Genomic DNA, 288358 nt, shown 5'->3' on the forward strand with positions numbered 1-288358 from the left:
TATAGTGGTTCATCCAAGAAACTGGACCACATCCACTCTTCAAGCAAGGGATTCTCTATCACTCATAATTTATGTTTTCTTACAACTTCCAACAACCTTTAAACTTACATGACACATTAACCATATTACATTCTTATGCATATTGTCTTTTTGTTTAATGCAACAAAAGAAATGAAGAATTTGTAATGACAGAATCTGCAAGAGCCAATGATTATACTTCAAATTCTTTTGGACATATCCATTTAACTTCTATTAGTTATTGTTTCTAAAGCTCACAGTCTTTATACTTAGCAATGCTTAATCTAAATTGCAATGATATCCTCATAATCATTTATTAGTTTGTTGTTCTCATTATTTTTCATCATTTACCATCACTGATATTCTTCTCATAAGAAATGATTTCAAACAGCTTTGGAAAGTATCACGTTCTTCAAATCATTGTCTTCCAGTATGCTCAATGACTTCAAACCTAATTGTCTTCTGATTATCAGTAATGTAATTGGTTGAGTGTGGGTATTATCACACTAGCCCATAAAATTAAAAAACTAGGTCTTAAGAGATAAATCTCTTATTGTGGAGTATCAAATAGTTCATGTGAAATCGATAGTTTGGCAGGTATTTGTAAGCCATTGAATTGATATTGCTTGTATATATATCCCCTCGTGCATCCCTCAATCAATAAATAATATCTTAAGATTGTGACACTACTATGTATGTGTGCTAATTCATTTTCCAGACACATTAAATATTGGTACAAAACTTTATTGAAACAAAACATTTCTATTAGCCTCTATATCATTTATAATGTAGTGATTCTTGGATACGTAGGAGGTTTGGCTAGTATCTCTAAGATGGTGATTGCCTCTCCTCAGATTACTCAAATATAATCATTGCACAATATGGTAGAGGATGTATATCTGTAATGCCCTTTTGAACTATAATATATTGTCAACCATTACAAATATTATTTGAGTTCATTTTGCCAAAACATCAAACGTAGATTCTACAATGAAATGCACAATAACTCTATTACTGTGAAGCTTCTTGTGAAAACAAGAGCTCTTTGCGAGCTAGAGTCCCTCCCTTTTGGGGTTATAGTAGAAATAATCTTATATTGTTTATGTGAAAGCCTAATAGTCGAAGATATCAAGATGAGAACTAGATGACATGATTTGAGCAGAGTAGTTGTAAGCCAGACAAAATATCTTATTTTTTTGCCTTAAGTTTGTGCTCATTAAACTAATCATGTATTAATTTTTTAATAATAATTGTAATATATAATGTACAATTTTATTATTTTTAGAAATATATAATTTTTTAGAAAAGAATTCTTATTATATTAATAATTTATATATATGATATATAATATTTAGTTAAGTGATATTAAGACATATAATATGAAATTTTTAATAGTTTAATTTTCTTATGTATTCTTAAAAGTTAAAAAAGTTATATATTCAAATTAGATTATTGTTTTTCTAGATTGTATGTGATGCTTTATAATAAGTATATTAGAACACATATTTAAATAATATATTATTTAAATATTTAAATATATAGATAAAAATAATTATATTGTTAATAATTTAATACTATTTTACAATTTTAAAATTTAAATAATGAAGAACTTGAATAACTTAATTATATGAAAATTTTAATAATAAAAATAAAAATAGTTTTTTTTAAAAACATATATATATTTTTAGAATTATGAATTATATACTCTCTAATTTCATAAAAATATAATTTAAATATAACAAATAAAAAATTTAAAAATTCTATAAAGTTAATTTTTTAATCTAAAATTGAGATAATAAATTATTTTTTATTCCTAAACAAATAAGAATAGATTTTTTTTGAAAATTTAAAAATGTTTTCACTACCTTTTTATATTTTCACATCATGACGTCTTACTTTGTAGTGTTATTAATTTGAATTCTAATTAGAGGGGATCATTCAATGTCATTTTCAAGAGAGAGAAATGGCCACTGGCTCTAATTCAAATTAAGGAATTATAGGAATGGAAGAAGATGGGGGTTGATGAGGGTATGGGGCTTATCATTGACACGTCAACTCACACGCCAGCTGGCGTTGGAATATCTAATTTTTTCTTTTTGGGCGTTTCCTCACCTACCGACTGATGAGGAGTCTGGGGACTCATCACTTTTTGTGTGTGCTCCAGCTCATCTCTTGAAATGTCAAAAATAGAGCTCATGTGTGATGTGTGTTGTGGGCTTGCACAATGACCACCTTTAAACTGACGCGTGGTAGTGAATCCATAGTTGTTGGGTGATTGCATGACACAAATTTAGTTTTGTTTCAATAAACCCTCCACGAAATTGTTATATATTATCCTTTCTTAAAGTGCGTGGAACACATGTAATGGTGAAATATTAAGCACACATATCCACGTTACACTGAATTTAATTGAGGAGAATGGCAGGTCCTGACAAACATATTTATTTCATTCTTATCGCTTCTTTTCTTACCCTTTTTTCATTTCAGAAAATACTGTTATTTCCCCAGGAAAATGGCCACAGGCCAATGAGAATTAAGAAATTAGACCAGTGTAAATTAATTAAAAAATATATCATACTCACAACCTTAGTTTTCAATATATTTCTAGGATTGAAAAATTAATAGCAATTAGAATGGGGGGTCTAATGAAAACATTAGTACCCTGCCTTATATAAGGCAGGAACTAATAATTCTTCCATGATTGTTACTCGCTTTGATACCATGTTATAAATTTCAATGCATGTATAAACTAATTATTGTTGTAACTTGTAATTGCACTTGTTTAATTTCTCTATGTGATATTGTTATCACAGGATTTAACAATATAAAACCATTTGATAGGTACAAAAATTTAATTATTTGATTATAGCACATAATTCAAAACTTTGGATCAAACTGGCATCCAATAAGATGATGAAAGCTTAAAGGTGAGTTTTATAACTCAAGAATATTTTTAATGGAGCCTAGAAACAAAAATTTCAACATTGGATAACGTCACCAGTTTTTGTGGGCTAATTTTGGTAACTAATATTATGTACAAAGAAATAACAAACATTTTTTGTTAACAATACCAAAACAAAGGTCTCATCCCTTGTACTGCTAGTTTGTTGTCAATAGTCTTTTAAATAATAATAAGCATTTTTTTATTGTTAACAAAGCAAAACAAAGGTCTCATCCTTCCTACTCCTAGTTCGTTGTCAATAGTTTTTTCTTGACTTTGTTGCATAAATCTTCTGGTTTTTATGCCTTTGATTTTGTAAGGGACACAACCCTTGTTTTACTACTTTTAATAATTTATTTATAACACATAGTTGTTGTCCTTTGTGCTACTAGTTTGTTGTCAGTAATCTTCTCTTGACTTTGATGCATATATCTTTTGTTTTCTTGCCTTTGAACTATGGTTTTGTAAGGGACATCACCCTTGTTTTACTGCATTTAATAATCAAATTTAATAATCTACTTATAATATACAAATTCAATAATTTGTTTAGAGCACATAGCTCAAATCTTTAGCTTACATCCGCAACTTATGAGAGGACAAAAGCTTATAGACATTTTTTTTAAGCAAGCATAATTTCAGTAGAGGTTAGATATGAGAATTTCAACATTAGATAAGCTTATCAGTTTCTATGTGCTATTTTTTGTGATTATTTACCAAGAAATAATAAACATTTGTTATAACATTATTTTTAAATTTCATTATCATTATGATGTAGGTAACAAACTAGTAGTAAAATCTGGATGCACAAATATCAAAGTAGCCTAATAACTATTAGAGCCAACTTCCAAATAAGGTGATCCGGTGTTAAAGAAGTCGTAGTTCAAGATCAACCAAGGGTTCCAAGAAGAAAATTTCATTGGTTGCACATCTCCAATAGTCTTGACTACATGTCCAATGTATTTTGTTTCTTAAATTTTAATTCATGTACAAATGTTACTATCAGTTGATGTTTAGCCATACTACTAGATTATTTCATTAATTATGCTATGATTTATTAAGTGAATCTAAATCTCAAATTTCACGAGTAGTGGTTGCTTCAAACATTACTCATGAATGATCTACTTGAACATTCATTACATTTTCATGAGCCTAACAAACATAACTATAAGATATATATTTCACTCATTCTAATACTCCTCTGGCTCAAGCCGACTACACCATAAAGTTTACTCCACAAGAGAACCTACTCAACTTACTATCCCATTTGCACAATTTTCAACAAACTAAATGGCCTATTTCATTTGAACTAGAATAATATTTGAATAGGAGACCATGAGAACAAAATGGTGCCTCAGTAGTGGGTAGTGAGTGATAAGTGATGATATAAGGTTTTGTGATATACTGCAACATCATATATGAAAGATATTTAACATGTGATTTTTATTATATACCAATGCATTTTATACAAAATTGCAGACCTGTTTTGTTTTTCCATGGTTATCTCATCATAGGGAATTCCTGCAAATCTAAAACCACTTTACTTCTATGGCTGCTTTGTTTCTGGCAATCAATATGCAATTAGTATTATCCATACTTTGCTGCTTAGACCTTTAATATGAAATTACCTTGTAACTAGCACTTACATCCAAAGAAGATGCAAGAGTTACGTCGATAGACACTCAATGGTGAAGTTGTCATTTATTACATTTGATCATTGTACATTGATGTTATTCTATCATTGTGCATTGTCTTCTCCCTTTTTCTCTTCCCTTCTTGTAATTAGATTATATAATTATTTTTTTAATATTTTAATTTTATTGTTATTTATCATTAAATCCTATTTTAAAAAGGGGGACATTATAGACTTTATATACCGTGAAATGCTTGTTGTTTCTTATTTTAGCTTAAGAAATCTTTCTTCAAGGTGTTGCATTACCATGTGCTAGGACTCTCACTTATACAAAAAGTTCTTGGTTTGATATAAATTTTGTCCATAAATTAGTGTGGAGAATCCATAACTTAATTCATTAAAATAGATCACATGCTTCCTAAATCAATCACTTCCCTAGATTCTTTCTCTTGTAACAAGAAAAATGAATGCAAGTTCTCACATGAATTATTTGAGAGTTATCATGAATATGGAATATGTAAAGAAGCAATGACTATAAGTAAGAAATTTAAAACGATAAGAATATAAAACATCAATACGATCAAATGAAACCAAATGAAGAAAAGTCCAAAAGAGTTAGGTCTTGTTTCTCCAAAAGACACTAATCCTATGAACCATTAGAATGGTGTCTTGTCCAAAATGAGACCTTAAAGAACTTTCTGACCTAAAAAAAGATGTCCCCACATCATACAAGTGCTCTAATTTGTTTAGGTTTCCAAAAATCTTTGTTACACATCATTAATACTCATAGGCTACAAGCACATAAGTCTCTACAACTAACTTGTTGTACACTCAGAAAAAAAAACTAGTTACAAAATATCTCCATGGAAGATTTAATAAAGACAAGTTACAAAAAAAGTCAATATAAAATTTCAAACTAAAATTAATTCATATCACTTATTATTCTTGAGTTCATCAAAACTTTAAAGATTTCAAGCTAAGCTTAATTTGCCCACAAACTATTCACTTTACCATAATTACAAGAATATGCATAGATAAATCCATTGCATAAACATTTTAACACAAGGTAGTATTTAAAACATCTTTTGCTATATGAAGCACATATAGTCTTGTTAATGAGCATTTATAGTTCCAATTATCATGACATGGATAACTCATAAAATAGAAATAGAAATTATAACAATTACTTGTCATGGTACTTAGGCAAAAAATTTCTATAGTCATCCTCTTTATAGGATATACCCTACCAATTGAACTATACAAACAAGTAATTAACTAGCATTGCATGATAAAATTGTGTAGTATCCATTGGATAATCTAGTAACCGTAATCTTTATCTTTAAATAAAATCTTACATTATTTTCACTAGTTATAGTGAAATCAAATGATAATTACAATTGTGTTGTACTATTTACATTTTAAATAGATATTTGGTTCATACTTTGTCTTAAAACTAATTTGGAGAAAAGATAACATTTGAAAGAATCATATTATGTGTTACTCAATAAAAAACTTAAATTTTGTATCTTTTGTCTATTTTATGAGAGACATATAGTGTTATGCAAGTGAAAGGTCATGTTATAATTGATTATTTTACAAGATTAGGTATATCGAGTACTCTTTTATAGTAAAAACTTACACTATAGTTAAAGTTAAGGAACATTTACTTCCTCATCATATAAGGTTGTGCCACTTGTTATTTATATTTATTAAAGATGCATAAGAAGTAAAACTTGATGTAAAATTTAAAAGATATTGATAAAGATGTAAACCAAGGTAATAGAACAAAGGCAACGATTGTTTATGTTGAATAAAATAAAATATTTATAAAATTGTATCCATAAATTTACAAATAATTTTAGAATAAATTTTTTCAATGTTGGTTTGGCTCATTATTATCAACATAGTGTGGTTTTCATTTTCTTGAAATGATATATGCATGATATAGGTCTTTAGTGGCTAGATAATTGAACCTTAATATAGATCATCACCATATCCTTAAAAATAATTACATGTGGTTGATTTTTTAAAATCCAAGTTAATTTTATTTTATCTCTATTTCACCTAAGTGGATAGCAATTGAGGGTGAAGTTGTTTTTGAACTTTACCATAAAAAAGATTATGTACTCATTTTTATATCCTTTAAAACAAAAGATAATGTGTATGATGCAATTTATACTCTTGCAAATATCACAAATATATTCACCAACAATTTTATAATCCAAATATTTGATAATCTGATAATTGTTTAAAGTATGACTGGAACATGGCTCTTCTCATTCCTCAAAGTTTGATGACTTACTGCGATCATGGGCTTTTTAAATTTGTTCAACAAAAGAAAAATTACAAATCAATGCTACTTTCTTTCAATCAATGGTAGCATCATTTAAATGACTCGTCATTCAAATTTCAATTTCAATTTGAAGGAGGTAGTTTTTTTTATATAATATACTGTGAATATTGTATTTTTTGTTGAACAACAAGAATGTTATAACCATTTTAGTATGGTCTAATGGAACATAGGATTCTTCTTTCCATTAAATTTTCATGGAACTAATCACCATTAAATATTCCTAAAAAATCTTAGTGGCCACACTCTCGAGCTTAAGAAATATTCAACAACAAAAAATGGTCTTTACATACCATGTATCAACTATTTGATCAAGAGGCTTTCATATATTTAGTATTTATGATTTTAAAAAAACAATCTAAAGTATTTAGTATTTATGATTTTTTTAAAAACACTCCACTTATAATAATAACAAGTGTAATATTGTATATTCCTTTCTAATATATTATTTGTTCTAATTTTAGAAAACTTTATATTAATGTCTTATTTAACAACACTAATAGAAAATAGAAAACTATTTTGCAATTAAAATAATTAGTATATTTATATTAACAATGTATCATTTTTAATGAATTGCATAACAATACTTAATCTAATTGCAAATATTCAGCAATTAGAAAAATTGATTAATTAATTGATATACAAATCAACCTTTTTATTTATAATATGTTTCTAATTCTTGATTTACTAGTATACAAATCAATTTTTCATTTTTGCCTAAAACACTCGAAGATTGATTTTGCAAAGATCGTTGGTAGATTTGATTTTGCAAATATTCAATTTTCAGACAGAAAGATTTTATTTCTATTAATGATTTTAGTCAATCCTATTTTTGGAAAAAGACCAATGTTCCCACTAACTATATCTCAAAACATTTTTTGGTAATAGCACAAGGGGTTCTTAGAAAGGTGAGAATAAGTAGATTTATATTCACACAGGGGCAACAAAAAATGAGTTTGTAGCCTACTCTTACAGGTTTGGCAAGTTGTGCAGATCGCAAACATTCTCCCTCTACTCCTCTCTACTTCTTTTGCCATGCACGATCTGATCATTTTTGTCCAATTTGATGGTAAAATATTAATTGATTGCAAGATATCATATTTAATTTGCCCAAGATTATATTTTATCTGATTTGATTAAGGGAAGATTTGATTTGATCTAATTTCATTTACTAACAATTTCAATTGATTGTAGTAGAAATACAATATTATTAGTACATTCAAATATAATACAAATAAATTGAATTGTTCAAATGATCTTGTTATAGTAAATTTGATTAAAACCTACATACAAACATCTGAATTCTTCAAGATTAAGTTTTAAAAAAATAAGTTTGAATGCCTACAATCATACTTATTAATATTATATGTTACAATACTTATCTTTGTCTTTTCAAATCAAATACCTATGATAGTATATTTGCTATATTACTTCTTTTAATCCATGTTTTACAAATATCTTATCTCTAATTTTCAGTGTTCACAATTTGAGGTAAGATTTGGTTACAGTGGAATCAAAGAAATTTGAGGTAAGATTTGGTTACATTGGAATCAAAGAAATTTGAGGTAAGATTTGGTTACATTGGAATCAAAGAAATTTGAGGTTAGATTTGATTACATTGGACTCAGAGTAGTTTAGTCTTACAAAATTTAGGGCAATTACTTTACGTTTATTTAGTGATTGCTTCTGCAGTCTTGCTATAGACCTCTTTATTCTGATTGGAAAATTATTTTTGTAACTGATATTTGGTTTAATGGGTAGGCTTAAATAAGAGACTATAACTAGAATGGTATACAGAGTTAGCTATCACTATTTAATATGTTTGTTATCACATGTCTTTCTTTAGGAAATTATTACATTTAGCAAGAAGTAGTTATGTGTTGGAAATCAAAAGAGATGAAGATGAAGATCTTAGGGGAAAAAGTGTTGGTGAGATTATATGGGCTCAAAAAATTAAAGAAGACTTAGAATTGCTAAAGCTGAAATAAAATGATGTTCAAAATTTTGCACGTTAGAATTCACAACCTTAGAATTTAGAGGGGATAGAAAGTTTGACTAAGAAGAGAATGTAGACGTAATGAAATGTTGTTGAATATGACATGCTAAAGCAACAGAATATTATAAGGTATCATGAAGATTCTAAAAACATGCTGCTCATCACAAACCTTTGCTCGTCGAAGGAAAGCGAAGGGACTAAGACAATTTCCCTTCGAAAAATGAATTAGAGATGCGTCGGGGATTTGAACTTAGCCCAGCTAACAATTCTGAGGTTTTTCAATTGACAATAAATCTCCTTGGCCAGCTCAGTGTGGAAATGAACTACATCAGAGACATTTGAAAAAAGCTACGAATACTTTTGAAAACAAATTACAACAAAGACATTTTGAAAATAGAAGCGAACCACAACGAATAATATTTCAAAGTAATTAAAACTATTTGCAAATACGAAAGGCATAATTTAATCATTTTTGAAGATCAAATTGTAGATAACAAAGAAAGCAAACAGATCAAGCGAATTCAACCAACAAACACTGGTTGCTTATACCAAGGAGTTTCGTGGCCTCAATGCAAGTCGACTGGCAATCCACCATGGTTGTTTTGCATGTTAACAGGATTCAAATGGAAAAATGTCCTAATATAAATATGGTGATGCAAAACACACATAGTAATAGCAAACGGTAAGAGTGAGAAAATTATGTCGTGTCTAGCCTCCTCAGTTGCAGATGGCCTTCCCTCTGTTGCTTTAGCCCTAAAGCTTCGACTAAAATCGATCCCACAACAAGACATTGAATTAAATGACATCAAACATTTATCCTAAAGTCAGGTTTCTCCATCCCATATGCACTCTGCAACTATAGCTTTGTTCGTGTAAGTTCAATAGCCCTATCTAGATAGATTGGAACCACCGACTCCATATAATCAAAATCAGGGCAGTGGAAGTGAAAGTGCAAATTCCTTCGAGATATGTTGCGGCCAAAAATCTATTTAACGTTGTTGATAAAAATTTAATCTATTAGAAATATCTTTCTAAAAGGCAATCCATAGATTCGTCGAGATCTTTAGCTTTAATGTGGTCAATTTTATATGAGATTGCAAAAGGATCTTCATTTATTGTTTGTTAAGTAGTTTCAGCTTATACTAAAACAATCAATGGTATTGGTTTGAACGGACAGGTTTTCCTCAAATGCTCACCTATAATAGCCTATCGGCTAATAAGATAATATTACATTCGAATTATAACAAAAATGCCCAGAGGCTCCAAGTTTGAACTATCATAAACTGTAACCAGTACACATAGAACTAAGAGATAATAGTAAGATATCACCGTCCATAATCAGTGGACAGTAGTTCTGAGAGTCTAAATCAAGTAGATTTATGCCCTAACCTCCTCTTTCAACAAATGTTCACTCCTTGCTCAGCTAACCCTCTTGCTGCTCTTCTCAGTCATGTGAAATTGAATTTATTTTCCCTTTTTTTGGTTACCTTATGCATAGTTTAGGCTTTTGTATTGCTTAATGTGGTTTGGGTGTCCTTGGCCCAGTTTTCAAAATTAGAACATGTGTTTTTCTAACCTGGACATCCAAAAGTGGCCTGGGCTGTAGGGGTTAGCCGGAAGTCTGCACGACAGCTAATGGCTGGACCTGTGGACAATCCCCTATGTCCCTGGCCACTCTCAGAGTCATCTTGGAAATGTCTCAGTTAATTCTGAATGAATTGAGGACAGGTGGGGTATTTTTAAACACCATCCCCTTGTCCGCATACCATCTGCAGTACAAGTTACAGCACATGAGATGTATCTCCATAGAGCATTGGTAAGATATGAACATTGGAAGTATCAAATGCACAAACCAAATATCATTATTTATTTTTCAACAACCTTGTATACAAAAAGAGAAGATATGTTACATACTCTTAACAGAAAGAGGCCATGCCCAGTTGGCATCTTGCGTGGAAAAAGTACACGGGCTTTACATAATATACAACCCACTCTTTAAAATACAAGGGCAGATTTTGTACACGATCCCTTTTAAATGCACTAAGAAAATAAAGGCAAGATACAGTTAGAACTTTGAAGAGCACGCCTGGATATGTATTTCAGACTCTAGATCTGAATTCCGTGTCATGGCGAGCCATGTGTCGTACCTACAAAGAGTGCAATCTTTTTATAGGCCATATGTCCATCCAAAGACGTGTTAAAAATCTCAATGCTTTCTGTTTGACAAGAAAATAAAATAATTAACAGAAACATTATTGGTTATCTCATAGCAATAATAAAAATTTCACCTTTACTGGCATGAAGACCACTGAAACTTTGACGATTTCATCGCACTAAATTAGAAGAAATATGGACAAGCTGATTCAATGTTTTTCCAAAGGGATCACCAGAAAGGACACCAACTGAAAATCACACAAAAAAGTCATATCAGCCACTTCTCTACTGTTGAGACTTGAAAATTGAGAATTTTCTTCCACTAAAGCAAAAAATAATGATTTTCTGCAGCAAGATTTTTGTTGTCAAATATTCTATTTGTGTGGCTTATATTCCATCTTATCCTTTCTATAGAGGTCCAAAAAGGACGAGGAAATGGACAGTTGAATTCAATATTTGTTTGTATATACTAAATACAATTCACACCATTCGCATTGCAGTATAAATTTACATCTCTAAGAGGCATCTCATAATGTGGTTTCTTAATACAAAATTCATGTGCTTGTTGATTTCCCTTGAAGAGGTTTGAACTTACATTGTACTAAACTTTTTTATTGATTTTCTGTTTGTCCAATGTAATTTACCTTTGCTTCTGGCAGATGTTGCAGAAAAAAGATTCAGAATCAACTATTCGATTTTTCTAGGTCCTTTCATAACAAAAATGTCATCAACTAAATGAGAATGCAGTTGCCATGACGAGGTCTCAAAATCATTGATAATGCAAGTGAACATGCCACACACCTGGGTAAAGATAGAGGTGTCATGCCCAAAATACAATTTTTACAAAGTAATACAATACATTTGAATTCTCTTCTTGGCCCTTAACAAGGGATCCTTCTCAATATCTTCAATGCACCGAGGGAATCATAGAGAAGATGAGGACTGATTTGAAGACAAATGAAACATAACATGAAGAACAAATCAAGCATGCATTCCCATCCTAGTTTGCACAATAGGTTCAAAATAGAACCAGACTAGGGAGGAGGTGGATTTTCCCAATAGGAGATGTCAATCCACAATACCATAACATAGCCCTTTCGAGGTTAAAATCGCAAGAACTTCCGTTCTTCCACAAATGCCCTTTCGGGGCCAATAATACAAGGATTTTCATTCCTTCACTTCTTCAAATTTCACAATTTCAAAACATGGTATGTGATGACTAGTAGGGGCCCATAACACCCTACCCTCTTTCGCTCTTCTCGTCATGAGAAGAGACTCTACACTATCAGGGTCTAACTAAAGCCCTTCCCCCGTACATGGCTACTTCTTCCCTATCCAAGGGTGAGTAATGCCAACACAACTCACAAAAATCCCTTCGAAAAACAAGCAAAACATGAAGGGAACCATTCAAGGAAACATGATTCAAACCCTCCCAAGCATACCGAACATACATACAAGCATTCCAATGAAAACCATAATAACATAAGCATGAACCAAGCATGAACAACATGAACAAAAGAGATGAAGAACCCCTACCTTCAAAATATGGTTATGGTAAAATGAACAAGTTGAGAAGAGCTTTTCTTTCCTTTCCTTCAATCTTGAAACTCCTCTCTAAAACTAGAGATTGGGTAACAACCAAAACTTCTCAAAGATGCCTCTAAATATGATCCTACCTCAACTAGACATTAGGTAAACCTCAAAGTGGAGTCAAGGTTACCATCTCAAGAAGGAAGCAAATCAATTTTCGAACTAAAGCAAGAATGGACTTTTTCGGTGACCATAAAAGTCAACCAGAGGGGCTAAGTGGGTGGAAAATGTCCCCAACCCATGCCCATACCCCTTAAGTAATTAGATTTAATGATTTAAGGTTTTTAGGATTAATTAGAGACCCTATCAAAAGCTAGGAATATTTTAGGATTTACTAACAACCCTCAAAATGGAGGTAACTCGCTAATCCTAATTAGGTGTAATTAATCTCCATTATAAACTGATTAGCAAAATGGTAACTAACCTAGTCTGACTTAGATCTTAAGGTTATTCAGTTGACCTTAACTCCAAGCTAGAATGCATACACAATTCACGAGTGTCAAGCGACACTATAAAAACACTGTTACGAACATTAACATTTAAAGATTACAAAATGATACATTCATACATTTCAAACAACAGGGTTTGCATCTTTCATCAAATTTAACCCTGATTTTCACAATTGATACATAGGGTTCAGTTTCATTTCTCTGCTAGAGCTCCCGACTAAAATACCCTGGACACTCATTGCACACATCAGTAGCTCATATGCAAAACTTATTTGTATAGTTACATAATTCAAAACATGAATCTTTCATAAAATTAACTATTTAATTCATTTCTATCCACATTTAATCATCTGAATCACATAAACAATACAACATAACTCATTCGTTAATTCAGATTAAAGTACTAGAATAATCATTGTTAGGCATGTATGCACCTAATCATCATAACAACACCTAATTAAAGAATATTGAACTATCTGAAGCATAAAACTTAATCATCAGAATACCAAAAATCAACACCCTTATCATCAAGTGAAAATGCCTCATACCATCGTTAGTGAAATTTTAATGTTTTAACAGTTGCGATAATGTAGTAGTTCTTGAATCACTAAATATCTAAAACATGAATGAATCAGCTAATCTTAGTTTCTTTTAAGACATTCGCAACATAACACATTACTTCATTACTGATACAATCTCCCATAACAGTTTTAACAGAGGATTCATAATTAATAAGTACGCACGAGGAGGGTCCTTACAAGAGGCCTCATGACCAACAAAGCATAGAGCCCAGACTTGTTGAAGATTGTCTTATGGGTGTCTGAATGGGCTATGCAGATCAAGTGTTATCCATAAGCCAATCTGAGCTTCAACAAATGGTTTGCCACACTGAAACTGTTTCAAAAGGCTTTCAATTCAAACAGTGGGTGGCAATTGTTCTCAATAACTTTATCAAGGGATTGAAAATATGACTGACCACAACTCATTATGTTTTTCAATGCCCATTCCCAGGTTCTTTCTATCAAGGTCTCTACCATTGGGTTATAGTTATTTATCTCATATCAATGGAGTCATTTAAGATCTTGTTGTCTAATCATCACATGCTGTGGCTGGAGGAGTTTCCAAGGGTTCAGTTGTTGGGAAATAAAGGTTTTCATATCAATAATTATGCAAGAAATGTTGGGTAGCATGATGCTGATTTGAATGGTCCCTTGATTGAGCACTCTTCTCTGCACTCTCATTTAATGTAGGGCATAAAGATTAGGAAACCGAGATATCAGAGCAAGATCAATTAAATATGGAATCAACCCTAATGTAGGAAGTCTTAAGCTCCCCCAGACCATTACAATTTTGACCGTAGGTGGTGAATAATTATCATTTCCATGTTATATTCTCTGACTGCTATATTAAAGGTGTGTTTCCAAATTTTTGACTGCTATGTTAAAGATGAATTTGTAAATTGGGTTGCTTGATTGCTATATCCTATTAGAAGATTAAGTACTGACAGAAATGAGTTATAACAAATTCGATTGTTTTTCTGCTATATACTATTAGAAGAGTATTGTGAATGTCATCAAATGCAACTCATCTAAATCCTCTCCCTCACATGAGGAATCATCCTAACGGAGAACCCTGAGTGTTCAAGAAACAAGGCATGATGAACACCAATGCTATTTGGAACAACTTGATAAGTTTAAGCATCTTCTTAAGAAAAGACATAAATTTTCCTTCAAAGATGTCAAGGGGTTCATGTCCAGCTGCTGCATCATCAATATCAAAAAAGCCGTAAAGCACTTGATGCAGTTACAAATTCTAAGATACAGGTGGATACTTGATTCTGGAGTTTCATCATATGGTTTCATCTCAAGGTATCTACTGTTCATTACACATTTTGATGGCTAACACTACATATATGCATACCTGTTGGAAAGGACCTATTGACGTGGATGATGGATTGTTAAACATTTCATTGTGTGCCTTCATTACCAACCAATATCCTTTCTATCTATCAAATAAAACATGGATCAATAAATAGTGTTCAGTTCACACTAGATGTATCAGAAATCAGGATATAGTTGCCTATACCTTCTCACATTTTTCTCCTATTGCTCCTCCAACAGATATAGACACTATGGCATCTCTTATGGACACTTTTGAGGAGATTCATTATGTCATTTGAATCTTGGTATTCTCTCATCCACTAAGGTTGTAGAGACATGTTGATGCTCCATCCCCTTAATCTATTATTACTTCTGATGAGACTTGTGCTGCTACATCCTTGGCTTATTGGAATTCAATGCAATAGGTTATTCTACACCTTCTCAATACTACTTGAAATAAATACTTGAGAGACATTGCAAGTTTCTTTGTACAGACCATATTTCAGATTTGGGAGACACTTTTGAGTGCATTCATCTTGGCTTTCATGGGGTTGATTCTTCTTCGATTGCTGTAGGGGAACATTTACACCCTTTTATTTTTCTCCACATGATAATCCATCACAATTTGACATGAGTGTGGATTCTTTTGAGCATCAATTGGAAAAGGCATATATATCTTCAAAGAACGCACCTTTATCATTGGATTGTGTTTTACATAAGTCTCTACAAGGCTCTAAATTGTCATCTTCATTAGTGTGGCTTGGGACTCTGAATTTAATTGTGACAAGTTTCAGCATCAATATGAGGACACTCAAGCAAAATTCCAAGACATCACACACATCTATCATCCCTCGTCTTCCTTCCATGAATGAGAAGAAATCCTGCATACAATTTTAGCTTTGTTCCTTCCCAAGGGAAAGAATGTTGCTGAATGTGATCAGATCAGCCTCAGCATTTGTATTTGGCTATCTACCATTGTGATGTTCCCTTCTTGGTTATTTGCGATTACGGGACAATTTACTAGAATCTTTATGATCGTAACTTCTGGTATCACTGATAATGAATGCATTTTGGGAAATTAATGACTTCATAATGTCAGCACTGCATACATAGAGACTGATCCCTGTGGTGTTCAACACAGCAATTTGAATATGCAAGATAATGCAAAGTATTTATGGGACGATCTTTGCTGTATTCAACATGGTAGTGAAATGAAGTATTTTAAATTTACAACACAACCCTTGCTGTCTGATATGACAGTATAAATATGCAATTAGGATCCCAGTGGTATCTGATATAACAATCTAAACTTACACGATGATCTCTATAAATCACTTACAGTGATTGAATGCTATGATTTGTATCATGATCACCTTCAACAATCAAATTTCTCTTTCAGATACAACCCTTCTGAACATGCAATCTGTTTTCTATGCACTTAATACTTACAAATGGTCCTCTCTGATCTCATGCTTCAACCAAAAATAGCCAATATGGCAAGAGTTCGATATGAGCAGATCCAATATCAATAAATAAGTAAGATACAATTTTCTGATGATGCCTTGACTACACAAGTCGATTGTCTTTCTATACTTTTTCAAACTGTTGTAATTACGAAGGGTTATGACGTTATGAAACGATTGTGATTATGAAGGGTTTTGACTTTTTAGAAGGACATAGATGACAAATAAAACAAGATTTATAAATCACCACTGAATAAGAAAATAGGAGGAGAATTGTATCAAAAGGAGAAAATAAAATAAAATAACAAAAGAGATATAATTGCATACCTCTTAACATATATTTAACGCGAGAAGCAAGGCAGCTTGAAAAGGTGGTAAACGCATCATTAAGGTATGTGTGTAAGGTATGTTATATTTTCAAAATTTTCTTTAGATTATTATATGATATGCAAATTAATACATGATTGGCTATATTAATATACATGTATATGGAAATTTACAATAATGATATTTAAAGTTTTAATATTATTAATATTGGAAGTTTACATTAATCCAAAAGAATGATATTAGAAGATTTGATAATGTGTTCATTAAGTTAAAGACTTTATCAACATGTTATAAGAGACCAATATAATTTCCTAATGAGATATGTAATTGATCAAGCTCCCATAGTGATAGTGTAGGCATTGCGAGCATATCTATATGAATGGCTAAGTGCCAGTGTATGGATATGTAATGTCCCCATTTATAGCAGGATCCTGCAATTGGCCAAGTAAGTTCATCATAGCGACCCTTGTGAGCTGATAGGGCATTTTGGGGGTCTCAGTTGTGGATTTACTATTTTTAGTAGTTGCTATTTTTGGTAGCGCAGTAAATGGCTTGGCAGTTGGTCGTCGCCTGTAGTTAATCAGATTAATAATTGCGTTAGCTCTTATTTATTTATTATTCATTGAGTAATAACTTTAAGTGATATTTCTAAAAAGCAAGTTGGAAAGTTTCTAGTGTTGAGTTCTTTTGGGAAACTTCCACAATTTCAGAAGTGGAGTTTTATGAAAACTTTTGCCAACAAAAGCTTATGAGTAAGAGCTCATTCATTGGGAAAGGCACGCTTAATTATATATTTAATTTTGTGCCGTTGTGGCTTTTTCCTGGGTTCTTAACTGTATGCCCTTGTTGATGTATAAGGGTTGGAAATTCTGTGAATTGCACTTGCAATTTAGTTGCTGAGATATAGCTAAGATTGCCCAACTTCTCTATTGTTCATCACTGTATTTGAGAAGTGTTTTAATTCCACTGCTGCAGTATAGTGGATCTGATATTTGCTAGATAATCTCCAATTGTGGTAATTGTGGTTAAGGAGACAATTGTTGAAAGGGTATTGGCTGAGATTGGAGTTGGACAACAGTAGTTGGGCCTGCATCTGCCACCAGCCACATGAAGCTCTACCTCCAGCAGCTTTAGTTTTCATTGGGCTGCATTTTGATATTCACGTGTGTGGAGGCATTAGTTATGATTGTGCTGGACCTGCAACTTAATCAACGGCTTGGGCATGTGATAGAGATTGGAGGCTGCCTGCGGTATACTGAAGGAGTTTCGATTTGCATCTCATGGCATTTCAAACTGGCATTGACCTTGGTGTGAGCACTTAATTCAGCATTGCAAGTTGCTTTTCACGTCAGGTTCTGAATTATATGTTTTGAATTTGCAATTTAATAATACAGTCTCAGCAATGTGCAATCCTGAGAATTGTGATCAGATTATTAATTTTCTCTTTTGATTATAAATTAAATAAGTGGTGATTCAATTTTTTGATTCCAAAATTCAAGGAAAGAAAGAAGACAATACAAAAATATACTTATATGTCACCTATCAGCAATACTTTATTTGGTATTGCAAGTTGTGGATTATGAAGAATGACAAACAATAGTCTGGCTGGAATTATAAATCATTATAATCAGCATAGAGTCAAATTGTGTTAGTTACTTTAGAATTGGGTGTATACTCGGCAAGACTTAATAAAATGTCCAACCATCCAAATGATGTAAGAAATTGGCGAAATCAGAAATTGTTCATGTTACAACCAAGATTGGGTTTTTACAAGATAGTAAATGGCTAAATTTGGTTTAATGAAATCTCACAGTGCCACTACCAAAGGTTAGTATAACCTTCGTATAAATGGCTAGATGAGATTGATTTCTCTAATGTCGGTATGTGAGATTAGTATAATCTCCACCTGACCATCTTGTTGAAGATTGATGAATCTCTATAGTGTCAACCTGGGAGATAATTTCCATCTGATCGACATGTCTGAGATTGATATAATCTCTATAATGTCAATATGTGAGATTAATAATCTCCATCTAACATGCTTGAGATTGATATAATAGCGTTGGTACTAGAGGTGGGCATAATCCTCATTTGGCTGATACAACTGAGATTGATATAATCTCCAAGTGCCAAAATATTGTGATGAGTCAACATATGCATATGTGATGAACCTTAGAGAGGGGACGTTCCTTCCAAGAAGAAACCTTAGGGGGTGCACTCTAGAGAAGATGGTGGAATAACTAAGGGTTAGGAAACTTGATTTGGAGATGTCCTTAAGGTTTGGTGTTAGAATTTGTTTAGCATTTGCACCGAGAATATTACAGTTAAGCTTATTTTTGTTTAGTTCTAACATTATTTTTGCAGCTACTACTCATCCCAAGCTAACTCTAGTAGAGGAGACATTAAATATTATCTCTTGATTAAAATCATTATTTAATGATGCCTCTTCAATTATGACTTGTTATCCCATAAATGCTTGTTAACACTTAACATATTCCTTGTAGAATGACAATTATTGTTTGTTAAGTCAACTTTACACTTGGTTTGTTACTTACTAATTGGTCTCGTAATTCTCTTATAATGGAGTTGATATGCCACTGGGAGGAGGTATATCAGTTATGATCCATCTCTCTTAATAGATCAACATTATTATGTTGTTACCATCGAATATGCCTGTCCATGCTAAGTCGATGTGTTGAATTCCAAATAAACTTAACATTGATCAAATCAGTCTCTATTATGGATACTCGACCGATAAAGATCAATTGCTTTATGATTAATAGAATTGATCTTATAAGTTGATCTGTTCATGACTCTTTCATGTTGTTGATTATCAGTGTTACACCAGTACAGCGGGACGACAAAATGAGTTTTCGGGACAAGGGAAAATGGGCCTCATTTTCGGGGACAACAGGGGGACAGCTAGGGGACAGCGGCAAGGGGAGAACAAGGTAGGGAGGGTTGCTATATAGTATACGTATAGAACATGAAAAGCTAGTTATGAAATGATGTTTCAGTAGAACATACCAAATTAAAATACTTGAACATAGCATGAACTAGAATCATTGAACATTCAACATAGTAATGTATCACATACCCAATAGTGACTTTCAAAAATCAAAATTAAAAGGAAATTCACGTACCCATCCCAGGGGTAGCATGGTTGGGGAATGGTGGAGGTGGGGGTACTTGGGTACTCAAGTATCCGGTGCGGGGACGTCTTGGGGACTGGTACTTCGAGGTTTGGGAGTGGGGTGTGAGTCCCCATGTTACAATGCTGATTATCTTAATCTCTGATGCTAGCCTATTTCATAATATTGGTCTGTGTATTCATGATTACTCCTATCATCTCATCAAATCCTTGTTTACTAATTCTTTTTCTTAACAAAAAACAAGCCAATAATAAGAGTCTTTGTAGTCATTGATATTTGTTCTTCTTCATATTAATTCTGTCTTCCTTACTAATATCCATTATTATTGTGCCACTTTGATACATGATTATTGATCAATATTAGTCACACATGGATTTTTTCATTTTAATCATTCCTAACTTCCCAAATTTGGAGGGCTTCAAGGGACCAACCTTTAGTGGGGACATTAGAACCATCTTTGAGAGAGACTTCACTTTAATGGAGGGCTGCATGGTCTCTATTCTTCTTCTCTATTTAGGGGGAGGAGAGTGGTGAAGAAATATCTTCGTTCGAATAAACTGGATGACAATATAATCTATCTTGATCTGTACATAACATACATGCATACATACCAACATACTTAGCCTACACACACACACACACACACACACATGTATTAGAATAAAGATCATTATATTGTCACCTGCTAAATCCACAATTCTTATCCAGCTATATCATCGATTTTTCATATAGATCTTTTCCTTTATATTTCATGTTCATATATTGATCGATCCATGATCATGATCGGCTTATATGCATAAATATAATCAGATCGAAGTCTGATTAATTCCTTGTGGAAATTGATGACTTTGTAGAGGTTTGATTAAGCTCAAACTAATAACAATAACCATCGATTGGTAATTGGTTCATTTGAATAACAAATTCCTGTTAGGGAAGAGACATGTCTTGAGTGTACATGTGGAGATACCTTCACCCAAGGCATAGTCTTTTCACATCCATATATATGCTTATACTCGGCCAGGAAAGAGAGCATCGAAATTTATTAAAGATCTGACTTACCTTGAGTTCTACAGTTATACCCAGTGTAACACAGGGACGCGCTACCCCCAAAATAAAAAACCCGAGCCGTCTCGGAGATGGGGACGTCCTCGGGACAGGGGGACGACATCTTGGCATTTCGAGCGGCGCCACTTAGAACGCCACCATCGCCGGAGATGGTGAGATGTCTCCGAGTGTGACGGTTCGAGGGGATGCCTGGACGTCTCTTGCGACAAGAAAAAGAGGGACAATAAAAGTTAAAAAGTTTAAGGCATTTTTATAATGTTTTAATGTTTCTATTTTTATGCTATTGGGTTGTGGGGCCCATTCCTTCCTCCTCCTTCGTTGAGAAGCCTTCTATTCTTCATTTTTATTCACATTTGCATTTCTCATTGTTTGCAACAACAAGAAGAAGAAGAGTGAAGAGCTGAGGTAAGGGTTTGTGCAAGAGTGAAGAAAGTGTTTGCAAGTGAAAAAGGAGAGCGTAGGAGCAAGAAGAAGAGGAGGGTTTACCATCTTGTTGAAGGAGTTTTTCAAGCGAAAGGTACGGTTTTTAACTTGTTTTATTGATTTTCAAATGTATGTTTATAAATTATTGCTCAATGTTTTTAGTTCTAAATGTGTGTTGTTTCATTTTGTTTTAGTTATGATTATCATTCATTCATTAAATCATTTATAATTATTAAATAGTAGATTAAGATTCTTGATGTTTCATTTTGCAAATTCTTGTTATTTAGTTTTAAATTTTAGAAAATTTAAAGAAGGGCATAGGCTGAAAGTTTGTAAATTCAAATTGTTAACTTTATTAATTTTATTTTTCATTTTGTTAAATGCAGTGTCAAAATGAGCTCCCACATTGATACTCATGGTGATGATGAGATGGAACTTCATTCAGATAGTGCTAGTGAATCAAAATATGAACCTAAGCTTGAGGTTGGGGCTAAGGATGATGATGACATTGTTGAGAGGGATGAGCATGAGAGTGACATTAGGGCTGGGCCAAATCAGCAAGGGACCCAAACTAGTTCCACTTCCATTGATACTGATTTTGTAGTATTTGGTACTCCATCTATTGATTGCCACTCCCCATCTTTGGCAAAGTGGGCTAGGGGAAAGTTTGATCCAAAATCTCCTTTAAAACAATTTGACACTAGAATAACAAGTGGATTAGGAACAAGTGGCACAAGAAAGTGGAGATGCAATATTTGTGGTGATGTATGGTATGGTAGCATCACTCAAGTGAATGTACACTTCCTCTTTTGGATAGGTAAAGGTGTCTTACCATGTAAGTTTTTGACCGAATCCAAAAAGTTGAAGTTTAGAATTGAATTCAACAAGCTTTGGGGAGTTCAAGAGGAGTTGGGCCTTCCAGTGCCTACTACCTTGGCTGGTAGGCAACAGATTCAGACCATATAGGAGGTGCATGATCAACAAATACAGGGGCAACAACGCTGACGGATGTCTTCTTGTAGACTGCAACATAGAGCTTCATCTACTACATTGCTCTACATTGCTAGGGGCAGCCTTCGCACCTTCCTCTACTTATAGCTCTATAGGTATAGTAGCAACCTAGACAAGCAAGGGGAAATGCAGGGCACAATCTAGTGACAACAACCCTATAGAATAATTGTTTGCAGCCCAGACGAAAGAGAAGTTAGATGCACACATTGAGAGAATGTTATTTGCCAATGGCATTCCACTTCATATTGCTTGGTCTCCTTATTTTAAGGAGGCATTTCATAAAGTAGCTAAGGCGGGATTACCATCATATGTGCCACCAGCTGAGCACAAATTGAGGAATAAAATCTTGGATGATGTGTATGCCAAGATTAGTGAGTCCATGGAGACTATGAGGGTTGTTTGGGAGGAATTGGGGTGCAACATTATCATGGATAGGTGGACGGACATTAGATACCGTCCACTCATCAATGTCATAGTCAAATGAATAGAGGGTCCATTCTTTCTCAGGGTGGTTGATTGTTCAGGGCATCGAAAAGATGCTAATTTTCAATTTCAGATTCTTTGGGAAGCCATTGAGGAGATTGGGCCACAAAATGTGGTCCAAGTAGTGACAGATGCAGTGCATGTGTGCAGAGCTGCAAGAAGACTTATTGAGGCCACATATCGGCATATTTGGTGGACTCCTTGTTGTGTGCATGCTATGAACAATGCTCTAAAGGACATGGGGAAGATTAGCTGGATAAAGGGAGTGGTGATTGATGGTAGAGATGTGTAGATGTATATCTGCAACCACCACACTTCACATGCACTATTTAGGAGCTTCGCCAAGAAGAAGTTCTTGAAGCCAGTTGAGACACGATATGCATCCTATTTGAAAGATCCCTGATGGATCTTTGCTGCTAATCTGTTGTAGCTTTATTATATTTTTTTTCTTTTAATTTTGTTTTTCCTGTTTATTAAAGTTTTCTTGCAGAACTAGACGAAAATGCAGAAGAGTTTGTTTGTTTTTGTGTTTTTGATGATTATTCAACATAGAAATGAGAAGGAACAAATGATATGAAAAGAGTCTGAAAATAAATAACAAATCGTACCAGGCAAATCTCTGAATTATAGAGCCAAATACAGGATCCAGTACATTTCCCCTATGATGAAAAACGGCTGTGAATATGCATAAGTCTGCTGCTGATTAACCGACTCTCTATATTTCAAAGTGCTGCAAATGACGGCTACTGCTGTAAGGCTCACTTTCCCATGTACCAATAATCGTGCCCAACTAAACAATACTGCAGGCCCAAGCTGAAATGGCATCCTCCTTCCCTGATAACAGCTGATACCACTGAAAATTACAAGACCAAATATTGCTGAGGGTTACGTCCCAGCTAGTAAATACCCTGGGGTTTGCGTCCCAGAATAAAATCGCCCAAGCAGAGCAAATTTGTAAAGAAGTTATAAAATGCATAAGATATCTTGAGGAATGGCGCCTCCATCTCCTTATAACCCCTTCCAAAGCAAACCGAACCCTAAAGTGACTCCAAAAAGCGTTGGGTTACAAAAGTGATTTAAGTCTTATTTTAAAGTGGCCATGTTACTAAAAAATGACCTTTTCCTCCATAGAAATAAATCCGTTCACTGAATCGCCCTGAGACCAAAGAGAGATTTAAAAAAGTTCAAGACCTTTCCAACGAGCTATCACACCAAGGGGTACGCATCCAGATGAGGTCAAAAACCTCTTATTACTCCAAAATGGCTATTAACTTAGCCTTATTTAATTATTAAATGCTAACTTAGGAAATATTAAAAATATAACCCAAATAGCTACAAAATGCCCAACTGACATCACAAACCATAAAATCATCCTGTCACCTGTCTGTGATTGAAGTCGGAAATCAAGGATCCACTGGCAGTCTCATCCCTAAAATCTAGGGATGCTCCTAAAATTTAGGAAACAAGCTCTATCCCTCTGAAACTGAACCCAAAGAGCAAACTCATGGAAACCCAGCCCTGTGCATGATCATACCTCCTAAAAAGTAGGAATGAACCCAATAAATGTAGGAACTATCTCCTAAAAACAAGGAACGTCTCCCAACTGATCAATAACCACCAAAACACCAAGTCCCCAACACTGAATAACCATACTGGATCTCTATCGAACCCTATCAGCCTACAAGAACCCATAATAAGTTGACTCACATGTCTCTGCTAGACTGAGCTAGAGTGGGGACATGACAGTCCTCCCCTCTCGGAGATGCTTGCCCACAAGCAACTGTAATGCTGGATGGTGTAAAATGCTCTCACCCTCCCAGGTGGCATCCTCTGTGGGAAGATCTCTCCATCGAACCAAATACTCTCGAATCACCCGGCTTCTCAGCCGTCATTCCCTCACCTCAAGAATCTCATCAGGGACCAAAATCAATTTACCTTCCTTATCCATAGGAGGTAACTTGGGTGAAACTGTAATATTCTGTCCAAGGGCCTTTTTCAAGCAAGATACATGAAATACATTATGAACTTTGCTACCAGGTGGTAACTCAACCTCATATGCAACCTCTCCCACTCGCCTGAGTATCCTGTATGGACCATAAAAACGTGGTTTGAGCTTCTCAGCTCCCCCCCTTTTTAGGGTGCTCTGCCGATATGGTTGTAAGCATAGAAGGACCATATCATCCACCTCAAATGCTCTCTCAATCCTGTGCCTGTCAGCGTACATCTTTTGTTGGTTCTGGGACTGCTGTAAATTCTCCCTAAGAGATCTCATGACATCCTGGTTTTCCTGTAACCAATCCTGAGCCAAGGGAACTCTACTGTCACTAAATGCCAAATCAGTGAAAGATAATGCCTCATATCCATAGAGAGCTTTGAAAGGCGTCATGCCAATGGACATATGATGCGTAGTATTGTAACAATACTCGCCCAAATGCAACCAACGCACCCATGTTTTTTGCTGTCCTAACACATAGTTACGCAAATATCCCCCAACCCACTTGTTGACTATTTCTGTCTGCCCATCAGTTTGAGGGTGGTAACTAGTACTAGGTGTCAACAAAGTACCTGCTAGCCTAAAAAGTTCCGGCCAAAAGGAACTCACGAATCTGTTGTCCCTATCACTCACAATTGTCTTCAAAAGACCATGAAGTCTAAACACCTCTTTGAAGAATAACTCAGCCACCTGAGATGCTGTAAAATCTAACGCAATCAGAAAGAAGTGGGCATACTTTGTTAGCCTATCCACAACAACATAAATGCAATCTTTCCCCTGAACCTTAGGAAGACCTGTAATGAAATCCATTGAGATCCCCGTCCACTTTTGTTCCGGTATAGGTAATGGCTGCAATAATCCCGCTGGGTAGCTATGCTCCGACTTGTTCTGCTAACAAGTCATACACTCACAGACATGGCGTAAAACATCATCTTTGAGACCCTTCCAAGAGAATCTCTCATGAACCGCCAAGCATACTGATCCTTGGAGTACTCAACTAAAAGTTGAGCCTTCCAATCCACTGAAATCTCGCTCAATGAACATAGGGCAGCCAATGAAGGTTTCCTAGAGAGTGCATCAGCCACAGTATTATTCTTCCCCTTTATGAATTCGATATCAAAGTCATAAGCCTGAATTTTGCTAACCCATTTTTGTTGTCGATCATTGAGTTCTGTTTGATTTAGGAAATACTTCAGATTGTTATATTCTGTTCTCACCACAAATTTGCTGCCAACAAGATACTGTCTGAACTTGGCTAATGCATGCATAATAGCCAACATTTCCTTATCATAGGTAGAGGACAACTTTTCATTGTTTTGCAGCTTCCTGCTCTCATAGGCAATGGGGTGTCTATTCTGCATCAACACTGCTCCTATACCCAAACCCGAAGCATCACACTCCAGGACAAATGGCTGCGAGAAATCAGGTAGTGCCAAAACGGGGCAAGTACTCATAACCTCCTTGAGTCTATCAAAGAGCCCCTGTGCTTGTTCTGTCCATCTGAAAGCCCCTTTCTTAGTGAGATCTGTCAAAGGTGCTGCCAACTGCGAGAAACCCTTCACAAATCTTCTATAATAAGCACATAATCCAAGGAATCCTCATAACTCAGTAATATTCCGAGGAATAGGCCAATTTTGAATTGTCTAAATCTTCTCTTCATGCACCTTCACCCCCTCAGCACTGATCACATGACCCAAATATAACACCTCCCTCAATCCAAACTCACATTTGGAGAGCTTAGCAAATAGAGATTGACTCTCCATTATGCTAAGTACCTCCTCGAGATGTCTAAGGTGGTCCTCCCAAGTACTGGTGTAAATCAATATGTCGTCAAAAAACACTAGAACCGATTTCCTCAACTGCTTGTTGAAGAAATGATTCATACAGGACTGCAAAGTAGCTGGTGCATTGGTAAGGCCAAAAGGCATTACCAGAAACTCATAGTGCCCGTAGTGACAACGGAAGGCAATCTTGTGTACATGCTCTACCCGTACACGTATCTAATGATAGCCTAAACGAAGATCAATCTTAGAGAAGTAGACAGCCCCAAGTAACTCATCTAACAACTCATCAATGCGCGGAATGGGATATCTGTTTTTTATTGTCTTCTTGTTCAAAGCTCTATAGTCTACACACATCCGTAGAGTCCCATCCTTCTTCTTAACCAGCACTATACAAGAAGCAAAGGGGCTGGAACTAGGCCGAATGAAACCCATGTCCAATAGCTCATGAGTAGTCTTCTCAATTTCATCCTTGTAGGCTCTAGGATGACGGTATGGGGCGGTAATCATTGGCTTCGCTCCATCCTCCAACTCTATACCATGCTCGAACCCTCTATCTGGTGGTACTCCAGGAGGTATATAACCAAACACTCTACCGTGACGATCCATCACTGATTGAATGTCCACATGAAATACATGGTCATCTTGAGATATGGGTGTTTTGGATTTAACCAAACAGTGTGTAGCCCAAAGCACATCATTATGCCTAAGGATGGTCTCCATCCTGCGAGAAGTCACCTCTCTAGGTCCACCATCTAACACTGCCCTCAAAATCAACCTCTGCCCACCAGAAAGAAACTCTAACTGCATACGGTGGTGATCAATAATGTAACGCCCAATACGTTGTAACCACTACATGCCCAAAACCACATCATAATCTTCTATGGGAAGCACATAGAAATCATCAGTCAAAGTATAATCTCCCATCTAAGTACTAAGTTGTGGAATCCGCTTGGTACAACCCAAGATGACACCATTAACCACCTTCACTCCAAAACCACCAAACTCCTCGTACTGTAAGCCACGCCTCTCAACTAATTTCTGATCAATAAAGTTATGCGTAGCACCTGTGTCTACCAAACTGGTGATCTGCTTACCCTTAAGTGTACCTTTCAACCAGAAGGCATGAAACTTAGGATAACTGGAGAGGGTAGCCATAGCTACTTTAGCTGATGCCACAGGCTCAGGGGTGTCTAACTCCAACCGTGTCTGAAACTGCTCAACATCCTCTGTATTATCCTCAATATCAGTATCAGGAACCTCCTCATTCCCGAACTCAGAAGTCACCTCAATCAAATGAACCTTTCCTTTACCCATACAACGGTGTCCTAGTTCCCATGGTTCTTTGCAGGGAAAACACAACTTTTTCCTCCTCAATTCATTCCTTGTCTCCTGATTCATTCAAGGAGTTTTAGATGAGGACCCTCCTTTGTTCTGTGACGTATTGGCCTTCTGTGCAAGCCGTGAATCTCTAAATGGTTTCTTATCTGCCTGATAAAAAGTGGGAACAGTATCCAGTCTCATTGTCACATCAATAGCCTCCTTAAGAGTAGATGGTTGGAAAGCACGTACCAACCCTTTTAGCCTATTATGCAAACCCTCCATGAACAACATCACACTACGTTTCTGGGGCATATCAAGTACCATTACTGTAATATGCTGGAACTCATTAATATAGGCTTCTGCATGACCAGTTTGTTTAAGGTGAGCCAACTCCCTGTAATAAAGTTATGTATCCTTACGATCAAACCGTGCAATGTGTCACTTGGTGAACTCAGCATAGGAGTGAACTAAGGCATGATCCTGGGTGACCAATCCATGGTGCCACCAATCATAGGCAACCCCCTCTAAATGCAACACAACAAACTGAATAGCCTCATGCTCAGGCATGGGCCTCAATGAAAGGTATATGTCCAGCTTGTGGACCCAAGCTCGTGCACTAGTGTCTCCTGAGCTATTATATGGGGCCAAAGTAATCTTTCCAGTAGCTCTATTGAGGTCATAATTCTGCTGCTGCTGTGGTAGTCTATTACCACGATCTCCCCTGAACCTGGTTGTATCTCTACGCTGTGCACAATACTGGGGAAGAGGGAAGACGTCCCTAACCTCAGGAGGTAGAGCTCTCCACTCAGCTGTGGCCGCCAAAACTGACTCCTGAAACCCCACTTTTGGTGGTTCCACCTGCGCTGGCCGTTCACCTAGTATGAATTGGGGAAGCAATGGCCTATTCGTAGTAGGTGTACGATGGCGATGCCTCCTACTGGAATGAAGGGAGCTCCCAATTGAAGAATGGGACTGATGGTTGCGCTGACTACCAGCCACTGAAACTGATCTGCTTTGCCTGCCTCTGTGTCCACCCATCTCCAAACGCTCCAAGGTATCTTGTAATTTGTCTAAAGCCTGAGCGATCCTGGGCTGAGTAGTGGTCCGCACCATCTCTCTTTCTTCTGCCTTTGTAGGCATGCCGTCGCCAATAGCACCCTGCGCTTCACCCATAGTTGGTATCTGTGTGTCTCTGGTGGCCTCTGCTTGCCATTAGTTTCTCCTGCACTTGTAGAACCTGTGTATTTCTCCACCAGGATGCATAGGTTTGTATTCAATCCAACAACTAGTAACTACCCAGATGCCGAAATGATTTATCAAATTTTTTTATCCAATACCCAGATGCCAAAATTTGTTGTGACAATTTCTCACAAACCCTACAGGTTGGCAGGATGTAGGCTCTGATACCACTGAAAGATCCCTGATGGATCTCTGCTGCTAATCTGTTGTAGCTTTATTTTATATATATATATATATTTTAATTTTGTTTTTCCTGTTTATTAAAGTTTTCTTGCAGAACTAGACAGAAATACAGAAGAGTTTGTTTGTTTTTGCGTTTTTGATGATTATTCAACATAGAAATGAGGAGCAAATGATATGAAAAGAGTCTGAAAATAAATAACAATATGCAGTAAAATCAAAGTTGATACAAATCGTACCAGGTAGATCTCTGAATTATAGAGCCAAATAAAGGATCCAGTACATTTCCCCTAACAATGACGCCAAAACTAGCTGATGAAAAAGGGCTGTGAACATGCATACGTCTGCTGCTGATTATCTGACTCTATATTTCAAAGTGCTGCAAATGGCGGCTACTGCTGCAAGACTCACTTTCCCATGTACCAATAATCGCGCCTAGCCAAACAATACTGCAGGCCCAAGCTGAAATGTCGTCCTCCTTCCCAGATAACAGCTGATACCACTGAAAATTCCAAGACCATATACTACCGAGGGTTACATCCTAGCCAGTAAATACCCTGGGGTTTGCGTCCTAGAATAAAATTGCCCAAGCAGAGAAAATTTGTAAACAAGTTTTAAAATGCATAAGATATCTTGAGGAATGGCGCCTCCATCTCCTTATAACCCCTTCCAAAGCAAACCGAACCCTAAAGTGACTCCAAAAGGCGTTGGGTTACAAAAGTGATTTAAGTCTTATTTTAAAGTGGCCATGTTACTAGAAAATGACCTTTTTCTCCATAGAAATAAATCCGTTCATTGAATCGCCCTGAGACCAAAGAGAAAGATTTAGAAAAGTTCAAGACCTTTCCAACGAGCTATCACACCAAGGGGTACGCATCCAGATGAGGTCAAAAAACCCTTATTACTCCAAAATGGCTATTAACTTAGCCTTATTTAATTATTAAACGCTAACTTAGGAAATACTAAAAATATAACCCAAATAGCTACAAAATGCCCAACTGACATCACAAACCATAAAATCATCCTGTCACCTGTCTGTGACTGAAGTTGGAAATCAAGGATCCACTAGCAGTCTCATCCCTAAAATCTAGGGATGCTCCTAAAATTAAGGAAACAAGCTCTATCCCTCTAAAGCTGAACCCAAAGAGCAAACACATGGAAACCCAACCTTGTGCATGATCATACCTCCTAAAAAGTAAGAATGAACCCCATAAATGTAGGAATCGTCTCCTAAAAACAAGGAACGTCTCCCAATTGATCAATAACCGCTAGAACACCAAGTCCCCAACACTGAATAACCATACTGGGTCTCTATCCAACCCTGTCAGCCTACAAGACCCCATAATAAGTTGACTCACATGTCTCTGCTAGACTGAGCTAGAGTGGGGACATCACACTATTTCATTCTCTTGGAGAGAATGCTTGAGTTGCAAGAGCCACTGCAACTAATAGTTATGACGAATGAATGGAATAGGTGGGATGGTTCCAGGTCAGAGCAGGGGATGAGGGTGAAGGATATAGTTAAGAGTGATGTATTTTGGAGTGATGCAAAATAGATTGTCTCTATTATTAGGTCAGTCCTCGAGGCGATCATGTATGGAGATGGGGATATGCCTACACTTGGAGAGGTGTATGAGTGCATTGATTCTATGCTTGGGCAAATGAGGGTAGTTGTGCGAGAGAAGCACCCCACATTAGCCTTTCTACAATGATCACATTCAAACTATTATTCTGCATAGATGGGACAAACTTATCACACCCTTACACATGGTTGCATATGCATTGAATCCGAGGTGGTACATGACTAGGCCTGGTAGAGTTGCACCACTTCACGATGACGAGGTAATTTATATTATATAACACTTTAAGACTTTGTCTTGAGACTTAGATACTTATAATTTTATAAATTAAAATCATTTACATTACTAGCATCTTGATTCTTCTATTTGCTAATAATTTGTACTTTTTAAACTTTTTTAGGTAAAGGAAGGGTTCTTCAAGTGCATAGATAGGATGTATGACCTTGAGACAGCAGCTAAGGTTTGCATTGAGTGGACCAAATTTGCTACTCTTTGGGGTTACAATCAAGCGGCAAATGCGGATATCAAGACTATGGCACAAGAGGATCACATTTTGTGGTGGTCAGCTTATGGAGTGAAATCTACAACCACCAAACTAGCTATTTGTTTGCTGTCCTAGGTACTTAGTTCCTTAACTTTTAACTTTTCATTGTTCATTGTTCAATAATCATTTTTCAACTTCTACTTCCTCAGCTTCTGAGAGGAATTGGTCTACATATAGCTTCATCCACTCTCTTAAGAGGAATAGACTTACCTCTCAAAGAGCAGAGAAGCTAGTGGTTGTACACAATGTGTTGTGTATCGATGACCGTAATACAAGTGTGTACAAGGAAAGCCAAACACATATGGGATGTAGAGCCTGAGGAGCCATCACAGATTGATGAGGAGGAGGATGCTTTAGATCCATGCACAAGGCTAGTTGGTGTTCCCTTTTCAGCTTTTGATCTTGGAGAAACTGATAGTTCCAGTGGCGATAAGTTTCAACTTCCAGCCTCCATGGGATGATCATTGATCATTGATTTGGACTCTTGGAGACTTGTAGTTTTTGTTTGCATTATATACTTATTTTGATATCATGATTCATGGCACGTGATACTTATTGTAATCATCTTTATGTCATGACTCATATGATCATTGATTACTATAAGATAGTAGAATATAGATACTCATACTATTGATCTGAAGACTGATATATGGACTAATATTTATTATTTGCTGATGTTCAATCTTCAATGTTCATTGTTTGTTTGTCATTTGATCATGAATCATGATGCTCTAGTTGAAAACTTCAATGCAATGTTTAATGTTTAAATTTTTTAAATCTTTGTATCTTATATTGTATAATTGTAGTACATCTTTTCATAACTAGCATTTTAAGTACCATTTGTATAGTATGTACACCCTTGCTCCCTCTGCCATCCCCACCGCTTTCCCAAATCAAGGCCCCTCTGTCCCTCCGTCTTGGAAACTTGTCCCCTCATCCCGCTGTCTCACCGTCTCCCAAGGCGGCATAACTATGGTTATACCTTAACATTCAGTATTCGTAAATAATGAATCTAATTCACATACAATTGAAATATATCAAGACTACCATGTTCTGATCAGAATCTGCAAACAATAATACAGAGATTAGTTATCACTCAATTCTGATATAAAAGACATTCATTACTCTAATCTTATTCATAAATTTGATCTACATTTACATAGTATAAGAGCTTTGCTAAGGAAGATCCAATTAAATTTGGGATATCAGATTACACTCTCTTGATATTGCAGTCATGTCTCATTCTTCATAATGTCAACCGTGATCAGATTTGAGGATCGTCTTGAAGGTGCAAACAACTTTACATCATAGAAGCTAAGAATTATGATGATACTAAAAGGCAATAAGTTCGGATTATTTGTGAAAGAAAAGAAGACAACCTAAGAACGAACCAAAGAAATCTTGATGGGTTGAGATTAATGAAAAAGCCATAAAACTAATAGATGTAGTTAGGGATCATATAATACCTATATTGGTAAAATAGGAGACTACATAACTTATGTTCAAAACCCTTGAAAGCACATTTGAAATAAATAACAGTGCTAGAACCCTTGCACTAAAGAGGCAAATGAATCATATAAGTATACGCAAAGGAGAATCACCCAATGCATATTTCATGAGAATCACTAAACTAAGGTATCAACTATCAGTTGTTGGATATGAAATTGATAGCAAAGAGTTAATACTTGGTGCTTTAGGTGGTCTACCAAATTCATGGGAGTCATTTGTTCAAGGAATAAGTGCAAGATCAAAACTCCCAAAATTTGATGGTTAAGATGTGACTGTCTACAAGAAGAAATGAGACAGAGGATAAAAGGAAACAAACAAAAACCTATAGATGAGGACATTCAGGAGTTAAACACAAATTCTCATAAGAAAACTAAGAAGAAGAATTTCAAAAGAAAGAGAAATTTTCATGGAAAGCGTTCATCCAAGCAGAGGAAAGATGTTTCCCAAACCGAATGTTCTAGATGTGATCAGTATAAACACTATGCAATCAAGTGCCTTGATAGAGCAAAGAAACAAGCATCGTTTGCTAAGGTTGGAAAACGAGTAAAGAAAATGATTATGAGAAATATGTTTTCTAGTCAGCATTATCAAGCCACGTATCAAACAAACTCAACACTTGGGTGATTGATAGTAGCTCATCAAGACACATCACAGGATTCAAAGAACACTTAGATACTATGGTAGAAAAAAATGATGAAGTAACAATTGGGAAAGATTCCTATAATCCAATAAAAGGGATTGGAACTTGCAACATCAAATTGAAATACAACCTCTCTATTCAACTCACTTAAGTATTATAACTACCAAGAATTAAGAGAAATGTAAGTATCCACATCTCCCCTTGAAGATAATGGGTATAGGGTCACCTTTATGGATGGGAAAGTAATAGCATGGCCAAAGAACTCCACCATAAAGAATGCTCATACTATAGGCATGAGACAAGGATACCTATACAAATTTTGTACTGAGACAAATCAAGCTCTTTTTCATGAGACGATTGACTCAAATGAAATCTGGCATCGAAGACCAACACATGTTCATTTTTGTAACCTAACCTCAATGGAAAAATTGGTAGCAAGATTGTCCAAACTAAGTCAATCTCATAATGGAGCATGCAAAGGGTGTGCCTTAAGGAAAAACACCAAGGGAACTTTCCAAAATAGTTTGAGTAGAACCAAAACATATTAGAATTTGTCCACTCTAACTTATGTAGACCCATGTTTGTACCCTCCATCGGAGGATTCCTATATTATGTAATTTTGTGGATGACTTCTCTAGAAAGCCTTGGATATATTTTCTTAAATGTAAAGTGTTAGAAGAAATCATTAAAAGGTTCAAGGAGTTTAAAGCCCTGACCGAATACTCTTCCAAAAAGAAAATTAAAATGCTGAGAACAAACAATGGGAAGGAATACACCTCAAAAGTTTTTAAGGAATTTTGTGTTAATGTTCGAATTAAGAGGGAATTTCACATACCCTATAATCCACAACAAAGTGGTGTTGTTGAGAGGAAAAATACAACTATTGTAGAGGATGCCAAAGCAATGTTATATGATCAAAACATAGAAACCTCATTTTGGGTAGAAGCATCTAGAACAATTGTTTACATTCAAAACAGATGTTCTCATTCACACCTTGATAAAAAAACTCCTATAGAGGCTTTTACTGGTGTAAAACAAGACATAAGTCATCTAAGAAAATTTGCTTCCTGTGTCTATATCCATGTACCTCAAGAGAAGAGGCCAAAACTAGAGCCTTCTGCAAAGAAAGGAATTTTTCTAGGCTATGGTAAAACCTCAAAGGTCTACAGAATATACATCCCTAGACAGAGACAAATAGAGCTAAGTAGAGATGTCATTTTTGAAGAACATTGCCTTCAAAAGGGAAAAGATCTCTAATAAGTTAGAAATTCAGGATTCACCTAGAAATATGGAGAAGGATCCCACTCCTAAATTTCAGAGGGAGTATCCTAGAAAAAACCGCAAATGAAAACCAAATTGCTCTAGAGATTTAGAGGGAGTATCAAGTAGAAAATCTAAATAACAAAAATAAAAAGAGATCACTTTGGGCCAAAAAAATGTTTGAGGAAGCTGAAAATTATGGAACACCCAAAGGAACCTTCAAAGTAAGTAAGAGACCCAATAGATTTTCAAGTTATATTGCCTTAATGAGTGAAATCATTAACTCAAAAGCTACTAGTCTTACAGAAGCGCTCAAGCATCAAGTATGGAAAGATGCTATAACAGAGGAGTAAAAGAGCTCTAATGGGTTAGAAATTCAGGATTCGCCTAAAAATACGAAGAAGGATCATATTCCTGAGCTTTAGACGGAGTATCCAGAACAAACCACAAATGAAAACCAAACTGCTCTTGAGATTCAGAGGGAGAATCATATAGAAAATCAAAATAACAATAATAAAAAAGACCACTTTGGGCCAAAACAATGATTGAGGAAGCTGAAAATTATGCAGCACCCAAAGGAACCTACAAAGAAAGTATGAGACACAATAAATTCTCCACTTAGGTTGCCTTAATTAGTGAAATCATTAACTCAAAACCTACTAGTGTTACAGAAGCTCTCAAGCATTCAATATGGAAAGATGCTTTGACAGAGGAATGTCAATCCATTTTGATAAAATTTTGTATGAAAAATAGTACCTAGACCTAAAGAGAAATATGCTATCTCTTCCAAATGGCTCTTCAAAATCAAACATGTTGTAGGTGGCAGTATAGAGAAACACAAAGCACGTTTTGTTGCTAGAGAGTTCTCCCAAAAGGAAGGCATTGATTACAAAGAGAAGTTTGCCCTTGTTGCCCAATATACTTCTGTTAGAGAAGTCATAGCTTTTGCAATAACTAAAGGCTAGAAGATCCACCAAAAGGATGTGAAAACTACATTCTTGAATGGGACTATTGAAGAAGTCTACCTAGAACAACTTGAAGGTCTTGTAGTTCATAATGTAGCCTCACATGTATGCAGATTGAAGAAAGCCCTATACGGACTTAAATAGGCTCCCTAAGCTTGGTATGAAAGGATTGACAACTACCTTATGGGACTAGGGTTTACAAAGAATAATGCAGACCCAAATCTCTAGTTAAAAATTTTTAAAGGTCATATGTTATTACTAATTCTATATATTGATGACCTGCTAATTACAAGAGAAGATCGCCTTATTGCCCAATGTAACAACCCTCAAAATTCGATATGAAGCAGTTCGGCATTTTATACTATTCCCTTCGATTAGAAATTTGGCAGAAATCCAATTGTTTTCTTTTGAATCAAGAAAAATATACTATTAATATTCTGAAGAGATTTTCCATGTTATATTGTAGACTGATCTCTACACCCATAGAAACCAACTTACATAAGTTGAAAGAGGCAGCAATCGAATCTAGATTCGCAGATCCTACTCTTTATAAACAAATAATTGGATCATTGATGCGCTTGGTTGACACACAACTGAATATTTGTTATGTAGTGAATGCTTTCAGCTAGTTTATGTACGAACCATAAGAGATACACCTTGTTGCTGCAAAGAATATATTGAAGTACCTTCAGGGTACTATTGGATATGGTCTTAAATATGGAAATGTTGACCTAGATCTACATGCATACATTGATACAGATTGGGTTGGAAGTGTAGCTGATCGGAAAAGCACATCAAGATGTTGCTTCAATTTCGGATCAGTTATCATTTTTTGGATAAGCAGGAAACAATCTTTAGTGGCACAAAGTTAAACAAAAGCCGAATACATTGCAACTTCTATGGGAGCAAGAGAACCACTATGGTTTGAAAAGTTGATTGTGGGGCTATTTGGTGAGCCCTTAAAACCTACTACTATCCACTGTGATAATCATAATTGTATTAAGCTTTTAGTGAATCCAATATTCCACGATCGATCAAAGCATATAGAGGTTCCTTACCACTATGTGAGAGACATAGTAGAAAGGAATGTATATTAGTACAAGTGATCAAGCAACAAATATTCTCACTAAGTCTCTCTCCAGAGTTGAAGTTGAACACTTCAGGAAGAAGATTGGTATGGTTGAAATGTAAGTAATTGGGATCAAGTCTCAAAATTGTTTATTTGTACTAATATATATATTTAGAAGATGTTTAATATGTAAATTCCTTTTGTCATATATGTGACTATGACTTTATGGCCCCCCGTGTACATTATTGAAAGGTGCAATCTTTTAGATAATATAGACTAGTATCTAACATTGTAAGGTGACGACTTTACAATGTTCACTATCACGATGAATATCATGTGACTTGATATTTGTGGACATGTCATGATAGATAGTATCACTTGAACATTTTGATGGATATCATGAGACTTGATAGTAGTTGAAGATCATTATGTTCCTTATGAGATAATCATTATGGTAGACATCATGAGACTTGATGTCAATGTGCATACCATAACTTGGATATATATATGAAGAATTTCATGTGACTTAATGTTCTTGAGCATATTATATACTCTGATATCATGAGTTAGGTGATATCTTCTTTTACAATAGATGAGCCTATTGCGACATATATTTGGTTAGATTCTTTATCTTCTCTAGCTAAGAGGGAGTGTTGAAGAAATAGCTCTGTTCAAATAAATTGGATGACAATATAATCCATCTTGATCTGCACATAACATACATACATACCAACATACTTAGCCTATATTAATACATACACATATATTAGAATACAGATCGTTATATTGTCATCCACTAAATCTATGATTCTTATCCAAGCATATCATTGATTTGATTATATAAATCATTCCATGATATTTCAAGTTTATATATTGATCGAGCCATGATCATGATCTACTTATATGCATATATATAGTCAGATCAAAGTTTGATTAATTCCTTTCAGAGATCAGAGACTTTGTAGAGGTTTGATTAAGTTCAAACTAATAACAATAAACATCGATTGATAATCAGTTCATTTGAATAACAAATCAATGTTAGGGAAGACACATGTCTTGAGTGGACATGTGGAGACACGTCCACTCAAGAAATAGTCTTTTCACATCCATATATATCATAGTAACATGGGGATGCGTCCCCCCCCCTCCCCGTTTGCCCCACGCACCAGGGACTTGGACGCACCAAGGACTTGGGGACTCCCTTCCCCCATCCCCAGCCATACCACCACATTCCACCACTTCTGTCGAGGATGGGAGGATGTCCTTGTGTTAACTATTCGCTGATTTGACTATTTATGTTCAATGTTTGATGTTCCAATTCAATGCAATGTTCAAGTATTTACTCTTTTACATCTTTATAACTTATATTGCAATAAATCTTTTCATATCTAGCACTCTAAGTACCATATGTATAATATATACAACCCCCCCCCCCCCCCCCCCCAGTCCCCTCGCTGCCATCCCCCCACCGTCCCCAAATTTAGGCCCCTTTGTCCTCCTGTCCTAGAAACTTGTACCCCCATCCCCCAAGGTGGTGTGACTATGATATATATGCTTATACTCGGCCAGGCAAGAGAGCATTGAAATTCATTAATGCTTTGCCTTACCTTGAGTTCTGTAGTTATACGTTAACATTCAATATTTGTAAATATTGAATCCAATTCACATACAATTGAAATTTATCAAGACTACCATGGTTTGATCAGAATCTGCAAAGAATTATACAAAGATTAGTAATCACTAAATTCTGATATAAAAGGCATTGATTGCTCTAATTTGATTCATAAATTTGATCTACATTTATAGAGAACAATTTGCTCACATGGGGATTTGTCCTTATTCTTTTTTGAGAGCATTTTGGATTATTTCTCTTTCAAGGAGTTTCATCCCACTAGGTTTTGTCTTTTTCTTCTTTTTACACTTGTTAATTAAGTTTACTTGGTGTACACATAGTCTACCACACTTACTCCCACCACCATTTCTTCATCAGTAAAGTAGAAGCACAAAATATGGAACATTATTTAAAGTAAGTTGAAGATACAAAGATGCTACCTCATTAGAATCCGTATGCAACTTCATCCACAAAGTCAGTGCAACAGGTGATGGAGATATTGTGAACATCTCAAACTATTTGATTGGTAGTTGATTTGGGAGATGATATGAAACGGATTAGTCTCAACATTAAGGAGATGGATGATGAGATCATTTCAACGATAAAGGTATCTAATGAGGATGAGCAATTTGTGATTGACTAAGGGAGAAAATGAAGAACGAGTAGAGGAAGTACTCTCTATGCACAATATTGATACATTATCGAACAAGATAGGCAAGGTGAAAGAACCTAAACAAGCAAAGAAAATTCATAACGTCTATAGAGAATTAGAGATGCATCAATATCTCGCACTTTGCTTATGGTTGTCTTTACTGGTGACAAGACTAGAGCTGAGATCACTTCCAATGACTAGCACATTTGCTCATTCCCATTGGGCCAACAACTAAGTCACAAGAATTCTAGGAATTAAGGGGTACTATAAGTACAATTGAAGAAAAGTTGGCTAAGCTAAAAAGGAAGAAAGATAAACTAAAATTGGAAAATATGATGCTTAAATAATAGATAAACAAATGGGAAAATAATGCTGAAATAATACATAAACAAACGAGAAGATAAGATGCTGAAATAATAAATAAACAAAATCATGAATCCATCATGAAATGAGAGTGTTGCACTTGTTCAATATGTCCCCACTTCTCGGGATACTTGTGATGTGATGAGGAACACCTATCAGGAGGTAAAGAAATGGGCAAGAGATATCAAGAACCAAGTGGAGAACTTTCTTACTAGGCCGATTTAAGCATATAAGAAGAACACAACATGAATAAGGTGCAAGGATTGGAAATGACATAGAAGGAATTTCAGCCCACTGAAGACAAGATGTTCCTCGTTTCGAGGCATCGCAGAATGTCATTACATCAGTTCTGATTCAAGGAGGATTAATTGGTAGAGGAAGTGCAAATGAGGTCCACATATGAGCACATAGACTGATTATCTTGTTGCTGACAATTCTTTCCTAGAAAAACATTCGAAAGTCCTTGTTGCAATCAAGGAATTACTTGGTCTTGACATTGATACTTCCAAGGAGTTGGATTTGGATGAGTTGAAAGAAAAGATGGAGTCAACCTACTTCAAAGACATGGAATCTCTTGATAAGAGTTCACTTCATGAATTTTTCTGACTTATGATTTCTAATAGTGATCTACAGAGGCATACTTCAGATTGGGATAACATATTGGGCACATGCATGGAGAAAATGGAGGTCATTGAGTTGTAGAATAAAAACCTTCTAAGTATTAACATGGATGAACTTAGTGCAATTTCGGTTAAGTTCACTGAGTTTGCTAAAACAGAGAGAAAAGGCAGTGCATTCTTGGATGATGAGTTGTACAATGACTTGGCAACTTTCTTGTTTCTTATTGGTCCTCAAGCCATTGAGTTTATGCATTGGCTCATTTTGTGGTGCTTCTTCCTAATGGCTATTTGTGGGTTCCCCTAATTAGGATTTTCTATGGATTAATTTGGGCCATTGATTCTGTTTTAATCTTGGCCTTTCATTGTAATTGAGGCTCCTCTATAAACCTCTACTATTATTTCACAAAAGAAATTATTAGTGTACTGTTGCTAATGTACTGCCAAATTTTCTCTACTACTATTGTGTTGTACATGTTATATTTTTTTGTGATTTTTCCGGAGTAATTCATGGAGATCCAGATTTCTCACTTCGAATCGATTTGATTGTAGGTATTTAGTTAGAATTTTCTTTATATAAGTTGGATAAAAGCAACTTTTTATGCATCCTTGCTTGGCTCGATATTAGACCAAACCACTAGTGCCAACTAATTGGTAAGTCTTAACTTGTGTGATCAAATGACTGGATTCTATCTCCACGTGCACGGATGAACTAGACTGCCTGCTCTGTGAGTCCGAATCTTTGTTGTATTGCTTTGGTATAGTAGAAGTAAATGGCCTCTGTCGCATGCTCAAATATACATTCTTAACCTGTTTTATTTCTGATTTTAGTGTTTTAACATTTCGTCAAACACTTTTCCCTCTATCTGGCTGTTCTAAATTCTCTATAAGGCCTAAATAGGATGGCAGGACTTAAAGCTCTAACACCATTGTAATGGACACCCTAAAAATACCAAAAAACTGAACCAATTTGTAATGTCCCCTTTTTAGCATTCATAGCATGATGTTGTCGTTAGCCAATTTCCCCACGGTCCCGTAGGCTAACCAAGACATTAAAGGGACTTAGAGGCCATTTGGCCTAGATAGTTTCAATTGCAGATCTTTCTGAGGGGTTTTGAGGCAACTTTGGGCATACTTACTATTTATAGTAAGTCATCTTGGATATGGTCGGACATCCAGTGGCAGTGGTATGTCGATGGTAATTGTTTAAAATTGGCAAGAAGACTTGTTTATCATTGATAAGATTTGTTATGCATTGATAAAGCTATTTTATAAAGTTAAATTTAAATATTTAACTTTATTAATGCATAGACTATAGTTTGTGGGAAATATTTAAATTAAAAGAGTCCCCTTTATTTTATAACACATTGGAGACATAAGTTACATAAAAAGGAGTGATGTTTTATCCCACATTGAGAAAACGAAAGATGGAGCCCTTGTGAGAACACTATAAAAAAATGGAAGAGCTTCCTTTAGGCAGGCTTGGAAATATCAAAAAAATTGGAAAATTTTTTGGAGATTATGTCTCAATAGTTTGAAGGACGAAATCCCTTCATGCTGGAAATCTTGACGCCATTGAAAGATATGGTCTTGAGATTCAACATAGTAGCAATCCGAAAAAGCAGATACGAAAAAGCAGTCCGAAAAAGCGAAATCGAGAAAACAGGCTAAAAAAGCGAGTATGAAAAAGCAATCCGAAAAAGCGAAACCGAAAAAGCAGGCCGAAAAAGCAATTCGGAAAAAGCAAAGCAAAAGGGGCAGCATTGAAGGAAATTATTACAGCCATCTACAACTAGGTTCTTTCGGTAGTATTGCTTTTTAGGGTGTTATAAGCTTTCAGTTGTAAGTGTGCATTGTACCAACATTATCATTTTGTAATCCATGTAAATGCCAAAGTCTTGGCCATATTTCATGAGCATTGTATTTTTTCATTGCAATTAAGAAGATAATAGTTGCTGGTGTCATTTAAGCAATTTAATATCATTATTTATCAGCTAGTTAGTTTGCATACCAACTATTTGTAAAAATGCCAGTTGGCTGTAGGTGTTCATTTCTCATGCTTAGATCATATATATGCACTGAATATTGTCAAAATTAGTAGCACACTCATGTTAGGTCATTGCGTAGTCCATTGTAGTCTTGTAGCACAAGATTCTCATTGATGCAAATTGAAGAAAAAGTCAATTGAAGCTAGCTGAAATACTATATTAGTCATACGTCCCTTGCATGTGAATTGTTTGATGAAATTCCTTGAGCTTTCATCAGCATTTTTTGGGGGCAGATTTGAGGAAGGTTATTACAGTGGTATCAAAACTTGCTTGCAAAGTGTTTGACGAAATGTCAAACAACTGAAGTATAAATTTTTTTTGTGTTTGAAGAAGTTATAACCTATTGGGGTTATTACAGTGGTATCAGAGCTATAAGTCCTGCCATCCTGTGGAGGTCTTATAGGGAATTTGGATAGCCAAATAGAGAGAAAAATGTTTGACAAAATGAATGCCGGTCCAGATCAGGGAAAGGAAAGATTCTTACAATTATTAGACACCTTAGCACAGGGCCAGCGATCAACAGAGCAAAGAGGATAGGAACAAAGTCATAGATTTGAGCTTATGATGCAGATGATGGCTTGTCAAATGGGGTTGAATGCTAATGTGGGTGGAGGAAATAATCAAAATGGTAATAATCAGGATGGGGCACATAATGGAGGCGAACAAGTTGGGAACAATTTCGGTCATGCACCCCAGCAAACTAGGACAGTGAGTTCGCGGCCCATGATTCCCATATTTCCTCCTAGAGCTCCAGAGCAGCCCGTACCAGAGGCCCAGATCACTGATATACAGGACCAGCTGAGGAGAGATTGGGAAGCCGAAAGTCCAGATTTTATTGTTGCAATCACCTTTAGGGAGTATATAGATGTGCGGATGAAGCATATGCCACGTGGACATGACAGGAACCAGAGTTATGATCTACAGAAGAAAGTAGGGAAACTTCAGTTACCATATTATGATGGCTTGGGGAAGTCTACAGCAAGAGCTTGGGTTCAAAAGCTTGACACATACTTTCAAATGAACCCTATGCCTGAGGAAGAAGCTATTAAATATGCAGCAATTCACCTGGATGGGTTAGCACACGAGTGGTGGCATCATGGTATGGTCACTATGGGTCATGCACACATTACCTCATATGTGGAGTTTACGAAGAGACTGACTGAACGTTTTGATAGGCCTAAGGATTGTACCTTCCCTATGACAGGAAAAAACTTGTATGAGGAGTTTAACAGACATGCTGATTCAATACAGGGAGACATTAGCACATCTTCAGGTAATGGTTTATCTGCATCATCTTCACAGGTAGAAGGGGTTTCAGATGTTGTGCATGTTGAGCCAGTTGCATCAGAAGGTGATATCACAGGCACGCCAGATTGTGTGATTGACACAGATAGTGATTCCAGTACAGTTGGGTTGGCTGAAGTTACAGCAATTGAGGATACTGTCATGTTTGAGGATAGTATAGTTGATCAGAAAGTGAGCATTCAGGACTTTGCAGAAAATGAGTATCAAGCACAGTTGGATGCTTCTTCACATGAGATAGAGGCTAGTAGCTCTTCACTTGGTTTGGCAAGCCAACTGAAGACAGGGGACAAGGATATTGTCGCGGCTTTATCTCATCATGACAAGATGCATGGATTGATTGAGAATCACATTTGGATGATTCAACTGTAGGAGAGACAGAAAGGAGTCACAACAGGTTCTTCTTGTGACGACTTACAGCAGATCAAGGAAGGCATGGAGGCAATGAAGGTAAGTCACATACACCTACTTTCAGATTGCGATCATCTCCTTAATCTTGCAGGGATCTATTTAGATGCATTGAAGAAGAAGGAGGAGGAGGTTGACCGGTTTTCTCATGAGCTTGAGGATACACGAAATTCCTTGGTGTGTATTCAGTTGGCTCTCCAGGATTCTGAGAGACATGTGGACAAGCTTTGACTTGAGGTGAGCTCAGTTCGAGAGTTAGCGCATATAGCAGGGACTTAGTTTTCTTTTACAGTCAGGTCACATGATGATTTCTCAGAGATGATAGAGTTTACAGGAGAGTCCCAAGATCTAAGTATTACAGATGATAGCTATTCTGAGGTTACTCCTTTGGACAGTGTACCAGGGATAGAGTATAGGAGTTCGACCAATCGGCACAATCATGTGTCTAGTCAGTTGAGAGTTGGCAAGCGAGACATTGTTATTGCGTGCGAACATTTTGATGCTGCTCGCTAGTTGTTAGCAGTTTATGGATGGGGTTCTCCTACTAGTGATGAGAAGGGAGGCAGTTATCTTTCCTTGATAGAGATCCACTCTTTATGGAAGGCTATTCGGATTCTGAGACAGAATTATATGCAGTTGGTAGCCAACAGAGATTATCTTATGGAGTGGGGGAGTACAGCATACGAAGCATTATTGGCCAAGGAAGATGAGGTGAGTGAGCTTACTTAGCAGCTCGAGGTAACTTCTGAGATTCTTGAGAATACACAGTTGGCTTTCGAGGAGTCATAATTTTATTTGGCTAAGGTGACTGTGGAGTTAGAGCGACTGCAGTCTTTACCAGATTCTGTACAGTCACAAGCTGTGGTGTCTAGTGATCCGAGGATGTCCATGGTCGAGATTGTCAAAGACAATGGAGATGGGAATGCATCCATCCTTGATACTAACATTGGCATATCAGGTTCGTTCCCACTAGATTCAGGATCAGTTGAGTTGGGTGTTCCAGCAGATTGTTGTGGCATGCCTAACATGGTGGTGGCCTCTAGTACTGATGGCACAGAGACTAGAGATGTATCAAAGATCATGTGTGATATTGGTGAGCCGGCAGTTGGCATGGTTCTTGCTAGTAATACTACTCCCTTGGTGATGTCTTCGGCGGTAGTAGTCCATTCCAACATGGTTAATGATCGATTGCAGTTTGAGCCACTGACTAAGATTGGCACATTCTATCGGCAATACACTGTGAGGTATGCTCATCAATTTACCTTTGATGACCATGTTGATGAGATGATGATACAGAGATGTACTTTGGTTCCTAGTGCTTGTCATCAGTTATGGGACAGTTTGATGCCTCGGGATGAGAGTTGTGATGGGCATGACATGGCGATAGGTTTTGCGGTTGACAACTTGATAATACATGACTTAGAGCAGGAGTTTGGGAGTGATGCTTCAGCGGTCGTTGTTATTGATTCTACGCCTTTGGCTATGACATCTCCTGACTTAACTGGTGATCAGTCACAGTGGGTTGTATCACTTGTTCATGGTGAGTTGTTGAATGAGGTTGGTTCTTTTTATCAGTATTATACTGCAGGGTATGTACATCAGTTAGCATTTGATCCTTGTGTTGAGGAGTTGATGGCAGGCAAATTTGGTTTGGGTTCCATTTCTTGTTGTTTATCTTGTGATGTCTTTTCACCATCAATGGTGCATGGGAGTTATGGTTATGAGACAGTAGCCGGTGATCTGCAGAGTTGTGTTGACTGCAGGAGTTGTGCAGTGTGTGGATTCTCCATACTTGATGCAGTTTCATTCAGGAGCGTTCACCATTGTTGCATAGTTGGATTATACATTCCGTATAGGCCAGTGGGATGCATTGATGGTATTTACTGTGTTGGCAGCTTGATTTGTCCACTTTACTTGGGTTCTGATGTTCTAAGAGTTCTTGTCTTGTGGGTTTCTGACTGTGGTAGTTGTGATTTTGGAGTTTGGTTGAGCTGTAATTGTCAATTTGATTATGGATTCCTCTTGGTTAATTTTCAAAGGTTGTTGCGGGAGCCTATGTTGACTAACAACAGTATAGTTCATGACTACATTTGGGATCCAGGTGGATTGATTGGGTTGTTGTTCGACCATTGCTTGGGGACAAGCAATTTTGGGAAGGGCGGACTGTAATGTCCTCTTTTTAGCATTCATAGCATGATGTTGTCGTTAGCCTATTTTCCCACGGTCCCGTAGGCTAACTAGGACATTAAAGGGACTTAGAGGCCATTTGGCCTAGATAGTTTCAGTTGCAAGTCTTTCTGAGGGGTTTTGAGGCAACTTTGGGCATACTTACTATTTATAGTAAGTCATCTTGGATATGGTCGGACATCCAATGGCAGCGGTATGTCGATGGTAATTGTTTAAAATCGGCAAGAAGACTTGTTTATCATTGATAAGATTTGTTATGCATTCATAAAGCTATTTTATAAAGTTAAATTCAAATATTTAACTTTATTATTGCATCGACTATAGTTTGTGGGAAATATTTAAATTAAAAGAGTCCCCTTTATTTTATAACACATTGGAGACATAAGTTACATAAAAGGGAGTGATGTTTTATCCCACATTGAGAAAATGAAGGATGGAGCCCTTGTGAGAACACTATAAAAAAAATGGAAGAGCTTCTTTTAGGCAGGCTTGGAAATATCAAAAAAATTGGGGAATTTTCTGGAGAATAAGTCTCAATAGTTAGAAGGACGAAATCCCTTCAAGCTGGAAATCTTGACGCCATTGAAAGATATGGTCTTCAGATTCAACATAGTAGCAATCCGAAAAAGCAGTCCGAAAAAGCGGAATCGAAAAAACAGGCTGAAAAAGCGGGTACGAAAAAGCAGTCCGAAAAAGCGAAACCAAAAAAGCAGGCCGAAAAAGCAGTTCGAAAAAAAGCAAAGTAGAAGGGGCAGCATTGAAGGAAATTATTACAGCCATCTACAACCAGGTTCTTTCGGTAGTATTGCTTTTTAGGGTGTTATAAGCTTTCAGCTGTAAGTGTGCATTGTACCAGCATTATCATTTTGTGATCCATGTAAATGCCAAAGTCTTGGCCATATTTCATGAGCATTGTATTTTTTCATTGCAATTAAGAAAAAGTCAATTGAAGCTAGTTGAAATACTATATCAGTCATACGTCCCTTGCATGTGAATTGTTTGATGAAATTCCTTGAGCTTTCATCAGCATTTTATGGGGGCAGATTTGAGGAGAGTTATTACAATGGTATTAGAGTTTGCTTGCAAAGTGTTAGACGAAATGGCAAACAACTGAAGTATAAAGATTTTTTGTGTGTTTGAAGAAGTTATAACCTATTGGGGTTATTACACAATTGCTGATAGGAATTTAGTCAAATAATTTGCATCCAACTCTTAATTTCTCCGTTAAATGTTTAAATCCCTTTATGGCTCCGGAAATAAAATGTTAGTTTGTTTTTATGCCTTTGCATAGATTTGAAACCACATAACATGAACAAGAAGGAATTTATAATAATATGCAAACTGAAGATTAAACTACTGCTGAAATAATATTAATTTTCAAACTAATAAAATCAAATACATAGCAGACTTTCCAACTCACTAATTACTCCAACATTATAACATAATATTCTAGTAATGACTTTCCATCTTGCTGCTACAGTAATATGAATAGTGTCGCGCTACTGTGCTGCTACAGTAAAATCTGCCTTCAATCAGTCCAAGATCCTCATAAAATTATCCATTCACAATGGCATAAGCGTCGGACAAGAAGTGAGAATGATATGAGCAAACACCCAATCCGCCTGTAGCTGGAAATGCGCCCAATAAGCTTGTTAATGAAGTTGATAGCAATAAATTTCAAAGACCAAACCCCAAGGGAATGATGTCTAGAGTGTCACAAGAGAGGATAGACATCCTCTAATGCTAAGAATGGATTTGCAACTCGCACATCAATTTTCTTCTCATATTCCACCTGCCGAATGAAGCCACTAATGCTTCCTTTTATTCTTTCTCCAAGGGTCGGCTCAACTCACATGAGCAATGTGGGATAAAAGATGTGCAATATAAAACATATTAAAATAATCACTTATGTCTCCCTTAGGCGCTCGCTTTGATTTGCACACATTCTCATAAAATTTAATATTAAAGTAACATTTTAATATTTTACAACTAAATTAAATGTTACTTTAATAATACTTCAAGCATAAAAATATATTAGCTATCGAACTCCAAACAACACGAGTGATAGCTCGTCAAAAAGCTCTCGCTAAGGAGTATCAATTTCAATCACCAAAACTAGCCTCCCCTGTGTCTTGCAAACTTACTAAAAATAGTAAGTATACCTGAAACTGAGTAAATCAACTCCATTTTGGCCCAAACTGGAGATGACTAGGCCAAAACACTCTAAGATCCCTTTAAACCCTTCGTTAGCCCTCGAAACCATGTAAAACTAGGCAAACACACACACACTTGGTCGATTGCTAAAGTGGGGACATTACACAACAAGGATCTATGGTGGCCTAACAGCTAGTTTAGCTGCCTTACAGCCACAAGGTCATGCCATAGCAGAAAACAAAGAATTGACTGCCCTCAAAGCAGTCCCTTGAATGAAATGGTTGAAGTTCTTTGATTGTGTTACATAAAATTGGTTCAACATATCACAGACTTTCCAACAGGTGGAAGCAACTAAACCCAGCTAAGCTCCAGAACCAACTCACTCTCTCATTCAGACCCCTGCTTTGCAATCACCTGGTGATCAAGTTGCTGAGCCACTACTTCCTAGCCCACCTATTGTTCAAAGTAAAGATATGTTGAAATATCCAGAACTAGGATATTGTATCAAATCTGATCTGGAAGCAACTTAACCCTGCCAAGCTCCAGAACCAACGCACTCTCTCATTCACACCCCTGCTTAGCAATCACCTGATGATCAAGTTGTTGAGCCACTACTTCCTTGCCTGCCTATTTTTCCAATTAAAGATATACTGAAATATCCTGAACTAAGATATTGCATCAAATCTGACATGGAAGCAACTTAACCCTGCCAAGCTCCAGATCCAACTTGGTATTGGAGCAGGACCACTCTCACTAACACCCCTGCTTAGCAATCACCTGGTGATAAAGTTGCTGAGCCACTGCTTCCTAGCTCACCCATTGTTCCAACTTCCAAGTAAAGATATATTGAAATATCCTGAACTAGGATATTGTATCAAATCTGATATGGAAGCAACTTAACCCTGCCAAGCTCCAGAACCAACCCACTCTCTCATTCACAAACCTCCTTAGCAATCACCTGGCGATCAAGCTGCCTATTGTTCCAAGTAAAGATATACTGAAATATCCCATGCTAGGATATTGTATCAAATCTGATATGGAAGCAACTTAACCCTGCCAAGCTCCAGATCCAACTTGGTATTGGAGCAGGCTCACTCTCTCACTAACACCCCTGCTTAACAATCACCTGGTGATCAAGTTGCTGAGCCACCAATTCCTAGCCCGCCTATTGTTCCAAGTAAAGATATACTGAAATATCCCGAACAAAGAACTGACAGCCCTCAAAGCAGTCCTAATATACCTGAATATTATGGTTGAAGCTCTTTGATTGTGTTACATAAAGTTGGTTCAACATATCACAGACTCTCGAATTCAGCAGATGAAAGCAACTTAACCCTGCCAAGCTCCAGAACCAACTTGGTATTGGAGCAGGCCTACTCTCTCATTCACACCCTTGCTTAGCAACCACCTGGTGATCAACTTGCTGAGCCACTACTTCCTAGCCCGCCTGTTCTTTTAAGTAAATATATATTGAAATAACCCGAACTAGGCTATTGTATCAAATCTGATGTAGGTTCCCATTGCAAATAACAACATGCGTACTAAACATCCAAAGGAAACGACACAGATTTCCAAGGAAATAAGCGATTATAAACACAAATCTATTGAATGATTCTGATATAAAACATGCATGGTGGTTAAATCATATATATTGTTGTTACAATGTTAGAACATGCATACTTTTTCCTCCAAAACCTGTTTAGAACAATGCAAGATCTGCTCAATGTTGAACCATGAGTTAGCCCACCTCTCAAGTAGTGTTGGGTTTCTGTCCAACCTATAAGTACACAAGTATTCTGATCCTCAGATATGGTTACTATTGTGAAACCAAAAACAAGGAGAAATTATAAAGTATCAAATCAATATATCATCATCCTTGGAGAGGGAAGGAAACTCCTTAAATAGATTTTCTAAACTGTGTCTGGACCTCAAATCACAATGTGTTACTTCAAACTTGACATTGAGATTTCAAAACAAGAATAGTGCTAAAGTTTACTGTCAAAACTTAACTTTGAAGATTAAGTACACAAATTGAAATGTCAAACAATCACTAGATCCAAGTTTCAACTGATTAGTAATTACATATTAAAAGAAGCCTGATAAACAACAAGCTGATGTACAAACAAAAAATTGATCCAAAATTCAGAAATTTTAATCAATGTCCTTAGCTATGATGCCTCACACTAAGTACCTACTGAGTACCTGGTACGGGAACATGTACCAGTACCTGGTATGGGTCCTGGCATTCTGGGTACAAGTACCCATGCAACATAGATATATACATAATTTGCAATAGCTCTGCTCTCTCTAAGGAGATTAAGTATGGCTGCATCCTCTGAGAAAAGAAATGGACAAGATATTGGCAGTCTCTCTTTTCTTTGACCAAATTGAAAGTAATTGATGTACAAATGTGGTTAGAGTACATTGGGCACCAGTAACATGGCTTGTGGGAAGAAAAGTATTACAGCCAAAAGCAGCAGAAAAAAAGTGCACTAAGATAGAGGAAGCATTTAAAATAAGAGATATATGCAATGAGAAAAATAAGAAGGGACATGAGAATTATAAAGACATTTAGATAAGAAAGAACGATGGTAGGACAGAACAGGCAACAAGGGAAGAAAATGAATACCCACTTGGGAAGAAAATGAAGACCCACTTGTGGAAGGGGACTTCGACAAAAGTGGATAAAAGGCTCTTATGATCAAGGGTTTGAACTAAGCAGGCAAAGGTCAATTTTTCTCTCCTTTTTCACACAGAAGTCTAGATATCTTTTGTATATAATTGCCAGCATAGAGGTTTTTTTGAAGGTCTATCTGCTTATTATAATTAGAATCATATGTGCCAGGTTGGCCTATAGTGAGCTCTCTACTATCTTCTGTATTCATATATGTAAGGTGCTGGAGTTGATAAAATTGTACTCCTGAATCTTCACCAAATATATTTCTGCTATTTTGGGCCACAAATACCTTGGTCTTCTCTCTTTTATGGCCTAGTGTCCTACATAACCCACATATTACAGAACCAAGAGAATTTATAAGAAGAAAATCCTATAGACATAGCTTTTTCAAAAGTGGAACAAGATAGGTGGGCCTACTTTATACAAAAGTAATTGTACAAATAACAGTCTGTTTCATGCTGTAGAACACTGAACAAAGATGGCACCTTAAGTTGTTAGCAACCTACTTGTGAACTCTAATAAAGAGCAAATATTTAGAAATAAAATGAAGTGGATATAACAATAGCCAGTCTTCATCAGATTTAACTGTTCAAAAATATAGCTGCTAATTTTTTTTACTTAGACGTTCATAGTGAAAATCTTACCCAACATAGCTCTGACACAAATTTTCATGCAATGTTGCTTGAGCAATTAGCTTCTGAACTTGGAATTTAACTGTCAATCCAGGCTCCACTTCATGTGTATCTCCAATACCAAGACCACTCCGATCAACTGAATACAAGACTGAACTGAGAGGGACAGACCCAGCAGTACCAGATGGGAAATCCCGTCCAGTAAGCTTGTTGCTCATACGGGCCATCACAACCACAGCTCGTTCATTCAGAACCTCATTTGCATCACCTAAGTGGTTTACTGCCTGCAAATAACCAAATCAAATTGCTTAAAGTCAATTATGTGTAGGAAAGAACCTACAAATACACTTGATTATAAAAGCGAAGATGCATGCCTCCAAAAGTTCCCTTTCACGAGCTCCTCGCTGATGCACATGAGGTGGCGCTGCCATTGACTCGTCACCATTCACTACTGGTTGAGCATGTGTACCGGCAAGATTTGACATATGAGGAACTTCATTGATGTTAAACAGACGCCAGTTTATCAAAGGATCATGAACAAATGCCTGCAGCCAGAAATGAGTGTCTTAGTACATGGAAAAAAAGGACTGGTATTGTTTACATCAATCTGGATGTTAAACTACCTCCATCATTGCCATAACACTGTCCTTATTTGACCTAAGGACCTGCATGACATTTTCGCAAGTTGATATAAAATTTCCTTCAATGCCACTGACCCCCATAGCTTTGACAAGCATTCTAGTTAACCTGAATGGCACCTGATTGAAAACATTCAAAGATGCTATGAAATCTATAAGGCTGACTAGAAGCAAATATCAGAAGAAGTATCTTTAAAAAGAGGTCCAAGGACCCAAAATACCTTTTCTGGATATTTTTCTCGATTCATGGAAGCTTCAAAGCAATCCCCAAAATCAATATGTATAATTTTTCCACTGAAACAAATTATTAAAAAACATTACATATATTCATGAACAAATATGGAAGTATGAACAAGTTTACTGCAGAAATAAAATATCATATGTTTTATAACACAGCAAGAAAGAAACCTGAGGCGATGCAACATAAGATTGCTAGGATGTCGATCGCCTAAACCCAAGAGATAGCCCACCTGAAAACCAATAGTATTTTACTATTTTTTTAAGGAAACTATTAACTTGTGAGTTTGAAACAACTTGGATATACAGATGACAGGATAACACACCATACTCATAACAGCCAAGCTGCGAGTATAATTTGTTCGACGATCAAGCCAAACTTCAGAAGTTCTGCTTTTTAACCACAGGACCTGTATCACAATTAGCATAATAAATTGAAGTGTTACAACAATGTTAAGATACTAAAGTATCATCACAGAAACAAATGGAAAAACATTAGAATCCTGCTTTTCTAAGTTCTAACCACCATACTGTGAGCAACTATGCCATTAGTAGATCATATTGTTATATTATGCTCTAGTTCTACAACCTGTAGCTGTATAATTTGTATGGAAGAGGTTTATAATTGTACGACCTGTGAAACAATTAATCTCTATTGTTGTATGACCAGCAAATTGCACAAACTCGCCTATCATATGTCCTAGTACCATTGCATTATCTACTTTCATTGTTACCATTGTACAACACAATTTCTTCTATGCTTTACTGACATATGGTCTATTTTAATGCCCCCACCATGCGACTAGATTTTCTTATTATTATGTGACCAGATTTTGTATACCATATAAAGTCACCACTGGCACACACACAACCCTACAAGTGCTTGTACAATCAAAGTTGCATGTCTCCAAAAGTGTGTTGTATGGCACTCATATGTTACAAAATAATTTGAAGATGACTCAATCAGACAATCTGGAGAACCATTCAAATACACTGAAAAAGTTCATTTAAGTTTGTGTTATAGCATGTTCATACCATACTTTGTAGGGAGTTTAGCTTCATGTCTCATCTAAGCAGTGTGAAATAGTCAAAACAAGACCCAAGTTCATTATTGTAACTAACAGGGAATTACATTCAGCCACTACTGTATGAAGTTCTCAGCATATTTGATACATTGAGTGGTTTTTAAAAAATTGCAGATTTCACTATAGATCAGCAAAAGATAATTCAAGTAGATTTTTTTTAAAATTTTATAGATATTTAATAAGATTCATTGAAAATTTTAAAAATAGAACATTTTCAAAATAGCAATCAATAAGACCTTGCAAAAAGAGAGTGAAATATACACAGACAATCACAAACAAACGGAAAAGAGAGAAATGAGAGATACAACTGATGTGTACCAATACTATAAAAACTCTTTTCTAAGGAAGCCTCGCTATTACAGAATGTTGATTGATGTGGGTAGATAGTTTCTCAGATCATTGATGAAAAATTTTATTGGCTAAAGCACATATAGATAAAATGATCCAAGTTTCGAAATATAATTTCCAAAACTGAACTTTATTTAGCAAGCATGAATCCAACTGCTAATTAAATATAAAAAAATTATACTATAGTACATGGACTAAGCAATCACTGTCACTTGTACTCCTAGTGATTTTTCATGATCATTTAGAGCTCCCTGTTCAAGACTTTCAATATCAAAACCTATCATAAATGTTATATTAGAAATATTGCAATTCAAACATTATAAGAAGATAAGTTGACAAGCAAATAAAAAGTGAATTACTCAACAAACCAAATAGAAAACTCCCAAAAGAATATGTAGTAAATGCTCAATGGCATTGTATCCTCAATCTTATGAAAAGCAAATTGATGGGAGCTGCAAGAGCTTTTGAATTGTACACGATTGGACTTACCAAAGGAGATTTTTAACTGCACAAATCTGTGTTTAGTTAGAATTTAAGATTTCATCTCTTTAAATCATTAAGGAGTTTAGATGACACAACAAACCATTCCACTGTTTCTAGATGCCATGTATGCAGAGCTGTCATCCTTGACAAGATGTAAGTTTTAGCCTAAGACAAACTATGATTCAAGTTTCCCTCTATATTTAGCTGGAAATTTTCGAATATGCACATGGTGGAAGGAAAGGCAGAAAATATGACTGGACCTATATCAAGAAAAAGAAAAAGAAAAAGAAATAAAGCCAAAACACCCTTTAAAGTGCAATCAACAAGGTAAGGCAATACTCAAGGTGTCACACATTGTACACACCAAAAAGAAATGTCTAAAGAAGTTTCCAAACAAAATCATATTTACAAGAGCAAGTATTGATAATCCAATGTTCCCTCTATTTATTGCTATACATCGTAAATTACATACATTCAATAATAACAAAGATGGCAACGCATATCATAGATGTGGGTAATATATATCTTTATTCGTTCATGAGTTTATTGCAGAGAAGAAGACCAGAGATGGTTAGCCAAGGATTACAATTCACCCGAGTGGACCATACTACTTTCCTTGACAATACATAACATATTTAAAGTAAACAACGGTTGCCAAGAGGAACACAACCATCAACCAGTTGATACGTACAACTACCAGAGAGTGATAACCAATCATATGGTGTTGTGTTCTCAAACATGGTGATGGATTAGTTATATGGAGGTGCCATATTAGTATTGTGATAGGAGTCGTAAATGATGTTGATGCCATAGAGAGGTGTCATATGAGTGCCACACATGAGGTCACAAGTACTAGCTCCGCCTCTATTTTGTATAGACCAGTGAAAGATTAACTTCGTCCTCAATTTGTACTACAAAGTTGCTAGTGAGGCAAATTCCTACCAAGGATGCCTTCCACTTCTTCAAAAAAAAAAATGTGCCCTCATCAAGAGTGTAATTAAACAATGCCCTCTGCATAGTCTTCATTTTCTTCATTTTCTTTTTGCATAGACCAGTGAAAGATTAACTTCGTCCTCAATTTGTACTACAAAGTTGCTAGCGAGGCAAATTCCTACCAAGGATGCCTTCCACTTCTTCAAAAAACAAATGTGCCCTCATCAAGAGTGTAATTAAACAATGCCCTCTGCATAGTCTTCATTTTCTTTTTGCTTTTCATTTTCCATCACTCCATGTTACATATTTCTCTGTTCGTACCGTTTGATGTATCACACATTAACTTTATACACTATCATTGAGTTGTCTCAACTTGATCCTCCAACTCTAGCATATTAATACCCTTTTTCTTTGGGAAATTGGTGTCTTCATGGTTTCCTAGTCCACACCATTTGCAAAATGATTGCACATTGTCTTTCTTATCTTGGTAGTCTCTTACAAAGTGTTCTCATTCACTACAATATCAACACCATATTGATAGGATGTCCTCTGTAGTCATACTACAATTGATTTCAGCCTCCTCGTAGATTTTTGTAACCACTTGGCAATAGATTTTTTGGTTTTGATGGAGTTGGCTCTCCCTCTGTGAAGAGTAATTGTGTACTACTCTTCAAATTATATAGACACTTCATTATTAAATGACCCATCAATTAACAAATCTCATAGGATGTCATTTTAGGACAATAACCTTTCGCGTGGCCCTCTGTTTTGTACTCAGTGCACCATTTTTCATTGCTTTCTTTATTGGTTCCTTTCTCTACCTTCATTTCTCTCAGTGTTCTCATCATATCCCTTTATGGGGCCTTGACTGTTGTCAATTCATCATCGCTACTACTCTCAGTGCTCTTGTCACCATTCACCTTCTTCTTCCCTTGGGAATATGTCTCGTTTCCACTCTCAATGTCCATCACTCAATTGTAGGCTTGAAGGTATGAGGATGGAGATAATAATTTCAACTTTTTTGTGTAATATGGGAATCAGCCCCTCAATGAATTATTATGAAAGTAATTGGTAAAATATTGAATAAATTTAATGACTAATAAAGCGATAATTTACATGTAACAAACGAATGATGTTTCTATTATGAAACAATCGTAGAATTAGAAAGTTTCTAATATATATAGAATCTACAATATTCACCATTAAATAAGCAAAAATAAAGATTAATTGTTCCTTTCCTTTTGCCTTCAACAATTAATTGTTCCCTTCAGATAAATTACTAATGCTCTGTAGAATAGTTATAAATGCACAATGCATAGAACAATATTACATAAATTCAAACAATATAACAGAGTATAATCTAATGGATTGTGGAAATCTAATAAGAATAATATAACAGAGATTAAATTGTAGCAAAATACCAGAATGACGAGGAAATGTTATTTCTTTATTGATACAAAAACCATGAGTACATCATCCATATTCCAAGGTTCTTATATAAAAGTCGGTTGGGAAAACCAATGAAAGCAACCTGTCGCTTCCTAACTACCCATCCCAACAAAGCAAACTAATGCTTAATTACAATATTACTTTATTACATACTAAACTTATCCCCTCAAAAAAAAGAAGTCATCTTCTAGACGACAACCCATCAAAGACAAAAAGAAAAAGCAGACTGCATGAAGAGGTTTGGGAAGACATCCCTAGACTCGGGGCTCCACGGAGGCGTAGAAGATCACATTCGGCAGCCTTTTGTTTGGCATCAACTCTTGTAGAACACGCAATGCATCCATCTTTTCTGCCTCTGCTGTTGTGAATTTCTCTTCCAGGGCAGTCTTTTCTATCCTCCAGGTGTTTTCCAGGGCAGTTTTCTCTACCCTCTAATTTTCCTTCAGGACAGCTTTTTCTACCTTCCATTTTTCTTCTAGGGCCGCTTTTTCTACCTCCCATTTCTTATCCAACCGTCCCGTCAAGTCCTTTTCTTGCTGAAGTTCTAAGTATAGCTTTCTAAATGCAACTTCCGTATCTGCAAGTACCTGTGGAAGAGGTGACTGTTCTTTAGTTTGAGGTATCGTGAATCGGTTTATCCACTCGGCAGCTATGTCCTCCTGCTTGTACCAACTCTGCTGAAGCAACTCCCAATTTGTAGGGCAATCCTTCTTCATGAATGTTACCAGGGATTTCACAGCTCTAGCTATGATGCCCGGATTCTGATTCTTAGCCTGCTTTATAATCTCCTTAGTGGTATGTTCCATATCCTGCAATTCTTTAAGGATTCTTTCTGCTCTGTCTTTTAATGAGAACATTTCCAAGGGTCTCAGGCTCTCACTTTGTATCTTTGTTTTGTCTTCCCCTTCTACAACCAAGGGAGTTGGTGAGGGTACAGAAAATCAGACATACATGACATAGATCACCCAAGTTTCATGCAGGGGTGGAACACCATGAACACACCACTTCATCTAGCAGCCTTTGCAATGAAGCCAAAATGGTATGAGCCTGGGCCTGGAAGTCGTGCTCCTAGTGAGGATGCTAAGGTGAGATGTGAGGTTGTGAGGGCCCTTCAGAAGGCGTAGTTAGCTGAGAATTTTAGTAGACTTTGTGAGCAATAGGCTGCCTTCACAAACCTCGATGATCCACAATTAAGCATACCAGAGGCAAAAATGGACAGAGCAATAATGGCACAGAAAACCCCCTTCAATGGTGGCAATGGCATGGATCAGATGCACGAGAATTGAGGACACTTTCAATTTGTCTCCTCCCATGGGCTGCTAGTTCCTCCATTGCAGACAGGAACTGGTCTATGTATAGCTTTATCCACTCCATACAGAGGAAGAAGATTACCTCTAAACAAGCGGAGAAGTTAATGGTTGTGCACAGTGCTCTGCCACTCATAAATATTAAGACTTGAGAGCATTGACAGACTCCAGCTTTATGGCGGGATACTGATACTGAAGACACAACTCAGATTGATGAGAACGACACCTAGCAGGGATAGCTTGTCATTTTGTTTGATAACACAACCTTTGAGGCTCAGGCTGACAGCGATGGTGACACTGATATTGATCAAAATTACGGGCAGCAAAATACTATCCTTGTTTTCATTGACTATGCAGATTGAAACTTTGAGTCTTCTGATATTATATAACACATTGATGCAATGATAATTGAATCTTGATATATGATATGATGCTTTTAACTCTTTAACTTCTCATTTTGTTGATACTCGCAACCTTTGCACATTTTGATATATGATATGGTACTTTTCATTGTTTCAATGAATTATATCTATGAATTTATGAAATTGAAATTTGAACTCTCATTCGATTCATTTGATGCTATGTTCTATGATGGCTCAATGAATGATCTTTGATTTTAGATGTTTAAATGTTATTACGTTGCTATGATGAATGTTACAATATCATATAATTCATGCATACATCTGAAATGTCAAATTTATATACATACATACATATAATTGTTCCCTGCGGTCCAAGGGAGAAAAAAATCGCTCTAAAATCCCATTTCCTTGTCCTCCATCCCAGAAACTTGTGGTAACATATGTTGAAATGAAATATAACTGGATTCCAGTACAGTTACCATCCTCTTTTACTAGCTCCAATGGGAAAAACTTGAAGCCTTATATTTTGTCAAACGTTGGTTCTGCTATCTATAGGAAATCAATATTATGTTAAACAACAATAGTGGCCCAATGAACCACAAGCGCTGAAAAGAATAATAAATTATGCAACACCAAGATATCAATAGCATGGTGACTTCAATTTCTAAAATTTGTTGCTCTTATGTACATGATCCAGAATTTGTGTTTTCAGAATCACCCAATATAAGTCACATGTTTCATCTATGTCAAATTATCAGTGTATCAGATGGACAATGGAAGCAATGAATTGTTATTGTTCTTTCCCTTTATATTTTCAGTATGTTTTTTGGTTTATGTTATTTCTTAGAACCTCTTTTTATTTGTAATTTTGAAAACAACAAAATTCAATTCAATAACGATGTTATTGCTCATCATTCACTGTCCCCAAAATTCAGGAAAAAATTTGCAGTCCCCCAAACTCATCCACATATCCCACATCCCTTACACTAGAATAAACACTAAGGAAACCACAAAACATGAAAAAACCTTCCAGCACACACCCTTACCTGTCCACAAACTGACTCTTCCAACTTTCCTCTTTGTAAGGAAAGAGGACTGATTGCTCTTGAAAAATTTCAGGAATGACAAGGTGTGATTTTAAAAGTAAAATCGGGTTACCTTAACGTAAGCTCCATAGTACCTTATAAGAACTGTATAATATTGCCCTGATTATAGAGTTTGAAATGTTGAGAATTCCAGGTTACTATCTTTCTAATGTGCATCATCTATCTTAAAACAATATTGTCCTTAAATTTATAATGTATGCATGTTTATCCAAGTCACTTCATGAATTTCAAATTCAACTTAAATGTTTACATTTCATTAAGAGTGATTGTCCACATATAGACCAACCTTAGCCAAATCATTGCCTTCTGTGTTCTCAAGCGCATGCTCAAAGACTTCAATCTTTGCTATTAACGGCAGATGCTCATAATCCGGAGCAAAGGCTAGCATCAAGCGATGTTCCAAATTCACAAATATCTGGTTATAAATAGAATGAAATATTAAGAACAGGAATGTCAAAATTTACATTGGCATAACCAATAATCTCCTTACACTAAACGTATTTGGTATTTCAAATCAAAACAGAAAATGTTTGAACTTTTAATAGCTTCTGAAAAAATAATTTGTGAGGACAAATAACTTAGATACCTTCCTTGCTTCTCTATATTCACGAATAAGATAATGGAGGGTGTCACAATTGGAAACCCAGCCTATTAGTCCACTATTTGGAGACAATGGTATTACATCATAACGTTCAATAGAGAGATCTTTCTCCGTAGTTTGCCTTGAATTTGCCAACAAGGTGTTGACAAGACCGAATAACTGTTTCAAGGAGAACGGTTTATTTGTTAATGAATGAAATTGCTTAAAGTTACAGCTGTTGCTGCAGCAAGATTTTAAAAGATTAAAAACTACAGACATAACATATCACTTCTAATCTTCCATCTGAAGAACATTTGACAGCAATGCTGACAGAATTTATATCCTTCTCAGACCCAAATACCAACATCTATATGCTATCTTGTAGAATCTAAATATCCAAAAAGCCAGAAGTCTGATCCAATTGCAAATTCCTTGGAAAAAAAGAAACCTTGATTCCAATCAATGTCATCACTTTTAGAATAAGGTAGATAACTGATTACAAACCTGCATGACACGCTCATCTTGCCGCAAATCTTCATGACCCTTAAGCAAAAAAGCATAATCCTTACCATCACTTCCATGAATAGTCAACCTCCGTGGTCGTTGCTTTGATGTTATCACAACAAGCTGGGGAGCAAAACCTGCTATAGTCACCACTGGAAATCCTGCATAGTTTGAAAAAAATAACCATTAACTTGCAAGATGAAACCCATGATCCATATCCTATAAGGAATACGGCAACATATCTTGCCGATAAAAATTACCTGCACGATATGTTCCAGGTACTGCTAGTTCCAGATTACGAGCAGAGAGTAATTCCGGGGAAACATACTGCAACATCCATGCTAGTGAGTAAAGGGACAAGCATTTAGAAATCTAGAGAATACTCCTTATTGAATGAAACCAAAGAAACGCATCACCTGCAATTCTAACGTAGAAAGACTGCCAAGCTGCTTATTTATACGTTTAAAAACATGATAATATAGATCCCAAGCCTGTAAAGGGAATAAAAAATTAGATATATTAAAGCATCTTATATTCTCTCTGAACAACTTTAGTTTCAAATACCTGAGTGAGTTCAGCTTCTTTTCCAGTTTTTCGATATTTCAAACAACACTCGTGAGCCTCCAGCAATTCCCGTCCATATGCCTGTTTAAATGAGATATTATTGGTTATTAGCCATCAGGTATATAGAAAATATACATATTAGTAACGAAGAACAACAAAGATAATTAAGCAGACAGAGAGTGAGAGATTACAGAAGTTTATATGCATCTTTACACAAGTAAGGAGCAATTCATGGTACCACAAATAATACGAACAGACTACTGCCTTAAGCATGCTAGGATCTTTTAGTCCTAAGCAAACCTAAAAAGCTAGATGTTTTGGACCAAAATTACATGCAACTGGAAACCAGTATTAAACAATAGAACTGGAGGTTTCAATGTGGACATGTTCCCCTTCAAAAGTGGCATATTTCTGAAATGGGGAGAACCACAGGGCATATAGATGATCATAACAAACACCCTCTACTGCTCAAGCCATGGAGGGAATGTTTCCGAAAAATCCCTATTACTGGCAATGCTGAGGATCCTAGAAAGTCTGTAGTAGAAGCCTATCAACCATCTTAAAGAACTCCAAGAAGTCTCTGCTATTGATACATGACCCAAAAATTGTGAAAACTAATTTGCCACGAGTATCATTACCTCTAAAATTGTGTGTGTGTGCACGTGTGTGCGTATGTGTGTGCGTGTGTATGTGCTGACATTCCACTGGAATTACCACCAACACTTTCTCACTACATTGAACGAGAGGAGGGGGAAGACAGAGACTACAATCCAGCATTCAAAGAAATCCTCAAACCTTCAATGTGAGACTCGGCAAATTTTGAAATTTATAAAAAACAATTGACATTTGCACTCTCATTTCTAAATCAGAAATATGATGTTAATTTCTTTTGTTTTCAGTATGAATTTTAAATATACTATACATTACTCGTAGACGGATATTTCTAATTATTATTATTACATTTAATTTTAGCATTATTTACTGATACTTTAACTATTTAAGGTTTTATAAGAGCTATTTTAAGGTGTTTATTAATTGAAATATTCTAGGAAAAAATAAATTCTTTGAAAATTTTATTTACAAATCTGACCGATTCTATAGCCGATTTTCAGTTGATTTTTCGAGTTTCCTTTGTCTACACCTCATACAATTTGTGTATACTTCGCTTCTACACTTTGTGACCTGAAGTACGAAAAAAAATCCGTCTCATGCAACCTAACCCCGCTCTTGCTACCATCCCACATCAATTTGTCCTTGCCAAAGTTAAAAGTTCTCTATTTGATAAGGTTCTTTTTAGATCTTCCAGATCCTTAGGTAGGATGTTCATGTCCTTAAAATCCTTCCATTTCCAACCTTTTCCTCCATCCTCAAAGGTTGTATAATCTATAACTCTTTTCCCCATCTAGCTTCAAGTGTCCACCTTGCTTGGGCTAGTTTACCATTCTTTTCCAAAGCACCATATCCTCCCCAAGGGTATTCCCAGAAGAAAGCTTCTTCCCACATCCCTAGGTTCCATGTTAATCTATCCTGGATGGAGGAGCTACAATCCACCATGAAGTTTCAGATTCTCGATCCTCTAGGCGGTGGTTTCTCCCTAAATATGTTGATCAGATCAGTATTGCTCAGATATTACTTTATTAGTATCTTTGCCAACTTGAGATGTGGATTCTTGTACATTCTCCACATACTAGTTTCACTCTTAAAGCTTTACCTTGGATTTTGATGCCCCCGGTTCTTACACCTCTCTCGCCTTTTGGTTTGCATACCTTGTCCTAAGCTAACAAGGAATTTTTTTACTTTCCCATGTTCCCTGCCAAAGGAAAGTCCTAAGGAGTCAAAGAGGGCCAAAGGTCCCTTTCATAAGAAGGCCCTTTTGAGGCAATTTGTGACCAAAATAAAATAAAATCTAACAAATTCAGTCATATTGAGTTATAGAAATATCATTAAAACGGCCTTAAAGTCCAAGTCAGCATTACCAGGGTCAATGTGCATCTCCTTCACATCCTAGTAAAAAGTGGTGGGCCATGTGTTGTGTTGTTACTTAAGGATATGCAGTAATACATAGATTTTTTGGTACTTGTGAAGAGCAATATGCAACACTTACTATTATGCAAATAAAGACTACTGGCAGCTTCCAACACCCACAGGTTCATATTTTTATATCTCATGCAAGGGAGCCTATGCAGAAATGTTGCATGACAATTTCCCCCAAGTCAATACTAAAGATGTTTAGTATTCAGATGATAGATAAGGTAGATTATCAGCATTTCATTCCACATTATCTCTTTAGTATAAGGAGGCTACAACTAAGGTTTAATAGTATGATGTTATTATGTGAGATTAGACGTGAAAAAACTTACAGCCACATACTTGAATAGGACAATTCCAAAAATAATATGGATCACAAGGGGATTCAATTTTATCGTGGATAGGTAGAGATGCATTAGGTACTGTGATTTCATCGATATCATGGTGGCCTGGATTGAGAGCCATCACTTAGATTTGTTGACCATTCAAGGCACCACGAGTATGTTCAAGGAAACTCATCAATTTCACATCCTCAAACATGCTATTGAGAAGTTTAGCCCTAAGAAAAAGGTGCAAGTTGTGACACATGGTTATGTGTTCACAGCAATAGGAAAGATGTGTAGTCGGCAATTGGTTTGTAGTCGGCATTCAGTGATTTAAGTATTTAATACTATGTTAGTGGGTAGTTAGGAAGCAGGGAGTGTGTCGGTTGGTTTCTAACCAACCAACCCCTTTATAAGCAAATTGATACTTGGACATTGTGCATTCATGTTTTTGGTAATATTAATAAAATAAAACTGTTCCTCGCCTCCATTAGGACAAGATTGTGGTATGGTATATTGGTCAGTCTGACAGTAATAGTTGTATGATATTCTGTAACTTTTGGTAGTAATTGCTCTCTACATTTTTGGCATCGTTGCCTAAGTTCGGATCTGGAGGTTTTGTGCTAGACAGGATGGACTAATGGGAAGACCATTTATACCTTGCATCCAAATTACTAATAGCGACAAAGAGGAGGAGGAAATAACTAAGGAGGATCAGTTAACACGCGACCTGGTGATAGCATGGGAAGTTGAGGTCGAGCAGTACGTGCAAAGGAAAGCCCATGAGAGGATGGTTCCTGAGAGCACAGTACGTGACGAACTCTCCGTACCGCCGACGGTGCATGATCTCCTAGGAAAGATTCCTCGGCTTTTGGCAAGGAACCTCGTACATGTTGACGACGAAAGACCACAAATCGAGAGGGAAAGAAGGCGGCAACAAGTTCTTCAACGGTTTACTAAGAGGGTGTGGAATCCCAAAGGAGAGGAACCCAATAAGCCAAGATAGGGACATAGGCACTGAATTACTTCATGCCCCTAATTCCAAATAAATATCGGAGAATAGCACCGGAGGACAAAACTAAGGAGGAAGTTGCCCTAAGAACCTTACGTCTCCAGCAACAAGAAGAGAGATGTCGTAACTGGAGAACACAAGGGGATTCCTGTCAAAGTCAAGAAGGTTGAATTGAACATACTATTGAGGAACTAGCCAATTTGGTTATTTCGGAAACACCGAAAAGGCAGTTCGGGTGCCAGAAACTAGAAACCCCTAAACAGCAAGAACTCCGTCAAGAGGAGATAAGGAGTTAGGAGTCTAGCCCATCAGGAAGTGGAGTTCTAACGGGAAGTAGGGTTCCATCCGACGAGGGTGTTCCCTTAGGAAGTGGTGTTTCATTAGGAAGTGGCATTCCACCGAGAAGAGGTATTCCATCTGGAAGTACGGTTCCACCCGGTGGTGGTGTTCCCTTGGGAGGATGGGTTCCATTGGGAAGGCTGCAACAAGGAAAGAAAATGGCAGTCGATAAACAAAAATTGCCTAAATTTACGAGGGACGGATCAAAGAATCCTGCTCGCCATTGCAAAACCTGTATAACTATATCGCAAGCAAATGGGGAGAATGATAGTAATGAATGGTTGAAGGCATTTCCTGCCACATTAAGAGGGCTTGCCATAGATTGGTATGCAGACTTGGATGCTGGCAAGAAGAACACTTGGGATAACCTGCGTGGAGCATTTGAGGAAGAATTCAAATTGTTAAGAGATGATGATGAAATTGTCACAGAAATCTATAACACTAGGCAAGACAAGAAGGAATTAGTGAAGGCTTATACCAGGTGACTGAAGGAACTCATCAGCAAATTGGACAATAAGCCTGCGGACAGGTTAAAGAAAAGATGGTTTATTCAAGGACTCACCCCGTCCTTAAGAAAAAAAATGAAGATAGTCCCACCATCCACTTTTAGAGATGCTTGTACGCGTGCCATGGACATTGAAAGTGAAAATAAAACCTCGAAGAGGAGACGGCATGGAAGCTCTAGTGAGAGTTCAAAGGAAAGTGAGGAAGAGTCAAAAACGATCCAAGCCTTGAGGAAGGACCTCAAATGGCTAATGAAGGAAGTAGTCGAAACTAAGGATGAGAAGAAGGAAGGTAAAGACCTATGGTATACAGACTACGAAAAAGAGGGTCATAAAAAAGGAGCATGCCTGAGAAAGATGTTTTGCGAGATTTGCCATATAGGGGGTCATGCAATCAAAGACTGCTCTTATAACCTAAAAACAAGGAACGCCCAAATACTGTTTACTGGAGAACAGTCTACACCACTAGCAACTCCCCCAAAGAACAATAATACTGAAACTTCACTAGGGGGATACAGAAATAACCGAAGAGGCAGTGCCAATAGTAGTAATAACAAGAGCAACACGAACACACCCCGACGGTCAATCCACAATGATTTTCAAGGATGACCCATGATCCAATGCCGAAGATGCAACGAATGGGACCATTTTGCTCGAGAATGTCAAAATGGAGGGGGACAAAATGGAGGAATGCTCTGCAAATGGTGCAGGTCGGGCAACCATGAGGATGCCAATTGCCCAAGGAAAAAAGGTGTGAACATGCTGGATATTGAAGGATCAAAAAAGGAGGTACTTGCTATAACAAGGATGCAAGCCAAGAAAGCCATATACCCAAAGGTGACTGTGGAAAAAGCAAGATTTGAGGAGGCAAAGCAAAATATCCAAAATGAGTTGAAAGGGGAAACAACAGCTAAGCCAGCCAAGACCCCTAAGGGCAAGGGGGTACCTAACATCATAAGGAAAGCATCAGAAACTACCATTCTGGTCTCCACTGGGGAATTACTAGATACACTACCACAGTTACAAGTCGCATTGAAACAAGGAAGAACAAGTGGAACCAAAAGCAGTAGAGCGGATAGAAAAAGAAGAAACTCTAGTGGAAGAGGAAGAAAATATTTTATTTACAACAGGTCTAGGGAGAGCGCCAGTAGTGGTAGAGATGGAAATCATTGGGTACAAACTCTCAAACACAATAATTGATGGAGGATCCGAGGTGAATGTTCTATCAAAAGATACTTGGAAGGCAATCGGGAAACCTACCTTGTGGCCACCCAAATTTCAGCTCGTAGGAGTAGATCAGCATGGCATCAAACCAATTGGCACCTTGCTAGGGCAAAAGGTAATAATAGGAACCCAACAAGTTGTTTTAGATTTTGTGGTTATTACCTTGGTGAAGAAAGGATATGATAGTTTATTAGGGAGGGGATGGCTAGTAGTAGCAAAGGCCAATCACAACTGGATACGAAACACCCTCTCTATTGAATCGGAGGGTAGGAAGTACACTATAGATCTCAAAAACCAGTCAGTAAGTCATGACTTGGCATCTGACTCTGAAGAAGAAGAATATGAAGAGATGGAACCTGACGAGGAGGGAGTACTCAAGTTAGGAGAATACTTGGAGGATGACACAGACTCCCTTAAGGGTTTATTTCACTGGAAGATGGGAGATTATGAAGTCTTCCAAACAGATTGCAACATGTTACAAATACAAGAATCGGAGGAACGATACCCAGATGGGTATACAAAGTACAAGAAAGGTGTAACTACCTTGAACATGACACCGGCCCACATTTTTGACCAAAAAGTGGAATACAAAGAGGCTAGTCTCTAGGCCCTAAACCTAAGAGAAGTAGGGCAAACCAAAGAAATTTTTATAGGTGATGATTGGGATCTAGTGCTGAAAGCGGCAGCCCTCAGAATCTTTACGGAATACAAAGACGTTTTTGCATGGACGTACAAGGACTTGAAAGGAGTACCACCTGAGGTGTGTGTCCACTGGATTCCACTCATACCTAGAGCAAGACTAGTGCGGAAACAACCTTATAGAATGAATAGAAACTATGCAGAGCGAGTAGGAGAAGAAATCACAAAGATGTTAGACACAGGGATAATATTTGAAGTTCAGAAAGCGACTGCGTTTCTCCTATTGTAATATCACTCAAGAAGGATGGTACTCAAATTCGGATGTGTAGATTTCAGAAGTTTAAATGCGGTGACCATAAAAGACCCATTTCCCATTCCATTTATAGATAGCATTTTGGAAGAAGTAGCTGGCCATGAGATGTACTCTTTCATGGACAAATTTTCCGGATATAACCAAATTAGTATTGCAAAGGAGGATAAGCTGAAAACTACATTTGTACTGGCAGATGGGTTATATGCTTATAATGGGATGCCCTTCGGACTATGCAATGCACCGACGACCTTCCAGCAGATTATACTACACATTTTTCATGGTATATCAGTAGGAAATTTTAAAGCATTCCTTGATGATTGGTCAGTTTACAGCGGAAAGGAACACCACCTTAAAATTATTGGAGAATGCCTGGAGAAATGTCAAAGAGCGAGACTGGCGCTCAATCCTAAGAAATGCCGGTTCATGGTCCGACACGACAGACTTCTAGGACATATAGTATGTAAAGAAGGCTTAAAGACGGATCCAAACAAAATAAAGGTAATTTTGGGAACGGAGGCTCCCGAGAATGTGACAAGTATCAAATCTTTTCTAGGGCATGTTGGATATTATCGGCGATTCATCAAAGGATTCACTGAAGTATCACTTCCGCTTGAAAAGTTAACTAGGTAGGCCAATGATTTGAATGGAAGGAGAAACAAGAAGACGCCTTTCAAGAACTTAAAAAAAGACTCGTGGAAGCACCTATCCTTATCGATCCTGATTGGGACAAGGAATTTCGAGTTCATGTAGATGCATCCAACTATGCTATAGGTGCCACCTTGGCCCAAACAGGGAAAGAAGGGTTGGATCACCCTGTATATTTCGCTAGCAAGCTTTTGTCAACAACGGAACGGAACTACAATACCACGGAGAGGGAAGCACTTGGTATGGTCTATGCAGTTCAAAAATTTAGGCACTATCTACTTGCTACACCTTTTACATTTTTTGTTGACCACCAAGCATTAATGTATTCGGTGAACAAGCCAGTAATTCAAGGGAGAGTAAGTCGGTGGCTAATTTTGTTACAAGAACTTACATTCAAAATTATAGTAAAGCCCGAAAAAAATCATGTAATAGCTGATCAATTGTCTCGCATCAAGTCAGGAGAAGCCGCTAGTGGTGGGATAAATGAGGATTTTTCAGATACTCACCTTTTTCAGATTGCAATATTACCTGCATAGTACAAACAGATTGGCCAATACTTGTCCATAGCTACATTTCCTCACAACATGCCCCCAACAGAACGAAGAAAAATTGCCTTAAAAAGCTGTAAATTTCAGTTAATTGAAGGGTTGTTGTACAAACTTGGACCAGCTGGAATCCTGAAACGATTTGTAATGGAGGAAGAGATCCCAAGGGTTCTCAAAGAATCTCATGAAGGAGTGGCATGAGGCCATATGGTACCAGACACCACTGCACGAAAAGTGCTCTTGGCAGGACTATGGTGGCCTACATTATATGTTGATGCCAAGAAATGGGTAGTGAGCTGTGACACATGCCAGTGAGCAGGCAAGCCGCTCAAAAGGGACTTCATGCCACTGTTTCGATCTCAACCACAGGAATTATTTGAAAGGTGGGGACTGGACTTTGTGGGTCCTCTACTATCCAGTAAAACTCATCGGTGCAAATACATAGTGGTGACCACGGAATACCTGACTAAATGGATAGAGGTACGTGCCTTGCCAATCAATACCGCCCTTAGTACCGCCAGATTCCTCTATGACAAATAGTCACTTGATTCGGGATCCCTCTGCAGCTCACCAGTGATCGAGGAGTGCATTTCGTGAATCACATTATTCGAATAATGACCATTGAATATAAAATATTTCATTCTTTCTGCAGTCCCTACTATCCAAGGGCGAATGGTCAAGCAGAAGCCACAAACAAAATATTGGTTGCTATTCTGTACAAAACTTGTGGTGTTGAAGGGCAAGACTGGGAAGAGCAACTTCCAGCAATAGTATGGGCCTAGAGGACAGCTTATAAAGGTACTACAGGACATACCTCATTTCAACTCATGTATAAGTAGGAAGCAATGATGCCAATAGAGTATGTGGTTCCGAGCTTAAGGATAGCCATTCAGAGCAGATTAAGTGATGAGGAAAGTCTCAAGGAGCGTCTATATCACTTACTCTAGTTGGAAGAAAAAAGAATATTCGCCCAATGGTGTACAGAGGTGCCTCAAAAGCAACGAAAATTTTGGCACGATAAACCTCTGAAAATGATGAATTTTCACCCAGGGCAACTTGTACTTTGACACAACAGGAAGAATGAAATTAAGCCAGGTAAGTTTAAAATTTGTTGGCTAGGGCCTTACAGAATAATGGAACTAAAAGCAAATGAAGCGATAAAGTTAGCTACTCTTGATAATCAGCCAATTAAAGATCTCGTGAATGGGTCCAAATTGAAAATATATAAATAGCGAAAAGTTCCTGCCTACTTTATACCCCAAAGACTTCAGCCAAAGTCATTTCTTCTTGACCAGGCGAGCAGAGGAAGGTGACTGCAAGTACAGTGCAGAGGATTGTGGATGTACGTCGTGTCTGGATAGTGGAGCAAGGCAACGTACGGCCTATCAGACCGTACGGAAGGGGCAAGGTTATAGCCGTACGTGGGATTAGCTTTACGGAGCGCAGCATGCGGAATCCTCACTCAACTTATCCTCGTATGAACAAATTTCTAACATACCCATACAAAATCCAATGTACGAAGGACAAGGTTTTGGCAATGTACAGAACCCAGCGTAGGAAAGGTGGACTTGGTAGACTTGGTGTATCGTACCGAACCTAGCATACGGAGGATTGGCATCTAAGATGGATTGGTCATACGAGGGATAGTGTACGGAGGATTGGCTGTATGAGAGATTTATGTACAAACTTGCACAAGGTTAAGCTGCATATGGCTGTCGTACGACAACATATCAGTGTATGGTCCGATTAAACATATTCTTTACAAATTACCATTCTACTTGAATTATATGGTTACTATTTCAGCACGTGGCCAACAGTTCTTTGGGGTGGTTATTGGAGATATCTTAGCACACACTAGCAGATTGTAGATTGGACATATTCTTCTAACATGGTGAAGTTAAGTATGGGGAATCCCAGTCGAAATCACATTGTTGATTCCAAAGGTACTAAAGTTGTTCCCTTACGGGCAAGAACTTAGAAGTCAGTCATGGCACATGGCAAGACTAAACTGTCACAAAAGATCACTACTTCTAGTATCACTTTTGAAAGTGTGCACGACAATGAGTGTAGGGCATGGTGGGAAAAATCAGACGCAGATCATCCTCTCCGGAAGGCGTTGGTGGCAACAGAGGTGGACAAGATTATCTTTATGCTGATCTTTGATTTACAAGAATTTGAACCTATCCTTCGAGATTTGATTACGGGGTATGATCGAGCAAGTCATCAATCTATCATACAGTATGCTTAGCACCAAGTGGTAGTTTCTTATTCTTCCAAAGTACTTAGTAGGGTTTTTGGAATCCCTAATCGAGGATAGGAGTTGAGCAAAGCCCCTATGATAGGAGAAGACAAGCAGAAATGGCTAAAACTCCTGTGCCACCAAAATATTACCAATGAGGAATGGGACGGTATTCTATAGAATAGTCGGGGGCTAAGAAAGGTTTTCATTGCGAATGAGGAATGGCATTGCGTGGTGGATTTGGTAAAAAGTAAGCTCACGACTATCAGTCGCACCTCTTAAATTGCTCTTTGGCTGTTGCCAGTGGTGGATGGCCTATCCCAAGGACAGATTTACAACTGGGCTCAACTCCTTTCTGGTAGACTATAGGAATTTTTGGAGTTGCGGCATAAGGCTTTCTACATGCCCCATAATGCAATGGCTTTGTTCTTGGAGGCAGTTCAGCTTCAAGATAGTAGTGAACATCGTGGGACATTGGTACCAGCAAGTAGAGTGGAACTATACCAACCAGCGATGACTTATTGGCTACATCTAAACACCTTAGGTGTGGGCTCCCAGGGTTGTGAGGAACCCACCAAAAAGAAAGCACGACAAGCCGTAGTAGCAGAAAAGGATGAGGACCAAGTCAATTCTGAGGACACAGCGGGTGATACAGATTCCTCCTCTTTTGATTTCTAAGCAGCTGAGATTCGCCAAAATCACTTACAGGGCACCCCAAGTGAAGTAGTGTTTTTTCCACCTACAACAAGGCGCCTTCCTACGGGGGTCACTGAGGTTCCTCAGCCAGCTTCTCCACCTGGTGACGTTGTGGTACCACCAGTTTCTTCTACCAAAGACACCAGCTTAAAAGCAGCAAGTGGCTCAGGACACTTTCCAACATGGGGGGCTTCTACGCTGTCTATTCCAAGAATCAAGCCCCTTTCTCTCGCCAAACCTGCATACTTGCACCAAGGTGATTGATTTAAGAGGACAAGTTCACTATAGACACAAGGTATAAATACTGACACCTCTTGGGCCAAAGGTGGTCCAGCCTATGGCTCTCGTTGTTAAGTCGGTTGTGGGGGAGCAATCAAAGGACCCTTCCTCTTCCGATACTCAGGTGACAATGGCAAAAGAAGATACTGTTTTAGAAGAGGTTGCTAGAAGAAGAGGGGTTGGTGTCATCCCCTGTGCCCTCCCGGCTTGAGGAACCAGTGGAGATACGGACTAGGCATGAGGAAACTTTGGTTCTGGCTTCTTTTGCAGCTCAAGCAAAAAGATTTCTTACGGAGTTACGAGCTATGGAGCATTCTACCCGGGAACTCCTTCAGCATGCGCAGTCCTATAACTTGGAGGGTGTACTCGCCGCAGCTGCAACATTAGCCCAGTTCATGCGAGCTGACTGCTACATAGACTGGGGTCTCTTAGAACAGAGTAAATACAGTCAAGAAGATATTGCCACTACTTGGACCAGCCATTCTATCATTTCTCAGACCCAGGTTGCTTCCTCTCCTCTCATGGCCTCTCTGACTACTATGGAGACTGCTTTCCGAGGTGCTTTTTTGGAAGCCCAGCGGAACAAACATCTTCATAAGCAATCGCAGGCAAAAAAGACTGCTCTGATAGCAGGTTGGCAGTTGGAGCGATCTGAGTTGGAAGGCAAGTTGGCAGTGGCCGAAGCTAAAAAGATGGATACTTTGCAGGTACTTCAGGGCATTCGTACTAAACAGAAAATGGCGGAACAGGAGCTGCAACGCTTGCGAGGAACTCCGAGTCCAGGGATGTCCTCCAATCCTCCTTCTTGAAACATTTCTCAATTGTTTTAGTCATCATCTGGAAGACGATTCTTTTTTTTGGGGGGGGATATATGTAGTCGGCAATTGGTTTGTAGACGGCATTCAGTGATTTAAGTATTTAATACTTGTGTTAGTGAGTAGTTAGGAAGGAGGGAGTGTGTCGGTTGGTTTCTAACCAACCGACCCCTTTATAAGCAGATTGATACTTGGACATTGTACATTCATGTTTTTGGTAATATTAATAAAATAAAACTGTTCCTTGCCTCCATTAGGACAACATTGTGGTATATTGGTGAGTCTGACAGTAATAGTTGTATGATATTCTGTAACTTCTGGTACTAATAGCTCTCTACAAGATGGTAAAAACATGTATGGTAGACTCCTTGTATGCTGATCATTAAAAAGGCACTCATAGTTCTTGATCAAGGAAATTCTAAAATGTTAATCTAAATAGTGTTGTGATGTGGAGCCTAATCAGACTCGGAGATTTATTCAGTGTGGTTTCTCCCCAGATTATTTCTACGGCAGTTTCCCAAGACGGAGACAATTTCAGAATACAAAATTATGTGAAAGAAAAGCAATAATTTCAAATTTGAGAGATTTATTCCACTGAAATGGCAAGTAGCATACCAAGACTCCAATGCTAAGCCTGCAAGTAAGTGTTTTACTGATGGATCTAATAAAACTCACAATAAAGGCACCTCCACAATTATTACAGGAATAGACTGAACTGCTAAATATTTTGCCTGGTCTGCAGGTATGATTATTGAATTTGACAAGTTTTTCTACAATCAATTGCTGTTATCAAATGCATATGCCCGTTGTAACCTGCTGAAAGCCTTTCTTTGCTAATTACTACTTTCTGGCAATAAATTTCCTACAGTAACCAAACCCCCACTTCTGTTGTTTGATGAAGTTGACACCACGGGCACCCCCAAAGCAGTCCAATGTCTATGCCTGTGCTAATTGCCTCCACAAATCTGAGATTGATGGACAAACAGGAACCCTATGGCTTAGACATTTCTATGGCTTTTGAGTCCCACCCACCCATTGCCTTAGCCATTTCTAATTCATTAATAAGCACTTTCTGATAAAACAGAACAGTTCAACCACACGTAGTGGTTCTCTTTTAATAGTTGCTGGATTCATTTTTCGTGGTTTGTGTTGATAATTATTAATTAATTGGGCATGTGGATGAACATGTAGTTTAAATAGGAGCCATGCATATCATTAAGTAAGTGGTTGAGGCTGAACATCTGGCTACAAATACAAGGAAAAAGGTGAATGTGAAAATAGGTGTGTGTGAACAAGCTAAGCAAGAAAAGGAACACATGTATCAATTAATATTGTTGTTTTTGTGTAAAACTCTCTGTTATCAGATGTGTATCGGCTGTTGAGTATATAACGTAATAATCTACAGGTCTGAATGTGCAGATCGCACTTGATCTTCACATCATAAATATCTTAAGTATGGCATTATATAATTTCCTATCTTCCTCTTGTGAGGCGGCGACTTCCTAGAAGGGTATTTAATATTCAATCACTAATATAACACACTTGTGTTAGTTAGTAATTAATGTTTTACTAAAACCTTGAAATTGCCGATTTCTGGACAGGGCATATGGGCCGACTTAGGAAAGGGAAATGTCCCTTTGAGGGACATGCCCTTTAGTCAAGATATTTTTGTAGGGTAGTATTGCAGTTTGAGGGACACACAATACATTTTTAGTCTGCTCCTTCAAGCAATATTTTCCAGTCGATTTATTGCAGAATTAAAACAACTTTCAGATCAGTTTGAAGATTGATTATTCCTTCTTACATCAGCATATAAGGTGGTCATTTCTCTCCAACATAGGAATATTGACAAGTCTGATTATAAAGCACAGAATAAGCAGAAACTTTACATGGTATCAAAGCTCTGGTAGTCGAACCTCGCTCTGCAAAATTCAATTATCAGACTTCATATATATCTAGCAACTATCTTCTATCTCCAATGGCATACACAAACAGACCCGAGGACACATTTGATGGAAAAGAGCAGTTTGATTTCAGCCTGCAAATTAAGAATCATGATGATTCTTGAAGAGAACAATGTAAAACAATTTGTTGGTGGAGCATCCAAACAACCTCCAGTTGAACCCCACAAATCCATATGCAACAAAGGAAATAGAAAAGCTATTCAAATCATCTTAGATGGAGTTAAAAAATGATATCGTACCTATGCTTACAATACATCAAACTGCCTTTGATATGATGAATGCATTATGAAATGCATATGAAGTAAACAATGCAACTAGGGTTCTCGCACTAAAAAGGCAACTGAATCACATTCAGATAAAGAAAGGGGAATCGATAAATTCTTACTTCCTAAGAGTTGCCGGCATTAGAGATGAACTATTAAGTATAGGAACCACCATTAGTGACACAGAATTAACACTTACGGCTATAGATGGATTGCCAGATTCATGGCAGACATTTGCACAAGGAATAAGTGTCATAGATAATCTTCCAGACTTTAATAGACTCAAGAACGATTGTCTTCGAGAGGAATCCATAAAACTAAAGAAAGGAGAGAAACCAAAAGCAGAAGATAAAGAACTTCATGTTCTTGATACAAACTCCTATAAGGGCAAGAAGAAGCATGTCAAGAAGAAAAAGAGAAATCAAACGAATGGAAAACCCAAGAAAGATCTATCTAAAATTAAATGTTTCGAATGTGAAAAATCTGGACACTACAAATCTAATTGTCCTGAAAATTTCAAACAATAAGCAAACTGTACAAATGTTATTATAGAAGAAGATACTTATGATCCTGAGAACTGTCTTTTGTATTCCTCACTATCAAATGAAATTTCGAATAAAGCATGGGTAATTGATAGTGGATCTTCTAGACATATAACAAGATACAAAGAAACACTAGATTCTTTATTAGAGAAGGTTAACGGTGAAGATACCATTGGTGATAATTAAGCACACTCTGTTGAAGGAATTGAAAATTGTAAACTAAAATCAAGAAATACTCTTCTTGTTAAAGCTGTACTCTATTTACCAGGAATTAAAAGAAACCTAATCTCAATTACAGCACTTGAAGATGATGGGCACAATGTTGCATTCGTGGATGGCAAAGTATTAAATTGGGCTAAGAACTCCTCCATCAAGAAAGCAAAGTTAATAGGTCAAAAAAAAGAATATTTGTATGAATTGAATACAGAATCTAGTCGATCTATTCAAGCCCTAGTTCATTAAGCTACAGATACAAATGAAATATGGCACAAAAGATTAGGGCATCTAAATTTCAAAACTTTATCAACTATGGAGAAGATGGTTACTGGATTACCTAAACTAAATTAAGACCACCCAAGAATTTGCAAAGGGTGTGCTCTGAGTAAGAACACCAGAAGTCCCTTTCATGATAGTACTAGAAAAACAAACAATGCACTAGAATTAGTGCATTCAGATTTATGTCGACCTATGTTTGTTCCTTCTCTTGGAGGATTCTGGTATTATATCTTGTTCATAGATGACTTCTCTAGCAAAACATGGATTTACTTTTTAAAATGCAAAGAATCAGAAGAAATCCTTCAGACATTTAAAGAATTCAATACAGTAACTAAAAACTTTTCAGTGCATAAAATTAAAACCCTTAGAACTCATAATGGAGGAGAATATACCTCAAACTTGTTTAAAAAGTTTTGTAAAGAATCAGGGTCTAAGAGGGAGTACACTCTTCCTTATAATCCAGAACAAAATGCGGTAGCTGAAAGAAAGAATAGGACAATTATAGAAGCTCCTAGAGCTATGATTTTTGATCAAAATCTAAAATATCATCTTTGGGCAGAAGCCTTTTGTACTACTGTATATATTCAAAACAGAAGCCCTCACTCCTATCTTAAAATTAAAACTCCCGAAGAAGTATTTATTAAAGTAAAATCCCAATATAAGTTATCTTAGAATTTTTGGGTGTCCTGTACACATTAATGTTCCAAAAGAAAAAAAGAACCAAGTTAGAATCCTCTGGGAGGAAAGGTTATTTTGTAGAGTATAGTGAAACATCTAAAGCATATAGGATTTTCATACCTGGACATAAAAATATTGAACTTAGTAGAGATGTAATCTTTGAAGAAGATCTTGCATTCAAAAGAGCCATAAGTTTTGATGAACTTTCTCCTTTCTCTAGTTCCGAAAGAAATAGTGAATCTGGGTCCAAGAGGGACAACTTGGAAGAAATTGAAGATGAAATTCAAAATATGAATCTTGAAGAAAATTCAAATAAAAGACCACTTTGGGCCATTAAAATAGTTGAAACAGCTCATGACTTCGCTGCACCTTTCAAAATTGTCAGAGAAAGCAAAAGACCTAAAAGATTCTCTAGTTATACAACAAACATGAGTGATTTATCCAAAACAGAACCAACCAATCCTTCTCATGCTATTAAACATACAATTTGGAAAGAGGCTATGGCAAAAGAATACCAATCTATTATTGAAAATGATGTTTGGGAAATTGTTCAAAGACCTAAAGGAAAATCTATCATTTCTTCCAAGAGGATATTTAAAATATAGCATGCTGCTGAGGGTAGCATTGAGAAGTATAAAGTCAGATTTGTGGTCAGAGGATTTTCTTAGAAAGAAGGGATTGGTTATGAAGAAACCTTTGCTCTTGTTTCCAGATATACCTCCATAAGAGCAGTCTTAGCAATTGCCGCATCAAAGGGATGGAAGGTACATCAAATAGATGTAAAAACAACATTCTAAATGGAAAGATTTCAGAAGAAGTTTATCTGGAGCAACCTAAAGAATTTGAAATTCATGATCCTAACACTTTTGTTTGCAGGCTCAAGAAAGCTCTCAATGGACTTAAACAGGTTCTCGGGGCCTGGTATGAAAGAATTGAGAAGTATCTCACCGGCTTAGGATACTCCAAGAATGAAGCCGATCCAAATTTATATTATAAAAGAGATAAAAATGATATAGTAATTTTGATACTATATGTCGATTATTTACTAATAACAGGTGACAATCATCTCATAGATCAATGCAAGAAAGATCTAACTAGAGAATTCGAGATGAAAGATTTGGGACTCTTTCATTACTTCCTGGGACTGAAAGTACGGCAAAATTCTGACAGTATCATACTTAACCAAGGGAAGTATACATCAGTCATTTTCAAGATATTTGGAATGTGGAATTGCAAACCTATGTCTTCTCCAATGGAGACTAATCTACATAAACTTAAGCAAGCAGTAGCAGAATCATCTTCCATAGATTCTATTCTTTACAGAGAGATGATTGGGTCCCTTATGTACTTAGTAAATACAAGACCATATATTTGCTATGCAGTTAATGCCTTAAGTCATCTTATGTGTGAGCCAAAGGAGATTCACCTAGTTGCAGTTAAGCACATTATGAGAAACTTAAAAAGAACTCCAAATTTTGGACTCAAATATGAGAAAGTTTCTTTAGACTTACACGGGTTCACTGATTCAAATTGGGGTGGAAGTGTTAAAGACAGGAAAAAAACTTCAGGATGTTGTTTCAGTTTAGGATTAGCGATGATATCTCGGATATGCAGAAAGCAGTCTTCAGTAGCTTAGAGCTCCACAGAAGCCGAATACATTGCGACAGCAATGGCCTCTCGAGAAGCAGTCTGGCTAAGGAAGTTACTTGTGGGATTATTTGGGCAAGCCATAGATCCTACGATCATTCATTGTGATATTCAAAATTCCATCAAGCTCTCAGTGAATCCAATTTTCCATGACAGGTCCAAGCATATTGAAATTCCTTACCATTATGTAAGAGATATGGTAGACAGGAATTCTGTAAAACTGGAATACATTTGCACTGTAGAGCAGACAATAGATATACTCACCAAACCTCTATTTAGTGTGAAGATAGAACACTTCAAGAGGAGACTTGGTATGGTTGAGTTGTAATCCATTTGTACTCTTTTGATTATTAATAAAATAATTTCATTTTGTCAGGCTATTGATTGTTATGGGCTCCACCATTTGTATTCATTATTTAAGAGGTGACGATCTCTGAAATAATGAACACTTGTATAAAAGACATTATAAGAGGTGACGATCTCTTAGATAATGTGCTAAACAATAGAGTTCTACTGTAAGATCTAGGTGAGTTTAAGATTATATTGTGATGTTGACATTGCTATGTCAATAAGTCACAGTTTGGATAAAGGAAGAATTTTATTATTCTCCAGGTTTATCCTGTATTCTGGTAGGTCTTAAACTCAGGATCATGTTCTGATATAGAAATACCAATATCTATGAGTCACAACTTGGATAAATGAAGAAATTAAATTACTCTTCAGATTTATGCTGTATATTATAACTAGAAGCAATGATTTGTAATATCATAGTTTTAGTAATACGACTTCGTATCATGTGTTCTATGATACCACATACTAAGAAGATACCCCATACTAAGAAGATACAAACAAATATAGAGTATTAATTCTTGCTTATTCATCTGTATTGATGTTGCTAGATATGATATCTCTCTATATGATTATGAGGTTATGAGGGAGTGTTAAGAATATAACCTAATAATCTACAGGTCTGAATGTGCAGACCGCACTTGGTCTTCACATCATAAATATCCTAAGTATGGCATTATATATTTTCCTATATTCCCTTCGTGAGGCGGCGACTTCCTAGAACGGTATTTAATATTCAAACACTAACCTAACGCACTTGTGTGTGTTAGTGGTTAATGTTTTACTCAAACCTTGAAATTGCCAATTTCTAGAAAGGGCATATGGGCTGACTTAGGAAAGGGACATGTTCCTTTGAGGGACATGCCCTTTAGTCAAGTTATTTATGTAGGATAGTATTGCAGTTTGAAGGACACATAATACATTTTTAGTCTGCTCCTTCAAGCAATATTTTCCAGTCAATTTATTGCAGAATTAAAACCACTTTCAGAGCAGTTTGAAGATTGATTATTCCTTCTTACATCAGAATAAGCAGAAACTTTACATCGGCAACCCCTATGTCCGATGCAAATGTGTAGCAAGATTCAGTCTGGATGTGCATCCACAGTCTGTGGATGCACATCAACCGCATTTGAAAAGCATCCAGGTGCAGTTGAACCCCATAAACCCTTTTTCACTTTAAAACAGATTTTAAAGTGTTTTTTTCCATAAAACCCGAAAAAAACACTTTACGAGGATCTTATCTGACTCACTATGGCTTATGATGATGAGACATCCCTACGCATGGTGTGTTTAGTGTGAGTGGAACCACTTTTGGTTCAAATGGTCTATTGAACTTGCAGCAGCTGGAAATAAATACCCAATAGATGATATTTTTATAATCCTTTTGATGAATCATTAAGCACATTTCGTAATTGTATTGATTTTCGTTGGAATCTAGAATAGACATATATGATATGGCTTATTTGAATGTTTTGAATTATCAACTAGCAATTAATATTTATCATTGGCATTTGGCACTAATCAACGATGCAGTAACATACTATCAAATGTTATAGTTTTGTATATTTCTTTAATTGTTTTCTATATATAAAAACTTTTAATATATATATACACACACATGTACCAAATGCATCCAAACCCTCTAAAAATAATTTTCACAAAATCAATGCACCGGGTTCCTGTACCTGCATCAATCCAAACCAATAACTTAGGTGAAAAAATACAGAGTTATACTACTGCCATGAGTGTGTGGAATGATAAAGTGTGAGTGTGAGGCATTGGCGTGAAGAAACTTAATGCACTGGAGTTTTTTAAACACTACAATTCATTTTCTTTCGTAAGTGGCTGGTGAAAATAATTGTAGCATCTTCACTGTGGAAACCTCTATTAAGTGGAAAATCATCTTAACAGCGAAGTAGAGCCGGTATTATTGTTCTCAGTGACTAAGACAAACAAAGGTGATACGGTACTTTGTTTCAGATTCGAGAAACAGGTATTTACACTATAAAAAAAAAGTCAATATACTTTACATGCTTTCTAAACAAGGTTTAAACGTTAATTTCTATTGTAACCTGAAGTCCACTCAAGGCACTTCAATTCTAAGTTATATATTATCTAGTATCTACTGTTATTGAAAAATAGTCATGCATAGAATTTCAGGAAGCTTAGTACAATATCTAGTAAAACTTGTTTCATATTGATTGATTTGGGAATGTTACGATAGTAGATATAACCTGAACAAATGATATCTCCTTCAATGTATCTGGTCCCTGTTCTAGCATTGCATGTAGGGGCTCAAGCACATTTAGCATTCCTTCAATATTATGCTCGCCAAAATACAAACGACTAGCCTCTTCCAGTGCTTCATGCCACATTTCATGCCATAATATCGCTACCCTAATCAGTTCTTTTGAAACTAACTCAGCCTGTAGCATACATAGTAAAATATATAAGCTCATGTACCTTTGTACCAAGATCTTTGACAAGTTAAAAACTAAAGTAAAGCAAGATTGGTAAGAAACTCATGAGCCATTGAAATGAAAGGGTAAAAAGAAATCCTGAAATATTAAAAAATTTAGCTTATTCTCTGCTCAAAATTAAGAACTAAAGAATCTTCAACCTGGTCAACCAAAACACCACTATGTTGTCGCACTTTATCAACAACTTCTTGAGCAGCCTCTCTACGCAATGTACTTATAGATTTGCAAGCAACCAATAATGGATACATAAGAGCCTGCAAGAATAAAACTGCAAATAAGTGATCACAAAATCCAACCTACCATCCCAAGGAAATTTGGTAATCTACTAGAGATTTGACATCTGTATCCTTTAATTAGTAAAGAGTAAAACAATGACGAAAAACAAAGCACTCATCCTCATCGCATGCCTGGCCAGCCATGAAATAAAACCAAATCCCGTTACATCAATAGGAAATACTAATGGATTGCTTGCATGTAACATCATTCTATTGAAATTAATAGAACAGTTTATATTTAGATATATATCAATCACATCAGCACATGACAAAGTAAAAACACACAGCCATAAAATTGTAATCTAATACAACTTTTGCTTTTACACATTCATGTTTGTCAAGACCAGGAAGAAAAACAAACAAACGTGAGCTATGGGACTATAAAATGGCACTTCCATATGTTTATTAAGGAAATATGATTGCCCTCCTTTACCTCACAAGCACAGAATGTTAAAAAGTAGTGAATTTTACAGTAACAAGATTCATAATGAAGTCTAAATAAGAAAAAAAATGACTTTTCTTAAAATCCATAAATAACACATTCCTAGTTGTACTTACGTGCAGTGCCTATTGCTGTGTTTCGATTATACGGTTAACCTCATGTATTAATCGTTCATCAACTTTGGTTGGTTATATGTGGTAGTTGATAATTGAGTTTCCCTCAGCAACAGTTGGGTCCATTAAATAGATATTTTATTGTAAAGGAAAGCACTATTCTCTAATTGAATCAACTCCTCACCTTCTCTGGTTTACTTTTGTAATAACTTAATGTATGAAAAATACATTCTTTTATCCCTCTACTTTTGTATGCATTTTTTAATTTGGTCACTATTTCAAGTACTCATTTTATCTGATGGGAGAGTAAACAAAGTAAAATATTACAAGAGGCACTTAACAAAAATATAACGCTGCAAATGTGAAGTTGGAGCGCTCTCTAAGAACATGTTTGTTGCAGTGTAAATCAAAGTTGGAGCCTTAATCAAAAACATAAAAGACAGTTCCCCAACAAGAAACCATACAAGTGAAGAGTGGTAAAAAATAGCAAGACATTTACCCTTATGAAACAAAACGCAAACCGATCTAGACTCAAAATCTGAAATCTATGAAAATAACCTCCAATAAATAGTTCTTGGTCACAAAAGAGGTTGAAGGATGCAAACCTAAAATTATTAGGCCAAAGAAATTGAAGGAAACTCTATACAGAACACTGAGCTTGGAGGATTCAAAATTTCTCATGTGGCCAAGATTACGGGTGAAGCAATAGGGTGTTTGAATCTAAACTGCCACTTATCTTGGTTCTAAGCATTAACATTGCACCAAAACTAAATGCCAACTCCCCCATCAAGTCCTAATCTATTGAAATTGATAAGTTCCCTAAATTCACAAACAATGGGCCGAAGCATCCAAATTAAGATTGCAACACCTATCAAACCATTTGGATAGTGAATAAGAAGATAGAACCTTTTTACAAATCTCTTTTCCAACAACCACAATATATTTAGCTGTTGACTAGCATACAGAAGTCGACTTAACCTTCAAAACAACTTCAAAAATATTATAGAAATTATTTGAGGTGACATTCAAATTACATGATATGACTATGAAAACAAAGCAAAGGAGTATAAAACAAAACAAGGAAAGCATGAGAAATTTAGGGCTTAAAACTAAAGAGTTAAAGAACTCTTGGTGAAATTAGAAAGGTAACCAACAGATGGCATAAAGAAAAGATGAGCGTTTTAACGCCTTATTTCCTTGCTATTGAAGAAAATGAAAGTAGCACCAGCATCTTCCTATATTGAAGCATAAACTCAGGTAACGTATGTATTGAGTAAAGAAAATGTGTTGTTATGTAGAAAAAGTAAAACGGAAGATGATAGCAATCGTAAGAGTGAATAACACAATAAAATAATTGTGAAAAGGCATGTTCCAAATGATGAAAGAATTAAAAGAGGAAAAAAGGGGTATACTAAGAAGAGCAAAGAACTCCTCAGTACAAGGGCCAAAGTGGAGAATACTATGGCTAATCAATGACACCATTCAAATGTAAATTAAAGAACGCCAAAAAATCAATTACAACTTAGTTTGAATATTACAATGCAAGTAACTCAAGTTATCCTACCAATTAAAGTAGTGGATTTGCTAGAAAGTATTCTTCAACTACAGAAGGCATTGTATTAAGAAATAATGAGACAATCTATACACAACAAATCTAGAATTTGGTGTAATGAATGCCCAATAACGAAACATCCATTGTCAAGAAACCAAGTGATTCATTCAATGCTACTAACAAAATTAACACGAATAAGAGAATAATGGTAAGGAGTCTCGGCAATATAATTGTTGATGGCGATTATGGTGTGTACATACAACTGAAAGATACTTGGAGAAGTTTGGGCAAGACCTGTTAGGATTACAAGTCTGGTTGGCACTTGGATATGCCATTTATGTGTTGTATTGGTGACAAGTTTGTCATTGATGTCAATATATATATTTGCGTTCATGACAAGCAGGGATTTTGTACATTGCAGAGGTTTATTGAGTCACTGGAGTTGGGATATTAAGGTTAAGCTATGCGAGCTGATAATGTTCAGGAATGTGTTCAGATGCTACATCTATGTTCCCGTATGTGTTGGATGAGTTATAGTTCATTTGGTGAAGGCCAATAGCAAACCAATGTGCAGAAAACATGTTGCAGGTATTTTGGATGCATCTTATTAGCGAGATGCAATTAAGGTGAGCTAGCTTGAATCGTGGTTGAAGACATGTTCGTGATGCTAGCTCTGAGTTAGCATATCTTGGAGATCATGATGGGAAGATCGTTGAAGTGTCAATATGTTCACTAGCAATTGGATTTATGTTGGGAATTATTTTGGAAGTTGTAAATTGCATTGTAGCATGTGGGAACCTTAAAAAATAACCTAATAAGGTCCTATGTAACTAATTGTACATTAAGAAAGCTCAAAAGGCTAACCTACTTAATCTTTTGGATATGGTATTTAGGAAGATGTTTTGGTTGGATAAAATATACTAACCTTATGTATGTTAGGTATGCAATCAGTTGATGTTAACTTTAAGGCAAATCATCAGAGCAAAGCAGAGATCGAGTTGGTCGATGGTGTTGAACTTCAAAAGAATTGTATTGGCAATTAAGTTGTAGTATCAGTCATCTTACTTGTTGGATTTGTTATCCTAAAGATTCATTCTTCACAATTGCTGAAGCAATTTAGACAGCGAGTTCAGTTGTCTTCATATCAACCTCTAATAGGGTTGGAAACTTCTAACAAGGGTTCAACATCCCCTAAGAGGGATTTGTCCTCTAACAATGACTGTTGTATTTAATGTATTGCATTTGGCTCCTAGCAGAGTCACATCCTTTCACAAAGAACTTTTATATAAGTACATCATTTTGTGGGTGCCATCCCCACCGAGGTTTTCCCTAGGATCAAGGTTTTCCCTAGTCAACAAATAATTGTGTTATTGTGCATATAAGTACATCATTTTGTGGGTGCCATCCCCACCGAGGTTTTCCCTAGGATCAAGGTTTTCCCTAGTCAACAAATAATTGTGTTATTGTGCATGTTTTATCAACAGCTAGGCCCCAATGTAATGACCCCAACAGGTTATAACTTCTTTAAACACCAAAAATCTTTATACTTCAGTTGTTTGACATTTCGTAAAACACTTTGCAAGCAAGCTCTGATACCACTGTAATAACCCTCCTCAAATCTGCTCTCAAAGATGCTGATTGAAGGCTCAAAGAATTTTGTCAAACAATTCACATGCAAGAGACATATGACTGATATAGTATTTCAGCTTGCTTTAAATGACTTTTTTCCAATTTGCATCAATGAGAATCTAGTGATAGAAGATTACAATGAACTACACAATGACCTAACATGAGTGTGCTCTTAATTTTGACAATATTCAGTGCATATATTATGATCTAAGCATGAGAAAAGAACACCTACAGCCAACTGGCATTTTTGCAAACAGTTGGTATGCAAACTATCTAGCTGATAAATAATGAGATTGAATTGCTTAAATGACACCAGCAACTATTATCTTTTTGATTGCAATCAAATTTCTAATACAATGCTCATGAAATATGGCCAAGACTTTGGCATTTACATGGATTACCAAAATGACAATGCTGGTCTAATGCACACTTACAGCTGAAACTTATAATACCCTAAAAAAAACAATACTAACAAGGGAACCTGGTTGTAGATGGTTGTAATAATTTTCCTCCAATGCTGCCCCTTCTGCTTTACTTTTTCGAACTTCTTTTTCGGCCTGCTTTTTCGGTTCCGCTTTTTCCGCTTGCTTTTTCGATTCTGCTTTTTCCGCCTACTTTTTCAGTTTCGCTTTTTCTGCTTGCTTTTTCGATTTCGCTTTTTCCGCCTGCTTTTTCGGTTCCGCTTTTTCAGACTGCTTTTTCGTTTCTGCTTTTTCGGATTGCTACCCTGTTGAATCTCAAGACCATATCTTTCGATGGCATCAAGATTTTCAGCTTGAAGGGATTTCGTCATTCAAACTATTGAGACATAACCTCCAGAAAATTCTCCAATTTCTTTGATATTTCCAACCATGCTAAAATAGAAGCTCTTCCATTTCTTTTATAGTGTTCTCACAAGAGTTCCATCTTTCGTTTTCTCAATGTGGGATAAAAGATAACTCTCTTTATGTAACTTATGTCTCCAATGTGTTATAAAATAAAGGGGACTCTTTTAATTTAAATATTTCCCACAACTATAGTCTATGCATTAATAAAATTAAATATTTAAATTTAACTTTAAAAAATAGCTTTATCAATGCATAAGAAATCTTATCAATGATAAACAAATCTTCTTGTCGATTTTAAACAATTACCATCAACATACCGCTGCCACCGGATGTCCGACCATATCCAAGATGACTTACTATAAATAGTAAGTATGCCCAAAGTTACCTCAAAACCCCTCAGAAAGACCTGCAACTGAAACTATCTAGGCCAAATGGCCTCTAAGCCCCTTCAATGTCCTGGTTAGCCTACGGGACCGCGGGGAAATAGGCTAACGACAACATCATGCTATGAATGCTAGAAAGGGGACATTACACCCAACTTTTTAAATAATGGGTGGGATCAGGGAGCAATGAAGGTACTCAGGATTTTTAATAGACCAAAAGGCAATTATTGGAAACAAATTATTTTTCTTAAATTTTATGATCAAGTTTCTAGGATGAGTATGACACAAGGCAGGAGCAGTTTTCAATGCAGAATTTATTTACCAATTTTGGGGACACGGCTAGGAGTTCACTATGTGAAAGTAGAAAAATTTAAAATAATCATATGAAAATGTGGATCAAAAGGTGTTGGCTTCCCACGCCATTTACTATACTTCCATGTGGTTATTTTCCAATTACTAAATTAACATATTGGACAAAATTATGAGAGATTTTATCTAGTCTGATAGGAAAGGTTCTAATAAGATACATTCCATTCTCTGGAACTAGTTTTGTTTACACAAGAGATGGGCAAGACTTGGGATCCATGATCTTAAATCCCATAGAGATGCCCTTGCTACTAAATGGAACTTCAAGGTTGTAGAAGGCAATGAGCCATGGACAACTTTAATCTAAAATAACATCACGAGGTCAAACATTGAAAAAGGTAACAGATGGAAGAATGTGAGTTTATGTGTCAAGTTGATGGGTGAGTTTGATCTAGAAGTATTTGGTTCTCCCATCTTATCTTCCATATGGAAGGCACGGACACAGGTTACGAGCTTATCGTGTTGTAGAGGTATTATTGGGGGGCCGCATTCTTATGTTGTTGTAGAAAGATCTCTTTGGTGCGGTGTTCAGCTTAATAATAAGCCCCTTGCACTGACTGAAAATTGCTATGCTAAATTATGGGTTTTTCTGGGCATATCCTATATTAAGGACATTCTCCTTAACAACTACACGGCTTCATGGAAGGAACCCTAGAGTAAGTTTAGGCTCCTCCATCACATAAAAAAGCTTTTTCTCTGATTCAGAAAGCCGTAGGGAATGTTTTCTCATGCAAGATCATGCAGACAAATTCCTTTCTCAATCAACTTAAGTGGTGGGCTGGATCTTTTTTCCTGGATATGTCTAAACAAATTTATAATATGATATGAGAGGATCCACTACTTTGCTATGGATTAATCAGTCTTAGGGCATCACCTAGCCAAATTACAAATGGCCTTCAATAATTAACCTCACTAAACACTGACCTGTTAAACCTAAGTAAATTTATTTTTGTTGCCTTTTTATTTCGTAAAAACAATTGTTGCAAATGATGTTTTGTCCTCTATCGGTATCAATCATATGTCATATTTAATATGTAATGAGCCTAAATCTATAGAACATATCTTTTTTGAATGTCAATATGCTAGAATGGTCTGGTCCATTTTCTTGGGTCCACCTATTTGTTGGTATTCCTGTCCTAGTCTTTCCTGGATTGAAATTCAGGTTAGTTATGTTGAGTATTTAAACAAATTCGAGTCCATTTTGTCTACTAAAGTTTTGTGGTTTGTGTGGAAGCAAAGGAACGCAGAAATCTTTCAGAACAATAGGAAAAGCCTTACTGAGTTTAGTTTTAAACTCACCAAACTCACTATCATTTTGCAAGTGTCAATTACCCTTGAGATCGTGAAAGAAAGTTTGTGATCCTTGCCCACAAAGGTGCTTTCCTTATTTATAAGAATGATATTAGGTTTATGCACTATTTCAACACCTACAAAGATATGCTAGACAGAAAGAAATAAGAAGCATTGAATCAATTCACGAAACACAAAGGTATTTCAAATGAGTAAGTTGAAGAAGCAAATAAGAGATCCAGGGAAATAGATGCCCCAGGTTAGGAAGTTGTTTCTAATATTGTTCTAGATATATATCTAGCCCCCTTGGGAAGGTATGATTATGATGAGGTTGCTTCCAATAACAATGTAGTAGGGTCATAGGGTTCACGATGACCCAAGTCCTCTTATCTTGATTTCAATCTTCAAGTTGTAACTAGTAATAAACTCTCATTGTAAAATTTTCAGTAACTTATAGGTGATTAATATGCATAGGATATACTGATAGTTTAAAATGGTATAGGATGATAGTGAAGTCACTTATATGTTGATAAAGCTTACTTGATGTACTCTTTTTTTAATTATCATTGACATAAAAATAAAATAAAAATATAGGTACATTTAAAATATTCATATGGAACGTCTATAAAGCATGCATTTATACATTATAGAATCTTAAAATTAACGATTGGCAGAATCCTAATGCCAAATTTGTATTATTTTGAGAATCAAACTCAAAGCCTCTCAAGAATTGGCATTCAAAGTCCCTTAGGCACCCTCTTATGTAAATGTAAGACGTCTCCACAACGGGGTTGTGAAAAACCCAAAGATGCGTCCCTTGGTAACATAAGAAACCATAACACATTATCCAATTAGAATTGACTAATAGCAGCCAAAGAAAATCACAGTTGAGAAAAAGAAAGTACAATCTCATGAAGAAACAAAGTTAAAATTATATAAATCGACTTGAGAAACCAAGCAACTAGTGAGTAATCGCCTTCCTCATATTCATTAGACAACTCAAAAGAATAGACAAGGAAGCAAAATCAAAGTCCAATGGAACCAAACAACCAAGAAATTTTGTAATTATAGTTATGTAGAAGATGAAGTGAATTCTCCCCATAGCCCATTTTACTAGCAAATAGAGAACTGTGTGGTATTTCTTTGGTATTCTAATTTTATTGAAGCAATGTTGGATGTAGTACAAGGTTCACAAAATGTAGCACTTTCAATTCGAATAAAGACACTCGACTGTCAAGTCTGAACAAGAGTTTACTCACTCAATCCACTTTAAATGATTACATAGTAAACAAAATTATAAAGATATAGTGCATAGAATAGAAATAACTTGCAACATTTCCAAAAAAATATGCCTTTGTTATAAATTTTAAATATGCGAAAAGCACAAAATGACATCAGAGTGGTCTGCAACTGTAAAGAATAAGTATATTTAGATAAATAGAACAGTCTTGGTTAGGGCTTCCAACCATTGGTCACAAACAATCGATAACTAACAACTGATCATGAAAACCTCATATATAAAACATAAGAATTATTTGTATTTAGCCGACTACAACAATGGAATTTATTCTTTGTTGACTACATCAGCATTCCCAAAAAGAAAATCATTTTCCAAACAACACAAACAAATAAGGAGATCTAAACAACAAAACTCGAGTATTTTCTGAGAAAGGGAATATGAAATGAAGTCCCTAGATGTATCAAGAAAATAGGTGTGGAGTCAAAGAGTTGTTGTTGGCGTTGCTAAAGATGTTGGTTAGCCACAAACTCATGCTCTTGAGTTGCCTTCACCTTGTAAGGAACCTCCATCAAATGGCTCCTTGTCTTCTCTAGCTCCTGCTCCTCATGGAATTTACTATTCATTTTCTCCAACTCTTTCTCCTTTTCTAGTAACTCGTCTTCCCTCTCTGCTAGAAGTCGATCTCATTCCCCGTTGTTTCTTCATCTCGGCTAGTTGCCTATTTCGCTCAATGATGGTGTCCTCAAGGGTTTCCGCAAGTACATGTTTTTGAGCTAAATGCTCTTGTAAGTACATGATATGATCGAACAACTCTACACAAAAAGTCTTGACCTAGTAAAGGACTTAGTCTCTTGACCATGTGGCCTCCTCAATCAAAGCCATATGTATGTGTAAATAGAGGATGTTGTCTTCGTAGCTCCTCTACGTGCAAATATATAATGCCTAGTGTTATATTTAATGTATTTGGTTATTAGACAATGTATTAACTATCTATATTAGGTTGGATGTCACTCTTGGTTAATTATATGTGTCAATCGGTTGACACGTGTTCCCTTTTACAACCATTGAATCCTTTATTCATATGTCTCGTATGCAATGCCATTATTTTGTATTATTTCATGTACGTAGTTTATCAGGCATAGCAATAAACATTTACTCAACCATGTCTCCCAACTGTGCATCTACATGGGTGCTAGGCAACCAACAACTCATTTATCTCCATCTACATTGGATGCTACCAATGGGTCATGCCCAAAATCAAGGTGGCGAGCAACATCCACAAGAACATCTATAAACTTAATCATAGATTGGAGTTTTCCAAAGTAATGCTCCACTGTATAAATAGGCTCATATGGATTTGTCAACCAATCTCTATAACAATCCTTTCTGCTTCAGCTTTACTGAATGACAAGTCTTCTCCGATGGGTGTAGTTTGTAACTATCGGGCCTCTAGATGTGTTGTGGGATTGTAGTAAGTATTGAATCCATGACAACTTGAGCAAATGATTGAACGCTCTCCATGGCAACCTCAAGTAGAGGCTGAACCAATTGTGAATGCTTTGGAGGGCTTGGCTGAATGTCAATGGCTACATCAACCTCTATGAGTGGTGGCTTGACAGAGTGTCAATTGCTAAATTGTGTGCCATTGGATGCACTAATCCTTCATCAGACTCTTGAGCATCAGGATGGTAGTGAAAGACACATACCAAAACACAACATATCATTAGCTGGCTCAATATAGTGAGTTGGCAAAGGCGCACTTATATGGGTCTGTGGTTATTTTCTCCAACTGCAATTATAAGTTTTGTTGTGGTTGTTGAAGTAGTTTTGCATTCATCCACAACCATAGAGCTGTGGATCACAAAGAACCAGCCCCACTTGTGCCATTCACTGTTCATGCTGAGAAAAGATACCCAGTGTTTTATGCAGGTGCAATCTTCATTGGCAGCGGCCCTTGTACGATGTTGGTGAACAAGATTGGGAATTGGATGAAGGCCCTTAAGCATCTCTTTCCCATCACCAAATAATTCCAATTTGATTGCTCCACTAAATCTGTTATCACATACCTCGAGAGTCCCCAGTACTGAAAAAGATCACTGCTGGAAGCCAGTGATATTCTTATTCGTAGTTTTGATTGATGATGGCAATGTGTCAACGAAAGAGTTGCATCCTCCATTTTGAAGAAAAACGACAAGGATCTCCAATTATTTGTGCTAATTATTAACGGTTGCTATCAGAAAATAAAAATATATTGCGAAGGATTGAAGTTTGGTTTGCGATGTTTTTGGCAAAGGCAATTGAATGTCATTTTTGCTGTCTGTGATGTGCTCAAAATGAATGCATAGCACATACAACTGTGCAAACATCATAGAAGCTAAACTAAGCTAGTATTCATTTGTTTCGCTGATGTTGATGTTACAGAAATCAAGGATATAAAGCACTCTTTTATTCTTCTCAACTCATAGACCAAAAAAAACATGTTATTGCAAGACAAAAAGAAATTGTTGCAAGTATTGTAACATTACTTTGCTTTTCTGCTGGTAAGCCTAAAGTGAAAGAATTGAGTCATTTACATCAGTTGACAAATGTGATTGTAAAGAAATTTGCATGAATATATGCATGATTGGTGGTACCCAACACTCCTTGTGAGAAGTTCACACCTAGGGAAGAAGACTTATTAGAGGCAGGTGGTAGAAGAGGAAGAAGGGCAATCAGCGTCCTCTCGTCAGTCACCAATGACAGGTCCTTCATCAGCTTTGATGGCATTTTAATTTCTAGTATGCAGCATGATATGATTTTTTTTTTCCAGAGTTCCTGGCTATGTGAATAAGTGGAATTACACATTCTGTGTGTGTGTGTGTGTGTGGGGGGGGGGGGGGGGGTAATAATAAATGTTCCAGTCCCCTTTTGTGCCAAAATGACTATAGTCAAGAACAATTTCCAGTGGCAGTTGTCTATGGTGTTTGGGATTGAGTGTCAGTGACCAATGACAGTGACTAAAATTAAGAACATTGTGTTCTTATGTATGTTGATTTCTTTATAACTTCCCTAATGTACAAGCATAGTAGTGAACAAAAGCACTAGGGTAAGTTAGTTCACGGATCTTGAAAGGGTTTGTGGGACGATCTAAAAACCACATGACGTACAGAATTCATTAATCAGTTCATTAATGTGACCATGGAGTTCTAGAGGGCCTTAGAATATAAGGGAATATGATTTATCCTTCTGTCTATTAATTGATCTTCAGTTTTCGATGGTTAAAAGAGGTTGGTCAATTGACAATTGTGTTCCTCTTGATAACTATCTGGACCTTTTTTAAAACTTTATCCTCAAGGAAAGCAATAAAATCTAGCCAAATCAACTCTGATGCGAGGCTTACAATCATTAGCAACTTTTATAATAACTTAACGTGGGATAAAAGATATACTTTTACCCCTCTACTGGTGTGCATTATTAATTCTATTGAGTATTTCAAATCTTAATTTTTATCAGATAGGAGTGTAACAACCAATCAACTAAAACATGATTAAAACTAATAAAAAAAATTCACCCCAACTCAAGTTTCTGGTTAAACACTCAGACTATAAGCAAAAACAAACCATACTGTAAAGCATGAACAATGGGTTCATGAGCCAACCTGTGGATGCCCTCTCCCAATTCGCACCAAAAGTGACTGAATTAGTTTTCTCACTGCAGGTATGTTTGAATGGATTCTTGCAATTATTTGAGGCAACACTACCAACCAGGTATCAATATTCACATAGTTAAATCCATCATCTAATGCTTCCTGCACTTCAGTGGTAGCTCCATGGTTGAACCATAAAGTAAGTAGCCGAAGAATATCCTGTTGGTGGACCAGAATTAATGAGACAATATTGACATAAATAAAAACGAAAATTGCTAATAGACCTTATAAAATATATCTACAAATATAATTGTATCCATAAATAAAAACAATCAAGAAATGAATATAAAACTGATATTGGCAGTGCATAACCGTATCTAGACATAGTACTTTCCATTAGGTTAAACCTGAATCTCAATCTTCTGTATGACATTCAAACAAATGATATAAACCATAGAAGATGCAAGTGGATATAAAGTCCAAGCAGAAAGCTATGTTTCATCCAACTGTAAGGACCTAACAAACACGGAACAGCTTTTGAGAAACAATGAACTTAAAGAAACACAAGCCAACTAAATGCCTAACATACATCCAGGTCAAAATCCATGCACTCTGAGACAGTTGCACAACAGGTTCCTCACTTCACCTGGCAAGGAACTACCCAATTTTATGAAATGTTTCCATCATTTGCATGAAATAAACAGACATTTAATCTTTAGTTCTAGAGGTTCCAATGCAGTTAACACTAATCATTAATGTGCCCCCAACTATACCCAGAATCATTCTCCATATCAATTTCTTTTCCAAAGCATTTCCCTACATTTCAGTTTTTCAAGTTTTTCTCATTCTTTTTATTTTACCTAAACCAAATGCTTATATTTGCCATAGTTACACCGCCTTGGGGTATGGGGGGATGATGGAACGGTGGGACAAGTTTCCGAGACAAGGGGACAGAGGGGCCTTAATTTGGGGATGGTGGGGGGACAGCGGGAGGACGGCGGCGGGGGACAGGAGAGGGGGTACGTATATGTGTGTCTATATATATACATATATACATACATATATCCATATATATATATATATATATATATATATAGAGAGAGAGAGAGAGAGAGAGAGAAAATACTTGAACATTGCTTGAATTGTAACATCGAACATTAAATAACAAACATAAATAGTTGAATCTGCAAATAGTCAACACCGGGATGTCCCCAATCCTCAGTGGAGGTGGCGGAAACTTGTGGCACCACTGGGGATGGGGGGACGGAGTCCCCAAGTCCCCGGTGCATTGAAGTCTCCGGGACATGGGGCAAAAAGGGGGGGGGACGTGTCCCCATGTTACTATGATATTTGCACAGATCTTAGAAATTATGACTGAATGAAAAATGATATGCTATAGCTAAACACAAGCTCTACAGTTATTGTATTTTGTTTAATACCTGCAAACTATCATCTCCCCCTTTTGTATTTGCAGCATATGCTATTGAACGAAAATACCCCGTTACAGCGGCAACGACATATTGACTGGCCACAGCAGGAATGCCTCGAAGTGTAAAATGAGACATCACAGCAGTATTAAACAATGCCCATTTATGCCATGCCTTTGACCAATTTTTGGCACATTCTGTGGCATTCTTGAACGCAACAAGAATATCTGAAACAACCATGAATAAACAAGATGTCAGCAACATGAACTATTTCTACCAATAACTGCCTCAAAATACATAGTCAATGCCTTAAAATACGACAGGAAGTTTGATGTATTTAACAGCACCGTGCATGGAGTCCTCATCCAATCCAGGGTATAGAGCCCATCGCCATACCCCAAGTTTTAAATATGTTCGAGCAAGAAGAGGAACATTTGCATTTGAAGAACTAATTGACCCCACCATTGTTACAGGATAGAAATATGTGGTCCCGGATGATTGTGTGTGGCCAGCAAGCTCAACCGTTAAATCCTAGAAGAAAAAATAGAATTTATGAGTATAACTTGTGCTAACACTCAACACGCAATCAAAACTCAGCAAGCTGTTTTAGGACTCACAGTTGGTTTTAGATCTCAGACAAAGCTAACCCAAATTGGTAATGTGCCAATTATATATATATGGGAAAAAAATTTAAGTGGTTATATTGAAAATTTAAAGTTGATTTTATTTTGCCTGAAAGCCATGAAAACTTGGGAATCTTAGCTTTCAGACTTGACCCAGTCTGCATGTTAAGGCTCTAGACTCAGGTCCATGAGTCCTCACCCGAACACCAAGTCTCAGCACACTGGCCTATCACTGTCCCTGCTCATTATCAATACCTCAATGATTGCAACTTAAAACGTTATTTCACTTCAAAGAGGCCTTTACACACCTGCAATCGATGAAATGCTTCCTTCCTTCTACCATCTTCTCCAAGAGACCACAGATACTTTAAATATGCTAATCTGACTTGGGGTGGACCAGATAGCATAGACCTTCCAGGATTTAATTCTGGATCGTACTGCACAATTTGACTAGAGCTCAGTCAGACTGTTATTAAAGATTCTGGAGAATGCACTACTTGTAAGGGATTTACCTGCAACAGTTTTACCAAAGTGGAACGAGCCTGACTAATTCGACCACTTGTACGGCACAGGGAAGCGAATTTCAACCATGTGTCTGCATCCTCTGTTGGTGGTAAAACTAAAGCACGCACAACAAGTAATTCCTGCCAAACCTGAAAACACATTCCCAGAATAAAACTTGTGACCACACAATCAGTAGTTATATTAAACAGCTATATTTCAAATCAGAATCTACCTCAACATTTCGTTTAGCTCCCTGTATCCGATCAATCCACATTTTACGGATCAAGGCTTTACGCCCTTCTGTTGCAGCATTTCCCACTGGTAGTGTGCAGTAATCTATCACCTACCATATATAAAACAAGAAACTTTAGAACAGGAGCATGTAGAGAACCTAGTCGTTACCCTTCCAATTTATATTCATATTTTGCAAGATTCCCCAGAATCTATTAATTGAAGATGATTAAATTACATAATACATTAGAACAAACAAGCACCTCTTCCAGCTCTGCTAGTTGTTGTATACGAACCATTGTACTGTAAGCACGATCATAGCTTTCAAGTACCTGATACAATTGAACCACTTTAAAATTTTGAACGTTGCATCCAAAAATTGAGACTTAAAACTAATATGTAATTATATTTATCAACAAATTCCGGTTGAATGCATTTAGATAACAATTATATGTACCAAAAATGAGATAAAGGTCAGCGTATCCAAAGAGCAAATTGAAACTAAACGATGTTAGTTTTCTTGACATAATCCCCAACTTAGATGAAAAGTAATGAAATAACATCCCACAACTATTGTACAATTATTTTCTCGAATCAAAACCCTTAAGTCTAAAGGCTTAGTAACTCACGTTGGAAAGCAATGTGCTCAATTGAAATGACATTATATATTAGCAGATGCTCCTTAAAAGTGCAGGATACCCTAATTTGGTCCTCAAAACAAATAAAGATTTCCTCACTTTAGAGTTCCTTTATTTCAATTACCTTAACATAAAGTAGATGGTATCGATTAACCCAAGCTAAATGTTGAACATATTCACCGTAACCACTCTGTTAGAAATGAGTGGTCATTAGGACATTATCATGAGCCTGTGAAAAGTTACATGTTTCTCCCATCTTTTCATTTTCATTAATGAGGTTTAAATTAAGTTATGCTGCTCCTAACAACCTCAAAAAGGATACCAACTCGATTGCACCAGGCGGGTCTTCTGGAAACAACTCAAAGCATTATGGTCGTTAGGCTTTGTACAGCCAAGTCGTATTCTAGGATAATTTTTCATAATGAACACTAGTGAATTACTGTCCACTCATAAGCGAATTCTACCTAGAGATATCCATCCCTGGCCCTTAAGTCATTCATAAGATTTGATAAGGAAAAGCTTAGTTATGTTATGCTCCTGTGGCATATTAATGATACACAGTTTGGATAATAATATACTGAATGTTGGATGTCCATGGCATATTTATTTTATTGATCTATGTGTGTATCAAAAAATATACATCAAGTATTATAAGCAATATGCATGGCTTCTTTTACAACCAATAACGATTTTAGTATTATGGATATATAACATGTTGTATCCACTTCAATTCTAATCCTATCTATAATTCCAATACCATAAGAGGAGGCTTTTGTCTAGCATGTAGGGTAGAGAAGAAACAATGAATTTCTAGATAGCAGGGATTAGCGGGATAAAAAATTCTTATCCTCAGCCAACTAGATTAATACCAACATAGTTCGAGGACTCTTTCGACTTGCCTCAGACTCAGAAAGACATACGAATTCATGAGCGAGCCATATCAACACACCACAGGCTCACAAACCAAGCCTTAGTGTCATTACCTTGGACACTCGAGTTTTTGATGTGGACTCGGTCGGAATCCTATAGCAGGACTCCTGAGACTTTACAAATAACTCTCAGCAATATCTTCAAACACAGTCAACCATGAAACATGTGTTTTTTCACTTTTCCTCACATTTCTTATTTACTATTGCCCAAAAGAAGTCTATAGGGTCTGAAGAAGATGAGGAAATAAGATCAAAGGATCTAGGAAAAAGGAAGATTGGTCTTTGCTTTGTTGTTTTTCACTTTTGGACATTTATAGACTTATGCTGCTGTTATACATTTTAAAGTTTGAAGCTATGAGCATGACTGGTGAACTTTCAAATATTGAGGGTTTGGAGATCATATGACGTGTATAATGTTTCAATTATGGCTCTTATGTTTTCTACATGAAATTATTTTATTTTATTTTGAAGTATGGTTTTTTTCTTTTGCCAAGGCCAAGTCCAAGTCCAATTTTTTAGTCTACCGAGTCTGAAGTGACTCCCAGTTTTCCAACTATGATTACCACAACAAATTGAGGAGAACAAAAAAAAGGTTTATATTTCAGTCATGATAGCAAATATAATGAAGGACCTCAATGTAATGAAAATAAGATTCGCTATGTTGACGGCTTAGGTGACCAAGAAGAGGAAGAACCAATACTGGAAAGTAACAGGGCATCAATTGAGGATCACATGATTCACAACCAATCATTGCTCATCATACACTTGCTAGTTTTAGTGCTCCACAAAATCTCAAAGTAATGGGTTCCTAAAGGAAAGAGTCACAATGTTAATAGCCTCGAGTGACAATCTTAAGATAACAATAATTATCTTATTATACCCATAGACAGGACTCTGTGAGTCCTGAGCCCAGCCAAGCCTCCAGAGTCTTTTGCCTCTAGACTTGGACTCAGCCGAATCCGGCAGATTCTGCGTGAACGAAACGAGTAAGCCAAACTCTGCTGACTCGCCTAGTCTCGAGGATTGCCGTGGTAGTCAGACACATAGGCAAAAAAACATTTTTTTCAAAAATTTGATTAACTATTTTTTCTTAACTGCCTTCTCAAAGGCCTAAAATGGTCATTCATATAACTAGCACTATGGTTTGTAATCTTATTTTAAAAATCTGGTTTTGCATTTTCTTGATCATTGCAAATTAGTAGTTTAGATTTGATTAGAATTAACTTATCATTTGTTTTTTCTATAAGTGTTTTTATTTCTTGATTTGCGTGGCTTACCAACTAACTATTTTGTTTGATAGTCTATCCCAAAGAGGAGCATAGGTGGTCTGGGTCTGCATAAGTCTCACAACGCACTCCATCATGTCTCTCATAGCTTTACTATACCCTTAATTGGAATAATTGTGTGCTTCAAATTAAATCCTTGTTCCAATTGTAGAATATGATTTGACAAGCTCTGTCAAATATTAAACTATCCCAAGGAAACTCCTTTTGCAATAAAAGTCTCACTTCAAGAGAACTTCCACTTTTACTAAATCCCTAACAGTAGCTAGATCGCTGTCAGATAAATTTCGTTCTCAGACTTAGATAACTATTTCTTGACTGTCCTTTTAAAAAATACAATAAATGTGAATATTTCATATCCGACTTAGAAAACCATTTGGTCATTGCCCTCTTAGAAAGTTAACTGAATATTTACCTACGTAGTCAACAACAGGAATATAATAAACAAAAAACTAAAAGGAATCAGTTTTCCACAGTCCATGAAATTGAATGTAAGTCTCCTGGGATTAAACTGTGTATATTTTTAACTCAGTGTTTCAAATCACACCCAGTGAAAACTTCTGAGGAAGAATCCGTGGGTATGATTGAAAAGTCAAGTTAAACATATACGCAAAGTTCAATCCCAAAACACTGACATTAAACAAAAATCTATTATCTACAATTCATGGGTTAAACGTTATTGTATTTTCTCTCTATATCCCTATACTATGGAAACACCATTTAGTTTTTGTTTTTTCTTAAATCTCTGATAAGTAGGAGATATTTACCATAGCAAGTCAAATTGTGATATTAATAAATTTATCTTATCCTATCAAGATTCAAGTATGTAGTTTTTCTCTTTTTCTACAATTTCTTATATTCTTTATTTTTTAAATTCCAATTTTTTTTACACCTTTTTTACTGGTTTTTCGAAAAATCTCATACTTTTGCTTGTCAATATTTTACCCAAATGATTTTTCCTGCCACAGTATTAAGTACTTAGAAATCAATATCTATAAATGCACATAGGCAGATCAATTGCACAAAGTACTAGTCACTCATACCAAGTTACAGAAAAAAGATTCTATATGTCTGTGTAAGATTGCTGTGAGTCAGATCTAAAATTCCTTCAATACTCCCTTTAGTTTTCATCCTCAATACTTACACCTTTCCCTTTATAGCAGAGTCATGTCTCTTCAATGAATGGACACTAGACATCCACTATGGCTACTCCCATGTGTGGAAAGAAACATGTCCACAAGTGCTCATCACAAAGTCAGTCAACATGATGTCATAGTTGAGTCTCTCAACATGACGTCCACAATGACTACTCCCATGAGTGGAAAGAGCAGCATCTCTCATAGGCCTTTCACCTCATATTTCTCCATCTCACAAAAATATTCATTTTAGCAAGTAGCAAGGATCAGTGATGCTGAGACTCCCTCTCAGCAAGGACAACAATCTTCATAGCACATTAAAAGCCCTGAACTGCAAATTCTTATAAGAAGTAGGAAGATTGTGATATTGCTATCAAGATGTAGCTATGTTTTATTTAGTCAAACTCATTGACCCATGTTTCATGAGTAGTGATTCAACACAAATCCATCTCTCATGAGAATAAATGGAACACTTAGCACTCATTGGATTTAGGTGATTCTCATAGAGCTGAGGCATTGTGACTTTATGGGAGATCAACCATCCCAGTACTACTCTAGCTTGAGCATGCTTGACTACCAAGTTTCCTCCAATGGTTAAACTCGCTCTTCTTGCAACCTTGTTTGCAAAACCTTCACCATGTGTTGTGCCTTATGAAGCATTCATTAGAAATCCCCTTAAGCCCATTAATTGACAAGTAGGAGAAACTTTCCACAACAATTCAAATTGTGATATTGCTATCAAGATTTAACTGTGTAGTTTTTGAGTAGAACTCATTGACGCATGTTTCATGAGTAGCGATTCAACACAAATCCATCTCTCATGAGAATAAATGAACTACTTATCACTCGTTGGACCTAGGTGATGCTCAAAGAGGTGAAGCACCGAGACTTCTTGGAAGCATGCTTAAATGTAACCCAAGAAGTCACCCATCCCAGTACTACTCCAGCTTGAGCATGCTTAACTACAAAGTTTCCTCCATGGTTAAACCCACTCTGCTTGCAACCCCGTTTGCAAAACCTTCACCAAGTGTTGGGCCTTATGAACCATTCACTAGAAATCCCCTTAAGCTCATCAATTGATAAGTAGGAGATAATTTCCACAGGTGATATTTATATCAGGATGTAACTATGTAGTTTTTAAGGTCAAACTCATTGACCCATGTTTATTGAGTAGTGATTCAACACAAATCCATCTCTCATGTGAATAAATAGAACACTTAGCACTCATTGGATCTAGGTGATGCTCATAGAGGTGGTGATGCTCATAGAGGTGAAGCACTGGGACTTCTCGAGAGGTCACCCATCCTAGTACTACACCAGCTTGAGCACGCTTAACAACAGAGTTTCCTCCATGGTTATACCCACTCTGCTTACAACCCCATTTGCAAAACCTTCACCAAGTGTTGTGCCTTATGAAACCATTCATTAGAAAGCCCCTTAAGCTAATCAATTGATAAGCTTGGGCATAAACTCAAACCCCATAACTAGGAAGATACTTGGGCATAAACTCAAACCCGTCAAGCTCACTCCTCTTGTGGATCTTCATGAGGGTGGAGAATATACCAACGCAGAAAAGAGCAAGATGCTGAAAGTAAGGCTCTAAATTAGCTCCAAAGAAGTCTGAATTTCAGGATTCCTCTCAATCCCATACACAAGCTCTTTCATTGTCAGCAACGTCTCATATTTATTAAAATAAGGGACGGGGTGCTAGGGTACATCAAAAAACAATTAATATAATTTAAAAATTTATAGAAAATCTGATAATATTAAATCATGACAATGGGTTTTCAAAGCAAGAACACTGATAAAGTTTGCAGATGTAATGTAGTGTGTAGAATGGAAATATCACTCAAATTCACAGAGATATAATATGCTAACCATACAGGATAGTCAAATTGAGGTAAATATGAGTAAAACACAAAATGTATCATTCATACCACAATACCAGTAGGCGAGGAAATGGTTTATTTTATTAACACCCAAAATCAACATGTGTACATTGACAATATTCCAAGTACTTATAGAAAGGTCGGTTGGTTGGAAACCAACCGACACATTCCCTCACCTCCTAACTAACCACCCGACTAGCTTAAACAAGTACTAAACATAAGAGTTAATTTATTCCAACTATACATCTATCCCCCCCAAAATAGAAGTCATATGGAATGCTGAACAAGAAAACAAAATGAACTTTGACTTCAGGAAGAAGAAGGATGGGAGGACATCCCTGTGCTCAGAGCTCCCCATAGTCGTTGCAGATCCCTTTCAGCTATCTTTTGTTTTGCCAGAACACCCTGCAGTATCCTGAAAGTGTCCATCTTCCTGGCTTCTGATGTGACAATCTTGCTTTCCAATTCAGCTTTCTCTGTTTTCCAGGCTTCCTGCATTGCATCTTTCTTGGCTTCCCATTAATATTGAAGATTCTGCCTTTCCAACCCCCATGCTTTAGCCAATTTTTATTTTTTCTGTGCCATTTTCCCTTTGCTTTTTGTCATCTTCTCCTTCTTCCTTATCTCCTTCTTTGCTTGCAGTACCCTAGGTTACTTCTTTTTGGAATCAATAATGTTTCCTCTGCTCGGGTTTCCTATGCTTAATTTCACCATTGTGTTTTGGTGAGTCGATTCCATAATTTCTATAACTGTTTGTATATGCTACCTGTACCAACAATTCCTATGACGTGACTGCTTGTAACAAACTTCCATGTGTGGTAATGTGGTAACTGATAAGTATGGTTGTTCTTTTCAATGCCTCCTGTATGGACGGTTTCTACTGTAGTACGCGTACGGATCCTTCTCCTTCTTGTACTAACCTTTCCTCCTTTGCCTCTCATATGAAAACCGTACGTACTTCCTTTTGTGTTCCTTGTACAAATGTCATACGTCCTTCCTTCTCTACCTCTCGTACGGACACCGTACTTACTCCCTGTTGTGCGACTCGTACGGATGCTTCATGTACCTCTCGTACAAATGCTTCATATACTGTTGATTGTCGTATTGTTGCCTATCGTATGGACACTTCCAACCTTACCTCTCGTACAGATGACCTTTCCCATACGGATGTCCTTTTTGCCGCCTCCTTTCTTACAGATGTCATTTCTGCCTCCTATACAAATGTCGTTTCCTCCTCCCGTATGGATGCTTCTTCCTTTCGTACCGATGATGGCTTAAGCATTTCTTCCCTTACCTCTGGTACGGATGCCTCCCGTGCTCCCTCTATTGGTTGTTGTACGAAAGTCCCATGTACTAGCCTCTATCATATGGATGCCTGACATACTAGTGCCTACCATATGAATGTCTATCATTCGAGTGTCTGCAGTACTAGTTGTTGCTATATGGATGCCTTCTGTATGGGTGTCTTCTATACCTTCGTCTGTACTATCTTCTATCTCCGTACGGTGCCCTTCTGAGAAGTTCCCACGCTTTCCTACTGCTATGCGGATGTTCATACAACTGTTCCCTCTTCTTCAAGATGTATGGTTGGTGCTTCCTCTGGTATGACCACTCGTACAGTTGTCTCCTTACGTACGGCCTCTACTTGTCTCGTACGGCTCCTCGTACAGCCTTTAGTATCCTCCTCCTATTGGCTCCCTCCGTACTTATTCCCCTCCTACGGTTGTTGGTCTCCCTTCGTACGGCTATGATTCCAGTATGTGTTGATATAGCTTTATAAGACTTAGGGTGGAGATTTATTTCCTCTCCGTTACTTTCTCCTTCTGTACTTATGAAATAACTAGGGACCCGTTCTTTGCTTTCTTCATATGTGTTTAATTTAGACGCACTGACAAGGCCTTTTACCAATTTATTATCAAGAGTAGATAATGTTATTGCCCCATGCTTTGTACACTTTGTGTACTCCTCCGGGTACCTTCCTTTCGACTGAGATTCTTGTATTTGCAACATATTACATTCTCCGTGGAAAACTTCATAATCTCCCGTTTGCCAGTGGAATAATCCATTAAGGGAACTTATGTTGTCGTTTGAGCATTCCCCTAGTCTAAGTACCCCTTCCACATTTGGTTCCATCCCTTCAATATTTTCTCCTTTGGAGTCTAATGCCAAGTCCTGACTTACTGACTAGTTCCTGAGATCTATGATGTACTTTCTTCCTTCGGTCTCAATAGATAGCGTGTTTTGTTTCTAGATATGGGTAGCTTTTGCTGCAACCAACCATCCACTACCTAATAAGGCATCATACCTTTTCTTGTCTAAAGTGATAACCACAAAATCAGGAAAAAATTGTTGCATACCAACTATGACTTTTTGTCGCATCAATGTTCCTATATTCTTGATTCCATGTTGGTCGGCTCCCACTAGTTGAAATGTTGATGGCCAAAGTGTAGGTTTCCCTATTTCCTTTCATGCTTCTTCTGATAAAACATTTACGCTGGAACCTCCATTAACAATGGCATTTGAAAGCTTACACCCTAATATCTCCATCTCTACTACCGCTGGTGTTCTCCCCATTCCTATAGTGAATAAGGTATTATCTTTTGTCCGTACTTCTCCTTCCTTCTCTTCCTTTGAAGTTGTCCATTTTAAGTTTGCCGCCTGAGTTGGTGCTACCTACAATTGGGGTAATGTTTCTAATAAATCACCTATTTTTACTACTATAGTAGTTTCCAATACTTGTCACACAATATTCGTTACATCCCTACTAGAAGTAAGCCTTTTCGGCTTTGCCTTGCCTTCTTCTCCCGTGCTATCTTGAGTGTCTTTCTTTGCTTCCTGAAATCTTTTGGTCTCCGTAGTGGCATCTGATAGGCTAATTTTCCGACTTGCATCATGTTAACTGCAAAAATTTCGTCTTCTTGATCTTCAATGTCTAGCATATTTAACCCCTTCCATCTTGTGCAATTTGCATCTTCATGATTGCTTGGCCCACACCATTTACAGAGCATTTCTCCATTTTGTCCGCCATCACTTTGACAGTCTCGTGCAAAATGTCCCCATTCATTGCATCTCCTCCATTGGATCATCGGCCTCCCCTTCGAATCAAACTAGAATGGACGCCGTGGTCTGTTGTTATTGCTGCTACTGTTGCTATTATTATTACTTCCTCTCCTGTTATTTATGTACCCTCCCGGTGAGGCTTCTGTATTTCTGTTCTTCGATTGAGTGGAGGCAGATGTGGATTACCCTCCTTGGGTCAAAAATACTTGAGTGCTCCTTGTTTTTAAATTGTAGGGGCAATCTTTAATTGCGTGCCCCAATACCTGACAAATCTCACAAAATGCTTTCTTCGGGCATGCTCCTTTTGTATAACTCTTTTCACACTTTGTACACCAAAGTTCTCTCCTTTCTTTCTTTTCTTCTTTACCCCCTACCACTTACTTCATCAATCGCCTTAGGTCTTTTCTCAGGGCTTGAATTGTTTTTTATTCTTCTTCACTCTCCTCGGAACTTCCACTCGCGCTTCCATGTATTTTTGCCTTGGAAGTTTTACTCTTGCTTTCTATGTCCATTGCACGGGTACATGCATCCCCAAAGGTCGATGGTGGGACTATCTTCGTCTTTTTCCTGAGGGATGATGTTAATCCTTCGATGAACCATCGTTTCTTTAGTCCATCTGTCGGCTTGTTGTCTAGTTTCACTATCAACTCTTTCATTCTTCTACTATAGGCTTTGACGGATTCACTCTTCCTTTGCCGTGTGTTATAAATCACTATTACTATTTCACCATCATTCCTTAGGAGTCTAAATTCTTCCTCAAAGGCTGTGTCGATATTATCCTATGTGTTTTTCTTTGTTGCCTCTAAATCGGTATACCAATTAATGGCAATACCCCTTAGTGTGGTCGGGAAAGCTTTTAGCCACTATGCGGCGTCATTTTCTCCATTTTCTTGCCATGTTGTTAGACATGTTTTACAATGGCGAGCGGGATCCTCCAAACCATCCCTTGTGAATCTCGGTAATTTTTGTGTGTCTATTGCCATTATGTGAGTCTTTTTCCCTCCTGGTGGAACACTTCTTCCCGATGACACTCTTCCTCCCGATGGAACTCATGCTCCCGGTGGAACACTTCCTCCCGATGGAACGCTGCCTCCTTATGGAACACTCCCTCCCGATGGAACTCTTCCTCCCAATGGAACTCTTACTCTTGGTGGAACTCTACCTCCTGACAGAGCACTCCCTCCCGATGGAACATTTGCTCCTGAGGGAACACTTCCTCCCGATGGAACTCTTCCTCTTCCTGATGAAACACTTCCTCCCAATGGAACACACTTCCTCCCGATGGAACACTTCCTCCCGATGGAACACCACCTCCCATCTGGAAGTTCGTTGTCGAGGATGAACTATTGAAGTATCCTCTTCTTCTTGACTTTGCTCCTGTCGAAGATCTCTCCCTCCAGGTGTCTCTGGATTTCCGTATCCCAACTTCCTTGCTGGTGTCTCCGAGATGGCCAAATTTGCTATACCTTCGATTATATGCTTAATCAACCCTTCTTGGATTCTAGTGAAATCCCCTTGTCCTCCCCTTAACTTACGATGTCTCTCATGCTAGTGTTGGAGACGTAATGTCCTCAAGGCGACTTCTTCCTCAGTTTCTTCTCCTTGTACCCGCCTGGGATATATGTTTGGAATCAAGGGCATGAATCAATTTTAATGTCTTTCTCTTTTACTCGTAACAAATTGCTTGCTAACAGGCGAGGAATCTCTCCGAAGATATCGTACACCACTGGTGACACTGGAAGTTAGTCATGTACCGTACCTTCAGGGACCATTCTCTCACGGGCTTCCCTTCGTACTTACTGATCGACCGCAACTTCCCAACTCGTCACTAGATCACATGTCAAATGATCTTCCCCAATTATTTCCTCCTCTTCCCGTCACTATTTATTACTTGGATGAGCAGTACAAAGGCCCTTCCCATTACTCCATCCTACTGACCTCCAAGTTCGGACTTAGGCAACGACGCCAAAAATGTAGAATGGAAATATCACTTAAATAAACAAAGATATAATATGCTAACCATACAGGATAGTCCAATTGAGGTACATATGAAGTAAAACACAAAACGTACCATTCATACCACAATACTAGTAGGTGAGGAAATGGTTTCTTTTATTAATACCCAAAATCAACATACGTTCATTGACAATATTCCAAGTACTTATAGAAGGGTTGGTTGGTTTTGCATTCTCTCACCTCCTAACTACCCAGCCCGACTAGCTTAAACAAGTACTAAACATAATAGTTACTTTATTCCGACTACATAGTGTTTTCAGTTTCAGATTTACACTATATAATAATAATCAGGGTTACCAAAGACACGTCCCTCATCTTAGTTCCCCAGTCCCCGTACCAAGCCCATTTCAAGGACTTGGGGATGGCCAAGGCACATTCTGCCTACCCCACCCCAACCCCTCCTGCTGTTTTGCAATACTAAGCCTGCTTTGTTTACTTTTTATGTATTTTGATTTTTATATTCAACATGAACCTATACAGCAGTACTAAGCCTTTGGGCATTTTGGTTTTGTATATTAAACTCATTTACATATTTTTTGCTATCACGTGCCTATATTTTTTGACAATGAATTCCAACTTCTGAATTTTTAATGCATATTGTGCTTTGAAACAAAGAAATGTTGTAATCTTGCATGCTAAGGTTCTATGAAGTTTAAATGACATGCTTCATCCATAATTTCATATGAATGTAATGTATATTTGCAAATTTCCTTAGATCGAGTCATGCTTTATCCCCTCCACCCATCCTTAATTTTGGCAAAAACAATTGCCATGGTAGAGACCCGTCGCCCTGTCCAGGAATAAAGGGGTAACACTGATAATAATATATGCTCAATGTTTAGATGCATAACAGAGAAGGCAAACTTAAACATGAACAAGAAGATCATAAATCACATAACAATGACATTGCAAATGATAAACTTCTGACTTGAACAGTGATAAAATTTATCATTAATCCATATTTATATCAAAGTTTCAAACTGATTACATATTGAATTAAGCTTGATAAACAGCAAGCTGATATGCAAACAAAAAAGAGAAATCTTAATCAAGGTCCCTAGCTATGATGCTCTCCACCTGATAATAATATATGCTCAATGTTTAGATGCATAACACAGAAGGCAAACTTAAACATGAACAAGAAGATCATAAATCATATAACAATGACATTGCAAATGATAAACTTCTGACTTGAACAGTGATAAAATTTATCATTAATCCATATTTATATCAAAGTTTCAAACTGATTACATATTGAATTAAGCTTGATAAACAGCAAGCTGATATGCAAACAAAAATCAGAAATCTTAATCAAGGTCCCTAGCTATGATGCTCTCCACTAAGCACCTAGTACATGGGACATGTACCAATATCTGGTATGCTTCCCAAGGGTATGGGTACAAGTATCCATACAACATAGATATTTACTATCGCAGCATACCTCGACTTTGACAAACTTTATAATTTCTATTGCTCATGAAAACAAATACATGTGTTCCAGCGAGCCTATTTACTGGATTATATCTACTATTACTTCACTATATATATAGATATTAGCTATGCTCATTAATCTCAAGAAAATACACCCTGTGATTTTCCTAGTGACAACGACGTTTTTGAGATATCAGTCATGATTATTTCATTGTTATATATGACCACAAAAGTTCAATTGGAACACAAAGATATTGTGAAATACCAAAGCAGCAAGTTCTGTAGCTAAACACTTCCTTGCACGCTCCACATATTCCTGTGCTTCACCATACTGTAAATGTCACCATATTAGTGCATTACAACAAATGAAATGTTAAACATTGATAATGTTGTTTGACACTCCAAATGATATTAAAACAAAAGCTAAAAAACCTTTCCACGACGAACAAAGAGAACTGCTCTAAAGAATGCTCCATTACTACTACCATCACCACTGCCACCAGTATTTCCTAGCATTCGAAGTTTTGTCTCATCCCCGTCATCTAGACGAGAAACATACTCTGCCATCTGGTCCCATTCTCCCATGTTCCATGCAGCACTAGCAGCCTACAACAATCACATCAATCAAACAAGAAAATAATAATATCGTGACAAAGAAAAAAGAATAGTTTATAATTCCTTGTGGCTCTATGGAATCTCTACAGGCATCATAAGTGGGTCTGAAATTACACAAGTTCTTGAAAATTAAAATACGATTATATACCATTGGAGCCATTTCCAATCTAGCAGCTGGTTCTGCGGGAGTCCAAAACTCTTTACAGAGGTTGCTCAGTTCTTCCCATCGGGCCAATGCAGCGAGGCATCGCATTTGTCCTGAAAACAGATACATATATGCAAAATTAATAAGTTCCCTGTGTATGGGTGAGGAAACAATCGCCCATAGAGTTACAATGAGCATTTATTCATTAAAAAATTATTCAACCATGAAGCAACTCATCCTTCAATCATACAGCTCATAGGGACATTAACAAACAACAGATAGTCAATATCTTCTATTTACAAACCACATTTCACTTCAATTGACTGAAAATAGTATAATAAACATAAGTGTTTTCTTGAGAAGCAAGGCTATTCAGCCAACAAATGAAAGCGATTCTTAATGCCACAACTATTTGCAACAATCCTCGTATAATACAATACAGTACAGTAAGTGTCATTATTGGAACTTTCTTGAAGTTTGCTAGATTGGTTGACATTACAACTGCTTATTTCCCAATCACTTCCCACTCTCCCTTGGCTATCTGTACGAGGCCACGGGAAATTTTTAAGAATCTATTAACGTTATATATATAGTGAGTAGCATTGACTAATAAATTCTTATGCCATTCACAAACTAGATTCTTGTGAGATGACATAACATATTTCAACAGCCAAGTGATGCAGCAGAGGCCCTTGATATTATGTTTTTCAACACTTTAAAATTTCTGTTTTTCTGAAAGTCGTGACTTGAACATTTAACTCAAAGGTTAGCATATCCAGTGTGCAGTCAAACTTGCATATTAAAGAGAAATTGCAATTTGTGCATATCTTGAAGTGCATTAGAAATGCAATTTAATCAAGTTGAAATTTATAAACACCTTGTTTATATGCTCTCTATTTAATGCAATCCTTGGTTCTGCATAAAACATTTAGAGAAAGAACGAAACAACAATGATGACAGCGATCAAAATTTCCCATATTTTCAGTTCCTGTACAATGAAAAAAAAATTACAGTACTTTCGGTTGCAATATACTCAAAGAAAAATAAGTATCTAGACACTTGCAATGGTATGTAACATCTTTTTTTAGTTAGAGTTAGAAACTTAGAAATATACAAACATACATCATTTGATAGTATCATATGATACTTCACCATTGATTCAAAATCAAAATCAAAAACACGGTTCATGATTCAATGTTCACTAATCAGAATCATAAGGATTCTAAAAAAAAATTGGATCCTCCTCATCTCCAACCGCTGAAAGGTCTATATCATTTGAAACAAGTATCACACCATGTGTCATTGACCTATCATCACCACCATCCATCATCATAGTAAGATCATGAAGAGTTACATCCAAGTTTGCACACTTAGGGAGTACATCCCAAAGTTTGGCTGCACCATCCATGTATTCATCATCCTTACATGACAATAGATGCAAGTTGGTATGAATGTAGAACAAGTCCTCATCTTTCTTTGTCACCAACCGGTTGCACTTCACTAAATGGATATAGGAGTATGCACTCCAATTCCTTTCAGCTGCAAAAGAACTTGCAATCTGCATTGTGTTCACAAAATTAATTTTTAAAAATTAAACATACAAACGAAAAGTAACTAACAATATGACAAATGTTCAAAACTAGATTGTAGAATATAAGTTGTAATCTAAAAACAAAAATCAAAACTTACTTGTGAGAAGATTTTAGTAGCACAACATCATAGATGCTTGTATGGCTGACCATACATGTACCACCATGTGATTGCTCCCATTTTATTTTAGACCCTAATTGCAAATGGAGTAAGCCTTGCTCCGGAAGCAAATAAGCCAAACTCTATCCTTACCTTTTCATGCATCTCATCATCTTCAAAGATTCTTGCAAAAACTTTGGAGCACCCATTAGCAACCTCTTCATCAGCATATGATGCAGTTCTATTTGGCATAGAAAGTGTCACCTCGCTATAATACCTCAGAGATAAACCATACACAAGGAGGTGCAATAGGGTAGTCATCTGCTCCCAACGATGTATAACTATTGCTTCCACTTTACTGCATAAGGCTTGACATTTTGTAGGATCACTCTCATGTGCTTGTATAGAATGTTTTACCTTCTCACCCATGGTCTCCATGCCATCATACACATCTCCCTGGAAAGGTGTATCTATATCGACAAAGCGAAGCATAGTCATTATGGGCTCAGTGATAGCCAATACATATTGTACACAGACCCACCAACGTTCATCCAAGATCATACCCCCAATCATTAGGGCTCTTTTGTATTTGAAGTCTTCCACGCACCCCCTTAGGCACAAATGACCATTTGCCTCAATGCATCTTTTACCTTTAGAAGTCGTCTCATAACAATAGTATGAGATGCAAAACAGGTCTCACCAACCTAAGCGAGTTAACAATATGTTAATTGACAATAAAATTATAAATATCAACTAAATTCCAAATCCATGAAATTTAATAATTGCAAAAAATTAACTTTCCTTCAGCAACTCCAATTGTATGTTCTAAAAATGAATTGTGAAATGTTGTGGTTAGTCACAAACATTTGTATGTCCTCTCTCTCTTCGTATACTTGCTTCACCCAATCTATTTCAATGCCAATCTATTGCATCATCAAGCTAAGGAGTGTATAGTGCATGGTGTCCAAAAAATTATGGTCATACCGACCCTCAACCAAAGCACCAACTCCCTTGCAATTTTGGGATTGATGTAACAACTTGGACCACATTCTCACTACCCACCATATCTATGGCCTCAATGAGAATATTAGAGATGAATTGTGAATCCTTCACCCCTCCCTTGACAATCAATTGCCTTTAGTAACATTGCCCCTTTGGAGGACACTACAATTACATAAATTAATGGCATGTTTCTTGTATCTTTCCAACAATTAGACACAATTGTCACACACAAAGTTTTCCAAGAATTTCTAATGGGTTGAAGTGCTTTCTCTACATAAACTCTCTCCTTTTGCAAGAGTATAGTATGCACCTTTTCATACCCAATATGGTAATCTTACCAGGTTGAAAGGAAGGCCATTAGCATAAAGGCAATGTGCAATGCCTTCATCAGCATAGTCTCTTGCATCCATTTTATATGTAGAATGCAATGGGCTTCTAGGCTGCTGCAAAATTTTCTACTTCATCCTCCTCTCCCTATATAGGGACTTGAATGAATGAATGTTTGGAAGATAAAATTGGTTCCATTTTAGCTGGTGGTTGCATTTTGTTCTTTTCTAAGGAAGGAGGTTGATAATAACTTTTTTTAATCTTTTAACCAAATGATCAGCAGGCTCTTGTTCTTAAAGAAACAAAGTTATCCATGCATCAAACAACCCCTTCCCATCTGTACCTTTGCACATTCCAAAACCTTTACGAGCAAGGCCCATGAAATGAAGTTTTACCTAAGAATAGGAGCTATTGAAAGGCTTTCCCTTGTTACTTTAACAATAACTACAACTCCAAAAATAGGAGCCACCACCTGCAACCTATGATATTCTTGCTATATGTCTCCATAGAGGAGACCCTAAATCAATTTTTAAATTATCCCCTCCTTCCCCTACCACTGAACTCTGACCTTGTCCTCCCACTCAACTCTAACTACTGGTGGCAGCCATTCTTGCACAATACAATGTAGTTTCTTTCTATAGTAAGAAATTAAATCAATTTATATCAATTTAAAAACTATAAATATTAAGCATACAAGTAAAAAAACAAGGATAAAAAACCATTCAAATAGATACCTAAACTTGTTTCTCAATTGAAAAAAACTTGAAAATTTCATTAAAATACTCAAGAATGGGATAAAATGCTTACCTCTTAGTGTTTTAATGAACTTGTGGAAGCCAACTCTCGCACTACAATGGTTCCTCCTCGAAAATAATCAAGTTGCCTTCAAAATGCCAAAATGGAAGCCAAATGAGAAAAGCAAACCCACCTGCAAACAAAATGATGCTGGAATGATTAAAAGGCCTTCATTAGGGTTGTTTTAAGGTTTGGCAAAAAAATTATGTTGTTATCAGCCTAAAAGGCACATGTTTTAAAGGGACTTTAAGTGAAACAAACATTGTTTTCTTGTTTTCTTCCCAAATTTCCGCTGAGGCGTCCAGAAGAACTTGAATACCCCTGCTAGTGCCACCTGGATGCCATCCACAAGCATACAAATGTGTTTGGAAGACTATAATAGGCTTCGGGTTGCATCTGGATGTATGTGGATGACATCCAAGTGGCATCCACAAATCTTTGCCTCACCTTTGCGTCCTTGTCCTACTCCACCTCTGCCTCCAACTATTTGACCTATGAATCGATATCCTAGCCTAATACAAATCCAGACCATGCATTTGCTTGATAAACAATTTACAAACATAGACATTGTTTTAGAGGGATATAAATGCTCTCAACATTCCCTTCACGTAAGCCTTCCATGAAAAATATCATACCACATACGTTTTCAGCTATACCCACACACACTGAAGGAAATTACCAAACTTTGATCAACACTTTGAACATAAAACATTGCCTTACCCAAGATCTCAAGAACATAAATAAATTTTATATTCAACGCACAACAGAGATGAATCAAACAAAAACCAAATATATACAGATTCCGTTTAGGTTAACTTATTTATGACTGAAGAATTGATACATTGGTGGATAACAGATTTTAATTAAAATAATAGATTTTCATGTGCTTTCCTTGTGGGCTGAGAGAATTGGACAGGAGTTGCACAAAGATTGTTTCTTCTCTTCTTGTATTTTTCCAAATATAAGTAAAACAATAATAAACAATAACAACAAATAATATAATATTCAGTGAACCAAAATAGCTACAAATCGTACCAAGCATGTTATGTAATCAGTATACCAACAAAGGTGTTTAAAAGCAAGGAATGAAGACACCAACTGCAAGAATGACCCAGCCACGCACCAAAAGAGTAGAGATGGCTCTCATAAGCCAATCAACAAATCACGTCACTACTGAAAGGCATCCGTACGGCTGCTATAGTCACGCCAAGGCAACAAGAAGCTACCAACGTACCAAACAAGACCCCCAATGTGCAATGCACAAGCACCCCCAAACGTTTAACTTAACAATCTTTGTCAACTGCTGAAACAATACTGTAGAATGTTGTTGAAACCATCTATTGGGGTTTGCATCCCAATAGCCAAGCTCTAGCGTTTGTGTCCAAATCCTCTAAAATCGCTCCTCAGAGCAAAATCGCAAATACCAAGAATGAAGAAGTAAAAGGATAATGAAGGAATGAGCCAACATCTCCTTTTATCTCCCTCTCAAAGCCAATTGAACTCTAAAGGGACAATTTGCCTTTTCTTTTATTATAAAATTGTCTCTTCTCAATTAAAAGGCCTTTATGTATAGGAAAAACACCCCTTTCTTCAAATAACACAGCTCTAGATGCCTGAAGGTCTCTGGATGATGAAAATAAGTTATGATAATTCAAGACCTTTCCAAAAAATTATAACACATAGGCCTGCCTAACTAGATGAAGCCAAAATCCCCTTATTACTCCAATTAGCTATATAAATAGCTATATTTTAATTTATTTAAACGCAAACTTGGGAAATAATTTTATTCAATTGGAAAGCCAAACCAACCAAATAATAAGTGAATGGGTCTTGTCACCTACCTGTGATTGATGATGGGCAATGTGGACCAACTGGTAGTCCCATCACTAAAAACTAGGGATGCTCCTAGAAACTAGAGAATATACCCTATCACCCTAAAACTAAAACTGTATACTAGTCTCAAAGAGCCTCAAATCTAATCATTGCCACAACCTCCTAAATTTTAGGAAAATCCCTAAAATTAAGGAATTGCCCTGACTAGCTCTCAAGTTGACTGTAGAACTAACTTTGGTCATAAGTATTCAGTACGAGTCTCTATCCACCACTGCTAGCCTATGCTCATGACTTTGCTACTAAGACTAGAGAGGGGACATGATAGTCCTCCCCTCTTGGAGATGCTTGCCCACAAGCAACTACAACGCTAGATGCTGCATAATGGACTCACCCTCCTATGTGGAGTCCTTTGTGGGTAGACTTCTCCAGCTCACTAAGAACTCCCGAATCACCCTACTCCTCAATCGTCTCTCCCTAACCTTCAAAATCTCCTCAAGGACCAAAGTCAATTTACCCTCTTCATCCAAAGGAGGTAAATCACATGATGTTGTAATATGCTGCCCCAATGCCTTCTTCAGGCATGACACGTGGAACACATTATGAACCCTACCATCTGGTGGTAACTCAATCTCATAGGCCACCTCTCCAACTCGCCTGAGTACTCTGTAAGGTCCATAAAAATGAGGCTTGAGCTTTTTAGCTCCTCCCCATTTATGGGTACTCTGTCTGTAAGGTTGTAGACGAAGGAATATCATGTCACCCACCTCAAATGCTCTCTCCGTCCTGTGTCGATCAAAGTACATCTTTTGTTGATTCTAAGCATGTTGCAAGTTCTCCCTAAGAGATCTCATGATATCTTGGTTCTCCTGCAACCAATCTTGTGCCAAGGGAACTCTGTTGTCACTGAAAGCCAAATCAACAAAAGATAATGCCTCGTAGCCATAAAGAACTTTGAAGGGAGTCATGTCAATGAACATGTGGTGCATAGTATTATAACAATATTCACCCAAATACAACCAATGCACCCATGTCTTCTGCTGCCCTAACATATAATTGTGCAGATACCCCTCCACCCACTTATTAACTACCTTAGTCTGTCCATCCGTTTGAGAATGGTAGCCAGTGTTGGGGGTCAACTCAGTGCCTGCTAGCCTAAAAAGTTCTTGTGAGAAGGAACTCATGAACCTATTGTCCCTGTCACTCACTCTGGTCTTGGGGAGACCATGGAATCTAAATATCTCTTTGAAAAACAACTCAGCGCCCTGTGTAGGTGTGACGTCCACTGCAATAGGAAAGAAGTGGGCATACTTAGTCAATCTGTCCACCACAACATAAATACAGTCCTTCCCTTGAACTTGAGGAAGACCTGTAATGAAGTCCATAGATATCGTTGTCCACTTCTGCTCCAGTATAGGCAGAAGCTGCAATAATCCAACTGGAAAAGTATGCTCTGACTCGTTCTGCTGACAAGTCACACAATTCACGAACATGGCGTAAGACATCATCCTTGAGACCCTTCCAAGGGAATCTCTCCCATACCACCCTATAGGTCTTACCATAACCCGGATGTCCTACTGTAGGAGTATCGTGGTAAGCATGCAAAATGTGCTCCTTCAACTGTGATTCAAGAACAAGGTAGACCTTGCCCTTATAGTAGATGACATCATCCACTAGACTACATCCGTCATCCTGCGTTAACCCATCCATAATCTCACAAGCATGCTGATTTTCGGAATACTCAACTAAAAGTTGAGCCTTCCAATCTGTTGAAATCTCGCTCAATGAACATAGGGCAGCAAGTGATGGTTTCCTAGAAAGTGCATCAACAACAGTATTGTTCTTCCCCTTGATGTACTCTATGTCAAAATCATAAGCCTACGCCATGGTAACCCACTTTTGTTGCCTATCATTAAGCTCTCTCTAATCAAGGAAATATTTCAAACTATTATGGTCCGTCCTCACCACAAATTTGCAGCCAACATGATACTGTCTGATTTTGGCTAATGCATGCATGATAGCCAACATTTCCTTGTCATATGTGGAATACCTCTCATTATCCCGCAACTTCCTACTCTCGTAGGCAATCGGGCATTTGTTCTACATCAACACTGCCCCTATGCCTTCACCTAATGCATCACACTCAAGTACAAATGGCTGCGAAAAATCAGGGAGTGCCAAAACTGGACAAGTGCTCATAAGCTCCTTGAGTCTCTCAAAGACTCCCTGTGTCAGCTCTATCCATCTGAAGGCTCCCTTCTTCGTGAGATCTGTCAAAGGTGTTGCTAACTGAAAGAATCCTCTTATGAACCTCCTATAAGAGGCACATAAACCAAGGAACCCACGCAACTCAATAATGTTCCTGGGAGAGGGCAAATCGTGAATCACCTGAATCTTCTCCTCATGCACTTTCACTCCCTATGCATTGATCACGTGATCCAACTATACAATCTCTCTAAGTCCAAATTCACATTTGGACAACTTAGCAAATAGAGACAAACTCTCCATGATGATAAGCACCTCCTCAATGTGTCTAAGATGATCATCCAATGTCCGGTTGTAAATCAATATGTCATCAATAAATACCAAAACCGATTTCCTCGTAGTGCCCATAGTAACAACGGAAAGCAGTCGTGTGCACGTCCTCATCCCGCACACAAACCAGATGATAGCGTAAACGGAGATCAATCTTCAAGAAGTAGATAGCTCCATGTAGCTCATCTAACAACTCATCAATGCGTGAAATGGAGTATCTATTCTTGATTGTCTTCTTGTTCAAGCCTCTATAATCAATACACATCTGCAAAGTTCCATCCTTCTTCTTAACAAGCACCACAAAAGAAGCAAAAGGGCTAGAGCTAGGGCGAATGAATCCCATATCTAGTAACTCATGGATGGTCCTCTCAATCTCATCCTTGTATGCTCTAGGATGACAACATGGGGAAATAATCACAGGCAAGTAATATGCTCAAAATCTCTATCAGGAGGTACACCAAAAGGTATGTCACCAAAGACACGACCATACTGGTCCATCACTGATTGTATGTCTACATGAAAGGCCCTACCATCTTGAAGTGTAGGTATTTTGGACTTCACAAAACAACGTGTAGCCCAAAGTATGTCATCATGACGAATGATAGCCTCCATCTTGCATGAAGTCACCTCCTTAAGATCACCGTCTAAAGCCGCCCTCAAGATAGTCTTCTTCCTTCCAAAAAGAAACTCCATATGCATGCGGTGGTGGCGAATGATGTATCGCCCAATACCCTGTAACCACTACATGCCCAAAACTACATCATAATCCTCTAGTGGTAGCACATAAAAATCATCTGCCAAAGTATAGTCCCCCATCTGGATGCTAAGCTAAGGAATCCTCTGAGTACAACTGAAAACAGCACCATCTACAACCTTCACTCCAAAACCAACAAACTCCTCCGACGAGAACCTATGCATGTCAACTAGCTTCTTGTCAATAAAGTTGTGCGTGGCACCTGTGTCTGCTAAGCTCATAACCCACTGGCCTCTCAATGTACCTTTCAAATGAAAGGCATGAAATCTAGGATAACTGGACAGAGTAGCCATAGCCACTTTAGTTGATGCAAAAGGCTCTGGAATGTCTAGCTCCAACTATGGGTGTTCCTACTCAACCTCCTTTAGACAATCCTCAATATTAGTATCAGGTATCTCCTCATCTCCTATCTCAGATGCCACCTCTATCAAATGAACCTTGCATTTACCAAGGCAACAATGTCCAAGCTCCTTACAAGAGAAGCACAGTTTCTTCCTCCTCAGCTCATTCCTCATATCCTGATCCATCCTGGGTGGTCTAGAAGGAGGTCCCCCTCTGCCCTAGTAAGTGTTGGCCTTCTGGGGAGGCCGAGAACCCCTAAAAGGTTTCTTATCTGCCTAATTAGGAATAGGAGGGATGTCTTGAATGCTCGTACCAGTCCCTTCAGCCTGCCCTGCAAACCCTCTATGAACAGCATCACACAATGACTATGAGACATGTCTAGAACCGTGACTGCAATTCGCTGGAACCCATTCACAAAAGGCTTCAAGTTCCCTGGTTCCACAAAAGGCTCCAAGTTCCCTATCTGCCTAATATGTACCAACTCCTAGTTGTAAAGCTCTGTGTCTTTGCGATCAACCCTAGAAATGAGTTGCTTAGTGAATTCAGCATAGGAGTGAACCAAGGCGTGATCCTGGGTGACCAATCCATGGTAGGGCTCTCCACTCAGTTGTAGTTGCCATGACTGAATCTTGGAATCCAACCTCAGGTGGCTCCACCTATGTAGGCCGCTTATCTTGCCCAAACTGAGGCATTAATGGTCTATCCAGAGCACGCATACGTGGATGTTCCCACCCATGGGAATGAAGGGACCTCTCTGCTAAGATATGGGATCGATGATTGCATTGGCTTCTCACAACGGAAACCGACCTACTCCTTCCCTGTTTTTCCTATCTACCTCCATGCCTATCCAATTCCATCTACTCCAGGGTATTCTGTAATTTGTCCAGTGTCTGGACTATCCTGGGCTGCGAAACAATCAAAGTTCTCATGAACTCTCTCTCACCTGCCTCTATAGGCATGCCATCACCAGCAGCACCCTATGCCTCACTCATAGTTGGTGCCTCTGCGTGTCTGGCGGCCTTTGCTCGCGACTAGGTTTTCCTGCACTCATAAAACTTGTGTATTTCTCCACCACGATACATAAAAGATAGATAAAAATTGATGCCAAAGGCTGAAATGAAATATCAAACCCTTTTCTGTAACCTGTTGTGATAATTTCACTGAAACCCTACAAGCTGGCAAGGATTCAAGCTGTGATACCATTGAAAGATCCCAAAAGGATCTTTTCACTAAATTCTATAAATTTTAATTAAAATAATAGATTTTCCTGTGCTTTCCTTGTGGTCTTAGAGAATTAGACAGAAGTTGCATTAAGCTTGTTTCTTCTTTTTTTGTATTTTCCAAATATAAGTAAAACAATAACTAACAACAGCAGCAAATAATATAATATTCAATCAACCAAAATAGCTACAAATTGTACCAAGCAAGATATGTAATCAGTATGCTAGCAAAGGTGTTTACAAACAAGGAATGAAGACGCCGGCTGAAAGAATGGACCAGCCATGCACCAAAAGGGTAGAGATGGCTGACATAAGCCAACCAACAAATCGCGTGCCAGCTGAAAGGCAGTCGTACAGCTGCTATAGTCACACTAAGGCAGCAAGAAGCTCCCAACGTGCCAAACAAGGCCCTCAACGTGCAATGCACAAGCATCCCAAAACATTGAACTTAGCAATCTTTGTCAACTACTAAAACAAATACAATAGAATGCTGCTGAAACCATCTATTGGGGTTTGAGTCCCAATAGCCAAGCTCTAGGGTTTGCGTCCTAGTCCTCTAGAATTGCTCCTCAAAGAAAAATTGCAAATACCAAGAGTGAAGATGTAAAAAGATAACGAAAGAATGAGCCAACATCTCCTTTTATCTCCCTCTCAAAGCCAATCGAACCCTAAAGGGAGAATATGTGTTTCCCTTTTTTATAAAATGGCATCTTCTCAATTAAAAGGCCTTTATGTATAGGAAAGGCACTCATTTCCTCAAATAACATAACTCTACGTGCCCAAAGGTCTCTGGATGATGAAAATAAGTTATAATAATTTATTTCAACGCAAACTTAGGAAATATTAAAAAATATTTCCTTTTATTCAATTGGAAAGCCAAACCAACCAAGTAATCAATGAATGAGTCCTATCACCTGCCTATGACTAATGCCAAGCAATGTGGGCCAAATGGCAATCCCATCCCTTAAAACTAGGGATGCTCCTAGAAACTAGGGAATATACCCTATCACCCTAAAACTGAAACCGTATACTAGTCCCGAGGAGCCTCAAATCAGATCACTGCTACAACCTTCTAAATTTTAGGAAAATCCCTAAAATTAAGGAACTGCCCCGACTGGCTCTCAAACTGACTGTAGAACCAACTTTGGTCACTGAGTATCCAATATGAGTCTCTATCCACCAGTACTATCCTACGAGACCCCGATAATAGGCCAACTCTCATGACTCTGCTAGTCAAACTAGAGAGGGGACATGACACCTCCATCTGAGGGAATTATTCATTCTGAGAGAGGAGTCAAATGACTTCTTCACAAATGCAAAACGAGAGGCAGATGAGAGCAACAATGAAGGCATCAAAGAATTTAAACTTAAGGAAATTGGGACAAAGGCATCTAGTCAAGGATTGCATGGAAATAAAGATAGCTTGAAGGTGATAATAGTAATGTAAGGATCACCAATGTTTTAGAAAGGGTTAAGAATTCAAATATGTCAACTGCTCTTAAGAAAAAAGAGAAACGTATAGATCACAACATCTTCAGAAGGTTACAATCACTACACTCAAACCATGAACATTGTTGAATGAACATCACCACTCTAATGAACATGCTATAGTACAGTAATAGACCAACTAGAATCAAAAAAAAACTATTACTAAGGAAACTACTACAAACAACCTTACTAGCCAAAGTAGCAGATTTATTAGGAAGTGTCACCAAACTCAAGTAAGTTATAGCCAACTCAACCAGTGGTAAAGATCACACAAAGCAATATATGACCCACTGAGCACTTCGAATCAAGAATGACTCTATCCAAATAAAGTAATCAGATTTCCACTTACATAGAGATATTTAACAAATTTATGCGCAAATTGTGTAAGAGTGCATAAGGAGATTAAAAAATGATGATGGATCACAGAGTGTCATCCGAAACATTGATGAAAAAACTCCTACACAATCTACCCTGAAATTTGTTAAAAAATAAATAACAAAGTAATTTAAATTGTCAATTGATCAAGTGATTGAATCCATGCTCCTTATTGTGAAGTTAGCTAAGAGCCTAGCAATAACAAATATGGAGATTCTCACAAAGAACCTAACAAATACAACTACCAATGGTAGTATCAATGGTAGGTCCTACATTAATGTGATTCTAGAAGACACTTGGCAAACCTTGCGTAAACCTACTATTTGGCCCCAAGATTTTAGTGGTTAAGAATAGACCAACACGACATAAAATTCTTGGATTTCGAATGGCACAAAAGGTAATATTTCATACCAATCATTTTAAATGCATTTTGTACGCATCTCATTGCATAAAATGCATTAATGAAATAGGTTTGGACGGTAGCAGCCAAACTTGACCATAGTTCAGAAAGAAATATACTTGATCTGAGGAATTAAGCAATAAGTGAAGAAGCAACTCCCATCAAGTGCATCAAATCAAACCCATGGGTCTGAACACAAAAGGAATCTTGGAGATGGATTTGTACTTTGAAGATGAAATAATGGAACAACAAGCAAGTAGAAGATAACAAGCAGAAAAGTACAAAATTGGACTCCTTCATATCATTAACCTTAGCATATCCTCTTAAGGAAAACAGGATAGAGGACACACAGCTAGATTATATACCATCACACTGCTTTGAACTTAAAAAAAATATTAATTACCAAGAACCAACTAATATAAAGGTGAATCTTAATCCAAACAGAATCTCAATGGCAATCTTAGCATCCGCTAATCGTAAAGCCATGCTAAAAGCACCAGCATTCGAGATATTAATGGACTAGAACATTTTTGCATGGCTCTACTAAGACCTGAAAGCTGTACCACTCAAATTACGTGTCCATACGACACCTTTGGTAACAAGGGTAGAGCCAACGTGAAGAAGACCATATACAATAAACTAGAAATATTCAGCCACGGTCTACAAAGAAACTAATAAGATGCTCAAAGAAAGGTTACCATAAAAGAAGACATAAGTATTCCAGCAAAATGGGTTTCGCCCATTTAACATGCTTAAGTCTACTTAGGCAATATTACGTTTGCATTTAGTATTTAGTTACTTGGTTGTTTTTATTTTCTGGTGACGATTTGTATATTAATTTGCATCTCAACTCTTTTTCTAGATGTTGAACTGTCATTCTCTCTCCATGAAGGTTATTATGCAGGTTGTAAATGAAGAGATTATTGAACCTGTTTTGAAGTTCATATTAAACAAATAGCACATGACACTGTCTGATGTTGATCTCTATTTTTCAGAGCATCCCCTTTGTTTCCAGCCTCTTAGAAGAGCATTGCTTCACTATTTTGGTTTGCCTGTGAGTTTATTGCAATCAACTGCATATAAATCTTCTCATTGTGGATCGAATCAATCTATAGCCTTTCATCATTTGTCACATTCCCATGCCTAATGCTGCCCTTTGTCTGGTCTGGCAAGCCATTTGATTGACATCTTTGCCCGAAGGTGTGTTTTGACCTATTGACGAGCTATGGATTTCGTTTCATGTAGTCAAGTCTATTTGGAGCCTTACCTGCGTTATTGTATGAGCAGTTGGTGATGGACAAAACCCCTCTCCGTGACTCGGAAAAATCATTTCGATCAAACTTTCACGCAGCATCTGGACTACTTCATTTGCAATTGGACTGATCTGCTTAATTAAGATAACAATTCCTTTGATCAACTGATCAGCCTACATTCTTTTGGTGAGCTGAATTCACCATTTGTTCAGATGTTGTATTCCTTGGAGCAATTTAATCTCTGCTTGGGGCTTTCCATTAGCATTGTAGGCTGTTTTTGAAATTAACAATGATCATGTTCCTCCTACAGCGGATCATACCAGTGGGTGATTTGCAAAGTAGATGGTTTTTATTTAATGGCAGACTTCTTCTCTTTGACATATATTTGTCATTTACTAATATTCCTAGCAAATAATTGTCAGTTCTTTAAATTTTTCAAGGTTATTTCTTTTCTATTTTGTCAATAAAAAGTTCACAGTGGGCCCCTCCATGCACAGCATTTAAACATCCATCTTGTGATGTATCCCATATCGTTCCAGCATTGGACAGTTCAGTGTTCCATAAGTTGTGGTAAGTGATCTTCATTAAGAGGTTGTTTGTGAAGTTTAGATCTTGTGTGTCTTGTGAAAAGAAGAGATTTTATGTGGCAAGGGTCACCCACACACTCTCGAGCAATCCGTACTTTCTTGGACCAGCCCTTTTTTTCACTGCTGTGTTGGTTGTGGTCACATGGACAACCTCTGTTAAACCCCAGCCAACTTGTTGGTCCCTCAAAGTACCTGGAATAGGTCTTTTTTGCAAAACTTTTGCAAATGGAACCTGTTTTTGACAAATTGTAAATCATTTGAAAGCTTTTTCCACCAACTTCACCATGGTTGAGGTTTTTATTTTTTAATGTTTCCATTTGCTACTCCATTTTTCTGTTGAAGCTACAGATTTTTCTCAAAGGACTTGATTATTGCATTATAAGAGAAACATTTGCTGCATCCATTTGTATCATGGATTTGCCTACAATAGAACCTCTTAATCCACATAACTATATGCTACAGGAGCACTTCATTGCTCCAAAGGCATACAGGACAAATATGAAATGATTGTGTTTTGAATGACTACATAGGTAAATAAGTCTTTTAAAGACCAAATGTGATGTAATAAGACCAACAAGAGCCAATTAGTATGATGGTAGGGTCATAAGGTCTTATAGTCTCAAATGTTGTCACAGTTGCATAAAGTTTTCATACTGGGTTAAATGGTCAAAAATGGAAGATCATGAGTGGAATTGGGTGTTTTAAGCCATGTTTGATGTAAAAACACGTAATGTCACCATTTGGAGTCAACGGGTTAACTACAAGATCAAAATATGAAAAGTCGCAAAACTTGCTCAAAAGTTATGGCTAGCCCTTTATTTGAATATGTATTACTCATATTGACTGACGATTTTTTGAGTCCCTAGGTTACCTAAGTTGACCATAGATATTATTGACTTGACTTTATGTTTGTAATTTATTTCATTATGTCTGATATAAAGAAGTTGAAACTAATCTCAACTATCACCCAACAGAGATATATATATATATATATATATATACATGAACAAGCCCAAAAAGAACCGAACCCGGCCTAACAAAATTTCGAGCAAATATCGAACCTGAATACGGAACCCGCATACGAACCAGAATCCAAACCAGCAACTTAGCAAATAACCATTACCAAAGAAGACAAGATTAATTTCACATATATAGTGGAAGATGGAGTGCATGCTTACAATTGAACATCATTTGAAATCCGTATAAAGTTATAAGCAATAACTTGTCTAAAATGTTAATCTTTGAAAGTAATGTTTGGTACCATATTCTAAAAATTCACAAGATTCACGAGGCACGAGATTAATTTTGACGAGTTGTTCAACAAGAATGTACAGAAGATGCTTGCACTAACAGTTGGTGGTGGGCAGCATCCCTTGCTAGATTCGTGCCATGGCTTAATTGCCTCCTATGTCTTCTAAAAGTCTATTAACAAGTAAATCTTTTGGTGCAAAGGAAACCCTATAGGTTAACAAGTGGTATCAAAGCTAAGTCACTGGTACAAATCCCTGCAGGCCGCGGTGAGTAATGCTAAGAGCAGGACTGTTGGTAGTGGGCCAGTGTCCCTTGTTGGATTCATGGCATGCCTTTACCGCCTCTTGTGCCTTCTATAGGTCTAGTTGTTGTAATGGGCATTAGTAGGTTGATCTTTTGGTGCAACCGCAACCCTAATTGTTCACACTAACTTCACAATTTCAGGACATTAATCTAGTTAAAATATAGAAGGGGAATAGGCCCTACAATATGACAAGTAACACACCTAAAAATAATAATTAAATAACAAAAATTAAAAGAAATCTAAAGTCAATAAATAGGAGTATTCCTAAAGTGAATAGATCATGGCCATAAAACCCACCAAACTGGTATGAAAAAAGAAGGAGACGCACAAAATCTACTAACCAATGAGACTAAAATAAATCAGGAATTTCTAAAGAGTACTATAATAAGTTATTGGGTTCCAGTGTTTGAGGTTGAATCAAGTTTCGCTTCTAATTTCAAACAGTTACTGATTACAGTTTAGTTCGACCTGGGTTCTTGGGAGACACTTAAGCACACATGCACCTACGAATGCCAAAAAATGGGCTCCATATGCCTTAAAAAGCTAATTTACAACCTAAACAACCCATTTGCAAATACATTTTGAAACTTTTGCAAATTATGAATATCATACATGAGCCATTTTATTTGAAATATTATTGGCACTTACGGTTTTATGAGTATCATGCTTCTAACCTATTATTGAGGTAACATTGGTATGACCACACTCCATCCGTAATGCTACCCAACATGGAGTGTGGTTCAAGTGAAGTTAAAGCAAATGCTGACCTTGATGCCTATGATCACAATGAAGATGAATGCAAATGTTAAATAAAAAATTATGACATTTTGAGACTTCTACAAATTATGAACATGATATTAGAGGTATTTTATTTATGCTTTTACTGGCAATATGGATTTATGAGTATCACACTTGCTAGCTTATTATTATTATACGTTTGAAGTTGGAACATGCATGATGTATATTAAAATTTATAGTATATGTATATGACATTTATGTATATATACAAATATCGATATATTATAAATTTATACCATATACTACACATGGTATTTCAAGTTCTAGTTATGAAAAGATGTAGAAGACTATTAAGAAGTAAAATGGCAAAACGTCAAATGCCAAATACTAAACAGTAAATACTTGAACATTCAATAATGAACATTGAAGATTTGAATATCGACTTACTTGGTATGACTTATTAATTAGAAATTAGAATACTCGATAATAAACTAATTAATTAATTGTCAAATCAGCAAATGGAAGATTTCTATTATATCAAAAATATCATACAAATGATTACATTAAAAGGCCTTAGATGGATCCACATCTCCTTAGAGTTTAACTAGAACCCAAAAAGAATTTTAAAACATATTTATTCAAAAAACACATTCCAGAAAAGGTTGCTGTCAGGAGACACCTAGTCATCCATACAACAGTCAAGGGACTCCTTAGCGTCCCCCTTGACATTTTGGGGACACCGAGATGTCCCCAAATCACAACGGCTAGTAGACAGCACCACAAGAACTTGGGAACATGTCCCCAAGTCCCAAGAAAGCCTGGATTTGCGGGAGGGGACACACCCCTATGTAACATTGGTATATGTGCATGTCTGTACATATACATATATATTTAATAAAAATGTACATATGTATGTCGAACACAAACCCAAGGAAAAAAAATTGCCCAGCCTGCATATCCAAACTCAATCATCCATCCAATACCAAGATCAGTAACTTTGGCAATATATATACCTTCAAAACAGTATACAGATAGAAAAGACCCCAGAATTTAAATAAGCTAACCAACCTAAAGTTGCCTCCAGTACAAGATGGGGACTTGTTGCTTGCAATGCCTTTGTAGTGTATGCAGAAAGCGCTTCATCCCATCGTTGTAGCTTCTCATACCTGCAAACAAACCCCTGGTCTTACATTACAAATTTGTTGTATTCATACATACTCATTACAAGTACAAACCATACAAACTTTTATGAACAAATTCCATGAGCAGCCTCAATGACAATAATATAAAACCATTTGCATCTGTGTTTCCCTATTGTAAACAAATAAACAAACCATCTTAAATAGTCGTGATAGGTCTATCATAAAAACTAAACAAAATTTGCTATTAAACAAAAAGTTAGAGGCCACATAATCACCATGATTCTTTTAATTGAACGGCCAAATGTAGTTGTGCATAGGTTAATATCCCAACAGCAGCCTGAAACAAAACAAGAAAATAAATAAATCAATTATTGGATGAATAAATTCAATACTGAAAATAAATACTTACAAAAAGAGACATGAATTTCAAAGAAAGATAGTACATTGATACATATTGCTTAAGGTCTTAATTTTCACAATCCATATCATAATTAAAGGAGAAATTCTCAATAAACATTGTGACAAATATTTTGATCAACATTTCAGGTTACACTCCATTATCCTTCATCAAGATGTAGGAGAACAAAATCCATACTAGAGCTGCTTTTAGAAATCACTCATGTTAAAGTACAAAGTTGACATCATCTGAATATTTTAAATAGTTTACTTTTTAAACATTAATTCATTAAACGTTCACTGCTGGTTCTATAAAATCAAGTAAACACAACTTACAATGTTGAATAAGCTAAATCTATATGACTCTAAATGCATCTTATTGTATCCTTGGAGAGTTTTTTACTATGTTGCATGGGTACTCATACCCATACCCCTAGGACACATACCGAGTAATCAGTGGGTAATCAATGGAAAGCATCATAGCTAAAGACTGTTACAAACGTAAATGGTAGAATACTTGACTTATTAATCAAAGATCAAACGATCTATATATACAAAGAGGAGAGTCGAATAGAATAGAAACATTCTATTCTAGACTACACCCAGATATTAGAAACATCCTAATATATACAGAGATACGATAAGATACAATAGTGAGCATTAAAAAGAAACATAAAGATTATTTAAATACCCCCCCTTAATGCTCAATCTATTTACTACACCAATAGATCCCCTGAATTTAACAAACTTGGCAGGACCAAGGGGTTTTGTGAAAATATCTGTTGGTTTCTCTGAGGTAGGGGCATGGAGTAATTGAATAGATCCATCTTCTACTAATTGTCAGATGTAATGGCAATGAAGCTCTATGTGCTTGGTTCGTTCATGAAACATTGGGCTCTTGGCAAGTTTGAGTACTCCTTGATTGTCTGAAAATAAAGAAGTCGGACCTGCTTGAGGAATATGCATATTTGCAAGCATCTGATGGAGCCAAACGGCTTCACAAACTGCCTTGATAGCTCCTGTATATTCTGCTTCTATAGAGGAGAGTGCGTGTACCTGTTGCTTCTTACTGGTCCAGGTAACTGCTGCAAATTCTATACTGATCACATAGCCAAAAGTAGATTCCCTGTCATCAACTGAGCCGGCCCAATTGAAATCGGTGAATCCACTGAGCTAAGGAGTAGCACTCCTTGTGTAAAGAAGACCATAATCTGAAGTACCCTGTACATAGCGTAACACACGTTTCCCTGCAATCCAATGATCAGTCTTGGGGTTCATCATGAACCATGAGATGTAGCTGACTACAAAACTGAGATCAGGTCTAGTAGTAGTAAGGTAGATGAGACTACCTACTAGTTACCTCAAGAGTGTTTCATCTACAGAAGGAGAATCAAATTGTGCGGACAATTTCAGACTAGTCTCCATAGGAGTGGAGGCAGGTTTGCAATCCTGCATTAGAAACCTGTCAAGCAAATTTCTGGTATACTTGGACTGAGACAAAAAAATACTGTTGTCAGTCTACCAAACCTCAATACTTAAACAAAAATGAAGCAATCCGAGATCTGTCACATCAAAAGTTCTGCATAGATCCTGTTTGATTTTTGAAATCAAATGTTCTAAACTCCTAGTAATGATCAAATCATCCACATAGACAACAAGAAAAAGAATATCATTACTAGAGTGTTTAATATACAAATCATTGTCTAACGGGCTACGCTGAAATCCCTAAGCAACGAAGTACTGATCAATCTTTATGTACCAAGCCCGAGGGGCCTATTTAAGACCATAGAGGGCCTTCTGGAGTCTACATACTTTTGGTTCTGAATCGGCAACCTTGAAACCTGGGGGCTACGTCATGTAGACTTCTCCCTATAATTCACCATTGAGAAAACCACTCTTCGCATCCATCTGATGAACTTTCCAACCATATTGAGCTGTAATGGCAAGAAGAAGGTGAATAGTGCTCATCTTGGCTGTCGGGGCAAAAGTCTCCTCATAGTCAATGCCTTCGCGCTGGGTGAATCCTCGAGCAACAAGTTTGGCTTTGGATTTGTCCAAGGTACCATCTGCATGGTACTTGACCTTATAGACCCATTTACAGCTAATGGGTTTCTTCCCACGAGGGAAATCTGAAAGAACCCAAGTGTGATTCTTTTGAAGACTTTGAAGCTCAGCATCCATTGCCTGTTCCCATTCTAGAATTCCTTTGGCCTTTGCATACGTCTAGGGCTCAAGGATACTATGGATGTTGGCCATAAGAGCAACATTAACTGTGTTGTACTGATTGATATTATTTCTAGAGGTTCTACCCTCAATGAGTTCATCTGGAGGAAGATCACTAATCGTTTGAGCCTACCATTTTGGCCTTATGTGTGTGACCGTATCCTATAAACATGAGTTTCTAGCTTTTGGAATCCAACTTAGTGCTTTTGGCATCAGGAATCCATACATATGCTAGAGAGCCAAAAACTTTCAAATGGTTGATCCTAGGTTTGCGACCAAACCAGGCTTCCTCGGGAGTGTTATGGTTAACTACAAGGGTGGGTGACCGGTTAAGAAGGAAGATAGTTGTGGATACTGCTTCTGCCCAATATTTTTTGGGAACACTTCTATGTTCTAGCATAGCCCTAGCCATTTCTGTGATGGTATGGTTTCGACACTCTACAACACCGTTCTGCTAAGGGGTGTGAGGTGTGGTGAACTGACATATAATGCCATGAGTAGTACAGAAGGCAGAGAAAGCAGAAGAACAAAATTCCCCCCCATTATCGGTCCTAAGAGTACAGATGAGGGAACTAGACTCTTTTTCTACTACGGCTTTAAACTGCTGAAATACAGGAAAAGCATCTGATTTTTGCTTAAGAAAATATACCCACATTTTGCGACTGAAATCATCCACAAAGAGTAAGAAGTACCTTCCCAATAACAAGAGGAGTATTCATAGGACCACATACATCAGCGTGGACCACCTGGAGTACTTTAGATGCCCACCATGATTCACCATTCTTAAATGGTGTCCTATGTTGCTTCCCTGCTTGGCAAGCTCCGCAAACGCAATGGTTCTGGGTCTGCATATCAAGTAGGCCATGGAATAAATTATCCCGAGCAAGTTGTGCCAGATATTGAATGTTCAGGTGACCGTAACGTTGATGCTAGAGGCTGCTGAGAGCGAATGATTTGGCGATGAAGGCACACTCAAGGGAATCGCTTGAATCTACAAGCCTATAAATATGATGATCCTCAAGACCGACAGCAAGTGTAGTGCGAGAAGCACGATCAATAATCGAACACTTATTTCCACTGAGAACGACATCCAACTGAGGGGAGTGCTTCATAATCTGACTAACAAACAGAAGATTATGTTTCATGCCAAGAACATGAGTCTTCTTCATCCGCACTGAATCTGAACATTGCCCTTGCAGACAATATTGTATTCTTTGTCACCTCCAAAGATTACTGAGTCAAAATAGGTAGTGAATTCAACAAACCAATCACGCTTGTAAGTGAAATATCAGGAGGCACCGGAATCTATGTACCAGGCAGAAGATTTCACATGATCTGCAGGTATGCTGGCCATAAAGGCATGGTAGATAGATTCTTTCTGCTCTGAGTGTTGGGCAGCATTTGCTTGCTTTTTAATTGAGTCTGACTTCTAATGCTACTAATACAAATGCTCACAATACGTGAATATCTCAAATGGCGAAAAATTCAAGGTGAGAAAATGAAAGACTCAGAAAAATCGGAGAAGTACCCAGAAGAGAGCTCGAGAAACCCAAAAATAATATGTTGTCGGAATCTAGATCCGCTCGCTCGAAAATCAAGGCAACCAAAAAAATCTGATGACAACCCATTTGAGATCTTGAAAAAATCACCAAGAATATGCAATCAAAAAAAATTCCCGACCCCAAAAATTTGGGTTTCGAGCAAAAAATCTAGTTGGTGGACATGGAGGTAAAAAAAGGCAAAAAAAGGTGTTTTCAGTCCAAAAAACAGTCCGAGTTTGATCAGAATACCCCTGTTAGGGCTTTAACGGTAGAGAGAATGAGGTTGTGTGGTAAACCAAACTCAGTTTAGGCAGAAAACAGCAAAAAAAGTGGGTAAAAAATGCGGACCGCGAATCTCCAAAAACACATACCTTTCTCCAAACGGTGGTGGCTGAGATTGCAGGTTGAAAGACGTTTGCCCAAAAACAACGCTAAAAAACGAGCTAGTAAATTGCAATTTGCAGAGGATTTCGGGCACAAGAAATCACAATTTTCAGATACCAGTTGAGAATGGTAAAAAAACGACCACATTTTTCACACGATTTGCAGACCCGAGTTCAGAATGTCTCCAGGCAGAAAACCCTAGGCGGGCTTTTGGAGAAATTAGCTGAAATAATTTTGGAAAAATTTAAACAAATAATTTCAAGAAGAACTTATAAATTTTTCCGAAGTATTTAGCTCTGATACCATGTTACAAACGTAAATGGCAGAATACTTGACTTATTAATTAAAGATCAAATGATCTATATATACAAAGAGGAGAGTCGAATAGAATAGAAACATTCTATTCTAGACTACACCTAAATATTAGAAACATTCTAATATTTACAGAGGTACAATAAGATACAATAGTGAGTGTTAAAAAGAAACATAAAGATTATTCTAATAAAGACCTTGACTAAGATTTCTGATTTTTGTTTCAGTTTTTTAATTGCATATCAGTTGCTGTTCAACAAGCTTAACTGAAATTCCATACATAATCAGTTCGAAACTTTGATACCATACTGATTAAGCGTAAACTTTATCACTGTTCAAGTCAGAAGTTTATCATTTGCAATATGTCATTGTTATATGATTTATGATCTTCTTCATGTTTAAAGTTTGCCTTCTCCATTATGCATCTAAACATTTAGCATTTATTATTACTGCATACGTATTGCAAATCTTAAACTGAAAACAATAAATTATATCTGCAAACTTTATCACAGTTATTCTTTTGAAAACTCATTGTCATGACTCATTTTTTCAGATTTTCTATAACATATTAAATTATATTTAAAAAAATGGTGTACCCAAGTACCCTCGTCCCTGTGCAACATTTGTTTCCAATCATAATAATAACTCATCTCCATTCATAAATCACACCCGATTATTTCAAAAGTGTATCAAATTCTAAACTTAAAGATATAATACATTTCAGAACACTAGCAGTTTAGCCAGTTCAAATTTAGATGCTGTATAGAATAGTCCATTTTATTATTTCAAACTAGTGATTGTAACCAGATAAAGAGCTTTTATATATTTATGTGTGTGTGTGTGTGTGTGTGTGTGTGTGTGACCTTCATATGATAGTATGTTTAATATTTATACTTCACTAGCGTCATACCTGAAAGAAGCTTAAAGTTTGCATGCATTATATTCTCATTTTTTCATCTTGGGGAAGAATCATTAAGTGTGATACTAAACTTTGATCAAAATCATGCATCATTTTCCAGCAGCTCTTTCCACATTGAAATATAATGTTAGCAAAATGATTTTTGCATTGCAAAATTATTCTCAGGGTACCTCGTGCTGGTGTAACTGATTGTTAATGTGTATTAAGGCCTCAACAACCCCTACAGGATTAGCCTCCATCTTTTTGCTTTGGGCACCTTCAAATTCCAGTTCTTTATAATGCAAGGCTTTTGCAAATGCCCGACACTGTAAACAGATATGGGAATTGAAGTGATAATCAGCATCAGAAATATTTCAGTTATTAACATTTAAAACTATAAAATAATTACTGTAATCTAAAATTGCAGTAGCTAACATTACAGATACAAAAATGTGAATGCTGAAACTAATAAACTACGAAAGAATGTACCTTCTCAGCAAGTGCACCAAGAAGCCGAATATCTATGGGAAGACGCTTCTCATCATGTTCCATAAATTCTGCCTGTATTCAATGTATAAAGGTGTCTGAGATAAGATACTGCATATATACATGGGACCCTGCTGGCAGCACAGTCATAAGAAATGGTTAAGAAGGATATCATAAATCACAAAATCTAGAGTACCAGGTTAAGGAGTGTAGCAAGGATCTCAGGAGGAATATTTGGAGATGAAAATGCCATCTCAAGGCTTCGAACAAGTTGTTGTTGATGGGCTTCATTTAATTGCGCCCAACAACTCACAAAACCTGCTGCAAATAATTCTCTACAAACAGATGGCTGCAAAAGGAACAGAGTCAGATAGCAACTCACAGAATGTACCAGAACCATACATATTATTAATTGATTCAACCTGCAACTGCGCTAAACGAGCACATGTACGTAAAGCTGGAGATGGAGATTCCTTAAGAAGTTCAATACTAAAATGGCGCATCCACTCAGCCCAATCTTCCTTAGTACTTCGCTGAGAAGCCTCCCAGGCTGTTCGCAATCGACCATCATTCACCTAGAAGTAGTCAATATGTATTTGTTACTTGAAGTGACCTTATTTTTAAACAACAAAAACCAATCTTAATGCAGAAATTTCCCTCTAAGATATCAAGGGCCATATTTTTAAACCATATTAAATCAAACAAGTTAATAACAACAGTTTTAAATTAGATATTAAATTCCTGTTAGAAACTTAACACAGGTTAACAACAAGATAAGGCAAAATAAAAATGGTGGTTCCCACTTCAAAACCAAAGGTGGTTTGTGAATTCTTAGCATGAGGGCTCTGCCACAAAGGGAAATCTCAATGTACAAAATCATGCTAACCAGGAAGAGGTTCATTTAGCGAATTCTAGCAACTTACCACCCAAGAATTACAAACACAAAAAAAAAAAGAAAAAAAAAAAACTGCATTTGTATAACATGAACGAGAGAAATGCAGAATTTTAAATTACTGACAAATGATGCAGAAACCTGTATCAGAGAAGTAAAAGACATAAAGATACTGTTAGCAATCAAGAAAAACAAAAAAAAGGTGAGTTTATTGCGAGCTCCAACAGTTACAATAGTGTGGACTCTTCAAGAAGCTATATAACCAAATCCTTCTTTTGTTCAAGGAACAAGTGTCAAGAAACGTGTCAAAGAACCTAATCCTAGGATTGTTAATAATGAGGTTGGGATCTCTGGAAGCATAATCCAATTCTCTTGCTTAATAGATAAATATCCTAAATCTGATCAACAAACAATAACATTCAGAAAGAGAACACACTTACCTTGTAGTTTCTTGCCTGCCTTTGAATCTCAGCACCCTCATCATTATGGTCATTTTCCATATCATTCAACGGATCACTAATAACATCAGCAGGCACTGAACGAGTTACTTTATAAGGGCTGTTATTCTCCAAAAAAATTGGGTCTCGCTTACGAAGCCGTGTATCAATTTCATCAAAATCTTTGTGCTGGCTCCAAAGCAATTGAAACAGATAAATTTCAGCTCAATGATCAAACTGAAAATCATTCGACAAATCATCGCAGAAGTTATAATGAGGTAATTCAATGAAAAATATAAAACAAACCTGCAAGCGATGCCGCTGTAGCTGTTTGCGAATAGACGGAACAAAAATAGTGAAGTCATCTCCCAGCGCTTGGGCTAATACACAAATACAATCAACAGCTTCCTTTCTAAGTTCATCTATTTTCCTGCATATTAAAGATTATGTCAATAGAACCCATCATTTTTTTAATTTTTCTACTATAGACAAAAGATTAAAAAACTACATGAGTTCAATATGAACTGGTTGAATGAAAACATCGGTTTGATAAATATTCAGTCAAAAGAGACTAGTTCATCAACAAACAAATTAGATTAATTCACAAACAAGAGCATCTACAAGATTGCAAAATCATAAAATATAAAATAATATGTTTCAACGAGGCAAAAGGAATATTTTGTTGCACATCAACAGCACAATTCAAAGTTGAAGATTGAAAAACAGAGAGAGTAAATGCAGTTTTTGAATAGTAACTATGAAGAGTGCTAGAATACAGATATCACATCATAGTAGCATTCATTGTTCTCACTACAGGATTTACATGCACATTATTTATGGCCAATTATCACGTTGAGTGTTTTGGATTACATATTGGACCGAGCTCAAGTGACAAAACAAGTTGTTAAGGTTTTATGGTAAGTTGGATAAAATAAATGGAAGGTATCTGTATATAATATAATATATATATTATTATTATTATTATGATTATACAATTCAAATTATATATATATATATATATATATATATATATATATATATATATATATATATATATCTAAAACTGATTGCATATTAATAATAATAATATCGACTTAGACCATCAATTGGTATGTTGATCAATTAATTCACATTTCTCATCGAACGGATTACTTGTATAAAGGTCGGCATGTATTGTGTATCGAATGACAAGAAAGTCATGACCCTATGGTTGTGACTATACGCTGAGTCACTTCCATCAGGTGTGACTAGTCGTCACCCCTTATATTGAGTGGAAAATCTATGATGTAAATCAGAATGAATACAAAATACATAACGTCTTTATCAGTAATATATTGCAGATAGATTCGATCCACCTGCTACAGATTCTTTAGGGATATCTCTAAACTGTTTTCATTGTAATATTTCAGGTATTCTTATCAATATTAAACTATAATAATATCAGAAAATTCTGATAAATATACAAAGCTCCTGTGTGCAATCACAGTTTAAAGTATATAAGAGGGAGAAATTCTTCTATCTTAAATATAGATAAATCTGATAAACATTAACACAAGTTAGCTATCCTTTAAATTAATGGAAACCTCAATTAATGCAATCAAACCATCTGTAATGCATTTCCAAAATAATCAAAAATCATTAACCCAAGGACTGAATACTTGTTATCACACAGCAGATAATTTAGTGTAGTAGTTTAATAATTAGTTTGCAAGATTTGATAGTACTTAATTTTTACCCAACCACCTTCAGTCATACTGTTACAATGTTACTAAAATTACTTCCTTGAGTGTTCCTCTTGAATGAAATCAAAGCTCTAAGATGGGATGATATCAGTCATACAGTAGAAGCCACTCACATTGAAAGATTCATATGAAATTGGCTTTGCTTGAGGACAAGCAATTTGGCAGGGAAGGATGTGATGCCCCCTTTCTGAAAGTGAAAATAGCTAAAACAATAAATCTTAAATACCAGTGCCAGCTTCTTGCCTCTGGAAGCGGATCCAGATGCATCCCAAGACAGACACTCATGGGTGTCATCTGGATGCCTAGAGGCAACATCCGTACAACACCCATAGGCATTTGAGTGCTTCCAAAAGCCTCTGCACCCAGAATGCGAAAAAGTAACTTTGCCACTTAGAAATAAATTTGACATGTGCAAATATGCATTTTAAATTCCCCTGTTTGCTTTGAAACCCTAAAACGGCCCTATAAGATACCATTCAACCATTGTTCAAGTCATTTTGTTTGCAGCTAGTCTCTCTTCTCAAATCAAAATATTTTAATTTTGTGTATATATATGTATATAAAAAACAAATTCACGCATCCAATCGATAACTAAGCAATAAATTGTTAAATAACTTTAAATTAAAGATATAAACTTATTACTAAAAGGGAACAAGAATAATGTCAAGAAATCGTCAATATTTGATCAAAGGACAGATGAACAAAAACCATGCTCTAAAATCAAAGGTGGATTCCCTATCTCTAGTTTGAAACACATTAAATGTATGTTACGTGGAGACGTGTTTCCTATCCCTAGGGGACTCATTTTCTAGGACAGCTGGACAAAAAGAGGGTGTTTCCACACCATCTCTGATTCCGAAAAAAACAATAAACAGTAGGAAATGTCCCCTAACATTTGGGAATGTTGATCCATCTCTAAAACACCTAGGGGGAGGTGAAACATCCCTAATCCATCCTCGAAAAAAGACATTATCGCCAAAATATTCAAATGGTTTTTGGCATTACAATTCAATAAAACACTTCTTTTTTTAATTGTCAAATTGAAAATGTAGGGGGCCCAAAAGGCTTGAATTCGTGTCGGCAATAATAAAATTCATAATTAAATATTCAACAATGAAATTTGTGACTAAATGTTTGACTAAATGTTTCAATTTTATATATTAAATCAAAAATATTAAAAATAATATTGTTTATATTTATATTCAATATAATAAATTTAGGGCTATTAATATGATATTTAAAAATAAATTTATATAAAATCAATATATTGTTTAAATTTATCTATATAATATAATAAACATTAAGAGTATTACATTTTAAAAATTTAAATTATATATGATTAAAAATAAATATAAGTTAAAAATAAAATACTAAAAACCAAAATTTAAATAAATAATGAAACTTAAAATCTAAAATTATTAAATATTAAATTTTATAGAAAATGATAAAAGCCAAAAGTGTGTACATTTCATAATAAGAAAAGTTCAATTTTTTTGAAGTTTTAAACTACGTGTTATGGTAAATCAATGTTGTTGTTATATTAAACAAGGAGATGAAAGCTCCTTATATATATTTACAAAGATAATGTTTCTAAAAGAAACTATCATGAACTAATGAGACAAATAGAAACCACCTCATAAACTAAAGACAAAGTAAGATGACCACTAAAGAAACATTATAATATTCTAATACCCTCCCTTGATGGTCATCATCTGACTATTGTCTTTTGGTCACAAATTATGCAAAACATTTTGCTACTTTTGAGACCCTCCTTGAATCTACAAAATGTTAATTACCAAGAAGCCATCCCAAAAAATGCAACAGAAAAGAGCGTCCCCTTCTTTAAAATGCTCTACAAAAAGACAAAAGAGTCTGCCACTTACTTTACCACTGAGATGTGTCTACCACTAACCCTCCCAAGATCAGTAAAACATCTAACTAGAAATCATCACAAAACATCGAACCTAATGTTGGATAATGAAGTAGCTCTTCCCTGGAGACAGAGACAAACATAAAGTGCCACTAGCACGATTTTGAGGAAAATCAGCAAATTCTCCAAACTTTGCAAAATGAGCATGATGCCCCAAAACAGACAACAAAAAGGCACAATTTTTAAAGAGAAAAACCAGTCACAATTTTTTAGGCACAATAATCGATCAAAACCAAAAAATAGAATCCGAGATACGGGTCAAGGAATACAAAGCTTCATTTTTTAGGAGAAGCGGTAAAACCCAACATATATTTTTTGAGGAAAAAATTATAAACCCAATAGGTAAATTTCGACAAAAAAATTGTTAACCCAAAAGAGAAAAAAATTTAAACCCCATAGATAAATTTCGAGGAAAATTTTTTTAAAAAACCCATCAGAAATTTTTCGAAGGAAAAAATTATTGAAACCCATCAAAACAGATTTAAGGGACAAAATTATAAAAACACATCAAAATGTTTTTAAGGTAAAAAATTATGAAAACCCATCAAAAAATCTTTATGCTGCAAAACACGAAAATTTGCATGGTAAAACAGCACATGCAAGTACATGCATGTGACAAAATGCACATGCAACTCACATGCAAATACATGTAAAGTTTCTGCAAATTCCGCTATAAATCAAACTGATATAATGTCTTTCTTAGTGCTAAAGATGGTCTTGAATATACACACTTGTATATGAAGCGTTACTTGGAGTATAATAATTATTTTGAAAATGTTTTATTATTATCCCTGAAAAAATTCCATATCAAAAAAGGCTAAACTGTTTCTAAATAATCGTTAAGTTTTATGAAATCCCATCAACCTAGTGATACCATGTTCAGTAAATCAATGTTGTCGTAGTTGTATTAAACAAAGAAGATGAAAGCTCCTTGTATAGATTTACAAAGAAAATGTTTCTAAAAAACAATACTAAACTAAAGACAAATATAGAAATAACTGAATATAAATAAATTGAGGACCAAGTAAGATGGCCATTAAAGAAACATTATAATGTTCTAACTTCTAATACTATGTTGAACCCATGCATCAATTTATTAATTTATTTTTAATTACAGCATAAACCACACAGTAAAATCAACATAGTCTCAATCATATATGGAAAAAAAAAATAGGGTAATCTACAGCTTATAGTGTAAGACACCAGGGTTCACAACTTCACAGACAACCAGGGCATTAATAGATATTTTTACAGCAAGCATTGGAGCACGCCAGTGTTCACAACTTCTCACCTAAAAACATAATGGCCAGTCCTGACCAAGGGTTCGACCATGGCAGAGCACATTCTCTGCTTTTCGCTGCAAATTAAAATTTCATAAGTCTGAAAGAACTACAGCCAAACTATTTCTTATTTTAAACTTATTTATTTCCTCTTTTTTTGGCATCTTACATTTATTTGTTGTTTAGTATTTTAGTTTATAGATTAAAAATAATTATTTCTTTACTTTTAGTCATTGAATCATTAAAAAAATAAGAAAATGAGCGGCTCCAACAGTAGTGACAGCCATGAGAGTAGTGACTGGGAAAATCAAATGCAAACAACAGTAGGCCCATCTTCTACTTCTGAATATCCAACCTCAGCCTCATCAATACACCGCATTTTTGCATGCCCTAGATCCTCCCTTCAGAAATTTGCAAGAGGCCCTTTTCATGCCAAAAAACCATGCTTCAATTGTGCCCAACTCATGCAGTGTCTCATAAGAAATGTCCCACAAATCTAAAGCCGCAATTGTATCATCACATTTTGCTCTTCGAAAAACAATATCATGCTCTACTCAAATCTCAGATTCGAAATCAGTTGGGTCATCCATTTGTGATTTTAATTCATCTCATTCACTAGCACATCCAATTGTTTTACAATACCCTGTATCTCAGAATCTCTCTCCATTGGCGGAGAAGTACACCCTCCACAGGGTAAATGAATACCAAACATTCTATCACCATCCATAACGTTGAAGACCAAGTCCTCTACCTGTGGGCCAAAAGAAAAGTGATGCGCACTCCTCATAGTGTAATGCCAATAAAAACTCCCAATCTCTATCAAGCACTCATCATCATCAAACTGGAAATCAGAAGATGGCTCCAATCTATGACCCTAAACTATTGGTCAGGCAAGATCCTGGGCAACCCTCTCAGCAAACCCAACCACAAAATCCTTATTGGAAAGCATTGTAGCCAAGGTCTTCACAATTTTCCTCACCAATTGTCAAATAGCATGAGAGCCCCGAATGAGAGCACCCTCAGATATACTGTATGAAACCTCCCGCAAATCCAAGCTCTCAAGCAAATACTCCATGAAAGACTCATTACAGTAGAAATTATATGTGGAAGCATCAATCTGCTCCCCCGCAATCCATAGCTAACCTCTCTGAAAATGTGACAATAATAACTGTCCAATGCTACCAATTGTACAAAAAGAAGAAATAGATTCACTTTCAGTAGAAGGAAGCAAATCACCATGAGAGCCCGTCACCATTGATGCTCTCACATCCTCTTTACATACTACACTCATACCCTGGATGAATATGTTTTCCACATCATCATGTCCCTCATCCTTAACCGTAGAAGCAAAATCACCACCAACCACAATATGTAGCTGAACAAGGTCTGGGGCTAGTGTTGACTGTACTTGTTCTAACTCCCCGGTAATCTCATCCAACTGTGAATGTGACTCATGAAGAGCCAACTGAGTATACTAAAGAGAGTCCACCGTCACCTCAAGCTCCTAGGTGAGCTCAACCACCTCCTCCTCTTTCCTTAGCATCGCCTCATAGCAGGTGCTACCCCACTCCAGAAGGTAATCTTTGTCATCAGCTAAGAGTAACTATGCTTCAAGATCTTAATAACCTCTCGAAGTGCATGAAACTCTGCTAAGGAAAGACTATTATCACCATGCTCATCTGACACAAGGGCACCCCAACCAGATGTAGCTAGCATATGCCGAATAGCTTCATAATGATCAAGAGATGAAGAAATGTCACTACTACACACCTTCAGCCAATAAGTCACATGATGCCTTTGTAACCCTCACTCCTATGCAAGCTCTATGTCTCACTAACTGTAGTGTGATAGGAAATTGAATCAGAACTGTCCACCACAAGATCACTCATACATGTGCTATCATCCTCATACAACTTTGTATTCGAGATACAACTACTATGTACCTCAAACAACTCCTCTAAAGAAATAGAAGCCCTCGCAATATCAAGCTCCCCACATATCTCAACTTCCACCTCAATAGTAAGATCCTAAAAACATCGATCCAGGGACTCATCCAAAACCTCCTCAGAGTCATCACCCAATATCTGACAAGGGGTATCATACTCGGTACAACTCATAGCATCATCCGACGACTTACCAGAGGCATCTACACTGTCTGCATCCCATCACCTAATAGAGTCTCAACTGTCATCACCTGACTCTACGCACATGACTCTATGTCAGGTTGTGAATCAATGATGCTAGAGCATGAACCCACATCTATTGGCTTTGTTGTAACACCCAAATCATCGACATCACAGCTGAGTGACTCCATACATGCATCGATCCCACCTGAGGAACCAACTGCCTCCTGCACTGGAGCAATAGTATGACAACTCCCATACAAATCTCCAATAATAATTCCCTCCTCAAGAGAACCTAAAGTATCAGTAGTAACAACTACATCAACTGTCTCTACACTAACTGCAACAACTCTAGGGGCCTCAACATGCTAAAACTTAGTGCCTCTATCCACCCAAGGTACTGGCACATCTACTGATCTCTGTAAAATGGGTCCACCATCAAAACTGCAGATAGGACTAGCAGATGTCATACTAAATACAGGTACAACTACATCATGGACACCTGTCGGAAAAAATTGAAGCTTCCTTCCCTGCAACCTCGATGTCGACCTTCTAAAAGCAAAAACTATATACTTCGTTGTCCTCTCAACTATCTTTGGATCCGACAAGCTCTCTGTTAGCCTTTGTTGAAGAAGCTTAAGTTTTTCCATACTCTCCTTCAAAGCATTCATTTTCGTGCTAAATTCCTCATTTATTCCACTGGCTTCTAGAACTACTAGTCCTCCTATGTCTTTCCATAGGGAAAAAAAACTAGAGTGCCGGTCACTCCAAATGGAACAACAAAACTGAAAAAATAAAATAACTTTCCTACCCCACAAGATGGTAGTAAACTAGGCTCTGAACAAAGTGCTTCACTTTATTTCTCACAAAGAAATACTCTTCCACCTCCAAAAGAATACAACTTCAAACCATTCAGCTTAAACCTTTTGTAAAAATGTTTCTGATGAAATCTCTGATAAACAATTTCCAAAAAACCACACAGGCTAGCAAAATACACAGCTCTGATACCACTGAAATATCCCAAACCGGATATTTACTGGATTTCTTTTTCAACAATATATTCAAAACTTAACAAGGTATATGTATCACAAAACAACATAGAAACCAGAAGATTTACCCATATATATAAACTCACTGTAATATTCCAACCCTCGGAACTATAGAAAATTCAGAACTCATCTGATGACATTTTCACGAACAGTTTGAAAGCAACCCCAAAGATAAAAGTTCTGATATCCCTGAGATACTCTAACTGGAACTATTATTAAACCGATGATATATTGACGAAAACAGCTGATACATAGATGATCCAAGATAATTATACCATTGGCGGTCAAGAATGACAATGCTATTTCATTGATATATATATATATATATACAAGAACTGGCAAATACAATCAACTGAAATGCGAACTTAAATGAAATACTTCTTTGGCTACCACAAATTACAGTCCCACTGTAATATCCCTTCCCTAGTTTTATAAAGAATTCAGACTTCCTTCATTGACATTTTTGCGAACAATTTGCAAGCAATCTCTGAAATATTCTTGGAGACCAAATAATCTTGAACAAATACCAAACAAGAAGAACAGTACAAATATAAATGCTAGTCCAATATACTGAGAATTCCAGTTCTATTATGAAATGATAGATGGCTGTCACACAATAATGATCATACAGCGGTACAGATAATCATACCTCAGAAATTGATATTTCAAACACAACTCTCATTTCATCAATATTGTCATACATACAGCAGTTTTACAGTCACCCGAATGAAAGATTTGATAACTAATAATATTCAATGCGGGGAGGGGGGGGGGGCGCACATGGCACCTGTAGTTACAACGCTCATGGATTCTTCAAAACTCCCTGCAGTATACAGTGTGATGTAAGGAAGTTATCTGCAGCAAGAATAACGTGCCTGTCACCTTCACCACATGTGATTATGTCTTTGCCCCACCTGTAGGTGATGCTCGTGATGGAGTCTCCACAATACTAGAGTTACAGTCAAGCTGAGCAACTGTCGCGACCACCTTACTATCTGCTAACCTTGCAGATTAGTGTACTCCCTATGTGGTGTTGATAACTAGCCGGAGACTGTGGGTACGTTGGTTGTATGTGGTCCGTCTTTAACACACCCGACTTGTATATATTTCCTAGCACTTGTAAATCTGCTACCAGGCGATTCCCACTCTCAGATGTGAAACAATGCTACTGCAGAACGAGATTTCTGATATGTATTTACCTCTCAGCTATAAATGACTGCCAATCCTATCTGCCATCCAAGAACCCACATCTGTTCACTAAGGACCTGTATGTGCCCAAATAACTCTACAGAGTTCAATCACCAATTCTGCTACCTACCATGAAGCTTCATCAATCTGAAAATCTATGCATTAACTCAACTCTAATTTCTGAACCTGCAATGTGAGCACTAGCTTTGCGTCCAGTCTCACTTCTTTCCTTAAGAGGTTTCATCCTTCAGAAATATCCAGTCACATTTAAGCAACCTTTAGGAATTCCGAATTAACAATAACAAATATTCATCTTATTGTAACAATCCCAATGCAAATGTCTTCCTTTATAACTTCGAAATGAGGAGAGGTACAAACAACTTAGCAATGTGGGATAAAAGACTATTTCGTCTTTTAGTCACTTAAGTCATTTTCTCATAAAGTGACTTCATAACTTTATAATAACATTAAAATATTTAAATAAATCACTTAAGTCACTTGAAGTTTAATATCTCTTGAGATACTTGTCTGATTGCCATGATTTCTGAAATAGGACCCTCTCCTCATAATTCCCCATGTGACCAAATACACTTTCTAAAAATATAAAGGGTCCATCTCTATTACTCCTTACTAAATATAGTAAGTATGGCAAATGGAGACCAAAAGATATCAAACAAAGGCCAAATCCATAAATCCCTGAATGTTGGAAACGAATCAATCCTCAAAAGACCCTCTACTCATCCTTATTAGCCTACGAGGATCCAATATTAGGCTAATCCCTGATATTCTGATGCTGGCGACAAATGGGGACATTACATATGATGAGAGATATATTTTCTGTTGGATAATATTATGTGCCACCCCCCCTCCTCCGTGGAGAACATAGATTGTGTATCTCCCTCCTTGACAGGCAATATTCAAAAACAACCATGATGATGGAGGAGATGATGCAAACATGCACTAAGACTAGTTGTTCCATTGTCATGCATGGGTGGACTGATATTCCTCATAGGCCAGTCATCAATGTTATTATTACAAGCCCTGCCGGTTCATACTTTCCTAGAGCTATTGATTGTTCAGCGAAAGTTAAGGATGCTGATCTTCTGTAAGAAACCGAACTCGTTTGTCAACAGCAAAACTCTAATCGGACTGAATTTATGGTTAGAGAGGGTGTCCAACGATTTTACCTCAGCATTTCTAACCTTGACGCAATATGGTATAACAACAATGTAATAGCATGAATGAACAAGGAGACTCAGAGATTGTAGTAAGTTTTCAAACACATTCAACCGAAAATTCTTTTATCCGAGCTCCATTCCATACTGGACGTTCAGCATAATATTCAAAAATATCTATACTAGCCTGAACTCAGAGATTGGATATTTAACATAAAGCAACTAACAATGGCACCTGATGTCACCCTATATGATCTGCCCCTTCATCCGATCATGCCTGGGATAAGTCCATTTGCCAAACACATCTAATGTTGCCATGTACAGTCTGACTCTTCACCCGACCATGCCTAGAATAAGTCTGTTTGCCAACACATCAAGCATTGACTTGTGGTGGCCTATAATAAACTCCCAATGTTCCCTGCGTGTGTTTCTAGTGATCACACGGACCTGCACTCTAGAATACTACCTGTGGCCTGTGATGGTCGGCTTCCTTTACCACTCCTTCCCTGTGTGATAATGAAAGCTGCTGACACCTCCCCTATTCATGTAATGAGTCGGACTGTTTGTTTGCATGCCTGGGACTATCAGGACAGTCTCTCTGCTAGACTAATATTGGTGATGGTTTACCAGCTCACACCCTATTGGTTAGCTATGCTATCTTACGTTAACCATAGAAAATCTATGCTTGTTTGATAAAAGACTTACTCTGAATGTCATCCCCAGCTGTGATGGGAAACACTCTACAATGCTCCACGTTTGGTTATCAGTAAGCCTTCAATGAGTTGTTGGGGCTACGTCCAACTTCTCCACTATCTCAAGGGGTTTCATCCTCAAGAACAACCAGTCACAGTTAAGCAACCTTCTTACATTTGAATAATATCATATTTCATGCCGTGAATCCCAATGTAGCTCCTTGTTTTTAAACCCTCGATGTGAGAGGAAATGCAAACAATTAGGCAATGTAGGATAAAGCCAATTTCGTCTTTTAGTCACTTAGTTACTTTTGTCATAAAGTAACTTATAAATCAACTCTATTAAATCAAGTGAGTTAACTATAGGAGTTCCACAATTAAATATCTCCCCAACGAAACCAAATAGAATCCTGTGACTGGCTGGCATCCTGAAATTAAATGTCGTTAGCCTATCCTGATGGAGAGATAAACCAACAAGGCACCATAACGCCTAGCGCGGAGAAGGGGACATTACATTTTCAATTTGAAATATTGAGGGAGACCATTCAGGAGGTTGGGCCTTCTAATGTTGTCGAAGTTGTGACAGATTCAGCTCGTGTATGTAAGCTTTTGATGATTGAGAATTCCTACAAACATATTTTTTTGGACTCCTTGTGTGCACGCCTTGAATAATGCTTTGAAGGGCATTGGAAAAATATATTGGGTCAAGGCAGCAGTGATAGAGTCTAGAGACATACCAATGTTTGTATGTAATCATCACACACTATTTCAGTCATTTTCAAAGAAAGAATTTCTCAGACCAGTTGAGACCAGATAAGCAAGCTATTATATTTTGATGGAGAGGATGTTGGAGGTGCAAAATGCTCTACAACCATGGTTGTTTGTCTGGATTGCAAAAAGTGGTCACAATCAAAGACAAATGAAGGGAAGGCAGTGAGAGATAGAGCACTTAATGACAATTGGTGGGCCAATATCAAGTGAGAAATCTGAAATTCAGTTTTTATTTCAAATTTGTTAGTTGCTCGTGCCTACTTGTTTTTTCATTGTATTTTAAAAGTTTGAATTTTTTAGTAATGCCTGCAGGTATATTTGCTCCATCATAGCACCAGTTGTGAAGGAAATCAGGTATGCTAATACAGACTCTCCTAGCTTGGCAGAGATATACGAGTCTTTTGACAGTGTGCTTGCTCAAATGAAGCAAACTATTCGTGAAAAGGATCAATTCTATTAGGATCACATTAGGCCTATTGTCACAAAGAAATAGAACACAATGAATACCCCTCTTCATATCCTAGTCTATGCTCTTAACCCGAAGTGGTTGAGCCCAAACCTAGCAGAGTGGTTCCTTCTGAAGATGAAGACATGACAGTGGGGCCTAAACAAGCCCTTAACAAAATATTTAACAATGAAAGGGCAAATTTTATTGAGGACAGTGGCCTCAATTTAGTGATCTTCAGGGTCCTATTTTCAGCAATCCAAAGGCTAGGTTGGATAGGGCCACCATTGCACAGAAAAGCCATATTGGATGGTAGAAATCTCAAGGGAAGGACACAACAAAATTGAAACAACTTGCCATCCGATTGCTCTAAGAGATTGCTAGTTCCTCAGGAGCAGAGAGCAATTGGTGGTTCTCTAGCTTCATCCACAACGCTAAGACAAACAAACTTACTTCAAAATGAGCTGAAATACTTGTTGCAGTTCATAGTATTTTAACACTTCAGGACCGACAAAATAGAGAGTATCGACAGAGCACGATGGGATGTCGATCCTCAACATGTTAGGCAAATTGAGGACAAGGTGCCATCAAGACTAGTAGGGTGATCATATGATGATCCACTTCTACCAGAGGGAGGTAGTGACTCAGATGATTCTGAGCCTTTGGATACAACGACCATTTAAACACAGTGCTTATGATGCGACTAAGACAAATTGAAATTTAAGGTATCAATTCTTAGAGATATTGTCATAATGTTCAGCCTCGCTAAATTATTTGGAATTTTTTATCTCCTCAAGCAGAAGTATGTCTAATGGTATTTTTATTGATTGCCTGCATTTTCCCAAGAATGGCCCAAGTCATTTTTTCAACATTCCTTCATTTGAGTGAAAATTGGCAAAAGAATAGTGAGGTTCAATCTTTAAAATGCTCTACCATTTCTGCATAATGTCATGATCCAAAATCCTTCGACTTGGTCCCTACCTCGTCCTGCATTTCAAATTTTCAAAAACGGAGTTGCGAGCCAATAGTTATTGGAAGTCGGAGAGTTACTGTTCGAACATTTTATAATTAAAAATTTTTTAAATTCTAATCAAAAAGAAAGTTAGAGGAGTTAGAAAGTTAAAGGTCAAAACCAGAAAATGAAGTCAAATCAAATGAAGGATAGAATTTCTAACTTCAACATTAAAACAGCCCCAATTCTAACTTTCTTACTCTTTCTCGAGTTGGATAACTACCTTATAGATAGTTCCAAGAAAATGAAGTAGGCAGCTATACAAGCAATGCACAAAGCTTCAAAGAAATTCAATCAAGTGAAACTCAAATCTCTTGCAAAATTGCTCAATGGAACATGAATTTTGCAAAATGTGTCGTTGCATGATATACACATTATGGGATTGATTAAAAATTCCAAATGGCGGACAATGTGCGAGTGTTATCAAAAGAAAACAACAATCTTGATATAGTCAAAGATGTTCCAAACAAAAGGATGGTTGTGCACCATTTTTCATAATGTCTCAAATTGATTTCATCATCAGATTTAGCAGTTTCAAAAGTTTATAGAGTGTGGATTTATTAAGACAGCTTTTGGAGAAGCAAATGACTCTGTAGTTCCTCCTTTGGATTTTGGAGTTCCTCCTTATGGGTCGCCAAGGAGAATCGGCCTTTTCATCATTTGAACCATATTTTAATACCTTGCAAACCAAAAGCATATTCATGCATATTGCGTACAAACAGAAAGGAAATAAAGGGAGCGCAGAGGTTGATGATCAAATGTTTTTCTTGATGCGAACTTCGAAATGTTGATAAAGTAGAAAAGGGTAAAGTAGAAAAGGGGAGCTTGCAATTGGAATGTTTAACTAAATGCATAGAAAGTGATACAACCCGTGCCAAGATTGTGCCCATTGCTAGTGGGTAATTCCGAACCATTAGAGGAAATATTAAACGGGCAAACTTCATCGCCACCATCCAAACTTGAGCCAAGAGATGAACTACAGCAACAAATGTGTTGAAGAGTTCGTCAAAATAGTTGAAGTTGATTTGAATTGTGGTTAGAGCTTTCTCTGCATAGTTTAACCACATGCTACAATCAGTAACATGGAAAACGCTCATAGCTGCGAACTATAAAACCAAATCTCCCATTTGAATGCAAACAGATGGAAACCCAAGTTTGCAATGACTATGGAATCCTTGAAGCCAGGAATGAAGTTGGAGTAATGCCCACAGCTATGGGCCCGAATGGCATCCTTCACACCATAGTAAACATGTTCTGACCAGTGCAGAGGCTATTGGAAAAGGGTTTGGAGTTTGGCCATACACTGCCCCTTGCAGTACTACACAAAATTTAATTATTTTTCAACATATAAGCACCACCTAAATCCCACGAACATTGCATTCTAAGGCCAAGAAGACTTAATGCCAAACCAATGAACATCCAATGTTGCCTGACGCAAGTACATGGAAGCTCATATGATGAGATAGTATGGCACTCAATCAACAGAATTCCTTATGAATGATAACCCCACAGTCTTACCTACATTTAGGCTGCCTATGCAAGAAGTCTTAATACACACGCGCCACTATAATGCGTAGGGACTCATGACGAGTGTTTGCTGAAATACTCAATGCTGCTAATATCTCTAAAACCAATAAGACATTTGTGTGATCCCCAGAGAGAACCGTGGCCTAAAGACTCAAGTGCATGGAATGATGACAATGTATTGGTTGAGAATAATAATGTAAGCAATCTCGAAACACTTTCTGACCAATGTTTCAAAGGATAGTAAACACGTTTGTTTATATTAATGTATAGATGAAGGCGGGATTATAAATAAATACTTTGTTGTAATAAAAACATGAGATAGTGATATGTTCATTATTATTATCATTCGAGTAAGAAGTACAATTGTCAAGGACAAGAGCCACCTTCAATTCTCAAGTGCTATCTCAAGGAAATTGCAAACACAAAACTTGGGCACATATATATTGCAATTTTTTGGCAAGCAATGAGCAAGGAAGACAATACTCCATTGGCACAGCAAATATTAGAAAGTGATTTGGCATGTGTTGCAGGACACCCATTGGTGGTTCACTTACGGGAGTTGACTTTGGAGTACATGAAGGCATATAACCCTGACACAAGGGAGACTAGGACATCCGGAGGCAATATTGTGGCAAGAGCCGATCCTATCTCCATTTCTATTTCATTAACCCGAGAAGAGTTCACCAACGTCTCTAAGGAAAGTGCAAAAGCATATTTTTATCAAAAACAAGAAGAAGTGAGTAAACTATAAAGCTGGTTGGATATGCCAAAAAGAGGAATGTCATAGTTCCCAAAGATACTCTACAAGAAACATTTCATTCAAGATATTTCAAACATGGTGGTCCTTAATAGAGTGATCGAGAATGAAAGCGTTGAGCATTTTCAAAATTGGAAGTTTCTATACATCATCACTATAACCATTGATAAACGATTCATTGACTGGGGTGAAATTCTATCAACGATAATATTCATAATCAATTGACTCGCTTTGGTCTGAATCAAAGGTTTCATATGTCTTCATATCTCTTGTACACAATTGTAAGTGTGAAAGGATGGCCTGGACTTAACCCTCATGGGGAGTATAATGAAACAACTCAAAGTTACAATTACTATACCCAGTTGCGGATGAAACAGAGTTATGTACATTTCCGTAAAGTGAGCAAAGACTAAGCAATGCTTATTGTTTGGGAGTTACAAGGAAATATCAGACTTCAAATAATCATGAAGAAGCTACTTTAGTGTGCCAATTTGGAAGCTCATTGCAATGGCCCTTACCAACAGGCCACTAAAAATAACCCTAAATTTAATACACTGCTGAAAGTATATTGCTGAATTAAGAAATTGTTCTACTTAAATAACTGATGTAAAATAGTGCCAATGTATTCATTCAATGATCACCAAAATGTTTTTACATATCATATGCAATTTTCAGCACTGAAACATTACAACATGGCACATTACAGACAAACCCTAACTGTCTGAATCCAACTAAGAACTTGTTACAACTACAGACTGAAATTGAGGAACCTGGATTGATCAAATGCTGGAGGCTGAATGCTAAAGATGATATGATGAAAGTGCAACTTTAGTTGAAACTCCAAACCAGCAATCAAGCACAAGAGAAAGGACCGAAATATCCTTCCCACAACTGCAATAATTCAGGTGATCTTTCACACCCTCAAAATTGCATACCAATTGAGAGTTTTCGTTCTCAATGGCCAATTGTGACTACCTACAGAAACCCTAAGTTCCACAACGCACATCAGCAAATATCAATATAAATCTCGATGATAGGCAATGAGCCCTCAATGCCTATTTATTCTTTTTTTCTCGATAGGTCGGCCTCCTTTTTTATTTTTTCTCCACTTCTTCCAGCAACCTCTAGAAGATTGTTTTATTTAATGACCTAATAAAATATATCACTTTATTAAGTTAATTAAATATAAAGTTACCTTGTAATATATTTTTTTTTACTGACAACTCTATAAACAATTAACTCCTCCAAAAGTGGGACATTACATTCATTCAATTTCCTTGCTTTATTTATGTCCGAATTGGCGGCTTCTACAAATGTCCACTCATGCTTCTTTCTTTTGTTGATGATAAGCTACTAATTACAAAAGTTTGCAGGCAAATTGGTCAAATAAACATAAAGTGCAAAAATAGGAGAATAGATCCTATTCCTTTCCCTATTGGCTTGGGATATCATAGTTGCAATTCTTTTACAGATGCACAAAACATTGAAAGATCTACTATGAAGTTGACTCTTTATTCTTATGAGAGTTGGTTTCCATTTGACAGCAAGGGGTACATTGAAAAGAATTTAGAACCCAGATTTGGGTACCTTCTCTTTCCGCATATGGAAGACTACTGGGAAGATTCTGGAGATGATTTCGAGGTGAGAAGTCATGATTGGATGAGGTTCACAATTCAGCAAATTATTGATTTCAAGATGGGGTAGAATGTTACAAGTATATAGGAGGACGGATCTAATTTGATTGATCCTTTTTATTGTGAGAGAATACTGTTGTTGGAGGAAACACTTGGCAAACATCGTAACGGGATATAACAGGCATACAATGATCATTTTCAAGGCAGTGCTTATGCTGCGACTAAGACAAATAGAAATTTAAGGTATCAATTCTTAGAGATGTTGTCATACAGTTCAGCCGAACTAAATTATTTGAATTTTTTTATCTCCTCTAGTAGAAGTATGTCTGACAGAGTTTTTAGTTTTTACTGATTGCCTGTGTTTTCCCAAGCATGGCCCAAGTCATTTGTTCAACATTGCATCATTGGAGTGAAAATGGGAAAATGAATAGTGAAGTCCAAGCTTTAAAATGGTCTACCGTTTCTCCATTTTTGTGCACTGTCATGATCCCAAATCCTCTAACTTGCTCCCAACTTCTTCCTACATTTCAAATTTTCAAAAATGGAGTTGCAAATCAAAAGTTATACTTATTGGAAGTCAGAGAGTTATTTTTCGAATATTTTAAATTAAAATGTTAAAAATTTCTAATCAAAAGTTAGAACGTTAGAGAGTTAGAAGTTAGAAGTCAAAACCCAAAAATATGGTCAAAGCGAATGAAGGATCAAATTTCTAACTTCAACATTAAAACAGCCCCAATTCTAACTTTCCATCTCTTTCTCGAGTTAGATGGCTACCTTATAGAGAGTTCCAAGAAAATGCAGTTGGCAGCTATACAAGCAATGCACAAAGCTTCAAAGAAACTCAATCAAGTGAAACTCAAATCTCTTGCAGAATTGCTCAATGGAACATGAATTTTGCAGAATGTGTAGTTGCATGATATACACATTATGGGATTGATGAAAAACTTCAAATGGCGGACAATGTGCGAGCGTTATCAAAACCAAACAACCATCTTGATATAGTCAAAGATGTTCCAAACAAAAGGATAGTTGTACACGATTTTTCATAATGTCTCAAATTGATTCATCATCAGATTTAACAGTTTCAAAAGTTTATAGAGAAAAGATTTATTGAGACGTCTTTAAAATAGCGACTGTGTAGTTCCTCCTTTGGGTTGTGGAGTTCCTCCTTATGGTTTGCTAAGGAGAATCGCCTTCTCAGCATTCGAGGTGGATTTGGCATCAACATATGGGCTTCGTGTTGTAACCAAAAAGAAGAGAACTAAACCCAAAGAAAAAGCCTTGAACCCCATACAAGATATGATAAATGACGCCCATGAAATGAACACTCAACCATTGTCATTTTAGATCAAATGATTCATTCTACAACTTTCCTAAAACACCCCCTCTCCACATGAAGCTGACGTGTCTCACGAGGTCCTAGTCCTAGGAAATGTTGATGATCAAATGTCCTCACCTATGATTCTAAATGCTCCAGCGGAGATAGAAACATCATTAGCATTCTCAACCTCTTGGTTGCAGCAAATTTTGGAAAGGAAAAAGAAAAGGGTTATACAACTGGAAACACCCAACATTGATGCAGTAGCTGATTTAATAGAAAGAGACACACAAATGAAAAACACTAAGGTGGATTCCAGGTTGGCAGTGAATCCGGCTACAAGTGAGCTCTTTGTTGAAGTGGTACAATCTATCACAGGAAAATATGTCGATGAGGGTGACAAATCTGATTTTAATGTATTTCAAGTGGATTTGGGCAAGCTAACAGTCACATAAGGTTCATAACTTTTAGGTATCGGCAGCCATCTTAGTGGAGCAATCAAAAATGGATAAACAAACCAAAGATCGGATGAAGCATCAGGTTCGAGCATTATCATCAAGTTTGCAATTGCTTGACAGTGACTCATTTCCAGCCCTTGATTTTTCTTCTACTGAGGTGATTGCTGATCATAAAAAGGTGTTTCAGGAAAATGCAATTAAAAGCATTCAGAAAAGTCAAACATATGGAAAGCTGGTGGATGATTGGGTTGATCATATGAATAAACAAGCATCATTTCTATTTGATGGCATGAAGGTAATGTTCACCATAGCAAGTCAAGAGAGCAAGTCAACAAATATTCTGGAAAGAGATTGCTAATAGCTTGAAGCAAATGAAGGAAATGGACAGCAGATCCTTCAATTGTTCCCAAGTGAAGAGGATGGTCAAGTGGACATATGGCTGGAAAACATTGCATGGAAACGTGAGAGTAAGGATCAGCAAACAAGTGAACAAGAGAAACTTCTGAGCACTTACAAGCAGCTGAAAATAAAAGCCATGGTAAGTCTACCAACAATTGTGGAAAATATTCCAATCAATGAACAAATGTGATATCTAGATGTGCCCTCTATTTTGAAATTTAAAGAGTTAAAACCCGCTCACAGGTTCAGGACAAGCAATACTCAGGCGCAAGTGTTATGATGAAACTAAGTGCCCTTTCAGTGCCATTTAATTCTTGTATTCATTTTTTGCCCAGTTATAGCACAGAGTTGGATGAAGTCAAAAGAAATCATGATAGGTGCAGGCTGAAAATGCAAAGTATGGTTATTATTAAAAATTAGTCCTTTGCGCAGGTGATGAAGTCACTCAAAACATTCAAAGCAAATTCATCACAGGCACAGATATCACCCATAAGTCAAAAAGCAGTTGCGGAAGATCCCAGTACAGTTCTTGTTTATAAGTATATATAGTGTCAACTTTGGTCAATTTTTTGTTTTAAGTTAGAAAGTTCACTTTATTTTTGAGAAAGTTAAAATTTGAATATCAATCTTGAATAAGTCAAATTTAGTTCTAAAAACACATTTGTAACTTCCCAACTCTAACTCTTGCTAGTTTCTATGCTAGAGTTAGTTCTTGCCTCAAAAACATCATGTAAAAGGACTTTTGGATACTTTATGAATTTTGGGAGCAACCATATCATTGAAGCAACATAGCTTCATTTACAAAATATTAGTTTAATATTGAAGGTACTTTCAATTCTCATTGGGTGCTCAAACATCATTTGTTATACTCTGTTAAGTTTTAAGCCCAGAAATTAGATAAACAACAACAAAGAAGAGAATAAGCAAGATATTTATCCTAGGAAAACCCTTCCACTTGAAGGGAAAAACCCAGCCACACCAAAAAAATATCTCTTTTATTGATATAAAATATTCAAGTATAGGGCTTTCACTTGATTATATTACCATACACTAAGCAATCACTCAATACATTTATCCTAGGAAAACCCTTCCACTTGAAGGGGAAAACCTTGCCACACCAGCAAAAATATATCTTTTATTGATATAAAATCTTCAAGTACAGGGCTTTGACTCGATTACATTACAATACACTAAGCAATCACGTAAATAGATTGAGTTGAGACTCTTCATCTAACACACGAAGGTCTCTTCAATTTCCAAATACAACACCTACATATTTACAAATATTCAATGCTTCACATTTCCATATGCATGCCTCTTCGCATAACATATGACACATGTCATTTTACATAATATTATCTTAATTATTATCGCAAATGTTTCTTTCAGCTGAAGATGACCATAATGGTCATAATATCCATGTCTCTAATTTATAAAATCAGAGATAAAGATCTATATCACAACTACAATCTTCAACATTCCCTCCTAGCAAGAGATAGATCTTTAGTGGGGAAGGCACACATAACTGCAACCAAAGATGATGAATTCACACAACACATGTTATCTCAGAATAACATATTCCACCATAAATATGTCCTAAGGTCATAAAACTAAAGTCATGGAGTCACATTCATGACTTCCACCGTGCCTACTCATAGAGGGTGGTCCCACCTTACCTTCTCGGAAAGGAACGAGCGCTTTCACCTCAATCTTCTCCCAAAGAAGAATACATTTTCACGATGCCTACTCGAAAAGGGTAGTCCACCTTACCTACTCATAGAGGGTGGAATGAGCGCTTTCACCTCAAACTTCTCTCAGAGAAGAATGCATTTCCACCATGCCTGCTCCAACATGTATTTGTCCAACATTACAGTTTAGTCTTAGACAATAAGTTCAAATAGGTCATGTTCAAGATTCCAACAAAATAAAAACTTAGTTAGTGATTGAAGATTCAATCAACTTGCATCAAAGTCTAAATCATAGGGATTCGCAAGAAAATTCACATTTTCATCATCATCTCCAACTGCTGAAAGATCATTTGAACCAAACATGGTTCCACTTATGTTAGATGCACTACATGCCACACTATCATCATCACCATCTCCGACTATAATGATAGTGTGGCATCAATCTTGTCAAACGCAAGGTCGGGGATGAGATCGCAGAGTTGGTTGAGCTTTGTTTAAGATCCACCTTCTTCTCTTTCCAAAATGTCTTCTATGAACAAGTCGATGGAGTAGCCATGGGTTCGCCCCTCTCCCCGGTCATCGCCAACCTCTTCATGGAGTATTTTGAGGAGATGGCTATCCAGTCCTTCCCCCTCAAACCCAAATGGTGGAAACGATACGTTGATGACACTAATGTTTGTTGGCCACATGGGCTTGAGAACCTTGAACTATTTCACTCTCACATCAACAGTTTGGTCACCAACATTTCCTTCACCAAAGAGCTCGAATCTGACTATCAGTTGCCTTTCCTAGATGTCCTTCTTATCCGAAAGGCTGATGGGTCATTCGGTCGCAAGGTCCACCGAAAAACCACCCACACTGACTTGTACTTGCACGCATCCTCCCACCATCACCCCAGCCAGAAGGTTGGCATCCTTAAGACCCTCGCCCTCAGAGCTTTCAGAATCTATGATGATGACAACTTGCATGAAGAGCTCACTCATCTTCGTCAAGTATTCATGTTAAATGGATATTCTCACAGGCAGATCTCTAAGGCTATCAACCGAGCCAAGTCCTTCTTTCTTTCTAGGTGTACCCTCAGTCCTCCACCCAACCAGCCTCCCCGGTTTGCCACCCTTCCTTTTGTTGATGGCATCTCTCAGAAGTTGGCCAAGATCTTATCTAAAAAGGGTCTTCATACTGCTTTCAACCCCCTTTCGCAGTTACGTCATCGAGTTCCTCCCCTTAAGGACACCAAAGACTCTTTCCTCGACTCGGGAGTCTACAAGATTGAGTGCTCTTGTGGGGACCCTTACATAGGGGAAACAGGCCGTTCTTTTCGTAACAGAATTCGGGAGCATGGTGCAGATATCAGACATGATAGAACCCATAAATCTGCCCTTGCTGAGCATTCTTCGGCCACCAAGCATCACATTTGTCTGGAGGCCACCAAAATTCTTTCCAAGGAGGATAACTTCTTCAAAAGAAAACTTAAGGAAGCTATTGAAATTAACTATCATCCCATCAACCTCAATCGAGATGATGGATGGTCCATCAGCTTGTCTTGGCAACCTCTCCTGGGCTCGCTTAAGACTCAGCATCACCCTTGATGCTTCTCGAGCTTTCCTGCCCCCCCGGGTATGTCCCCTAGCCTCCCCCTGTCCTCCCCCATTTTGGCCTGTTCGGTTTATGGGGAAGCCCCCCCCCCCCTCCTTTCGTCTTCAGTCTCCTGGCCCCACCTTGTGGTCTCCAAGCTCCTCCCTCCTCATATTCTATGTGTTCTTTTCTCAGGTTGCTTCCTGTTGTCTCTCCACTCTTTTTGCATTCCGTCTTAGCCCTCTGTGTCTCTAACCCTAGAGCTCTTTCCTGTGCCGGTGGTTTCAGCCTTGGGTCTTCCATCTTGATGTCTTGTTTTTATTATTATCCTCATTTATTTATTCATGATTTGCTTTTTATCTCTTTGTGCTTGTTTTCTTTAATCTGGGTTGGTTCCAGTGTTGTGTTTGTTTCGCACTCATGGCATATTTACGCATTTTCTTATAGTAGCATTTTTGGTTTTTAGGTTCGATCTATTTATTTAGGTTTTTTGCTCCTGAGCTTTTTATTTTGTGTTTAGCTTCTTTGTTTTGGTATTAGGGCCTTTCTAATTTTTCTCTTCTTGTTCTTTCTCTTGGGGATATAAAAAAATATTTTTTGGCTTGTTCGATTTTTTAGATATAGTTGTATATAAGTTCTTAATTTTTGCACATGCTTTTATTTATTTATTTTTTGTTCTTTTATTTATTTATGTTAGGGATTGAGCCTTCTTTTTTATTATTATTAATTTAATACTTAATTTTTTAAGTCCTAATTTTTGTATTTTCAACCTCTTATAGTTATTTATTCTTTTTCATAATCGTGTGCTTCCTCCCTTTCTCACGCTGTTCCTTAATTTTTTAATTTTTTATTTATCTACTTATTTATTTATTTTTTAATTTTTATTTAGTTATTTATTTTTATCATTTTTTAATGCATATTAAAAATTCCTTTACATCTATGCACATTTTCTGCATTTTTTCATATGATTGGTTATTCTGTACCGGTTCTCTTGGTGGTTATGTCTTTATTTTTGGTCCTCTTGGTCTTTGTGCCCTTCCCCCCCCTCTCCTTTTAGGACTGCTTGTGGTATCCTGGTCTGCTCATTCCATATTCTGATGTTCTCTTGTCCTGATGATGGATCATGTAGTATGATCCGAAACGTTGATGCTAAAAAAACTCACACAATCTAATCCAGAAACATTGCTCACATACTAATGGATTGTGGAAATCTGATTATGTTAATAAATAAGATCATTAAGTGTTGCATCCAAATCTGCACACTCAGGGTCTACATCCCAAAGCTTTGTTGCTATGATCATTCTTAGGTGACAAAAGACGCAAGTTGGTCTGGACAAAGACCAAGTCCTCAGTTTTCTTGGAGCCCAACTGGTTGCACTTCACTGAATGGATAAACAAATACGTACTCCAATTCCTTTCAGCAACAGAAGAACTTGCAACCTAGATAGTTCATCACAAAACATACAAATGAAAAGCAAATTAATTTTGAAGAATGTGTGCAACACTAAATTCTAGAATGCATGTGTAAACATAAAAGTTCAAAACAAAACAAAATAAAAAACTTACTTAAGATAGGACCTTGACTACAAGAGGTTGAAGATGCTTGAAAGGTTGGCCATACATGTACCACCATGTGATAGCTCCCATTCTATCTTGGTCCTTTAGTGCAAATGGAGAATGCTTTAAGCTCGAAGCAAACAGCCCAAATTATACCCTCACTTTTGCATGCATCTCCTGACACAGGTACTTGCAAGAATGGGTGTTCAGAGTATGCAATGTTCAATATGTGCATGCATCTTGCTCTTTGAGGATGGACCTTGATAGTAGCTTTTTTCTGATCTATCGATCAATGCATCAGCACCTTCTTGTTCTCTTACAAATGAAAGTATTAATACACTAGTCATCCCAGTACCATTTTTGCCTTTGCACATTCCAAATCCTTTGCCAACAAGGTCCATAAAATGAAGCTTCACACGGGAATATGAGCTATTGAAAGGTTTTCCTTTGTTACTTTGACAATAATTGCACTTCCAATAGTATGAGCCACCTCCTGCAACCTGTGATATCCGTGTTGTATATCTCCACAAAGGAGAACCTATATCAGTTTTGAAACTCCTTGGCCCCCCACTAAACTTTGACTAGCACTACCACTGGTATCCATTCTTGCCTAGCTTTTTGCAACCTATTCTATAAGAAAATAAATTAATTTTAATTAGGTCCTAACAACTATGAACATCATGCAAACAAGTGGAAAGAACTGAGAAATAACTACTAAAATAGATATCCAAACATGCTTCTATATATCTTTCAAAACAAAAATTTGTAAAAAAACTTGAAAATTTTCTTCAAAAACTTGCAAAAATTCATTAAAAACTCAAATAAAATCATCAAAATACTACAGAATGGGATTGATCACTTACCTTGAATGATTTAAACTCCTTCGAGAAAGCTATTTCTCACTCTTCGATCGATCCTCTTCGAAAACGCTGAACTTGGTTTCACAATAGCAATGCAAACTAGAGAACAAATGAGAAGTGGTTGTAGGTGTAAACAAAGTTCCAAAATGAGTTGTGAATGCTTCAACATTCACCTTTAGGGTCGTTTTAAGGTTTCATAGAAAAAAAACCTTTAAAAATCAATTAAAACATATGCATAGTGGGCAAGTTAAGTTATGTTTAAAGTTTTTATTATTATTTTTGGGCCTTTTGGCCATTGGACCCGCAGATGCTCCCGAATGCGTCTGGAAGCCCTACAGAAGCTGGCCGGAAGCCAGCCATAGGCTCCTGGATGCATTTGGACTGGCTTCCAAACACATCCAGGAGCCTACGGCTGGCTTGCGGCTAGCTTCCGCAGGGCCTCCGGATGCATTCGAAACTTGTCTGTTTTGGCTTCCACACCCACAGGCAGGAAGCATCGACTGGCTTCCAAACACATCTGGGAGCCTGCAGTTGGCTTCCGGCCAGCTTCCGCAAGGCTTCCGAATGCATTCGGAACCCATCTGTTTTGGCTTCCACACCCACGGGCAGGAAGAACGAATCGGTAACTTATATATATACTAAGTTGTAAATGATGGAGAAGGATTGGAGGAGATATACATCAAAAAACCTGTATGGGAGGAGAATATAAGAGATCAGTCAAGAAGAAGAAGAAGCTATAAAGTAAAATGAATGTATAAAAAGAATATTTAGTAAACACTTGCAATGATATTGTAGCTGACTTATGCAGAGGTACAAATGCAAAATCAAAGAGGAAATTAATAAAAATATTTGATAATTATCAGAAAAGATGATAAGAGAAATAAGTCATTCATGATTGCAAAGAAATCTAAAAATTAATAACAAGTAATAGTATATTATATTCTATTAAGGATAAATATTACTTGTATAATAATAATCCATGATGTGTGTGTGTGTGTGTGTGTGTGTGTGTGTGTGTGTGTATGAAAAATAATAAAGAAACCAGAATTATACTTATACAGACTATACACATATCAATCAAATCAAGTTTGCATACACATTATTGATTGAAACAGAAACAACAAGGCGATGTTATGCAAAATCTCCATTACATAATTCAATTGCAAAGATTAGGTAGTGTAAGTGTCAGAAATTGAGGTCATTGTCCTCACATCTCAAGTATCCTAAAAAGGGGCATTACATCCTAGCACTAACAATTTGGGAAAACTATCTCACATATGTCAGATGGAATGGCTCGTAGAATTGGGTCTAAAAGCTTAGTTTTAGAAAACCTCAAATAAAGGTGTGTGCCTCAAATAAAGGAGTGTGCTCTATCTCACTATTGATTGGATCAAATGGCTCATAATATTTTGCATCTAGAAGCTTAGTTTTTTAAAACCTCTAGCTAAACAATGTTGTATGTGCATGTTCTATACATATGCATATACGTAAATACATAATGCTAAATCTGAATCACCCAAATAAATATTAAATCAATGGAGTTCATGCATATCTGCCCCATTTGATATTTCAAGAAAACTAAATCATTGTTGTTTGGATTGAACGGCCAATAATATTTTGCATCTAAAAACTTAGTTTCAAAAAGCTTACGTTACATAATACTCATGTGTGTATGTTCATAATTACAGTTTCCTGACCCCGAGATGCGCAGAGGTGGGGATGAGTATCAGATTTACTTCACAGTTTGAAAGATCATGATATGTACAAAAGTCTTAATCCATATATGCATTTGCATATTGCATTATGTTTTTATCAAATCGAAATTCCAACTACTATACATAAATTTCCACACAATACCCAAGAGCAACCTATGCCTTTAATTTGCCAATCTTTTCCACTCTCTATGCTATAAAAAATTCCTGCAACATTCCTCAACAGTGCTATCTAAAGCTCCCTTGCTCTGATTTTTGGTTATCTATTAACATTAATTTTTTTTTTCTTTTTTTCTGATCTTGCAAGGAAGGACAGTTTATGATGATGACAACAAAAGACTACTGACTATTAAAAAAATTGTAACATGTGACTTTGAATGACAATACCCATCCATGGTCTTCCCAATTTGGATACGGATATTCATTAACATAAGGGTAAACACCCATGCATTAGCATAACAAATTAGATACATGTTATTTAAACGGTGAATACATAAGTAGGCAATTACAAAGTGAAATTTGATGTTGGCAAATATAAATCTCCTCAATGAATTGAGTCAATAGGTCTCTCATACCCATAAAATTGATTACATAAGAGGTCATGACAAATATCGCAAAACCAATTATATTATTATAGATCCAGAATTTTTTTAATTCTAAGACTAATCTAAACAATGATTCATTTTATATCTAAATTACAGGTACCTGTATGAGTGTGTGTATAGGCATCAAAACCCAGTACAATAGTTAATTTCCTTGGGCACAAACACAGGTATATGTGTATGTATATGTGGTGTACAACCATCTGAACCCAGTGAAACATTTTTTTCCTTGGGTAGAAAATAAGAATATGTATATGTATATGTGCATGTGCATGTGCATGTTCATGTGCACGTGTGTGTGGGTATTAAAAAAGTTTAAATAATTTTCCATAAAACAATGATAGTCATAGTGGCCAATTAAAAAAATGAATACCTTATAATTTGCAAAAATGAAAATTCATAAATTCATAATTCAATAATTTTTCAATCGTTGATATACAATGACAATTCTAATCAATAATTAATGATTCTTCATATTCTTCTTCAAAAAGCATTGGAGTCTAACATTTAGTTCAATTTCAATTGAACCACAACGAATTACAATGCCACTCCCACCATGTTCAGCTAATTGCATGAGTATTCATGAACATACATGTTCAGCTAATTGCATGAGTATTCATGAACATACAAGGTCTATAGCAATTTACATAACAGTGATCAAAAAAGAACAAACCGTTTAGCTAAAATTAGCAACTACGACTTCTAATAAAAGAAGCCTATAGAAACATAATAAATAACCATTAATAGAAAAACAAAAAAGAGACTGTGTAATTGAATATTCTAATAGTACCCTCTCATGAATGCTTAGAACACTACACAAAATAAGCAGCTGCTCAGAGCCTCCCTGATTCTCCAAAACTAATAACCAAAATCCTTCCAACCTCATGCTGAGAAAACAAAAACTGTCACTCCCTACAACCAAAGAAACTGTTCAAACTTTGAAACTAAACCGCGATTTTAAAGACAGAAGATCATCAAACTCTCCAATGTTCAAGAAAAGAGACACGATTATGTACAAACAAATCAGCAAAACCTTTTGTGGATGAGAACTACAACCCTCACGAATCTGGGGCTCCTGAACTTGGACTTAGCTGAGTCTTGGGTGAGACGCACCAAGCCTCAGAGACTCGCAAAACTCGCCGAGTGTGAACAAGTTTGAATTCTCAAACTCCAAAAACTGTTTTTTTTCTCTTCAAGTCTCAGAATGCTAATGTTTTCTGGATTTGTGATTCCAAAGTTTAGATGAAATGTAACATTTAACTCCCCATCTTTGCCTTCAAGTCAGTCCCATTTGCATCGGTTCAACAGAATATATTCATGAAATATAACATCTATGGATAACTCACATTTCAATATGTGTTTTATCTCTCTTTTTACTTTTTAGGAAATATTTCATGTATATATTGTCAGGATGTTTGAGAGTGGTTTCAGAAAGGCAATAAACTCACAAAGAATTGGGATTAAGTAAGGTAACGGTAGAGAAAGAAAAACAAGAAAGCATATTTCATTTAACTCAACAGCTCTATTAAAAAAGGTAAATGTTCCCTTTCATTCAACTATATATTTGAATGGAAAGTTATTCAAAATTTACTCGGCAAGCACTCTTGGATGTATTAAATATATAAACAATGAAAAGCAATAATCTTCTCTCACCCATCAAGAACAAGCTTTAAGGGTTGTATCAATGCAGATATATGACCTGATACCTGCCATGGAAGGAAACCATGCAAAATTTATTAACATTAAAGAACTATGAACACCATTACTAAACTGGCAAATAAATTCTAGTCAAAACTGGAAATAGTAAAAATTATCAAATCGTAACCTGCACACGGGGGATTAACTTTGTAAGTGTTTTCATAGCAGCGCGTCTGATCTCTACAGGCACATTTGAATTGTCTGGCCTAAATATCCGGATAAGAGCGGGCAGAAGCAAGTGCATGTGTTCATCTAATGTACCTACAAAAGTAACAAATTTTATCACTGATCTTGTAATTTCCTTGAAATGGAATCTAAGAGGAGACTTATAGCATCAGATTTATAAAAAAAATATGTGGTAGTATCCAGAATTATGATATTATGTCTGATTTCCCTCTGAACAAATTACTTTATTAAGTAATTTCACCACATATTTTATTTTGGAAAAAGGAATATAAAACCAGAATTGCTTACTGCCAAATATTTCAAGGGTATGAAGAATAGCAGGCACATAGCTGTAGCTCCCACAGCGTTCAGCATCAGTTAGAACCTGGATACAGCAAGGCAAAATCTCTGGGAGGTATGCTTGAAACTCATCATTCAGAGCCAAACAAAGCTGCTCCATCAAATGTAGGATCTGTCATGAAATAGGAAAGTTACCATAAGAATCAAGAGAGTAACTACATGTTCTCAAATCCACTAAACAGAAATGCTATGATTCTCTATGCCTTCTGAAAGCTCCACTCACTGCAGAAGGATGGCAGGTGCCTGTCAAACTAAATGAAGACCAAAATTCCGAAATAATTGCAAGTAATTCCGGTAAATATTTGCGTATATGCTGCAAAATACCACAAAGCACATTCATATTATAATACTTTTTTCACCTTTCCAGAAAATGAATCAAATTAGCTCGAATTTTAATGAACGGAACATTAAAATGAAAACATATGTGAGAATGCATCATTACCTGGCGTACAATAGAAACTAAGGTTCCTAGCTTCCATGTAATGAAATCCTTTAAACCACCTTCACAAGTATGAACAATGTGGAAAAGATCAGGTAAAACCTGCAATAAACATTGATTAAATTGTCACAAGGTTAACATTAAGATGTGCAGATTACAGCAGGCATAGTCTTCACAAAACCAAGAAAGCAAATTACAATTCTTGATTTCTTTCTGGACCTAAACAGGGCAAATTAGAGTCATCCTGCAGTACTTGAATAACATTTCCAGGTTGACCTTACACAAGTGTTTGATTAAGTACAAAAAAATTACTAAACTTTCCAACTAAAAATTCATCATGTTCTACAATACCCTGGATTTTACAAATGCCCAAAACCAAAGTAATCTGGAATATTTAGAAGGTCTATCAGGCTCTTCATACAACAGAAAATAAGTGGAAAAGCACAGACAACAATAAACAAAGCTCGCAATCAGCTTTTCATTGCATTTCAGTTATGGACTGCAATCTACTTCAGCACATGCATTTAACTCAGTTCAACAATTAACCCATATTGTTTTAGTTCCATCCTTTTAATCACTAGCCATTTTTGCTTCTACCAAAACATTGTGTGTGAAAGAGATTAACCTCCTCGAGGAACATAAATAGTTTGATCAGTCACACTCCAATAGTGAACTAATGAGGAAATAGATAACTGTATGACCTTACACAAACCCCTGAACACATTATAGGAACCAGACCAGGTCAAAGATGGCCCCAAGCCTGAAGGGATGTACCACACACTCGGCCAAAATGACGATGTGATGAGTAAGCCGATGGCATTTGATTATGCGATGAAGTAAAAGGGTCTAGACCCTCTCAACCGAGGCCCAATCGGAATCCAAAAGAGATGGCCCCCACACAACAAAGATGTAGACCACGGTCGGTCTATGTAATGCCTACCCCTAGTTTGCTTTTCATGTTGGATTGTCAAACTCTTTTAGGCCAACTTTATGGTTATGTTTTATGATTAGCAGTACTTGGTTACCAGATTTGATTGGATGTTATTTCAGACTCAATTTATATATGTGATGAGCTACTTGATACTCAATTATTTCATGTGTTCATGATTATTTCGATGATGATATATGTATGTTTATATAGTGATTTCACTTATTTCATGATGATAGTTAGATGGATGATTTGTATGCAGTTTCTATAGTTACTTACCCCATACTTGCATGTGAATGGTGTACTTGTATGTTTTACTTTGTGTTTGACGTTTCTGATGTGGTTGAGGGAGGGAGTCGTAGTCACCTGCTAGTCAGGATTTACACAACGCACCACTCCCCGCCATTGCCTATTTAGTTTAGATTATATGTATATGTACATGCTTGGATTTAATGCAGATTGCAGGTACCGGACATCGACTTCCCTGAATTGTCAGAATGAGCATGCCCTATCACAGTATCTCAATGGTAAAAGAGGGGAGATAATTCTCGAGTCCAAATCCTAACCTTAAGCCAATTGTCATAGAAAGTAGGACAAGTATTTGAGTTTTACCCTTCCAAATTCATCATGAGATGTGAATTCGTGACCCTTGAGTTTGATTTAGTACTTTGTCCTTTATAATGGGTGTTCTTATTTAGTTTTGTGGTTCTATTGTGATTTTTCAGTTATAATTAAATCAAATTCAAAGATTATTAAATAAAAGAAAAATCAATATTTAATTATATTTAATTAATTGAGAAATTAATTAAATAAAAGAATTAAATTTAAAAGATTTAATTGATGTTCTAATTTTGACATAATTATATTTATTTAATTTAATAATAATTTATTTAGGAGTTTCATTTTTATAATAAACTCTAAATATTATTATTAGTTAAATTAATAAATATTTTACTAAAGACGTCTTGTGATTTAATAAAAGAGAGAGAATAAATTTAATAAAGTTTATTTTAATTAAAATGCAAAAAGTTTGCACATGAAATTAAAATAAAATTAATTAATAACAAAAAGGTTTCGCGTGATTGCAAAACTAAAACCCTAAAAGGAGAAAGCTCTTAATAAAGAAATCGAAGCTCATTTTTACATACACAAGTTTGGAAGGGCCAATTTCCGAGAAAGAGGATTTTCGAAAGGACGGGGATTTCCATGCGAGCTCTGAGCATCAAATCAAGGTAGGATCTTGTTGGGTTTTGCACAATAAATTCCTCTTCAAAATTTCTCTGTCTTCTCCATGTTTGTATGGATCTATTTTCAGAATATATTCAGGTTGAAACCCTCGTGTTGAAATTTACTGTTCTTCATTTCTTGAAAACGCCTGTGAACGAATTAATTATTTGAAACCTTGTTTGAGAATCTTGTTTTCGTAATTAGATTATTTTGGAAAAACTATGGATTCGAGATGGGGTTAGAAAAAGACAAGGTTGAATGGGTACTCGTACCCACGTACCCAAGTTCCGGGTACACGTATCCTACATACTAGGTACTCGGTGGAGAGCATCATAGCTAAGGACCTTGATTAAGATTCTGATTTTTTTTTTGGTTTTTTGTTTTTGTATTAACTTGTTGTTTATCAAACTTTATTCAATACCAAATCAGTTTGAAACTTTGATACTCATTAACAATAAACTTTATCACTGTTCAAGTCATAAGTTTATCATTTGCAATATGTCATTGTCATATGATTTAGGATCTTCTTGTTCATGTTTAAAGTCTGCCTTCTTTGTTATGCATCTACGCATTTATCATGTATAATTATTTCATAGCAAATCTGAAACTGAAACCAATACATTACATTTGCAAACTTTATCATTGTTCTTGTTTTGAAAAACCATTGTCATGACTCATAATTTCAGATTTTTTATAAATATAAAAGTATAATTTTTAAATAAGTTTGACATACCCAAGTACCTTCGTCCCCTATTATGAAAATACTTTAAACATTCAACATATACATATATATATAATATATATATATATATAATCTGACTTATGGCTCATATTTTCAAATTTCTTGTTTTGAATGCTCAATGTCATGACTCATGACAGATATTTTGATTTTTATATTTTCTATAAAATATTAATTATATAGAAAAAATTAGGCATATACACGTACCCCCGTCCCCTATTTTGACAAATATGCGTACCCGTACCCGTTCCCGTACCGGCACCCACGTACCCGTACAACCTAGGAAAAAGGAATATCAGTAATTAAATATGAAATTGATAATTTTGCAATTATTTTCCAACCAGATCTGTTATTAAATTAAATTTCAAAAAATATATTTCAATATATTAATACCACAGTAATAATATATTACTGTGGTAATAATAATATTTTTAAGAAAAAGAAATGATATTGTACTGTATGTGTTTTTGGAATTCGAATCTAGGGTTTTATGTTTTTAAAAAAAATTAAAATAGTATTGGGTGGGCGGGGGCCACCACCCCTCACCCACCTTTCCTTTTTACTCATCGCAGTTGACTGCAATGGCCACCAAGGCTATCGTGCAATCCTTGACTATTGTGGCAACTGAGGCTACCAACACAGTCTAGTCGCATGCAATCTGGTCGCACGCAGGCCTAGGGCCGCGCGGCATCCACCCCATATTATGGGGTTTTCTAAATACATTAAATGAGTTTTGTTTTAGTTATTATTTATAATAATTTTTATTATATATTTTGATTATTATTTATAATAATTACTATTTAATATTATTATTATTAAATTAATAATCATTGTTAGTTTTTTTTTATAATTCATAATTATAGATGTTTAGATATATAGTTTTTTTTTTTAAGGGAAATTTTTTTTATGATTTGTTGAGTGTAAAGGTTCTTGTGGACTCAAAAGCTTTAGCAAATCTGTACTTCTATAAAAACAAAAACTGAGACTGTTTTAAATCAAAATCTTATGTTTTCAAAACCAAACAGAATTATGAAAATACACTTGATGTGATGTGCGTTTTACTTTGTGTTGGGGTTTGGTTTTGACTTAGTTCGTTGACCAATTAGGATGTTTACTAGAGACTTGGGGAGTTTTGTTTTGTGATCATGTTATGGTTTTTATTTGGTCACGATCTTTTATACCTGCCAATAGTGATAGATCAAATGAATGTTAGTGCTTTCCAGTTGCTTGTATAGAACTGAGGTGAATGGTGTGATTTTCCTAGTGTAACCTTTGAGTTTTCGATTAGTTATCTTTCGATGCTTTCCAATTTCTTGTACAGAACTGAGGTTATTTTTGTCGTTTTCCTGTTGTTACCTTTGAGTCTTCGATCAGTTATTTTTTGGTGTTTTCTAGTTGCTTGTATAGGAGTGAGGCGATTATTGTGATTGGTCTTTAGGTGTTTTCCAGTTGCTTGTAAAGGATTGAGGTAAATACTATGTTTTATCTATAGGTGCTTTCCAGTTGCTTATACAGGACTGATGTGAAAATTGTGATTTTATGAGTTGTACTTTTCATGAGCTTAGGGTAGGTAATCTATTTGTACGTTGGGAAGTGGCTTGCAATGAAAGTCAGAGCCCTAAAGAGGTTCTCTGGGTAACCCATTGTAAGTTGTTTTAACAAGTGATAACATTCATAAAATGAGTGTAAAATGAATTAATAAGAGTCAATGTTTTTCCTTGCCCATGCCTTGAGTGCTAGTACAGGCTAGGATGGGAGTAGAGAGGTTGCTTGGTTGTGACCTTGCTTCGTTAGTACGCCTTGTCTGTACGAAAAGGATACTGATGCCACATAGAGACACTATGGGGCCGGAGTCCAGAGAGGCTACCAGGGTAACCTTAGAGTTCGCTCATGCGATGACACTTGCCCACTTGCATAGCAAATTTCCTACGTGTCTTTGTTGCCTCTAGGATTAGATGATACTTGTGTCTTGGTACCTTAGAGAAAGATTGCTATAAGGATTTCCTTGACCTAGATGTTGGTTATGACTTGTGGATTGATATCAGTATGGGACTTGAGACTATCTCCTTAGCATGGTGGGAGTGGATCATTTAGGTTCCACGAGGTCAGGTGGTAGTGTTTCTTATACCATTGAGACACAACAATTGGATGCCGATGCTAAATGTCCTTCTGTAGTTATTTGTTTCATTTTGATCATGCGTCCTGATGGATGGTTATATTCTGTTGTACTGAATTTGATTATTAAAAATCTTATGAGATAATGTATTATATTCTTGATGTATATTCTTTGTGCTTTTCATACCCTGTGACTTGTACAGCGGATGATTATGCATTCTGGTTATGCCACGTGGCATCTTATTTAATTTTATATTATTTAATTAGATTCGTACTTGAAGTTTATCTATGATGAGGATTTGTAATGTATCATATTTTAGTATTTATAAAACTTATATATATGTGATTCAACGTCATAGGACCCTTGAGAGATGAAATATGTTTATGATGGTTGTATGTATGTGTTATTGCTTCCGCTATGCTATGTGTTGATGATATTATTTTTTAAATAAAAAAAATTGGCAAACTTGGTGAAATTTAAGGTTAATTTCTTTTGGGTTCCCTAGCGGGGCGTTACAATCTAATTGAGGAATCTAAGAGGGACAAGTTGGACATAGTGTCCTAAAAGAGATGTCTGAAGCATTGTCTTTCCAACATGGCTAAGGAACCCAACCCATTCTTGACCATGGATTGCATGGCAGGTCCCAAATTGAAATGAGATCTAGAGAGCTTAACCCAAAGGTAAGGGTAAGATGATGAAATATCGACCTCTAGGCCTTGAAAATAGAAGTGAAGATGGGAGGTCTCCACGCAGTCGAAGACAGTCGCTTGGGTCTTACTCAGGCTCACAACTAAGTGCTGAAAGTCACAAAAGGAGGCCAAACAATGGAGAAGTCATTGAAGATCCTCCAAGGAGCAGACCAAAAGAACCGCATCATCAACAAATAAAAGAATGAACATTAGAACCTAGTGTAAGTAGCAACCGTCGTCAGGAGCAAGAAATCCTAGAAGAATGCCTTGAGCTCGTCAATGTATATGTCAAACCAGGTGGCAGGGAGAGGGCAGCCCTGCTTCACCCCAATGGTACTCTAGATCGGATCGGATAACCCCAGCGAAGTCATGAACATTCCCACCACAGTCTCATATAACCTCATAATAGCCACCAAAAGAATCTTAAAAGTCTCTAAGCTTCTGAAAAAGCACCACTCGAGGAATAAAGTCAAACACTTTGTGAAAGTCCACAAAGCAACAGTAGACTTTCCTTGAGTAGTGTCGAGCCTCCTTAACAATAGTTGCAACATAAAAATATGATCCATGTTATGAAAATTGGTGCAGAAGCGAACCTCACCCCTTGCACGACAATGTCACCTATCAAGCTCTCTAGCTAAAATAGTGTTCAACACTATAGCATAGAATTTGGCAAAAGCATGCACAACCATGATGGTCCTCTAATTGTCAAGGTCCAAAATTGACTTGGCCTTATGAATCAAAAGTACAAACCACTCTATTAACGAGCACTAAGTGGAAGGAACCCAAAACCGTGATACCATGATCGATGAGTTCCACTTGGAAACCTTCCTCATTTGTTGTCTTGCTACAACTCATGGATATAATCGCCTTGTAAAAGCTAGAGATAGTGAAAAGAAGGCAATGGGTCAGAGGGCTGAGGTGGAGGGGGTTGAGGTAGAGAGTCTGAGGCTGGGGATGTCGTAAAGAGTGGAGGTGTGAGAGACTAAAGAGTTGTGGTTCGGGATGGCAACGAAACACACGAAGAGGACACGATTATATTGAGAAGCGGGGTGAATCAAAATAATAAAAACTTTGCCAATTTAAAAACTTTTTATCCAAATAACTTTAAATGCTGAAATGAACAATTATGCACATAACACAATAACACAAGATTTACATGGAAACCCAATGTGGGAGAAAACCATGACAAAAATGCTTTCATTTATAAATTGTTCTTTTACAATGTTTTGTAGGTTCCAACCTACTTGAGGCTCCAACCCTTATGTTTATGAGCACCGACTCACTGGAAGCTCCAACTCCCACACTTCGTAGGCACCGACCTACTGGAAGCACCAACCCCCACTTTTGTCTCTGTAAGCACCAACCCACTACACACACACTTCTATTCCACCCTGATAATGTTGCTGACTCAACTCATGATGGATCTTGTTTTGCTTCCAAATACCTTCCCTTCTTCAATCTATTGTTTATTGTAGTCTCAAATCTCCAATTAGGTAATCAACATATTTTTATATTTATTATACTTTCTTACAATATATATAGTCTTTATAAATCCCTCACTCATCATATTAAAAATTCTCATACATATATATATCTGATAAATTTATCTACTTGCATATACTTTTCTCTTTAAGGGCTCACACTATTCTCTTTATTCATTTATTTCTTCAGCAGACTTCTCTACTTTTATTCGTCCCTTCCTCTTCTATTATATTCCTTTTTTTGTTACTTCATTCATATTTCTTTTTTCAGATTTTCTAAACAACAATTTCTTACTGATTTTCAAACTCTTCATATATACACGTTATACATGACTTTTCAAGGAACCATCATGTCTTCGTATGCATCTAATGATTTCTTATTTCAAATCAAATTATATTAACCATCATATATTAATCACTCAACCTTCCCATGATTGTTAATGAAGTGGTCATTATCTGATTCGAAACTTCTTACTGATATTTACGCAAATATATTCAAAAACTCATTTTCTGGGCCTTCATCAAAATATATTGAGGTTCACAATCCATCTTTGCCATCAAAAGACCTCAGTTATTTATCATATGGCTCTTCTATTCTATTGTTTCTATCGTAACCTTGGATAAAGAAAAAGGTTATTTAATCTGTGATATTGCTGTGAGCATCACCTAGATGCAGTGAGTGCTAAGTGTTCGATTTATTCTCATGAGAGATGGATTCATGTTGAATCACTACTCATGAAACATGGGTCAATGAGTTTGACTCAGAAATCACACAGTTAAATCCTAATAGCAATATCACAATTTGACATGTTGTGGAAATTATCTCCTACTTATCAATTGATGAGCTTAAGGGGCTTTCTAATGAATGGTTCATAAGGCACAACACTTGGTGAAGGTTTTGCAAATGGGGTTGCAAGCTTTGGGTTTAACCATGGAGGAAACTCCGTAGTTAAGCGCGCTCAGGCTGGAGTAGTACTGGGATGGGTGACCTCCTGGGAAGTCTTCGGTGCTTCACCCCTGTGAGCATCACCTAGATCCAATGAGTGCTAGGTGTTCCATTTATTCTCATGAGAGATGGATTAATGTTGAATCACTACTCATGAAACATGGGTCAATGAGTTTGACTCAGAAATCACACAGTTAAATCCTGATAGCAATATCACAATTTGACATGTTGTGGAAATTATCTCCTACTTGTTATTTAATCTCATCGACCAAATTGATGTTATCGGTTATAATTAACCTTTTATTGAGGTCATTGAGCATACCATATTTAATATCACCTCTTTTTATTGGTATTGATATATGTATCAAACCCTATAGCCAGATTACATTTGTATCTCCTGTGTCTTCCACTCCAAAGTATCAAGAGTCTTCTATTTTTTATGTTAATTATATTTTTCTTGGTCCGTGTTTCCACCCAGGCAAAGCATGCTCAAATACAATCGCTGAAGAAGTTACATGAATACTTTCAACTAACATATTTGCAAGTTTTAACGTTGCCTTATTTGTTCCATATATTGTGACAGCACATAGTCTATTCCAAATAGGATGATGTGGTAAGTTTGACCGCCACTTCAGCATTGTATATTATTTCAACCTGACGGGTTTTTAAATTGCAACAAACAGAATCCATCACTTTGTATTTGTAAAGATAAACAGCTGTAAATCTCCTTTACTCCTTCAGACTTTGTGTTGACAGTAGGTTCCAATATATATTTTATCAATGTGGCAATACTGATAGTATCAACTCAAAGTTGAATCATTTCGCTCACTGCTGTAGCATATTGTTGGCTCTCTTTGACTTATGACTGATGTACTTATGCAGAGAATCAAACATGCTGATTCCATTATTTAATCGCATCTTGTCTTTATTGTATCTTGATAAACATTATATCATTTATCACTTGTATTTCTGATTTATCGTTGATTCATACACTTGCTTCATTGCCGTCTTTGCTATGACATTGAACACATTATATTTTTGACTTCTGCTGACTTGGAAACTCACGATGATATGAACTGCATATAATATGCAAAGTATTTCTTATTTTTCAAATCCGACAGCACCTCTGTTTGTCTTCTTATTTTTACATGCTTATTTCTACCTTTCGATACCTTGCATATATTTTACTCGATATATGTATTGCATCTTTTGTCTTATGTGCCTCGTAGGCGAACTGGGATTAAGTCTGACTTTGCTGTTTTCTTTCATAGAAATTTCATCACTGCTGGGAGATTGTCTGATGTGGAGTCCTCTGTAATATTATTTCTGGAAAATATCATAATGTATATCCTTCAGAAAGACAAAACCATACCATCTTATGCTTTTGATTAAGGTATTAAACTTACATAGTATTATAAGTCTGGCCTTCTATGTCGCTGCCATACTGTTATATATGATAGATGTTCCTTTCTTATTTTCCAGATGCCTTACACTCAGATTCAATCTTCTAAATCATCTAGCTCTGTTGCTTGATTCAATAGGTATCAACATTATCATAGTCCTCTTTGACTAGTTCTTCTTTATTGATCTCATACTTCATAAAATCACTACTTTCATCTTTAGACATTGGCCTTCATACATCTTAATACATCATCAAGGTTTTTCCTTATTTATTTGTATGCTTTTCCAAATATACCAATATATATATAATATGTCGGTAAAGAGTTTAGACTCTATATATGATGTTTAAGGTAATGATTCCATATATCCAACTCCATAGTTCTAAACATACTTCTTGCTATTCCAGCATTAGTGGTAATTATTCATTTCACATTTGCATGGTGAGAACTCATTTCATATTCGCCATCAATGACAATATTATTTTTTGTTATTTGACATTAATGATTATATTTCATCAACACAGTACGCCAAAAGAGCTTGGGGTAATGCAAGAGTGAGGAACAGAGGGATCTCCACTACGACCTAAAGTACAACCGCTTTTTTGTGACAAATAAAGTAGCGGTAAGAGAGTCACAACAGAGCAAAGGACGAGGAGTGAGTGGTGAAGGCCAAAAGAATCAAACAATAGAAAGACTTGCAAGCATCATCAAACCACTAGTTGATAGGACAAGTGTTCCTACACTTGGGGCTGAGAAGAAAGTGGGTGGTGCAAGTGGGAAATGGAGAGGCGAACTTACTTCCAAAGCACAACAGTCAATAGAAGATGACGCTCGTACCTCATAAGGGGCCCTAGCTATCCTCAGAAAAGTGTTGAAGACCCTAGTTGCTTGGATCTACCTCAAAAGTACAAATTGAATCAAGCTAGTGGTCGTGAAGTGGGGTTTGAAGATCTTTGGTCCGTGTCTTAAAATACTCTAGGATGATGATGTCACTTGTGATCTAGAATCTAGAAATGTTCTCATGTAAGTCCACATAAGGGTTGCCACCTTATGTGCTATGTACTACTTGAGACGAGGAGGCCGACAAAAAGTAACAAACTACAATGAAGATGTATGTGTGATGCCATGCAATGTGACCAATACGGTTCCACAAGAATCTAGCCAATGTGTCAAATTAACCACTAAAGTAGTGTTGACGAGATGGTCTCTAATCAAACAAGCGACACCACCCAACCCCCTAACAACATCAAAATTCCTAACGTCGTCCCTACAGACAGAAAATCGTTGATACCTAGTTGACCAAACAAGAAGATGGATAGGCCTCTAATGAGTCTTAGTAACGACAAGAACATTATAAGAACCAACAAAATCATGAAAAAAGGCCCGACAAGGACTGTAAGGTGCCTTTGTCGTTCCAACAGTTGAGAAGTAGGGAACCGCTAAGAGGCTTCCTCTTGTCCAAATACCGCCAAGACCATCTTTTGGCCTAGAAGGTCAGTATTTGTTCCCAGCCAGGGGGAGGGGAGTCTCGAATAACATCTCTAAGGTTGCAAAAAATTGCCCACTTCCTGTAGCATCTAGCCTTTGCAACAAGTCCATGAGAATTTTTCAACTCTACCACTTGTGATTTCATAAGATCCTCATCAAGATAAATCTAAGTAAAAATAGGACAAAGCTTCATCCTTGCTCTAAAAACTCAGAGCTAGATAGTCAAAGAAAGGAACCTCAGAAAAGAGTGTTATCAAAGCCAACCCAAACCCTATCAAATGTGATATTTGAAATGCCTAACTGGTCACTAAGGAAAGATCACTCAACCGAAATGGGGTCAACGGAAGCAAGAGAAAGGCCCCAATCTCTCAAATTGAGCTCTCGACCACGTCCAACATACTCATCTAACCACATCCCTTGTCCAATCATTTCCACGCGAAAGAGAACTGCAATGATGGTGTTGTTACAAATGGAGGCCCAAGATTTAATATGTTGTTCTGTTTTTTAAATCAAATAAGTTTGTATGTTAACGAGTTCAGTCTGCTTGTCCTTAATGATACTGATTTCCCCAAACTGTTCAGTTATGGAGTCAATATAGGTTTTGATATCTATTGATCCTGTGGTAAAAGTTTCAAAGAAATCTTTGATATGTGCAGAATCAGAGCAAACATGTTGTTCCAAATCATTCAAAGATGCAGAAAGAAACTGGACGGTGTCACAAAGACTTTGGTTTTCAATTTCAAGCCTAACCTTTCAATCTATGAGTCGTTGATAGGTAATAGATGGAAGTTAAGAAAGAGGATTATCCATAGGACGAATAGCAAAATGTCGACAAAGGCAGAAACAACCACAACTTGGACCAACGACAGCAGCAGGCAGTGAAAGATAGTGAATAGCAATCAGGCGCAAGGAAGAAATAGCAATTACCAACCAAACAATTCAGCCAACACACCAAAAACACCCTGAAACAAGAACCCCCTATCAAAGGAAGATCCACCGAAATCTTGTGAGGACAAGGCGTAGGGGCAAGAGGAGCAACCACACAGAACCAAAACAGCAAAAGCAATGTCGACCCAACTGAAAACTAGTCGAGTAGGAGAAGAAAAAAAAGCGAGAGAAAAGCACTAGGCATTTACAGTGTTGCCCAAATGAAGACATACGCAACCTTAAAGACAAAAGGAAGACGCACTCAAATGCAGGATCGAATAGAGCCTACAGGCAAACAGATTGAGCAATTAGGAAAATTGCAAGAAAGTAAAAAACTAAAACTCCAAGACTTTGCAAGCTTGTAAAAATCCCACGTGAAAGGAGATACAACCCACGCAGCCACACCCACAAAACCAAAATTGGTGTTGAGGTTTTGGATTGCTGCAAATGTATTTGCACTGCCATGTCAGGTATGTTTTTTCCATTCCAAAGGAAGCAACCTCTTGGATTTATAAAGAGCATAAGCCAAGAAGAGACATGTCCGTTCATGGCACATGTCTATTCATTTCTTAGATAATTAATATCAAATTTTAATTATAATTATATATATATATATAAGATTTCCATTAACTATTATTATAATAATTTCTCACATAATATTTTAGATATATATAAATTTATATTATATATATATATATATGTAAATTATATCTCATATATAACAAATATATGTATATATATGTATATATATATATATATATATATATATATATATAAAATAGGTTTATCTGACTGAAGCTACCAAACATTAACACTCCCTCTTAGCTAGCAAGGATAAACACAAATATTACAGCATTGGTAATATTCAAAATGGCAAAATTTAAGGATATCTTTGTTCAGAAGATTTTCACCATTTTGATATCATGAGTATTCGCCTTCAGAATATCAACAAATGATGTTCCTCTAAGTATTGACCTGCAGAATATCAACATATGCTATTCACCAAGTACTTAATAAGGTAATGACCTACAGAATATCAACACATAATATTAACCAAATGCCTATCATATATCCATACAAACAAGTCATAAAACGTCAAGTGAATGACATCTAACACTTAGTTGTTGATTTACAACATATAATTTATCATGATTTGTTTCAGCGTTTACATAAAAGGTATATCATGATTTAAGTTATTGTAAGATTGTCACCTTCCAATACCTTCTGCAAATACAAGTGATAATCATTTGGAAGTACTCACTTCATCATGATGTAGACAGGGGGTAGGCCAGTTACACACATGGACTTTCGAACTCCCTCTGAATATCAATCATCTGATCTCCTCATCCAAAGAAGTCTTTGTAGAAGTGACAAACTCCCTCCAAATCTGATATCAATCTCCCTTTACCCGCAAGAACATACTCGAAGGAAATAAATCAACGCAAATAGCTCTTATAGTACGTATAGAAATATAAATAAGAGATTAACTACGAAAAGTAAATAAAGGTAGTTCTTGAGATATAATAATCAAAAAAATATTCATCTCCCTCCATATCTTGAGTTTCACTTAATATCTTTTAGACGTAGCATCTCTAGAAATGGCTCCTCTTCATAAGGCAGTTGGATTACTCATACTTTGGCTTCTTATTGTAAATCCAATATATTTCCATTGTTGAGACTCTACTTCCCTCCTTCCCTACTGTGTATTGATGCTTTGCATACTCTTGTGATGGACCACATTTTCTTCACTTTCTTCATACACAGTTTTATATTTATTATAAATACATATAACCCCATACCTCTTTTACACATTCTTATCTACAGCCACTCACTTTTACAATTGACATAAATCTTAATTTATATTTTATCTCGTATAAGATGTGCTTTTTCTATAAAAAAAAATATGCCCCTTCAAAAATAGATTACATTCCTCTTGTGTAGTCCTCCCTATATCTCTTAGATAGAAGTTTCTATTTGCACCATCCCTTATCTATACAACCGAGGGTAATTAATTTCTCACGTGGCAACTCTTCTTGTTTCTTGATTTTTTCAACTAAGCACTCTTTCATTCATAAATACAACTTTCATTGATTTTCTCCGTCCGTAGCTTCTTACGCAATGTGTCGACTCCTCAAATGAGCCCCAAAGTCTTCTTGTCTAATCAAACAATTCAATTTTAAGGTATTAGTATGCTTCAAGATACTGATGGTGGATTATTTGTCTCGATGCAACAATTGGTTGGCAAGATCTATTTTAACAACAATGTCATACTTCCTCCTTATTCGTGCCACCTGGGCTGATAAGGACACTAACTCTTCAAGTACTAGTTCACTGGGTTTGGTTTTGATTCTATTGTCCACTTACTGTCTGTACCGATTGCTAGTCACTCTCACCTCCTCTTACGCTTGTCCGTTATAATTTTCGGTTCGCCAATGGTTGATCCACACACTTGTCCTCTTGTTGTGTTTATTGTTGATTGTTTTGTCTTGTCTTGTACATCGTATGGCTATGAGTCACCACTTTGGATGTTGGCCACCTTTATGGTTCCCCCATGCTACATGGGAAGTTGTACTGTTGACTTCCCTAGTCTTTGGTTTTGTGGATTGTATTGTCATGTCACTAATTGCTTACAAATACCCCTTGTTGACTATATTATCCTTCCTTATTTTCCTAATTGTCTCTATTTCTGCTACTTGATTTTTCTATCTGCTAGAGTAAGAAAAGGATAATTAGACTTTTGTTTGTTTGAGTTTCTCATGCGATCATTATACTTCCTATCCACCAATATAGTCATCGCTTCTCATTCAATACCCAATACTCACAATGATCTGGAATCAATGCAATTGTGGGTTTGTTCAATTTTATGGAAGGAAATATTACAATAATCAAAAGAATTTCTCTTTCACTAAAGAGACGGCACAAAAGATGAACATTGCTCTGATACCATGTTAAGCTTTCAGATTGCTGCAAATGTATTTGCACATCCATGATAGGTATGTGTTTTCCAAAGGCAACAACCTCTTAGATTTATAAGCAGCATAAGCCAAGAAAAGACATGTGTCCCATGAAGGGACATGTCTCAATGTTTATTAGATAATTAGTACAATGATAAATTTTAATTATAGTTATATATATATATATAAAAGATTTCCATGAATTATTATTATATTAATTTTCTCACATAATAATACTTTAGATATATAGAAATTTATATCTCATAATAAATATAAATATATATTTATATATATATTATATCTCATATATAACAAATATATATGTATGTATGTATGTATGTATGTATGTATGTATCTAAAATAGTTTTAACAAAAGCGATGAAGCCAGAACGAAAGCAACGGGCAAGCGATGAAACAATACGACTTGGGAGGTTTTTCTTCACAAGACTTAGGAGAACATCTTTTAAATTTCTCAAGACTTAGGAGGTTTTTCTTTACATTCATAGCTTGTCCCAGTAGCGCTCACCGTTTACTAAAACTAGTGTCACAGAATGAAGTTCTATTTTGGAAATGGTTTTAGAAACATAATTTCGAATTCATCACAAACACAAGTTTCTAAAAAATGCAGAAAGATAACTAAATGCTAATTTGAAAGGTCTAGATGAGCTTTTTACCTCCCAAAAGAAATATCAAAACAACCACCATCAAAGTTGGTTGAGTTCGAATTCCACATAACTCCTCCTAACAAAGCCACATGTAAAAAAATTTAAGAAAACCCAAATCCGAATCAAAAGTTATTTTCCTCGAATGTCCCTGCATCATTCTCCCATTGTTGAAAAGAATGCATCTCCCGCAAGTGGTTTGCTATAAACTGTTGCAGTTTTGTGGTGTCGAACTTGATCACCTCCCACACTGATATCCAGGTGCTATCTATTGTTGGTAATCCATCCTACTGAATCAAATACCTATTGTAGTGACCAATTTGTGTAACTATAAACTGTTTGTCCAGAATTTGAACACTCGTTTCCTCCTCGCTTGGAAGTTGGTGTTGCCAGTACACTTCTTTTCTGCTATCTGTGTCATCAAACTCTCCATGGATTGCATACAAATCACAAACATTAAACACTGGAGAAATATCCAAATCATCTAGTAAAAAAACCTCATAAGCATTATCAATTATTTTCTTGACAATTTTGTAATCTTTTTGTACTTTAGCTTATGATATGTTCCAATAGAAAATCTCTCACATCTCAAGCATATACCATCACCAAATCACCTTCACTAAATTATGTTACCTACTAGCTTTGACAAAAGCTTTGTATCTCCCATTAGTATACTGCAACTTTCTTCTTACATCTTGTTGGAGTTATTGAAGGTGTTTAGCAAATGCTTCGCCATCATCACTAAATCTATCTTGCATAGGAAGTGGTACAAGGTCTAGAACACCTTGAGGATTCTTACAATCTGAAAAGGAGATTTCCCAATTTATCTATTAACAGAACTGTAAGCAAACTCTGCTTGGGGTAATGCCAAGTCCCACTATTTGGGCTTTTCACCAACAACACACCTTAACAAATTTCCCAAACCTCAATTAACTACCTCAATTTGCGCATCTGTTTGGGGATGACAGGCACTGATACACTGTAACTTTGTTGCCATCTTCTTGCATAAGGTCCTCCTTAAATGACTCAAAAATTTAGTATTCCTATCAAATGTGATAATCTTTGGAATGCCATGTAGTCGAACAACCCCTGAGAAAAATAAGTCTACTATCCTTGTTGCATCACTAGTTTTTTTACAAGCAATAAAATGAGCCATCTTGGAGAATCTATCAACTACAAAAATAGAATCAATACCTTGCTCAGCATGGGGAAGTCCCAAGAAAAAAATGCTTACTCAAATTTGTCCATAGTTAAGTGGTTACAGGTAATGGTGTATACAAGCATGTGTTCTAAGAGTGTCCTTTAACCACTTGACAAATTCTACAACATGCCACATTCATAGTGATGTCCCTTCTCATCTTCGGCCAGTAGTACTTATCTTCCACCAAGGCTATTGCCTTGTCCTTCCCAAAGTGACCAGCCAAACCACCACTGTGAAATTCTCTAACAATATTCTCTCTCATGGAGGCAGCTGGTATACAAAGTTGTTTCCCTTTAAAGAGGTAACCATCCTGCTGAAAATACTCAGCTCTCATATGATTTGAAACACTAGATGATGGCAACTTGAGTTTTTCTACACTCTCCCAAAAATCATCATCAGTCTCATACAAAACTTTAATGGCATCAAAACCTATGGCTTAAGTTTCCATTGTACTCAAGAGCATTAAGAACCTGATTTTGTTTCCTACACTTGGGGCCCGTTTGGTTGCTAGAATAGGAATAGACATTTTGGAATATGTTTTCAATTCTCCATTTGGTACGCCAAATCGGAATAGAGAATAGGGTTTCGTATTCCAATTTTACTCCTAAAACGAGCATAAGTTTATGCCAAAAAAAACCTATTATTAAAATAGGCCATTCCTATTCTCAATCCTATTATCCCAAATTTCATATTTTCTCGGGTCTGTGAGCAAGCGCATAAGGGCAAAAAGTTATTTTCTCTACATTGGCAACATTTTGGGGGCCAGGGTTTTTTTGGCAGGGTTTCTTCTCCACTCCACAGCGGCTTCACTCTCCATTTGGGGGTTTCATCTGCAACAGTACTCCGCAACAGCTTCACTCTCCATTTGGGTTTCATCTACAACAGCTTCACTCTCGATTTGGGGATTTCATCTTCAAAGCTACTCCGCAACGGCTTCACTTTGCATTTGGGTTTCGTCTACAACAGTATGTAAAATCCCGAATGGTTTGACGTTTTTTAAAATGCTTTGTTTCAATGAAGATACACCCACAAATAGTAATAGTTGATTATATCATTTTTCCAAACCAGCATTACTTAAACCAAGGATGTATCATCTTTGGTGGATAACTGTGTCCATGCCTTTCAAATGATTATGTTGATATAGGATAGTGAGTGTATCGATTTTATGATTTTTAAGGAATTTTGTGGGTGTTTTACAATCAGCTGACCTTTTGGTTTTGGTAAAATGAGGTAGAAGGTCATCACCAAATACAGATGATCAAGCCCACTGTGAAAAGGAATATGGATAGATGATCTGTCATGTAATCGAATCATTAGACATCACATGTTCGGATAGAAATGTAAGCACATGGAATCTATAGGTTAAACACCAAAGTCATATAGTATGGGAAGTCGGTTTTAGCTCTGTAAGGCGTTCGAGTGGGCTTTGTGGCAGGACTTTGGAAAACCCTCTTTCGTCTTTATTTTTGTGCTAATTGTTTACAGTTATTTCGTTTGCAAGTGAGTGAGTTTTATTTTCAACACTTTTAATTTTTTAACTTCTAGTGCCAGCGTAATTTTTTGTTATTTCTTTGTATATGTTGAGATAAAGGTTTCTGATATATTAAAGTGAGGTCAACAATATTCTGAATGTGATGAAAGAGCATGTATTTTCTGCTGGCTGCTCGCCAGTGGTCCTGCGATAGATCATGGCATGCACTATTGTGATGGTATGGGTAACTGTAAAACGAACTCCTAACACTAGTCGTAATTGCGTTCATTTAAGTGTACTGATGTCTTTTTCATTTCTTTTTGCCTACAGAAGGACCTTGCCTTGATACAGTAGTGATGAGTGCCCTCTCCAAGATGATGCATGGATGGATTTTAGGTAAGGTAATTTATAAACTTGTGGAATCGGGCAAGAATATCAAGCTATTGAAAATCTTGCAAAAACTGTGCTAGTTTAAAGAGCTTCTAGTCTGGCAACTGGTAGGATGAGACACATATGGACCCCTTAGAATTATTAACCAGGATATATTCGCTAAGGCCTCTGCCTATTGGCAATCTATTCAGTGAGATTTTGGCAAGGTTATGAAATTCTGGGAAGATAGATTCATTTTTTTGACCTCATTTGATAGAATGTAGCGACCTCCTCCTGGTTTTATCATTTCACCTTTGTAAAATTCCTTAGTTCTGGTAGATGCCATTTAAACAGGGGAAACATCTGACGTTCTCATAATAACATAAAACAAGCAACAAATACAAAATTTGATGAACAGACCAAATATGCATCCTGATCAAATACACAGTGTATCTGGTAACAAATTTCCTGCCCCCATCTCAATGTACAACAGTCAGTTTTCTCACCTCACCAGATAATCTAAACTGCTCTTGATTATTGATATGTTCATGCTAGGTATAGCCACCAGCAATTTTGCATAATTCTCCCCCATCTATTCTGTGAAATAAATGCTGTCAACATGAATTTTAACTCTTAATATCCTATATATACATGAACACCATTTTCAACTACGTAAGAACGTTGTCATCAGGTAAGATTGTCTCATGCTGAATAAAAAGGAAGAATGAGGAAGAAGCCTTATTGTAAATACGATTTACTAAAGATTGCGCAATAGATCCTTTGAGTGGTGACAAGGCATTTTAGGCCATATGAAAGTCCTGTGTTTCCAAAGCCATCTTGATATTATCATAGAGTGACAAATATACTAGATTCTCAAGAAGGTTTGACTTTAAAAAAAATCCACCAATAAACCCCTTACCACACGATAAATTGTACTTTTGAGAAGGTGAAAATAGTGAACGGTCAGGTAGGATACAATATTTAACACATTTTACAACCAAGTTTTCAACAGCTTGAAAGGATTGGGCTAAGTGCATAACATTAGAAACAAAGATGGACAAAAGCTAATGAGGAAAAACCACTCTAAGAGCTAATGAAAATAACATGCCATCGCCAACAATGCATCAGATATACCTATACATTGCAGATATCACAATTATTATTGAATAGAGAGCTCAATCCATCATCAGATATTTGATCAGAGAATACACTCGATGATCTTGCCTTCAGGCCCAACATAAAAAAATCCCACTGTCGTACAATTGTGAGTGGAATGCGTATCAAGGTTACCATTACAACTACAACTACTCCTACAAGGGAGATGGGGACCTGTAGAACTTGTGCACATGCAAAGACGAAGGCAATGTGAAGATGAGGTCGAGTAATATTTAGTTTTCCCTTACCATTGCCATTTTCTTCACCAGGACCATTTGCGTTTAAATGTTTTTGTTACCCCTTATAGTGTTCAGGGTCTGATTTTGCCATACCAGTACAATTAGTGTTTAGGGAATAATTTCCCCTTTTTGTATTTAATAGTGTTGATAGGGCAAAGTTTATTGCATGCACTCTAAATTGAACCATGTATTTTTTTAAGCATGCACTATTCTGGTAGACGGTGCATGTAAAAGTGTTAAGTGTTTATATTACTCTCCCATTACAAATAATTTTCATATAATTTTCTCCTACAACATCTCATTTGGTTTAGTTTAATTTATCCTGAACAGTGCGATATGTTCAGAAAATACCTAATTTGAATGTGGATCTCACTTGATCTCAGACTGCTCTTAGTTGTACTCATATACACCAAAATATTTACCAGACTTTCTCAACAATGAATTATTTTTTGGTAGACAGAACGGGCTAAGATTTTCTGAAAATAACTGAAGCTTACAACTTACCTACTTCAGTGATGTTTACAGGGAGAAAACTTGTAAATTTTAGTAAATCCTTCGAGGAGATTAGGGAGGAATAGATGGAGGAGAATTATGCATGTTGGATACCTAGCATTAATTTTCAAGAGTCAAATAGATAATATGCCATGAGATAAATGCTGTGAACATGAATTTTGACATATTAAATTTTGAAAAGTGGCAAATAGGCAAATAGTGCAATTGACATTCTAGAAGATGTGGCATTCCTTGGTGGCTAATCATCATAGTTCATGCCATACAAATTGATGAGGTTATAGGTTCTGCAGTTAGTGAGTGAATTTTTCTGTAGTCAGTAGAGTAGTTGGACAAGTCGTAGATTCCCCTGGATGATGAACACTGTTGACATGTGTGTGAGTATTACAGACTCAGTTTTCTCTATAAGTATTAACTTTGACATATTGCATGTTGACAAGTGAAAAAAGATGAAAAAGAGGATGCTTGACATGCAGATGTATTTTCACCTTAAAATGTAAAATTTGATACTTAGATCTTAAGAAGCAACCATTCCCTATTTAGATCAGGCCAAGTTCTGATTCAACTTGCAGTTCCCCATTCCTGCTTCAGAAAGTCCCAACGTCAAAGCTTGCTGCTGCACGTACAGCTTTGATTTCTTCTTAGGTTCTCACAGTCATTATGAAATAATGATTTTGAAAGGAAGTTTATTAATTTCAGTCTGCTAGTCCTGGAATTAAGATATTGATGTGCTCAAGTGCTTCTACAATTACCAGCTTTCAATGTGCAAGAGGGGCTTAAGGCTGCAGTAGGGAATAGTTGTTTTCAGAACTGTGATGAGTTCACAATTTTGGACACTTTTATTTTTTAAAATCTTAGCGTGTTGAATGGCAATGAGAGACAAGGTCAATGCTTTGGTGGTTTCCTCAATAACTCACATCAATTTGAGCTTAGCCTTTGTTATATCTGTGCAATGTGGTAATTGAGTGGCAAAGGCGCTGCCACCACGTCATCTACTTATTTCTGTGTTATTGTATTGACAAGAGTGGTGATGACTCAAACCCCCACTCATCTAATTGTTATTGAGAGCATTGCATATGTTAGGTTATTATCATGCATGGTATATGAAGCTAACAATCAACATTTTGGTTTTCTCTATGTTGAATATTGCATCTCCATGGTTTCAAAAAAAATCAGGGACAGTTATTACATGGTTGTAGGACGTGGCCCCTGCCAGCACCATCGCTAAGTATTTTCTGTTCAATCATTGCATAGCTAATTAGTGTTACATCAAATGATCAGGTTCTTTTCCTGTCCTAATTGAGTGCACAATTTTCCAAGGTTCTCACTTAATTGTTTTGTTTGATCAAGCTCATTTTTAAGCCCAAGTAATTCCTTGATTGTATTATTACTTTCTTTCAACCTATTTTCCAGCACATTTTTTTCTTGTACCAGTTGACTGAACATTCTTTGGACAAGATAATATCTGAGATTCATAGCAGATGTGATTTAGGCTAGTAAATATTGTTACGTGAACAAAATGAAAGTTGTAGAATGCAATTTATGTTTATTTTTAGTGTCATCTTTATGAATGAAAGCCATGATTGGAGGCTTTTTTTAATTTGGTTGAAGACCAATAGGAAGAATGATGTAGAACAGTAATGAGTGACCTTGAAAAATAACAGTAATGGTGTAGAACAGTATTGCGATCTGTTGAAATTAATTCAAAAATGAAAATCTTGTCTTCCTTACAGAATTGGAGGTTATTTTTGATGGATCATAATGTTGACTGTATCAGCATCTATGTTTTGATATATATATTATGCAGTATGCTATAATATATATCTATGTTTAGTATGTCTATACAAAGCCATGCGATTAATGCTTGCCGTACATTTTATATATTTATATATTGTTATGTGAGTACGCCAAATATTTAATCCATTATGTGGCTGTAGGTCATCCGATGGATCCTATTGATGATATAGAAATCCAAAGAGCCATTGTTAAGAAGATCAAGGTCATGAACCTACTTGCTGTTTTGCTTGCCAGCCTTGTCGTAATCATAGTAGCATCTTCTGAAGAAGCTAGAAGTCAGAGACGTAAGCGAAGAAGACCTTTACGTCCTTTTTATAAGCGCATTATCCATTCAAATAATACTGATTGCCATGACCAAATACGCATGAGTAGCCTTCTTTCACTTGGCCACAATTCTAAGGCAAAGAGGGAGAATTGAAGATACGCCAAATTTAACATTAGAAGAACAACTTGTTATGTTCCTCCATACCATTGGCCACAATCTAAGGAATCGTATGATTGGTCATAACTTTGATCATTCTGGGAAGACAATGAGTCGACACTTCCACAAGGTTTTAAAGGCTATCTTAGGGTTGCATAACAAGTATCTTTTACCCCCTGTTGCAACCACTCCTCCAAAAATAACTGGGAAGAACCATTTTTATCCGTTCTTCAAGGTAAATATACTAGTGCCATGTATTTCATCAGTACATACTTAAATATATTAATATGTATTTGATAAGAATATTGCTTATTGTAGGATTGTATTCGCGCAATTGATGGAACCCATATGCTAGTTACGGTTGATGTGGACATCCAAACCAAATATTGAGATAGAAAAGGCAACTTGTCCCGGAATGTTTTAGGTGTTTGTTCGTTTGACCATAAGTTTCAGTACATTCTTGCTGGTTGGGAAGGGTCTGCTGCAGATAGTTGAGTGCTTGCTTTGGCCCTCTCTAGAGCGGATCCCCTTGTGGTACCCCCTGGTATATTAATTCATATTTTTATATGGTTATATTTTGATTATATTAAATGAAAACATTATGCTATATGTTGACTATAACTTTATTTGTATTTGCGTAAGAAAATTCTATTTGGTTGATGTCGAGTATCCAAGTGTACCTAGATTTCTTGCTCCGTACCAGTGTACGCTTTAACACCTAAAAGAGTTTTGTAGAGCAAACCCCATCAGCAGTCCTCAAGAGTTATTTCACCATTGACATTCCTCTCTTAGGAATGTGATAGAGCGTATATTTGGTATCTTCAAGCAACACTTCCTATCTTGAAGCATGAGACATCATATAATATCATGACCCAAACAAAGAATGTTTTAGCATGTGGCATATTACACAACTTCATTACGATAGAGGATGGTATTCCATCAGAACTGGAAATTGAAGAAGATGATGATGATCGTGTTGGAATTAACGTGCCAGTTCTTGAGACTTATGGGATGAACCAGCGAGATAGAGATGACTGGGGGAAATTTCAAGATGAAATAGCCCAAAGGATGTGGGAAGACTACAACTCTCAAACTTAGTTGTTCTAGAAAACATGAACATTTATTTGCACTTTGTACTTAATATAAATTGCACTTTATATTTATGGGTACTGCACACTTGAGTTTGTCTAGTATGTATGGACATATATAGATTTTTGAGATATTTAGAATTAATGTACTTGGTATTTCTATAAAAAGGCTTTGTGGCTGCAACACGTCTGATACTTGGACCATCTTTTATTATTAATTTCTGAATATAACTACATCTATTCATCTAGATTTACTCATTACCTACATATATTGTCTACATAACTAGTTCATAGTTCAAAATATATATTTTCTACATAACCAAAGCATAGATAAAGTGTTTAAACTAAGTTACTATCATACTGCTGAGCCTTATCCATCAAAAAATATCTCTGTCAGAGTTGGATCCAGTTGTCAGTTCTGATATCAACTTTTTGTATTGTTTATCATTTTTGCCTTTGCGGATGTGAATTTTTGCAAGACATGGTAAATGCTTTTAAGATGAGGGGATTTTTTTTTGATAGGTAAACTTGCTAAGGAAACAAACTTTTTAAAACATTTTTGGACTGTGAGGCAGCTTTATTTTTCACTGCTGAATGTTTTTCATCAGACAATTACTATAAATCAATTCTAGGATATGCAAGGTGAATATAAAGTTAAGAATCCTTTTTAAAGAACAAGATTAAACTTTATGAATTTGTAGCTTGCTGATGATCGTGCTTGGAAATTGTTATTTTAGTTTTATTTTATTTGTTCAAAGAAATATTTATCAGCCGATTTTGTGGGCTTTCACACCCAAAAAGATTCAGTCCAGGCATTGTCAACTGATGTTGGAAAAATGAAAATAGAGTGATATGTTGTATCTCCATTGTCTGATATGTCAAATTTTTTTACTGGAAAAATAAGACCCTAACTCCTTAAGACTCATAAAATGGGTAGGAAATGCACTGACAATAATCTGTACACATTTATGTGATTATTAAATTCAGTCATTCATGTTTTTATAATTTGAAAGATAGAAAATGCAATATTGCTATCAGCATTAGCATTTAGCTGTCTAGTTTTTAAGTCAAGTTTATTGATCCATATTTCATTAGTAGTTTACACAAATTCATCTCTTATGATAATGAATAGAACACTTGGCACTCATCGCATCTAAGTGATGCTCAAAAAGGTGAAGCACCACAGTTCAGCTTGACTACAGGTCACCTTGACTACGCGAGCTTCCTTTATGGTTAAAACCACTCTTCTTTTAACCTCATTTGCAAGCAGGGTGCAACCAGCCTATTTGCAAGTAAAGTGGGTTTAACCATAGACACAACTCCACAATTAAGCGCACTTGACTAGGAAGTCAAGATGCCCAGCCCTGTTCTATTCATTGTTGTGAGAGATAGATTTGTGTAAACCACTACTCACGAAATATGAATCAATGAGTTTGACTCAAAAACTACAGATTAAATCCTTAAAGATAGAAAGTGAAAATGAGTACACAACTACTAGCGACATTTACTTCTGCGCTATAATGAACAAAAGAATTTAATAATCACATAAATGTGTACAGATTATTAGTTGCTTGAAAGTTTCTTGAGACAGCTCCTTTCGTTTTTTAAGTAATATCTTGAGATATCTTTGAGGAATTCTGTGAAACAGTTCAGATTGATATTCATACCCATATTTACTGCATTCTGTGCCTCTATATTTACTGTAATCTTCCTTTCCTCTATGCTTTGATTGATATTCATACCCTGTTCATATTCTGTTGAGGTAGGGTAGTTGTTTAACAGCATAAATGGCATTCAAATTGCCTTGCTGTGGTAGCAAGTAACCTCGCACACATCTGTTTTCAGCTCTTGATATAATTCTGCATCTTAATGATGACAATGAATTGTTTTTTGGAAGTTTTGCAGTTATCAATTCATTGCTGAATATGTCGTTCACCAATCTTTTGACGAGTGTAGATGAGGATCTTCGTGTGACTGCGATTCACTCATCATCTAGAAATACAAAAGTAGTTTGGACAAGAGACATGGAGAGGAAATTGTTGGATTTGCTCCATGAACAAGTTCAGTTAAGCAGAAAAGGTGAAGGTGGGTTTCGAAAAGAAGCTTGGACTGCCATAGAAAGGAGGTTCAAAAAAGACATGAAGGTGAATCTAGGAAGGGAAAACTTTAAGAACAAATTAAAAACATGGAAACAAGGCTACAGAATTATGAAAGAATTGATAAATATGAGTGGATTAGCATGGAATGAGAGTACGCAATGCATTGACGCTGATAATACTGTATGGGAAGAGCTGTTGAAGGTAATGTAGTCTTGACAATATTTTTATGTACGTAAAATATCTCTTTATTAAATGTAATAAAAGATATATATCTAATTCCTTTTTCATCATATAGAGGAGGGATTTCAAAAATGCCAAAGTGTACAAGAGGCAGCCATTCCTCTATTTCAGTGACCTAGCAGTCATTATTGGGAATGACATGGCAGATGGAACTCAAGCTGCAACAGCCACAGAGACCAAAGATGGTCACCTTTTTGATGAGGCCGTTGACCTTGACGGTGATAGGGACTTTGATACGCCATGGATGACACTCCTGCCGTTGATGAAGAGTTCATTCATGAAAATATTTCTAGTACATCTGTTAGACAGAGTCATTCCACACCAGCGTCAAGAAGGCCAAAGATGAGTAAGGCAAGCATGGCTTCTTCTTTGGATGTTATCTGTGAAAGCATCTAGGACATACGTATGAGCATTAAGGAGGCTCACACTGTCAAAGTTGACAAAGGAGAAACTAAGCAAGATATAACAGCTGCATTTGCAGCCCTCAAAGCCATACTTGGACTAAGTCAAGAGACTCTGATTGTTGCATATGACACTTTCACTTCCAAACCTACAAAAGCATGGGGTTTCCTACAAATGAGTGTAGAGGATAGAGAATATTATGTGAGATATAAGTTTGGAGGATATCACTGATATCCCAACTCTTCACTTTAAGAAGCTTTCTCGTAAGAACAATCACATCTATTCAATGGCTCATATTTGATATAGGACCTCCTATTTGTTGAGACTATGAACTTACCATCTTTTTGAAGCAATTAACGAATCATAATTTATAGCACTTCTGTAGCTTCTTCGTTCCTTGTGTCATTTTCACTTCATCAGCTCTAATCTTTCATATTATGTTGTTGTGTTGTTTTAAATGGAACAAAGTATCTTGAACCTATATTTCATAGTGTTTGAGAAATCAGGCCTCTTCATATGCCTAAATTGCAGATGACAGTCATGTCAAGGCTGTGGTAAACTAGAACATAAATTGCAGATGGTGAACCATTAACAGTATGCCTGAAAATAGTCCAGCGAAGGTCAAACTAGCTTGTTTGCCTCACATTCTTGGAATACCAAAATAGTCCTAGATTTTAAATTATAATCTACTTTATACCTAGTCAACTACATACTACAAGCTGCTGTAATCCATTACAATGGGAAAGCAAATCCATGGCTGGACATAGCATTTCCACAGCTAAGACCTTTTTGGACGAAGTATTTGGATTACAGGCAGTGACTAATTGTTAGTTGGCATCCATAACCTACAGCCAGTGGCCAAGGCTAGGAAGGCTGCGTATGAAATTTCTGGGCAGTGTAAATAGTGTAAATTTCTGGGCAGTAGCCAAGGATAACAAGGTTAATATTTTGCATTACAGATCCTTTTTCTGGAAAACAAATTTCCTGTTTCTAATTTTTCTTGTTAACTGCTAAATAAGAGGACATGGTAGTAACAGTTGCAGTTGATCCATGGAAAATGAATACTGCTGGTTTCCACAGAAAGTCAAATTGTGATATTGCTGTCTATGTAGTTTTTTTATTCAAACTCATTCACATCAATCCATCTCTCGGGAGAATCATTGATCCATGTTTGATGAGTAGTGATTCACACCAATCCATCTCTCCATCTCTTATGAGGATCATTGAGCCATGTTTGATGAGTAGCGATTCACATAATCCATCTGTCGTAAGAATAAATGGAACACTTACTCATTGGATCTAGGTGATGTGCAGTACTACTCCAGCTTGAGCAAGCTTAACCCACTCTGCTTGTAACACCATTTGCAAAACCTTCACAAGTGTTGTGCCTTATGAACCATTCATTAGAAAGCTTCTTAAGCTCATCAAATGATAAAAATGATAAGTTGGAGATATTTGGCTTGTGGAAATATCTAGATCCAATGAGTGCTAAGCGTTTAATTTATTTTCACTAGAGTGTGAATCACTACCCATGAAACATATGTCAATGAATTTGACTCAAAAATTACAGAGTTAAATCCTGATAGCAATATCACAAAACTAATTACTCTCCTCTGGCGGCGCATACCTTATGTTCCTTCTCTTGCATGGCAACGTCAGCCGCAGATGGTCATCCATCCAGAAGTGTAGTTGTAAGGATATGTGCAGAAAAGTGAGGATATGCATAGAATGCATAGCCTTTGAGACACCGTCACACTGTTTTAAGTGATTTATAGCTCTAAGATGGCGAAGAATAATGTGTCTCAATCCTGCCCATTGAGAAAATTATTCATCAACCTATGGTCTAGTGTCTTAGAGCCAAAGAAATCCTACTTAAGTAGCTTTTGTTATTGAATAAACCGCCTACTCTTTCTCTGATGTTATTATATATTCTATGTAAGAATTCCTGAGAGTTTTTATTGCCTTTCTAAAGAGAAATCTGGCCTATCTTCCTGTCTGGGTTTAATGCTTGAGTTCCAAAGTAGAGTCAGTGTGTTTTTTACATTATTGTTGGTTGCATTAAAGATCTTAAAAAAGCTTATAACCGAATTCATTGTTGTATGGAAGAATACAAACTGAAAATTGAAATTTCCCTTCTCTTGTGTTTAGGAATCAAATGGCCATGTTAGAGTTAGAGAGTTAGAGAAGGTTGTATATTTTGTGAACAAGTAAAGTAATGTCATAGAGGGGAGGACTCTATTATTATTTTTCTTGGGCAGGACAGGTTTTTGAAGAGTTTTATTTTTACCCATTCTTTGTAGGGGTTTTAGGGAAGAGTATTGAGGAAGCCATCACACACCAAATTGCAGGTCTGTGAACAGACCAAATCAGATTTGTATTGACAAGCTAATAAACCTGGTTCATGGTTTTGTAAAGCTATTTCTTCTTTTGTTTAAGTTGATCTTTGAATCTATCTAATTTCCTGCTATAGATCAGATTGCCTGAATGTTTGAATTGTGTTGCAAGTATTTGCCAAAGGGTTGTCTCTCTCTTCTTTCAGCACTAGTATCAGAGCCAAAATATTTTGAGTGTGTAGGAAATCTCACTGGAAGAAGGCAGTCTATATTAGGATCAAGCTTGCTTGTCATGGATGTCATTAGAATTATAATTGTCATAAACTCGTGTACCTCCTTTTTCATGACTTGTGTTTTCAAACTGAGATATTTACAGACAATTGATCTCCATGAAGCCATTGACCTCTTTAGTTTGTATATACTTAGTTTGTAGTTGACTAGGTATAAAGTAGATTGTAATTGAAAAGTTGAATACTATAACCATCTAGTTATTATTTATGTATAATGAAGTAATCCAATAAGTTGTTGTAATTCATTACAATGGGCAAGCAAAGCCATGGCTGGACATAGCATTTCCACAACTAAGACCTTTTTGGACGAAGTATTTGGATTACTCTAAAAATTTCATTATTTTGAATCCTTTATTTGTTCTTTTATTTATGTCCATCAAGTGATAAATGTTTTCTATGCACATATGCATCAAGTAATAGACATTTTTTGTTAAGTGTTGCAACATAGCAATTGCAATTGAGAATTACTTACTTGGTTATGTACATTTTCTCTCATTTCAGTGAAACAATGTCTGTATATCCATGGATAATCATGTGTCAAAAGTTGTAAGTCACGAGGTATTTGCATTGCTAGCAGGATTGGACTGAGAAGTCACAACATAGTCCATTGAATACATATATCAGAATATATTTTACACTTCTTTAGTAATTTCTCGTTATATTTGTTCATTATTTATATAGGGTCGATGGATTTGACAACTTTTCCAATGTGTCGATGTGGTGTTGGACCTGTAGCAATGAAGATTTCACGTACAGAGAATAATCCTGGGCATACGTTTTTGTGTGGTCCAGATAAAAGAAAGGTTGTTACTAATCTGTTATATGTTTATTTTTTATTTCATTATTGTGGCGAGCCCTAATGTAGTTTTGGAATGCAGGGGGACAATGGCTGCAATTTCTTCGAGTGGGTCAAAGATGGCTCATCTACGTCAGCCACATCAAAATCTATCGAAGAAGAAAGGAACGATTGCAAGCTGTGTATTATGCAGGAGACAACTGCTTGGGAGATTGGTTTAATGGCGAAATCTGAAATCACGTTTCAACGTAGACTTAATTATGTTCTAGATTTTATAAACACACTATTGGTGATGGTGATTCTAATTTTAGTAATGAAATAACCATTTTGTTGTAAAGAATAATTATGATCATGGAGACTAAATCTTTTATGATTTTCAATATAAACGATGAGCAAATTTTACTAATTTGAAGAGTATATTATTGTGTATAACATTTTTATGTTTAAATCCATTCATTTATAAAATATTGAAATTAATTAATTTCTTATTAATTTCATTGGATTAAATAGAATTTTTTTTTTTTAATTCTTTACTAATAAGTTGAAATAATTAACCAAATCCATTCATTTAAAAAATGTCAAAATAAATTAATTTCTTAATAATTTCATTGAATAAAATAGAATTAAAAAATAATTTTCTTTACAATAAGTTGAAATAATTAACCAAATCCATTCAATTTAAAAGATGTAGAAATAAATTAATTTCTTATTAATTTCATTGAATAAAATAGAATTTAAAAAATTATTTTCTTTACAATAAGTTGAAATAATTAACCAAATATAATAATATATTAAAACAAATAAAATATATTAAATAGAAACTTAACTGTATTCCAATTCCAATTTTGTACAACCAAACAAGGGAGTAAAATATTCCCAATCAAATATTAGGCGAACCAAATAAGAATGGGATTACTCTTTTCCATTCCCATTCCTCATTTCCATTCCTATTCCACATTTGCATTCTAATTTTCTATTCCTACGCTTGCAACCAAACGGGCCCTATACTTCAAAACAAAAGTATACCCCTGCAAGAAAAAGATGCTTGCATTGCCCACTATTCATTTTATATTTCAAGGCAATATTATCCATAAACAATACAAACTCTTGTGGAACCAAATAATGCCTCCAACGCCTTAACACTTGAACAATTGCATAAAACCTCAAATCATAGGTGGATTAATTATTTTGTGTCGTTGACCCAACTAGACTCATTTGCATAAAAAAGGGCAGTTGGTGTCGTAAATACTTTACACACCACAAGTGTTGTCATTGATTGGTAACCAGTCAATAAGTGTACACCATCTCATGAGTATCGGCAAACATCTTAATTGGTCTGCATAGGAGATAAAGACTAGACGAGGACTATTACAATCAACATAAAGAGTAATCACTATGATACAGCAGCAGTCATGGGAAACATTCAAATGGGAACATCATTTTGACCAAAACAGAAGAAGACAGAAAGGACAACGAAGCTGAAGCTAGGGACAGAGCAAACTGGCAAAGCTACCACTCTAGACTCTTATGAAGTAGGTGTCATGGGTTATTCGTGTACCACACAGTGGAAGAATTCAAATTTTGAATTCCCCGATTTGAGTGGGATAAACTTCTAGGGTTTCAACACCCAAAAATAAAAAGGACCTCATAAATCAAAAACAATGTTTGCTGCTGAAAAGGATGAGTCAGAATTGGTGTGTGAAAGCTAGCGCAAGTAGTAGTGTGAGTAAGTGTGAAGAGAAACCTGAAGCATAAGACAATGTACTAGAACAGTTTGAAGATAAGAGGAAATGAAGATCGAGATTGTTAAAGAGAGAATTAAGACACAAGGCAACATCTAGCCGAAAGCAGAATCTTGCACTACACATAGGGGCAAGTAGATAAAGACAGGAAGAGTGATAGAGTATATCACTGAGTTCGCCCAAGAGGCAAGAGGAGATCAAGTGATCTTCTAAGGGTATTCACTAAAGATCTATCAGGCAAGGTGTCCTACATGTACTAGATCACATTTCATTACTCTCTAACCATTGTAATCATTTTGTAAGCTCTTAACCGACCACGCTTCGTTAGCAAGCATTTGATAAATCCTTTCACCAAGTGCCTCTCATAAGGAGTGCTAAAATCCTTTAAAAAGGTAGCCTTAATAGGTTGATTGTGCTCCTAAAAGGTTGCAAACATTCTTAACTGAATGTGTTCTCAGAAGGAACAAGTTGTAGCTCTTACCTGGGTAGCCTTTTATCTACAGTAAAAGGCTCGTGGTTATATTATCCCCATCGTGCATTTCATCCTCTCATCGAGGGTTTCCACATCTAAAATTTGTGTCCATTAATGAATGCTTCTATGTGTGAGTTGATGTATTTTTATTTCACTACATTTTTAAATGTGTTAATATTCAAATGGTTGTTAAGAATATTTAAGACGGTTAAGAGAGTAGTCGATTTTGGAATCGATACTAATTCACCCCCCCTCTCAATAACGATTGAGACCAACACTACCTTCATTTAACTTTTCACTAAAGAAAGCTATTTGTTTACAGACGCAACTATCCTCCCTACAAATTGCACCATTGACTAAATTTCAAAAAACGAAAACACAATGAAATTTTCAGCATTCGATCTTCATGATTTGTATATTTTGCAATCAAAAACAACAAAAATTTTGAGAAAATTTCGCTGCGTCTTCATGAATCTGAAAAAGAATCCTATTTGACTTTTTTTGTCTTTGGTGCATTTTGTCTAGAGATTACCCAACGCCAACGCCATTTGTTTACCTTCTTGGCTAAGAACACCACCTATTCCAACATGGGAAGCATCACACTCTACTTCAAATACCTTATCAAAATTTGGAAGTGCCAATATAGGAGCTTCATTAACCTTTTGGCTCGAGAATTTCAAACTCTCCTCAGCCTCTGTTGTTCGTGTGAATTCCCCTCTGGTGCAATCTGTTATGGGTGCTACAATCCTACTAAAATTTTGAATAAACTTTTGATAGAAAGTCGCCGACCCATGAAAACTTCTTACCTCTATTATGCTAGTAGGGCTAGGCCATTCTAGGATTGCCTTGACCTTATTTGGATCCAGTTGACCACCATCTTCAAAAATGACAAAGCCTAGAAGTTTAAACTATTTTGCATGAATCTACACATCTTCAAATTTGCAAAGATCTTATCTTTCCTTAGTACAACCAAGACGATCCTCAAGTGTTGTAAGTATTCATGTTTCTATTAAAAACCAGGATATCATCAAAATAAACTAGAACAAACTTACCAATGTAAGGTCGTAGTACAATATTCATCAACTTCATGAATGTACAAGGTGCATTAAAGAGCCCAAATAGCATAACCATCCATTCATACAAACCATCCCTAGTCCTAAAAGTTCTCTTCCACTCATCCCCTTCACAAATACAAATCTAGTGATATCCACTTCGCAAATCAATCTTACTAAAGTACTTCGCCCCTACTAGTTCATCCAACATGTCCTCTATACAAGGAATAGGAAATCGGTACTTAATGGTAATCTCATTAATTGCTCTCCTATCACTGCACATCCTCAATGTGTCATCCTTCTTTGGAGTCACCAATGCAGGTACTGCGAATGGGCTCGTGCTTTCTCTAACCAAACCCTTTTTCATTAGTTTTGTTACTTGTTTGTTTAGCTCTGCATGTTGTGTTGGATTCATCCGATAAGTTGCTTGATTAGGCAAAGTCACTCCAATAATCAAATCAATATGGTGTTCTATATCCCTTTTGGGTGGTAGACCATTAGGTAGCTCATTAGGCACAACATCGGCAAACTCCTCTAATATCTTAATTGCTCTCCTATCACTGCTCATCCCCAATCTGTCATCCTTCTTTGGAGTCAACAATGCAGGTACTACGCATGTGCTCGTGCTTTCTCTAGCCAAACACTTTTTCATTAGTTTTGTTACTTTTTTGTTCAGCTCTGCATGTTGTGTTGGATTCATCTGATAAGCTATTTAATTAAGCAGAATCACTCCAGGAATCAAATCAATATGGTGTTCAATATCCCTTTTTGGTGGTAGTCGGTAGACCATTAGGTAGCTCATCAGGCACAACATCATCAAACTCCTCTAATATCTTAATTGCATCAGGTGGTTCTGAGTTTTCTTGTTCTTCTCTTTTTACTACCAATACGTAACAGCAACCTGTCACCTTCATTTCTTTGACAACTTCCTTTGCAGAAAACATGGTCCCACTCTTCTTTTCATCCTAATGTGGCAAAAGAGTCAGTTTAGAATTATCCTTCCAAAATGCATATGTGTTTTTCTCTACATCATGTATGATTTTCCTACTATATTGCCATGGTCTTCCCAACAATATATGACAAGCATCCATAGGAATAACTTCACACCATATCTCATCCTTAAAGAATTTTCCTATGGTAAACTTAACTAAGCATCTTTTATTAAGGGTGATTTCATTTCCTTTCTTAAACCATGCAATATGGTTAGGACGGGGTTGCTTCTCACATTGTACATTCAATTTCTCTACCATTTCTCTAGACACCATATTCTCACAACTATCCCCATCAATAATAACTAGACATACATTTCCACCTAAAGAGCATCTAATTCTAAAGATATTGGTTCAAAGACATGAATCATCAAAGTTCTTTGTGGGAACTTTGTCCTTCTCTGGGATGATTATCGATCTCCTCATCATGAGAGTTTCTCCAACATCTGGTAAAACTTCTTGCTCTTCCCCTTCTATTGTGATTTCTACCTGGACAAGATCACTCAAGGTTGTCCTCCTTGATTTTAGTTCTTTGTGGGAACTTTGTCCTTCTCTGGGATGATTATCGATCTCCTCATCATGAGAGCTTCTCCAACATCTGGTAAAACTTCTTGCTCTTCCCCTTCTATTGTGATTTCTACCTAGACAAAATCACTCAAGGTTGTCCTCCTTGATTTTTTTGTCACATGTTATAATTTTAGCATTCAAAGGCTCTATGTCCACCTCCTCCGCATCTAAAACAAGTGAAAGGCCTTCTTCAGTTTTCCCAGCCTCTTCCACTGCCATAACCTCGTCCTCTCTGAAATCCCTTTCCTCTTTCTTGATTCAAGGGATCTTGTCTAGTGTCTAAATTTTTTTTCAAATACTTGAGAGGGTTCTCCCCGGCCATGATTCGAACCTCCTCGAAATGGAGTTGAGGTACCCCTTCTACCTCCACTATTACTCTGAATGTATTACCTATTCTGTTTTTCTACAACCTTTAGAGCCAACTAATAGGCCTCCTCCATACTGTTAACACAATGCATGCTCAACTCATCTTGAACAGAAAATTTCAGGCCATTCATTTATCTAGCAGCCATCTGCTCATCATTTTCTTAATGCTTTATACACATGGATAACTTGTAGAATTCATTAGTGTAATCTTGTACAGGAGATAAGTTTTGCTTCAGATTTTGGAACCTTTGAAACAGGGTTCGTGAATAATCTATGGGTAAGAATTTTTCCCTTCGCTTTTATTCCATCTTGCTCCATGCCTTGGTCTTTCCTTTCCTTTTCTCATCATTTCCTTTTGGAAATAATCCCACCATATTATTGCATGTCCTTTTTAATTTTGTGCATACAAACTTCATCTTTTTTCCCTCTATAATAGGCTTACATTCGAAAGGATTTTCTATCTCATTCAACCAGTCTATCAATTCTTTTGGTTTAAGAATACCAGTATAGTCTAAAACATCAATCTTTATACCTTCATTTCTCCCTTCTAAGGCCCTATGTCCAACTCAAGGTGCAAAATACACCTAATAGTGCCCTAGCCAGAGCTGTATTTTTTCATGTTGTGAAGGCATGCAAAGTTCTATGTAAGAACTGAGGGTTCTGAGTAAGATCCGGTTTAATGATAAAAGATATTGAGAACATAATATATGAGTTTGGTGATAACATGATTGATTATGTGGCTATGTTATTTATCATGTTATTTATCATGTTATTTAATTATCACATTAGTGTATACCTTGTTATTGATGTCTATTTTGCTTAACATTATATATGCAAATTATATTATCTCTAATATTGATCATTGTATTAAATCTGCTGCATATACTTCATTAACTCTGGGATAAAAGTAGGTAAGAGCCTACAACACAACAGTAAATTGTAAGGCTCCTGTATGGGAGGTCTTGGGTTCGAATATACTCGAGATTAATACTTAATAATAATAATTAATCATAACACGTAACAATAATAATGAATCTTGGCTTCAGCCTCTTATCAATCAAAAAAAAAAAAAAACTCTGGAATAAAAGTGCCATTACAATTCGTTATCAAAGCCTAACAATCAAGCCTTCCACTTTTGAAATTTTCTTTATGCTTTAAAATTTCAAACTAACCAATTTTTTAAATGCCTATTGTGTTTATATATCTGGCATTCTAAGTTTTAAGTCATTAAAATCTCAAAGGGGCCACCAAATGTTGCTAAAAATAAATTATCTTTCCCACTGACAGATATCAACCAATGAATGAAACCAAAACTACACATTCTGTAAAAATGTAATAATTGGGTGTAACAAAAACCAGGATATACATAAGTTTCAGTGTCAGAACATAGACTAACCTTGGGAAGATAAGGAACAGATGCAAGTCCCATTGACTGCATTCAAGAGTATAAGAATGATGTTTAGACCCATGCTAGCATATTCTGTCAATTAAATTTGAAAACATAATACAAAGTTACAAAGGAAAAGGCCCTACAAGATCAATGAATCTCTTAATAGGCACATACCTTAAAAATGAACATAAGTGAATCCACAACCTTTTGGTGGTAACTAGAGAGAGATGGATCTCGCAATATCCTCATTAGTGAGTTAATAGCTACCTGAATTAGATAACGCAGTCAGTATAACAAAACAAATGGATTGGAAGGTTGCATAGTTTCACAAAATAGTAAACGGCTTACTGTGGAGAAATAGTCGTCTGATGTAGTAAATGATTGCCAGAGATCCATTGGCAAATCCTCCATGGACCGGATATGCTGACCACCATCTACCATTGCACGTGTGCCATCACCATGGCTCCCTTGCAATGACTGTTGATTGCGCTTGTGAGTGTGTGGATCCAATGCCCCCATAATCCCAAGAACCTATTATTGATGTAATTTCAGTTGATAAGCATCAAAATTTTAAATAAATGCATCAAAAATAAAAAATAAAACACAAATCCTTTTCCTGAAGCAAACCTTTAAGACCTCCCTTCGTGTTGACCATGCTAGTTCCCCATTCAACAACCTCAGAAGCAAACCTAGTAGAGATGGGTAGTCAACATAAGGAGAAACAACATAACTGCAGACAGGAGCAGGATCATATTAGTTTCCTATATCAAATTTTTGTATAGATTGAAGCTTCAATATCATAAACTTGACACTGCAAGTTACACAGTACTTACCTTAGCCACTATATTTCAATTTTTTAGATGATGAACACATGATACAAGCAAGCAATGTTGTAAAGTATGAACAAACACAATTGTGAATATATACCACATAGATATCTAACTCAAACCTAATTAAAAATAAAGATTGAACACTATCATGGACTAGAAGCATGCATTTAATAGCAATGGTGTTTAGCACAATTTCGATGTTACTTGCTAAACATAAAGGACCTTTTTAATCCAAACTAACATTATTTGTTTAAATGGGCATGTTGGTGATTCAAATCGCTCCCCACAATCCTAAAAAATGCATTTGAGACATAAGCTAAGAGATAAAGACCACTGTAGGATAGTGTTTCAACTCTCATGGTCAGACTAAGGCCAATTATGAGCCAATTGACAAAATGGGAAACTATTCTACTTTTTTCGTTGTGCAGAACCACAGTAGATACCTAGAGATAATGTAATCGCTCGTCAAGATAAGCAAAATTGTAGGATCATTTAATAGGATGCTGCCTCAAAACCTTAATGAATTCAGAACATAAAAGAGGCAGATATCCTAAGGGGATTGATGGCCATTTATTAAGCAAAAAATCCTTAATTAAAAGCTATGGCAGTTGCTACCAAAAGCAGCAAGCTAGTTAAGGGAGTGTAACCTTTGTGAAGGATGTGATGATATCAAAGGTTAACACTTCTCATCCCACAATGGAGGATACAAAAAGCAGATCGGGTCTTTTGAGAAGGGGGTATCCATGATACCAATTGCATATAGTAATGGATAAGAAATTGAAAGTATTAAGAGATTAGAATAAAAATGATCGGGTCTGATTTGGAGCATAAATTGGAAAGAGTACAATGTAAAACTTACGAAAGTGATTCGTACACAATTTATTTGTTTATAAATCTGCAAGGAAGCTTTATGTTTAAGTAATTAATCAAATTATCAATCCATCAAGATATATAAGATTAAAGTAATTAATCATTATTTTTCCAAATTCCAACAACAATCATATATGAAATCAATCTGAAATGTTTGATAGTGAGATGCAGCAGCACCACTTCCATCATCACATACGCCAATCCCTAGACAATTACAGATCTTTAACAAGACAATTAAGGAGAGATGAAAGGGAAAAAGGTCACACAACTTAGCCACACCATTTGTGTGCTGATGTCCCAATTATTCATTCTCACTAGGCATCCCTTACACTAGCTTATGGGCCATGCCAACCTAAAACTCCATTCACAAAACAAACCAGTACAGGTTATTCATGAAACTAAATATGCAATTACGACTACAAGTCCTACTCCACAATATCATACTATTCATAGAGGCATATTTCACACATATCCCCTGGAAATGCCATGATTTTGCATAGGTCCTCCCAAAAATACCTTGTGTCCCCTATACAGGGATGTTTTCATGAACTTAAACTTTCTAAAAACTAGTTTTCCTTTCGGCATCTTTGATTCAAGGAATAAAACAAAATTTATGCCAGTCTTTTGATATGACTGACCTTGGGCTCATGCATTATTGCCTAGGTGTTGAAGTTTGGCCACAGTGTTCTGGTATATTCATCTCTCAGTCCAAATATGCCAAGGCCCTGTTAGACAAATTCCGTATGCAGGATTGCAAACCTGCATCTACACCTATGGAGAAAGGTCTCAAGTTATCAGCAAAGTCTGATTCTCCTTCCATTGATGATACTAGATACAAGCAACTAGTAGGCAGCCTCATCTACCTCTCTGCTACTAGGTCTGATATTAGCTTCGCAGTTAGCTATATTTCACGCTTTATGACAGCTCCTAAGGCTGATCATTGGATGGCAGCAAAGCGTGTGCTTCATTATGTGAAGGGCGCTTTAGATTATGGACTTTTGTACTCTCGAAGTTTTAATCCTAAACTCAGTGGGTTCACAGATTCAGATTGGGCAAGCTTTGTTAATGATAAAAAGTCAACATTTAGATGTGTTCAGTTTGGGATCCAGTGCAGTCACATTGACCAGTAAGAAGCAGCAGGCAGTTTCTCTCTCCTTTACAGAGGCTGAATACAGAAGGACTGTTAAAGCAGGATGTGAAGCTGTTTGGCTTTGTCGGATGCTTGGGGATATGGAGATGTCACCAGCAAGACCGACTACTCAGTTTGTTCATAACAAAGGCGTTATCAAGTTAAGACGAAATCAAGTCTTCCATGAACGAACCAAGCATGTGGATGTTCCCTGTCATTATATACGACAGCTGGTTGAAGATGAGACTATAGATTTGCAGTATGTTGCTACCACAGATCAAACTACAGACATTCTCACCAAGCCTCTTGGTCCTAATAAGTTTGTCAAATTCAGAGGACAGCTCGGTGTTCTAGATAGATTAACCATTAAGGGAGGGTATTACAAGAATAGATAAGTTGTCTACTATTAGTTAATGGTTATCTATTGTAAATATCTAATTAGCTTTAAGTTTGCTTTCGTTTTTTGCTTTCTCTAGAATAGAATGTTTCTATTCTTTATGATCGTTTACTAAGGAAACATCGTCTCATTCTTTTGTATAAATTGACCGTCTGGTCTCTGTTAATAACAAGCAAATATTTTACCAATTACTTCTGTAATACATCTTCATAATTAATTTCAGTCTGATTATATGATTTGATATAATCTGTTGGATAAAGAGATATCAGTTTGCATGTAAATTTTTGTATAAAGTGTGTGGAACATTTCGAAAAATCTAAAGCAGATGTCCGTCGGGGGATGTTTCAGTCACATTTAAAACACTACAAACTGTCATAGCCAATAGAGGGTCATAAGTTGATAATAGTCAATAACGGATCAGTGTGAGATAAATGTATAAGCAATTCAATATTAGAGTGTATTTGAAGTTGTAGCCATGAGTATAGAACAGGGCATGTGTTGCTTATGTAAACAAAAAAGGAGGATAATCACATGTGCAAAAAACATTTTGTTATGTGTTTCAACAAGCATGATCTAGTTAAACAATAGTGTGAAAAGGCCCATGAGAATAAAATTCAAAATTGAGTTCTCAATGATCAGATAATCAGGGAAGCTGCAAGAGTGACAAAACTAGTTGAATGTCCTTTACAGGGTAAAAACTAAAATATGTGCATGTTGATAAGCAAGTAGTGGCAGCAACAAAGATATTCTACAATTCCCAAAATAAGAAAAAGCACACGAAGAATGGAGACAAAAGAAGAAATTCAGAGGGTTAAAATTGTTGGAAGGTAGGAGAAGTAGGATTAGAAATCAAAACTAGAAGCCCAAGTCCTGAGGCAACAAGTTAACACTAGGCAGAACTGTGAAGCAGAGTTATAGAGAAATTGTTGCATCCAAAGGAGGTTCTTACACCTGAAAAAGAGGAATAGTTCAATGGAATCATGAATAGGGTTGATGATAACAAAATTATGTCAAAGAGAAAAAAGATACAAAGATAGTAAGGACCATAGAAAAGAAGATCAACCACGAAGCAGCAATATGTATGTAACGAAAGAGAAGAGAAATTGAAAGAGATCAGAGAATACAAACCAGAGCAATTTTACATAAAGGCAAGTCAAGAACCCATTGGAGGTGGAAGTTCGGCCATGGCATATAACATTATACAAAAATTATTGAAGTGGGAATGAAGGCCAACAATTTGCAAAAGACAACAAAATGTGATATTGTTGAATGTTTATATCGGAATGAGGTCCCCCGTTCGTGGCTTCACTAGTTCATAGCTCCGGGTTAAAAGCATTTACACCTTCTTTAAGAAAAATAACTGGATTGAATTTTTTTAAATGTTCTACAAAAAGAAAAATAGGCATTTGTATTGATTACTTTTAATGAAAACTTAGAAGGTGTTGTTCAGAAGAGGAATTTCTAATCAATGCACAAAGAAGATTTGGGTAGAAGATTGAAAAAAATAGGTCATCTATGTCTACAGGACTTTTATAACTGGACTGAAATGAGTACTCCGTGTTAACAGCATTAGATGATTTGCATCTGCAAGTTTCATGTGACAAAAATAAACTACAAGAAGAATAGATTATCTCTATATAGGCTAAGTTCTAAAGCCCCATTTATCCTTACAGATTATCAAGCCATTGTGAACAACCTAGATTTATTTTGACAGTACCCATGGTGAACTGTAAGGACAATAATAAAAATTGGATTTCTAGGTACATGATACCTAACACTATAGCACACACAACATCCCCAGAATAGCATAACCACATACACAATCTGTGTCCCAAGTAAGAGAAAGTGTACCTCCTTTTTACCATGATCATTGTTGAAAAACTCAGATTGGACAATTACTCTACACGCCCAAAAGAATTTAAAACTGGAACTCCTTAAAAACTCAACAGAAACTTGCCAGGCATGTTAAATATGTGAAAATACATACAGAAATAATATTCTTCAAAAACACACAAATTACTGCAGAACATATTGATGATTTCCACCGTATATAGATAGAAATTAGAAATATATACATAAAAATAAGTTATACTATAACTTTTAAACACAATTATCACTGTTAGCTTGATAGAAAGTAGTAGCCTATGTAATAAAATGATTTATTTTTCTTTGGAATTCACTCTAATAATCTAATATCTGTGATTCTGTCAGACTAATTTCAGTCATTCATTGACCTCCAGATTGGAGTAGCTTTAATTTTTTAAATTATGAAATTTCTAGATTTTCCTTTCACACTCATATGCAAAGAGAATCTTTGTATTTGTGTTCTCTAAGTGCCTTTCAGTCGTGTGCCCTAAGTCGCCACAATTGTCCCCAGTTGCAAACTGAAAATGCTAAAATCACAATAATTGTTTAACTTTTGGGTGGAAAAATCATTTTAAACCAATTTGGCGAGTTTATATGATAAAATTGCAGAGTTATAACGATTTTTTCTGGAAAAATAACTTTAGCCTTTATGAAGAAACCAACACAAAGTTTTCTGATAGTTACCCATCATCATTTTTTACTTGAGTACTCACATGTCTTGCGTGTACTCTGCAAGTTTAGCATAGATGCCAATGATCTTTTTACTATTTTGTATTTTAGTTTTTTGACAAATATTTCTAAGCCATTCACATCCAGTAATCTTCATAATATTCTAACTTACATGTTATCCTTTACTTGACTCCAATCCCTTTCGAAATTATGTACTTAAATGTTCATTACAACCATTGAATTTGTCACAAGCAAATCTTGATGGCTAATTCATCTCCCATTACATTAATTAACTTGTTTCACAATCAGATTGGATCAACAAGGTTAAGGACATGTCCTTCTAAACGATAATCACAAACAAAATGATCAGATTGATATAGAGGTGGAGGCAACGGCCATGGCAGAAGAGGAGGGTGCATAAGTGGATCCCTTGTATGCATGTGCAAATATCATAAATGCAGCTGCATCAAGGACCTATCCAAGACATAAGCACAGGACCCATTATAGAGCTAATAACATGCCAAATGGTGCAAGCTCCTCTACCATAATCCTGTTTTTCGTTTTTTATGCCATTGACGTCAATTACATGAGTTTTGTACACCAAAAGCAGGTGAAGATATTTTTTTATTTGGTATCTTGTTTCCCTCTCCTCAAACCAACTTTTGTAGGTATTTGCTCTTATGCCAATAATAATAAATAGGGGTATCCAATCAAATTAGATATTTTAATCAATTTCTTATTCAATCAACTCAATTGTAATGACCTTTCAATATAGGATTGTCCATTCAACTTCAAAAGATTACATGAATGTGGTAACCTTTCAGCTTCTGTCAAAGTTTATAAAATAAGCACAAATCAAATCCAGCACAGTGATAGGCATACATCTCTTAGAAATGAGAAGTTAGAACAAGTTCATCAAGTTGGGGCATACATCTCGTTTGATGAGTATACCAATTTGTATGAGCTCTCATAAATAGAATCCACAGGCACACATCTCTCTCACAAGTTTTCCCAACTGGTATGGACTCCTGCATACATCTCTACCACAAGTTTGCCCAAATTGGATGGATTTAGGGGCACACATCTCTCTCCCAAGTTTGCCAATATTGTATTCATTTTGCATATTCTGAATTTTAAAAGAAAACTTTCACATTGTTTGCTATGTGTTTTACAATACTTCTAGCACCTCAACAAGTATCGTTCTACGCATTCACAAAATAATTTGGATCAATATGTGATCAAAATAGCATGTACTTGATTCGCTTTTGTCATTAAAGTTGATTTAGTGACGACATCACAGAAAAAGCTTTAATATCCTTAAACAAGTCTTTATTCCATGGTTTTTTCAATTTGCCAAGTCGTGCCAAGTCTGAGTGTTGAACCCAAGCCCAAGCCCTCAATTAGTCTATCAAACTCATGTTGAGTTCAAGGCTGGTCGCTATGGTAGACTCACCTATGGAAACCAATGAGGATCTATGTGCTAATTCTGAATGTCAGGTGTCTTATTAATTGGAATCCATAAATGGATAATAACATGGCTGCACATTAATAACACCAAGTTGATACCATTAGCAATTCAGATCTGCAGTTCACTCAAGTAACAGATTGTAAAGATATGCAAAGATTTAGTGATCCGGCTCCATGAGAGACATAAGCATAAACCATAATGAAAATAGAACACAAGATGTAGCAAATTATTATCGGACAATCCTATCTGAACAATTTGACATGAAGATCAAGCAGCAAAACTTTCACCAATTTAACTCTAAGAAAGATACAAATAGAAACATGTTTGCAACTCCTTAAGACAAATGTTCACAAAAGAAAACATAATAAAGTTGATGGGAACTTATTAGCCTACCCTGTACTTTGAACAACCTGACCAAGTGTAGCCACTGCTACTTCACGTTTAACTGCAACAGCTCCATCTACCAGTGCATCCACAATCAAAGGCATCAACTCTCGGAGATAAGGCCTCATTGCACAGCCACCCTACATGACCAAAAACTGAAACTATCTAAAAAGAACTGTGTGTTCCCAAAAACAGTTTTTTTTAAACAAGACAACATAAAAGTAGATAGTCCTAAAGAAAACAGTAAAGTTAATGAAATTCTTCATGGATTGTAAGAAAATTTATCAAAAAAAGAGAGTATTTTACAAAAGACTTGAATGCATTCAACAAGTAACAAAATGGTCATGCTTTCTATTCACAAAGATTGACAGCATGCAAACTTTTAATCTACACAGCAATGATTGGACAAATAGACACAAAACAAGTTTATACCACCAGAGTCTGCAAATTGATCGTACGCTATTAATTTAGACAGACAGCACAAAAATCTTTAAACATCCATTGCATTACATCAAATGAGTATGGAAACAAAACATAATTATACTAAGAACAAAAACAGTTCTTACCACCCTTGCAAGCTCCCCTACAGTTGCAAGCACCCCAGTCACAACTCCATTATTGGCACTCACTCCAGGGCTTTCACAGAGTTTTGCTATCAAAGCCTGCAAACAGGTATCTAAAATAAGAAGTTGAGCAAAACAAATTTAAAACATTCATTTTGTGGCTCTACAGATTTCTACAATCAAAGACTGCATAACATAAATCTGTGTAACCAATTTACGCAAAACTAAACTAAAATCTGGTTAAATAACTTAAGACAGCAGATTTTCACCTTGTGGACAGGTGCAATGTATGGCAGCAGCAATCTCTCACAAGCCCTGATCAAGCAGCCTAATAATTTGGCACTCTCCTCACGTCTTTTGCTGTCGGCGCTGTTAATACATCATTTCCACCCAAAATCAACAACTTATGATTCTCAATTATCTGCCCAATGAACTCTACCATAGTTTTATTACAATCCCAAGATTGAATTTTCAAACCTTTGTTGCAAGTCAGTCAATAATTGTACAAGATGTCGTCTAAGTGCAGGTAGCACATAAGCTGGATTTTTTTCAGACAGTCTGCCAGCCATTGATATAGCATGCTCCCGAACGTCAAATGCCTAACAAAATTCAATTGGAAACTTCAGTATGACTGTATGAAGAAATGCTACAAATTCACATATTATATAAGTGCATTGTATAGCACACGCACCGAATAATCAAACCTCAAGGACTTGTAGAAGGCACAAAATCTCACCTAAGTAACTAATACCATGACAGAAAAATGTCGAGGCAAATTGACAAAATCATCATTATTCATCACATGTGCATTGTTAACTTAAACGATTCTTAAAGGACACATAAGAACACGAAATTATATTAAACCACACTACAAAAAAATGCAGTACTAACACCATTAACATATCAAAACACTTACTGAAAATTTTAAAACTCAAATTGCTAACACATGCTTGGAATCATTCACATAGTGATTTGGTGCCTTGAACAACTTTCATAAGACAGTTAAAACCATAGCAGCAACAATCTTTTGAGAAAAAACTAGGGAAACAAAAAGTATGAAACTTCTTGAAACTATTGGACTTAAACAGGAAAATTGAGAAAATTTGGATTGGCATCAAAACATTAAAAAAAATGTAAAAGAAGAGAAAAACACTCGTTTTTTTTCCAAATTTAAAGACATACATAGCACGGGGACATAGAGAGCATATAAATTTAAAAATTTAAACCATTAATCACAAAAATCAGAAAATGTCACTTCCTACCAACTATTACATAACTCATATTCAGCAATATAATGACTGTAGCATACCAACTTTGTCTGTGCAGTCCTTGTACCATAAACAGGTTATCCAATGTATGAAACAAGATAACCCTTTACTGTGGCTCTGATTGTGAATATGTAGAGATTTTGTGGTCTCGATTCATCATTGATCTATTACTTGGTTAGGCTTGTAGTTTATGGGGTTTTGGACCAACAACACAATGGGAAAAGAGGCAATTCCCCAGGGATGTTCCTTGTTGCAATACAAGGCAGAGTCAACAAATGAATTCCACGTTACCAAGCCCAAAATGCACTTCTGAAGCTACACAAAACTTCATTCTGCCCAACATTTTCAGATATTTTTCCTACAAGAGCATTTCAGAAACCAAAAAAATTGAATGGTTGTGAGTTTAACTAAAATGTCCCTGGGTATGTCCGGGGGCAGCTATCCAACCCTACGATAAATGGAGGACATTTGGAAGCCCTCTAGTCTTCTTGGAGATGGCTACTCGTCACCAACGTACCCTGCAATTTGTTTAACATCTAGGAAATATTTCTTAAAATCTTGACAACAATGGGGATAGAATGGGGACATTTCTATCCATCCGCACATCCCCTATAGGGGACTATTTGGGCAGGGAATGTGATACTAGGCAGAACACAACATTAGAATCCTGATATATAGTCAATAAAACATTAGAATCCTGATATATAGTCATCAATCTCATAAATGATTCAAACAATTATTTAAACTTCACTTTCACAATTAAATTAAAAATTAAAAAATTAAAAAGCTAGTGGTTGTCATCATCATTCACTAAGGTTCTTGCTTGTATTGATACACGGAAATATTCAAGCAAAAATTATGTACAAGAAATGTGTGTCTACATTGTTTAGGTGTAACCCCTGACCTTTTCTAGCTTTTCATTTGTGCCATTCCAACTCTATTCTCATCTCTCCATGCTCTACAGCTTGCCTAGTTGTCCTAAGGCAAAATTTGTCAACAAAAATGAGTTCAACAATTATTCTGTATTTTCCTTGTGCATGCTTTCTTCCACAGCAGATGTGACAAAAAGAGGAATAAATACTAATTATAGATCTCAATAACAATTTGACCCAAGCCAATGCTGTTGAATTTTTTTTAAAAACTATGTCAATGCCGTTTCCTAAAACTCTCAAAGTTTCCTAAGACCCTAGCCATGCAGCCCCTAGCAAATCAAATCCTTGCTCACTGCAAGCTGAAAAGTAAGTTGTGTAAGTCAAGCAGGCAAATTCTCATCATTTTTTACGTGTTCACATGCCAGATACTCGTTCAAAATCATTGTTTAACAATTTTGCTATAAAGCAATTAAAGGACAGGGAAAGAAAAGCAAATCTAATGAATTTTAATTTTGCAACTTTTCGTGATTTCTGCTTCTATGGAAATTAAAAATACCCCAATATATCCTGAACACCCACTAAAGCCAACAAAATACAGCTGGCAAAAAAGGTAAATTTTCAAAGTTTCCTCAGAAGTGCAAAAGTTGTGGATTGTATGCACAGATGGGAAATAATTATTGTTCATATCATCGTTATACAATTCATAGGAACAAAGTGCACATTATTAGTGTGGAATACAAGTTTAATTGTCCTAGGCTAGCAACATTAGCTGTCCTCTAGCTGGTAATCAAGCTTTCAGATATCTTACACTTAAAAAGAAAAAATGGCATATTAACGTCCACAGATGACCAAAGAAGTTATTAAAACCCAAAAGTAAATGTTCAATACTTAATAAGGAGTGCTCCAAAGAACTGCACCAAACAAAAACATGTGATATCCTTGTCTGACATAGGATTTAATAATCAATAAGTATCAAAAAATAGAAATTTTAGTAAATATTAAAATATAAATTACATAAATAATTATTATCATATATTATAATCATAGTAACGAGAATCGTGACGATTCATGCGATTCAGCGATTCGATTCAAGCCAAACGATTTTTTGTGAATCGGTGAATCGAATCAGCAATGAAGGGTTTATGAAATAAATGACTCGCTAAATTTCAAGGATTTTTTTAATTTGCCGATTTGATTCCAATTAATGGCCGATTCGTGGTTCGATCCAATCTGATTCCGATTCTTGTTACTTCAATTATAAAAATATAAGGATTTGATATTATCATATTATCAAGCATTTTTTACCTTCATATGTTCTTTAGCATTACTCTTTTTCATGTACATATAATTTAACACTACCCGTGAAAGAGAAGTCACAAGTTTTAAGAGTGCACTCACACAACCCTGGAAACGATACATAAAAAAAATTAATGGGAAAACTTCTGGATTGCAGAATGGCTATTGATTACCATTTTTATACCAATAATGAACCAAAGTGCTGCATTTCAAATCTCAAAAACAATAGAGAAACTTTCTCAAGCTGTGTGAACCACCATTAGCTGAAAAAATATTATTTGAAAATCATTCAGATAAATTTAAGTTCAAATGAAGCAGTTAAAACATAAGCCATCACCTCATCATTAAGTGCAATAAATATTGCACGCAAACTATCAGCTTGTGCCAGAAACTCATCAAAGCCACCATTAGCATGCAAAGAAGCAAAAACTGACTTGCGTACACCAACATCTGCATCTGCAACAGCTGCAATCAAGAGCTTCTCTATAACCTGCAATGGTTATATACCTAGAGATCAGATGGATCAATAATAAAAGAGCGAGGCACTTTCCTTCTTAACATGCTTCTGTTAACACACTAGTATACAAAATTATAAGATAACTTGCCTCATTTGAATATATGTTTTGACAATCATAAAATTCAATTAAAAAAATTGCCTGCATCAACATTGGTAAAAATATATGACTTGAGATCAAATAAAGATTTAGTTTTCATTTTAGATTCCTAAATTTAATAGAACATATAGTTCCAAATAAATTTTAATTGACTTCATTTTGCAAAAAGCATGATTCAAGTTCAAATGTCAATATAGCTATAATAACATAAATTGCATACCTAGGAAGTCCTTTACACATTTTTGCACTTGTTTTGGTATCAAATTTGTTAGTATGTTTTAAACTACTTAACACCTATTTATAGCCCCTCCTATTGATCACAAAATCACAATGTAGGCTTTGCAAACCCTTACCAGACCCCACAGATCTTTCCCATACTTGAGGAGTCATGGAGGTCCCTAGTACCCTTTGTCACATGACCAAAGGTGACTCTAATCACAAGACCACGAGTACCTCCTAGCCCCTGGAATTCTGAAATCTTAACCCCCAACATCTTTGCCCTAACCATAACAACATTTTCACACATGTGAACCTTAAAGATGGAGCACAATCCCACACTCAACGCTAGTTTTTCCACTTCTCACTAGGTTATCAACATTCAAAACTCTTATGTGCAAACTTTGTGCTCCATAAACAGGGAATCCCAGCTAAGAGAATATCACATTTGAAGATAAGAACTGCCTTTTGCCATTGAGTCTTGTCATTTATCCTACTCGTCTTAATTGTCTTTTTTGTTCCTCTTGTTTCCATCATCTCTCTCAACAAAGTTTCCTCAAACATCTTTTCCCTAACCCTAATAACTGTAGCATGTAACAATTATATTAGTTTAATTGTAATCAGCAAAGTTAATTCAAATAATAAAACAGTTGACAAATGCTGATGGTTGGTAGTTCTCAACAATCACTGTTCATCTTGTATATACTTCTGTTGGAAACATGATCATAGACCACAATTGTGAGGTTCCTCAATAATATTGCAGTATCTCCTGAATGAATGAACTGAAAAATCTTTCTGGAATTACTATTGTTGGTATTTGTTTCTGCTTGATCTTACTGTTTACTCTACATAATCATTATAATAGCATTAGACAACAAACATCTAGCATCATTGCCTCTACAAATCTTGGTAAAAAATAATGTAAGGATGGTAAAAAATAGCAATATAATGGGACAGGTCGAGGACAAACCTGTGCAAGCCAACAAAGAAATGGAAAATGAGTTTGCACAAGAATTAGTGAATTACTGGGACATTTTTGTTAAAGAATATATTCGAAGGGAGGCCCTCGGGAGAGAGGTCCCTAGGATGCCATCTGGAACAACTTAACCGTCATTGAAGATGTTTATCATCTTTTGCATACACTGCAAAGACACATAGCACACCACTTCATTATCCTACAATATCTTCGACAATAGATACAACAACAGGACAAGGAGAGGAATCAAAGTAAGGAACAGAAACCTGATACCAATTACACACACACTCTTGGAAATTAATGCCTTTACAAAGACATATAGCACACCACTTCATTGTCCTACCAGATCTACGACAATAGTTACAACAACAGGACAAGGAGAGGAATCAAAGTAAGGAATAGAACCCTGATACCAATTACACACTATCAGAAATTAATACCCTTACCACCTAATAAAGATGCAAAACTATTTTCAAGCAGTCATGAATCAATAAAGGGAATAGTGAGAAGGTCCCTAACAACAAGAGAACAACAAAAACAAGAAAGGAGATCACGGAGAATTACCAAAGATAGTAAAGGGTTTTTGACGGAAAGTCAGAGCCCACCAATAAGTAAAATCTGAAGCGTCAGCCAAAGCAATAGTCATGAGGAAAGGAAAGCCTTCATAATTGAAGAACATATAAAGGGATAGCAGTAGGAGATAGCAAGGCATCAACCACTCTCCAACATACAATATAAAGATATCATCGACCATGTATAAAATTCATATGTACCACCAACGTCGCATGAAGGGGAAGGAGAACCTAGAGACGAACTAACTAGAACATCTAAAAGCAACATACGTCAAATTATATAACTGCAAATTTCAGAAGAACCAAGAATTGGAGGAACTGAGCCAAAGATCCCTACGTGGAGAGTGTATAGAAATGATCCTGAGGTTATCCCAACAGAAAAATAAGTATAAAAGAGGACACGTAGAGGATAAATATTGTGAAGGAAGACATGTAGAGGGTCTTATGTGGTTAGGAGTGAAAGTGAGCAATCAAAACACAAAGATCGAAATTGTCCAATCAAATTCAAGGCATAAGGGACACATCAGATAAGAAGGATGGTGACTTCCACAACAAGTCCAAGTATGGAGAGGCAAAAACTCCCAAAGCTTACAAGAAATGGATCTGAGGATCCCATTAGGCATTGCAACACATGCAAAACAATATGGATTGTGAATAGCCAAGGATACAAGGACTACTGCCTGAGACCATTCCTGTAACTTTAATGGCCATCACAATACACTAGTTTACTGAACATTTGGCACACTCTAAAGCTTCATGGAAAGCACTAAAAAAGCGTTAAAGCGAAAATCGAATTGTTTTGAGATAGCAATGAAAAAAAAAAATGTAAGTGTAAGAGCTTGTAATCATAGACTAGAGCAATTACACGACAAATTACAAATGGATTGATTCCATTAATACGAAAGAACAAATTGTTGACACCATCTTCCTATGTTGGAGCATATAATCAGGCCATGGGCTTTGCAAGTCAAGATAAAGATATCTGATAAAGAGAAACAAAAAATAAAAGAAGATAATACCACCAAGGACAACACTGATAATGAATAAAAGACTATCCAATCCTTGTGAAGGGGCATTATGGCAATGGTACAGGAACTAAAATCGAAAAAAGAAAACACCAAAGAAAATGAAGCATTGTGGTGCATCAAACACAAAATGGAAGGACGATTAAAATAAATGGTTTCAAAAAAAGCTATTTTTTGACATCTACCAAGTAATGGGGCATTCTAAAGGAATGCCCATACAATTTAAAAATAAGTACACAAGTGCTTCCTACAAGGGCAAAAACATCTGGTTGAATACACCACCAAAACCTTAACACAATAAAAATTAAAAAACAATGTAACCCCTAGTGAGTACGAGTATAGATGGTGAAACAACTACCAGTTTAATAATAGTGGCATGAATAGGAAAGTCCAATATGATGCAAAAAAAACCCATGATCTAATCCCAAAAATGTAATGGAAGCGCACATTTCGGAAATGAATGTTAAGCTTACCACAAAAAGGCAAGAATGTTATCCAAGTGGTGTGGATGCAATAATCATGAAGACGTGGACTAACTAAAGTAGAAAGACAATATCAATATAATATATGTAGAACGTAAAAACAAGGCAAGACTAGATGTCAATCCAAGCTCAAACAAAGAAAGCTACTTCCTAAACCCGTGTATGGAGATGCTAAGGTAAAAGTGGTGAATGTGATAGGGAACAAATGGTGGAGTTCAAACAAGATAACCACTGCCTCCACAGGATCGAAATATGAAAGGAATATAGTATGACAGATTTAACAAACTACAATACTTGTAAGAGTAGCATATCTCTTACAAAGTAAGCCACAATTGAGAGTGGCAATTACCAATACAATAGGTGATGATCCAAGACGAGTGTACAAGTTCAATAGCACCACCATCAAAGGGAAAACAAGACATTAATCTGATGCTACTGATAGTGAACAGAGGAAAGAAATCAGTCATTGCAAAAATGTAGATCATGCAGAAAATCTGACAAATGCAATTGTCAATGGAGTATTGTAAGCAAGCAAAAAATCTGACTAGTACACATAGATCAAAATGGAATCAAATATTGTAGAGACTAATGGTATAGAAGGTAATCATCAAAACCCAATAGTTCTAGCTGATCGCTGTAAAATTTTGCTTCAGAAGAAACCATACGATGCATTGTTTGGGAGAGGGTAGCTAATAGTAGCCAAGATGCATCATAACAGGAAAAGGAAAACCATTTTCATAAAATAAAAAAAATGGAAGGAAGTACACCGCCAACTTGAGAGACCAAGGAGTGAGCGAGGAGATTGCCTACTCTATTTCAGATTCAAAGGGAGGAGAAACATGGGAAGAGGAAGAAAGAGGATTCATTCAACATACTGATGTGGAATACTTGACCTCCAACATTGTGTCCATGATGAAACAAGCTCTCGAATGCACCCCTCCATTGGCAATTGGAAGACCATGCAACATTCCAACTTCATTGCAAAATGTTATAGATCTAAAAAAATTGTAGAAGACAAAAAATGATCAGGCAAGAAGTAAAACAACCCCTCAAGCATGATGAGTACATAGAAAGAGTTGCTGAATCAGATGGTATGCCAGCACATAAAATAAAAGGGAATTAAAAGGTATACAAGGAACCAATAGTCAAGAAATTAAATATAGGAAAAGAAGGTATTCCCTAAACAATAATCGTAGGAGATGATTGGGACCCAATATTGATTTTAGTTGCATTTAAAATCTTCATGGATTATAAAGACAACTTAGCCTAGGCATTCAACAACCTGAAGCCTGAAGAAGACACGCCCAAATCTTTGTATACATCGAATCCCTCCAATACCAAGAGCACAATCCATATACATCAGATCCCTCCAATACCAAGACAAACATAAACTAGGTTGTGAAAATGTAGGAAGAGATACAAAAGATGTTGGAGGCTGGCATAATCTTTGAGGTAGAGACGAGTGCTTGTGTCTCTCTAATACTTATATTCTTCTAAAAACCAATTGCACAGATTTGAACATGTGTGCATTTCAAAAGGCACAGTGCACACACTGTTAAAGAACCATTTTGAATTTTCTTCAGTGATCTGATCCTAGACTACATTTGTGGTATATCATGAAATCTACTCTTTTACGGATGGGTTCTCTGAATATAACAAGCTAAAGAGTACATTTGAGATAGAAGACTACCTGTATGCATATAATCAAATGGCATTCAAAGTGTGTAATGTTTCAGCCACTACAAAGAACCATTCTTCACACTTTCAACAAGATGTCAAACAAATTGTCAAAATTTCTTGATGATTGATCGATTTATAGCGAGCAAGAAACACACCTAAACACTCTAAGACGAGGTATAGAACAATGCAGATCTGCACAATTGTCCCCAAATCCAAAGAATTGCCAATTCATGTTATCACATGGTAAATTACTTGAACAGGTAATTTGCAAAGACAAATTAGAGAGTAACCCATATACTCTGATGAAATCAATTGGCTGAAAGGAAATTGTGACTGAGAAGCACCTATAATCAGTCAATGATTGGAGTGTATGAAGATTATAGTTAGCCACATAGCTTTAGAACTCCCTATAGTTGAAGGAAGAAATTTGAGCAGTTTTATCCACCTATATGTGTGAAAGTACCAATTTCAATGGATGCTCATCTATATTATTTAACCACCATATCCAACACCAAAACCTATTAGTTTCCCCCATGTTAGGAATCCAGTGTATTATTTTATCTTTCCCTCTGCCATTTTTGTTCGATAAAATTCTTGGTCAATACTAGTCTATTGCTCATTTGCCTATATTGTTCTCCATAGCTTCTTTGCAATATGTGCACCGAAATGAATAAATTAATTTTTTAATAGCCCGTACCTCTTCACAAAACGGTTACAAACACTGCCTGAAAATTATTATCGCTTTAATGTATCCTATCATTTCTTTTGGCCTGATACATCCATTGAATTTGCCACATGTTCTAATATTTTATGATAGTAATCAATTCTCTCTCATCCATTTTTTGCAAGAAGATTTGGCTAAAACAGGAACATAGATATTAACAATACACATTGAGCACACTAAAACAGTAGTTTTCTCAGATATTAGCAGGCAAGAATTTTCATCCTATAAAGAATGAAAATTCAACAGCAAGTACAATCTAATTTTAAGTTATATAATATGTAAAACAAATTTCGTTCAGTTAGCAAAGGAAACATACATATTAATAAAAAATTCGCAGGTGACAATGCACATAAAGGGAAAATAAATCCCATTTTCTAAACTTACTTCTTCAACAAGAATGCATCGCCTTGCTCCTCCAGGGCGGCCCACTCGGTTTGCAGTGAATTGTGACGGCATAGATATAGAGGGAAAAGAATTTTCTACTAGCTTACAACAACATATTGCAGCATCTCTTCGTGTTGAGCCATCTTCGTTCTCCAAGTAAATAACAACAGCATCTCTTGCAAATTCAAGAAGTCCATGACCCTGTATTGGTAATGAAGAATTACAATCTTCATAAAGACACAAACATGTGGAATTATATCAAACTGTTCTCTTTCAACTGAAAGACATGAATAGCCAACCTTAAAGTTGAAGTTCGCTAGTGTTCTCAATGCAAGCTGTATCAGAGCAGGGTCATTAACATCCAAAACTTGTTGAGGACTGAGAACAGTGCTGGTACGTACTACCACTCCAGTGGACCTCACAGTGCGATATGATGTTTTCGACAACACGACGGATATGCAATCAAGTAACCGATCTTGTATCGTTGGCAACAATGAAGGTAAACTGGAAATTTTCAATAATTTGATGTCAAACATTTTATGGATGCAAGGGATCTAAAAATATAAAATATACACAAAAATAGACAAACATATGTAATGATAAAGTATATTATGTTTTTAAAAAGCACCAGTCTTAAGTAATGTGCAGCCCTTGTAAAATTAGAAGATTCAGAAGAGACAAAAGGTAATTTGATTTACTCCCAGGTAAATTACCTAGAAGCTATCTGATCTAGTGATTCAACCAGAGAAGGTGACAGACCAGAAGAAAACATGGTATCCAATAAGCTTCGTACATGAGTTTCCATAGCAGGCCCCATAGCTTTTGCAAGGCTCCCTATACATGCCAGGGCTTCCATTGAGGGCTTACCTCTGCGTGGAGCAATCTGCAAAGTTTTACAATAGAAGGAAAAAACAATTCAGTTCTACTCAACTTGCTACAGTTGTAGAAGCAAAAGAAGCATTGACAAAATATTACAGCATCGCGTATAAGAGAGGTTATTGTCGGCAAATAGTGGATCAATTCTCCATCTAAGGCTTCGGCCATTTCCCCAAGAGCAACAAATCCGCTTGCACGTTCTGCTGGAATACGCAAAACTGCAAGAATATGATCCATGCATATCTGTCACATCCAGGTCCAGATATACCAAACTAATGAATATTAGAATACATGTGATGAATTATTCCCAATATTCAAGCAAAATAAATTTCTAACAAAACCATAACAATGCTTAAATCCTACGTGACATGCATATGATGAATATAGTTTAGAGGATTCATTGTCCTGGACAGAACCACATGTAGCTTCCTCTAAATGCTATTGCAAGACTTATACAGTGAATTTACCTTAAGATAAGAAGTGACAAAGCGATCACGGAGAAAATGAGCAATTCTAGGTAGCAATGATGTAATACTGCGCCGTACAAGCCTGTCCTTATGCTCACGATATTTAAAAACAATATCTGCAACTTCCTTGTACCTTGACATCATAAACTCTCCAGTATTCCTGATGAAACCAGATATCAATGTAGTATGCACATTAAAGAAAAATATTCAAAAATTATTAACATGAAATATTATAATATCAAAAGCAATATTTTCTAAACAATATTATCACTTTTACTTCAAATAATTGCAATGAAATCATCCCATAATTGACATAAGTCCTCAAAAATAAGTGTTCAAGATTTTTGCAATCTTCAGCTTCAAGTGGTTGGCCTGCATCTCAGTTTTCATGGGAACCAAGATATATAACTATAACAAAAAAGTGAAGCATCAATGAATACTGCATAGTCCGCAAAAGGTTCACATTATTTTCTACCTCAAAAGTTCGCCCACTGCAAGCAGTGACCCATGTATACTGTGGACACTAGCATTCTTTCCAAGGCCATCCTGTGTTGCCTCAAACATCTTATAGTACCTATCATTAACAAAAGATGTGAAAACCTATAGAATGTAAAAGTAAGTCTTTAGATTGGACTACAAACAAAAAATTGTATACCATAAGATAAAAAGATGAAATAAGATAAAAAGAACCAGCATTTGGCGCCATAAAAATTCAATAAAACTGTTATTTCTTGTCATAAATTTGTCCTGAAAATTGTTTATTGATCATGAGTAATATAGCTAGTATTGAACACTTCTTGGAACGAGTTATAACTTTGAAACACCACAGCATACTATGCAACACCAAAGTTTAGACAGACATCAAAAAGTACTGCATGATAATAAATCCACTTTAATAACGGTTAGCTACATTTATAGGGTAAAAGGTATCTATAAATGGAAGAGAAGTAACACAAGTGAACTGGTCTTACATGTATGCAAGACCAAGGTATAGACAGACATCAAGAAGTGTTGCATCATATTATAATTAAATCCGTCTCAAAAACAGTTAGTTGCATTTTTAAGCTAAAAGGCAATTATCTAGCCAGAGGATTTATAAATAGAAGAATAGCAATACAAGTGAATGGTTAGCCAACACCAGTTCCCCACTTTTCCCAGAGAAAGAGTGAAACTAGAATTCACTGTCATGCAAACAGAATGAAACGTGTGTTCAAAGGATATACTTGTGTATTTAAATCAAAAAAAAAACTTGTAGCATTCAACCAAGCCCACTTTTGAAGGTATTTTCTAAATTTAGTTATAGTAGAGCTCCAGGACGGCACAAATTCTATCCCTTTAATATCTAGGTACCATACAATTAGAAGTTGAAAAACCTATGCAGTAATTTTGCATCTTGTGCCTAATCAGAGTGTTCTTCAAGAGCAACTCGCCTCTGCTTCTGTCTACTATGATGTAATTCCAGTTTTTTTTTTTTCACAATAATCGCTTTTAGACACAGTTTGCCATATTATACCTTTGGGAGTTTTGCAGAATGCTCTTCAAAATTTTTAAGAATAACATTCTAGAAGCACCTGAAACTTGTTCAATAGATAAGACAAGTCCAGCACACATGCATGTAAATAAAGCCTGATGAAGAACCCTTACAACATATACTGGAATAAGGATAACTTGTTTAAAAATCAAGTTTCTTCAATAATTATGCTTCTAAGTGAGGAATTTGTTGATTAAATTCACGGATGGAATAAAAATATTCAAACCATTGTACACGCCAACGTGTCTCACGCTTCTCAATAACACAAAGACAAGCACGCAAGGCCTCTACAGCCCGTTCACGAACAGCTAATGATGGATCTCGAAGTGCAACCCACACAGCATCCACAAATTCGGGCACATGTACATTAAAGACTGTTGGTGCGTTCTCCGCCATTTCCTGCCATCAAAATATTCTCATAACAAAGATGTTGAGTGAGCAATAATCCCATATATACGTGTTTACAAAGAAAAGAAAATGTCAAAAAAGGATACAATTAAAAGTGGATACTGAAGCAAGCTTAAACAGAAAAAAAAACTGTTCCTACAACAAACAATTTCTAACAAACACCAACACAGAACCAATACTTCAATTAAAATTACGCTCACTTTCAAAATCAGGACAGCTGCAAGACGGCGATGCTCTACTCTTTCACCTCTGAGCCATTCCAATGCATTCCTAACCTGCAGACTCAAGATTTCACTACCATTGCTTAATCTATGAAATAATTTTGAAGCTGCACCATCCAAGAAACCTGACTCACATGATGTTCAACTTCATCTGCCGTCATAGCTCCCCCTGCTCTGGCAAGATGACCCAATACCTCACTTCCGAGTATTAAAACCTCAGGATCATGTTTTTCTTCAAATATATAACGAATGTGATTCGAAAACTTTGAGACCTTTGATGCACTCTCTCCCAATTTCATGTCTATCAACTCATCAATGTCTCTTAGGGCCGCCAAATTTTCACTAACATCATTACTTTCCATTTGTAGAGAAATTTTATCATAAAGCTGATCCATATAGCTAGTAAAGGCCTCTCCACTAAGATCTCGGGCTTCCTCTAAAACATGTCTTCTGAGGACCATTACAGAGCTCTCCTGGAACAACAAAACATAAAACTATTACAAGGGCGTCCAAAAAACCATTCCCGAGTGAGTTGTCAATATCCAACTAAAATAAAAACCTACAACATTAAGTTTTAAGACCACTGTTGGAAACATCACTACTCTTGGAGACGTAAAAAATAGATGTTTAAGAAAAGTACTTTACCCCCAACTGACTATTTTTATCCCTGTTATGAATCCCATGGTGACTTGTGACAATTTATCATTTGCTTTGTTTAGTTCCCGCATTAGCAAGCAAAATCCATGATACTACCTGTTTGTACTGCAGCCAAACATTGTGATTTAAAAGCTATTTAACTTTTATGCTTATCAGATGTCCACAGTCTATATTGATTTGTGATACTTTTCTGGATTAAACTGTGTAGGAATTATTTTACATCTTATTATACATGATTGTCATAACAGGTGTTAAACTTGATATTATCCTTCTCCCCGTTGCCCTAGGGCAGAGTCACTGGATACGCCCTGCCTCGGGTGTCCCAGTTCGATTACGGATATGATACGGCCTGAATACGGCTCGGCCACACATCTTCACCGGCCCGTACTCAGAATTAGGGCAAACTCTACATGTCCGCAACTGGATCGTCCGTGTTGTATCCAGGTGTTTTTAAAAAAAAAAATTAAATCACTAAACCCTAAAACTTAAAAAATGTATCGAACCAGCACGAAAAGAGTATGCACCTAAAGACTCCCACTGTAACTTTCTCACAACCAGCCATAGCTGAATTGCGAGGAAACCACTCCTTCTCTTTGAAAAAGCAGAGCTACTTATTAGTCTTGTCGTCTGGATTGTAACATGCAGCGAGTGTGCGAAGAATCCAGAGTAAAACGAATGCAGCCCAGCCGACGAAACGTTGAAATCCTGTGAAAACGCGCAGCTGGCGTACTGGAGGAAATGCTACCACTGAGCTCACTCCACGAAGCCCGAAGATTAAAATGCACATTAATATTTAATATTTTAATTTTTTTTAAATAAGTATATTTGTCACGTTTTCGAATAATTTGCATTCATTTTATATTTTATTATTATGTAGTGCAACGATTAGCGAGTGAAAACCTTGTTAAAGATTTATAAACTTATTTTATATGGAAATTTAATTTAATTTTTTTTCAAATTTATATTCATATCAAAGATTCTAATATTCATATATTTCAATTATAAAAAACAAAGGCCAAACTACATCAAAGTGATCTAAAGATTGAAAAAAAAAACAGATATCTACAAGCATGTGTATGAAAGAAAATTGATAGTTAAGAAGAAACATGATGACATTTGTGTTTTTGTCTGGGGAGATTATTTCAATGACAAAATAAATTGATAATTTGTCATTTATAAAATCATTTATCTATTTACGTTGAGAGGCGTTTTATACAATGGCAGTATAAGAGCCCAGCATGGGAATATGCCAAGATTCTTTATCAATAAAAAAGAAAAGATAAGAGTTACAAATTTTTAAATTAAATATTAAATTATTAAATCATAAAATAAAAATACTCCTGAAATAATAGCTGGCCGAAATAATAAGATGCCAAATGGAGGCCGAAATAATAGGCCCAAAAAAATAGGCCCTGAAAAATTAGGACCCGAAAAAAGGGCCCGAAAAAATAGGGGCAAAACAATTTCGATATGATTTTTTTTTTGTTAAATATAATATTGCATGCATATTCATGCTTTTGTTTTGTGGGGAGTTGGGGAATCTGAAATAAATTTGTGGAATGTGAAGAGACGTCTATTGGGGGAGATTAGGAGTCTCTCACAAGCTATAAAACAAAGGCTCCTCATTTCATTTTCATTTTATGTTTTTGCAGGAAGGAAGAGGTGGAGATTATTGGAGGATTAGATTGAAGTTTTTGAACAGGAATAGATTAAAGTTTTTGAATAGGAATAGATTGAAGTTTTGAAGTAATTTTTTTGCTGGTGAGATTTCTATTTTCTATTTAGATTTAGATGTAAATGTAGATTCAAATTCAAATTAGTTATAATATTCTACTTTGATTTAGATTTCAATTTCAGTTAGTTCCATTTAGATTTTTAGAATTATATTCAAAATTGTTTATGCTTACATTTAATAGTTTAGTCTTGCATGTTTGATTTAAATTTAAATTTGCATTCAAAATCTTTTGAGCTATATATTTTATAATACTTTTCATTTGCATATTTTAAAAATGCATGTTTCAAATTAGTTTTAGATTTGCATGTTTCATATTAGTTTTAGATTTGCATATTTCAAAATAGTTTTAGTTTGCATGTTTTAGGTTTGAATGTTTTATAACAGTTTTACATTTGCATGTTTCAAAGTATAATTTTATCATTTATGTGGATGACAATGTCACCATATCAATACAATTTATATTTTATTAAAGTTAATGATTTATTTAAAGTACATGAATCATATATTTAGTATATATTTTATCATTATTAGATTTCAAAATATAGAAAAATTTTCCAAATAATAGCTGGCCAAAATCATATGAAGCCAAATGGATGCTGAAATAATAGGACCTAACAAAAGGGGCCAAAAATAAGACCTCAAAAAATAAGGCCAAAAAAAAGGGCTAAAATAATTTCATTAAATTTTTAAATATAAAATATTTTATTTTTTAAGAGATTAAATTTCCACAATCCATAGCAAATAAACTGATATATTTCTGGATTCGATTGTGTAAAGATTTTTTTACCATCAACATTTCGAATCACACCAAGTGATCCATCATCAGGATGAAGAGAGCAAGAGATGTCAAACAAAATGGGTTGCAGAAGTAGACAGACTCAAAGATATAGGGACTAAGGGAGGGGGATTGCACGCACAGCAAAAAAGTCAAATGAGGAGATGGTAGGATAGAAGACCCTAAGTGATAGACTCCCAATCAACAAGGGAAGCAAGTAAAAGAGAAGTGAAAAGGAAACTAAAGAAATGGCCAGATGTAGGGCATGTGGCAAAAAAATGCACATCCCCACTAAGAACAAAAAACAAAAAAACAAAAATAAGAGTCAAAAAATGAATGAAAATGAAAATAAATTACTAAAAAGTAAGTTGGAAATACGTATAACACAGCAAAGAAAACACCACATGATACAGCAAATGATACACACATACACTCATTATATACTATATTTGCATGTGTTCTACCCAACACGTTATATTTATTCATGTTTTTGTCTTTAGACATGTTTATTCCTATTCATATTTTCAATTTCTTTATTTTATTATCATTATTTATTTGTATTTTTATTTTTATTGGTATTTTTAATTTTAATTCTAATTTTTATGTGGTTTGTTCTTAAGGTGGATGTTCATTTATATATTTATTTAGCAGTTTGTTCTTGTGGTGTTTTCTTTGTTGTGTTATACGTATTTCCAACTTACTTTTTAGTAATTTATTTTCATTTTCATTCATTTTTTGACTCTTATTTTTGTTTTTTTGTTTTTTGTTCTTAGTGGAGATGTGCATTTTTTTGCCACATGCCCTACATCTGGCCATTTCTTTAGTTTCCTTTTCACTTCTCTTTTACTTGCTTCCCTTGTTGATTGGGAGTCTATCACTTAGGGTCTTCTATCCTACCATCTCCCCATTTGACTTTTTTGGTGTGCGTGCAATCCCCCTCCCTTAGTCCCTATATCTTTGAGTCTGTCTACTTCTGCAACCCATTTTGTTTGACATCTCTTGCTCTCTTCATCCTGATGATGGATCACTTGGTGTGATTCGAAACGTTGATGGTAAAAAAATCTTTACACAATCGAATCCAGAAATATATTAGTTTATATTTTATTTTTGTTAAATTTATTTTTGCATGCACATTCATGCTTATTTTTTGTGGGGAGTGGGGGAATTTGAAACAAATTCGTGGAATGTCAAAAGACATCTATTGGGGGATATGAGGAGTCTCTCATAGGTTATAAAACAAATGCTCCACATTTCATATTCATTTTATGTTTTTACAGGGAGGAAGAGGTGGAGATTATTGGAGTGGATTAGAATTTTTGAAGAGGAGTAGATTAAAGTTTTGGGGTAATTTTTTGCATGTGAGATTTCTATTTTTAATTTAGTTTTGTATTTACATTTAGATTTAGTTATGTATTTAGATTTAAATGTAGATTTAATTTCAAAATTAGTTATAGTTTAGGCTTGCATGGTTGATTAAGATTTAGAATTCAAATTGAATCAAAATCTATTTGGTTTAGATATTTTATAATACATTTCATTTGCACATTTTTAATGTGCATGTTTCAATTTAGAATAATATTTGCATGTTTCATATTAGTTTTAAATTTTCATATGTCAAAATGCTTTTGGTTTTTTTGTTTTAGATTTGTATGTTTCATAATAGTTTTATATTTGCATGTTTCAAAATATTTATGTTTTTCATGTTTCATGATTAATTTTTATCATTAATGTGGATGGCAAGGTCACCTTATCAATAAAATTTGTATTTTATTAAATATAACGATTAATTTAAAATATAAAAATCACATACTTAGTTTATATTTTATCATTATTTAATTAGATTAATTGTGTGTCTTATTTAAATATTTTTCACAATATATAATTTTTTTTATTAATGTTTATGTTTGTAATGTTTGAAAAGTGGAAGACAATGCCACCATATTTCAAGCATTACAATCTAACTATTTCATTTGAAATAGTTTTGATTTTTATTTATGTTATTTTAAAAATTATTCATTTGAAAGAATTTGTGTTAATTATGAATACTTTTTTATTTTGATAATTTCTATATGTTGATGTTTGTTGATAAGTTTGCAGGTTACTATTTGAGTTATGGATGCCTCAAACAAAGAATCAAACATTATTTGATACTAGCCCGACTACTTCAATAACCTCAAATGATTTCTTTGAGACCGAGTTTGACAAATGCCTACAAATAATTAAAGAGATGTGCACAGCTTTAATTAAAGTTGTGGAGAATGCAATATTTCCAATTGACTATGTTGGGGAAATAAAAGTAATGCATATGAAAGATGCATAAAAATTCATATGTGACACATCTACAAAAGTGGATGGGTTTCCCTCAATGATGAAAGAAGTCTTTCATGATCATTGTTCAAACAAAGGTCACAAAAGAATCCTAATCATTGAAGAATGTGACATGTATTTACACCATTACAAAGATTTATATTTTTTTGTATATGGTTCATTCTTGTCTCCAATTTTAGAATTTTACTTCTAATTAGTTGTATTGGCAGTTTTGTTTCCCCATCGTTCTATGTAACTTTCACAAAGAAGAGAACAAGAAAAAATAAATTTATTATTGTACAAAATATTTCTTTAATGGATGTGGCTACTAAATATGTTAATTAAGAAAGAAAATCATAAGTCTAAATAGATGTCCTTAATGATAAGTATATTTATTGATTGCAATTCTTAATCATTGCAATAAAAATTGCATTACCATTATTAAAAATTCAACAATATATAATGTTCTCACATTATCATGGAGAAATAATTTCCATAAAATTGATTCTTATATAATATTTCGCACTTTTTACATCATCTAAATAGTTGTGTTGGGACTTATAATTTCCCTTTCATGAACTTAAAGGTTTGCACTATTTGAGTCATTTGTATAACATATATCCTAAATTTGAACATAGTTGTACTCCAAATACTCCAACACTACACCTAAATCTCATACTTCCCTTAACCATGTCCCTTTTTTTAGTGTAACATTTAACCACTTACTAACCTTAACCATAACATTGAGTGTCATATAAATGAAATTGTAAACCTTGGATCCTAACTCTAACTCTTACTCTATATATGATTGTACTAAGCATTTAGTAAATTATATACCTTAAACTAACCCTGTATGTACTAGAAACTATAAATTATATATATATATATATATATATATATATATATATATATATATATATATATATATATATATATATATATATATATATATATATATATATATATATATATATATATATAAAGAGAGAGAGATTAGGGGGTGTATCTAGAGAGACAGAGAGAGATAGATTAGGGGGTGTAGAGAGAGAGAGAGAGAGAGAGAGAGAGAGAGAGAGAGAGAGAGAGAGAGAGAGAGAGATTAGGAGTTGTATCTAGAGAACATGGAGAGAGAGGGAGGAGAGAGATTAGGAGGTGTATCTAGAGATTAGGGAGAGAGTGAGAGTGAGAGAGAGATTAGGAGGTGTATTTGAAGAGCATAGAGGGGGGGAGAGAGATTAGGAGGTATATCTAGAGAGCAAGATGATAGAGATAAGAGGGTGTATCTAGAGATTACAAAGAGGGATTAGGGGGCATATCTAGAGACTAGAGACAATGTCATGTCCCCTTTTCAAATAATTAAAAAAAGAAAATCTTTGCTAAGGCAGGCAGGCCCAAGAAAGTGAAGTTTCGGAAAAAGGGGGTTAATCTTTGGAAACCGTTGGACTAATAAATGAAAATTATTATTAAAATAAGTTTCATTAACCTCTCTTGGACGTGAGTTACAGTTATGCCCTCTTTTAAGGGGTTTGGAGGCATTTTGGGCTCATTCCAGACTTGATTTTCACTCATTCTTTGTTATTCTTCAGAGGCTGCCAAACCTGTGGAGAAGGAGACCCAAGAACGGGAGTTTGCAGGTTTCCAAGGAGACCCAAGAATGGGAGTTTGTAGGTTTCCAGGAAGGCTAAGGACGGGAGTTTGAAGCCATTCCATGTGCATGCTCATACAGAGTTTGCCTTTGTGCTGAACAGTGCAGATTTGTGAGTTTCCGGGTGTATTTTTGTAAGAGTTTGGTGTTTCCGGTTGAGTATTTCATATCAGTTTTGGTTGCTGCTGTATTTTATACTTTAAGCTGTTAAAATAGATCTGAATATATATATTGGGATGTGATTAAACTTCTGAGATAGATTATTAGTATTCTTGTGGTGTTTCCGGGCATATTTTGTGCTATTTCGGGAGCCCGATGAGCATAGTTTTGGTCCTACATTTTCAAGCTATTGTGTAAAGGCTATACGGATCTGGAAATGTCAATTTGTAGGCTGTTATGCTGCTGAAAGTTCTGTAAAAATTTCCATTTTCAGATTCATTAATAATTTGTGAAGTTGTGAAGCTTTTAGCACTATTTTCAACATACTCGATTTGGGGTTTCTTGAGAAATTTGGTGGATCTTTGTGATAGCAGTTGTTTGATTTTTTAAAGATCTGATTAGAGGTGTGAAATACCATATCAAATCAGAAAAGGGACATTTCAGTGGTATCAGAGCCATGATCTTGCCAGCCTGAGGGTTTGTAGAAGTTGCAGATTACATGGTGTTGTCTTTTCTTGTGCCAGTATCTTGTCTGATGTTGGTATTAGTTTTTATACACCAATGTTGGGCTTTGTTCATATATCCAGTCGGCCATACTTGCTAGAATGTGTTGATGATATTTCATATTTGGCAGTGTGTATAGATGAGTCCCAGGATCACATTGGCATTGATGACATCCAGAAGGATGCAATGGGCAGTTTTGAAGACTTAGTTTCCTTGGGTATAGAGGAGTTGGACAGCAATGCTAATGTTTTTGATACTCCGTATGTTGATATGAGCTTTAGATTTGATTCACAGGATATGGATGGTAATACTCTAGAGACTAGTAACTTTGAGGACACTCCTTCAGACAGTGCATCAGAGGAGGTTTGTAGGAGACAGTCAAGCCAGTGCCATCATGTGTCTAATCAGTTGAGAGTTAGTGACCAAGACATTTCTATCACTTGCCAACATTTTGATGCTGCTCGTCAGTTGTTAGCAGTTTATGGATGGGGTTCTCCTACTAGTGATGAGCAGGGAGGAAGTTATCTTTCCTTGACAGAGATCCACTCTTTATGGGAGGCTATTCAGATTTTGAGACAGAATTATATGCAGTTGGTAGCCGACAGAGATTATCTTATGGAGTGGGGCAGTACAACATGTGATGCATTGTTGGCCAAGGAAGATGAGGTGAGTGATCTTACTGAGCAGCTTGAGGTGACTTCTGAGATTCTTGAGAGTACACAATTGGCTCTTAAGGAGTCACAGTTTCATTTGGCTAAGGTGACCATGGAGTTAGAGCGACTACAGTCTTTACCTAATTCTATACAGTCACAAGCTGTGGTGTTTGGTGATCCGAGGATGTCCATGGCCGAGATTGTTAGAGACAGTGGAGATGGGGATGCATCCATCCTTGATACTAACATTGGCATATCAGGTTCATCCCCACTAGAGTCGGGTTCAATTGAGTTGGGTGCTGTAGCAGATCTTTGTGGTGTGCCTGACATGGTGGTGACCTCTAGTACTAATGGCACGAAGACTAGAGATGTTGTATCAAAGACCATGTGTGACGTTGGTGAGCTGATAGTTGGCATGGTTCCTACTAGTAATACTACTCCCTTCGCAATGTCTTCAGAGGTAGTAGTTAGTTCCAACTTGGTTAATGATCGATTGCAGTTAGTTACATCTGGATTGCAGTCTGAGCCACTGACTGAGATTGGTGCATTCTATCGGCATTACACTGTGAGGTATGCTCATCTATCTACCTTTGATGACCATGTTGATGAGATGATGATACAGAGATGTACTTTGGTTCCTAGTGCTTACCATCAGTTATGGGATAGTTTGATGCCTTGGGATGAGAGTTGTGATGAGCATGACATGGTGATAGGTCCTGCAATTGACAGGTTGATAATACATGACTTTGAGTAGGAGTTTTGGAGTGATGCTTTAGCAGGTGTTGTTATTGATTCTACTCCTTTGGCTATGACATCTCTTGACTTAGCTGGTGATCAGTCATAGTGGGTTGTATCACTTCTTCATGGTGAGCTGTTGACTGAGGTTGGTTTTTTTATCAACATTATATTGCAGGGTATGTACATCAGTTAGCATTTGATCCTTGTGTTGAGGAGTTGATGGCAGACAAATTTGGTTTGGATTCCATTTCTTACTCTTTATCTTGTAATGTCTTTTCACCATCAGCAGTGTATGGGAGTTATGGTTATGAGATAATGGCCGATGATTTGCAGAGTTGTGTTGACTGCAGGAGTTGTATAGTGTGTGGATTCTCCATACTTGGTACAGTTTCATTCGAGAGGGTTCACCATTGTTGCAGAGTTGGATTGTACATTCCATATAGGCCAGTGGGATGCATTGATGGTATTTACTGTGTTGGTAGTTTGATTTGTCCACTCTACTTGGGTTTTGATGTTCTAAGAGTTTGTGCCTCATGGGTTTTTGATTGTGGTAGTGGTGATTTAGGAGTTTGGTTGAGCTATAATTGTCAATTTGATTATGGATTCCTCTTGGTCATATTGCAGAGGATATTGCAGGAGCCTGTGTTAATTGGTAGTAGTATAGTTCATGACTACATTTGGGATCCAGGTGGATTGATTGGTTTATTTTTCAGCCATTGCTTGAGGACAAGCAATGATTGGGAGGGGAGGACTTGTCATGTCCCCTTTTCAAATAATTAAAAAAAAAAAATCTTTGCTAAGGCAGGCAGGCCCAAGAAAGTGAAGTTTCGGAAAAAGGGGGTTAATCTTTGGAAACCGTTGGACTAATAAATGAAAATTATTATTAAAATAAGTTTCATTAACCTCTCTTGGACGTGAGTTACAGTTATGCCCTCTTTTAAGGGGTTTGGAGGCATTTTGGGCTCATTCCAGACTTGATTTTCACTCATTCTTTGTTATTCTTCAGAGGCTGCCAAACCTGTGGAGAAGGAGACCCAAGAACGGGAGTTTGCAGGTTTCCAAGGAGACCCAAGAATGAGATTTTGTAGGTTTCCAGGAAGGCTAAGGATGGGAGTTTGAAGCCATTCCATGTGCATGCTCATACAGAGTTTGCCTTTGTGCTGAACAGTGCAGATTTGTGAGTTTCCGGGTGTATTTTTGTAAGAGTTTGGTGTTTCCGGTTGAGTATTTCATATCATTTTTGGTTGCTGCTGTATTTTATACTTTAAGCTGTTAAAATAGATCTGAATATATATATTGGGATGTGATTAAACTTCTGAGATAGATTATTAGTATTCTTGTGGTGTTTCCGAGCATATTTTGTGCTATTTCGGGAGCCCGATGAGCATAGTTTTGGTCCTACATTTTCAAGCTATTGTGTAAAGGCTATACGGATCTGGAAATGTCAATTTGTAGGCTGTTATGCTGCTGAAAGTTCTGTAAAAATTTCCATTTTCAGATTCATTAATAATTTGTGAAGTTGTGAAGCTTTTAGCACTATTTTCAACATACCCGATTTGGGGTTTCTTGAGAAATTTGGTGGATCTTTGTGATAGCAGTTGTTTGATTTTTGAAAATCTGATTAGAGGTGTGAAATACCATATCAAATCAGAAAAGGGACATTTCAGACAAAGAGAGATTAGAGGGTGTATTTAGACAGGGGGAGATATTACTAGGTGTAGTTAGAAAGTAGGGAGAAAGAGAGGGAGGGAGGGAGATATATATATATATAGAGAGAGAGAGAGAGAGAGAGAGAGAGAGAGGATGGGAGAGGTAGGGATTACATTATTAAAAAGATTAATAACTTGTATCACAATAGCACTAACATCAACTATAATATGATTAATAACCTTAATCGCAATAATAACACAAATCCTAACTCTAACTCTAATTCTAATTCTAACTCTGACTCTAACTCTAACCCTAACCCTAACCCTAACCCTAACCCTGACTCTAACTCTAACTCTAATTCTACCCTTGACCCTAACCTTAACTCTTTATAACCCTAACTCTATACCTAATTCTAACCCTAACCCTAAGCCTTACTATAACCCTAATCCTAACTGTTATTCTAACTCTAACGCTAATTCTAACCCTAAACCTAACCCTAATTTTGACCCATATTCAAACTCTAACCCTAGCTCTAACTCCAACTCTATCTCTAACCCTAACCCTACCCCTAATTCTAACCCTAAAACTAACTCTAACTCTAACCCTAACTATAACTATAACTCTAACTCTAATTGTAACCCTAATGCTAACCCTAACCCCAACCCTAACCCTAACCCTAACCCTACCCCTCATCCTAACCCTAACATTATATATAATGCTAATCCTAACCCTAACACTATATGTAACTCTAACCCTAACACTAATTCTAATCCTAACCCCAACCCTAATTTTAACCCTAGATCTAACCCTAGATCTAACCCTAACTCCAACTCTATCTCCAATTTTAATTGTAACTCTAACTTGATCCCTAACTCTAACTCTAATTCTAACCCTAACCCTTACCCTAGCCTCAATTCTAGCCCTAATTCTAACACTAACACTAACATTAATTATAACCCTAACCCTAATGCCAACCCTAACTCTAATTGTAACCCTTGTGCTAACCCTAACCCTAATTCTGACCCTAACTCTATCTCTAACCCTTCTTCTAACTCTAATTCTAACTCTAACCCTAGCTCAAACCCTAACTCTAAATCTAACCCTAACCCTAACCCTAATTCTAACCCTAACTTTATTTGTAACTTTAATTCTAGCCCTAACACTAATTCTTACCCTTGCCCTAACCCTAACTCTAACTCAATCTCTAACCCTAATTCTAACCCTAACCCTAATCCTAACTCTAACTCTAACTATAGCTCTAATTTTACCCCTAACCCTAACCTATATATCCCTAACTCTAATCCTAATTCTAACTCTAATCCCAATTCTAGCCCTAACCCTAACCTAATTTTAGCCCTAACTATAACTCTAATCCTAACTCTAACTCTAACAATAACTCTAATTCTCACCCTAACCCTAACCCTAACCTTAACACTAATTCTAACCCTAACTCTAACTCTGACTCTAATGCTCATTCTAATCCTAACCCTAATTCTAACCCTAAATCTATCTCTATCTCTTACCCTAACTCTAACTTTATCTCTAATTCTAACACTATCCCTAATTCTAACCCTAACTATACCTCTAACTCTAACTCTAATTGTACCCCTAACCCTGAAATTAACCCTAATCCTGACTCTAACTCTAAACCTACCCCTAATCCTAACCTTAACAATATATATAACTCTAACTCTAACTCCAACCCTAACCCTAATTAAATCCTAATCCCAAGTCTAACTATAACCCTAACCCTAAATCTAACTAGGTAACTCTAACCCTAACCCTAACTCCAACTCTATCTCTAACTTTAACTCTAACTTGAACTGGGACTCTAACTCTAATTCTAACCCTAACCCTAATCTTGTCCCCAATTCTAACCCTAAATCTAACTCTAACTCTAACTCTTATACTAACACTAACACTATTACTACCTCTAATTTTAACTCTAACTCTAATTGTAACCCTAACCCTAATGCTAACCATAACCCTAACACTAACCCTAACCCTAATTCTAACCCTAACCTTTTTTCTAACCCTAAATATAACCCTAACCCTAACTCTAACTCCAACTCTAACCCTAAATGTTTTTATAACCCTTACCCTAACTGTATTTGTAACCCTAATTCTAACCCTCACCCTAATTCTTACCCTTACCCTAACACTAACTCTAACTCTAATCCTAACTATATCTATAATCCTAATTCTAACCCTAACCCTAATCCTAATTCTAACTCTAATTCTAAACCTAGCCCTAACTCTAACCCTAACCCTAAGTATAGCCCTCACCCTGACTCTAACTCCAATTGTAACCTTAACCCTAACAATAACCCTAAATCTAATCCTAACTCTAATTCAAACCCTATCCCTCACCCTAATTTTAATCCTAACTCTAACTCTAACCCTAACCCTAATTCTAACCTTAACCTTAACCTTACCTCTAACTCTAACCCTAACCCTAACACTAACACTAACCTTAACCATAAACATAACTCTACCCCTTACTCTAACCCTAAATCTAGCTCTACCATAATTGGACTCTAACCATAACCCTGACTCTAACTTTAATCCTATCTCAAACCTTAACGCTAACCATAACTCTAACCTTAACCTTTATTCAAACCCTAACCCTAACCCTAACCCTATCCCCACTATAACCCAAACCATAACCATATCGATAACTCTAACCCTAACCTTAACCATGAGTATTACTCTAACCCTAACCTTGACCATAAACATAACTCTACTCTTAACTCTAACCCTAATTCTAACTCTACCATAATTGGACTCTAACCCTAACTATAAGCATAACTCTAACCCTAACCTTAACCATGAGCATAACTCTAAGGGCCCGTTTGGTTGCTGGAATACAATCGGAATAGGAATAGGAAATTAGAATATGATTTGTATTCTTTGTTTGGTGTGTGGAATAGGAATAGGGAATAGGAATACATATTCTCATTTTAGCCCCAAAAATGAGCTTTTGTCCATTCCAAAAAATACTTGTAATTGGAATTGCTATTCTTGCATTCATTTTCGCTTTCTCAAATTTGATTAAATTTTCAAATCTGCTTTGACCTGGGGTGAGCGCGGGAACTTTGTTTTCAATATTTTCAAATATTTCAACGATTTTCCAATGGCGCCGATTGCATCTTCAAAATATTTTCAAACGACACTGATTGCAAGTTAACCCTATTCCAATTTAAGCTTGCATAACCAAACAAGGGATAAACAAGATTGGATTGCATTTTTCCATTCCTATTCTTCATTTTCCATTCTCATTCAAATTTTCTATTCTAATTCTCAATTCCTACGCTCGCAACCAAACGGGCCCTAACTATAGATCTGACTCTACCATAATTAGACTCTAACCCTAGCCCTAACTTTAATTTTAATCCTGACTCAAACCCTAACCCTAACTCTGACCTTAAACTTGATTCAAACCCTAACCCTAACCTTAATCCTAGCCTTACTATAATCCTAACCCTAATCATAACCATAATCATAACTCTAAGCCTAACGTTAACCATGACCATAACTCTAACCCTAACCTTAACCATAAACATAACTCTAATATGAACCTTAACCATAACTCTAACAATAACCATAACCATAACTCTATCCCTAACCTTAACCATAGCTCAAACCCTAACTCTAACTCCAACCCTAACCCTAATTCTATCCCTAAGGTTAACATTAAATGTAATGGTAACTTTGTCCCTAACCATATATCTACCTATGACTATAACATTTTACATTACAATATCCCAAAAATAAAATATTTTTTTATATCTAAATTAAACTCCTTATATTAAATTTTAAAAAATATTTGACTCAAACCCTAACCCTAACCCTATCCCCACTATAACCCTAATTATAACCATAATGATAACTCTAACCCTAACCTTAACCATGACCATTACTCTAACCCTAACCTTAACCATAAACATAACTCTACCCCTAACTCTAACCCTAATTCTAACTCTACCATAATTGGACTCTAATCCTATGCCTAACCCTAACTATAAGCATAACTTTAACATTAGCCTTAACCATGAGCATAACTCTAACTCTAGATCTGACTCTACCATAATTGAACACTAACCAGGCTAACCCTAACCATAATTGGACACTAACCAGGCTAACCCTAACCATAAACATAACTCCACCCCTAACTCTAACCCTAATTCTAACTCTACCATAATTAGACTCTAACCCTATCCCTAACCCTAGCTATAAGCATAACTCTAACCCTAGCCTTAACCATGAGCATAACTCTAACTTTAGATCTAACTCTACCATAATTGGACTCTAACCCTAATCCTAACCTTAAGTTTGATCCTAACCCTAACCCTAACTCTAACCTTAACCTTGACTCAAACCTTAACCCTAACCCTAGCCTTAGCCTTAATATAACCTTAACACTAACCCTAATCATAACCATAACGATAACTCTAACCCTAACCTTAACCATGACCATAACTCTAACCCTAACCTTAACCACAAACATAACTCTAATATGAACCTTAACCATAACTCTAACAATAACCATAATCATAACTCTATCCCTAACCTTAACCATAGCTCAAACCCTAACCCTAATTCTATCCCTAAGGTTAACATTAACTATAATGGTAACTTTGTCCCTAACCATATATCTATGTATGACTATAACCTTTTACATTACAATATCCCAAAAACAAAATATATATTTTTAATCTATATTAAACTCCTTGTATTAAATTTTAAAAAATATTTTGAAGCACAATTTTATAGTAACTTCATACAACTCTAATTAAAAATTAATTAACAATTTTATAGAAACCTTATCAAAATAAAAAATAAAAAGTAAATATTTTTCCTATTGCACGGCGACTACCACTAGCTTATATATACCTCTATATATATTACGCCGAGAGTAATCGTTCTCGAGGCGCCTATTTTTATTTTCATTAATCCCAACTTCGATTAAAATAACTTTGGGATTAAATAAAAATAGGCGCCTCGAGAACGATTACTCTCGGCGTAATATATATAGAGGTATATATAAGCTAGTTAATAAAACAACTTAATTGGTTCCTACTTTTAAGGCATGGTGGTTGCATAGAATCGTCTTTAAATAGTTGCACATAGAGGCATCGAACAAGACTAATTATTATGTAATTCAATGTAGTCTATTACAAATATGCATGATGCAACATTGAAAAACATAGTTGAGCAAAGAAGTTGGGTGTATAATACTAACTTAGGAAATAATGATTGTATCATGATGATTATTTTTTATATATAAGAAAGAAATATTTCCCGTATAAGTTCCTTGTTCATAGCTTATGAGTGGTTGAATATAATAAACTTGGGAATTATAAGACCTTACATCATACATTGATGAATTGTCACATGATCACTGCCTTTTAAAAATAATTGGGATTTGTAAATTGTTATGATTTGGATTTGGCCTACCGAAAAATATAAAATATTTTTAGTAAGAAAGTAAGATTATCTTATCTTCAAGAGTTGGGGACAATCTTAAAACAATCATTTGATAAATTCTTGTATTATTTTGATAATAGCAATAAAGTAACATATTAAAATATAAAGCAATATAATATTGTAAAATGATAAAATTAAATTATTTTAGATATTCTTAAATTTAATAGTACTATTAAATTTGGTTAGAAAATAAATGACCAACATTGTAACTATTAATGATATCAAATCTCTATAATCTATAATGCTGAGAGCGGAGATCACATTTTGTGATTCATTCATATAAATTTATGTCTTGTTTCAAGCATGTTGTTGTTGTGGTGTGTTTTGTTAGGATTAAACCACGGACAGAAAATAACAATTATATGCAAATATAATCAATAATAGAAAATAATAGATCACACAGAAAAGAACACAAGGCACCGAGATTTAACATGGTTCACCCAATCCCTGGGCTATGTCCACCAAACAACAAGTCCGATATTATTACAATCTAGTGATTACAACCTGATTACAATCCATAATCCCTTACAACTCAATATCGCCACAAGAACCTATTTCGCATCACCATTATGAAACAACCCTAACCCTAAGCCCTTTTATACAAGTATTAAACCGCTTTAGGGTTACTACATGTCGGTCATAAATTAGCCATTACTTTAGTGGCGAATCTATGAATAGTACCAACAAAAAAAAAATCGGGCCAATGCCCTGAGACCCAAAGAATTTATGAAGTATGTACAGTACTTTCTTGATCAGTCACCAAAAACTAACATGTTTTGTGCTCCTTACATAAGAATATCCACATAATTTATATGCATATCTTCTAGTTTCATTTTTTGTTGGTTATAATTAGCTTGTTGTGCAATTTTTAATCATAACTACTTTGTAAATTATATCATTTTAATACCCAAAAAATGATGAAAATTGTTGAGATATTCTAAATGCAATACTAAATCTAAAAGATACATTTTTAGTATATTTAATTTATTATATTTTCACTATATAATATTATTATCACTAAATTCTTGAAATTCTTTAATGGTTTATAAATGTAAATTTTTAGCATTTTAGCTTTGTTCTACATTAGTACTATGATTACATACATGAATCCTCTTTTCTTTCAAAATTTTATTTCAGACCCTGTTAACATTTTTATGAGTTGTGAGATAATTTGGCATATAAAAATTTAGTCTAGAATCATGTGCTAGTGTGGCTCTGTGGAATGTCAAATGGAGGTGGGATGCCCCTAGAGAGATTGTTTGTGCATTAAAGGCATGAATAATCTATCAAAATAAGAAGAAGAATATTAGATGAAAGATGAAATATAATTGAAAAGAAGAATGGTTAGTAAAAAGTGGAGTTCTTAGTGGATAGTTTATAAGGCTTGATTGATATTAAATGTAGACATGCTCAATTGATGAGACATAATTGAAAGCATAAGCTAATTTGATGATTAATTGATTGATTAAGCCGAGAGGCTTTCTACAGTGGCAGCAATCTTCAATGTAAACATTTTCCATTTTGAAAAAAAATTGACATTCATTTACATGTCAGAAAAACAAAATAGAAATAGACTAAATATAATTTTAATTAAAATTGTGAAAATTATAAAGAGGAAATGGAAGTAAAAATAGGGCAAATCAAGAGTCTCGAATGATTTCCTCATGCCACTTAGACTCACATAAATATGCGATGATGAAAATTATGGGATTATGAAAATAGGCACCTCGAGAAGAATATCTCTCGGCTTATTATATATATATATATATATATATATATATATATATATATATATATATATATATATATATATATATAAGCTAGTAGATAAGACTTTAAGCTTTCATTTGTGGACTTTTATAATCATTAAACATATTTATGTTGTAAAAGGATATTTTTGCACCAAGGCATAGAAACCCAAGGTGATAACGTTATTCCTTTTGTGTAAAAACTCACATAACAAATAAGAAATAGTTTCTTCCATCTAAAAGTTATGCATTAAGGGTTGAGCTATGTGCAACATTTACAATTATAATGACCTATGACCTTAGATTCACATAGGATATATGTCAAATAAATGTGCCAACATAGACAATGAATACGCATTTCCCATAAGACTTCATGAAAATATCCCACAAATAATAAATGATAATAATAAAAATTGTATGAGCCATCACCACTCCTCTAATAACTTGTGGATATGTGTGACTACATAGGAACATGACCAAAGATAAATCAATAAAATATAAGACACACTGGACCAAATGTGTCAACAACCCTATTGATCTTGTTGTTAACGATGATTATTTGTGTTATGATCAAGATGTTTGGTTTCAAAACTAAATAACCCAATCTAAGAAAAAATTATCTATTTTCAAGCATACTACACTTTGTTTAAGACAAATGATAGTTGTTAGAGTAAATGATTAATTTAATTTAATTTATTAAATTACTTGTACTGCCTACATAAGATTTCCCTTTATGCACATGCATTCTCATTTAATAATTAAATATTAATTATTAAATGTCATTTACCTCTTAGGGTTTCCCTTTTAGATTTTACAATCTCCTTCTATAAAGATTGATCAATTGTATATTTCATTCATTCTTTTTGTTTGATAATATAACCTTGCATATTTTCAGAGCCAAATCATTGGCTTCTCTTGTCTTTGTTTCTCTATGATAGGTTCTTGCTTGTAGGTATTCTATTGGATCTATGGATTTGTATTGCTCAAATCCTTCATGGTATCAAAGCAGGGTCTATTGCAACTTGTTCAGGTTTTTCAAAGCTATCAAAAGAATGAGGATTTGAGTGAATTAAATTTGTGATTTTAAGATTTTATATTGGAATAGGGGGTGGGGCACTGATTTTTGGTGCACTTCGAGCAAAAACAGACCTTATCGTTGAGCTCGCAATGCCCAGAAACCCCTATTTTCATGTAAGGCACGTATAGTTTGGACACATTTGGAATCTAAGACAAAAAATTGCTCCTAGATCAAGCACATTTCCTGAGGCAACGAGTGAATTTTTTTATGAAAATAATATATATTTAGAAAGGGTTTCAAAAAAATTGCATTAAAAAAAAACCCTTTCAAAAAAAAAAGTGTTTCCTTATTTTTTAAGTCATGCAAAAGTACATTGACATCAACAAAGATCTGACATTGTCTGTACAACAAATGTAGTACTAACATCATCAATTTTTGGGATAAAATTTGACGACCTTCAAACCATCATCAATTTTCTTTTATCATAAAGAGCAATTTGTGGTTTTTTTGCAATATCTTAAGCATACGATATCGACATTGGGAAAGCAAGATACCATTAGAAAGTTAATTTTGAGCCTGTCACATCCATGTAGTTTATTCTGGATTTTTTTTCCATTATAGTACATATTTTTTCCGTTGAATCCATTTGATCCTTCTTGCATTCTAAGGGGCCTACTTTGCTCAAATTAGCTCCAAAATTTTATCTGGAAGAAGCATCAGAAAGCTCTTCTCAAGCACTTTCCAGAATCTTTGTCATTTTCATTAGATTTTTTCGAAGGTAAACATGATACTCATTTGAATCTTTTTTTCTCTTCTCATTGTATAGCTTTCTTTTTAGTTGTTGAGGTTCAATTTTTTGCATTGTAGGGGGTGTTTTCTATTCTTATTTATGTCATTCACATCAGTAAACCAAAAATATATCAAAATAAACACCTTCTAGAAAATGGTCAAGACCATGACCCCACATAACTATCACACATGGAAAACCTTGATGACATGGCTTCTCCATTTAAAAGGATTGTGTTCTTGTTTAGATGACGTGCAACTAGTTTTACAGAGGCCCTTTTAGGTCATGCAACATAGGAACAAGATGGATGAAGCCATGGGATTGATTGCTTTGCAGCTATTTGACAATTTACGATTTCATCTTGATGGGTGCACTACTCCTCAAGATATGTAGACTAAGTTGGAGGGCTCATTTGGTATTGTCAATGAGTTCAGGGCACTTCAGATTGAGGTAGAGCTTACATCACTTATACCTAATGTGTTTCCCTCCATTGAGGACTTTCTGATGAAGTTTAAACAACAGAGATATTTTTTAAACAGTTGTATGAAAGTAAAGATTGAAGGAGTGCATTTATCTGATTTTGTCAAAGCTTTGAGGAAACTTTCAGATTTTTTGTTCTACCTTCCATTCCACTATGAAAGGTTGGGGTCCCAGATTTTCCATGCCCACATTTGAGGTATTATGTGATCTATTGACTAGAGAGTGTTGGAGGTCAAGCTTACATAGTTGGGCTCTCTTACATGATCAAAAAATGAGGCATTGGTTGCTTGGACATCTACAAGGAAGTCAAAGTAGAAACTGAAGCACAATAGATTCAACTGGTAGTGAGAGTTCCTCCAAGCATTCTCCTAGATCAGATTCACATAAATCCACTCTAAAGGGTAAATCTTTTGATTTTGGTGAGTCTTCCTCCAATACTAAGAAGTTTATAGGTGATCCTTGTAGTTTTTGAGGCAAGGAAGGATATCTAGTTTCTAGATGTTGGAACATCTTGAGGCTTTAGAGGAGGCCATGCAACAACACAATATTGTTTCTTTGAAGTCAACACCTCCTCCTCAAGGGAAAGGACATGCTCTTTCTGCATGAGCTTTATCTTCTTTATTTACTTGGATCATTGATTCAGGTGCTTCCCACCATATGACACACTCACCGGATTTGGTCACATCACTTGCTCGGAGTGTTATTGTAATGCCTTGCTAGGGAACCCAAGAGAAATTAACCTGTAATGTCACTAAGTTTGCTAAATATTTTTTGTTTACATTTATCTCTGATTTCATTCGTTAAAATTAATGTGTCTTATATGACCCCTTTTTACGGAATAAAAAGTTTTTCTTTCTTAGCAAAAAATTCTAATTTTTTAGATTTTACATAAACTTCCAACAAAATTTTGTGTTTCAATAGAAGCTTCTAAGATTTTGTTTTGTTTTTCAATAGAAACTTCTAAATTGCCACTATTTTTCAAATGCAAACCACTTTTATTATTAGAGATATTTTCATAGGAGAAACTATAATGCAAGAAAAAGGTTGATCACTTTATTTTATTCTTTACCAATGTCCATTTGCACAAGGCATTTGAGAAGCACTACGATCTCATTTCAATTTTTTGAGGCATTTGAGAAGCACTACAATCTCATTTCAAATTTTTTAATTATGAATTTGAAGGCATTTTTTGACCCTTGTAGACAGACATACATGCACACCATTGTGGTTTAATATATTATTATTATGTTGTAGAAAATTCTTAGAAGCCTTATATTTTTAGCACAGAGGTATATTAATTACAATTGACTGACTGAGTGTATTTGCATGTTCAGAAAATCATTAACTTTTTTCACATTATTTTTACAAACTTTTTTTCACATTATTTTTTACATGCATTTTGAAATTCATATCAAAAGACAAAATGAATGATATCTTTTAAAATTTTAGAATTGGTTTGTTGTTATATGCCATTAAAAAAAAAGCTTCTTCTTTGTTACATATTTTCTAGTTGGTATTTGATCTTAAATTACAAATTTTACCACTCCTATATTAGGTTGGTATTTTTTAAATTTATTTTTTATAGGTAAACGGTCAAGGCCTTGAATATATTTATTAATTCAAATAAATAAATTACATCAACGTATCTCATATTAGGTTGGTATGTTGTTCTAGTGCACACAATTAGAATAAACTTGAACCAATCAGCTATAACTAATTTTTCACAACTTAAATATTTATACAATTTAGCTATTTACTTATAAATTAATAATATTGAATATGTTAAAAAATATTTAACTTTTTCCATATGATATCTCTAAATTTTAGAATTGGTTTTTCATATGATATCTCTAAATTTTAGAATTGGTTTGTTGTTTTTTGTCACTAAAAACAAGCTTCTTCTTTGTCACATATTTTGTAGTTGGGTATTTGATCTTAGATTACAATTTTTGCCACTCCTGTATTGATTAGGTTGGTATGCTATTTTAATGTGCACAATTAGAATTAATTTGCACCAATCAACTATAACTATTTTTTCACAATTAAAATATTTATAATTTTTTTTTATTATTTATTTATAGACTTCATATATTATAGAAATTATTTTTCTTAATTCTCATTAGTTGGTTTTATTTGGTCTTATAGGAGCCCTTATGTAAAGGCTCACTCTTAATACTAGTAAAGTTATGAAAATAAATAATTTATGTACTATCGTGCTTAGTAATTAAAAAATAATTTATATTAATACAATAGACTTTGAGTAGAAAATCATTTTTATTTATTTAGACATGATGATAGTACAAATACTTAAATACTTATGTATTAAATTTTGATAAATTCTTATCTTAAAATTTTTAATTTATTTATATAATGTCCTAATTGTTTTTTATTTTTTTTTGAAAAGCCTTGTTTATTTTTTATTTTTTTGTCCATAATATTGTAAATCATAATTCATAGAAACAAAATTATTAAATTAGAAAAAAATGATTACAAAATTATTTGTAATTTAAAAAATTAAATTTAAATTTAATAATAAAGTTACAAGCTATTATGTTTGTAGGATTTATATAAAATAGTTAAAAACATAAAAGTATTGACAAAAACAAAATAATATTTAATAAAAAATTGTTAAAAGAAAAATAAGAGATATTTATTTGATATCTAGAATGTTTATAAAAAATGCTTATATTAGAGTTGATTTTTCATGTATTATTATTAAATATAATATTTTTAAAAATGATTAAATATTATTAGATAAATTAAGAAATTTAATTACCATTATAGTCTCCTCTATACTTCCTCAAGTCTGAAGTTAAAAAGGAAAGAAGAGAACGGTATAGTAAATATTTTCAACACATAAAAAAATAGACATTTTGAAAAAAAATATCAATAATACAATATATTAAACCTAATCAAATTTTAAATAATTTTTTTTTATTATAAAAATTTAAATATATAAACTAGAACTTTATAAATAGTAAAATTATTTTCAAAACTAGTAAAAATTGTAATCATTATAAAAATTAATTCACCAATTGAAAAAACACATGCTTGGTTACTCTTCAAACACACAGTTTTTAGAAATCTAAATGTTTAGCTAAACTAAATTGAATTCATTTAGATAAATACTTCTAATCGCTCTTAATTCAACATGTTTTTTAATAAAAATATATTTATCAAATATTTATGATGCTTTCATATAATTTTTATAATATTTTTATAATATTTTAGATTCAATTCATTGTAGTTTTTTTTAATTCCAACAAAGACAACCCTAACCAAAATCAATAATATATTAATTATTCTTAAAAGAAACTGGTTCAATGGCTCGTGGAGAGAAGAACCCACTAAGAAACACACCAATTGTTACGAAATTAAAAATATATGGAATTACCAAACGTAAGACCTAAAGCGTAAGCCATGACCACAAAAACCTTATAATCATGGGTGACAAAGCTCCATGGAAAATGCTAAGATAACACAAAATAAGAACATTGAAAAATATTAAAAATGTCCTAAAGTATCTTTAAATCAATATGCTTATGTTATATTCAAAAATGGATCTTAAAAAAGACATATTGCATTTATGTATAGGCCTGCATTCCAAATTAACCTTTAACAACCCATTCAAAAAGCAAACCAGATTACTTTATCATACACAAAGAAAGATGGAGCAGGAGTGGGAGTGGAATCGCCAAGGGCAGCAACAGATACGTGCAACTGGGGCAAGAAAGGACTGATGGCAAGCAAATGCAAGGTTGGATTTCAAACAGCATGAAGGATGGTCTTGTAGGCAACATAGCAGAAATCGTTGCCCTCTGAATAAAAATGATCACACAAGGAACTAGAGAACCTTGCCCTTTTTCACAAAGACATGATCATTTTATCCCACAACAAAGGATTTTTAGACAAAAATGGGGGAATGAAAGGAAATGAGGAGAACAGGAGCAGAGCCAAAAGTCGATCTACACAAAGTTTGACAGATTCAACTTTACAAAAATAGCTCGTAAGTTTTACAAACCAAAGCAACATCAGCAAGCAAAGGCAGAGGAGACAAAGACAACTGGAGTTTCTCCCCAAAAACTAGATGATCACATCACCTATGAGGTAACATCTTCCATTCAGATTAATAATGCAAAATGACAAGAAGCTATTGTAGAGTTATAGGAGAAAGCTTTCTTTTTTAAATGGCTTGGTCCATGGCCTTCTGTAACTACGATGAGAATGGGATGTAAAGCAATTTGGGGAAAGGAATGTCAGTTGAAAACCCTAACAAATGGGTTTTATATGGGGATTGCTCCTAGTAAAGAAGATAAAAAAAGATATCCTAAATAATGGCCCTTACCTTTTAGAAGGTCGAGGAATATATCTGAAAGACTTGGAGCCAATTTTTGATCCAAGCAAAGAAAAGTTGAAGCTTTTTCCTATATGGATAAATCTCTATAATCTACCTGTTGAATACTGGGGGGAGGAGGTTTTAGCATAGATCAGGAATATGATAGGAACTTTTATCAAAGTAAAGGAAGTTTTAAACTTAAAAGACTCATCTTCGCACCTAAGAGTTCTCATAAACATGAAGGAAGGAAACCCTATCCCAGACTTCATCACCTTATGCATGGATAAAGGAGCATAGAAACAACCTATTGAAGTTTGGGAAGGGATAGAAAGCCTGATTCCTAAAGAGGTGATAAATAACAGTAGGCTTTTAAAAGGGAAGGGACTAGAAGCTGACAAACTACTAGATGAGCTTGAATTGCGGGAATGCCAGAGAGAAAGGGAGAAAATTTTAAAGGAACAAAACTCCTCTAAGGAACCTAGCAAGATACATGAGAGCTTAGACACAAATAAGGCAACAACTTTTATGGAAAGTGATATTTTGGTGATTGAGGAGCGAGAGCAAGGGGTTAACGAGGTTTCTACTCAAGTGGTCAAAGAAACTCATATGGAACAATGGCAAGGACAAGAGGGAGTTGAGCTGCAAAAGGAAATTATGGATCCACAAAAGAAAACATCTATGTTAGAAAAGGTATGTGAAACTCCTTTAAAAATCCTTAAGAATGGAATTCCTATAGATAAGAGTTCACCATTAAACCTAGAAGCATACCCCAGAGATATTTTAGAAAGGTTCATAGAGGCACCCTTGATGATGCAAGCACAAAGGGAAGTGGAAATGCAAGAAGGGAGTAATAATATCTATAAGGATATAGAAGCGTCCCCAATCCGAAACCTCTGTGACTCTTTTGGGGAAGCTTTGGAAAGCAACAAAATGAGGGATGCAGGGGAATCAACTCAAGAGGAGATAAATTGGGAGGATAACCTAAAAGACTTAGGTTTATTGGAGCATCCAGGAATTTTGGAAGAGAGATATATTGATAAAACAAGCTCTAAAAATATAAGACCAAATGTGGGGAGCAAAAAGAAGAGACAACCTAAATCTATCAAGACAAAGCTGGAATTGGTAGGCAATGTAGCTAGTCAATCAAAAAATTTAAGATAAGGAAAAGGTTTAGCCTTTTCCTCAGAGCCATGAAAACCCTATCATGGAATGTCAGGGGCTGCAATGCCTCTAACAAGATTCAAGTGATCTAAAGATGTCTTAATCAGTCAAAACTAGATTTGGTGCTATTACAAGAAACAAAGATAAAGGAGGCAGATTTTGCAATGTTAAAGAGTAAATTTAGAAGATGGTAATGTTTGCTGACAGGGGCTCAGGGAGCTTTGGGGGATATGGCTATTTTATGGTGGTTAGGTCTTTTAGAGATGACACTATCCATCTTGACACAAATTGGCAATGGGTAAAAGTCAATGTTAAGCAACTCCACTGCTCCTTTTTAGTGATAAACATATATGGTCCAAGTAATAGTGCTCAAAAAAGGACCTTATGGAAGACTATAGAAGGTGAATTGCAAGGCATAGATAATCAGGTGGCAATACTAAGAAGTGACTTTAATGCAATTTTGAGTCCTAAAGACAAAAGAGATGGAAAAGGATGGAGCTCGGAAAGCCAACGAGATTTCAACAACCTTGTCAATGATAGTGGCCTAGTGGAGATTCATTTCAAGAAAGGTGAATTCACATGGACAAATAGAAGAGAAGGTTTTTTGCATATAGCAGAGAAGTTGGATAGATTCTTTGTGGTAGGCAATTGGACAGAGGCAAATTGGTCATGTTCTACAGAGATTCTTCCCTTTCATGCATTAGATCATTTCCCTATCCTTTTGAGAATTCAAGATGAGAAAAATCTAGATAGATGTCTTTTCAAATTTGAAGCTATGTGGCTAAAAATAGAGGGCTTTATAGATTTGGTCGCTGAATGGTGGGACAAAGCTCTAGAATGAAAAGGTAATAAAGCTTTCATTCAAAAAAAAAACTTCAATTTCTTAAGGATCAGCTAAAGATTTGGAATAGAGAGCACTTTGGCAATATTTTTGATAAAAAAAATAGATATAGAGGAGAAATTAAAAACTTTAAGCCTCCGGGTCATTGAATCTGGCATGTTTGAAGAGGACTATAAGGAAGAGAAAGCCCTAAGGAAGGAATTAGATGAATGTCTAGCCAAATAAGAAATCTATTGGCAATAGAAATCAAGGGAAGTATGGTTAAAGGAGGGTGATAGGAATACACAATTTTTTCATAATTCAATGAAAACTAAAAGGGCAACAAATAAAATTTTTGAGATTCAAAATCCAAAGGGAATTCTCATCCAAGATAGTAAGGGGATCAATGTAGAGGGAGTAAAAAATTTCTCTCAAAAGAAACAACAGGTAGAATAGAACCCTAACGAGGTGGAAGAGGTCTTGGGTGTCATTCCGGCTATGATCACTAAGTTTCATAACAAAAAACTAATGGCACCAGTTACAGAGTGTGAAGTAGATGAAGCTTTAAAGGGTTTAGGTGGGGATAAAGCACAAGGCTTGGATGGGTTTTCGGTAATGTTTATTCAGAAATTGGGGTTTATTTTTCAAAAAGAATTGTGGGAAGTGGTTGAGGAATCAAGGTGGGGGGATTCATTCTTAAAGACTTCAATAGAAATTTCATAACTCTAGTGCCAAAAAAAGCCACACAAATGACTTTTGAAGACTTCATATCAATATCTTTATGTAACACAATATATAAGATTATCTCAAAGGTGATGGCTAATAGACCTAAATAGGTTATAGGCTTGATCATTTCGACAAAACAGAGTAGTTTCTTGCCAGGAAGATCCATTTTCGAGGGAGTTGTTATTGCACATAAAGTAGTCCACACAATTCAAGCCTTAAAAATGCAAAATATGATGGTGAAATTAGACATAAAGTGGACCTATGATGAAGTGGACAGATGCTTCCTGCTATGTGTGTTAAGGAGGTTTGGGTTTGGACGGGAATGGGTGTAGTGGGTGGAAAGTTGCATATTTACCCCTTGTTTCTTAGTTTTGATAAATGGAAGCCCTCAAGGTTATTTTGAACAAGAGAAAGACATTAGAAAAGGGGACCCCCTATCCCCTTTTCTCTTTATATTATGGCAGAGGTTTTGGGAAGGTTAATTAATAGGCAACATGAACAGGGGTTGTGGAAAGGAATCAAAATTATAGAGGCAGTGGAAGCCTTAAGTCATTTACAATTTGTAGATGATACCTTTCTAATAGGAACAACACATGTATCAGAAGCTAAAGTGATGAAGCAAACTCTAGAGCTTTATGGAAGAATATCAGGGCAGTTCATCAATTGGAATAATTCGGAGATCTTTTTCTTCAACACCCCACAATGTGTTAAGATTAGAATTTGTAGGATCATGAATATAAAAATTGGATTGATGCCTAGTAAGTATTTAGGGATCCCTTTTTTTGATGGCAAAAACAAAGCAGATCTGTGGAACAATTTGATAGATAAATGTTAGAAGAAGATTGAGGGATGGAAGGTAAATGGTTGTCATCAACAGGCAAATCTTAATGCTCCAAATAGTAATCTTTTCCATGCCAGTGTTCATAGTGATATGCTTAGATATCCCCAAAAAAGTTGTTCAAATTTTGGAGCAAAAAATGAGAAAGTTCTTTTGGAATGGGTCCAATGAAGGAGATAAAATACCCTTACTTGCATGGGGAGAGATATGTAGACCTGAGGAAAAGGGTGGAGCACGGATTATAAATTGGCAACTAACGAATAAAGCTTTGGGAGCTAAACTAACATGGGTGATGTATGAAAACCCACAACTCTATTGGGTGAGAGTGTTGAAAGGAAAATATTTAGATTTAGATGATAACCATAGGATTTTTATAGTGCAGGATCCACCAAGAGGTTAGCAATATGGAATTTTATGCTCTCTTGTAGGCCGATTATTGTGAAGCACATTTCTTGGTGTATTGGTGATGGGAAACAAGCAAAATTTTGGGAGGATTCTTGGAATGGTCATAGAGTCTTGGGGTGTGATGAAAACTTTAATGAGTTAAAAGCCTACTTCAAAGAAAGATGGGGGGAACTTGTGTCAGATTATGTGGCAGAGAAGGAAGGTTTGGAAGGGATAGAATGGTTTTGGAAGGATTTTTCAAGGGAGGGTTTGATAGATCAGCAAAAATAGCAAATGCAAAGCATCTTAGATGAAAGAAGACTGCTCTTGAGCACAAAGAAGGATAAAATTATATGGTGTGGATCCCTTTCAGGAAATTATTTAGTCAAACATGGTTATGATATTCTGGCTGAAACAAATAGTGAAGCTTTTACCTCAAAAGATCTTTGTTGGAACAAGGATATACTACCCAAGGCAAGAGCCTTTGCATGGCTGGCTTACAATGGTAGAAATTTAACTACTGAAAGGCTAAGGAAAATAGGCGTATTAGGATTGTCAAGATGCCCTTTGTGTGAGAAGAATGAGGAAACACTTGTCACCTTTTGGTTCAATGTAGTTATGTGAGAAAATGTTGGGATTTTGTCCAATTTAAATTGGGATGGCAGGAGCCGAGAGCCCAAAATGTTAAGGAGGTATTTGATGGATGGCCAAGGGAGCAAAGAAAAACAACTCTCTCAAGCATATGGTTAGTTACCCCATCAGTGATTATATGAGAATTATGGAAGGAATGCAATAGAAGAATTTTTCAAGGAGAGAAAGGGACTTTGAGAAGATGCTTAAGTAGGGTCATCAATGGTATAGAGGAGATAGTTAGTACTTCAACCACAAAAAGGCAAGTGATGCAGATCCCATATACAATGGAGGATAGTGCGTTACAAACCTCATGGCCAAGAATAAGGTTTAAATCCCCCTCGGGTGCACTAGTGACTCATAAACAAAATTTGAAGTCTGTAAGGATAGAATGGAGAGCCCCAATGGAAAGGTGGGTTAAAGCAAATTTTGATGGAGTTGCAAGTGGTAATTTAGGGGCTTCAGGAGTTGGGGTTGTTTTGAGAGATAGTGCAGGCCACATATTGTTGAAAGGAGCTAAAAAGCTAGCCATAGGCACCAATAACATAACAAAGTGTCAAGCAACTCTGTTAGTAGTAAGGTTAGCCAAAAAGGAGGGGATAAAAAAGCTACACTTAGAAGGTGATTCCCTCGTAGTGGTGTGGGCAATATCAAAGTTGCAAATTAATGCATGGCATCTCCAAACATTAATTGATTTGATATTGCAAGAATTGAGTAATTTTGAGGATTATAAGATTACTCATATTAGGCGTAAAGGAAACAAAGAGGCAGACACTCTATCAAAATGGGCAATCAACTTAAATGATGAACTACTGAGGATAAAGTATTTAGATTTTGGGTTGGAATTGAATCACTTGAACCAATGATTATTTATTGTAGGAATCATTTATTGAAAATGACTCCCAAGGATGGAATAGTCAGAAGAGGGAGTTAAAGGCAAGTTTAAACTATGTAAACAGTCTTTTTGGCTTGTGTTAGAAGTACAAAACGTGTGGCAACAGAGGAGATTTATAAAAAAGATTGATGGTGCATTAGATCAAAATAGAGCCGCATCTAAATGGAGCATGTGAAAGGCTCTTTTAATAGGAGTGGTGGGCACTTTATCAAAGAAAAACTCTGAATTAAGAAAAGAGTGACTGCAAAGATTTAATGGAGCTAACTTTTACCTTCAAAATGAAGAAGCAGCAGAAGGCCTTGTTTGGGAAGGTGGCAGATAGACATCTCAAACAAATGGTGAAATGGCTGTTAGCAGAGGTAATTCACACAATGCAGGAAATCTTGGGTCCCCTCTTCTAGGAGGCAAACCATCGATGGAAGGTGCAAGTTGACATTGCGTCAATGCTAATGGCATGGGGTTTAGAAGTTGGCGATCATGAGCAAAATGTAGCTTGGGTAATGGAGGCACTTTTTGAAAAAGCCTTAATTCTAGATATGGCGTCAATCATGGAATGGACACACCCTAGATGGGCTTTCGATTTCAGTGAAGGCTATGAAGATGAAGACAAAGGGAGGGAGAAAGGGATTTTCCACTTTGTCAATTGGCCACGGGTGCAGGTCGACAAAGAAGCTTATACAAATGAGCGATGTAGGCATGGGGAAGCTTGAAGGCTACAATTCAGCTTTACCATAAGCAACAGAGGAAAGCCACAATTCTTACTAGTTTCCCAAAGAAAAAGTGGTCTAAAAGGTGAACTCACAGAGGTTAAAGTAGAATGGAGAGCACTCAATTTTGTCAAAAAATGGTTTGAACCCATTTTGTAGAAAGGTTGACAACAATGGATGGTTTTTGCTCGCTGCATTGGAATGTAGTTTCCTGAGAGACACCATGATCTTCTGGAATGAGGGGATCTTTGAAACGGATATGAGAGCAAGGGGAGGATAAAGGGCTTTGAAGATTGCAAAACTTTTTTGAGAATCAAGATGCAATCAAAGAAACATTTTTTAGCTTTCGTTATTGTGGAAGTTTGTCTAGTTCAAGCATGCTAAGGTCATCAAGACCTAGGTAGAAGGTTTGGTGAATACATAGATATTAGGTGTGTTTAGGAAAGTTTATAAGCCGACCTTTAAGATAGAGGAATTTGGGCCTTTTTTGTTTTAATGTAAATTTTATTATATCAATAAAATATAAACTTATTACCGACCAAAAAAAAAGCAGACTAGATTATCAAAAGGCATAACCATGATCGAACCCATGATCTATCGAACTTCACACAAATCGAACACACAAGCACACCCCACCACTAGACAATTGTATGATTATAATTATTACCACTTTAAAAATAATTATTTTATTTTAGAAACATTAAAATTTTAATGTATTCTCATAAAAATATTTATAATTGTAAGAATTTTCCTCAGGGCAAATTTCACCCAAGAACAAAGAACTCAAACACAAGCACAACTGTCGACCAAAGTATGATCATAATAACAATATCCACAATTGATTTATTGCTATTCAATTCAATGTGAAAGTACACTAGGAGTGCCTATATATAAAGGCCTCTGGAATGCTTCTAGAATGCATAGGAATCAACATCATGATAAGTCATACAACCAGGCACATGTCCACCAGATATGGGTTATCCTCCATTAAGCACAGAAGTAAGTGTGATGATGAGAGGATAAGCCTACAAAGGTGTATCACAAAAATTAATGTCGTAGACAACATGTGCTAAAAAGGGAGTGTGAATAACTATGTTGTCTACATGACAACTCAGTGAATGATGCGAACTCCAATGTTGTAGACACCATGTGCTGAATTAAAGTTGCGTACTTTTATGTTGTCAACATGACAACTCATAAAGGTATGCAAACTCCTAAGTTTCTCACAAAATAAACAATAAAATAATGCAATTTAATAAAATAACGAATTAACCTAAGTAAACTTAAGTAAAGTGTAAATAATAAATATGTATTTACACCAACAATAATTATGAATGTTTATTTTTAAAAAAGTGTTTTTTAAAAAATATTTTAAAAATTCAATTAACTAAGAAATCAAATTATTATTATTATAGAACAATGTATTTTATTTATTTTAAGATAACTATGGTTATTTTTTATAATGTTTTATTTACTTTTTAAAATAAAATCATTCATCTCGAATTTAATTTGTGGAAATGATTGTGTCTTATAAGCGTGCTTTTGTAGGAATAATTTTTTTTAATAGAAAGTATCAATGTTGTAAGTTTTTACCTCTGTTGTATTAGAAATAATCTAATTTTTATGTATTAGTTGTTTTCTTTCTAATTTTTAAAAATCACCATTCCTATATTTGTTATTTAGAAACTTTTTATTTGAGATTTTCTTTTTTTTCAAAAATCTTTTGTTTTGAATACATATAAAAGTATTTTGATATTTTCGGATGTGAGACAAAAGATTGGAGATTAATGATAGAATTTCATTTTCCAATTGTCAATATTTCTTGTTAATTTTATCTATTTATATAATACTGTTTTCTTAGTTATATTTAAATAATATATTTATTATGTAGATATCTTTATCTAGGTATATTGCAAACAAAATTTTGAATAAATTGCTAAATCAACTGTATTAATACTTTAATTAATTGTTACACGCTACAAATTGATATGATAATGTCTAGAGAAAATAACAGGGCATTTATTCTGTTTGTTATTCAGTTGTTTTTCATATGCAATTTTGTGTCTTCATCATTGTGCTATTATTTATGGATCAAATTTGTTTTAATCTTACTTTTATGTTATTCTATTTATTTTTTTGTACTATCTTCTAGGTCTCCTCTATTATGTTATTTTTCATTCTATAAATTTGTCTATTGTTTGTACATTCATTATATAATAACTTTAATAAATTGTTAGTTGATTATGAGTTAAATATTAATATTGATTTAAGATTATATTTATTAATTTAATTTACAATCTTTAATTTTTAATTTTTAAACTATTTTAATTATTTACTTAATTTAGTTTTAAAAAATTTCAATTAATTTAATTTTAAATTATTATTTTTAATGAATTTTAAATTAAAATGTTTTTTATATTCTTAATTACACTTTTAGGGACCATCTTTGTGTCATATATTGGTGATTTTCAAAGTACAATTCAAAGTCATGTCATTTTCTTAATCTACTTAATTTGATGTCGTATTTGTTTTTCATTGTGTTAATCTATGAAAAATACACGTGTGACTGTGTATAATGCATAACTATTGTTCTCCATTATAATTATATAATATAATTTAATATTTTAAATACAATTACAATCTTACATTTATAAGTAAGATTATTTAAACTAACAATTTTTGTCACTATTTATTTCATTTTACATAGATAATGCATTGTTATTTTAATATATGATTCAAAAGCTTGTAGTTGGTGTTTGTTTTAAATTAATTACTTATAGCTATTATTATGGTTTCTATGTGATAGATATTCTTTGAATTATTTTTCTATACAACCTAATTTAAAACTATTATTTAAAAAGATTTGATTTGTTATTTTTTTGAAAATAATATAGAAATGAGATATATTTAATAAAATGTACAAACAAACTAATTTATTATTTGTATTGTATTATTCAAACATAATTACACATATTGATTACAAAAATACTTATATAACATTAAAGATCATTTCATAAATATAATAAATCATTCTTTTTAAAAATAAATTATTAAACATTAAAACATTTATTCTATATTTTAATTTAAACTTTAATGAAATACATTATAATTTTACTTGGATAATATATATTATTGTAAAAATTATATTTGCCCCTTACTTAACTTACATTCATTAAAATACAAATATAGTACTATATATATTTATTTAACTATTTTAAATTTTTTTGGTAATGCTTTCTATTAATTTTATATTATGTTTATTAATTTAGATAATAATTCTATGTACTTTGCGAAAGTTTGTTTTATTTTTTTAAATTACTCATGTAGACATCTTTTAATTAGAAGCTTTTTAAATATCTTTTAAATTACATAGTCATATACAAATTTCAAAAATATTTGATTTGCAAACAATTTAGAAAAAATAGAGAAATAAAATATAAAATGTACAAACAAACAAATTTATTATTTATATTTTATTATTCAAACATAATTACACTTCTTGATTACAAAAATAGTTATATAATATTAAAGATCATTTCATTAATGTAATAAATCATTCTTTGGCCTTTGTTGATTACTATAGAAAACTTTTCTCTTCTGAAGATTCCATGGAGGCTGATGATATTAGACTCAAGTGCAGGCCTCTTTTTCCTTTTAAATTGGATTCGGAAGATGTCATGTTCCTCTCTAATCCTATATCTATTGATGAGATCAAAGGGGCTATTAAAGCTCTCAAGGATGACAAGGCCCCCAGGCCTGATGGGCTTTCTATTGAATTTTATAAGGTTAATCTTAGTTGGATCAGCAAGGATATGTTTGATCTTTATAATGAGGCCATACATGCTGGCTCTCTCAGTTTGGAGATCAAAAGGGGTATTATTAAACTCCTTCCTAGGGAAGGGGACAAATCTCTTATCAAGAATGGAAGGCCTATTACTCTCCTTAATATTTCCTATAAAATTCTTGCGAAAGTTTTAACCCTTAGACTGGTTCACATTCTCCCTACGTTTGTTAGTATTACTCAAACTAGTTTCATTAAAGGTAGATACATTTTGGAAAATCTTATTACTACTTAGGAAGCCATGGATTGGGCTAAATGCTCTCATCAAAATTCTACTTCGCTCCTCCTTGACTTTGAGAAAGCTTGTGATAGGGTCAAGTGGAATTTTATTGTTATGATGTTGTAGTCCTTTGGCTTTCCTCCTTATTTTTGTAATTTTGTTCAAACTCTCCTCAAAGATGCTTGTGCCCAAATTGAGATTAATGGATCTATTTCTGATCCTTTCCCCCTGAGTCGATCCATCAGGCAAGGTTGCCCTCTGGCTCCTGCTCTCTTTGTTATTGTTGCTGAAGCTTTATACTATATTCTTAGAGATAATACTTTGTCTCTGGAAGTTAGAGGTTTGTATCTTCCTAATAATGATGAGCTTATAAATAGCCACTTTGCTGATGACACTGTTGTCTTTTTTGAACTCACTGATAACAACTTTAAGAATCTGCAAGTTAAGTTGGATATGTTCTGCTAAATCTATTTCCTTGGGTTGGGATGATCAACCTCCTGACTGGTTCCTTCAGGAAAATTATCAATGTGGAGGCCCCAAAACTATTGTCAAGTATCTTGGTATTCCATACTCTGTAGATCCTTCTCTTAAGGACATGTGGGCTTGGACGAAGGCCAAGATTGAGAATAAGTTTAATAAATGGTATAATAGATCCTTATCTCTTGCTGGGAGAATTCAAGTTTGTCAAAAGCTTTTATCTTCTTATAGTATTTATTACTCTTCTGCTTGGATGTTTAACAATTACCAAATTCTTGAAATTCAAAAGGCCATCAAGCATTTTCTCTGGTCTAATGTCAAGGGCAAAAGGAAGTATCATGCTATTAAGTGGGATTGGTGTCATACTGACAAGTCCCTGGGTGGGCTGGAATTAAAAGATCTCAAGCTTTAAGGTATAGCTCTTTCTGCCAAGTAGATCTTTCAGTCATTGGAAGGTGGTAGCCCTTGGAAAGTGCTTGTGAGACACAACATTGAGAGAGGTTTTCCCAAGGAGGCTAGATCTTGGAAGAACCTCCCTTTTTGTGACCTTATTGTTGGTAAATTTTCGGTTATTGTTCAAGGTTCTACCAACTTTAAGTCTATTTGGCACGCCTGGGACCATGTCCGAAGGTTTATACCAATAAGGATTTTTATAATGATAATCAACTTCATGGTGAGAGATCCATTTGGTTGAATATGAGTATAAACAATAAGCCTTTAGCCCTCTACCAGGGATGTTCTGCCAAATCTTGGGTTAAATATGGTATCACTCAATTTGCTAATATCTCTGAGCATGATATTCTTATTCCTTGGGAGGATCTTAAGAGTAAATTTAATTTACCTTAGTCTCAAAAGAAGACTTATAATTTAATTGTGCAAGCTTCTAAAGACCTTCCTTCTATTTGTCATGTGGACTCTTATAGGCACCTTAAATGTAAATGGCCAGATGGAACGGTCTTAGACAAGCTTAAAACTAAGAGCATATACAAGGTCATTGATCATAATGAGGATATTATTGTTCATTTGAATAAAATTTGGTATTGTTCTTTTGATAATAAAAATTGGAATAAAATGCTGAATTATATTTGGAAAAGTCTTATTGAGCCCAAGATCCAATGTTTTAAATGGCTTATGTTAATTGATAGACTTCCTATTAAAAGAGATAATCAACATTCTGATTTATGTAATATTTGTAGGCTACTTGATACTAGTAGACATTTTTTTTTTATTGCCTCTTTGCTAAAGAAATTTGGAATCTTTTTGGTATATACTATCCCTTTAATGTGAATATTATTGAAATTGTTACGGGTCACATTAAAGGGCTTAGTAGAGATGCTAATTTTTTCTAGAATATGTTGTCTTCTAACATTCTTTGGCAAATCTAGAAATGTAGGAATGAGGAAAAATACCAAGGTAAGCCAAGGGTTCTTATTGAGTTTTATCATAAACTCACACATTTTAAAATATTCTTGTAGGTTCAAACCACCATGATTATTGAAAAAGACAAACTACGAAGGTTCCTCAAGGATGGCCAAGCTACTTTCTTCTTTTACGAGATTAACCACAGGTATCAATGGAGGAGGACTTTGGATAATTTGCGGGTGTTTGAGCATATGTGACGGAAGCTGAACCAAGCTATTAAAAAGAATCATAATTCCATTTAGGAGGATATCTTTATGCTGTCCTAGATCTAGGAGCAGAAGAATATCGTTTGGATGGAAGGCCCACTCAGTTGGATCGCGTGGGTGGATAACTACTTTGATATTCTACACTAGTTATGTTGTTCTCTTTTTTGGGCTCTTGTTGTATATGATCTTTTATACTTGTATTATTACCTCTTTGGTTTTGGTGTGAGGCTCTACCTCCTTTTTGACTCTTAGTGAATTGTATATTTCTTTTGATCTCTCTATAGCGAATAGAAAAAAAAAAGTTATTAAATGTTAAAACATTTGTTTTCAATTTTAATTTAAACTTTAATGAAATACATTATAATTTTACTTAGATAATATATATTATTCTAAAAAAATCATCCACCCCTCAAGTTACACTTATTAAAAGAGAAATATAGTAGTATATTTATTTGGTTATTTTTAAATTTAGATAATAATTCTATGTACTTTGCAAAAGCTAATTTTTTAAATTATAGTTTTAGATTATATTTATTAATTTAGATAATAATTTTTATGTATATTGTAAAAGATGATTTGTTTTATTTTTTTAAATTACTCACTTAGACATCTCTTAATTAGAAGCTTTTTAAGTATCTTTTAAATCATGTATTCATACACAATTTTAAAAATATTAGATTGGGAAACAATTTTAGAAATAATAGAGAAATAAAAATTATCCTTAACATTTATATTAGATCTAGAAATCTTTTCATTTTTAGAAAAACAAATCAAATTTGAATTGGGTAAGGGGACTTCATTTATATTAATTCATTTTCTAGAAATTGGAAAGTACAAATAAACATTTTAAATACATTGCAATGCTTTAGATTTTCATGATTTAAATTACAAATTGCAATTTTTATTTATTCCTATTAAATTAGTCATTTTTATTTTTCAAAATAAAAATTATCTTACATTTTATTCTCTTTTATGCAATTGATTTTCTTTTCTTTGCTTTATGATATTTGAATAAAACAATGTTAAGGCAAAGGAAAATTATCTAACCGATGACTTCTATGATGATGTTGATCTAAGAATTATTCATACTAAAGAAAGGGAAAACTACACTTAACTATAGAGACTTCCCCGTGCAAAATTAGGTACTTTATATTACTTATTGCTCCGCTCTTCATTCTCAATTATATACTATCATTGAATATTAAATTTCTAATTATTTAATTGATATCAATTTAAATAGATAATAAAAATGTTTTGTATAATCAATGTTGAAACTTATAGAAATAATCGAAACCAAATTGCACAAAGCATTGATCATGCCTTAGCTCATGAAAACTTATTTAGGCTATAATCTTTTCATTATACTATAGGAGATTGTCTATTTGATAGTCTTGAAGTTTTGTTCATTTCCATTATACTGCCAATGAAATACGAAATGGCTTAATCGATCACTTCTTGCAATCAATGTCAAACAATGATGTAGAGGCAATACAACCATTTGCATGTGAGTTACATCCAGATATCTTAAATGAAATGCATGGTATAAGAGATGTGACTACATAGATAAAATGTGATTGTTTGCATCAACAAGTCAACTTGAGCTTGAGCGTGACCTTTGGGGTGATACATTTTGTATACAATGGGTCTCAAAATGGCTAAACATATCAATTACAACATGGTCAACAACAACCAAAAAAACAAACTTACATTTCAACAACAACATAGAAAAACATACGTATAGTATCTTGTTTCATGATGAAAACCCTATTGGCGATCACTATGAACCACTAATATGTACTTAAACATGCATACCACAAAATTTACCATCAACTTACTTGACGAGAATTTGCTCAACATTAGAAGTTTATTGGCAAACAATTTATGTTGAAATGCAAAGTAAAGGACTAAAAAAAACACAATTGTAACACCAACTTGTGGGGATAGTCTCTTCCATTCAATATGTTATCTAATGAATGGAAAATTTGATGTTCAATCGTTAAGACTATACATTGCACAATCATTTTGCAATGCAAAAAAAGAAAATGAGGCACGAGCCAATCAATATATACAACTTTACATAACAAAAAATATGTTACAAACAATTTTCAGGTGTTTCAAGCTGCAAAACCATATTATCAACATGGCATTGCCTTACTACAAAGGAAAAATTGAAGGATGACCTTTCTGCTTACAATGGATAGCAAATATATTTAATATAACTATTAATGTTTGGTCATCAACAACTAAAGAAATTGAACATGTGTTCAAAAAAAATCAACAAACAACCAAAATATATAATTTAATATCATTTCAAACATATACGATACATATACATTATGAGCCACTCGTAATGACACATAATTTAATGTCATTTGAAAGTCACCATTACAATTTTACAATCCCAATAAATATTAAAAAAAAAAAAAAAAACCATAAAGAAACAAAGTATTCACACATCTATACACCTATTAATATCAAACTAGATACTGAAATATTAAAACATTAAAAGAAATATATTCCTCAAACAACTAAAATGTTTAATCGTCAAATAATATCAATAAAGAGAACAATACTTCTAGAAAAAAGAAATACATAAAAAAAAAAACCATCACAAAGGTATCTAAAAGCAAATACTAACACTCCTCAACACACATGCAATATCTGTCAAAGATTGCAATTTGAAAAACATATACAACCACTAACACGAGAAGAACAAGAGACACACTATAAAATAAGAAAACAATATTGTAAAGAAATGTTACAAAAAGATCAAACACCAGTCTTCACCACACCAAAACGTATAAGACGAAACAAACCAATCAATATTTTGTCATGTATATATGAATTACAGGAAAGACTAATATCACCACGACTAGCTTTCGCATAAATTAGGCAATGGGGACATAAATGATCTTGAATAGGACTAATTGGTTCCATCATTAATGTACCATCAAATATAAACATTGTACAAAAAATGCTTCTCCATTCATTAGATGAAACAATAACCATCGCAGTCGCCTTAGAGAGAAAACTACAATACAAAAACCCATATCATATACTAATTGTTCAACCATAATTAATAATGAAAACATTAAAAACTTTATGCAAAACACATTTATACAAACAAGAGACAGTATCAATTGATATTACTTGAAAAAAAACATTTCAAATACAAAAAAATTACAAGTCTATAATACAAAACCAAATTTATGATATTGATACAAATAATGACGAGATGAGTGATAATGAAGATTTTGAGGCATCAACTAACACACTTGTCCATGGATTTATAGAATCTAGATCTATATATGACTTCCATGATAAAATAATTGAAATACCAGTAGGAGAGGGAAACCAACCACTTGGAATTTTTAAGGATACATATGCAGAAGAGTTGAACTTTCCAATTTTTTTTTTTTGGTGAGCCATGAGATTTAGACATAACAAAAAGATATAAGTACCAAAAAATTGCACAATGGAAAATTCTTCATTGTAATGGTGCTTTTGCGACTCATACAACCAACCTATTCTTTAAAGCAATACGAATTATAGACAAAATTATTTCAAGTATATCAATCAAAATAAGAAAGGGACAATTGAAAGGACGTACACTCCTCACAAAAGATATCAAACACAAACCAAATCTAGAAGCAATATTAAAATTTGATATTGGATACCTAGATTTCAAGCATATTCGTATCTCTCCAAATTATCTGCCAAAAAAAAAAACATATTTGGAATGCTAAGATAACTAGGTTCACCAACATTCTTTTTGACATTCACAAGTGTAGAGCATCTATGGCCTGCATTATTATCCACATTGTCCACATTATATAGAAACAAACAAAAAAACAAAAACTTAAAACAAGACATTGACATTGATATTGATTCACTCATTCATAAAGATCCTGTCACTTGTACACATTATTATAGACACAAAATTAATTGCGTAAAACAATTATTACTTGCTGATGACATAATATTCGGACATATAAATGATTTCTTCTTCATCACATAATTCCAAAATAGAGGTAATGAACATGATCATGCCTTAATATGGGTTCACAACGCCCTATTTATGGAAAATGCATAAATATAGAAATTGAACAATTTGTTGACCAATATATTATATGCAACGCAAAAACACTAAATGAGAATCTTGCTAAGCTACATAGACACTACCACACAAGAAGTTGTATGAAAAAGAAAAAGAATGCATTGCAGGTTTAATTTTCCACAACCATCAATGAGGAAAACAATAATTCTTGAACCATTTACATATTTAGATGAAACCATGCTTAGTAATGCTTCTAAAATAGAAAAAATATTGCAACATGAAAACTATTATGAATCTATAGATGTTGAAGAATTCTTACGTCAAATTAACATGAACGAAAATGACTACTTAAAAGCAATACAAATAACACTAACATAGTCGATAATATTCCTAAAAAGAGAAACATCACATATTTGGAATAATGGTTTTGGGAAAAAAATACCATCATTGTGGGAAGCAAATATCGATGCTCAATTTGTGCTAAATGCATATACAATTGTAGCGTATTGCTCATCGTATATGACAAAATTTGACAAATCAATGACCAATGCCTTCAAAAAAATACAAAAAGACCATGAAACAACCAAAATCGATGCTCTTCAAATGATACATAAACTTGGAAATACCATGTTAAATCTACAACAAATGTCTAGTCAACTTGCAGTGCACATAATACTATCACTACCATTGAATTCTAGCTCAAGAACATGTGTCTTCATTAACATGTCTCGACAAGAAGAGCGCACATTCATTCTAAAGTCAAACACACTATTACAAAAAGAACCAGATGAATCAAATCAAATTATGCGTAAATCAATTATAAATCATTACATATCACGTCCACTAAAATTAACCTCAATTTAGTTGGCTAAATTTGTTGTAGACTCTAACATAGTGAAAGGAAAGCCAGTAATGCGGAAAAAACCTGCTATCATTAGATTTGTCAAATATAACAAACATGTTGATTATGAAAACTATTGTAGAGAAAAAACTATTATTGTATGTCCCATTTGAACACAGTGAAAATACAATTAAAATGGATTTCAAACAATTCAGCATGCATCCACTCATTACGAGAACATAATCATAGAAAATGATGCTAAATATAGGTACAATTTCAATTCATTGCGGGGAGATTTAGATGATGAACTAGAAAAGGTAGAAAAAAATAGAACTATGACTATCAAACAAATTACGAAACAAAAAAATATCATCAACAACATTGAAACATATGATCTATGTTTGGATTTACAACATTTAGACCCAAAAAACAAAAAAAGATATTGGTTATCAAATTGTACAAAACCCAAATATCCTAGAAAATGCCAAATATTACAAGATTAGACAACAACTAAATGAAGAAAAACAAAGAATTCTAAAAGATATTGCAATTTTAAAAAAAAAAGACCAAAACAAACCATTATATCTATTCTTAACTGGTGGTGTGGGGATAGGAGAAACATTCACAACAAAAGCAATCTTTCAAATGCTATAACACATATATAATTCAAATCTCAATTTAGACCCACTCAAGCCAAAAGGACGAGTAATGGCTTATGCAGGGAAGGTTGCATTCAATGCTAGGGGAACAATAGTACATTCTGCATTACTACTTCCCTTTAATAAATCCATGTTCACCCCACTAGGCAATGATACAATGTATTCCTTGCAAAAACATTACGAACAACTACAAGTTGTGCTTATCGATGAAATCTCTCTATTAGGAAGTAGATTCTTGTATTTAATTGATAAAAGAATAAGAGAAATCAAACATTGTCCAAACAAGTATTTCGAAGGTGTTGACATGATTTTTTGTGGAGATTTCTATCAAGCACAACCAATACAAGATAACTTTATTTTTGAATTTCCTATTTTAAATAAGGAAAGAATACCATACGATTTCTAGTTAGATAATATAACATGTTATCAATTACAAACTACTATGTGACAAAAAGATATTTGCTTCATCTCTGTACTAAACAAAATTCAAACTAATTCACAATCCACTTCTAAAATAAAATTTCTTAACAAAATTTGTTGTAGACCACCTCTATTTGATCCAATGTTCCCATTTCTTTTTCACACAAATAAGTTATTATATTTGCATAATAATAAAATATTGTCCATTATTCTTAACAAATCAATCACCATTAAAGTAATTGATGAAGTAGATGATAATCATGGCAATGTAATACAATATCCAACAAAAAGTCTACTAGAACAAATAACATTAAAAACCAATATGCTAGTAGAATTATACGCTGGAAATTACAACATGAAAGATGGATTAGTAAATGGCGTTGATGGTATTTTCAAAGCGTACACAATTATGAATCAAATAGACCCTATTTGGATTCAATTTAATGACGAGAATATTGGAATAAAACAATCAAGAAAATTCCAACATCTATATACACCAAACATTTCTAAAAATTGGGTAGCTATACTACGAATAGAAAAACCAATAGCACAAAAAAAATGCATCGCATGTCAAGGTGTGTAAGCAATTCCCAGTTCAACTAGCTTGTGCATGAACAATTCATAGATCACAAGGACTAACAGTAGATGTGCTGGCATTTGATCCATTTAGAGTAAATTCACATGGCCTAGTATATACAACACTATCACGTGTTCAAGATATTAACTCATTATTCTTGATAAATCCACCCACAAACAAAAAATTAAAGGTTAAGGACAAAATACAAAATGAAATGAGTCAATTAAATAAACAATGATGCAAAATGGAAACTATCAAATTATAAAACAAAAAAAGATATATACAATTCAATAACAATTCTATCACTAAACACAAGAAGCCTCACCTCACATGTTGATGGTTATCAATGACTATGATTTCATAGACACTGACATAATATGTCTACAAGAAACACATACAAGTAAAAAGCCTTCTCATGAAAAATTGAAAATGTTTGACTCTATTTCTATGTATCATAGTCATGGACTCCTCACTTTAGTTAAAAAAACATTTGTCATTTTAGACTCACAACAATATATGTCTAACAGTGTTGAAATATTGCAAACCAAAATAGCCCTTCAAGATTTTCAAACAATCATACTAAACTTATATGCACTACCAAATACAATTTTTTTTGCAATTATAAATAACATTAAAAATGTTCTACAAAATAATTATTTCAACAACAATATACTTATAGTAGGAGATTTCATTATTGATATGCAACATAAAAGTACAAATACCATTAAATTAGAAACATTTCTAAACAATATTTCGGTATACATTTCTTACTTAGCAGATCAAACCAATCACAAAAAAATGTTATAGACCATGCTTGGTCCAACATTAACAAAGCCAATTACACAATCTCAATGATAAACACATACTGGAGTGACCATAATACTATTTCTCTATTACTAGATTATTCGCATTAATCTATTACAAAAATAATAGGTACAAACATTCCTTTCTATCTATCTAAATTCTTATTAGTTCATCAAAAAAGATACTTGTGCTTACAAATCTATTGTCTTTTTGTGTAGGAAATATGAAGTCCACTAAAAGAGTAGATGAACAAAAGGGCATTGATGAACATGGACACATTAAAATGTATGTACTCTTTTACTTCAGAAAAATTATAACATTTCAAATTTTATACTTGAATACACACACACATATATATATATATTAGTAACAACTTACATATGCTAATTAAATATAATGTTGAAAATAAAAATAACAATTTCAATATTCTTCTTAGGCCAAAAAAAGAAAATCCAATTGTAGTTTCCATTGAAGATATAAATGCACACAAGGATGGAAATACATTTGATGCAGCTATGGTTGTCACATATAGAACCCACTTGGATAAAATGAAGAATACAATTGAGGTACTTCATGTAGACTTAACAGATAAAAAAACAGAGATGACAATAACCCCAACATCACTAGAAACTTGGTTCAAAAGTTTGAAAGAAATATACTCCTAGGGTCAAGTGTTAGAGTAAAGAATTTTGAAATTACCTAAAAAATGGGACATGACCATGGTGATTCAAAATGCATTATAGTACCAAATGGGACAAGCACCATTGATCCAATTTCTCCAATCTGCCCTCAATATTTGTTCATACCAAGCACCACAATTAGCCTTCCGTTACAAAGCACATAACAATATGTAGTTGGAACTATAGTGCTTGCAACCAAAAGAACACTACTTCACTACATTCTAGACATAAAAGATGGTGAAACTAAATACAATCATGCAAAGGTTTGTAATAACTACCTAGTCTATCTATCAACTAAATACATTAATATGATTTTATACAATTAGAAAATGAAGTCTAATAAACTTATTTCTTTTTTAAAACAAATATATATACATCAAAATCTATTGCAACACTTTTCCAACATTGAAGAAAGAGTTCGAGTAAAATATTATCCTCTTATCTTGTTCAAAAACATTGTTAAACAAAATGAGAGTAAAGGTTGGGCATTGCACACATCAAAGTCAACTTATATTAGACCTCTTACAAACATGGAAATTGTACAGTATCTACAAAAACTAATGCATTCCACATATTAGGCAAGTATTGTTAAATTGTGTTCTTCTATATTACTATTATTAATCAATCAATAATTGTTTGAAACTCAATTATATTTCTTTAACTTCAAATTTGCATTTCAATATACAAATTTTACTCCTATTATCAAAATATCTAATTATAGTTATCAAAATTACAATTTGTAGACATATGGAGTTTTAAAAGCGGCAAACCCATTCTCCATACCTTTTCAAGCAACATGTGAAAAACAAGGATAACTTTAAGAAACCCTTCCCGAAAAAAAGAAGCCTAAAATGCTGGCAACTCCAACATTTTGTGGGCAGGAAAATTTTAATGTCAAGGGCGATTTTTTCGTTCCATATAGGGAAATAAAATATTATATGTTGGTGATTTTTTTCTTGCCTTAGCAAAAATCATTTTAAATGTGGTGAATTAATATTTTTTTCTTGTTGATAGATAAATAAATGATGGCTATTTTTTCCCTTGCCAAAAATGAATTAACAATGTCAGAGGCAAATTATTTGTTTTGTAGGAAAATGAATAATAATGGTCTTAGCTATTTATTAGTAAACTGAAAAAATGTTTAATCTGAAAGCAAATTTGCACATGTATTGGCTAGTGACTGTACTGACTACTAAGTAGTCACTTCAAGTTTCAACTAGTGTACTGTCTTAGGTCTATTATTAATAATGTTGTTATGTTAGTGTCACTATTACCAAGTCGACTACCATCAATTTTGTATTGTTAATACAATAGTTTTATCAACCATTGATCAATTAGAGATCAACAACAAAAAGATGCATTTCGGGGCTAGTCGCTTGAAAAGAGTTGGAGTCACATTAAATTCTCCGGAATGGAGACACGTGGAAAGTTTTGCATGAAAACGATTAACTGGAATGTACTCAATGTAGTGAACATCACATCAAGATTAAAATCATAAATGTGATACTGATAGTTAAAATTATTACATTCCATTTACAACCACCTTGATAGGCACTTTCGACTGTCTGGCATTAATATAAGTACATTTTGCACACTTGAAATTAATAGGAATATGAAAAAATAAGATATGAAAGATCGTGAACACCAAATAATTTAATGCCACTGCCATTGAATAGCCTCTTCAATTCCTCTTTCATTATCATTTCTCAAATTCTTGAATTTGAATTCGGTTTGTAGAGTTTCTTAGTCATGGATATGCCAATTTGCCTAAAATGCACTACAATGGCTTTCCAAAAGCCCTTTTTGGGCATATACCTAACGATGTCCTAGCCATGGTTTGCAAGGAAGATGCCCAAGGCCCTTTTATCTGCCATGCTTTATTCATGGTCCTCGGCCATGAATTCTTAAGAAATGATAAAATGTATCGTGTGTTTACAGATATTACCTCCCGCTTCCTCGCGTCCCTTCTCGACCTTGGAGGCAATCGAGTAGACATTCTAATGCTTCTGCATAACATTTTTAAGGAAACATTTTTAGAAGACGACGTCAAAATTATTATATTGGTCGAGTAGGTACCAAGGCCAGGCATTGGCATCCCTTTTGCAGACGTAGTAGACAAGTGTTGAGAGCAAGGCATAGGGAGCATTGTACAAAAGCATCCCTTCCTACATGGCATGAATGAACGACAATTGACTCACCATCAGAAGTGGGTGCAGCTCGAAAGGAATTTTCTACGAAAGCGGTTGTTGTTGGATGACATCAACAAGATTGACTTCACATGGTTGGACGAGTTCAGTGGCATCATCTTCTGCAACAGTTTTCATGCAGAGGGACTTGAAAACCTTTCTGATTGAAGGCTTCAAGCCCTCAGCCCCTCAATTCATCGATGCTTCCAGCCTCCCTATTCCCTATTTCTTGAATATTGCAACCCTGTTTCCTTGACCATTGCCCTTGGGAAAAAAAATATTTTTTAAGATATCTATTTTTTCTTTGGATTAAGCCTTGCCCTTTAATGTAAATTACGAAATAGTAGAACCAGGCTGATTCAATTAGCTATTTTGAATATCTATGCTATGAATTGGTATTATGTACATTGTATACTCTAAATCATTATCAATGAAAATAATAGTTTTTGGCTTCTTAAATCATTGTTTCTGTTAGTCTACGACTTTTTTTTTGGCATCTCAATGCACTATTGAAATGTTAGTCGGTGACTCTATTATAAAAAATTAACTGTTAATAGTTATACAGTTAGAAACAAAAAAAGGGTTTCAACAATCCCTTTATGGTTTCATATTTGATTAACAATTTATAGTAAACAATTATTGAATTGAAAATTATCCAATGAAAATTGGTAAATTTGTAATATGTATATGTATGTCCTTTAAATTTTAAAACCTGTAAAATTCGATAATATATGAATGTAGGGGCCAGGGCCATGCAAGTTAATAGTTATTAGTTGTAATAGTTTTAACTATTATTAATTTATTTTAAAATATTTTTAAAAAAGTTAAAATAGTTTGTTAAACTTAAACTTATGATACATGTAACATCATGAATCCTGAATCCTAATCAATGATCATGCAATTTAAATCGTATAGATAATATTGAAATTTGATTTGAAAATAAAAAATTCAAATTATAACTTATATATAAATGTTTATATAAAATATTGGATATTAATTAATTTATTCATTTCTTCCTATTTTGAAATGTAAATTTATTTTTTGATCAGTAAACGGCCGAAGCCTAGATTAATTATCATTATTAATTGTAATTAATTATTTTTATGTGTTAAGTGAATTCGAACCCAAGACCTCCCACATGAGAAGCTCACATGTTACCGTTGTGTTGTAGGCTCTTGCCTATTTAAATTTAAAATAAGTTAACACACAACTCGTTAAAATAGTGTACCTAGTGAGATGTGTCCAAAAAATGACTTTTTAAACATTCGACTAAAGCTTAATCTAAAAACATCTAATAATTAAATTTAAAATTATTATTTGTTGTTAATAGAATATTGTATAACTATATGAAATGTAACACATGTGTAACTTAAATGGACCAAATAGTTATTATTAATCACAAATATTTGTTATATATAACTTTTATATATAACACAAAATGACAAATACTTCAACAAAAATAAAATTATTTGTTGTTATAAAAATAACACATTATTATATAAAATACAAACTATAACCAACACAAAGGGACCATTAGTTGAACACTAAGAGTTTTTGACAATCTCACACATTTCATAAGAAAATGCAAAACATTTATTAGTATTCACCTTTTATATTTGTGAGACATATTATTGGTATAAGCAAGCCAAAGATCCATACTCTATGCATATACATTGCTACCCCAATAGTTGTACACATAAGAGTAGTATTTGTACATTAAGATTTTAATGTTTATTGAATTTAGCATATTATGTTTTGAGTGACACACATACATGAAATAACTATGATATTTTAATGTTTATTTGAGACAAAAATTTATTTATTTCACTCATTAATGTATTGATATATTTATCTTTTTAATAAAATTTATAAGTTTTTATGTGTTCAAGTATTGGTATATTTTTATGAAGTAGATAGGCATCTAAAGATACATATGGAGCAGGAGCGGGCGAACCAGAGATTTGAACACGGAGGGCATTGATCTTCTGCTTCAGGGCGAGGTTTTTATGGACATGGTGAAAAAAGTCGTTCGGGGTTCCGGCACCATGAAGGCTGGTCTTATGGGAACCAATTCTCTCGAATATGGCCTATGAATCGTTACAGGAGGAATGGAGGGCATTCAGCCTTTCCTGCTTACCAAGAACGAATGCGTTTCCCGCATCCACAGAGAAGGCAAAATGGAAGGAGCGAATGGCATTGGGGAACTAGGAGAAATAGGAGTGATCCTTTCTATAGACGTTTTGATAACTTTGACTACTCAAAGATTGCTCACAAGTTTTACAGGCCAAAGCAAACAGAAGAAGCAGTCAAAGGGGCGAAACCGTCGGTGAAGGAGGCAAACCACATCTCAGAAGAAAATGTCACTTATGAGGTAATGTCTATTATCCGCATTAATAGTGAAAATCTAAATGATTCTATTAATGATTTGAGAGAGAAAGCTTTCTTTTTTAAATGGATGGGCCCATGGCCATCGGTTAAAACTGTTAGAATGGGTTGCAAATCCTTATGGGGGGTGGAATGTAGTTTAAAAACCCTCTCGAATGGCTTCTATATGGGCATAGCTCTGAGTAAAGTAGACAAAAAAGCCATTCTGGATAATGGTCCTTATTTATTGGAGGGAAAGGGTATCATAACCAAGGAATGGAGGCCAAAGCAAATAAAAAATACAGTCTCTCCCTATTTGGGTCAATCTTCATAATCTACCAACAGAATACTGGGAAGAGAAGGTGCTAGCATAGATTGGTAACACAATAAGAGATTATGTAAGTTCTGAGATGGCCCTAAATAAACAAGATTCTTCTTCCCATTCGAGGATCTTAATTCTTTTAAAAGAGGGAAATCCTTGCCCAGACTACATCAATCTTAGCACGAAAAATGGAGTGTGGAAGCAACATATTGAAATATGGAAAGGGGTGGTAAACAACACTTTTTCAGCAATAGTTCTAAATGACAGAAATTGGAAAGGTAAAGGTCTAGAGGTAAACAAGCTCCTAGATGATTTGGAGAAGATGGAAGGTCAGATGCAACAAGATATAAGATGCAACAAAATCTACAAGCAAACCACCAATCCCCCCTGAATAATTTAAAAGATAATCTGGTATCTCCTACACAGAGGATAATAGAGGAAAGGGGTATGGAAAGCAGAGCAGCTATTATAGACCTCCTGGGGGGAAAAGAATACTCCACTCAAGTGATAGAGGAAACTTCCTTGGAAGAAGAGATAGTTTCGAGGGTGAATAAGGAGCAAGATGACACTCAGTCAGTAGATATGGGAACACAAGGATAGGTAAACTTGGTGGATGAGAGTGTAAGGTTGGATCCACAGAATAAAGAGACAAAATTACATGATCAGTGGAATCTATCAGGAGAAAAGGTGGATTTGAATAAAACTCTGAGTGGTCAGATGCTCTTAGTAGAAGAGGAGTTAGTATTCAAAGATATTGAAGTCTCCCCAGGCAGAAATTTAAGCGAATCCTTTGAGGAAACCTTGGATAGTTGCAGTGGTAAAGATGAGGAGGAGTCACCCATAGAAGAGGATCCTTTAAATGACCTCGGTCTTTTAGAAGTGTTAGGCATCATGGAGGAAAGGTCTTTAGAATAGACCAGTACACAAAAGAAGAAGCCTAATGTTGGAAGGAAAGGGAAAAGAGGACCAAAACCTATCAGGGTTAAGTTATAAATAGCAGGCAAAGATGCAAGCCAAACCAAAATCTTGAGATCGAGAAAAGGCTAAGCCTTTTCCCAGGAGCCATGAAAACACTATCGTGGAATGTCAGGGGCTGCAATGCCCCTGACAAGATTCGGTTGATCAAGAGGTGCCTTGATCAATCAAAACCGGATCTAGTTTTTCTTCAGGAAACCAAGATCAAAGAAGAAGATTTTGCTAGTTTTAAAAACAAATTTAGGCTATGGGAATGTATGCTGATAGGAGTGGAGGGTGCGTCTGGAGGTCTAGCGGTTCTATGGAAATTAGAAACAATATCCATCTCGGAGACTTTTTCAAGTGCAAATTGTCAATGGGCAAAGGTTTATGTCAAACATCTTCACTATTTCTTTAGGGTGATAAATGTTTATGGTCCAAATAACAATGCCCATAAGAGAATATTATTGCAAACTCTAGCGGAGAAAGTGCAGGAAACAGGCAATGAAGTGACTATCCTAGGAGGGGATTACAATGCCATTTTAAATCCGGAAGACAAAAAAGGGGGGAAAGGATGGCTTTCAGAAAGTCAAAAAGATTTCAGTGCCTTTGTCAATAACAATGGTTTAATAAATATAAATTTCAAAAAAGGTGACTTCACATGGACCAATCGAAGAGAAGGTTTTGTGCATATAGCCGAAAAGCTGGACAGGTTTCTAGTGGCAGGGGATTGGGCAAAGGTTAATTGGTCTTGTGATGTAGAAATCCTCCCTTACCAAGGTTCAGATCACTTTCCTATAATACTTAGGATTCAAGATGAAAAAATGCCTAATAGATGTCTTTTCAAATTTAAGGCAATGTGGATGAAATCGGATAGCTTCTCGAAAATGATTGAGGAATGGTGGAAAAAGGCCCCACCGAGAAAAGGTAACAAAGCTTTCATTTTCTTTAAAAAGCTGCAATATTTAAAAGAACAACTTAAAATATGGAACCGTGAGCATTTTGGGAACATTTTTGATAAAAATTTAGGATACTGAAGAGAAATTAAGAAATCTAAGCCTTAAAGTAATAGAAAATGGTATGTTTGAAGAAGATTTCAAGGTTGAGAAATTTTTAAGGAAGGAACTAGAAGTTTTTCTAAATAAAGAAGAGACCTTTTGGAGGTAGAAATCTAGAGAAGTATGGCTAAAGGAAGGGGACAGAAACACTACTTTCTTTCATAACTTAGTCAAAGTCAGAAGAGCAGCAAATAGTATTTACGAAATCCAAGATATGAATGGTATTCAGAAGAAAGACAGTGAGGAAATAAATAAGGAAGCTGTAAAAAAATTTTCACATAGAAGGCAGCAAGTAGAAAGGGATGCTCAGGGGGTTCAGGGGGTTTTGAATATCATTCCAGCAATGATCACCAAAGCCCAGAACATAGCTCTCATGGGGACAATTAACGAAAGTGAAGTAGTTCAAGCTTTGAAAGGGTTAGGAGGGGATAAAGCTCCAGGACCAGATGGTTTTCCAGCAATGTTCTTTCAAAAATTTGAGTCATATCTTCTTGAAAGACCTATGGGAAGTAGTAGAGGAATCAAGGCAAGGGGGTTTCATCTTGAAAGATTTTAATAACACCTTTATAGCACTTGTGCCAAAGAAGGAAAGTCAACAAACTTTCGAGGACTTCAGACCCATCTCACTATGTAACACAGTTTACAAGATAATTTCAAAGGTGATGGCCAACAGACTCAAGCAGGTGCTGAACTCGATTATCTCCACAGAGCAGAGTGGTTTTTTGCAAGGCCGATCGATTTTTGAATGGGTCGTAGCGGCACATGAAGCTGTGCACACCATCCGAGCCTCAAAATCATAGAATATGATGGTAAAGCTAGATATAAGAAGGGCATATGATGAGGTGGATAAGGGTTTCATGCTGGAAGTATTTAGTCGTTTTGGTTTTAGCAAGGAATGGATCCAATGGGTAAAGAGTTGTATTCAATCTTCGTGTTTCTCTATTTTGATAAATGGGAGTCCACAAGGTTTTTTTGAACAATAAAAGGGCATTAGACAAGGGGATCCACTATCTCCTTTCCTCTTCATCATCATGGCAGAAGTGTTGGGTAGGCTGATTCAAAGACAAAGGGAACTTGATCAATGGAAGGGGATAAAAATCACAAAAACAATGGAACCTCTCACACACTTGCAATTTGTGGATGACACTTTTTTAGCAGGTGTAGCAAGTCTAGAGGAAGCAAAGGTGATGAAAGATACTATAGAGTTATATGGCAGAATTTCGGGACAGTTTATAAACTGGAAAAGGTCAAAATTTTTTTTCTTCAATACCCCCCAGAATGTCAAATGTAGAATCTGTCGTATTCTGAATATAAAAATGGGACTAATGCCAAATAAGTATTTAGGAATTCCTTTTTTTGCAGGCAGAAACAAGTCGGAGCTTTGGGATAAGCTTATTGAGAAGTGTCAACAGAAAATGGAAGGTTGGGGGGGTAGATGGTTAACTCTAGTAGGCAGGATATTGATGCTTCAAAAAGTCCTGTCAGCAATGCCAGTCTTTGCTATGATGTGTCTTGATATCCCTAAAAAAGTGGTTCAAATTTTGGAAAGGAAGATGAGGAATTTTTTCTGGAATGGAGCCAATGAAGAAAACAAGATTCCACTATTAGCATGGGATAAAATTTGTCGACCCAAGGATGAAGGGGGAGCAGGATTGAGAGATTGGAACCTAATGAATAAAACACTTGGAGCAAAACTAATATGGGCTCTATATGAGAATCCACAACTTTACTCGGTTAAACTTTTGAAAGGAAAATACCTAGATTCTATGGAAGACCAAAGGATTTCCACAATTAGGAATCCCCAAGAGGATCAACAATTTGGAACTTTATGCTATCTTGTAGAGAAGTGATAACAAAGCATATATCATGGCAGATAGGGGATGGGAAATCTACAAAATTCTGGGAGGACTCGTGGAATGGAATGACAGTTCTTGGAAATTCAGAAGGGGTTAATGAACTAAAGACCTATTTTAAAGAAAGATGGGGGAACTCAATTAGAGATTACATGAATGAAAAAGAGAGCTTGAAAGGAAAGGAATGGTGTTGGCGGGATGTGTCAAGGGAGGACTTAACAGAAGAACAAAAGGAGTAGATGAAACTGTTCTTCAAAGAAAGGAATGTGCTGATCACTATTAGAAAAGACAAAATTGTATGGTGTGGATCCTTATCAGGTAAGTACTCAGTAAAACTCAGATATAATCTTTTAGCAGAAACAGGAAAGAAAGGCTTCCTTTCAAAAGACCTCTTCTGGAATAAGGATGCACTACGTAAAGCAGGGGCTTTTGCATGGCTTGCTTATAGAGGAAGAATTTTAACAGTAGAAAGACTAAGGAGAATAGGGATTATAGGCCCCTCGAGGTGTCCTTTATGTGAAAAACAAGAAGAATCTTTAGATCACTTACTAATCCAATGCCATTATGCTAGAAAATGTTGGGATCTAGTTCAATTCAAATTACAATGGCAAGGCCCAAGAGCACAATCATTAAGGGAGATCTTTGATGGATAGCCAAGGGGACATGGGAAATCAACCCTGTTGAGTATTTGCTTAGTAGCTCCATCTCTGATAATATGGGAGATATGGAAAGAAAGAAACAGGAGGATATTTAGGGGTAAAAAAGAGAGCATAAGAAGATGCTTAAATAGAATAATTAGTGCAATAGAAGAAACAGTAAGCATGGCGGCAACAAGGAGACAAGGAATGATGGTCCCGTTTACAAAAGCAGACAGACTTATACAAAGACTGTGGCCAGGGATTAGATTTAAATCTCCCTCAGGAGCATTGGTCACAAGCAATAAAGTAGTAAGACAGGAGCATATTGAATGGGTAAAACCACAAGAAGATTGGGTTAAAGTTAATTTTGATGGAGCGGCAAAAGGCAACCTAGGAGCATCAGGGGTGGGGGTAGTCTTCAGAGACAGTGCTGGGCAATTTTTACTGGTAGGAGCAAAAAAACTTCCAAATGGCACAAATAACATTGCAGAATGCCAGGCAGCTCTGATAGCAGTTCAATTAGCCAGTAAAGAGGGGTTTAAAAGAATACATTTAGAAGGAGACTCTTTAATTACAGTGCAGGCAATCTCCAAACTTAGTATAAATGCTTGGCATCTGCAACCTATAATAAATCTCATAGAACAGGAATTACAAAAATTTGAAGACTATAGAATAACCCACATTAAAAGAGCAAGCAATAAAGAGGCGAACATTTTATCAAAAAGGCTCTAACAATGAATGATGAGCAATTGAGGGTAGAGAAAGCTTTTTCGCAAGGAGAGCTTTTTAAATTTCTAAGCAAAGAAATTGGAAGGATGAATGAAATAAAAAATATATGCGGTAGATGGAAGGCATAATAACCAAAGAATCAAATCCGTATAAGCATGCGAACACTTCTAAATATAAAGAGGTCGCAGATTTCCTCTAAAGATATTGTAAGGTGATAAAACTTCATTAATGAAGTCTTCAAGTGCTGCACGAATTGGTGTTTATTAAGTAAGAAGGGCGACAGACAGGTAGGGCAAAGTTTTTGATCAGTTTGAAGAAGAGAGAAATGGAACCCTCATTCACTTTCAAAATGGAGCATCAACAAAAGGCTCTCTTCGGACGGGTTGCAGACTTCCATTTGAAAAAGATGGTAAAATGCTCCTCTCAAGCCGTGGTGGAGGCATTGCAGAACACACTGGGCCCTCTTTTTCAAAATGTGGAGCATAGGTGGAAAATCTAGGTCGACATAGTGGCTATGACGATGGCGTGGGGCCTGGAGGTAGGTGAGCATGAACAAATCGTGAAATGGGTCATGAATCAACTCTTCAAAGACACTCTTATTCCGAACATGGACTCCATGTTGGAGTGGGCACACCCGGGCTGGGCCTTCGACTATAGCGAATGCTATGAAGAAATGGAGGAAGGGCGGGAGAGAGGGATTATCCCTTTTGTAAATTGGCCATAGGGGTTTTTCAGAAAAGAGGCATATGTTAATGAATGCCGAGAAGCATGGACTACCCTAAAGAATGCCATCATAGATTTCAATGTGCAAGGACGTCGGAAGAAAATGAACTGGGTTGTTCCAAAGAAGAAGCGTTCGGCAAGAGGAGGTAATAGAGCCTAAAGGAATGGAGTTTGCAAGTTGTCTTTTTGGTTGGTTATGATAGCGGGATGAACTCTCTCCCTTACACAAAATTTTGTGCCAATATGTAAGCAACAAAATAGTAGTTTTTGAATTCTCATCTCCAGCATTCGAAAAAGGTGAAGCAGCTCAATGGAAGTCATTTGATGCAGTGGATGGGACCAGCAAAGTGGAAGCAGCTGTGAAAGGGATAAAAGTTGATAAACTGTAGAAAATATGTTCATAAGGGATAAAAAATTTGTCAGGTTTTGTAAACCAGATTATGGGTATGTTTTTGATAAATCAAATTGTAAAAAGCTAGCCCTGGGATTTCTTTTTTATAAGTATGGGGGCAATATAGTTAGCAGATGTAAAGAGATAACAAGCCAAGAAGCATTTTTTGTAACCATGTAAAGGAGTATGTAATTTTTTGAAGATTAATAAAATTTATCTTATTACCGATCAAAAAAAAAGAAAAAGTATTGGTATATTTTTCTATCAACATTTGGATTTTTTTATATGTACAAATAGTTCTATTAATTACAATATATAGTATAATAGTAAAAACGTGTTTGATTGAAAACAATTTTCACACAATTCAAAAACCCTTCCATGGCCGAGGCAATATACGAAAACAAAGCTATCTAAAATTAACACCAAAGGAACTGAGAGGAAGGTAGGCACACCCCTACATTCCAGTTAGTAACAAATTCCAAGCACTTGCAGATGGCGATCTGAAGGAAAAATCATTCAGAGACATGGTTAAAATACACGATGTTAAGAAAACAGGAGAAACTAGCATGTCCAAAACCAGGCCCCTTCACCAATCAAAGGGAAGAAACTCTATCCAGGTAAAAAAATAGTATTATGCACCTACCAAGATCTAGGAGTATCAACAAAACTACAAAACATCCAAAAAAAAATGGATTCAAAACCCTAATTCGGCTTCACATAAAACTCAATGCGATCATTCACAAGACTCAAAATAGCACAAATGAACATGAATGGAAGACCATTGTAAATAGAAGGAAGCTTAGGTAGAAAAGCATAAATCAAAATCCAAAACCTTATAAAGGGGGTGAAATATTAAACCAAATTAAACCAGAGGCTAAAACGTCAAGAGGTTTTCTTCAACAAAACCAAATACCCTAGTAGAGAAAAACAAAAATCTACACTGAAGCAAATCCAATACAATAAGAGTTCAAACCATCCTAGCTGGATATATGAGCCCAACAATATACTTATTGGCCCTTCTCTACCATAGATACGTGCCCCAGAAGATAGACAGGAAACATGTATTGCTATATCAAAATATCTAGAAACAGTTTAGAAGGAAACTAAAGCACAGTCTTGGTCAGCGTATATTCCACCCCATCGAAAGATGAAAAATACATCAAGTAAATTGAGTGATGAAGGAAACCCCAATCAAAGAAACTCTACAAAAAGAGACAATGTTGACACTATAATTATCAATGACACATACAGTGAAGCAAAATGGAAGGAATGCATAGAGAAAGGTATTTATGCACATTGGAATAGTCCAGACAACTATCGATCCAATCTAGAACAAAACATAGCCAAGACCAGTGCAACAAAGGTAGGTAATATAATATCCCAGACTAAGCATTACTGGTTTCTGCAATGTTAGGATATAGATTCTAGAAATAAACTTTTAGAATTATCCAATTGCTATTATAAAGGACATCATATAGATTTTATAGCATGGAAGCCAAACTTTAATGAAAATTATAAAGATCATAAACATGCAATCAAAAAGATGGCATGTGCAAACATACCATCATAATTAAATGAAAACCACATCATTAATAGAATAGGCCAATCTTTGGGAACTCTAATAGGATTTGAATCAAGTAAATACAAAACAAGAAAAATAAGAGTTCTAGTTAAAACTAATCAAAGTGATTCCATAAACAATAAAATCATAACAAATAGATCAATATTTAATATGAAATTCACTGAATATACAAGAGAAATCAATAATATTATAGGAACATACTTTAACAACACTACTATCAAAAACAACATTAGGAAAATACAAAGGGCGGGCAGGAAAAAGGAAAAAGAAATGGAGATAAATAGGGCAAAAAGAATACCAGAGAAGGATAGAAATAAAGAAATGGAGAAAATAGAGATAGACCAAGAGACTCAAACAAATTATTTAGAAAAGAAAAAAGAGGTAGAATATAGATGGTTGACAAACTCAGATTATCAACATTCACTAGAAAAATATAGAAATTGTAAGGACTACAAAACTGAGAAGGACTCATTAGATGAGATGAAGAGCAATGTCAAATAAATCAAGATGCTTACTCATGAGATTTTGCTACTATAGAATGATTTGGAAGATCAGTGGATCATAACAGAAGCTAATCATACAATTCACAAAAGGTAAGGAAATTTGGAAGATAGATGCAGAGGAGGAAATACCAAACAACAACAATAAATAATTTATCCCAGTAGAGGAAGAGATTTGTAATGATCATTCAAAAATTGGGATTTGCAAAGAAATTGTACCAGAGCAAGTAATAAATCAAGAATAAGACCAAACTATGATGAAGATAGTACAGAGTCTAAATATCTCACCAACAAACTCAGCACAATGGAGCAACATAACTATTAGGAAAAAAGGAAAAAAGAAGAGCTATAAGTTTTGGCAAACACCAAGTAATGGTAAGGATATTTTCGATCAAGACAAAGAGGAATCAAGGAAGGAGATAGCTACAGGAACAATGGATCTAGAAACAAAATAGATTAATAAGCAAATAAGCAGGCAAAAAGAAAAGTAGATAAATCAAGAAGAAGAAATATGGTAGGATTATGGACCTTTGGTGGAAAACACCATTGAAAAGAATGAAACCATAGAAAAAATATTAGAGGAAGAAGGACAAGATATAAAAGTAGAAGAGGATCAAAATAGTAACCAACTTATCAAAGAAATCCTAGCAGAGGACAAACAGATAATAGAAGAATCTGATATTGCAGAAAGTGTAACCAATCAAGTAAATACGAAAAATTTGGGTATAACAATGAATCAAGAAGGCATAAAGTCACCCATTTGCAGGAAACTAAGATAAAAATGAGGACGAAAATCATTGAAAGAATTAAGGGAAGTAGTAGGATAGGCAAAGGAACAAACTAAAATTATAGAAATCCTACAATGCAGGAAGGGGAAGAACCTTCCCAAGGATCAATGAAAGTCAATACATGGAATGCTAGGGGCCTAAATGCCCTAGCCAGAAATGGTTACTAAAGCATAACCTTACACTATTTGATTCAAAAATTATACTAATTCAAGAAACTAAGTTAAGCAAAGAAGAAGGCATAAAATAAGGCCAAAAACTTGGAACATGGAAATCTAAGTTTAAACCATCATGGGGGGGCTCAAAAGGATTGGGAATTAGATGGAATACCCAAAAAGTCAACATAGGAAACATATCTATCCATAATAATTGGATGGGAAGCAGAGTTACTAGTACAAAGTCAAATATCCAGTTGATAGTAATACATGTCTATGGGCCTACTCAAACAATAGATAAAGCAACAATTTGGAATGAGATTAATTCATTGATTAATACAATACCAGATGAGAACATCATCTTAGGGGGAGACTTCAATGTAATACTAAAGAAAGAGAAAAAAATATGGTGGGATAAAAACAATAACCGAAGCTATAGATGATTTCAAAGAATGGATAGGAAAGAACTCTCTAATAGATATCCCCACCAAAAATGGAACTTACACTTGGAATAACAGAAGGAAAGGTTTTTGTTATATTGTAGAAAGATTGGATAGATTTTTCTTCAAGGGAGAGTTAAGCAACCTGGGCAGAGAGATCAATGTAGAAATTCTACCAATGGCAGGTTCAAATCACTTCCCTGTTAAAATGGAAATTAAAGAACAAGTTAAACCTAGAAAGAATCCATTCAAATGTGAAAAGATGTGGTTTATGGATAAGACTTTTATGGAACAGATAAAAAAGTGGTGACAAGAGGAATATTTTCAGGGATCTAAAATGTTCTGTTTTGTATCCAAATTAAAAAGCATAAAAGAAAAGATATTAAAATGGAACAAAACATAATTTAAAAACATATTTAAAGAAAAAATAGATATAGAAGAAAAATTGGAAAAACTAAACAAATAAATTATTAAAAAATGAATGAATAATGAAACATATCAACTAGAAAAAGAATACCTTCTAAAACAAGAAGAAATTCTAGCAAAAGAAGAGATATACTGGAAGCAAAAATCAAGAGAGAAATGGCTAATAGAAGGTGATTATAATACGAATTTCTTCCATAATAACATACTATATAATAAAGCATGCAATAATATATCAAAAATTAAAAATTTGCAAGGTGATTATACAGAAAATCTAGACAAAATAGCAAAAAAAATTGTTGACTATTTTAAATATATACTCAATAATTATGATACTTCAAACATATTTGAACAAGCATAAATGTTAAAAACTATACCTAAGTTGATTAAAATAGAAGACAACAAAACACTAAATAAGCCTTTTACACTACAAGAAATCATAACGGCTCTCTTCAATATTAACCTTGATAAATCACCCAAACCTGATGGATTCCAAGCATTCTTCTTTCAAAAATGTTGGGATATTTTAGAAGAAGACTTATGGAAAGCATTGGAAGCCTCTAGGAGTGGAGGGTCCCTTTTATCAGAAATAAATCATACCTTGCTAAAACTTTTACCCAAGAAAAACAAAAGCGAAGAACCAAGTGACTTTAGACCCACTGCATTATGCAATACTATATATAAAGTGTTTTCAAAAGCTCTAGCTAATTGTCTCAAAAAACATCTCCCCAAATTAATATCAGAACAACAAACAGGGTTTGTACCAGGGAGATCCATCCTAGACGAAATCTCTATCATCTAAGAAACAATCCACTTAGCAAACAAAAATAACGAAGCATACATGTTATTAAAGTTAGACATACAAAAATCTTATGAAAAAGTAGACTGGAGATTCCTATGCAAAACACTCGAAGCCTTCAGGTTTTCAAAACAATGGATAAACATCATTTTTCAATGCATATCCACTCTGAAAATCTCTCTACTTATCAACAAAACTCCTGAAGGATTCTTTAGCATTTCTAGAGGGATCTAACAAGGAGACCCCATCTCTCCATTTCTCTTCATCATCATGGAATAATCCTTTGGAAGGGCAATCAAAATAGTGCAACTTAACAACAAAATCAAAGGAGTAAAGGTCACTAACAATGTGGAAAATACTACTCATCAACAATTTGCTGATGACACAATATGAGCTGGAGTTAGTACAAAAAATGAGGCAGATCACATACAAAAAATATTGGAAACCTATACAAAAGCCTCAGGCCAAAGAATTAATGCAGAAAAATAAGAAATCTTCTTCTTAAACACATCAATTGAAAGAAAAGAATTTATATGTAACAAACTAGGATTTAAAAAGGGCACCTTTCCATTTAAATATCTAGGAATATTCCTGGATAAAGGTAACAAGAACAGTCCAGGATGGGATCAAACCTTAGGGAAAATTGAAAATCAGACTGAGGCTTAGAAAGGCAGATGGTTGACTAAGGCTAGGAGAACAACAAAAATTAAAGCTGTTCTATCAGCTATTCCCACATATCAACTTTCATGCTCACAATTACCACAGAACATGAACAAAAAAATTGAAAAGAAACTACGAGATTTCTTTTGGAACGAAATAGAAGATAAAAAGAAGGTAGCTTTAATTAGTTGGGAAAAAATATGTAGGCCTAAAGAAGTAGGAGGTCTAGGAATAAAAAACCTAGACTAGCAAAATGAAGCTTTAGGAGCTAAACAAGTATGGAGAATGTATCAAGAATGAGATAGCAAATGGGCTAGAATATTATATAACAAATATCTTAATGCATCTAATAGTACCTCACTCTTCAGAACTAGGATGCCTCCTAAGGGCTCAACAACTTGGAGTTTTTTGATGAAGTGTCAGCTCCTTATAACCAAATTTACAACATGGGAAATAGGGAGAGGTGATAAAGCTTCTAGGAAGATTCATGGAATGGGTATCCTCCCCTTAATCATATTGAGGTGATCCTTACTACTAAAACACATTTAAAATTAGTATGGAGCTTTAAAGTAAAAGACTACATACAAGTAATACAATCCAATGAAGGAACCTCTCGAGAATGGAAATCCTTTGCCAATTATAGTCTTAACCAAGCAGACCAAGATATTTTAGAAAATATCCTTAAAATTTGTCCAAACACAGTTAAAAATAAGGAGGATAGACTTATAGGGAAGCTTCTATGGACAGGATATGAAAAGTTAAAGAAGGCTATAAACAAATTATTAGCTCTCAAAGGTGGAAAGCAATAAACATCCCAATAAACCTTTGTTGGGATCCAGTAGGGCTCCCTAAAGCAGACATTTTTCTATGGGAAGCCATCCAAAAAAGAATCCTAACAGCAAATAGAATCCAAAAGATGAGATTTGAAGGCCCATCAAGATGTATGCTCTATAAAGAAGACTCATAAAATGTAGAGCATTTCTTATACCAATGTAAATATGTGTAGGAATGTTGGTTGTGGCTCAAAGCTAAACTCAACTAGACATCCCCCCTACTAGAAAAGTGGGATGATCACTTGATTGGATGGCCAAAAAATATAATCTAGAGAGTATATGGAAAACTTTGGAATACCACTCCAACAATCTTAACTTGGGAAATATGGAAAGAAAGAAATAGATGTATATTTCAAGACAAAGAACTCAACTCACAATCCCTTTGTAGCAAAATTGAGACCACCATAATAGAAGTAATAAATAGCGATCTAAGGAAAAACTCAAAAGAAGAAGGTTCATTCACAGAATGGGATGTAGAGATTAGAAAACAATGGTCTCACCTTATCAACCTTCCTTTCACATATAAAAAGAAAAATGATGTCAGAAAGAATGCAAATGGGAACCTCCACCAACAAGATGGAAGAAACTGAATTTCGATGGGGCTTCTAGAGGCAACCTAGGAAGGGTAGGAATAGGATGCATAATTAGGGAAGAAATAGGGAATTGGTTAGTAAAAAGAGCAAAGCCTCTGGATATAATGACGAATAACATGGCTGAACTAGAAGCAACAGAAAAAGGACTTAAAATTTGTATCAACTTAAGCATTAAAAAAATCATAATCGAAGGAGACTCAAATAATATTAAACGCACTTAGGAAATGGGAAACTCCAAATTGGATATTAAATTCTAGATTAGAAGCAACCTTAAGTCTACTAGAAGAATTTGAAGAAGTAAGATTTTCTCATATATTCAGAGAAGACAATTCAGAAGCAGATAGCCTAGCAAACAAAGGTACAGAAGGAGAAAATCTGCTAATATTTAATCATAGCTAGCTCAAGATAATTATTCCTAGATCTCATTATATTTCTACCACCCTATTAGACTTATGGGTTTATGATTTTCCTAGTAAACACAAAATTAGGCGCATGTAACAGCACATGATGATAATCTTTTCCCCAGTTTACAAGTATCACTTTAATTATGAACTCAAGTGAGGCAATCTAGTGAATTTAAGGAGATGGCATCATCATAATCTGTTCTAGACGCTTCCCCTCAAGATCTTTATTAATGAAGTTAGGCTTTGACTCTCTGATTCTGCTCTATAGTTTTAGTCTTTGTTTAAATCCCTAACTATGGATACCAATATCTTCTTGTATCATGCCTGCGAAAACTACATTATGGCCTTTTGTGGTCCAGTTAAACTAGAAAGATGGAATAGGATTTGTAGGCCAATAGATGATATGAGTAGAGCAGTAGTTAGTAGGGTTTTGGGGATGATACGGTGGATACTTTTAGGAAAAATTGAAGTGTCTTCAAATCTTCAAATTTTTGCACCATCAAAAAGATCTCAGTATCCTGATTCCAACGCAACTTGAATGGAGCAAAAAGAAGTCTGTTCATGCAAGTTACGCTCGATCAAAGTTCTGGTCAATAGGCAGACCAAAGGGCTAGATAAGGGGCAAAATTAGACCATCTCAAAAGTGGTCACCAATCAATTTTAAAATGAAGATCTCGTCGAGAGCTTCCCAATGGCTTTAGTTTCGTCAAAAATGGACTTCATATGTGAAGGTTATGAGAATTTGAATTTTGGAGGTAAAAAATATCATTTTGAATTCTGGTGACATCATCATGATGTCATGGTGGCAATTTTAAAAAATAATAATAATAAACAAAGGTCTTCAATGAGTTTTGAAACCTCAACCTCTCACTTCAAATCCCGTGGCCGGTGGCCATTAAGCCACGTATGGCAGTCAATAATTATATAAAAAACTTTCTATTTGAACCATGAATGCCGCCAAAGGAGTTATGAAAATGCCGACGAGGTTTGAACCCCCGACCTCATGGTGGGTGTAAAAGATGCATGGCCATTGCACCATGCATTAAATTTTGTTATAATGAGGGCATAATTATTATTTGAGTGGGAACAAACAAATCGCCCACTTTTAAAATAGGATTTATTTGTTATTCTATTAATAACTAACCCCAAATATGAATGTAATGCCAAAATATATAAATGGCAAAGGGGTTATTTAAAGGTGTCTTATGGATAAAATGCCTAATTATGGATTAATTGGTTTTGGACCAAATTAGGCAAATTTTATGTATAAAAAGAGGGGGGTAGGTTCATTTTGAAGGCAAGGTAGATTTGGAGAGAAATTGCTCTTGGTGAAGTTTTGAAGGATTAGGGAGATTTTTCTAAGAGATTATGAGATCCATTTTCATACTTCAGAGTATTGCTATGCTATCGAAGTGCTAGAAGAAATGGTCTTCTTGGTGCATAATTGTAATTGATTTCTGGAGATTAATCGGATCGATCGTACTCTATTGGAGCCGACCCGGAGACGTAGTCATGTTTGTGGCGAACTCCGAAATCAAACTTTGTTTGCACTTTCTATCTTCTTCTCTCTCTCAATTCTATTTATTTCACCTCAAGCTTTTGAGTTTGTGATGCTTAATTTCGTTTATGTTAAATGCATTAAGACTTCCGCTGAGCTGTGTTTTTATTTAAGCATTCAATATTGCAAATAGTCTAGATCCGTCCATTAGATCAAGTGGTATCAGAGCCCAGTTAACTATTATTGCAGTTGTTTTCTTGAATGCTAACAAGATCTAGGATTCAAAAGGGCGAAGGCAAGCTTGAAGAATTTAATCCTAAGATCGGGAACCGTAGGACATTTCCAAAGATGTCTATTTCTGGAATGGAGGTTCCTGATGAGATT

The 288358-nt window shown here is 35.6% G+C and overlaps 1 protein-coding gene across 3 annotated transcripts; it reads right to left on the reverse strand.

Moving 5' to 3' along the window:
- Positions 1 to 9997: 9997 nt before the first annotated feature.
- Positions 9998 to 224381, reverse strand: LOC149575709 (serine/threonine-protein kinase TOR-like). Of its 3 annotated transcripts, XM_089815481.1 has the most exons (59): positions 224222 to 224381; positions 223175 to 223513; positions 223020 to 223094; positions 222638 to 222810; positions 221356 to 221454; positions 220881 to 221040; positions 220513 to 220656; positions 220251 to 220420; positions 219837 to 220041; positions 219538 to 219738; positions 213202 to 213354; positions 209906 to 210027; positions 209698 to 209797; positions 209432 to 209527; positions 208875 to 209005; positions 201880 to 201982; positions 201601 to 201783; positions 201427 to 201519; positions 201259 to 201294; positions 164710 to 164808; positions 164491 to 164580; positions 164217 to 164379; positions 163870 to 164003; positions 163698 to 163750; positions 134857 to 134980; positions 134554 to 134739; positions 133644 to 133796; positions 133418 to 133570; positions 133225 to 133296; positions 132927 to 133061; positions 127257 to 127318; positions 126908 to 127005; positions 108953 to 109062; positions 108622 to 108795; positions 108455 to 108520; positions 96071 to 96139; positions 95809 to 95919; positions 95585 to 95725; positions 95381 to 95509; positions 94797 to 94980; positions 94462 to 94676; positions 93035 to 93241; positions 81421 to 81534; positions 81035 to 81226; positions 61264 to 61344; positions 61116 to 61190; positions 60960 to 61026; positions 60700 to 60860; positions 60202 to 60375; positions 59902 to 60030; positions 52869 to 52952; positions 52714 to 52775; positions 52527 to 52599; positions 52291 to 52425; positions 52042 to 52212; positions 51680 to 51951; positions 11224 to 11337; positions 10850 to 11082; positions 9998 to 10704 (listed from the first exon to the last, which is right to left on the reverse strand). In XM_089815481.1, the coding sequence occupies exons 2-57, from the start codon at positions 223499 to 223501 to the stop codon at positions 11319 to 11321; spliced, it is 7308 nt and encodes a 2435-aa protein (XP_089671607.1). In that variant the 5' UTR covers positions 223502 to 223513; positions 224222 to 224381; the 3' UTR covers positions 9998 to 10704; positions 10850 to 11082; positions 11224 to 11318. The 3 variants fall into 3 exon arrangements, with proteins under 3 accessions (XP_089671607.1, XP_089671608.1, XP_089671606.1); XM_089815482.1 differs by lacking the exon at positions 9998 to 10704 and having other exon boundaries at positions 10780 to 11082; positions 60765 to 60860; XM_089815480.1 differs by lacking the exon at positions 9998 to 10704 and having other exon boundaries at positions 10780 to 11082.
- Positions 224382 to 288358: the final 63977 nt, after the last annotated feature.

The sequence above is a fragment of the Cupressus sempervirens genome, chromosome 2, assembly GCF_028749045.1.
Source record: "Cupressus sempervirens isolate cs-2001-9-10 chromosome 2, ASM2874904v1, whole genome shotgun sequence".
NCBI classification, from domain to species: domain Eukaryota; kingdom Viridiplantae; phylum Streptophyta; class Pinopsida; order Cupressales; family Cupressaceae; genus Cupressus; species Cupressus sempervirens.

What these genes read in the sequence shown, in the direction of transcription:
- LOC149575709 (XM_089815481.1), bottom strand. Translation starts at nt 223,501, where the DNA reads ATGGTCCTCAGAAGACATGTTTTAGAGGAAGCCCGAGATCTTAGTGGA. An exon ending in CTAGATCAGATAGCTTCTAG is followed by an intron (nt 220,042 to 220,250) that starts GTAATTTACCTG and finishes GAAAATTTCCAG; the next exon opens with TTTACCTTCATTGTTGCCAA. An exon ending in TTGGGAGAGGGCATCCACAG is followed by an intron (nt 81,535 to 93,034) that starts GTTGGCTCATGA and finishes TTATTCTTGCAG; the next exon opens with GCTCTTATGTATCCATTATT.